The 237,131-nt window shown below is 44.2% G+C and overlaps 2 protein-coding genes across 4 annotated transcripts; both read left to right on the forward strand.

Moving 5' to 3' along the window:
* The first annotated feature begins 100,341 nt into the window (after positions 1–100,341).
* Positions 100,342–202,565, forward strand: LOC140190736 (calcium-binding protein 1-like). Of its 3 annotated transcripts, none has more exons than XM_072247551.1 (7): positions 100,342–100,827; positions 187,893–187,923; positions 190,684–190,797; positions 195,135–195,278; positions 197,732–197,841; positions 200,568–200,715; positions 202,274–202,565. In XM_072247551.1, exons 1-7 carry the CDS (start codon positions 100,342–100,344, stop codon positions 202,297–202,299), a joined length of 1,059 nt encoding a protein of 352 aa, XP_072103652.1. In that variant the 3' UTR covers positions 202,300–202,565. The 3 variants fall into 3 exon arrangements, with proteins under 3 accessions (XP_072103652.1, XP_072103654.1, XP_072103653.1); XM_072247553.1 differs by lacking the exons at positions 100,342–100,827; positions 190,684–190,797 and adding exons at positions 167,346–167,402; positions 168,043–168,228; XM_072247552.1 differs by lacking the exons at positions 100,342–100,827; positions 190,684–190,797 and adding exons at positions 167,346–167,390; positions 168,031–168,228.
* LOC140190785 (small ribosomal subunit protein uS14-like) lies at positions 132,995–133,288 on the forward strand. Its single transcript, XM_072247619.1, has one exon. The coding sequence runs from the start codon at positions 133,020–133,022 to the stop codon at positions 133,215–133,217; it is 198 nt and encodes a 65-aa protein (XP_072103720.1). The 5' UTR covers positions 132,995–133,019; the 3' UTR covers positions 133,218–133,288.
* Positions 202,566–237,131: the final 34,566 nt, after the last annotated feature.

Raw genomic sequence — 237,131 nt, forward strand, 5'->3', positions numbered from 1 at the left:
ATTCTACACCCACCCCGTCCATTCTACACCCACCCCGTCCATTCTGCACCCAGCCCGTCCATTCCGCACCCACCCCGTCCATTCCGTACCCACCCCGTCCATTCCGTACCCACCCCGTCCATTCTACACCCAGCCCGTCCATTCCGTACCCACCCCGTCCATTCTGTACCCACCCCGTCCATTCTGTACCCACCCCGTCCATTCCGTACCCACCGTCCATTCCACACCCACCCCGTCCATTCCGTACCCCCCGTCCATTCCACACCCACCCCGTCCATTCCACACCCACCGTCCATTCCGTACCCACCGTCCATTCCGCACCCACCCCGTCCATTCCACACCCACCCCGTCCATTCCATACCCACCGTCCATTCCACACCCACCCCGTCCATTCCACACCCACCCCGTCCATTCCACACCCACCCCGTCCATTCCGTACCCACCCCGTCCATTCCATACCCACCCCGTCCATTCTACACCCACCCCGTCCATTCTACACCCACCCCGTCCATTCTGCACCCAGCCCGTCCATTCCGCACCCACCCCGTCCATTCCGTACCCACCCCGTCCATTCCGTACCCACCCCGTCCATTCTACACCCAGCCCGTCCATTCCGTACCCACCCCGTCCATTCTGTACCCACCCCGTCCATTCTGTACCCACCCCGTCCATTCCGTACCCACCGTCCATTCCACACCCACCCCGTCCATTCCGTACCCCCCGTCCATTCCACACCCACCCCGTCCATTCCACACCCACCGTCCATTCCGTACCCACCGTCCATTCCGTACCCACCCCGTCCATTCCGTACCCACCGTCCATTCCGTACCCCCCGTCCATTCCGTACCCACCGTCCATTCCGTACCCACCCCATCCATTCTATACCCACCCCGTCCATTCTACACCCAGCCCGTCCATTCCGTACCCCCCGTCCATTCCACACCCACCCCGTCCATTCCACACCCACCGTCCATTCCGTACCCACCCCGTCCATTCCGTACCCACCGTCCATTCCGTACCCACCCCGTCCATTCCGTACCCACCGTCCATTCCGTACCCACCCCGTCCATTCCGTACCCACCCCGTCCATTCCGTACCCACCCCGTCCATTCCACACCCACCCCGTCCATTCCGTACCCACCCCGTCCATTCCGTACCCCCCGTCCATTCCGTACCCACCGTCCATTCCACACCCACCGTCCATTCCACACCCACCGTCCATTCCGTACCCACCCCGTCCATTCCACACCCACCCCGTCCATTCCGTACCCACCCCGTCCATTCCGTACCCACCGTCCATTCCGTACCCACCGTCCATTCCACACCCACCCCGTCCATTCCGTACCCACCGTCCATTCCACACCCACCCCGTCCATTCCGTACCCACCCCGTCCATTCCGTACCCACCCCGTCCATTCTACACCCACCCCGTCCATTCCGTACCCACCCCGTCCATTCCGTACCCACCGTCCATTCCGTACCCACCCCGTCCATTCCGTACCCACCCCGTCCATTCCGTACCCACCGTCCATTCCACACCCACCCCGTCCATTCCACACCCACCCCGTCCATTCCGTACCCACCGTCCATTCTATACCCACCCCGTCCATTCCGTACCCACCCCGTCCATTCCGTACCCACCCCGTCCATTCCGTACCCACCCCGTCCATTCCGTACCCCCCGTCCATTCCACACCCACCCCGTCCATTCCGTACCCACCCCGTCCATTCCACACCCACCCCGTCCATTCCACACCCACCCCGTCCATTCCGTACCCACCGTCCATTCCACACCCACCCCGTCCATTCCGTACCCACCCCGTCCATTCCGTACCCACCCCGTCCATTCTACACCCACCCCGTCCATTCTACACCCACCCCGTCCATTCCACACCCACCCCGTCCATTCCACACCCACCCCGTCCATTCCGTACCCACCCCGTCCATTCCGTACCCACCGTCCATTCCGTACCCACCCCGTCCATTCCGTACCCACCGTCCATTCCACACCCACCCCGTCCATTCCACACCCACCCCGTCCATTCCGTACCCACCGTCCATTCTATACCCACCCCGTCCATTCCGTACCCACCCCGTCCATTCCGTACCCCCCGTCCATTCCACACCCACCGTCCATTCCACACCCACCCCGTCCATTCCGTACCCACCCCGTCCATTCCGTACCCACCCCGTCCATTCCACACCCACCCCGTCCATTCCGTACCCACCGTCCATTCTATACCCACCCCGTCCATTCCGTACCCACCCCGTCCATTCTGTACCCACCCCGTCCATTCCGTACCCACCCCGTCCATTCCGTACCCCCCGTCCATTCCACACCCACCGTCCATTCCACACCCACCCCGTCCATTCCGTACCCACCGTCCATTCCGTACCCACCCCGTCCATTCCGCACCCACCCCGTCCATTCCGCACCCACCCCGTCCATTCCGTACCCACCCCGTCCATTCCGTACCCACCCCGTCCATTCCGTACCCACCCCGTCCATTCCACACCCACCGTCCATTCCGTACCCACCCCGTCCATTCCGTACCCACCGTCCATTCCGTACCCACCCCGTCCATTCCACACCCACCCCGTCCATTCTGTACCCACCCCGTCCATTCCGTACCCACCCCGTCCATTCCGTACCCACCGTCCATTCCGTACCCACCGTCCATTCCACACCCACCCCGTCCATTCCACACCCACCCCGTCCATTCCATACCCACCGTCCATTCTATACCCACCCCGTCCATTCTATACCCACCCCGTCCATTCTATACCCACCCCGTTCATTCCACGCCCACCCTGTTCATTCCATACCCCACTCCATCCATTCTATACCCACCCTGTTCATTCTATACCCCCCTTCCATTCTATACCCACTCCGTCCATTCTATACCCCCCGTCCATTCTATACCCACTCCGTCCATTCTATACCCACCCTGTTCATTCTATACCCACCCTGTCCATTCCACACCCACCCCGTCCATTACACACCCACCCTGTCCATTCTCAGGGCAATTGACTAAGTGAGCCTAGAAAGACATTAACAAAAAGGTTAGGATTCATGGTTCAGAATATATCGTTGGTGTGCCTCGGTAATTCTGCATAGAAAAATAGACAGAGTGCACAATAGAATCTTGTAGCTTCTTTGAAAAGTGTTTCTGAAATAATGTTCTGCATTCACATCAGTAATTTCTCTCTTGTTTTTAGATGACAGTCGTACATTACACTATGCTATACACCGATGCAGTTGTATCAGTGCATCATGGCGTTCTTCATGCATAGTCTATGCAGTGATAGCCTGCTCTTGGTAATTGATGTCGGGTCTACTAAAGCTGATGCGTATTTACTCTGCTATAGATCTTTCTCTAATTCATTCAAACCTGTTACTGATCCTGGTCTCCTGTGTTCACTTAGTCATTAACCAGAGTGTGTAAGCTACAGGTTTCATCTGAATTGTAGGATGATCCACCATAGCAAACCCTTTACATCTGCCTCTATGTTAGTGTTGGGAAAGCCTCCAACAATGGTAACCAGCTCTCACTTGTGCTAACAACACACCAATTGCGGATGGTGATGCCAATTTTACAATTGTCTCCAACTGAGCCAGAGGCCTTAGATAATTTCCATTCCCAAATGTCAACTAGAGTCACAGTCACAGAGCTGTCTGGCACAATAAAGAGCCCTTTGAGCTAACTTGTCCATGCCTGTCTTCACTAATCCCATTTGCCTACATTAGGTCGGTATGCCTACCTGAATACTTAACCTTTGGAATTCTCCTAAATCCCGCTTTCTGAGACCATTTCCTATCCCCTTTCTGGCCTCCTAACTCCTCTTAACCTGTCTCCTACATCTCCAATAAACATCAAAAAGGCTCAGTTGATAGGAATTGATACATGAGCTTCTTTTTCCTGAACAAACCTTTGTTAACCCAGATTTGCTCATCTCACCATCTTTGCTTCTTTTCCTTACAGGGACATGCTGAGTCTGAACTCATACTCTCTCACCCTTGAAAGCCTCCCACTTTGTGAACAACACATGCTGGAAATTCAAGCAACACACATCAAAGTTGCTGGTGAACGCAGCAGGCCAGGCAGCATCTATAGGAAGAGGTACAGTCGATGTTTCAGGCCGAGACCCTTCATCAGGACTAACTGAAGGAAGAGTGAGTAAGGGATTTGAAAGTTGGAGGGGGAGGGGGAGATCCAAAATGATAGGAGAAGACAGGAGGGGGAGGGATGGAGCCAAGAGCTGGACAGGTGATAGGCAAAAGGGATATGAGAGGATCATGGGACAGGAGGTCCAGGAAGCAAGACAAGGGCGGGGGGGACCCAGAGGATGGGCAAGGGGTATATTCAGAGGGACAGAGGGAGAAAAAGGAGAGAGAGAGAGAAAGAATGTGTGTATAAAAATAAATTACAGGTGGGGTATGAGGGGAGGTGGGGCCTTAGCGGAAGTTAGAGAAGTCGATGTTCATGCCATCAGGTTGGAGGCTACCCAGACGGAATATAAGGTGTTGTTCCTCCAACCTGAGTGTGGCTTCATCTTTACAGTAGAGGAGGCCGTGGATAGACATGTCAGAATGGGAATGGGATGTGGAATTAAAATGTGTGGCCACTGGGAGATCCTGCTTTCTCTGGCGGACAGAGCGTAGATGTTCAGCAAAGCGGTCTCCTAGTCTGCGTCGGGTCTCGCCAATATTTAAAAGGCCACATCGGGAGCACCAGACACAGTATATAACCCCAGCCGACTCACAGGTGAAGTGTTGCCTCACCTGGAAGGACTGTTTGGGGCCCTGAATGGTGGTAAGGGAGGAAGTGTAAGGGCATGCATAGCACTTGTTCCGCTTACACGGATAAGTGCCAGGAGGGAGATCAGTGGGGAGGGATGGGGGGGGGACGAATGGACAAGAGAGTCGCGTAGGGAGCGATCCCTGCGGAATGCAGAGGGGGGAGAAGGGAAAGATGTGCTTAGTGGTGGTTGGAGGTGTTTGAAGTTACGGAGAATAATATGTTGGACCCGGAGGCTGGTGGGGTGGTAGGTGAGGACCAGGGGAACCCTATTCCTAGTGGGGTGGCGGGAGGATGGAGTGAGAGCAGATGTACGTGAAATGGGGGAGATGCGTTTAAGAGCAGAGTTGATAGTGGAGGAAGTGAAGCCCTTTCTTTAAAAAAGGAAGACATCTCCCTCGTCCTAGAATGAAAAGCCTCATCCTGAGAGCAGATGCGGCAGAGACGGAGGAATTGCGAGAAGGGGATGGTGTTTTTGCAAGAGACAGGGTGAGAAGAGGAATAGTCCAGATAGCTGTGAGAGTCAGTAGGCTTATAGTAGACATCAGTGGATAAGCTGTCTCCAGAGACAGAGACAGAAAGATCTAGAAAGGGGAGGGAGGTGTCGGAAATGGACCAGATAAACTTGAGGGCAGGGTGAAAATTGGAGGCAAAGTTAATAAAGTCAACGAGCTCTGCATGCGTGCAGGAAGCAGCGCCAATGCAGTCGTCGATGTAGCGAAGGAAAAGTGGGGGACAGATACCAGAATAGGCACCGAACATAGATATCCCACTTTGTGATATCTTTTATCTCTCTAATGGTTGTTCCCAATCTAGAACAGAAAATCCAATGACGATCCTCAGCTCAGAATCTGAAGGCTGGTAGGCTAATGGCCATTCTTTGTCTCTCAATATGGAGAATAGAAGTTTTAGAAGGGCAGAGTGAAAGAGAGAGGAAAGCTAAAGTGGAATTAAATGTTATATAGCTGATGGTGTATGTTATGTTTTGTAACTCCAAAAACCAACCGAATGAAAGGCATGGGGAGACTGGGAGAATGTGTACTCTTCATTTTTACTTTAGTGAGGAGTGCACATGATGTGGTGGCATCATGATGTCCACCATTCACGTACTTTTACATATAACCAATAGTGAATTATTTAAGCAACAAAGAATGTTTAATCAAAAAATATATTTACAATATTATTGAAATATTAAGTACACACAGTGGAGGTACCTAACTGTGGACAGAAAATTTGCAGATGAATCTCAAGTTAAAGCTGGTGTGATTCCTGGACAAGCTACTAGTGGGATGATGTATCTGCAGGGAAAGTGCACAGGTTCACTTCAGGGCTGTGGGATTGTAACACCAAGTCCCTGAGCCATTGTGGAAAACTCTGATGCATCCACAGTGCTGCTATTAGTTAAACTTCTGCCTCATGGTTCCATTGATCCAAGTTTGATCTTGACCCCTGTGTCTGTGTGGAGTTTTGTAAATTTTCCCTGTGACCGCACAGAGTTTCTTCAAGAGCTCTGATTTCCTCCCATATCCCAAAGGCAAGCTGGTTGTGAGGTTAATAAACTGCTGTAAATTGCTCCAAGAGCGCTAATGAGTGGTATCATCTGGGGAAGCGGGGGAGCTGACGGCAATCTGTGGAGAATGAAGTAAGATTAGTGTAGAATTAGTGCAAGTGATGGCCAAGGCAGACTTGGATTCTGCTGCAGGCTTTAACCTCCTCCCCTCCCGCCACATCCCAAAGACGTGCTGACTGGTTCATTGTCAGTGTAAGTTATCCCTTATCATAGGGCACGTGGCAAAAGAATTAAGAGAGTTGATGTGCATACCACAGAGAATAAGTTGCAGGGACAAAGGGGATAAGAAAAGGGTGAGGGGTAATGAAATTGTTAGGATTATTATATGCCCTCCTTCTGTGTCAATGTAAGAAAGAAGGAGATCAATTTGCCTTTCAGAGTCCCATGAACAATTGAAAAAAAGTTGTCTCTTTTAGCAATGTTGGTCGTTTGATGAACATTAAAGGTTGCAGAGATTACCACTGGGAACTCTGAAATAACAAACAGAGAGTACTGTAAACACTCTGAAGGTTAGGCAGCATCTGTGGAGAGAGGACAGTGTTAGCATTTCAGGTCAAGGTCCTTTCCTCATGAAATGGGAGTTTTGGTTAAATCTCATCCAAAGGAAAACCTTTTTAAGTAATACATTCCCTAATATTAATTGGACTCTCGGCCCATATTTAGGGTCCAAGTTACTGCAATGAACCAGTGACCCTTGGATTAAGAGATGAGAATCACAGCTGTCACGGGATAAAGAAGAAACCAACTATACATATTTAAATTGTTGCTTCTGTTGCACTGGTGATATGCCAGCTCTAAACTGGACAGATTATGATACATTGGAATTGATATAATCTCAAGAGCATTGTTGAAGTCTTGCTCACTGTGCTATAAGACATTAAAATTTCTCTGATTAATAATTCAATCAGATACTGCTACGCTGTGAAGCAGGAGACAGTACTAATTTAGTTTCACGTCCAATCTTCAGTGCATTTTCCTTAACGGTGGTGTGAGTAGGCTGTGCTTTATTAAATTCAAGACCAAACTAAGGCTGATTGATGAATTTGTTCCAGGCTTTAAAAAATACACTTGATGGTAGTATGTGGAAAAAAAATTATCGACGCTGTAAACAGCAGGGAATTTACTAAAGGCAATTCCTCACTGCAAGATGGTGACGAACTTGGTGCCCAAGTAATAGACAGCTGAACATCGAACAGATATCCTGATGCTGACACTGTCATCTGAGACTGAACGTTAGTGGGGCCATTACCTGGACACCTCTCGTCAACATATAACGTCAGTGAGGACTATGAAATAACCTTCCCAAAGCACAGAGCCCAGAATTAAAGGAACTCTGTTCCCTAATTCTGGAATATCACTCCTCAGTACACATTTGCATTTAAACAGTTACTTTGATGTACTCACACGTATTAAGGAGGAGGGTTATCAGTCCAAGGAAGGGAGACACAAGAGACTGCAGATGCTGAAACTGGAGAAAAACTCAAAAAGCTGGTGAAACTCAGCAGGTCAGGCAGCATCGATGAAGGGAAATAGACAGCTGATGTGATGGGTCGAGATCCTTTGTCTGGACGGAACGTAGAGGGGAGACAGCCACTATGAAAAGGTGGAGGGAAGGGGTAGAGCACGAGCTGGCAAGCAACTGGTTGATCAGGTGTGGAGGAATGATGGGCAGGATGGGTGAGGGAATAGTGACTGAGGTGAGAGTGACAAAGGGCTGGAGGTGATGGAACCTGAAAGGACTGGAAGGTGGAGCTTGGAATTGTGGGGGGGAGATGGGGTGGGGAACCAGTGGGATGAGTGTGTGGGTGACAGGTAAAAGAGCGAGAAGAGACAGAGTGATTGGGGCCAGGCCAATCAGGAGGAGAGAGAACATGGACAGAGGAGCAGCAGTTTACTAGAAGTTGGAGAACGTGTAAAGGAGAACGAATTGTTAGTCCAGATCCGATGCAGCACAAACCCGCCCCCCACAAAAGATAAAGAACACAATAACAATAAAGACCCATTAATGTAAGTAGATAGCTTCTATACATAGATTGATTGTATGTCAGGAAGGTAACATAAGGTGACTGATGGGAAATAATAAAGTCGTAGTGGAGATAGTGGGTGGAGGTGTTGATCAGCCTTACTGCTTAGGGAAAGTAACTGTTTTGAGTCTGGTGATCCTGGTGTGGATGTTAGGTAGCCTCCTCCTGGTGGGACTGGGACAAACAGTCCATGAACAGGATGTGTAGGATCCTTCATGATGTTACCAGCTTTTTTCCAGCACCTTTCTGCATATACTGTATATCCTCAGTGGTGGGTAGATAGGTATCAGTCATGTGTTGGCCAATTTTGACAACCCATTGTAGAGCATTCTTGTCTGCCGCAGTGCGGTTTCCATAGCACGCAGTGATGCATCTTATTAGGAAGCTCTCTGCTGCCCATCTGTAGAATGATGTGAGTATGGATGTGCAAAGTCCAGCTCTCTTCCGCCTCCTCAGAAAGTAGAGGTATTGGTGAGCTTTCTCGACTGCGTAGGTTCTGGGACCATGAGAGGTTGTGGCGTGGCATGCACTCCCGGGAGTTTGAAACAGCTTGCAGTTTCCACTGCTGCGCCACCAACGTAAAGAGGGGGTGGTGGGGTGGGAGTGTTGCAAGTCCTGAAGTTGATAACCATCTCCTTTGATTTGATGGCCTTAAGGAAGAGGTTAAGAGGAAGAGGTACGTTCTCTTACTGTGGCTCTTCACACACAGGAACACACACTGAAGAATTCCCAGTTGTGAGTTTTAAAGAGGTGTTAAGGGAAGATGTGATGGCAGTGGAGGTTCCCCTAAAGAGAGTCCTTCTCCTCGCAAGGTACCAGATATGTTGTCCATCGGTCACATGCCTGTGTAACCGGACGAACAACATCAGAGGAATGGGGGTAACATGCAGGAAGAGGAAGACTCCTGATAGGGAAGCTTTTTTTACTGGGGTAGGAGAGACCTCGGTGTGGAACGGACAGTGGGAGAGTGTGGTGGAGGCGAAACCACTTACTCACACATCATTCTTTTCACAATAAGAGGAGGATATGGGTCATGCAAATATTACTGATCACAATGGATTACACACACAAACAGTAATAACATTAAGGGAGTAGGGCTTTATTGGGGCCTCACTCTCTGGATTACTGCCGTGCAGAATTAAGGTCAGGCATACATGCCATAAATTTCTTTGGTCACCACGTCCAGTAAAACAAAAAAAAATGCATTGAGCAAAAGCATAATAATAAGCAGTCTCAGAATGACAGGCAGGTGTCCTAATTTCTGTTAATCACTCTGCTGTCATGAATATTGACCTTTCAATCTCTCCCAACCGTTTATTAGTTGACTTTCTCTGTGGCAATGTTTCTTCCCTTAACCCTGCCACAGCCATACTTCCAAAAAAAAAACCTGGTTAACATTTAAATCGCATGCACCATTACTAACGGCCCTCACCATCCAGGACATGCCAGAATGCAAACAAACGTACCAGCAGTGCTCCTTACATCCCTCCCTGAGATGATCGCCCTTCCATTGATTAAGGGGCTTGCGCCACCTAACTCAGCCCCTCGATGTGGGGTTCGGAAGGACCTTAAGTTTTTGTCCTCCCCCAGGCAGCCTCAGCGTCGACCGCACCAAGCTTCAATGCATCCCCCGGCATGTACACCTGCAGCCTGGAGTGTGCCAGCTGGCAGCCTTGTCGCTGTGCTGGGAGACCTGCAAGTTTTGGGCAGGCAGGACAGCGCCCTTCATTGAATTGATGACCTCCCAGCAGCGGTTGATGCCTGTCTCTACATGTGTCCTTGGGAACAACTTGGGTCCTCGGTTAGACAGCTGCAGGCGATTAACTGGGACATGGACCTTTGTATCCATCTCCACAACCCCGGCAAATCCACAGTCTGCAAAGGGGTGGGTGACTGTTTTATCCCCACCGCCACCGAGCTGAGGGCAGCATACATCAGGGGTGATACATTGCCTATAGAGGAAGGGTCTGACCAGGACGGTTGCTCTCACCACCAGCCAAGTGAGGACTTGGTGCTTATGGGTTAAATCTGGCAATGTGGCATTCTACAAGATGGTTTGTTCAGGGAACAATCCCACAGAATCTATACTGTCCACATCATGCAGTATCTGCAGGACCTTCTACGCTGACCACTGCCTGACTGACTTGTAGTCAAAGGTGTTTACTTAGAAGAACTCTTCCATAAATGACAGTTAGTGCAGAATCATCCAGCTGACAAGGGTATTGGGTGGTCGACCTACCTTCTATAAGCCCAGCTATAGTTAGAACTTTGATACGTAGTGACACGTGATGCCCACATACCTTAGCCCCACACATCACCTGATACAGCCATACATAAAGGTGGGCATCACTTTTGCTCCCATTCCCCAGGGATGTGCACCCTAACCAGGTGGGCATTCTTCACCTTGCACCTTCAGGTAAGCGCGAAGACATCCGGATGAGCCTCAGAATAGAGGGACGTCCATCAGGAACGGAGATGAGGAAGGATTTTGTAAACCGGACAGTCGTGAATCTGTGGAATTCATTGCCACAGGAGGCGATGGAGGCCAAGTCATTGGGTATATTTAAGGCAGAGGCTGATAGGTTCTGGATTCATCAGGACATGAAGGGATACGTGGAGAAGGCAGGAGATTGGGGCTGAGAGGGGAATTGGATCAGCCATGATGAGATGGTGGGGCAGACTCGATGGGCCAAATGGCCTAACTCTGCTCTTATATCTTATGGTCTTACGGTCTTCTGGTCTTATTACTGAGGAATGGGTACCAGGCCAAACCTGTGTCAAGTACAACAGCAGCTCTGAGAGCATATCACACCTGATAATCATAATCTAATAATCTAATGATCAGGTCTTCCCAGTTATTAACAAAGAATGCCACTTACACAGACCCAATTTTTGTTTTACCTTCCATCCGCTCCAGCCAATTGCTGTTACACACCTCAGGCTCTCCGAACCAGACCCCCGACACCTTCAGGCAGTCGGACCTGATGGTCAAAGAGGACATTGGATCAGTTGGACCAGTTGCCAAAGAGCATGGCCTCGCCAACTCTTCTCCTGCGGTTAACTCTGGCTCCCAGTGACAACTCAAACTAGCCATAGATGCTGAACTCAACTCTGAACTGATACCGCAACCTACAGACTCACTTTCAAGGACGCTACAACTCGTGTTCTCAATATTATTTTTTTATTTTATTATTTGCACATCTTGTCTTATTTTGCACATTGGTTGGTTGTTCGCCTTTGCTCGTGTGTAGATTTTCACTGGCTCTTCTGTATTTCTTTGTATCTATTGTGAATGCCTGCAAGCAAATGAATCTCAAGGTATTATATGATGATGTATAAAAACTGTAATTTGATAAGAAAGTTACTTTGAACTTTGATCAATCCAGAACTGACTGTGGATCTGAGCAGACGACTGTGACGTTGTCCACGTACGGGGATAGTTAGGTTGTGTGCCTCCATTGCCCATATGCTCCCGTCCTTCCTGATGAACTTGGCCATACGACAGGGGTGGGGGTGACGATGGCGGTGCAGCAGGTTCTGGGGGGTACAGGAAACCGTACATGCACTTTGAGAGTTGGTTGCTGCTGGAATTGAGCCAGTCTGAAATCATCCTAATGTGAGGACGCCACCCTTTTAATTTAAATGTCCTCTACATACACATTAACTTGCATGTTAATTATCTGTTTAATCAAAAATAAATTCACAGAGCAACACAAGGACTGAGATGGCAAGGATTTGTAATTGGTATGTTAATCGTGGGTAATGACGATGTTATTAAAGCCTAATTGCAATGGTACTGGTGAAATTTAAACTTGCTCTAAGGTGCTTAGAGTTCCCTGCAACTGATATATGATCCAACCTCCCAAAGGTTGGAGATATCAAATGTACAAACAAACTTGATCATCTTTTTGGGGCAGCACAGTGGTGCAGCAAGTAGAATCTGTGCCCCACAGCACCAGAGTTGCAAGTTCAATCCTAACTTCAGGTGCTGTCGTTGTGGAAACTGCATGTTCTCCCTCTGATAGTCTGATCTTCCCCTCGGAGGTCTGGTTTCTTCTCATGTCCCAAAAACGTACCTGTGGTTGGTTAATTGGCCCCTGAGAGATGATCCTAGTGTGTGTAGGCGAGGAGCAGAATCTGAGGGAGTAGATGGGAATGTGGAGAGATCAGCAAATGGGATTAATGCAGTATTAGTGTAGATGTAGATGTATAATGTAGTATTAGTGTAGATGTAATATAATGTAGTATTAGTGTAGATGTAGATGCAGTATAAGGCAGTATTAGTGTAGATGTAGTATAATGTTGTATTAGTGTAGATGGGTAGTTGATGGCCACGATGAACTCAGTCGGCTGAAGGATCTGTTTCCATGTTGCATCTCTCTATCTGAATAGGAAAACATTGATACTCAGAGGATTTCTGTTGCATTTGCCACCAAGTTCAGGATCACGTATCCCACACCACCTGCTTTAGGACACTTATTATCTTACAACCATCAGGCTCCTGAACCAGTATGGATAACTTCACTCACCACCACTCTGAACTGATTCCACGACCTACAAACTCTACAATTCATGTTCTTGGTATTACTGTATTTTTTTCTTCATTTGTACAATTTTTATTCTTTTGTAAATTGGTTGTTTGTCAGTCTTTGTTTATGTATAGTTTCAATAAATCCTATTTTCTCCATTTCCTGCAAGAAAATGAATTTCAAGGTAGCATATGTTGACATGTGTACTTTAATAAACTTATTTTGATTTTAACTTGAATTCTTTGAAGTTCAGTCTAAGACCATTATATAATTGTTAAATACTCTGCAGCTGTGCATTCTGCACCTTTGATCGGTTCATTTTTTGTCTGGCCTTTCTCACAGTTAGCCCCACTGTGCAGTACAGGTCCAAGGTGAATCTCGTGGATTGTCCTGTGGTGACGCAGGGCATTTTAGGAGATGATCTGTGGTCTGCTTTTCCGAACATGCTCAACACTCATGTGATGACCTCAAGAAGATAGTTTCCTTTCTGAATGCTTCTCCCAATCTATTCAAGCTATCATGTTAACTGTTTATATCTGTTCATAAATGGAGCCTAGTCTCCACTTCTGACTGAAGGATACCATTCTTTGCTGCCTACAGCCTAGATTCTCTCATTCTTTTTCTTTTGCCAGGGAGTAAGTTTGCCTGATTCCAGTGATATAATTCCATACTTCCTTATGACATTCAGCCCATCAGGAGGATGCTGATTCTCAGAGTAATTCCACCTCCCCACTAACTCTCCCTATAATCCTTCTCCCCATTCTTTTGCCACCATTCACAATGCATCACACAGGGCAGAGAAATGGATTCCTCAGCTCTGTTAATTTAAGAGTCGTGTGATAGGTTTAGTATTGGCAAGGAGTAGAAATCTTCAAAATGAGCATTCAGAACCCTCAGTGACAGCTTGAATGTTGTTTTTCAAGATCTGGTGTCACTCAAAATGACCATAAACTGGCAAAAATCCCAGCCAAACACTATGTCCACTGATCTGTTTTTCTCCAGACCTTGGCTGTACAGGTTCGTATGAAGTATGAGTCCCAAGGTGGAGATAATAATTGTTTATTGGTTGAGTTATTGAAGAGGAACATTTTGATTCACTTAATGCCACTTTACTGATTGCCAGGCACAACACTATCAGTCTACACTGTTAAGTGGAATCTGAGGAATTAATAATCTCAGCAAGTCATACTGATACAACTGAATTATTCAATGAGGTTGGAAAATGAAGGCACTGGAGATTAATGATTGCAACTAATAATACGACCTATTGTGACCTCAAAATATTTGTGGTCAGCAAAGCCAATTACACAGCAATGTAGCAGCAAATAACTCATCAATTTTGTGTTTGGGGGATAAAGGTTACTGGGGATAACTCGCTCTTTCTTTGACTAACTGTGGGATCTTCCACATCCACCTGGGAGGATGTACGTACCTGACTTGAAAGTCAAAAACCTTTGGCTTTGCAGCACTACCTTGGTACTTAACCGGAGGACCAGTCCAGATTTGTGCAGAAACCTTTGGAGTGTGAGGAGGGACCCTCATCTCCCGAGTCCGACTTGGGAGTGCAGCTTAACGAGCTGAAAAGTGAGTTCGGGGTGGGGTGGAGGGGAGCATCACAGCACAGACTGATCCTGCCCATCCCGACATTCACCCATATTCACTCAGCTGGTCGAAGTGGGTTCAATAGCCTATCTGCAGCCGTGGATGATTTCACTCTAGGTCTTATAGTGGAGCCATCTTGACCAGGAAACTACAGCCTTGGCTGAGTAATGGTCCAGTGAATTAGTGTGGGCTAAATGTAGGCTGCACCTTGTCGCTGTGGAGCTCCCAGCATGCCATAGGACAGTGTCAAAGAGCACGACTAAGTTCAAGGTTCAAAATAAATTTATTATCAAAGTACATATATATCACCATACATTGAGATTTATTTTCTTATAGACAATCATAATAGAGCAAAGAAATACAATAGAGTCAATAAAAAACTACACACAGGCACACAGTGACAAGCAACCAATGTGCAAAAGATAAACTGTGCAAATAAATAAATAGAGAGAGAGATAGACAACTAAATAGGTAAACAAACAAATAAATAATGAGAACATGAGTATAGAGGCCTTGAAAGTGAGTCCTTACATTGTGGAGTCAGTTCAGAGTTGAGATGCAGAGAAATTGGCCCTTTAACCCATTTACTGCATGCCAGATTGTTATCCTGCCTAGTCCACAGGACCTGTGCCGGGACCATAGCCCTCCAATCCATGTACTTACCCAAAGTTCTCCTAAATGTTGCAGTCGAACCCACAGCAGCTCATTCCACATTCGCATCACCCTCTGAGTGAAGCAATTCCCCCTCAACATCTCCTTAAATATTTCACCTTTCACCCTTAACCCATGACCTCTAATTATCATCCCACCCAACCTCAGTGGAAAACACCTGCTTGCATTTAACCTAGTTATATCACTCTTAATTTTACACACCTCTATCAAATCTCCCCTCATTCTCCTACTCCAGGAAACAAACTCCTGGCCTGTTCAACCTTTCTTTGCTTCTCTGGCCCTCAAGTCACAGCAACATCCTTATAAATTTTCTTTGTGGTTTAACTCTCTTGGATTCCTCCTCCATTGTCAGCACCAGAGTCGTGACTCACGCACGCTGCATGGCCAATACCATAAAGGCATGTTAATAATAAAACAATCTGATTAATGCTTTGGTTGTGTTTTAATTTTGGGTTTTGTTTCTAATTTGCACATTTGTTTTATCTGGGCCTGTCTTGGTGAAGTATAACTCTATAATTTTATGACTCTGGACTTATCAGGAGGTTTGTCTGACCAGTCAACCGTAACACAGGATGTAAGGATGACCTTTGATTTTCAGATTGCACCATTACAGAGGAAGATGACAAACTGGGGATCATTCTTCAATGATAACTCGGCTCAACCTCTTCCCCCTTCTCTCTTCTTCTATTCCCCACTTTGGCCTGGCCTCTTACCTCTTCTCCTCACCAGCCTATCACCTCCCTCTGGTGCTCTTCCTTCTTCCCTTCCTCCCATGGTCCACCCTCCTCTCCTATCAGATTCCTTCTTCTCCAACTCCTGTCCTTTCCCACCCACCTGGCTTCACCTATTCACCTCCTAGCTTGTCCTCCATCCCCTCCCCTCACCTTATTCTGACATCTTCCTCTTCCTTTCCAGCCCTAATGAAGGGTCTCAGCCTGAAATGTCGACTGTTTATTCATTTCCATAGATGCTGCCTGACCTGCTGAGTTCCTCCAGCATTTTGTGGGTGTTGCTCCTTTCTGCATTTATCATTGTCTCTCCAACACTCCCATTCCCTTCCTCCCCCTCACCCTCTTATCCAGATGCTGAGAAGTAGGAAAGAGAGTTACACACCAATTTTTAGCCGGTGCTCCCATGAAATGCATAAGTCAAGAGCAGCGTGTTGCTGTTACAGCTCGAGGTGCTCTGGAATTCGAAGTTCAATTCCGGCACCGTTCTAAAAGGCCGTACGTCCTCCTCCTGGAATGCGTGGGGTTTCCCCAGGTCCTTCAGTTTCCTCCCTCAGTCCAAAGATGTACTGGGTAGGTTAAATGGTCTTTGTAAATTGGAGGGAGGGAGAAGATCCCTTAGTAAGAGGGAGGGAGGAGAAGATGGCGGCGCGATGCAGCGTGCGTGGCCGTTCCGAATGATATTGTATGTCTTAACTAGGGGGCCATACACAATCCGGACTTGATGGAGACAGGCGTGAGAAGCATGGAGGAACACCTGGAGAAACTTCTGAAATGCCTGCTTCACTGCCCCTGCTACTGTGCGATTGAGAATCTCCGGAGGGGAAGGCCCCAAATCCTCAGCTTTGCCTATTGCCTGTTGCCGGGGCCGGGGTCAAAGCGCTCGGCAGAGGTGGTGCTCGGTGCTCGGTGTCGGAGGGCTGGTCGGAGGCTCAGAGTTTTTGGACGGACTCGGAGTCGGACTGTGGTTGGATGCTGCATTGGCAAGTTTGCGGCGCTGGAGGTTCACCGTCTGCGTGAGATGATGGGACTTTCGAGAGACTTTGAGACTTTTATTGTGCCCATGGTCTGTTCTTATCAAATTACGGTATTGCTTTGCACTGTTGTAACTATATGTAATAATTATGTGGTTTTCGTTCGTTTTTAAGTCAGTTTGTCATGTGTTTCCGTGATATCATTCTGGAAAAACATTGTATCATTTCTTAATGCATGCATTACTAAATGACAATAAAAGAGGACTGCGTGTCCTCATAATCTATATACAGTATTAAAAAAAAATTGTCCTGTGATTAGATTCGGCTGCTGGGACAGTGTGGTTCGAAGGGCCAGAAGGGCCTGCTCCAGGAGATCGCTAAATGAATGACTACTGTACTGCAGGAGGCATTCAGCAGAGCAGACTGCATCTCTGGAGGGGAATAGGTAGCCAATATTTCAGGCTGAAACCCTTCACCAGGACTGGAAAGGAAGGGGGAAGAAGGGGAGGAGGCGGAGTACAAGATGGCAGGTGGTAGGTACAGCCAGGTGAGGCAGAAGGTGGAGGATGGGGGAGAGGGGATGAAGTGAGAAACTGGGAGGTGATAAGTGGAAAAGCTAAAGGCCTGAAGAAGAAGGTAGCTGATAGGAGAAGAGAGTGAACCATGGGAGAAAGGGAAGGATGTGAGGCAATAGTGTGAGGTGATAGGCAGGTGAGGGGAAGAGAAGGGGTAAAAGGGGAACCAGAATGAGGAATGGAAAAAAAAAGAAGTTTGCAGGAAGAGGAAATACCAGAAGTTAGAGAAAATGATGTTCATGCCACCTTCTTCCCCCTTCCTTTCCAGTACTGACAAAGGGTCTTGGCCTGTTTATGGGAGTGGGTGTTTGTAACGGCAGTGTGGCTGCACACTAGATAGCCCTGAATTTCTGTAAAATGCCACCTCCAGGTGTGAATGCCAAATCTGCGAATGGCAGATTCACCACTTTGCATCTTGGCTTCCCTTCAACCGACTCAACGCTTTGCCGAGCAGTGACATAGCGTACCTCGGCAGTGGCAGCCTGCGAGGGTCCCGAGGCAACGTTCATGAGACCAAGCATGACTTTCAGGACGCTGCAGGCACTTGTGTTTGTGGCTTCTCGAGGTTTGGAAAGCCCATGGGTAGCACACCTGTGAAGCACCTCGAGAAAGGTTGCTGCTGTTGTTAGAGCTCTAAGTGCACCTTGTTGTTACCACTGCTGTTAGCCATTTCCTTTCCAATCAGCCCAGCAGATGGTTTTCCTCCCCAGTGCATTAATGCACCAGGGAAGAAATTCAGCACAATGTCATGCCTTGTCCTGGCCTCAGGGTTGGTCTGCACCAACAGCCATGGAACAGCGGTGGGCAGTAAAACCAGTGGCCCCAGTCCCTGACCAGAATCCCGTTTATTATCTCTGACATACTTTGTTGTTTGGTGGCAGCGGTTACAGTACAATTAATAAAAATTACCATAAGTTACAATAATAAAGATATAATAAAAATAAGTATTGCAAAAAGTAATGTAGTGTTCATAGGTTTATGCTCCATTCAGAAATCTGGTGGCAGGGGGGAAGAATACATTGCCCTAAAATGTTGAGTGTGTGTCTCATCTTCAGGCTCCTGTACCTCTTTTCCGATGGGAGCAATGTGAAGAGGGCATGTCCTGGGTGTTCGGGGTCTTTAGTGAAGGACGATGCCTTCTTGAGCACCACCTATTAGAGACATCCTTGATGTTGCGGAGTTTGATGCCTACGATGGATAGAACTGGCCGAGACTACAAACCTCTGCAGCTACCATGACAAAAAAAAATCAACCAAGGTTCCTGCTTCTGATGGCAAGCGATTCACCACTGCCAAAATAGCTCAAATCACCATGATGTGGCTTGATTGACGTTCTGAGTCCTCCCTCCTTTACCCAGTCCTTCTGTAGCTACTTGGCTGTATGTTAGACTTTGATAGGAAATGATAAAAGTAAACTGTTTGCTGTACATACATGTTATAAAGTCAAAGACTCGTAAAAGATATACAGCGTGGAAACAAGCCATTCAGCCCATCAACTCTGTGCTGGCTCTCAACCACCCATTGATATTAATCCCAAACCAATGTTATTATTCTCCTTACATTCTCATTAAGCTCCCTACCAATTCCCACCCTCTGACCCCTGCCAGATTCTGCCTCTCATCTACAAACCCAGAGTGATTTACAGCAGCCAATTAACTCTGCAACATGCATGTCTTTGGGAGCTCCTGGAAGAAACAGACGTGGACTCAGAGAGAATGAGCAAATTCCACACGGGATTCCGTGATCCTTTGATTTGTCCATTTGTCATCAAGGTGTTATTTTGTCAGGAATATTCCTTAAATCAACAGCATTTTCCTCACATATGATGAATGTAGGAATATGAATCAGCCTTTCCAGATCCTCGACCTATGTTACCAAGTGCAGAGATGGACAATGTTGGTATCTGAATATAACTATGAAATTCAGTAAGTTTCTGCCAAGAAAACTGTAATTGTTGATTCTTCAATGGCTTACCAAATAAATACAGGTAATGGAAGCTTGATTTTTACCATGTAACAATCCACAGGTTCAGAGACCACTAATAAAACACAAAAACGTAGCTTTCTGAAAAGATTCTATGTTCACAAGCTTGTATAAATTCGCCTGCGAGTCTAAATGTGGATTTGCAAACAATTTACAGGAGGGGATTTAAAATAATACTTGTTTAAGAAGGACTGTTGTGGGATGTAAGACAATTATCCCTGATAACCTGAGAACACAACTGTGTTCTGAACGTATCTGCATTGTAAGTATGAATTTCTGACAAGGATCCCATGGTGACTTGTAGAATTTGCCAAGAGTTGAGAATAGCACTACCAAAGGCAGACGTGGAGATTATCAATACAATCCTTTCAGAGTTATCGCCTCCGGATCATTGCACAACACCCAATCCAGCAAAGCCGATCCCCTAGTGGGCTCAACAACAAGCTGTTCTAAAAAGCCATCCCATGGACATTCTACAAATTCTCTCTCTTGAGGTCCAGTACTGACCTGGTTTTCCCAATCCACTTTCATGTTAAAATCCCCGTGATTATCACGTCATTGCCCTTCTGACACGCCTTTTCTGTCTCCTGCTGTAATTTGTAATCCACATCCTGGCTGCTGTTTGGAGGCCTGTATACAACCGCCATTAGGGTCCTTTTACCCTTGCCATTTCTTAACTCAACCCATAGAGACTCTACACCTCCTGATCCTATGTCATCCTTTTCTAATGATTTAATATTATTTCTTATACACAGGGCCACACCACCCCCTCTGCCTTCTAACCTCTCTTTCCAATACACCGCATATCCTTGGACGTTCAGCTCCCAATGGCAGCCATCCTTTAGCCGAGTTTCAGAGATGGCCACATTGATCAAATAATTGTGGTGAGTGATGCACTGACAGCACAAACTGACTTGGAGGCCTCTTCCAAATTCACTGCACTCGCTGCTGCACAAGTCCCAACTTCACCTTGTTACAAAGTCGAGGAACAGGCACCCAAAGCATGCCTCCACCTGCCTGCAAAAGCAGAAATGGTAGCCAACTTTATAGCTGCCATGCTTGATGGAGTTAAGGAAGGACCCCTGCCTAGGTTGGCAATTGGAGTTTCTACTTGGGTGGAGACCCAGGGGTATGACATCACTCCTTTCAATTACTGCTCCTTGTTAACATATCTACCTGCTGGAAGAAACATCATCTCCCCAAGCAAACTGTACATCTCTGTTCATTTTAACCCACAATCCTCAACCTCCTTCACAGTGAGAAATTCATTGCAGGCAACTTCACCCAAACTAAGCAGGTAAGAAACCATCTCAAATATTAAAGACGACTTTTCCAGTTAGCTGAACACTTTCTGCCAGAAGCTCTTGGGGCAACGTAGAGAGAAAAGGATGAATAATTCTGAGAGCAAAGTGCAGGATAAGATTGCAGGTTACTGGAAAAAGTCAGAAAATACAATGAGATTATATTTCAGTTAGAATCTAAATTTTGGTCTGTGTGCAAAGCTAAGCTGGTCTCAGTTCCCAGATCTTACTCAATCTGCACAGTAAACAGCTCAGTTACATCCTGTTGATGTCATGGGGAGGTCGCGGCAAATGGTTTCATCTTGACTTGCAAGGACACCCAATCCATTTAGAGAACCAATGAAAGTGGATCTCCTGAAGCTGAAGAGTAGCCACTGAATATTAACCCGATTCCACTGATTTCCACTCAAGTCCTCATAGATAGTGTGAGCTAGTTTTTATCATTAATGCGACTGTCAGAGAGTGAAAGGAGAGGGGTGCTTGTGCTATGTTCAATACATTAAAGGCTCACAATGTTGAAATGAGTTAAATCAGCTATATTGTTATAGACAATAGACTGTCCTTGTAGTTACTTGTTCCATTCAGGACCTTCCAGGGACTGCACACCACGATTACGAATACTAACCTTAGGGACAGCAAAGGCAATTGGAATAAATTAACACAGCAGCAATGAGCAGATTCACTGCCCCCTGAAGCTCAATTCTACATCAGTCTGAATTGGAGTAAGTTCATTCGAAACATTCAGTAAAACAGCCCTGAAAGTAATTCACTCCGTAACTTTTCACGGTCTGGTGCAAAGTCAGCGGAACGCAGAAGCTCAGAATCGCATTCAGGTTTATTATCACTGACACGACAGGAGACTTGTTGCTCTGTGGCAGCAGTCCAGTGCAATACATAAAGTATACACTAAATTGCAATAAGAAATATATCTAAAAAATAACGTCTACTAAGTAGTGCAGTAACAGAGCAAAAGTAGTGTTCATGGGTTGGTTCATTGTCTGTTCAGAAATCTGATGGCGGGGGGAAGAAGCTGTTCCTAAAACATTGAGTGTGTGTCTCCAGGCTCCTGTACCTCCTCCCTGGAAACAGCAAAAAGAAGAGAGCTTGACCCATCTGATTAGTGTCCTTAATGATGGACGTGCCTTTTGAGACTTCATCTTTTGACAGTACATGTGTAGAAATTTGTCACAGTCTTTGGTGACATGCTAAACTCTATTTCCTTCTCCAATAATTAATACAGATATTACTTGTTTTAATTCTTAATGAAGCTACTGAAATACCTGAGGGTAAAAACTGCTCATTGATAAACTTGATACCTGAATGAACTAGCTACATGCCTGGTTCATTACACTGTTTTTAGACAGCTGGTGTACCAGAGTCATAGAGACATACAGCACAGAAACAGGTCCTTTGGCCGATGAAGCCCATACCAACCTTCACAGACACATTTACGTTAATACCACACAGTTATCTCAATGTATCCCCCCCACATACCCACCACGGTAACATAGAGGGTTGCACAATGCCTTACAGTACAGCTGACCTGGGTTCAATTCCTGCCACTGCCTGTAAGGAGCTTGTACGTTCTCCCCGTGACCATGTGGGTTTCCTCCGGGTGCTCCAGTTTCCTTCCACAGTCCAAAGATGTACCAGTTGGTAGGTTAATTAGTCATTGTAAATTGTCCCGTAATTAATGGTAGTCCTTCGGATTCGAAGAAGACACCTGAAACCTGTGTGTGATGGAGTTTTAAGTGGAACAGCCGTTGCACAGGGGCAATCCCACTCTCTCGGCAGAAGAGACCTCGATCCAGTGGCACAGATAACTGTTACGGCTGGAGACCTCTCCTACTGCAGTGGACGACCAGGATGTCTAAGTGTCTTGTCGTGCTCTTAGCGCTCCACAACGCCTGCCTTCTTGACCGTTGGACCATTAATCGGTCTCCTCCGCTCAATCTGCCAGGGTCAGACTTCACATGCTGGGGTAGACAGATTTCCTACCTCACCAAGGATCGAAGACCTGTCAGCTACCCTCACCTGGTTTGGCCCGTTTGCTGTAATTAGGCTAGTGTTAAATCAGGGGTTGCTGGAAGTGTGCCCTGAAAGGCCAAAAAGGCTTGCTCTACGCTGCATCTCAACAAAACAAAACGTAAAGAACACAAATCCCCGCCCAACCAAATTCTGCCAGGGATCAGTAAACCAAGGGAAAATTGCTGTAGTTAATTAGCTTACTAATCTGCAAGAATTTTGGGCTTCACTGAGTAATGTTAGAGATAACCTTTCCAATTAGCTGTATGCTTTCTCCCAAAGTCTCTCAGGGGAGTGGGATGGGAGAGCAGAGTGCAGTGTAGGGTTGCAGGTTATTGCAGGAAGTTAGAATGTGCAGTGGCATTATATTTCAGTAAGGATCAAAATTTCGTGCTGTTCGAAAAGCTAACCTGGTGTCACATCTTACTCAACTTGCACAGTCAACATCTCAGTTACACCTTGCCAGTGTCATAGGGATGTGGGAAGAAATCTGAGCACTTGGAGGAAATCCAAGTGGTCATAGGGAGGACATGCAAACTCCACACAGACAGTACTGACGCCAGGATCAAACCTGGGCCTGGAACAAACCAAAATATTTGAATGTATACAAAGAACATTAGAAATCAGAGCAGGAATGTGCCTTCTTGCCCGTGGAGCTTGTTCCCCCACATACGTTGAGATCAGCACTTTCTGCTATCCTGGTTATCACATGAATCAAAGTCAAAGCATATTTAGTATAAAGTATGCATATACTACCATGAGATTCGTTTTCTGCAGGCATTTACAGAAAATTAAAGAAATACAAAAGAATTTATAAAAAACTACACATAGGTGAAGACTGACAAACAACCAACGTAGAAAAGAAGATTAATTGCGCGAATAACAGGACCAGTATTTAAGTATTTGGATACGCAGCGACTGATTAGGGATAGTCCACGTGGCTTTGTGCATGGTAGGTTCTATCTGCCCAATCTGAGAGAGTTTTTTTTTGAAGAAGCTACCAGGAAAGTTGATGAAGGCAAGGCAGTGGGCGTTGTCTACATGGACTTTAGAATGGCCTTTGGCAAGGTCCTGCATGGGAGGTTGGTCAAGAAGGTTCAGTTGCTTGATAAATTGGATTAGACTTTGGCTTTGTGGGAGGAGCCAGAGAGCGGTAGTAGATGGTTGCCACTCTGACTGGAGGCCTGTGTCTAGTGGCGTTCTACAGGGATCAGTGCTGGGCCCATTGTAGTTTGTCATCTATATCAATGATCTGGATGATAATGTCATAAACCGGATCAGCAAATTTGTGGATGACATCTAGATTGGGGATGTAGTGGACAGTGAGGAAGGCTATCAAAGCTTACCATGGCATCTGGACCACCGAAAAAATGGGCTAAAAAGTGGCAGATAGAATTTAATGCAGACAAGTGTGCAGGGTTTCAATGTGAAATGTCAACAGGCCTACCTTATCTCCCACCGATGCTGCTTGACAAGCTGAGTCCCTCCAGCAGATTGATTGGTGACCAGATCCTGATACTTTTAGTCATGCACGAGGAAATACCTATCATAAAATTTATTATCGCCTAGTTTCTGTTCCAGTTTCTACTGAAGAATAACACACACCTCGGAGGGTGGGGGAGGGAGGGGTTAACGTGAGAATCTGGGAGGTGATGGAAAAGGCAAAGGCTGAAGGAAAATGAATCTGATAGGAGAGGAGAGTGGACCGTGGGAGAATGGGAAGGAGGGGGTGCACAAGAGGAAGTTGAAGGGCAGGTAAGGAGAAGAGAAGAGGTAAGAAGGGAACCAGAATGGAGAATGGAAAAAGAGAGAAGGAGAAGCAAAGAGACATTACCAGAGAGTAGAGAAATCAGTGATCATGCCACCAGGTTGGAGGCTACCCAGGCGTTGCTCCTCCAGCCTGAGAGTGGCCTCTTTGGGACCATAGAACGGATTTGGAAAAACCCATAAATTACCACATCATAATACAAAGCCAGGCAGAGGAGTGTTGGCGAGGAAATGGGTGAAATCTCTAATGACAGGAAAGGGAGGCGGGAGCAGCTCCTCAAATGGGCACATTTGTTGGTGCTTCTGAAGAACACCCTAGATGAGGGTAATTTCCCTGAAGATAGAAGAACATGGCAAGGGAGTGTCTGTAATCTCCTGAGGGTCCTGTGCAAATGCCCATAATTTTAAGAGCTCTGCACTGCAGTCAAATGCCTCCAGGTATAAACAACACCTGTCTAAAGAGAAACGTTACATATCTGTAAGGTTAATTTAATTCCTCTTTCCACAGATGTCCTGAGCACTTCCAACATTTCCAGGTTTTATTTCAGATTTTCAGTTTGGTAATTTTCCAATCAGTCTGTTTTAATTGGACTTGATTTTAGGCACAGCAATGGTACATAACCTAAAGAGAAAACATAATCCGTAATAGTGATAGCTTTATACTGCACAGACACTGGTCCTTTGGCTCAACTCATCCATGCCAACCAAGATGTCTTTATAACTCAACTGTTTTACTGAAGCCTACACAGGCTCCTCTGACCCCTCCCTGGGGTGGTCTCTGCCTCCCTTTCCCACCATTGGAGACTGTGTTGATTTCCGTGTCAACACTCCCACTAGCTGAAAGAGTGCAGGGGTTGTAGTGTGACCATTTGAGGGCTATTGCCAATTTATTGGAACGGTGTGAAACACCATAACTTCTCTCAGAAGAACGTAGAACATAGAAAGGTACAGCACAGAAACAGTCCCTTCAGCCCGTAATGTTGTGCCAAACTAATTAAACACCTAACTAACCTAATCCCTTCTGCCTACACAAGGTCCATATCCCTCCATCTCTTCAGATTCATGTACCTATCTCTTAAGCACCTCTGTGATATCTGTCTCCACCACCATCTCAGGCATTGCATTCCAGGAACTCACCACTCTGTGTAAAAAATCTGCCCTGCACATCTCCTTTGGACTTATCATCCTCCCCTTCACCTTAAAGAAATTCTCTCTTGTATTAGACACTCTGACTCTGAAAAAATTATACCAGCTGCCTATCCAACATCTAAGCCTCTTACAACCTTATGAACTTCTAGCAGATCTCCCCTCATGCTCCGCTGCTCCTGAGAAACAATTCTTGTTTGCCCAAGAATTGGACATGCTCTCTAATCCAGGCAGTATTTAGGTGGACCTCTTCTGCACCCTCTCTAAAGTCTCCACATCCTTCCTATAAATGGGGCAACAGGAAATTGAAAGTAATACTCCAGGTGTGGTTTAGCCAGAGTTTTAAAGTTTTGCACAGAGTCATAGAGCACTAGAGCTCAGAAACAGGCCCTTCAGCCCCTCTAGTCCATGCTAAACTGTTATTCTGCCTAGTCCCAATGACCTGTATCTGAACCATAACCCTCCATACCCTTCCCTTCTGTATACCTGTCCAGATTTCCCTTGAATGTTGAAATCAAGACTGCATCCACCAACTTTCAACCCACATCTCCGACACTGAAGCTAGTTCTACTCAGCTTACTTGGTGTGGAGTGAGTGCAGTTCTCCATTGCTGATCTGCTTCCCATGATGAGAAAGAAGTGGGCACATGAAGGGTCTCAGCCCGAAACGTCGACTGTACCTCTTCCTATAGATGCTGCCGGGCCTGCTGCGTTCACCAGCAACTTTGATGTGTGTTACACAAATGATAAGGTTCATCTTCTAAATAATGTGCGATACCTTGCATGGGAGCATGGCTTCCAGTCCCTCCCTGGTGGCCTGCACGGAGAGAGACCGTGTGGATGCAGGTCACGCGGGAAAAACAGGTAGAAACAAAGCATACAGGATATGAGCTCTCGGCCTGAAATGATGTGTGCAAAGCAGAGCTTGTCCTGCAGTGCTCCACTGCTTTTGAAATCAGTGATACGTCTGCAATGAGTTGTGCATAAATTGATCGGAATATAGAGTGCGAATGATAAGCAATTTGCAGCCAGCCTGGGGAGAGCTAAAAATAGACGGTCACACAGAAAAGAAAAGGGTGAAGTGTGCTCTGCTCTCAGGGTCAGAGTACAATTGCAGACCACCATAGCCCTGACGCACTGCCTGCTCGCCTGATCAAATAGCGAGCTTCTACCTGGATGCTGCTGTCAGTGAGGTAGCTCAGCGAGAAGCAGGCTGACGTAAACGATCCCCGTCTCTGTCATCAGCAGGGAGCTGTTGGTCAGGCTGCAGGAGTGGAGGCAGCTGATCTACCTGCCGTTCAAAGCCAGGCATTCACTGGAAGGACTAAGGACTGATGAGTCACTGAGCGACACGCCTGGGGGTGGGAGGGGGGGAAAGGGGGTTGTACGGGAAACAAATTAAACAATGGGTCCTCTTTCCTGTGACAACCTGCTAGTCCGCTGAATGAGGAGTGACAAGATGGCCTCTCAGTCCAATGCGGCGACTATGAATTCTATGATAAAAGATTGATGCAAATTGCAAAGTAGGATAACGAGTAGCTGGATGTGTTCATCTTCCATCTTAAAGGAGCAGACGCCATCAGTAAGCTGCAGGAAGAAAACTTTAAGCAAGAATTTAAAATCTGGCACTAATTTCCAGTGGCAAGGTTGTGGGCTGAATTAGGGGCACTGACTCATACAGCAGGAAAACAGGCCCTTCAGCCCAACCCCTCCATTCTGACCAAGGTGCCTTCATGGGCAAGTCCCATTTACCCATATTCCTCTAAATTGTTCCCATCAATGACTGAAGATTAAGATTAAAGATGATCTTTATTTGTCACATGTACATTGAAACATCAAAAGACACAGAGAAATGTCAACAGCCAACACATTCCAAGTATGCTCTGGGGGCAGCCTGTACGTGTCACCAATGTAGCCACGCCCACAACTTGGTAACCCTAACCTGTACATGTTTGGCACGTTGGGGAACCAGCTGCACTCAGAGGAAATCCACACGGTCATGGGGAGAACGTACAGACTCCTTACAGACACTGGCAGGAGTTGAACTCGGATCACTAGTGCTGTAAACTATTACATTAGCCATTACTCTCCCCTGCCAACTCCCTGTCCCAATGTCTTTTAAATATTGAATTCGCACCCACTTCCATCATTTGCTCTGGCTCTCATTCAGTACACCCACCACCCTTTATGAGAAACATTGCTCCTCAGGTTCTCTATAAATTTTTCCCCTCTCACCGTAAGCCTGTGCCCTTAAGCTTTAGGCTTCCATATCCAAAGGAAAAAGACAGTGACCGTGCACCTTGACAATGCCCCTCATGATTTTACAAACCTCTGTAGGTCAGCTCTCAGCCTCTTTCACTCCAGGGAAAACAGTCCCAGCCTATCAGGTCTCGTTTTATTAGTCAAGCCCTGCAGTCCCAGCAACATCCCTGTGAACCCTCCCTACATTCTTCACATCCTTCTTTTAGCATGCTGACCAGAATTGCAGATAATATTCCAGGCACAGTCTCACCAATATCTTGGAATGATTAGGACTTCCTAAATGGGGCAATCTAAAATTTTTCAATACAACTGTATTGCCCATGCCCTACTGGACAGAACATATGGCATAAAGACATATTTATTTATATGGAACATTCTTCCATCCGGTTCTAAGCATTTTGCTGACTTGACTGGAGCAAACAGATAAATGTCTCCATTGAGATACAGGATGGTCTTGACACAGTGAGAGTGCTCTTGCCTCTGAGTCAGAAGGTAATGGGTGACAGAGCAGTATCCATGCTGATATTCTGTTATTCTAGTGAGGGAAGTTTGCACCAATGTCTTTATTAGGTATTTAGAGTTTGTGAGAATTTGTTCCATATGGTCTGGCCATGTTTCTTGTTGACAGAACAGTAATGGAAATCAAGTAAATTATTAGCAGGATAACTCTTTACCTTGATTATGAGATTTGTCCTTAATTTCCTTTTACATTCCTTTTCAGAAAATTTTGCTTTGTCGTAATAAGAATAAACTTCTTTCCATTTTGTCAATTATTTGAAATAGAAATAATTTGTAGTATGAGATTACCCACTGGACATTGGACTGGTTTTGGACAAGTGGCACTGAATTTGTGCTGTAATAACTTGCTTGCCTTGGAGTCATTAAATCGTGTGTGATTAGGCACGGAAACAGACTCTTTGGCCCATTGAATCCGCACCAACCATCAAGTTCTCATTTTATGTTATTTTATTCTCCCCGCATTTCCCTCAGATCCCCCTCCCCTCTCACCTAAGAGGCAATTCACAGTGGCCGATTAACCTCCCAGCTTGCATCAGTTTGGGGTGTGGGAGGAAAATGGAGCATTCAGGAAAAACCCATATCTTCACAGTAAAGTGTTGTGTCAGTTCATGTGGCACACAAAGAAAACATTTCCTTTCTGGCAAAGCATTTAGCGAAGTAAGTGGTAAACTGGCCTTTGTATTGTAAGGGGGATAGAACGGCAATAGAACAGCGTGTGAGGCAATGCTGTTGTGTTTACTAACAAACGGCAATTGGTCTAAAAGCCAGGTGACCTTCAAGCGCAGAGGGTAATGCCTTCAGATTTGATTATGACATGGACTGTACATCGAAACATACAGTGAAATGTGCCGTTTGCACTAACAGCTAACACGGCCAAGGATGTGCTGGGGGCAGCCTGCGAGTGTCGACACACGTTCCAGTGCCAACATGGCAGGACCACCGTGCTTGCCGGAACAACGCAGAACACGCCGAGCGACAAAGCAACAACAGCAAAACCGGCCTCACCAGCCCATCCACTCACACACACACTGCACACGGTCCTCGAACCCCAGGGCAGGCCGGCATCAGCCGCCAGCCTCCAGCGGACTCGTGAATTCTCAGGCCTTGCGCCTTCTACTTCCCCGGCAGACTTGCAGAGATTTGCAGTCTCGGGAACCCGGCCATTGGACCTCGACTTCAGCATTGGTATATTGAAGGCAATGTGCTCCAGTTACAGAGAGTGACTAATCCTTTGAATATTAAGATAAATCCTCTGTGTATTGAAAGCAATTAGTCTTCCAAATATTGATGTCACTGAATCTTATGAATCATGAGAGTGAAGAGTCCCTGCAGGTGACAACTCCTCTGAGTACTGAGAATGGGATTTAGAAGGTAGGAAAGAGAGTGACAGTTAAAGTGACCTGCTAAATCATACAAGGTTAATTTGGTAAGAAAAAATACAAACAAAAAAAGTGAAAAATGGAAAATGTTGGCTCCACACTGTGCCGGCTTATGAGACAGAAAGTCAACATACAAGTACAGCAAAGTAATTAGGAAAATAAATGCTAAGTTGGGTATTATTGTAGAGGAATGGAATATAAAAGTAAGATTGCTGTTGATTTGTAGAATTCTCAGCAGAAGAACTTAGGAGCACTGTTAACCTCCCTATTTAAAAGTCAGCAGAGTGTGAATTCACCAAGTAGATTTCCAGGACGATGGGGTTGTCCCAAGGAAATTGGCCTCTACCCTTTAGGTAGAGGGTTTGTACCTCGTGCAGACATACAGGTTCCTGAAAGGGATTCGCTGGGAAGATGTTAAGAGGTTGGTCTCTCTATTTGGAGAACCTGGAAATGGGGCACATAGACTCTGGGAAAGAAATCTGCTGGCAAGAAGTAGGGAGAAATGTCTCCATGCAAAAAAATTATAATTCTAGAATTCCTTTCTTCGGAGGTCTTTGGCTGCTGAGTTAATGAATATACTCAAGGATGAAACTGACTTTTTTGGATTAAGAAGATCAGAAGGACTGAAGATCAGGCATGGGTCAGCTATGACCTTTGGGAAACAGAATAGGCCCGAGATGCCACGTGGCTAAAACTCTGGTTAGGCCACACTTGGAGTACTGTGTCCAGTTCTGCTCACCTCACTACAGGAAGGATGCAGAAGCATTGGAAAGGGTACAGAGGAGATTTACCAGGATGCTGCCTGGTTTAGAAAGTATGCATTATGATCAGAGATTAAGGGAGCTAGGGCTTTACCCTTTGGAGAGAAGGAGGATGAGAGGAGACATGATAGAGGTGTACAAGATAATAAGAGGAATAGATAGAGTAGATAGCCAGCGCCTCTTCCCCAGGGCACCACTGCTCAGTACAAGAGGACATGGCTTTAAGGTAAGGGGTGGGAAGTTCAAGGGGGATATTAGAGGAAGGTTTTTTACTCAGAGTGGTTGGTGCGTGGAATGCACTGCCTGAGTCAGTGGTGGAGGCAGATACACTAGTGAAGTTTAAGAGACTACTAGACAGGTATATGGAGGAATCTAAGGTGGGGGCTTATATGGGAGGCAGGGTTTGAGGGCCGGCACAACATTGTGGGCTGAAGGGCCTGTACTGTGCTGTACTATTCTATGTTCTATGTTCTATTAGCAATTTTCTTCTTCTTAAGCTGATTACCCCTAATGGGACAGAGGCCTCCGAAAGCAACTCACCAGAGCCCTCTATCGTGGGCCAGTCTTTCAGGTCTTTCAAGGAGTAGCCGTTAAAGATCCTTCCTCTTCCAGGGATGGGATCCTTGGAGTTTCTGCTGGCATTTCTATGACGCTGGATTTCTATGAAACGAGATTGCTAGCCCCATGTCCCATGCCCTCCTCCTTTTGCAGATGGATTGTCCATGCAGAATGTCTACAGCCGCATTTTCAGATTAATCACATACGTACAGAACTGGTTCTGGGCCGTAGTCAGCACAGCTTTCTTCAGGGGAAATCTTACCTAACAAATCTGTTGGAATTCATTAAGGAAATAACAGACGGGATGGATAAAAGAGTCAGTGAATGTTGTGTACTTAGATTTTCAAAAGGCCTTTGACAAGGTGCCACACATGAGGCTTCTTAATAAGATAAGAGTTCATGATATCACAGGAAAGATATTAGCATGGATAGAAGATTAGCTACTGGCTGGAGCCAAAGAGTGGAATAAAGGGGGCCTTTTCTGGTTGGCTGCCAGTGACTAGTGGTGTTCCACAGAGTTGAGTGCTGGGACCGCTTCTTTTCACATTATATGTCAATGACCTGTAAGATGGAATTGATGGCTTTGTGGTCAGATTTGCAGACAATAGGAAGATAGGTGGAGGGGCAAGTAGTGTTGAGGAAGCAGGAAGTCTGCAGAAAGATTTAGACAGATTGGGAGAATGGGCAAAGAAGTGCCAGATGGAATACAGCGTAGGGAAGTGTACCATCGCGCACTTTGATAGAAGGAATAGAGGCATAGACTACTTTCTGAACAGGGAGAAAATTCAAAAATCAGAGGTGTAGAGGGACTTGGGACACCTCATGCAGGACTCTCTAAAGGTTAACTTGCAGGTTGAGTCGATGGCAAGGAGGGCGTATGTAATGTTAGCATTCATTAACAAGAGTATAAAGCTGAGGCTTTGCAAGGCATTGGTCAGACTACACTTGGAGTATTGTGAGCAGTTATGGGCCCTTATGTAAGAAAAGATATGTTGGCATTGTAGAGGGTCCAGAGGAAGTTTATGAGAATGATTTCGGGAATGAAAGCGTTAACGTATGAGGATCATTTGATGGCTCTGGGCCTGTACTCATTGGCGTTTAGAAGAATGAGAGGGGATCTCAATGAAAGCTATTGAATATTGAAAGGCCCAGATAGAGTGGGTGTGGAGAGGTTGTTTCCTATAGTGGGGAAGTCTAAAACCAGAGGGCAGAGCCTCAGTTTCAGAGATGTTCCAAAAGAACAGATATGAGGAGGAATTTCTTTAGCCAGAGGGTAGTGAATCTATGGAACTCATTGCCACGGACGGCTGTGGAGGCCAAATCACTGTGTACTGTATATTTAAAGCAGAAGTTAATAGATTGTTGATTAATCAGGGCGTCAAAGATTACAGGGAGGCAAGAGAGTGGGCTTAAGAGGGAAAATGAATCAGCTATGATAGAATGGAAGAGCAGTCTCAATGGGCTGAATGGCCTAATTCTGCTCCTACTCTTAAGGTCTTATGGTGTTGGGCTGCTGCTTACCTGCTGCAACCTACCACCAATATCTGGACATCCAGCCAAGCTCCGTAGCAGAGACCCTTCAACACTGACGATGGACGACAGCATACCAGAAATCCTTTATTCCGAGCTCTGCTGGGATTCGCTTCAACGGTCAGAATTCTGCAGCTTATTCTCATGGAGTCACAGAGTCAAAGTGAGGGAAGCAGCAGAGAAAGAGGCCTTTCGACCAACGGGCCAACCTACCAACCATTCACCTCAATCCTACAGTATTCTCTGTTTTATCCTGCCTACGTTCCCACCATAGATAGCACAGCTCAGCTACACACCAGGGGCAACTTACAGTGGTCAATTCACCTATCAAACCACATGGGATGTGGGGGGAAAGTGGAATACTTAGAAGAGACCCACACAGCCGTGGAGAACGTACAAACCTTCACCTCCCAAAGTTAGGACTGAACCGGCGTCTCTGGCCATGTGAGACAGTGGCCTTAATACCTGTGTCACTGTGCTGCTCACAGGGCAGGCTGGGTCACAGGCCAATGCTGACCTTGACTTATTTATTTATCTATCTCTCTACATTTTTTTATATCATTGTTATTATTGTAGAAGTTCTTTTACTGTAGTTCTTTGTTCTACACTGAATGCCTAAAATCTATGGTAGTACATTGTGACATGTACGTACTTTGAACTTTCACCTTTGAACTTTGGTAGTCTTGGCAATGGAGCAGAAAGCTGTGCTTCAGTAAAATCCTCTTCTTCATCAGCAGGCAAAGGCAGACCTTGTGGGTGACATAAGGAGGACTTTGAAATCCAGGATGTATGCCGAACCTGTTCAGAACAAAGGAGTTACTTGTTCAGCTGCACGGACTGTGATGATTCAGAGATGCAATCGGTTTCTGTATGATTAGGCATTCCTGCCAGCTCTCAGCACTTAAAGACAGCACTTGTTGCAGTTTTCCTCTCTGTCTCTTTGTGCCTGATGACCGATTATCATGTCACTCTGGCAGAATCAAAGGTATAAGTGGATATGAGATGAAGTCGCTTCAGGTAGAAGCATTTGCTACTTCTTTAGACCCATCCCATTGATGTCACAGACGTTGAGGTAATAGTGGGAATAATCACAGAGTGCTTTTCCTTCATATTGATTACCAGAATTGATTGGAGACCATAAGGTAAAAGAACCCTTAGGGGCAAGTGATCATAATATGATTGAATTCACCCTGAAATTTGAGAAGGAGAAGCTAAAGTCAGATGGATCAGTATTACAGTAGAGTAAAGGGAATTGAAGAGGTATGAGAGAGGAATTGGTCAGAATTGATTGGAAAAGAACACTGGCGGGGATGATGGCAGAGCAGCAATGGCTGGAATTTCCAGAAGCAATTTGCAAGGCAGTGAATATATACATCCCAAAGAGGAAGAAGTATTCTAAAGGAAAGATAATGATACTGTGGCTAACAAGAGAAGTCAAAGCCAACATAAAACCCAAAGAGAGGGCATATAAATGAGCAAAAATTAGTGGGAAGTTAGAGGATTGGGAAGCTTTTAAAAGCAACAGAGGGCAACTAAAGAAGTCATTAAGAAGGTAAAGATAGAACACAAAAGTAAGCTAGCCAATAATATTAAATAGGATACCAAAGTTTCTTCAGATACATAGTGTAAAAGAGAGGGAAGAGTGAATATTGGTGCTGGAGAGGTAGTAATCGGGGACAAGAAAATGGCGGATGAACTGAACAAGTACCTTGCATCAGTAACGGTCGAAGACACTAGCAGCATGGTGAAGTTCCAGGTGTCAGGGGGCATGAAGTGTGTGAAGTTACCATTACTAGAGAGAAGGTTCTTGGGAATCTGAAAGGTCTGAAGGTAGATAAGTCACCTGGACCAGATGGTGTACACCCCAGGGTTCTGAAAGAGGTGTCTGAAGAGATCATGGAGGCATTTGTAATGATCTTTCAAGAATCACTAGATTCTGGAATGGTTCCAGAAGACTGGAAGATTGGAAATGTCATTCCACTCTTCAAGAAGGGAAAGAGGCAAAGAAAGAAAACTGTAGGCCAGTTAGTCTGACGTCAGTGGTTGGGAAGATATTAGAGCCGATTATTAAGTGTGAGGTCTCAGGGTACTTGGAGGCACGTGATAAAGTAGGCTGTAGTCAGAATGGTTTCCTCAATGGAAAATTTTTCCTAACAAATCTGTTGGAATTCTTTGAAGAATTAATAAAGCAAGATAGACAAAGGAGATTCAGTTGATTTTGTGTGCTTAGGTTTTCAGAAGACCTTTGACAAGATGCCACACATGAGGCTGTTTAACAAGCTACAAGCCCTTGGTATTACAGGAAAGATTTTAGCATGGATAAAGCAGTGGCTGATTGGCAGGAGGCAAAGAGTGGGAATTAAGGGAGCCTTTTCTAACTGTCTGCCGGTGACTAGTGGTGATCCAAAGGATCTGTGTTGAGACCGATCCTTTTTACGTTATATGTCAATGATTTGCATGATGTCTTTGTTGAAAAGTTTGCAGGCGATATGAAGATAGATGGAGGGGCAGGTAGTTTTGAGGAATTGGATAGACTATAGAAGGATTTAGACAGATTAGTAGAACGGGCAAAGAAAAGGCAGATGGAATACAGTGTCAGGAAGTGTATGGTCATGCACTTTGGTAGAAGAAATGAAAGGGTTGACTATTCTCTAAATGGAGAGAAAATACAAAAAACTGAGATGCAAAGGGACTTGGGAGCCCTTGTGCAGGATTCCCGAAAGGTTAATTTGCAGATTGAGTCAGTGGTGAAGAAGGCAAATGCAATGTTAGCATTCATTTCAAGAAGACTAGAATATAAAAACAAGGACGTAATGTTGAGATTTTATAAAGCACTGGCGAGGCCTCACTTGGAGTATTGTGAGCAGTTTTGGGGCCCTTATCTTAGAAAGGATGTGCTGAAACTGGGGAGGGTTTGAAGGAGATTCACAATTCTAGATTGAATGGGTTTTCATACGAAGAGCGTTTGATGGCTCTGGGCCTGCGTTCAGAAGAAGGAGGAGTGACCCCATTGAAACTGATCGAATGGTGAAATGTCTCGATAGAGTGGATGTGGAGAGGGTGTTTCCTATGGTGAGAGAATCTAAGAGCAGAGTTCGCTGAGGAGGAATTTCTTTATCCAGAGAGTGGTGAATCTGTGGAATTTTTGCCACAGGCAGCTGTGGAGGCCAAGTCTTTATGTATATTGAAAGCAGAGGTTGATAGATTCTTGACTGGTCAGGGCATGAAGGGATACAGGGAGAAGGCAGGAGATTGGGGCTGAGAGGGAAATGGATCAGCCCTGATGAAATGGCGGAGAGGACTGATGCGTCAAATAGCTTAATTCTGTTCCTTTATCTTATGGTCTTATGGTTTAATATCCATTTCTTCACAATGATTTTTTGTGGGGTTAAGAAATCAAAAGATGATATTTAGCATAACTCAGTAAAAGTTACTGGTTAGAAAAGCAGCTGCGTAGGGCATATTTTCATGCAGTGTCAATGGAAGTACAGATTAAATCACTGACTGTGACCAGTGCCTCTGAGAGCTCAAAGCACACAGTGTGAGCTTGAATTACATGCACTGGGGCTATCGGGCATTCAGTAGTGGTGCCAACTGGCGTGCGCTACGTGTTTAGTACAGTTGCTGCAACTGATGAAATGGAAATATTCAAGAGGGAAGTAACTTGGGCCTCAACCAGGAAAGGAGACGTTAACAAGATACAGTCAAGGATCAAGGATCGACTTCATTTTTCATCAGAAATTTGCCCTGGCGTGTTGCTCAGTCACAACATGCAACAAAAAACAACAACATTCAACAATTATAAAGAATAATTATATAAAAATTAAAGCTAGAGGTTAGAATATGAATATGGAATAAAATGTGCATAAATACATAAAAGCCAGCAGCTATTTACAATGTTACATTATAAAAAGTGGTTTAAAGTGTTTACAGTGCAGTGGTGGGGGTAATAGATAGAGGGGATAATTAGAATGGCTGATCAGATTAACTGCCTGCGAATAAGAAACTTTGAAGGTGGTGTGAAATTTTTGTTGTATTAGCCCTATAACACTTTCCAGAGGGGAGCTTTTGGAAAAGACGGTTTGCTGAGTGTGTAGAGCCTGCAATGATTTTTCCTGCTAGCTTCTCTGTCCCGGACACAGTCCTTATCTAGACTATGGATGGGATTCCACCTTGTTTGATACATGTGTTATAGTTAAGGACTTCTTTCCTTCAGGATTGGTTGGGTACCCTTAACTGGTCTGATCTTGAGCCTGGGCATCCGACTCCACTGCCACAGTGTGCAGTTATGTGAAGGAGACAGGTCAGCTCATTCGTAAGGCCAGTGATGTTGTGGGGATGGAACTGGACTCTCTGATGGTGGTGTCTGAAAAGAGGATGCTGTCTAAGTTGCATGCCATCTTGGACAATGTCTCCCATCCACTACATAATCTACTGGTTGGGCACAGGAGTACATTCAGCCAGAGACTCATTCCACCAAGATGCAACACAGAGCGTCATAGGAAGTCATTCCTGCCTGTGGCCATCAAACTTTACAACTCGTCCCGTGGAGGGTCAGACACCCTGAGCCAATGAGCTGGTCCTGGACTTATTTCCTGGCATAATTTACATATTACTATTTAACTATTTATGGTTTTATTACTATTTATTATTTATGGTGCAACTGTAATGAAAACCAATTTCCCCCGGGATCAATAAAGTATAACAATGACTATCTGCCTTGCCATCCCGTTCAGCTAAATTACATTTCATCTTGACGCCACTTTGGGAACTTTCACTTCAAAAAGGACGGTGTGAGATAAGAGACCATTTTGTGCACCTCACATGATTCCCCCTCCCCCAGGTAACAGGCATATTTGTTGTGCGCAACCACTCACAAGGGTCCAGGGATTTGAGCTGCTCATGCATATGCTTCACTGTGGATTGTGTGCTTAAGAAGCTCCCGTTCTTGCCAGCTGTTTCCATTCAAATTTGAATTCCTAACTTAGCGCACCATGGCAGAAAGAGAGAGCATTCTCCCTGACTGGCATCTTTAAAGTGAACACGTGCTGGCAGCAGGCAAGGAATGGCTGAGGATTATCGAGCCACCAGGTCTGACATTAAGCAACCACTTCAGTGAAGTACCAGCAAGTTTTGGGTGACTATGCCACACTGCCCTGACAAAGGATTAGGAAAAATGTGACAGAAATGTCATGAAGATATGAGATGGAGCAATGGTGGCGGGGGGAAGACCTCAGAGACAGAATCAGGTTTAGTATCACTGGCATATGTCATGAAATTTGTTGTTTTGCAGCAGCAGTACATTGCAATGCATAATAAAAACTATAAATTACAATATGAAATAGATATTAAAATATCAAATTAAATTAGCAATGCAATAAGAGAGTTAAAGAAAAATATTGAGGTAGTGTAAGACCATAAGATCATAAGATATAGGAACAGAAGTAGGCCATTTGGCCCATCAAGTCTGCTTCACCATTTAATCATGGGCTGATCCAATTCTTCCAGTCATCCCCACTCCCCTGCCTTCTCCCCATACCCTTTGATGCCCTGGCTAATCAAGAACCTATCTATCTCTGCCTTTCCCAGTGACTTGGCCTCCACAGCCACTCGTGGCAACAAATTCAACAGATTTACCACCCTCTGACTAAAGTAATTTCTCCGCATCTCTGTTCTAAAATGTACATGGGTTCATTGTCGATTCAGAAATCTGATGGCAGAGGGGAAGAAGCAGTTCCTAAAATGATGAGTGTGTGTCTTCAAGCTCCTGTACCCCATCCTTGATGGTAATGATGAGAAGAGGGCATGGCCTGAGTGATGGGAGTTCTTAATGATGGATGCTGCCTTTTTGAGGCATTGCTCATTCCCTTAGTTCTAATCAACAAGTAACGTATTACTATTGTCCAGGAGATACAAGACCAAGTGGAGAGCCAAAGAGGTTGAATCCACTGTAGACCTACTGAGCAATAGGCAAGTTGCAGCGGCCCAGGTCCCTGTTTAGGCAGGAGTTCATTCTGGACATGACCAGTCTCTCAAAGCACATCATCACAGTAGATGTGAGTGTCACTGGGTGATAGTCTCTGAGGCAGCTCTCCCTGCTCTTCCTGGGAACTGGTGTGATTGTCACCCTTCTGAAGCAGTGGGAACCTCCGATTGCAGCAGTGAGAGATTGAAGATGTCCTTGGACACTTGCGCCAGTGGTTGGCACAGGCTTTCAGAGCCCTACGAGATACTCCATCAGGGCCTGACACCTCGCAAGGCTTCACCCCACACAGGTGTAGTTTTATTCTCCCTTTGAAAGACGTTGAGCTTATTTGGCAGTGAAGCATCACACCTATTCATGATATTTTTAATATTTACTAATTTTAACTATTTTTAGTATCTTTAATATTTAATATTTGTAATGCAGGGAGTGTGAAGCGCAGAATCAAATATCACTGTGATGATTGTACGTTCTAGTGCCAATTGTTTGTCGACAATAAAGTATAAAGTATAAGGTATTATGTTTTGTCTTATAGAAAGTAATAGACTGCCAACCCTGTCCGAATTGATGTGCATCTGATTCCATCTCTAACTTCAACTGGAATTGTTTTCTTACTCTTAAAGTAGGTTGTACCTGGACTTCTGAATCACTGGTCTTGAATGCCACACATGTAGCCGTCAGCAGACTACAAATCACCAGAGACACTGGATATTCCTCACTCCTGATCTGCTCAGTGCAATGTTTCAATGCAGATCTTCGGGCAGTTAGATTTCAAGCCCTGGAAATCACAGGCAGTACCGCTCAGCTACCAATACCACTCCCTCTGAGGCTCTGCCTCTCTCCCTTTCCCCCATGCTCCACTGACCTCTCCTATCAGATTTCTTCTTCACTCCACATCCCCACCCACCCACCTTCCTCCTCTCCTAGTTTCACCCATCACCTGCCAGTTTGTACTACTACCCCTCCCCCCACCTTCTTATTATGGCTTCCTCCCCTTTCCTTTCCAGTCCCGGTGAAGGGCCCTGGCCCAAAACGCCGAGCGTTCATACCTCTCCATGGATGCTGCCTGACCTGCTGAGTTCCTCCAGCGTTTTGTGTGTGATCCTCAAAGATTTCCATTATTTCTTGTGTTTATGATTTGTACCACTCGTCCTGTGCACATGACTACTTACCATCTCCACAACCATTGCAACAAAGGCTCTTGTCATCTCTTCATTCATACCTACCTCTTCCCCAACCCGAATGGGCCAATGGCCACTTACTAATACATCCAACACTTCCCCTCTCATCAAGTAACCAAACCTTGGAACAGCTTACTAGGTAGCACATTAATGATTTAGACAGGATGTACTAGAATTTCAAGGCCACTGAATACTGTGCTTCTACCAAGGTGAATATTCCCACATTTCCCAACATTATAATCCATCTGCCACCTACTTGCCCATTCACCTTGCAAATTTCCTCCAATCTCTTCCTTGCTAATGACTCTACCAGCTTTATGTCATCCACAAACTTGATACATTAAACCTGATCACTTTACATCATCAATGCACAAATCCTTAATATTTCACCCTGCACTGATCCTTATCCAGTCAACCAACCTGTCCCATAAATGATCCATTTGCACATATTGTTTTCAATTCCTTAGCATAATCATCTTCCTGCATTGATACATTATTTCCCAAATTCAATTTTATACAGAAACTTTTCTCTGATACTTTATTATCTTTCATGATGCAGATTATTCACAGGTTGTGATGTTTGCCAGTAGGACAATGTTTTCCTGTTTCTGCCTCCAAGAAAGCCATTATTTCTATCACAAACAAGGGAAAATCTGCAGATGCTGGAAATCCAAGCAACACAGACAAAATGCTGGAGGAACTCAGCAGGCCAGGCAGCATCGATGGAAAAGAGTAAACAGTTAACATTTCGGGCTGAAACCCTTCGGCAGGACTGACAGGCTTGCCGAAGGGTTTCAGCCCAAAACGTCAACTGTACTCTTAGATGAGTTTCTTGCCTGTATCCAAGTGTTAGTTCCCCATTAGCTGTGTCCTCAAATAATCTCTGTAGGAATTGCTTGAAACCATTTCTTCTTCTTGTAACCACTCTGGCTATGTCAAATAATATTATGATTTTATAATTTCCCTGTAATCACCTTCTTAGAAATGGATTCAATAATTGATGTCAGGTCCACAGTTCCTTGCCCCTTCTCCTTTGGGTCTATCTCATAATTGATTATTAAAATCTATGCTCTCCTGTAATCAATCTTCCTACGAACAAAGGAAGCAATTCTTCAGGCAAAGTGAGTGGGTGTGTGGGAGGCAGATGAAATATAATTTAGGAAAATGTGAAATTATTCACTTTGGCAAGAAGAAATGAAAACCAGAATACGTTACATTCCCCAGTATTCTTATTATTATCGCTAATTACCCCATCACACCAATGGTTTCTGCCATGAAGTCTCTTCCACTGTAAGGATACACAAAAATACTGTTACTGCCTCAGACATTTTCTTACCCACCATTATAACTTCTTTTGTACCTGCCTCTAAGGGACCCATAATTACTTAGCATCTGATTTTACTTTTTTACGTAGTTGTAGAGGTTAATAAAATATCTCGATGTACATTCGGTGCCTAATATCTTTATTAGGCACCTCCTCTATCTGATAAAGTGGCCACTGTGTATGTTTGTGGGCTTCTGCTGCTGTAGCCCACCTACTCAAGGTTCAATGTGTTCAGCATTTAGAGATGCCTTTCTGTACTGCTGTAACACGTGTTTATATATAGAGTTCCCGTCGTCTTCCAGGCAGCTTGTAACAGTCTGGCCATTCTCCTCTGACCTCTCTCATTAACAAGGTGTTTCATCCTCAGAACTGCTGCTCACTGGATGTTTTTCACACCATCCTCTGTAACCTTTAGAGACTGTTGTGCATGAAAATCCCAGGAGATCAGCAATTTTTGATATACTCAAACCACCCCATCTAACACCAACAGTCAAAGCCATTTAGATCACATTTCTTTTCCATTCTATTGTCTGGTCTGAACAACAACTGAAACTCTGAACATGTCTGCATGCTTTTAGGCATTGAGTAGCTGCCCTGTGATTGGCTGATTAGATATTTGCATTAATGAGCAGGTATACAAGTGACCTCTGGGTGTCTAATTTTGTTAGCTTATTCTCATGTTCTATTTTCTCTCTGTTTAGGCTTTAGTCATCATTTGCAGCTTAGCTAAAACCATAAATCATAAGTTTTAATACTCTTATTGACATTATAAGCCTCTTCCGTTAATTTAATTCTTTCCTTAACCACATTGTTTGACCAGAGATGGTTAATTTTTCTTGAAGAATTTTATTTCTCAATGGAAAGTTAGGAATTATGAAATTATTATTATTAAAATGTTTGCCACATTTGTTTATCCTCACATCCTGCAATCAAATTTCCCAATCTGCTTTAACTCACCATTGTCCAAGCTACAAACACGAGGAAATCTGCAGATGCTGGAAATTCAAGCAACACACATCAAAGTTGCCGGTGAACGCAGCAGGCCAGGCAGCATCTCTAGGAAGAGGTACAGTCGACATTGTCCAAGCTGATGTTATTGGCTTTACTTTAGATTCTAGTTTAATAGTGAAGTATGTCACTTTCGGGCTTCAGGTAAAACGTTATCAAGTTATGCCTACATTTTCAATGTATCCTTTACTATAAAGATTACAAAGATTAAAAATAGCTTGTTGATTCAAAATCATATTGCTCATGGAAGATGTTGGAATAGCAATCTCAAGAATTATGCAAGACTTGGCCCTGGAAATGAAGTGAACAGAAATTTCTGCAGGCTTAGGAAATGAAACAGGGGCAAGGATGAGTAATGATTCTATGTAGATTAAGTTAATGTAGAATATAGAACATAACTACACAGTACAGAACCTTCAATCTACCTCTACATCCCTCCTACATAGCCCCCCATTTTCTCCAGCATTCATGTGCCTATCTAAAAGTTTCTTAGATACCCCGCATGTATCTGCCTCTACCACCAGTCCTGGCAGGGCATTCCACACACCCACCACTCTGTACGTAAAAAAACACACCTCTGGCATCCTCCCCTATAGCTTCTTCCAATCACCTTAACGTTATGCCCCTTGGTATTAACCATTTCTGCCCTGGGAAAAAGTCTCCGGATGTCCACTCGATCTATGCCTCTTATCATCTTGTACACCTTTAATGATTAGCCAAGTTAACGCTGTACAGGATATGGGCTCAGAATGAAGAGTAGGGCTCAGTATTATCAATGGACAAGATAGAATCGGAGACTTGGGCTTTAAGGACACGCTAAGCTTATGAACATATGCATATATGTAGATCACAAGATCATGGAAAATGTACAAAACAGAAGGAGCCCATTCAACCTGTTGGTTGTACCCTGCCCAATCCTACCTTCCAGCTCTGGACTCACGGTCCTTCAAATCAAGATTTTTCAAGTAACTGTCTAGGGATTTTAAAATATCCTGAGGATTTCTATCTTTTAGGCAGTAAGTTGTAGACTCCAAACTTCCTCTGATTTAAAGATTTTCTCCCCCTTCTCCACTCTCCTTTTTTTAAACCTGTTACATCAACTCAATGTCCTTTGGTTTTTGATCCCTCTATTAAGGAGAATAAGTGCCTCCTGTTTAAAGTAAATAAACCACTCTTAATTTTATCTATAAGACCATCGGGCATTTGGCCAATCGAGTCTGCTTTGCCATTCCATCGTGGGTGACTTGTTTTCCCTCTCAACCCCATTCTCCTGCCTTCTCCTCATAACCTTTGACACCCTTATTAATCAGTAATCTTTACTAATCCTCGTCATTTAAATCTCTCCTCAGCCATTCTCTGTTCACAAGCAATATAATCCCTCCACATAGGCACAATATTCCAGCCCTGATAATACCCTCCAGATCCTGACTAGTACGATCACACAATTCCTGTGATGTGGTGAATGGAAATGAATGCAGGATTCAAGCTGTGCTTTAATGGGGGTGGTTCAGTTTTAGCATAACTACCACACTCTTAAAGGGCATAGTGTAGTAGTACGAAACCTTCAGCCCAACAAGTTTGGTCCTACCATTAGACACCTTAGACACATTAGAACCTTATTCTCATCCAGAGAATGTCCTTTCTGTTCCCATAATTAACGAATCCCTTATTACCACAGCTCACCTCTTTTCCCCACTTCCTTTCCGAGACATAAAGCTAGACTCAGTGTCAGAGACCTGACAACTGTGATTTTCCTTGGCTAAGTCATTCTCCAACCACCCCCTGCCCCCCGGCTCCCCACCCCATCAGCATCCAATGTTGTTGGGAGTGTTGACCACGGGAGTGTTGCCATTGCCACCAACCAGATCACCGATAGTTTCTTGTGGGGCAAAGCTTTCCTCCTCATGGTCAAACACAATGCTCAGGTTTAGTCAACAAGAGACAATCTGCAGATGCTGGGAATCCAAGCAATAAGCTATACCATAGAAATTTACTTCCCGAACCATATCTGCTAAGAGAGAGAGTAAATTGGTAAATTGTGTTAGGAAATCATTGCAACTCGCTCCTCTTGGTTAATGTGGGTACAGCTAGGAGTCCTGCTGATTTTCATGCACAACACGCTGGAGGAACTCAGCAGGTCGGGCAGCATCCGGGGAAACGAACAGTCAATGTTTCGGACTGAGACCCTTCATCAGGACTGAAGGAGGGAGGGCAGGGGTCCTATAAAGAAGGTGGGGGGAGGGTGGGAAGGAGAAGGCTGGTAGGTTCCAGATGAAAAACCAGTAAGGGGAAAGATCAAAGGCTGGGGGAAGGGAAGCAGGGAGGTGATAGGCAGGAAAGGTGAAGAAGGAATAGGGGAAAACACAATGGGTAGTAGAAGGAGGCAGAACCATGAGGGAGGTGATAGGCAGCTGGAGGAGGGGGCAGAATTAAACTGGGATGGGGGAAGGGAGGGGGAGGGAATTACTGGAAGTTGGAGAATTCAACGTTCATACCAAGGGGCTGGAGACAACCTAGATGGTATATGGGGTGTTGCTCCTCCAACCTGAGTTTGGCTTCATCATGGCAGTAGAGGAGGCCATGTATGGACATATCCGAATGGGAATGTGAAGCAGAGTTGAAGTGGATGGCTACCAGGAGATCCTGTCTGTTGTGGCGGATGAAGCGGAGGTGCTCGACGAAGCGGTCCCCCAATCTGCGTTGGGTTTCACCGATGTAGAGGAGGCCACACCGGGAGCACCAGATGCAATAGATGACCCCAACAGACTTACAAGTGAAATGTTGCCTCACCTGGAAGGACTGTTTGGGGCCCTGAATGGTGGCAAGAGAGGAGGTGTAGGGACAGGTGTAGCACTTACGCTTACAGGGATAAGTGCCGGGTGGGAGATCCGTGGGGAGGGACGTGTGGACCAGGGAGTCGTGGAGGGAACGATCCCTGCGGAAAGCGGAGAGGGGTGGAGAGGGAAAGATGTGCTTAGTGGTGGGGTCCTGTTGAAGGTGGCAGAAGTTGCGGAGGATAATGTGCTGGATCTGGAGGCTGGTGGAGTGGTAGGTGAGGACAAGGGGAACTCTGTCCCTGTTGTGGTGACGGGAGGATGGGGTGAGGGCCGAAGTGCGAGAAAATGGAGGAGATGCGGGTGAGGGCATCATTGATGATGGCAGAAGAGAAACCACGATCCTGAAAGAAAGAGGACATTTGAGATGTCCTGGAATGGAAAGCTTCATCCTGAGAGATTAAATTTAACTTTTAATCTCTCATCGTTTCCCAGTAAGGTCTGAAACATAAAATCTCATTGCACTGAACAAAAGACGTTAAAAAAAGGATCGTTCCTATTAAACATTTCTCTTGTTGAGAGCAACACACATAAAATGCTGGATTAACTCAGAAGCCAAGGCAGCATCTATGGAAAAGAGTACAGTCGACGTTTCAGGCCGAGATTGTTCGGCAGCATCTGCCGGGCCTGCTGAGTTTCTTCAGCGATTTGTGTGTGTTGCTCGGATTTCCAGCACCTGCAGATTTTCTCTTGACTTTCATTGTAATCTCCTGGTTTTAAACCTCTGGATGAGAGTCAAAAACAAACGAGAAATTTGACACATTTCATTCAGTGGAATCAGGAAAGCATTGTACAGAGGTTTGTTCTGAATATGAGGTATTAAGATGCTTAAGATACAAGGGCATGGAGCCATACAATTACTTTGTCCTACAGCACTGAAACAGGTTATTGGACCCAACATTCTCATGCCAACAATCGTGTCCCAATTTATACTAATCTCATTTACCAGCACTTAGTCCATTGCTTACATGCTATTGCTTGGTACAGACCATCAGACCATAAGATATTGGAGCAGAATTAGGCCATTTGGCCCATCGAGTCTGCGCCACCATTTCATCATGGCTGATCCACTTTTCCTCTCAGCCCCAATTTCCTGCCTCCCCCCCCCGTATCTCTTCATGCCCTAACTAATCAAGAATCTATCAACCTCTGCCTTAAATATACATAAAGACTTGGCTTCCACAGCTGCCTGCGGCAACGAGTTCCACAGATTTACCACTCTCTGGCTAAATAAGTACTTCCTTATCTCCATTCTAAAAGGAGGCCACTCTATTCTGAGGTTGTGTCTTCTGGTCCTCGACACCCCGCCATAGGAAACATCCTCTCCACATCCACTCTATCAAGGCCTTCCACCATTCGATAGGTTTCAATTAGGTCAGCCTTCATTCTTCTAAGTTCCAGTGAATACAGGTCCAGGCCATCAAACACCCTTCATATGACAAGCTATTCCAACTTGGAATTACTTTTATGAATCTCCTTTGAGCCCTCTCCAGTTTCATGCACATTCTTTCTAAGACAAGGGGCCCAAAACTGCTCACAATACTCCAAGTGAGGCCTCGCCAGTGCTTTATAAAATTTCAACATTACATCCTTGCTTTTATATTCTAGTCCTCTTGAAATAATTGCTAACATTGCATTTGCCTTCCTCACCACAGACTCAACCTGCAAACTAACCTTTAGAGAATCCTGCACAAGGACTCCCAAGTCACTTTGTGCCTCAGATCTTTAATTTTTGTCTCCATTTAGAAAATAGCCAACCCTTTCATTTCTTCTACCAAAGTGTATGACCACACACTTCCTGACACTGTATTCCATCTGCCTTTTCTTTGCCCATTCTCCTAATCTAAGTCCTTCTATAGTCTATCTACTTTCACAAAACTACCTGCCCCTCCACTTACCTTCATATCGTCTGCAAATTTTTCATCAATTCCATCATGCAAATCATTGACATATAACATAAAAAGGATCAGTCCCAACACAGAACCCTGTGGAACACCACTAGTCACTGACAGTCAACCAGAAAAAGTTCCCTTTATTCTCATTTTTTGCCTCCTGCCAGTCAGCCACTGCTTTGCTCATGCTAGAACCTTCCCTGTAATACCATGGGCTTCTATCTTGTTAAGCAGCCTCATGTGTGACACCTTGTTGAAGGCATTCAGAAAATCCAAGTACACAACATCAATCGGTTTATGATGTGTGCAGGCGCAAAATGAATAAACACACCAGTAGTAGTTCTATCACTCAAGTCAAGTCTGATTTTCTCCTAAGAGGTTATTTCCATCAAGGGGACACATGTGTCTGATTTTGTTCAACATGGAGAAGCTGATGCAGGGGAAACTACCACAAGGTCCTTGACAGATCGAGGTCTGGGGTCCAGTGGTATGGAATGCACGATGACTGGGGACCCTTCGCTGCTGCAGTTCTCTTCCTCACTCCTGATGAAGGGTCTCAGCTTGAAATGTCAACTGTTGACCCTTTTCCACAGATGCTGCCATGGCCTGCTGGGTCCCTCCGGCATTTTGTGTGTGTTGCTTGGACTCCCAGCACCTGCAAATTTTCTCCTGCTTGTGTGTTCACTGATATTGTGATGGGTCACCATCTTCCACCAGCTCCACCGCCGAGGTCTTGGTCATATTAGATTATTAGATTATGAAGACACTCAGTCCTCGTTTACTGTCATTTAAAAATGCATGCATTAAGAAATGATACAATGTTCCTCCAGTATGATATCATAGAAACTCAGGACAGACCAAGGTTAAGACTGACAAACACCACGTAATTATACCATATAGTTACAACAGTGCAAAGCAATACTGTAATTTGATAAAGAGCAGACCATGGGCACGGTAAAAAAAGTCTCAAAATCCTGATAGCCCATCATCTCACGCAGACGGCAGAAGGGAGAAACTCTCCCTGCCATGAACTTCCAGCGCCGCAAACTTGCCGATACAGCACCCTGGAAGCACCCGACCACAGTCCGACTCTGAGTCCGTCCGAAAACTTCGAGCCTCCAACACCGAGCACCATCTCTGCCAAGAGCTTCAACCCTGCCTCGGCCGCTGAGCAACAAGCAAAGCCGTGGACTCGGGGCCTTCCCCTCCGGAGGTTCTGGATCACAGTAGCAGCAGCAGCGAAACAGGCATTTCAGAAGTTTCACCAGATGTTCCTCCGTGCCCTCACGTCTGCCTCCATCAAAACAGGATTGTGCACGGCACCCTACTTGACAGATAACAGATATTCATCACTGGAGAGGCCACTGTGCGCTGCGTCGCGCCACCATCTTCTCCTCTCCTCATCTGGAACCTCCCCCTTGATCTGACTTCCAATGGCCACCCTTCCAGGAGCTGAGCTCCAGGCGGCATCGTTCTCCTGATCTCAGGAGATCACTAGCCTCTTCACCACAACAAGGTGATGACCTTTGGCGCACACACACTAACTGACATGCAAGGAGACATTTACGATGTCTGTATGAAATCAGTGAGAGTCAAAGACAGAATGATAATCATCCAACATGAAATCACTTCAGCTTGGTAACAGGATTAATGGAAAGAATCAATCTACTCCTGTAATTGCTTTCTCCTCACAAAAAAATCGTCTAAAGCCACCTGTAATCATTGCTATTTCTCAAACTATGACTCTGATATCCTTAACTGGCTCCGTTGTCTAAGATTTGGCAGTCAATGGTCATGTGATTACAGACCTCAAGCAAAGGACCCCACACTATTGTAGTGACCCCCAGTGTACAGACATTCTCTTTTACAAAGTTAGTGCAGATTTTATATCTTCAGCTGACCCTGGGGACAGAACAAGTTGTAGATCCACCAGTCACAGGCCGAAATACAGAGAGAAAAAAAGCAATGTATCTCAGACATATTTCCCTTTGCGTGGAATGAATGTTAATGATCAGAACTAGAATGAAAATTTAAAAACCTTCTAATTTACTGTTATGATTACAAAGCGATAATAAAGCGTACAAGAGGACTTAAGTGACAGCACCTGGAGCAAAAAGACGACTGCTGGAGGAACTCAGCAGGCCAAGCGGCATCTGTAGGGGCAGGGGGGATGGTTGACGTTTTAGAACAAGACCCCGCATCAGGATCTGACCCAATGAGTTCAGTTGTTTTTCTGGAAAAGCAGAAATGGTTGAAGTTTACAATAAATCATTGAATGTATGATGATTCTGTCTGTAAAGTCTGCAACACTGCCCTGTGCAGAAACAGGGTTTTATCAGCTGTAAGGTTTCCATTTCACACATGTACATACACCAGTGGCTCCTCTGAATTTAAAGAACAGCAACAACAGTGTCCACTAACAGGATTATTATTACTGTTATTTTTTTCTCAGCTCAAGTTGGTAAAATCTATGGTACGGGCATAGACAAGCCACTTATTTCTCAATTGCTAGAAACTTCCAGACTATTTTAGTGCGTTAAGTCTTTTGCCTTTCTGAAGATTTACATAGATATTGCCATCTAGCTCTAGTTGTTTAATGCTATTGTGTAGTGACTTTGGGATGATACCAGTGGTAGAAATTACTATTGGGACAATGTATACCTTGTTCATGTTCCATAGTCCTTCAATTTCCTCTTCTAATACAGCATATGTCTGGTGTTTCTCATTTATTAATTTCTGTAAGTTATGTGTGTTTGGAATGGCTATATCTATTAAATAAGTTGTTCTTGCTTGTTTATCCAGTATTATTATATACAGACAGTTATTATGGATTGTCCTATCTGTAATAACTGATAAGTCATAATATAATTTGTGGTATTTTGACTCTAAAACTGGATCAGGGTTATATTTATAGTAAGGTGTGATTTCTTTTGTAAGTTTGTATTTTAAAGCAAGATTGTGATGAATGATGTGTGCCTGTGTAAGTAATCAGATTGAGTTAAACTGCTACAGGATCCTGTAATGTGTTGGATTGTATGTGTTTTTTTCTTGGCATTTTCTACATTTATCATCTTGAATTTGTTGGTCTTGTATTTCTGATTTTTTTTTTTGAGTTAACCTCCTGGTCCAGATTTGCCACAAGGAACCCTTCTGTTTCTGGGAAGAGATCTCCAAATCTGAGCTAGACATTCTATGCTTCCTTATCAATATTTAGTCTGCTTAAACCGTGGGGACATCTTCCATGAAGGGTCATGCTCTTCCATTGGTTAACTTTTTCTTCAATAGTGATAATGCCTTAATTTTTCTGGGTTGTGTTTCCATTTAAATTTAGTGGTGTGTACTTCTTATCAGAATTGCATATGCTTGCGTGGAATGTTGATTCCTGTTTTCATTGATGAAAGTATATCCTTAGAAGTTTTATCTGACTGTTGCATAGATTTTAATGTCTGTTATCCCTCTTCCCCCTTCTGTCCTATGTGGTGTTAATCTAAGCACATTCGAATGTACATATTGTTTTCTGAAATTCATCATTTCGGTTCATGAAAGATTTCTGCTTTTTTGCCGGGCTTGATTTGGAATTACAGAATCTATTACCAGTTGTTCTTTACATCCTCTCATACCTTTTCGGCATGCTTCTGTTCTTCTGTAAGTATATTGTGATTATCTAAGAGAGAGGCAATTAGCTGCGAGATGCATGATGTTACAACTTTATATATAGTTTGTAAACCAGTAATAGGATGATATTTTGAAGGGTCATTTGTGGTTTCTCCTTTAGGTAAGAGATATGATTTACTTTCTGTCACAAATACAGAATTTTTAAGAAAATTGTTGATATGCATTAATAGATACAGATGAAGGCAATTAAATTTTATACCAATAATTATGAATATTATCACTTCCAGTACTTTCCAATTGTGGGTATTTTTTATAACCTCTTTCAGCATTATCTATTGTAATTTCAGGTATCTGCGTATCTTCAATCATGTGTGTGTCTTCTTTTTCCTCCCTGATCCAGCTTGCTTCTTGATTGTACATCACCCTTTTTGACCAGATATTCGACCAAAAGTTCATTATCTCTGTGTTTGTTGGTAATTCCGTGCTGGGGTTGGTGACATCAGTGCATCGAATTTAGTTTCAATGTCCTGTACAAACCTTTTTCATTGATCCTGAATTGATAATTCTGTTTTCTTCGTTTGTCGCATTTCATGTATCTATTTAGTCTGGCTGTGTATGCACCAAGCGTTTGTTTTAGTGTATCTACAAACCCTACAGTGTTTGTGTTAGGCTGATCGTATCTTGTGTAGATCCTATATTTCCTTAGCTTTTTTCTTAACTCCCTTGCTCTGGTTATTCTTTTCATACTCCATTAGGCAGGCTATTTCTGTTCTTACGGTTTCAATTATTATTGTTATTATTACAAATACTGGGCCAATATTGACATAGACTTTTTCCAACAAGAGGTGTGATCATCCACACTAAATTACATTTAGTCTCCCACAGTGCTTGAGACTGACCTCTCTCATCTCCTTCACTGATAAGGCTGGCTTTCCATGCCCTAGTCTTTTCCTTTTGAAGCACCTTCAATAACTCCAAAAGACTGAAGTTGGGTAAATACTGAAAGGCTTTTATTTTCTGTACAATACGACTTCCATGCTGAGTGTCTGCCCCTGGACTGAGGAGGAGGGGCAAGGCGAAATCACCTTTATTCAGGGGTCTGTGGAAGGAGCCACAGGGGCAGTCAACAGAGGGATGTGTCCAGACAGTTAACCCAGTTACAACATATATATGGTTTATCACACCTTTCAAAGCAAAGTTTTGGTTTGATAGCCTTTATTTATTATTTTATTTATTTAGAGATGCTGCACAATTACATCCACGTGGCCAATTAACCTACTAACCCGAGTGTCTTTGGGATGCAGGAGGAAACCGGAAAACCCGGAGAAATCCCACATGGTCATGTGGAGAATGTACAAGTTCCTTGCAGACAGCGGCAGGAAATGAACCCGGGTTGCTGGCACTGTAAAAACGTTATGCTCATCGTTACCCTACAGTCCTGCCATGTGAATGGTGGTAAACAGAAAGATAGATAGGTCCAATCACAAACAGGAGAAAGTCTGCAGATGCTGGAAATCCAGAGCAACACACACAAAAAGCTGGAGGAACTCAGCAGGCCAGGCAGCATCTATGGAAAAGAGTACAGTCAACGTTTCAGGCCAAGACCCTTCATCAGGACCCTTATACTCTTTTCCAAAACTAGATTGGTACTTGATGACAGAATAACATGAGGGGGGCGGCTGTTCTGTCCAGAGCTTACTTCAACATCTGCTAGCTAGTTTTACACTCTTTACCATTTTTCTGCATCAGAACAAAATAAAGCCTGACTCCTCTTCTTTCCAGCTTCCAATCTGTACTCACTCTGTTGCAAAAAGCAATTAATTTTATTCGAAACATGTTGTAATGCTTTTAAGGGCATAGAAGGATTTTCCTTCCGTCTGACCTCAGTCTCTCCTTTTGTTTATGGGTTTCTTTCATGCAGGAGTGCAGGAGGTACATTACAATGAGCCTTTCAGGAAGAGAGTACCAGAAGTACAGAGGAAAAGGTTCAAGGGTGTGTACAAAGCCTCCTCAAACAAATGCAACTTCTTTCACTGCTGAGGACCTCTTGACTACAACTGCTTGTGATGAAGAAGGAACAGTTAGTATGGCACTGAGAATCTCAAAGGAATAAACAGGAGCCTCGTGTGTGTGGTAAAAGAGGGTGGATCACCTCACAGACCACTTGCCCACTTCCAACCCTGTTTGTAGAAATCCTGCAGTTCCTACTTCGGCCCTTAAACTTCTTCAGAACCCACATAACCAGAGTGGTAGTGACTCAGCCTTGAACGCAAGGGATTGCTGAGAAGAAGAGCAGAGCATATTGGTGAATCCAACAGGGCCAAAGATCTGGGTTCAAACCTGGCCTCAGGTACATATTGCCTATGTGAAGTTTGCCCATCCTTCCTATCATGTGTGGATTTCCTCAAGGGCCAAGATTTCCCCCCACATCCCAAAGATATTTGGTAAGCTACTTAGCCTCTGGAACTTGCTCCCTGAATTGTGGGTGAGTGGAGAAATCTTGGGGGGTGGGGGAATTAATGAGAAGGTGATGAGAATAAAAAATGGGATTAGTGTAGATGGAGGGGGGGGGGTTGATGTTCAGCGTGGACTCAGTGATTCATGCCAATGTCCCAACGACACTGTGATTCTGAGAAGACAATATCAGAAAGAGAAAATAAATAGGCCCAGAGAGGCAAAGCAACCTGGTTTCCTAGCAACAATCACTAGGGTCTGGGCCTGACTACGTGTCTGAGTATGTTATCCAAAAAAAAAAGAAACTAATGATCAAAAACCCAAGCATGAGGTAGGAGAACCTGAGGAATGAAGCTGAGAGAGGCAACAGATACTTTAACTATTGATTGGTAAATGTACCCAACCCAGAGGGCGATATGACCTTGCACTTGAAAGTGCTCGGAATTACATTACTTCTGGATCTTGCCCTTGCCCAATGTACATCACAAATGGAGCGTTTATATACAAGCATCAATCAAGAGAGGTGTTTATCTGCAAAGCGGAGCATTTAACCTATATTAGTACTTGATGCTGCTGCTATAAGCTGTGCATTTGTGCCATTACCACATTGTTACAATGCAGGCACAGTACTTATCCCTCTCAGCAACATATATCGTTTAACAGGGAATTAAGTCCGTGCTTATGGAAATTCTATTCCCTGCCCTACTCTGGCAATGCTTACTCTATAATTCAGTGAAATTGCTTCTTCTCTGAACATCCCACCCTGTGCCAGCAGTTCAGAATACTGTTTGGTAACGTCATAGGCTGAGCCTTGTACATGTCATACTTCTACTGCTGAAAGAAAAATAATGCAATTAGCTGAAGAATATGAGAGGATTTATCCATGATTCCGAGGAATAGAGTGATTGGTACAGAGGCCCTGGGATTAGTGGCACTGCCCCCAGATGATAGCACTGTTCGCGGAGACCTTTCACACCACTCATGACCTGCAAGTGTCTTTGTATGTGTAGGAGCATGAGTGAATGCAAGCAGAGTGTCATCTGTGGATGTGCACACCAATGCATGAGCTTTGTTATTATTGTGCCGAAAAACCAAGTTATCAGAAGATTGCTGCTAATGAGAGAGAGATAAGGGAGACAATGGAGAAACATTCAAAATGCTAATAAGAGAGAAGAGAGAGATTAACAAGAAAGAAACACATTTCAGATATTGACAGACCGATTGCTTTGAACCTGAACTGTTTGAAGTTTGATGGACAGGCAATACCCCAGCAGGGGGATAAAAAGAACAGGTTCGCTAAGGCACGACACACCACGAGATCACGAGATAACAAGACCCTGGAAGAGCGGTGTGCCTCCCACAAGTTGGTGGGAGTTGGAGGTCTGGTTCGAGGGAACCGACCATAGACTGACAAGGTGAAAAGGGACGATCGGCGGGAACCTGGTGTGTGTGTCCGCCCTTGCCTGGGTGCCGGGTTCACCGCAGAAGAACAGTCGTATCTGGAACGGAGGGGTCACAGTCGGTGACCACAGAAGACATAAAAGGGTTCGCCCGAAAGCTAACTGCGAAGAACATCAAAGGTCTGTTTGAATCAAAATTTGCTTTCTCTCTCTCTCTCTCCAACGGCACAACAACGATTACTGCGAACTGTACTAAGCTGAACTGAACTCTGCGTCACTTGAGACTGATCATTTTACCCCTAGACTGCGATAGAGCTTGGTTGATTCCTATTACCCTAGTTCTGTGTACATGTGTGTTTTATCATTGCTAACTTGTTGTATTTATATCCTTACGATTAGACTACTGTGTTACTTATTTCTTTAATAAAGCTTTATTAGTTTCTGTTAAACTAGACTCCAACACGTGGTCCATTTCTGCTGGTTTGGCAACCCAGTTACGGGGTACGTAACATTATGTCGTCAGTTACGCATTTGTGAAAATGATCTACTGCTAGCTGCAGTTAACTATGGGTGCGTTTAAGAAGTTAAGTACTCTTCAACACTACCAGAGTCAGAGACTACTTAGTAAGAAATGATCTGTTTTTAAATGATTGCTTTGCTTCAGAATTTACCAAAGATACAGACTACATGGACATCAGAAGATGGAATCAGAAATGACATAACTGGATTTATGATAAAAACAGTAGAAATATGTTATATATATATATAAAATGAAATTAATTAAATAGTGTAAAAGGAGAGAAAAAAAGTGATGTAGCATTCATTGGTTTTTGTCTGTTCAGAAACCTGATGTTGGAGGGGAAGAAGCTGTTCCTACAACGTTGTGTGTGCGTCTTCAAGCTCCCGTACCTCCCCTTTGATGAGAAGAAGGCATGTCCTGGGTGATGGTGGTCCTTAATAATGACTGCCGCCTCCTTGAGGCTTTGCCTTTCGAAGGTGTTCTCGATGCTGGGGAGGCGAGTGCCCGTGAAGGGACTGGCTGAGTTTACAACTTTCTGCAGCTTTTCTCGATCCTGTACAGTGACCCCTCCAGACCAGACGGTGATGCAGTCAGTGAGAATGCTCTCCCTGTACAGCTGCAGAAAGTTGTGAAAGTCTCTAGATGGTTGCTATACACGAATGCTCCGGATGGCTCTTGATGTGGGCTGGCAACAGCCCATGACGAACGTCGAGCTCTATAACAACCTACCGATGCTCTCCACTAAAATCGAGGTGAGAAGACTGCAACTAGCGGGGCCTGTCTACGCCACCCTGAGCTACCTGCCAGCCTAGTCATCATATGCGAGCCCAAGCACGGGAGGATGAACCCTGGGCGCCCTCCCAAGACTATGGTCAACATGCTCCTAGAAGACAGCGGCGCGGCTAATGTAGATGAACTGAACACACTGATGAGGGAGAGGGAGAAGTGGAGAGTCCATCATCGTGCCCGACACCGGCCCCCTAGGCCTGAATGGATGTACTGGTAGTAGTTAGTGACATACCAAGTCTCTTCAAACTCCTAATGCGATCAAGATGGTGCCGGTAAGTGGTGACTCTTGGCATCCAGCTCCAATGGCAATCATCATATAATCCCATTTTAGACTGCTACAGCTGAAATCCACAGTCACAGCCATGGGTACATCAGTAAGCAACATTATTTTAAGGTACTTAAAGTAATTGACACTCACATCTATCGGTATCAGTGGAGACCGGACTGCAGACTTGGGTCATGGGTGCAGTTCCCCTTTAGGAAATCAGATCAGCTTCAAATCAGGAAGGTTAATCACTCTATCCTTGACAATAGTGATATTAGAGCATTCAAGAATCTACCTTTGTCTATCTATTACTGATGTCCTTGGCCACACCATCCAAAAACACAGCATCAGTGTCCTCCAAGAATATTTAGCTAGTACCTAACCACTCCCAGCTCAGTTTATATTCCTGTCCACCCTTTACAAATTTTATTAGTATGACTTGTATTATACTGGTGAAATGTAAGAGTGCCTCTGACATCTCTTCCTTATAAAATATATTGACATAATTAGTACAAGCTAGGAGTTTTATCCTCTTTGTGTTTGGTTAGATTATTTAATATTTCTACTGTTTTTATTACAAATCCAGTTATGTCATTTCTGATCCCATCTTCTGATGTCATATCCACCTGGTCTGTCTCTCTGGTAAAATCTGAAGCAAAGCAGTCATTTAATATTTCTTTCACTTTGCAGCCGCTGATATAATTCAATCCAAAGCATAGTGGTTTTACCCGATTTCAAGTTTACTGTTTTATTCACATGCCTATAAAATATGTTACAGTTTTACTTTATCATCAAGTAATTTCAGCTTCTCCTTGCTATTCCAATTTCTTTTAAAATTTCTACTATTATTTGTGTTGTTATGTACCCCGTAACTGGGTTGCCAAACCAGCAGAAATGGATCACTCAGTTGGAGTCTGGATTACTAGAACTAAGAAAGTTTTATTAAAGAAACAAGCAACACAGTAATCAAAAGGATAATAAATGCAACAATTCAGCAAGATAAACACACATGTGCACAGAATTAATATAACAGCATCAATCAAGCTCTATTGTTGTCTAGGGGTAAATGACCAAATTTCAAAGTGACACAAAAGTTCAGTCCAAATTAGTTCAGTTCGCAGTAATCGTTACCATGGTGATGGACAACGTGGGGAGAGAGAGAGATAGAATGGGAACGACTGATCATTCAAACACGGCTTCCACTCACAGACTGGCGATAATTGCTCACAAGCAGCTTTTGGGCAGGTCCTTGGTGATGTCACCTGAGGTCATCAACTGTGACCCCTCCTCCAGATGCGGTCGATCCTCTGCAGTGAACCTGGCACCCAAGCAAGGGCGGACACACACCGGGTTCCCGCTGATCGTACCTTTCCACCCTGTGCGTTGTCCGGTACTTCCCACTGACTCGTGAGAGGCGCATCGCTTCCAGGGTCTCGTTACCTCAGGTGTCGTGTGTGTCTTGCCTTAGCAAACCTGTCCCTTTTTATCCCCCTGCTGGGGTATCGCCTGTCCATCACTTCAAACAGTTCAGGGTTCAAAGGGGGAGCCGATCTTGGCAATACCCAGACTGATGGCTCCTTCATTAACATCTCCACATGCTGCTTCATTGTTCCTTATCTCTCCTTCCCCCCTGAGGACAGGTGGCAGACCAACTGCTGATCTCACAGGACAGCTAACATCTTATCTATGTGTATTCTCGTCACAGTGTATTGTCCTTTATCATGGTCTTCCTTGCACTTTACGGACCTAATGCTTACTTCTACACCTACCCTCAATGTTTCTTCATTAGCTGTCACTTGTTTTCTTGATTTTCAGCTGATTATGTTTCTCTGAACTTGATTGAACATGATAAACACCTGGAATTATGATGTTGTAGCCATTAGTGAGACTTAGTTGCAGGAGGGGCAGGACTGGCAGCTCAGTGTTCCAGGATTCCACTGTTTTGGACGTGACAGAGCAGGAGGGATTAAAGGAGAAGGGGTGGCATTACTAGTTAGGGAAAATGTCACAGCAGTGCTCAGTCGGGATAGACAGAAGATCTTGTCTAGTAAGGTGTTATTGGTGAAATTCAGAAATAAGAAGGATATTACCATGTTAATGGTCTATATTACAGACTACCCAACAATCCAAGGGATTTAGAGGAACACATTTGTAGAGAGATTGTAGACTGTTGCAAAAAACATAAAGTTGTTATAGTGGTTGATTTTAATTTTCCACATATCAACTGGGACTGCCATACTGTAAATGACTAGATGGGACAGAATTTGTCAAATGTGTTCAGAAAATTCTCCTTTATCAATACATTGAAGTCCCAATGAGAGAGTTGTCAATACTTAATCTGCTATTAGGGAATGAGACAGGGCAGGTGACAGAAGTTTGTGTAGGGGGCTGGTTTGTATCTAATGATCACAATCCCATTAGCTTCAAAGTAAATATACAAAAAGGTAGACAACAGGAACTCTGCAGATGCTGGAAATTCAAGCTACACACATCAAAGCTGCTGGTGAACGCAGTCCTGACGAAGGGTCTCGGCCTGAAACGTCGACTGCACCTCTTCCTAGAGATGCTGCCTGGCCTGCTGCGTTCATCAGCAGCTTTGATGTGTGTTGTTATACAAAAAGGTAGGTCTGGTCCATGGGTTGAGATTCTAAACTGGAGAAAGGCCAATTTTGATGGTATCAGAAAGGATCTGTCAAGTGTAGATTGGGACAGGCTGTTTTCTGGTTAAAGTGTACTTGGTAAGTGGGCGGTTTTCAGAAGTGAAATTTTGAGAGTACAAAGCCTATCAGAATAAAAGGTAAAGATAACAAGTGTTGGAAACCTTGGTTTTCGACAGATATTGAGGCCCTGGTTTAAAAAAAAACCAAAACAAGTAGGTGCAAACAGGTATATGCAAGTAGGAACAAATGAAGTGCTTGTGAAGAATAAGAAATGCAAGGGAACACTAAAAAAGAAATCAGAAGGGCTAAAAGAAGGCATGAGGTTGCCATGGCAGACAAGGTGAAGGAGAATCCTAAGGGATTCCACAGATATGTTAAGAGGAAAAGGATTGCAAGGGACAAAATTGATCCTCTGGAAGATCAGAACTGTAGTCGACATGTGGAGCCAAAAGAGATGGGTGAGATCTTAAATGAACTATTTTTATCTGTATTTATTTAGGAGATGGATACAGAGTCGATAGAAGTGAGACAAAGCGGTATCAACTACATGGACCCTAACAGATTACCAAGAAGGAGGTGTTTGCTGTTCTGAGGCAAATTAGGGTGGATAAATCCCCAGGGCCTGACAAGATGTTCCCTCAGACCCTGCAGGAAACAAGTGCAGAAATTGTTGGGGCTCTGGCAGAGATATTTGAATCATCCTTAGCAGGTGAGGTACCAAAGGATTGGATCATAACTAACGTTTCACTGTTTAAGAAGTGCTCTAAAAATAAACTGGAAAATGATAGGTCAGTGAGTTTAACATCAGTAGTGAGCAAGTTATTGGAAAGTATTCTAAGGGTCCAGATATATAAGTATTTGAATAGACATGGACTGATTAAAGACAGTCAGCATGGCTTTGTGCGAGGTAGGTCATGTCTAACCAATATTCTAGAGCTTTTTGCTGAAGTTACCAGCAAGCGGATGAAGGCAAGGCTGTGGATGTTACCAAGATGGACTTCAGCAAAGCACTTGACAAGATCCCACATGGGAGGTTGGTCAAGAAGGTTCAATCTCTCAGCATTCAAGATGAGGTAATAAATTGGATGAGACGTTGGCTTTATGGAAGAAGCAAAAGAGTAGTAGTAGATGGTTGCCTCTCTGACTGGAGGCCTGTGACTAGTGGAGTACCACAGGGACTGGTGCTGGGTGTCCTTTGTTGTTTGTCATGCTATCAATGATCTGAATGATAATGTGGTTAACTGGACCAGCAAATTTGCAGATGATACCAGGATTGGGGTGTAATGGATAGGAAGGAAGGCCAACATGACTTGCAGAGGGATCTGGACAGCTGGAGAAATGGGCTGAAAATGGCAGATGGAATTTAATGCAGACAAGTGTGAGCTGTTGTACTTCAGCAGGACCAACCAGCGTAGGTCTTACAGTAGAACAAAGGGATCTGGGAACACAGGTCATAAGGCATTGAAAGTGGTGTCATAGGTAGATCGGGTAATAAAGAAAGCCTTTGACACATTGGCCTTCATAAATCAAAGTATTGAGTACAGGAGTTGGGATTTTATGATGAAGTTGTTTAAGATGTTGGTGGGCCCTAATTTGGAGTATTGTGCGCAGTTTTGGTTACCTACCTATAGGAAAGAAGTAAACAAGGTTGAAAGAATATGGAGAAAATTTACAAGGATGTTGCCAAGTCTGGAGGACCTGAGTTATAAGGAAAGATTGAATAGGTTAGAACTGCATTCCTTAGAACATAGAAGATTGAGAGGGGATTTGATACAGGTATACAAAGTAAAGAGGGGTAAAGATAGGGTAAATGCATAGATAGGGTAGATAGAAGCATGAGGGGAAACATCTTCCCTCAGAGGGTTGTGAGAGTGTGGAATGAGCTGCCAGCACAGATGGTGTGTGCAAGCTTGCTTTACACGTTTAAGGGAAGTTTGGATAGGGCAGGAGTATGGAGGGCTATGGTTCTCCAGATCAAATGGTTCAGCATGGACTAGATGGGCTGAAAGGCCTGTTTCTGTGCTCTGTGACTAAGAGGTTCTGCAGATGCTGGAAAATCCAAAGCAACACATGCAAAGTGCTGGAGGAACTCAACAAGTCAGGTAGCATCTCTGGAAAGGAATAAATAATTAACATTTCGGGCCGTAGACGCTTCCTGACCTGCTGCGTTCCTCTAGCAGTTTGTGTTTATTGTTCTGTTGAACATTGTTTCAAATGCTTCTTATTGTTGTCATATATTCCTCTTTGTTAACGATGGATTCCATTTCATTTTTCCCATTCAAAATTGTCTCTTTGCCAATCATTACCCTGTTTTGCCATTCTTACCTCGCTTTCAATTAATATTGTAAAGCAAGTTATTATTATTATTTTATTGTTGTAGTTATTATCCTAAATATTTGCCTGCTTTTAACTTTTTGCGTTTTCTGGATTATTCTTCATAACTCAACGTAGTGCCCAGTACTATATCCTCTCATGCTGAAATTTTTCTGTATTGGGATGCATTGTAGTCCTGGACACAGTGTAGGAAATCCATTCCCCTTTTCACTTTTCCCCTCTCTTCTAGCTAAGTAATTTTGGCGTGCTAAAATCCTTCATGATTCTTTTTTGATGGCACTGTAGTTGGTGCTGTTATCTTGCAGATCCAGGGATCTGTGTTCAACCCTACTGTTTGTAGGGGGTTTGCTCATTCTCCCGGTTTCCTTCAACATCCAAAAGGCATGCTTGCAGGTAAATGGATGACAATACATTGCCCTGAGTGCAGGTTAATGACTAAAGGGAGCAACAGGGAATCAACGGCCATGGATAAGAGAGAGGAGTTTGTAGAACTGCAGGTCTAAGGAAAGGAGGAATTGGATAACTCCTCCAAAAGCTGTCATGGACCCTGTGGGCCAGGTTCCTCCATCACTGTCATTGTAGGTATGAGGGAATATTTCTAATTAATTGTGTAATTTGTTTGCCAGTTCCTGGACTTACACAGAGAAGGAGTTTAGACCAACAGAGGTCGGCTATGATCGTTTCAAATGTTGAGGCAGGGCCGAGTGGCCTCCTCCTACTCTGATTTTCTTGCAATCTTGTGTAGTCTGACACAAGCCCAACCTGACTATCGCTCTGATTGATTGCTTATTATCTTTTTTTCTCAATCAATCTGAATTCTATTTCTGTCTAGCAGATGGCTCAGGCAATTTTCTCCATCCTGATGTTATCTTGATATAATTCCAAATTCTCCAATTCCCTCCTTTCCCATTTCTATCTGAAATATGTCACAATCTGCATTGTTTAATTCCATTGTTTTTTAGCTCAGTAATGTCTCAGTAATCCTTACTACATCTGGTTCCTTGCAGGAAATTATGTCCTCCAGTTCCCCTGCTTTTTCTGCGCATTCCTGTGAAAATAGTTTATCTCATTATGTCCGACTGCTCTGTATTCTATTCAAAGCCTTCCCATTTATATTTAGATATTTTAAAATTTTCTCCCAGGGACCCCAGATCACTTTCCACTAACCCCCTTTGCCAACAGCACCAAATACCTCACATCTTACTAGATTAAAGCCTTTTCCATTCATTTAACATATGAAGAGTATTTGATGGCTCCGGGCCTGTACTCACTGGAGTTTGGAAGTATGAGGGGAATCTCATTGAAACCTATTGAGTACTGAAAGGCCTAGACAGAGTGGATGTGGAGAGGATGTTTCCTATAATGTGGGTTTCTAGGACCAGAGGATACAGCCTCAGAATACAGGATGTCCCTTTAGAACTGAGATGAAGAGGAATTTCTTGAGCCAGAGGGCGGTGAATCTGTGGAATTCATTGCCACAGATGGCCATGGAGGCCATGTCATTGGGTATATCTGAAGCAGAGGTTGATAGGTTCTTGATTAGTAAGGGTGTCAAAGGTTACAGGAGAAGGCAGGAGAATGGGGTTGAGAGAGTTAGTAAATCAGCCACGATGGAATGGCAGAGCAGACTTGATGGGGTGAATGGCCTAATTATGCTCCTTTGTCTTATGGTCTTATTCATCTTTTCCATTTTGGCTCTGGTCTCACGAGATTGCATGTAGAGCCCATTCCATAAACAGAGTTCCCGCTGATCCCAATGAAAGCAATGGTGCCCTTTAGAAAAGGGTACGCTCTTTCCCATTCTACTTCTTGAGCTATGCATTCATTCTCTCGATCTTTGAGGTTCTATGCTAATTTGGGTATGTTTCAGTTAATACCCTTGATGCCCTGCATTTGATTTGTGCTCTTCCTACAGCACGGCCTCCTCTGTTTTCTACCTACTTAAGTCCTTTGTGGACAAAAACATCTGGATATCTGTTAATCTGGAAACTTAAGCTCTTTTTCTAAACTCCTTTCAAGTCGCCTTTCTCTTGGGTTAGGTATCCTTTGGGATTCCCGTCTGTGGTTGATGGGGCAAGCAGTTTCCTTTTTAGCTTTCCCATCCTGGCCTAATAGCACTGGTCTATATTGATGGTTGCTCCTTCACTCACTGGGCTACACATCCCTGGAGTTCTCTCCCTAAATCTTTCTGAATCCCTCCACCTCTCAGTTTCTCTAGGTTGCTTCTTAATGCCCATACTTCTGGCCGACTGTGCAAGTAGCTTTGTACACCCCAGTGCAAAATACATTAGGATGATATGTCTGGATTATGTGTAACAGATGATGCAATGGTAATGTTAAATTTCATTGTAAGTAGGGTGCACATCACAACAGGCCCCCACATCGCCAATTAATATCCTCAGTGATGATTATGACATGGGTGTTTCTAGAACTGTTCACAATCTAAATCACAAACACATGCATTGGTATTCAAGGGCAAATTTATTAGATTTGAATTTCCATATTAGGGAACTGATTTGGGTTCTTTTTTGCAGCTTTCTTTCCAAATAAAGAAATGTTCTGAACTGAGGTTTGAGAAAGTACAAGCTTGTTTCACTCTGTGAGCACCATGGAGGGGTAAATGCTAACATCTGTAGATCAAGAGAGGAAAATATGACTCAGAGCTGATAAATTATTAAAGAAAAATAGCAGTGGTTTAGGTGAAAAATATTTTCTTTTATGTGCAGTACAATGGGAAAAAATCAGCAAGCTGCTTTTAGAACTTTAATGATAGTGTTATGGAGGGAATTTAGAAATCGCAATTTATTTTGAACATCACGTTAATAACATGAGATAATCTGCTTTTGTGAAATTGGGAACGGCATTAGTTCCAGACTGACCGCGAATAGATCTACTCTGCTCCTTCCTGAATAATCCCACAAAATCTTGTCCTTTCACCTGAGAGGGAATTCCGTTCCATCTGAAAGATGACATCTCTACCAACGCAGAGCTCTCTCGTTTAAAAAAAAGGCGCAGTGATATTTGTGGGCTGCCAAATGTTGATTGGATTGGATTTGATACAAACAACACATTCCACTGTACGTCGATGTACATGTGACAGAAAAGCTAATCCTTATCTTTAAAGTGACAGCTTTGGATACCTGGAATTAAACTGGAACTAATAACCTTCTAATAAAGAGTGTGCTACCCATTGAAGTGGAGCTATCTCTTTCCAACCACCTGCTAGCTATGTAACAGTACACCAATCCAACTAATACAGAGAATTAACCAACATGATGAATCCCAGTTCCACCAGGAGACACCTCCCGAGCCAGGGTTAGCTTTCCTCTCACCTTCAGCCAACAATCTTGCGTATCTCACTAGTTGAACTTGCGCCCCTTTTTGAAGCAATCAATCCGTGTGTAAATTCTTCTATTTTTAGGTCAGAACTTTTTATTTCACAGATGGATGTCTATGCCAAGCAATTGTATCATGCTCCCTGTTATTTTCAATAGGCTTTGTGCTTGCAGCTGTGCTGACAGCATGCATGACATTTATGATTCATTCCATCATATAATCAATCTATCTTGTGAAAGCTTTCGGAAATTCAACATTATTGCTGAAAGATCAGATATTTTTAGCAGACCCTTTCAGCAATTACAGACAATTCAGTGCTGACTGAAAGCCTAATTTAGATTCTCAAAATGCTAAGCAAAAGCCCATGACGATCCCTTATAAATTTAGTGCATCCTTTACTTATGGATTGTGTACGACTTCGGGATGAGCTCTGAGCTGAAATTTCATAAGGGCGCCTTTATTTATTAGCATGACTTCTCGGCACACAGCTGAACTAAGATTAAGGCTGAATCCCACAGTCATTGCTTTTTAAGAGACGGTCACTCACTTCTGAAGGTTTGGCAGATCTGTGGAATTCATTGTCCCAGGCGGCTGTGGAGGCCAAGTCATTGGGTATATTTAAAGTGGAGGTTCTTAGCTACTTTATACTTCATTGTCGCCAAACAATTGATACTAGAACATACAATCATCACAGTGATATTTGATTCTTGATAAGTCAGGATGTCAAAGGTTACAGGGAGAAGGCAGGAGAATGGGGCTGCGAGGGACAATAAATCAACTATAATGGAATGGCAGAGCAGGCATTATTGGCCAAATGGTTTAATTCTGCTCCTAAGTCTTATAGTCTTATGATATGTAGAAGTTGGTAGAAGGATAGTGTAAATATAGTGGATTCAGGTGGCACGGCGAGACAGCAAGTATAACAGCAAACAGATTGGTAGGTTAATTAGCTGTTGTAATTTACTCCAAGTATGTAGGCAAGCAGTATAATCTAGGGTGAATGTGGGGGGAATATGGGATTTGAGAATATCAATGTCTGATGGTCAACAGAGTCACAGGAGTTGTATACTGCATACATACTTTGATAATAAATATATTTCAAACTTTGACAACAGATACTGGAATCTGAAGCAACACACAAGATGCTGGAGGAAAACAGCAGGTCATGCAGCATCCGTGGAGAGAAATGGAGAGGCGCTGTGGGTTAAGTCCCTTCATCTGAACAGAGGGATGGAAAGGAGATACAGGTAGTCTGTATAAAAGGCTGAAAGATAGGGGTGGAACAAGAGCTGGCAAGAGCAGGATTCCGGCGAGGAGAGGTGACAGACAACTTGAGGAGGGGAGAACAGAAGCTGAGAAGTGATAGGCGGAGGCGACAAAAGGCTGAAGGTGATGCAATTTGATGGGAGCATAAGATGGAGCGTGGAATCAAGAGAAGGACATGGGGAGGGAAGATGGCAGTGGTGGGGGAGGAGGAAGGAACAGGGTAACGTAGGAAGAATAGGGTAAATATGAAAGAGGGAGAAGAGAGAGAGTTTACAAGAAGTTGGCAAATTCGATATTCATGCTATGCTGTTGGCACTGATGTCACCCTTCCAACAGTTACAGAGGTAAGTCCTGGGAGGTAGTATCCTCCAAGAATGATGCTTCCCCCATCAAGTTCCTCCAGCATCTTGTGTGTTGCTTAGTTGTTAGTGTGGACTTTGTAGGCCAAAGACTCTGTTTCCATTCTATATGATTGAATGGCTCCAGCATTCCCAAGGGGAAAAAAACTGTAGTCAAAAGGAACTCTGGTACAAGTACCTGGAAAATGCTTCTGCCGCTGGGCTAGACCCAGATGCCACTTGTTCAGAGTGTACTTCTGTAGGTCCAATATCATTAGAAAGTTCACAACATATCCGAGAAAATGGATGTATATTTCAAGACCAGACACTTTGGTCTTGACTGACAGTTTGGAAAATTCCGTATTTCAAACTTTAAGCAAGCCTTCATATCAAATATGAGTCGGTGTGATATGCCAGTCAAATCATTTGTCAGGCATCAGCACAGCAACAATTTCTCATCCTGAGTTAAAAAAGAATGTAATTTTAAAAACACCTTTCACAACTTCGGGGCATCCCTCAGTGCTTCACTGCCAATTGATTTGTCTTGAAGAGTGATGTGTGAAAAGGTGACCACCAGCTTCCACGCCTCAAGGCCCAATCATTAGCAGCAACACACGTCTCCATGTTGCTGACGTTGTTTGAGGGATAATTCTTGCCCAACTTGGCCAATGAGCTACTCTCATGATTTTTTTATATGGGAAAATGATCTTCTACACTGTTGTGTGGTTAAGGGTGGGCAGGGTCCTGACTTGTCATCCAATCCAGCAGGGGGGTGTTCCAGATGGGCCTTCTCTGCATTGGTGAAGCCTGATGTAGATTGGGGGACCGCTTTGTCAAGCACCTTAGCTCAATCTGCAACAAGCTGGATTTCCTGGTAGCTAACTATTTGAATTCCACTCCCCATTCCAATGCCAACGTGCCAGTCCGTGGTCTCTTCTACTAACATGACGAGACCACTCTCAAGTTGGAGGAGCAACACCTCAGCTTCTGTCTAGGTAGCTTCCAACCTGATGGCACAAACATTGATTTCTCTAAGTTTGGATATTTTTTCCCTCCTCCCTTTTCTATCTTTTTCCACTCCTCATTCTGGCTCCCCTCTTGTTCCTTCTCTTCTCCTCACCTCCCTTTCATCTCACACTGGTGCCCCACATCCTTCCCATTCTTCCATGGTCCACTCTCCTCCCCTACCAGATTCCTTCTTCTCCAGCCTTTTACCTTTTCCACCTATCACCTCCCAGCTCCTCACTTCATCCCCCCCCACCCAGCTGTCTTCCCCCTCACCTGACTTCATCCATAACCTGCCAGCTGGTACTCCTTCCCCTCCCCTCATCTTCTTTCCCATTCCTTTCCAGTCCTGATGAAGGGTCATGGCCTGAAATGCCATTTGTCAATCATTTCTTGACCCGCTGAGTTCCTCCAGCATTTTGTGTGTGTTGGTGTCAAACAGTGCAATGTTTCTTCGGGAAATGAGAATACTGAAAAAAAAGGTCTGCACAAGTTGGAAATGTAAAATAAACATACAAGCAGAAAATGCTGCAAACGCGCAGCAGGTCAGTCAGCATCTGCAAAAAGAGCAGCAGAGTTAATGCTTCAAATCAAGGTTCTTCATCAGAATCGTTTAGCCTCATCATAACTCTGATTATGTCTCAGTCCACCTTCTGCCTTTTCCACGTGACCTGTGTTGTACGTCCATGGGTAAGTGCAATCGCTATTTTGCTTTCTGAGCCCTGCAAAGATAAATAAGCCATTATTCATTTTTGTTGAGTCAGAAGTGTTGGCTGAAGGGTTCTGTCTTCACCCACTTGGTTCCATGGGGCTTTAGGCCACCGTTAGTCTCATGAGACCATGGATTTGCGCCTTGGAAAGTTTCCAGGGAGCAGGCCTGGGCAAGGTTGTATGGAAGACCGGCAGTTGCCCATGCTGCAAGTCTCCCCTCTCCACGACACCGATGTTGTCCAAGGGAAGGACACTAGGGCTGATACAGTTTGGCACCGGTGTCGTCGCAGAGCACTGTGTCGTTAAGTGCCTTGCTGAAGGACACAACACGCTGCCTTCAGATCACTAGACCGACGCCTTAACCCTGAACCACAGGGGCAAGACAGAGAAGCTGCAGCCTCTTAGCCATTGACCTCTGTGTTTGTCAGCCTTACAGTTTATTGAACAGTTATGGAACCCATTGGTTTCTAAACACAAAATCCCTGGCCAAAAGGTTCTAGTCCTTGAATGAGACAAGAGCAGGAGAGCACCTTTCTGGAAGAGGTATTAAAGTGAGGTCCTATCTGCCCTTTAGCACAGATATTAAAGACACAGCGCTCTTGAGGTAAGAGCAAGGCAATTTTCCTCACTGATATGCCAGTCTTTAAGATTCAAACAGCACCATTACAGACGGATTATCTGGGTCACTATCTCTCTGTTATTTCTGCGACCTTGCTGCGATCTACCTAATTCTCTACAGTAGTAACTTCAAAGTTCAAAGTAAACTTATTACCAAAGTACACTTATGTCACCACATACTACCCTGAGATTCATTTTCTTGCAGGCATTCACAGTAGAAGAAAGAAACCCAACAGAAAACCTATGCACAAAGACTGGCAAGCAACCAACATACAAAAGAAGGCAAACTCTGCAATACAAAAAAACAAATTAATAAAACTGAGAACATGAGTTGTAGAGTCCTTGAAAGTAAGTCCATAGGTTGTGGACTCTGTTGAGAATTGAGGTGAGTGAAGTTGTCCACATCAGTTCAGGAGCCAGATGTTTGTAGGGTAGGAACTATTCCTGATCCTGGTGGTATGGGACCCAAGGCTCCTGTACCTCCTTCCCGACGGCAGCAGCGTGAAGAGAACATGGCCTGGGTGGTGGGGGTCCTTGACGATGGAAGTCACATATGGCTGTGAGGCTCTTTGGAATAACCAGAGCAAGTTAGAGCTACTTGCCCATGGGATACATGAATGCCACACGATGTTGTAGTTCACCTCAACACAGAACCAGCTCAATATGGTAATTAATCCGTCCCTCCAATCCTAGATCTTCCATCTGTGTCGCAATCTTCACCGACAGGTGGGTGACATCGTAGTACTGATGCTTCACATCTCCAGCAACCTGGGATTTGGTCCTTAAGCTTTTTGGTTTCCTTCTACATCTCAAACTGACCACTATAAATTATTCCCGGTGAAACTGGGTGTAGAACAATCGGGGCATTTAATGGGGATATGAGAAAGAATAAATTGGTATTGGTTTATTATTGTTGCTAGCGCCAAGATACAGTGAAAAGTTTGTCTTGAATACAGTTTATGCAGATCAAGTTATAACAAATCAGGTAGAAAAAAGTAAAACATTAACAATGCAAAATAGAGTGTAAAAGATACCAAAAGAGTGCAGTACAGGTAATCGATAAAGTGCAAGATCGTAACAAGGTAGATTGTGAGACCAAAAGTCCATCTGGGAAATCAGGATTGCAATTGGTAGGACTGCTTTGAAAGCAAACATAAATTCAGTGGATGAAGTGGTCTCATTTTAAGCCATTAAAAAATGAACAGGCTCATAACACTTTTCTCAATCAAACTTGCCAGAAAGCAGCATCTCTGGTCTGACGAGCCTCCCACTGGAGTGGATCTAATCGACAGGAAGAAATGGGTTACTGTGAAATTTACATCGCCCCCCCCAGTCCAAAATCAAACATATTCCGAGCTCACTCAGCAAGCCATAGTATGCAGGTGCATCTCCTGCATTTTTGAAGACGGACTCCAAGTCATCAAAAAGGCATTCACCGAGGCATTTCTAGAGAATGGGCCTTACACTCAACATCTGCAAAAGGAGGGTCCTCTATGATGCACTATCAACTACTCCAAAAGACTGGAAGTAGAGTAAGTACTGGAAGGCTTTTATTCGCAGTAAAATGTGACCTCAATCATGCTGAGTATCTGTCCTGGACTGAGAGGAGGAGCAATGGTGCAGTCACCTTTATTCAGGGATCCGTGGGAGGAGCCACAGGGGCAGTCAGCAGAGGGGCGTGTCCAGACAGGTAACCCAGTTACAACATATATATATATGGTTTACCACACTCTACAAATCTGCCTCTGCTGTACCATAAAAGTCCATGACAAGCTACCTCCTGTACCTTGGAACAATAAAGTCGGGCATCGATGATGACAGGAGCACTGAACATAGAACCAGTGATCAGGTGAGATTTCTGGAGCCTCAGTTGCCCATTTAATTGCCTGCCCTGGAAGAAGACTTACTCCTGGGAAATCAGTTCTTAATTGTTAGCTCAAGACTGCCAGCTTCTATTTTTTTTTTGGCATTCCTAAAATGAATCAGCTTTTATTTTGCAGATGACCCACAGTGACAGGTACATTATACCGAATGACTCACTCTCAGTGCAGGCTTCACAATCAATAGTTTGCATGCTCATTCCCTCTTTAACTTAAACCGTTCCAGGACATTCAAACTTAAATTTAAATGGGATAACAAGAGCTGAGAGTCTTTAACAGGGCTGAGGCATAGGCTTAGACTGTTAAAGGAACAGCTTATTTCCCTCTGCCATCAGATTTCTAAATGGTCCATGAACTTTCTCAATATTTTTGCTCTCTTTTAGCACTACTTACGTATTCTTATTGTAACTTGTATATTTTATAAATTACACTGTACTGCAGTCACAAACAAATTTCATGACTCACGTCCCTGATAATAAACTTGATTCTGTACTCTATCTGAAATGTTCTCAGGTTTGTAAAAAGCAATAAAGACTACGGATACTAAAAGGATGAACTCAGGGACTCTTCTCTTCTCCTATGTTTCATCCCTCGCCTACCCAAATCATAGAGAACTTCAGGGCTGGATTATTCCCTAGATCAGGACCGCAGCTGCCAACTGCAAAGGTCCATCTTAAATCAGACGATTGACCAGGGATTGCAGCTGAAATGCTGCTAATCTGTTTTGTAGCCTGGGGAAAAGTACACACTCAGGACAACAAACACTTTTTCGGGTTTTAATTCCCTTATTGGTTTTTGATGTTTAAGTGTCAGTAGAGGGTCGCGAAACAAAATGAACGAATTTACAACCAGTTCTTGACGTTACAATCTCAGTTTAACTTCTGATTCACACCCTTGTGTATGGACAGAATTGCGTACGCAGTGTAAAAAACATCAGAACTAGTACGGTACTAATCCGGTACAAATACGGTAGTGGCAATCCTGAAGAAACACAATACAAACAACATTAGAATCCCACCCACCCTGTATCTTATATATAACAGTGGAAAATGTAAACGAATACTTCTCATCTAAAACGTACACACGCGCTGAACTTCTGAACAGAGACTAAACATTCACGTTACGGGGTCACATGCACAATCAGTCTGATACAATAGAGTTAGACAAAGAGTAGACTTTGGTACAACTTTTACAAGGCATTGCCTGGTAGTTAAATTACAGGAAGACTGACCTACTTGGATGGTGAGGAACTTGGTATAGGCCACGCTACCCAGCATCGATTCCTTCACTCGTGGAAATCTAAAGCATCCACATGTAAAACATGTCAAATTACTGATGCTCTCGATCCGCCGACAAGCATAAATTAATTCACATAGATATTGTCAATTAATGCTCACCTTTCCTCACCATGCCTAACACACTCTGGGAGGACCCCAATTCCAACGCCTTACCTCGTCTTCAGCAGAAAGCAAAATGGTCTCCCCACTATCCCACGCGTGCATAATGACATCACCATCTCCCTTAAAGGCACAGACAACTATTCTAGCTCACCCGGATGGATGCCTAAGTACACTTTTAACGATACTGAATAAGATCCGATGGTCACCCGGTTACATCTGCATTCTACAATATTGCACAAGCAGTAGATTTCTTGACTGAGCTTCAAGAAGTTTGCCAAGTCTAAATGAGAAATCAAACAGATCCAACTCCTGAAAACATACACTCTTCTGTTATGACTCCATTACTATGTGTTGGTTAATCTGTGAGGTTCATGTGAGCAAAAGTATTTTATTACACCTTGGTTTATATGACAATAAACTAATTAGGATCTCATCTCTGTCACAGCAAGAGATAACTATGTAGCACAAGAAATGATTCAAAATAAACTCTCAAAGCCTCATGGAAGAAGTTCTGGGATCCCTTGCCCTTGTGTGGCCGCTCAAAATGGAGAAGGAGCATTCAGAAAGGCATTGGGAACCTTGTCAGGAGAACACAGAAGCCCTGTGTCAATGGCAGAAACATTGCATTGCCTCCCGCCCCCCACCTAAAGCATCACCTCCTGTCCCACCTGTATGAGTGACTGCAGTTCCCAAATCAGCCAGATTAGCCACTTCAGGACCCCTTGAAGTGGAATAGAGAAAAGTCATCCTCGACCGCAGGGGCCTGTCTAGAAGGGAGAGTGGTTGTGGATGCTGATGTGAAGCGGTCAATGGGATGTCGATAGTACAGGTTCTGCAGGTTCCCACCAGTCATATTGCCGTGACGAGCCCACCAGCCAGGGATCAAAGGTTAAACCCTTACTGATTCACAGAATTGGAGGAAGAGGGGCTCTCCTCGTTGACATGGAAATTGCCAGCTCCTGAAGTGAAAGATTACAGAAGGTTGTCCCATCGAAGTTCTACCAGCTGGTTCCCTTTTCCCACTCCTTTCCCGTTACCCAATAAACAGAGATTCACACTCCTTCTGAAAGTTCCTGTCACATCTGCATCCAGCAGCCCATCTGGCCGTAGGTTTTAGCTGCTTCAATTCACTCAGTAAAATAACACTCATTCTCCCCCAGCTTATTTACTGAATCTCTTAATCTGTGTCCCTATGTTGCTAAACTCCCTGCCAGGGGAAACAGTTCCTCTTGTAGTTCTCTGTCAAAAGCTTCATCATTTTGATCAACTCCCCTGTTCTATAAGGAACATTCCCCATCCCTATACCTTTGGGTGATGCCAGAGATATGAACACACAACAATTTTTTAAGTGTGTTTAAACAGAAGGCAACAGGAGATTATCACAGAGCACTGCTACACAGAAGCAGGCCCTTCAGCCCATCTAGTCTATGGCAAAATGTTATTCTGCCTAGAATATGAAGCTTCCACGCTCTGTTGCCATCTGATGTTTCTGAGGTTGAATATCTCAGTTTTTATTGTAAATGGTGGTTGTCAAATCTGTCCGACGATGACGGGAAACCTGTGCAGGTGAGTTTTTACAATGAGGCAGTTCCACTCTCCTGATCTCAGAAGTCCAGGACCAGTGGTACGAACAAGTGTCACAGACTGTGGTCTTCCTGGGTTGCAGTGGATGACCATGATGTCTTCCGTGTCTTATCATGCCCTTCGCTCTCCATGGACTGGATGTGAGGCTGCAGGCTACCCTCGCCTGGCTTAGACCGCCCGTCGAGGCGGTGCACTGGGGGTGTGGCCACTGTCGCAAGCAGACAGCTACTTGGAGCCACGGTTGAGAGCGGTGTGTCCGGTGGGGGCTAAAGGTGAGTGAGTTGCCCCGGAATGGACACAACAAGCCCCCTCACCAGAGGGGCTACCCCTCCCTGGACACGCAGTAAACCCCGCATTGTAAACGCTCGCCTAATTTAAAGCAGAATACCACGTCACAACAGCAATAAAACAAATGCTAAATTCTTCCTAGTGTTGAATCAAGGCCAACCATCTGACTTTCTCAAAATGTGAAAATGAAAACGAATTGCAAATGTTAGGAGTTTGAAATAAAAGCACCTTTTGCTGGAAACGTTTGGCAGGTCAGGCAGCGTGTGCGGGTATTGAACGTTGCAGTTCAGAGACGTTCTGTCAGAACTGGAATTGGCCTGCCAACCAGACGGCTTCACTAATGGCTCATCACCCATGGCAACCCTGGCCTCACACAGTCGGGAGAGTTCCTTTGTTACAGCCAATCCCCCGCCTTTTCTGCAACTTAAAACTAATTTATTTTCACAATTTTCCAACTCTAACACCTGAAGTGTGAAACCTGTTTCTCTGTCTACAGGTGTTGCCTGACCTGCTGAGTGCTCTCAACAATTTATGCCTTTACTCACCGGATGCCGTCACTTGGCATGAGGCGATAATGACTCTTCCGTGAGAGGAAGGGGAAACAATTTTCTCATTTCAGCGTTTTGGAATTGTTCTCGTGTTCTGTGCGATTTCAATGTCCTACCTTTGTTTGCTTTTGAAAACGTGGACTGGACTTGTACTGCCTAGCTAACAAGTGGCATGATTTCTGTGGGATTTTGGTTCTCGGAAGACAAAGCTCCTGTCTGAAGTAGGCACGAAGCCTGCAAGTAGGTTCAAATCAGGATCTTGACATCTTGTTGCAGGCCCAGTGAAAATCCCCAAACCTAGTAATTGCCTTGGCTGTTTCACATCCCCAGTAACTGGATATGGTTGCCATGAGGTCTTTAAGTGGCCACTTGAAGGGATATCTTTGATCCTTGGAGATCCCAGAGCAATCCTGGGGCATTGGAAGTCCTTCACATGTAGTTTGGTGCCTCATGTCAGCATGATCCCTGGGAGGAGCAACTCCTGAAAGCTGCTGTGACAGGTAGCCATCTTTGTCATTGCCCAGTGCATTTGGCCTAACTTGTGATTTCCATTAGTGTAAATGTTTTAGCCTTATTGGAAAGCAATGCAAGCTATGTATTTAATTGTAAGGTTACCTTTTTCCCCACTCAGTATGTTTGAGCAATTAAGTTCAGACAGAAATATAACTAAAGACACAGGCAAAGTTAATGGACAGTATCAAGGCATTTACCTCATGTCATGATTTTGATCGCACCAGGGTCAAAGCATTGTACAGTTTATTTTGTAGGCTGGAGGGAAAAGACCTGTTACTAAGAGCCAGGGTTTTTCCTCCCACATCACCCTACAATGAGTAGGGATCAATAATCTGACGATTAGCTGGTTACTCCCCTGTTGTACACTGTGCTCATCTTTGCAAATCCTTAAGCCTTGGATCTACCAATGTACTTCCAACTTCTCTGAACTAGCAGGAGTGAGGTACACCTACCGTAGAGAGTGGTTAGCCCCTTTTCATTGAACAGATATTCAACAGAGCGGTGTGCGCTTTCCCACAGATTAGTCTAAGACCTTTCAAGAATCCACTGATTCTTCTGTATCCTGGAACTTGGGCGGGCCAATTCCAAGCAGTTATATCATTACCCATCTTGCTGGTTCTCATGAGGCTGCCGATTCTGCCATCTTTCCTAGCTTCTCCAGGACTGAAAATTGACCTTTCAGCTACCGTAAGCAATGACGAATATCAATTGGGAATTAAAATGTGTTTCATTCTAATTTCTTTGAGCAGGTTCAGTTATTAGAGAAAACCCTTAAAAGTCCATCTTAAAAGTTTCTACCCCCAGACAGTTAATCAATTCAACCATTCTAATTGCTCCCCCCCCCCCCAATTATCACCCTAGTCACTGTACTGCTCTGTAAACACTTTAAACCACATTTTATAACACTGCTAACATTATAAATACATTCTGGTATTTATGTATTTATGCAAATTTTATTCCATCGTATTTCACCCTCTAAGCTTATTCATTATATAATTCTTTTTTTTATATAATTGTTGAGTGTTGTTTTTTGTTGTGTGCCATGGTAACACACCACAGCAATTCCCCAATACATGTAAATGTATATGGTAAATAAAGATGATCCTTCATCCCTCTGACTGGGTTATAAAAGTCCTTTTGCTTACTCATTGGCATGGAAGGTTGGACGTGTTGGGCAATTAAAGACAAGATGAAATTGATTGGCACTGGGATATCAGGTAATATAACCTCCCACAATATAAAAACAAGAGAAAATTTGCAGATGCTGGAAATCCAAGCAACACACACAAAATGCCAGAGGAACTCAGCAGACCAGACAGCATCTATGGAAAAGAGTAAACAGTCGATGTTTTGGGCCAAGACACAAAGGTCCTGCTGAAGGGTCTCGGCCCGAAACGTCAACTATTCATTCATTTCCATAGATGCTGCCTGGCCTTCTGAGTTCCTCCAGCATTTTGTGTGTGTTCCCACAATCTATTCTACCAGGGTAGACAGACATAAAACCTTTAGCTCAATTGGACACATTCCCACCATTTTAGAGCCCAGGATTAGAGAATATGCTGTAAAAAATTAAAGCCTGGCCTGTCAAAAGTGAAGTTAGCAAAAACTTCTGCAAGAAGAAAGGTTTGAAATTCTCTTCTGAGAACAACAATTCATGCTCGGGAATTTGTAAATTTTAATTCGCATTCAGAGATTGTAATTTTGAACAAGGGTGGTACATGGAAGGAAAAGGTTACAGTTCAGGCAAGATCTCAATAAATGGCAGAAACTAGCTGATGCTCTTTAGCTTCTGTATTTTTAATTTATCACATACGCACACATACACACACATGCACCACATACATGCACAGCACATAAAGACACGTAAATAGGCTTAATAATGTTTTTCCAAAGAAGCGGCAGTCGGCTTTCAGCTGTTCGAGTTCCTGGAGCTGCTTTTTTTTGCACTTTCATAGAACAGATGCTCGAGTGAAACTCATTGCTAAAACAAAGGTGCCCTTTTCCACTCTCAACCTTCCAAGTGCTTGTTCCACTGATGTACTCACTAAAGCATCTGCCACAGAGACAACACGTTTAAATTTATGTTCTTCTCTGTAGTGGTGCTGCAACTCCTTGTATGGTATTTTGTATTGCTTGTGCCAACACACACACACACACACACACACACACACACACACACACACACATTCACACACACGCACACACACACACACACTCACACACACTCACACGCACACACGCACACACACGCACACACACACACACACTCACACACACACACACACACATACACGCACACACACACACACACACACACACACACACACACACACACACACACACGTCTGCAGTCTGTGACCTCCATTCAATGCTACACTTTCTTAAAAAAAAATCAAATGAATGAAATATGCAAGTTTAATCATCCTCAGAACAAGCAGAACTGATGCCAATGACAAGAGACAGGAACAAAATTGAATTATTTCCTGGGGCTGGCTATTATTAGTACTGTTAGAAGCTCGCTGTCCACTAAAACAACTGCATTATTGATCCAGTAATGTTGCAACAAGATGCCAGCTGTGGCTCAGCTGGCAACACTGTCAACCCTGGGCACAGGAGGTTGTGGGCGCCAGGGTCTTGAGCACAAATCTGAGGCTCAGTTGCTTTACTAAATTTGCAAAAACGACTTTTGAATCACACAGACCAGAGGTGCTATGATAAAATATATTATCGAAGGACATGTATGTCACCATACACTACCTTTAGATTAATTTCCTTGCATAAATTTATGCTTGAAGACTCGTACGGCCAGATTTGGGAACAGCTTCTTTCCAACTGGAATAAGACTGCTGAACGGATCCTGACCCGGATCTGGGCCGTACCCTCCAAATATCCGGACCTGCCTCTCGGTTTTTTTGCACTACCTTACTTCCCATTTTTCTATTTTCTATTTATGATTTGTAATTTAATTTTTAATATTTACTAATTATAACTATTTTTAATATTTAATATTTGTAATCTAGGGAGTGTGAAGCACAGAATCAAATATCGCTGTGATGATTGTACATTCTAGTACCAATTGTTTGGCGACAATAAGGTATAAAGTGTAAAGTATAAATTTACAGGAAAATAAAAATACAATAGAATTTATGAAAAACTATACATAAACAATGGCCAACAAACAACCAATGCGCAAAAGACAAATTGTTCAAGCAAATAAATAAATAAATAAATGATGCTGAGAATGTGAGTTGTACAGTCCTTGAAAATGAGTCAGTGGGTTGTGGAATCAGTTCAGAGGTGAGGCGAGGCGAGTGAAGTTATCTATGCCAGTTCAGGAGCCTGAGAGCCAGAGTGTAATAACTGTTCCTGAACTTGGAGGTGGGGGAACTTAAGGCTTCTGTACCGTCTGCCTGATGGGCAGTAGTGAGTAGAGAACTTGGCCTGGATCGCAGAGATCCTCGATGTTGGGTGCTGCTTTCTTGTGGCAGCACAAGATAGAAAATGGCGATACTTTAGCAGGAAGTGTAGAGGTGGCTTGACCCAAAAGCAGAGCAGTGGAAGCAAGTGAGCGGTAACTTTAATGACGAGCCACAAGGGGCCACAAAACAAGAGAGAACAAAAAGCTGAACACAACAGGAAACAAGATAAACACCGGACAGGGAGAGTGAAGGCAGGAGTTGGTTGAGACCAGCTGGTTCGATAAGTGAACAAGGACTGTGGATGAGAGCTGGGGTTAAATAGGCTGCCGGTGATGAGCCTGGAGCAAGCAGCAGGTGAATCCCATTAGCTGGGTGAGGGCTGCATGTGTTGGCTGGGAGTTGTCAGCAGGAGCTGTGTAGATATGGGATGAGTAGAGGATTAAGCACATTTGCAGGACCCACTCCTTTCTCAAGGACCAGCATGGAGAATGGGTCATTGCCTGAGATACTGGAGAGGACTCACCTTGGGACAATCACACCTATCTTCAGAAAAGAGACTGAGATTTGAAAGGAAAGGATAAGTTGAGGTGTGTAATTTTATAATCATAATCTATTAATGCAAGACTTCTTCCAGCTGCTTTTATTGACATTAACTTTATGAATGATCATCCAGTTCTTGGAATGTTTATTTAGGAGCATGGTTGGGAAACACCCTGTCCTACACTGTCCTAATGCATGGCTTCAACCCAAAATGTCCTTTTGCCCTACAACTGAATCTAGGCCCATTGGGTTCTTCCAGAAACTTGTTTATTGCTGGGAGTTACCACATGAAATTAGATGGCTTGGTCTGGGCAGCCTATGAACAAACTGGATAATTTTCTCTCCACGAGCTTCCTTAGCGCTTGTCTCAACTTCAAGTTGCAGTTGACTGTCAGTTCTACTCTATGCATTTACAACATCAAACGAAACAATGTTCCTCCGGACCAAGGTGAACAGCAGAGTACGTATAACTCACACACACAATACACAAAGTAATATTACCACAAACAAATCAACAATTAATAAGGTGCATTGTGTCACAAATTAAAAAGTAAACAGTATAACATTACAAGCACAAAGCACATTTAAGAAATTGCCCTCTTAAACGTTGCCATTTCCTACCAGACATTGAAAACAAAATTTAATCCAAATGTAACCTACAGGGAATTGGGGAGTTACTAAGGTGCCAGTTATTAATGGGAGGTATGGATTAGCTGAATGTGTTAAAGTGACAGGATTTTGTATGGATCAGACTGACCTGACACTAATTCCATGTGATACTTGTTTCACAGAAAGCAAATTACACAAAGCATTGGACAGTCCCATGGCTATTACAGTACAAAGAGCTTCTCCATAAATTATACTGAAATCATTACTTCTAGCATACCTTCTGCTAGTATTTAGCAATCCGTTGCTTCGCTTTAAAGTTGTTATCTGACAAGTTTGTGCAATGGAGATTATGCTCAAGAAAAATAAGTACTTGTTGGGCAACAAGTGGTGCTTGAGATTCCCCGGTTTTCTAATAACGCACACAAAATGCTGGAGGTACTCAGCAGGCCAGGCAGCATCTCTGGAAAAGAGTAAACAGTCGACGTTTCAGACCGAGACCCTTCAGCAGGACTGGAAAGGAAGGGAAAGAGTCAGAGTTATTCCTGTTGTTTCATATGGCATTCATACATCTCATTGAAGTGTGTCCTGGGAGGGGCAGATGTGAGTCTGTCGATTCTGGAGCCGGGGTTGGATCAAACTTCATCTGGCATCTCGTCCACAACCATTCCAACGTGGGTGGCCCTGAGTTGGCATCGCCTGATGGAATCCTTGAAGCACGCAAGCCTCTACGCAACGTCAACACGGTGATCCAGGTCATGGAGGGAAGTCAGAGTAAGAAGGTGGAAGAAGGAGAGGAAGAAGTATGAAGTGGTAGGTGATAGGTGAAACCGGGAGAGGGGTGGGGGTGTCAAGAGCTGAGAAGTTAACTGGTGAAAGAGATAAAGGGCTGGAGAAGGGGGAATCTGATAGGAGAGGGTAGAAGACCATGGAAGAAAAGTCAGAGGGGGATGATGGGCACGTAAGGAGATAAGGAGAGAGAGGGAAACAGGAATGGCGAATGATGAAGGGATTGACCATTACCATAAGTTCAAGAAACCAATGTTTATACCATCAGGTTGGAGGCCACCCAGACGGAATATAAGGTGTTGCTCCTCCAACCTGAACGTGACCTCATCACGACAGTAGAGGAGGCCGTGGACTGACATGTCAGAATGGAAATGGGAAGTGGAGTTGAAATGGGTGGCTGAAGAGAGATCCTGCTCTTTCTAATGATGTGCCTGAACCAAAATGGCATCTCTGGTCACGTGCACTTCCCTGAAGTGAAGAGTGGCAGAAGCTATTCCCTCACATGCACTCTAACGTGTGCACAGTGTGTTAACGTCTGTTAGATGTGTGTGGAGAAGGTAGATCAAGAAGACAAACTGGCAATGTACAACTAAGCTTTCAAATGGAAACTTTTACTTCGCACTGACATGAAAAAGGCAACATTAAGGATAACAGATTACACTGACCTTCACCCTTCCCACTCAAGTTAGATAACTAGGGTGGGATGAATGAACATTAGTGGAACTCGTAAGAGGCTGATTATTTTTCTCCTGTTGCTGCTACAATACATAGTGTGTTCTATTGCTTTCTGAGGTTATTCTGGTTTCAAAATCTGCAGGAGATACTATAACAGGGCTCAATCCTACCTTAAAAACTCCTGCAAAAATTAATTGTAGCCGTAAGTTTACCAAATACCTTCCTTGTGGAATCTACCTGCATTGTCGGAATGAACAGAGGTCACAAAAAAAAAGAGAACAAGCTTTTGGAGAAGGGATTGTCAGGACTGAGAGCAGGTTTCCTAGCTGGTGACAAAATCTATCCCAATGGTTCAGGGGGCAGTGCTGCAACTTCAGACAGCAGAGACAACTATACTTTACTGAGGATGTGGTCTCTAAAGTTTGCCTAAATGCCGCAGTAATGATTTATTCCCAGAGCAAGTCTGAAATTAAAATTATTACTGCAGTCGTTAGCAGCTCTACAGCTAATTGCAGCAAAGACTATTTTTATAGATGACTCCTTTCTTGTAATTCTGACAAGTTTAGCAACATTGGTTGGTTGTAGCTCCCTGTTGTGTAGAGGTGGGTGGAGTTAATTTCTAATCAAAGAAGGCTACATTGATTACATCTTACTTCATTGGCCAACACTGCCTCCTTCATGGGTTTTAGAAACTACTGGTGTATCCCCCCATTTTCTGATTAGTTGCAATCTCCAGTTGTGAGTCACCTGCTTTGACAGGGAGGTTTGTCTCTGAGTGGGGTGCAGATTTCAGGGATAACTCCCATAGTTGGATAGTGACTGAAAACTGGGAGAAATAAATGTCTGACTTGCTTCAATGGTCATTGTGTATTTTAAGATAAAACACAGAAATATTAGGTGTGAGTTCTGATTGAGTTTCTTGATAGATGGCCAGTGCTAAGCATAGTGGTACAGTTCGTGGGATATGTCATTTGAGACTGGATTCAGGGAACTTTAACACTTGGTGTCCTGATAAAGAGTCATAATGAAACGGCAACTGTTTATCCATCCAATTGTGTGCAGTTTTGGTCCCCTAATCTGAGGAAAGACATTCTTGCCATAGAGAGGGTACAAAGAAGGTTCACCAGATTGATTCCTGGGATGGCAGGACTTTCATATGATGAAAGACTGGATCAACTAGGATTATACTTGTTGGAATTTAGAAGATTGAGGGGGGATCTTATTGAAACGTATAAAATCCTAAAGGGATTGGACAGGCTAGATGCAGGAAGATTGTTCCCGATGTTGGGGAAGTCCAGAACAAGGGTTCACAGTTTGAGGATAAAGGGGAAGCCTTTTAGGACTGAGATGAGGAAAAATTTCTTCACACAGAGAGTGGTGAATCTGTGGAATTCTCTGCCACAGGAAACAGTTGAGGCCAGTTCATTGGCTATATTTAAGAGGGAGTTAGATATGGCCCTTGTGGCTAAAGGGATCAGGGGGTATGGAGGGAAGGCAGGTACAGAATTCTGAGTTGGATGATCAGCCATGATCATACTGAATGGGGATGCAGGCTCGAAGGGCCGAATGACCTACTCCTGCACCTACTTTCTATGTTTATCTCCATAGACGCTGCCTGACCTGCTGAGTTTCTCCAGCATTTTGTGTGTGTTGTTCTGGATTTCCAGCACCTGTAGAACCTCTTGTGTTTGTAACTTTAACACTTGTATAAGTCTATTAATTTCTTACGACACATGAAATTAATTTCTTATAAAGATTGAATAAGATAGGACTTTATCCTTGCAACATAGAAGATTGAAAGGAGATTTGATAGAAGTATACAAAATTATGAGGGGTAAATGCAAGCAGGCTTTTTCCACTGAGGTTGGGTGGAACTACAACTAGAGGTCATGGGTTAAGGGTGAAGGGTGAAATGTTTAAGGGGAACATGAGGGGAGACTTCTTCACTCAGAGGGTTGTGAGAATGTAGAACGAGCTGCCAGCACAAGTGGTGCATGTGAGATCAATTTCAATGTTGAAGAGAAGTTTGGATAGGTGCATTGATGGTAGGGGTATGGAGGGCTATGGTCCCGGTGCAGGTTGATGGGAGGAGGCAGTTTAATTGCCTCAGCATTGACTAGATGGGCTGAAGGGTCTGTTTCTGTTCTGTACTTTTCGAAGACTCTATAAGTCTCTAAATATATCTAAACTACTAGGTTTGTATTTCTGGCAACGATCTCTGTAGCTATCTGTTACTGTTTCTCCAAAGTGTCTGGAAACTAGCTTTTCCTCTGCAAGTCCAAGAAATTTCAGGGAGAAAATGGATAGGACTGGAAATTCTCAACCTATTATATAATCACATCATTGCCTTGTAATTTGCCTCTGAAATTCATTGCACTGTAGTCAATGCCTTCCTGAAAACCTTCATTAAATATCAAACAGCATGAGGGAGTTCAGTTGCATCCTTGCACAGGCTCTGTTTCTAATCAGGAGTCCGGGCTGGGCCTGGCCCAAGAGCATATCGAAGTGGCAGGTCCCAGGTTCGAGAGCAGGGAACGACCTGAGGTTCGGCTGATTTGAGCGCCGGGTCGATTGAAAAGGTCAGTGTGTCGGGGCCGGAGGCAAGGGACCAGCCGGTGTTCAGTTCACTGCTCCGTGAGGTTACTCGTGTCTCTGCTTAACTGAGGCAACTAATGGGCTCCTGAACTGGCTGCAGTGATGACCAGCTTCATGGCTGTGGACTCACTTTCATGAACTTAGTTCTGACTGTTATTTTGCTTACTTTTATTGTTTGCACAATTTGCTTTTTCTTTCTGTACATTGGGTGTTTGATAGTTTTCTTTTTTTAAATAGGTTCTATAGGGTTTTTATGCTTTGTGGCTGCCTGTAAGAAAATGAATCTCGAAATTGTATGTAGTACATGTAACTCTCGGTTCAGCTAGTGGCTTAATCTAGGGGAAGGTAGCCCCCGGCCCGGCCAAACTTAAGAAATCTTGTTTGGGTGGATGCTGCGCAATGTGTCACTTGTTATAAATCAGTACCCCGAAATAACAAACAGTACACAATATGCGATTAAACGATTGAGCTTTATAATTCTTAATTTGACCATATGGTTAGTAAAGAAACAAAAAACAGAAAAGGGCCCATTCTCACAAAACAGTCTAATGTGCAATGTTGGAGTTCACTGATAAGGCCGTTCATCCACCATTGACCTCCTCAGATCGTCGCTGACCTTCGGACCATCGCTCCAAGTCACTCCATCTGGCGGTCTACCAGCTCTCTCCATTCACGTCTTCTCTCCTCATCTCTCCCCGGCAAAAGACCTGCAAATTCCCGGCTCCCAGACACACAAGAAAGAACAACTTCCCGCTCATTGGCTAACATGCCCCGTTATCTCTAGTCATAACCCAAACATCGCTACTACAGAGAAGCCATTACATTAGTAGTGAAACATACATATACATATACAGACATTGATAATAAAGGTTCTTAGAAGAAGTGATGAAGAAGGCGTATGACATGCTTGCTTTCGTTGCCAAGGACACAGTGTACAAGAGTTGGGAATTTATATGCAGTTTTATAAAGCTTTGGTTCAGAAGCACTTGGAGTATTGTATGCATTTCTGGTCACCCCATCGCAGGAAGGATATGGAAGCTTTGGAGAGGGTTCAGGGGAAGTTCACTACAATGCTGCCTGGTTTAATGAGCAGTAAGGAGAGGTTGAACAGACTTTGATTGTTTCTTCTGGGGCAGTGGAGGCTAAGGGGATATCTGGCAGTAGTTTATAATATGCACAGACAGGAGAAACAGCCAAAATATTTTTTCCCCGTGGTAAAGTAGTAAGAGGCATAGCACTAAGGGGAGAGGGAGAAAGTTAAAAGGAGATGTGCTGGGCAAGTTTTTTTTACACAGAGTGGCAGGCGCCTGGAACGCACTCTCAGAGGTGGTATTGGAGGCAGAAGGAAACTTTTAGGTAGGTACACGAATAAGCAGAGAATGAGTGGACATGGATCATGTGCGGACAGAAGGGGTTAGTTTAATCTGGCTGTGTGTTTGGCACAGACATCGGGATACTGAAGTGCCTTTTCCAGTGCTACTTTGTTCTCTGTTCTACATAGTCATAGTCATAGTCATAGTCATACTTCATTGATCCCGGGGGAAATTGGTTTTCGTTTCAGTTGCACCATAAATAATAAATAGTAATAAAACCATAAATAGTTAAATAGTAATATGTAAATTGTGCCAGGAAATAAGTCCAGGACCAGCCTATCGGCTCAGGGTGTCTGACCCTCCAAGGGAGGAGTTGTAAAGTTTGATGGCCACAGGCAGGAATGACTTCCTATGACGCTCTGTGTTGCGTCTCGGTGGAATGAGTCTCTGGCTGAATGTACTCCTGTGCCCAACCAGTACATTATGTAGTGGATGGGAGACATTGTCCAAGATGGCATGCAACTTGGACAGCATCCTCTTTTCAGACAGCACCGTCAGGGACATTGATACTGCCACAATATCCAACATGTCAGGAAGCAGGGATCCCATAAACCTGTGCACTGCACTTCATGTGCAAAATTACAGGCCATCGCTGGTTATAAATAAGTTTGTTTTTTTTACAGCTGACAAGAAGTTAATTTTGTCTTAAGTACACAAAATCACACGACATAGTAACCTTACGTCCCACAGAGTTGTAATGAATGGTGTTGGTGAGGTAAATTAACTCAAACAATTATCTATTGTCTTCCCGTGCCTGGTTACAAAGGTCAATTTCCAAAACAACTCTCTTAAGTGGCCCCCAACAGTGAAACAGTCAGTCTGTGTTCTTAAGAGACAATGGTGTCTGATTACTGTGGAGAGGTTACATGAAAACAGAATTTATTTCAAGGCTAGTTCTCATTTGAATGTAATAATATTTTAAGGGATTTAATCTTTATGGCCTGATTTATGGAAACTTGTTCCTATGTACGGGTGTCCATGAATTGCATGTTTTTAATGCAGGGAGGGCCTGTAACATCGGCAGCACTGAAAGAGATATAACCAGGTGACACTATTTCCCTTCCCCTGTCCAAATCCTCCATTACAACCTCCTGCGCAGCATCATGGGGCTGTGGCCCCCATTCTCTCATGGTCAGCCATCATTCACTGTTACAGAAGACAATTCAGAGTGATATCAGCTTGTCCTGAAGACAAGCAACGCCATCCCGTTCGGGGGCACAGGCTAACTTTAAGCAATGCAGTTGCACTCTAAGTTGTTCTGCTGAGTGGTAAAGCCGGGCTCCTTGCTGATGCATGTAGAACAATGCATGTATACACGTAACATAATAAATGCATATATGCAGTAAGACCTATTGCAAGGTCAGAGATCACTGTTCAACATTTCACTTAACATTCAGGGACACATCACACACAAAATGCCAGAGGAACTCAACAGGTCAGGCAGCATCGATGGAGGGGAATAAACAGTCAACACTTCGGGCCGAGTCCCTTCATCAGGACTTCCTGGATTTCCAACAACTGCAGAGTCTTTTGCATTTATCCAGGTACATCATCTAGCCATTTGACTGAGTGCCATACTGAGAATTATGCACTGCTATGTACTACCTTCAGGGATGAGGCTTTTAAAAAGCAGATGTAAAAGGACCCATCCTATGTTCTGAAGAAGAATAGTATAGTTTGGGTGATCACTATTTAAAAAGGATCAAAGGTTTATTTTATTGTCAATGTATGCACGTACAATACAACTCTGATATTTGTCTTCTTCAGATAGCCATGAAATACAGACAGATCATGGGAGCTGATGAAAGAAAAGACATCAACTCAGCCCCCCCCACCAACAACATGAAAAAGAAAAGAAACAAAACTTGCAGATTCCAAAATCCACCCCCTCACTCACAGCAAAAAAAATCAATAACAGTCCTTAATCCTCTCACTCGCAGAAAAGAACAGTGACAGAAGCACCAAACCCCCAACCCCACCTCTTAACCACAAACAATTAACAGATAACCCACCCGCCAATCGGCCACAACAAATAAAACACCAAAAAACTGAGGGAAACCAATAAAAAGTTGGACTGAACTTTATATTTACCGTATTTCTTAACTAACAGCAGGTACAGCAACATTCCTGGCCATTTGTTATTTCAGTAGAGTTTGCTGTGGGCAAATTTTCTTTCAAATTTGGTGCATTGCCATGGCTACTATTACAAATGTGTTTCATCAACTATGAAATCACTTAGAAATTCTAACTTTCTTCATAGTTTAATTTCAGGCACAGTCTCTCTACTTGTCTCAAGTCAACTTGTTACCAATGATCACAGGTGTGATGCCAGTTCGGCCAATGCCTGCCCCCTCCTCACCCCCTGCGTAATTGTTCCCATCATTGGGATGCAGGTTCTCTTCTCACTGTGTAACACTGACCATTATTTGGATACTGTTTTTTGAGGAAGGCCTCAAAATCCCCGGCTTTGCCTGCTGTTGGCGACCGAGATGGAGGTCGAATCGCTTGGCTAGAGATGGCGCTCAGTACTCGGTGTCAGAAAGCTGGTCAGAGCTCGAAGTTTTTGGATGACTCAGAGTCGGACCATGGTCAGGGAGAGTTTTTCTTCCTTCTCCCGTCTGCGTGAGATGTGGGACATTTGAGAGACTTTGAACTTTTACTGTGCTCATGGACTTCTTCATCAAGTTATGGTATTGTTGCACTGTTGTAACTATATGTTATAATTATGTGGTTTTGTTAGTTTTTTTCAGTCTTGGTCTGACCTGTGTTTTGTGATATCACACCGGAGGAAACATTGTATCATTTCTTAATGCATGCATTACTGAATGACAATAAAAGAGGACTGCTAATCTAATCTAATCTTTTTAATGAAGTGGGTGACCGAAGATCTGCTTCACTTGTACTTGCGGGCAACGATGCTGCTGGTGCCAGGTACCTGCTCCACTGAAACAGGTCTGCGTGTGTACCGGAACGCTGCACATTCAGCATGTTAGAATGTGCATGTGTAGATAGATACTACTTGCATTACTACACATCAGAACTTGTATATGCGGATGTTAATAACACTTCTATGTACCTTGACAGGGCAAAGAATAGAAACTAGGAGTGAGGTATTGGCAAGGATGGAAGAGGAAAGTTTTATGGAAGGGTCTGTAGGTAACGACAAGCACTCTCCATGGGTTAGAGGACTGTATATGCCGATGGGCGGGTGAGAGGGAAGAACTGGACTTGTTTTTTCTGTTGTGGTTCTGTTGCGTGTTGCGTTCTGTGGCATTCTGCTGGGCATTGTGGACATGCTGAGTTGGTGGCAGAATATGGGGGCGACAGGTTGTAGGCAGCCTCCCGGCACATTCTTAGGGTGTGTTGGTTGTTAATGTGAGCAACACATTTCACTGTATGTTTCGATGTACATGTGATAAACAAAGGTGAATCTTGGTTGACATGTGATATATTCCACAGCGGAGGATAAGTAATTCTGTCATAGTTACTATAGGTTTACTGAGTATATTACCTGGTAAAACAAAATAAATATATACATCTTTTAGGAGAGCAGAAACCTCAGGGCTGCAATTACAGGCCGCAAAAGACCAAAGTCTTTGCAACAACGCAGACCTACTCAATCTTCAAGCTACTGTACTTTGCTGTTCCACTTTATTCTTTGGCACATTGAGCGCTACGATCAATTACAGGAGATATTGTCGTTTATGATTTTTGACTCATAAGTCATAAGCCCCAACATCTGTTGTACTCCAATTTCCCTCAAGATCTTTCTCACCCTTCACTTTACTCAGACACCTTCTCGTTCCCGCACTCCAACCGTCAACGATATTTCCACCATTACTTCCTCTGTGTGATCCTGAGTAATCAGTCCTCGGCTTTCTTCCCCCCACTCCCCCATGATCCCATCTCAATGAAATCCAAGCTTCATGTGATGTTGAACTATTCTCCTGACACCTACTCACCCATTCGCCCATTTCTGTAGCCAGGAGCTTTCACCTCAAACTGGGAGCCCTTTCACCTCCTTTATGTGGGGTCACTCAATCTGTGACTCACCACTCCGCTTCTCTCTGCTACACCTAAGCACTTTCTCCTGCAACCAAAAAGGGTTTAACGTATGTCTCTACACCTCTTCCTTCACTACCATCCAGGGCCATAAACAACCCTTACATGTGAGGCAAATGTTCGTAAACACCCCTCTCCTACCCGGTCTACTCGTGTGGCTTCCTCTACATCAGTGAGACCAAGAGCGGACTAGGCGACCATTTTGAGGAGTCCCTATGCGCCATCTGCCATGGTCATGTGACCTCCAGCTTACCGGCCATTTTAATTCCCACACTAACCTATCCTCCACTGCCAGGGTGATGCCAAGTGTAAATTATCACACAGCACCTGCCATTCTGCGTGAGTAGTCGACAACCCAATGGCATAAACATTACATTCTATAATTTCATGTAATCTGCTCCCTCTTTGTACCTTTTCCCTTTCCTCCTGATCTGTCCAGTCCCTCATACTCCCCCTCCACCCTCATCTAATTTATTGACCCTCCTCCACCTACTCCATCTGCCCATCACTCACACATCCTCCCATTGCATCCCCTCGACCCCCCTCCCCCACCACTGTCCCCATCTCCCTTGTTGGTTCCATGTTCCACCTCCCTTTCCTATCAAGCTCCATCATTTACAGCCTTTTGTTGCTTCCGCCTATCACCTCCCAGGCTCCATGGATATTTCCACCCCCCGCCCCACTCCGATCCAGCTATTGCCTGTCAACTTTTGCCCACCCCTTCTCCCCACCCCTAGATTTCCTCTACTCTCCCAATCCCAATGAATGGTCTCGACCTGCAACGTGACCATCCTGTTCCCTCCACAGATGCGGCCTGACCTCCTGAGATCCTCTAGCAGCTTGGTTGTTGTTCTAGGTCCCGGCGTCCGCAGCCTGGTGCGTCTCTGCCTTTCCTCTCCTCCCCAGTTCTGACGAAGACACTGCGGCCTGTTTCTCTTCCCTCTGGTGCCAATGAGTATTTGCTGCATTTTCTGTTTTGATCTTAAACTTTTTCTCCCACTGTCACTGGAACTCTGTATTAGCTGTTCATTTTTTTTTCTCTCAGAACTTCCTTGCAGTGACAGACCACTTAGTATTCTGAGCTGTCGTGCTGCAAGCTTTTATCTTGACAGCTGTTACACATAATAATGAAAGCTAAGAAATTAAACTGCACAGCAATGTTGCGTCAAATAGTGTGGGTGGAAAGTGAAACTACGTTAATCTATTTGAGTGTGCCTTTATCAATAACCAGGTTAGTTTAGCTACATTGCATTGCAGTCACATCCACCTGACCACTTCTAATCGTGACGCACACTTTGCACTAACATTTAATCCCAGCAGAGTGTTTCAGCGATTCTTGATGAGAGCTACGGGAGGATAGTTATGTCCAGCAATAAGCCATTAAGGGTGCTGCTTTGTCAAAGAATTGCTGATGTCCTGCGTGTGTCCTAACTCGGGAACGCAATAAAAGAAACAGCAACTTCAGCTTGAGAAAAGTGGCTTATGCTGACCACTAGTGGTGCGCTACTGGCAAGAAGTGAGGGAGAGTGCATCCCAGGATATTGATTCAAGCTTATTCATCGCACGTACTTTGAAATATACGGTGAAATGCATCATTAATAACCAATGCACCTGAGTGTGTGCTGGGGGCAGCTCGCAAGTGTCACTGCAGCACCAAAATAGCATGCCCACAATACTCGGCAGAACAACAAGCAACAAAACAACAACAGCGAGACCAGTCCCGTCCCTCCCTCCCACCCAAGCTCCTCTAACCCCAGGACAGGCCGTCTTCTTTGGCCTCCAACCTCCAGTGGACTCAGATCCGGACTCGCAGGCTTTGGCCTCCAAATGAGAAGGTACGATGATCGGGGAATGCAAGCGGGACAATAAAATGATCTTAAGAGCATTTTAAATGGAAAACTATGATACAGACCTTAATCCTTGAATACTCTGAAAGGAATCTGTTGGTTCCCAAAGGTAATGTAAAGCCACTAAGTAATTGTCTAGGAAGTCCCAATTTGATTGGTGTCCTCAGTGAAGTTCTTATGCCCAGTTCATCCCATCCATCACCATTACTTCTATCTCCATGTTATTGACTCTTCACTCATCATCTCTCCCTAAGTTGATGAGAATCATTCACTTCTCACTTCAAATCTTAATGTCTAGCTCTTTCCCACTTTCTGGAAACATTTTATTAAATCCCCATTATCTGTATAATGGTGCTTTGTGTCAAGTTGTGAGCACGTGGCCAAGTGGTTAAGGCATTGGACTAGCGACCTGAAGATCGTGAGTTCGAGCCCCAGCCGAGGGAACATGTTGTGTCCTTGAGCAAGGCACTTAATCACACATTGCTCTGTGATGACACCGGTGCCAAGCTGAATGGGTCCTAATGCCCTTCCCTTAGACAACATCTGTGTTGTGGAGAGGGGAGACTTGCAGCATGGGCAACTCCTGGTCTTCCATACAACCTTGCCCAGGCCTGCGCCCTGGAGAGTGAAGACTTTCCAGGCGCAGATCCATGGTCTCGCAGTACTAATGGATACCTTGTGTCAAGTTGCATGCACATATCAGCTGACCTATCTGATTTCTGTGGTATCCTTAACCACCAGTCCATTCGATTCTGTCTTCACTTCACCACGTCTCCTTGTCCATTCTATCTCACCAGTTCCTTGCTCACGTTTTCACTTCTTGACACTGGCTTTTGGTCTACTACCCACCTTTTACGTCCTACGTTTGAAGCAGTCTTCATCAGTCTCGGGACTACTGTCTTGAATGCCAACCGTAGACAACTCTTCCTCAGATCTCTACAGTCACCGTTGGTTAATACACTCAATTTCCTACCAGCAACGCAAAGTTCAGAGGGTCTTCAAGACATGAATCAGAGATCAACCATGTCTCCACACTGCTCTCCTACCAGGATCTACTAAGTTTCAGTTCTATATGACAATGGATTATCGAAGTATCATCAAAGCCAATTCTGGAGCACTTGAAAGCTTCGTCAAATTCGGAATCTTCTACCTTCTACTGCTCGCTGGCTTTAGAAACCAACATTTTATAGGCCCACAATCCTGCTGAGATAGGAGTTGCTATTTTGACTGTACAGTTAAGAAGACAAAATACAAATATCTGCTGGCTTGGATTTTGATATGGGAAGAACAGGCAACTGGCACTCAGTATGAAAAATATATATCAAATGTGGCTTCCAGTGTCCACACACACAGCAAGAAGTTGGAAAGCTTTCCTCCACAATCTCTTACCCCACCATTAGCCGAGTTGTGATGGCTTTTGGCCAAGCAATTAAGCACTCAAATATATGATATTGCAGTGCTTATCCACCGGATACCCACTGATCACATCAGAAACATGCTAAGAATTGTCCATTCAGGAGCAATTCAAGTGCAATGTTAGATTACAATTCAAAGTCAAGGTCAAATTAACAAAGTACATATAAGTCAACATGTACAATACTACATTGAGATTCATTTTCTTGCCGGCATTTGCAGGAGAATAAAGAAATACAATCTATGAAAAACTGTATATAAATAAAGATTGACAAACAACCAATGTGCAAAAGACAACTTGTGCAAAAATATTGCACCTATATAAATAATTAATACTGAGAGCATGAGTTGTAAAGTTCTTGAAAGTGACTCTGTAGGCTGTGGAATCAATTCAGAGCTGAGGCGAGTGAAGGTATTCATGTTGGTTCAGGAGCCTTACGGTTGTAGGGTAATAACTGTTCCTGAACCTCATGCTGTGGGATCTGAGGCTCCTGTACCTTCGACCCAAAGGTAGTTGTGAGAAGAGAGCATGGTCGAGTTGGTGGGGACCGTTGATGGTGGATGCTGCTTTGTTGTGGCGGTGGTCATTGTAAACATGCTCAGTTGCTATCAAACATCCCCTCTGGAACTGAATTTTCATCTTTACAAGCATAAAACCTCTCCCCTGTAGATTTTAATTATTCCCGAGGAGTTTAAAAGCGAAAGCTAAAATATTTTTCCCTTTTAATTCTGTCTTTAACTTTCTCGCTTAATTCGATTCTCCTTTGCTTTCTATATTTCTAGAATGATTTCACATGAAATTAAACATTCCACCCACACTTCCTGGTTGGCACCATGCAGCCTAGAAACTGGATCACAGGGTGCTATTTCTACTGGCACAGTGTGTGCCAGTTTGCTCCAGTCATAAATTGCAACTGCACAGTTGCAGAGTACCTCATGCTACTTGTCAAATCGGATTGCAGTGCTCGAGTATGATATTCACCTCCGGGGTTGCCTATTTGTGGGTATTCAGGTAGCTACAGACCCACATTCCAGATCTCACAAACCTAGCCCCTTCACCACTCGCTGATCGCCACAGGGATGTTAAGGTGGATTCATTTAATGGAGAACCCCTGGGGGTGACTTTGTTCAACGTGGGGAGGCAGATGCATGGGCAGCCACCACACGGTCCTTGACAGATCGGGATGCAGGCCCAGGGACGTGGAATGCAAGATGACTGGGGACTCTTCACCATCACCAGATGTGTCACCATCTTCCACCAGCTCCAACATTGAGGATTGCCCTTTGTGCCTGAAGTGGTGTAGAAGTGGATCAGCCATGATGAAATGGCAGAGCAGACTCGATGGGCCAAATGGCCTAATTCTGTTCCCCTACCTTATGGTCTTATGGAACCTCCTGCCTGATCTTACTGCCACCAGGAGCCAAGCGCCAGTTTATTAAACGCCAGACAGCAGCTCTCTGGGGATCTCAGGAACTCAGCAGCCTCTCCACCACGACAAGATGAGGATCCTCGGAGAAGTCAAATTGACTTCTTCAGTTCCACTCAAGCTGTTGGCAGTTGATAGAACCGAACACATGAAATCTGGGATTAATTCATATTTCTCATAACAAAGGCGGCTGTTTAGGTCATCTTGCCTGCGTTGGCTTTCAAAACAATTCAATCAATCCTATAACCTCACTTATTCCCCTACAGCACTTAATTCTCTCCCAGAAGACTATAAGCCCATAGGATACAGGAGCATAATTAGGCCATTTGGCCCATCGAGTCTGCCCCACGGTTTCATCATGGCTGATCCAATTTTCCTCTCAGCCCCAGTCTCCTGCCTTCTCCCCATATCCCTTCATGCCCGGACCAATCAAGAATCTATCAACCTCTGCCTTAAGTATACACGAAGACCTGGCCTCCACAGCTGCCTGTGGCAAAGAATTCCACAGGTTCACCACACACACTGGCTAAATAAATTCCTACTCATTTCCATTCTAAAAGGACGCCCCTCTATTCCAAGGCTGTGTCTCTGGTCTTAGACTCTCCCACCATAGGAAACATCCTCTCCACATGCACTCTATTGCGGCCTTTCACCTTCATTCTCTCCCCTGCCACCCAGCTACTTTAACCCATTAACCATCCAATAAATACAGATTTGCAATGTGGGTGGCAGTTGGAACGCTCACAGGAAATCTACATGGTTACAGGGAGAATGAGGAAACTTCACACATTCAGCACCAGTAGTTAGAATCAGCTCAGGTCGCTGGAGCTCCGAAGCAGCAGGTCAACTAGGTGTGACATCGCTCCAACAGGGAGAGCCCCAAATCTGCCATTACCACAAATTTCATGACATAGGTCAGTGATACTAACCCTGACCTGATTCTGGCTCACCTACCTGCAGTGTTTTTTAATAAGTTTTGAGTAGGTGGCCGGGCTGTTTGTGGCAACTGCCAGGTGGAAGGGATGAAGGGCAGAAGAAGAAGGAATCTGATAGGACAGACAAATGGACCATGGGAGAAAGGGAAGGAGCAGGGGCACCAGAGGGAGGTGATAGGCAGGTAAACATAGAAACATAGAAAACAGGGGCAGGAGTAGGCCATTCGGCCCTTTGAGCCTGCACTGCCATTCAGTATGATCATGGCTGATTATCCAACTCAGAACCCTGTACCAGCCTTCCCTCCATACACCCTGATCCCTTTAGCCGCAAGAGCCATATCTCTCTTAAATATAGCCAATGAACTGGCCTCAACTGTTTCCTGTGGCAGAGAATTCCACTGATTCACCACTCTCTGTGTGACGAAGTTTTTCCTAATCTCGGTCCTAAAAGGCTTCCCCTTTATCCTCAAACTGTGACCCCTCGTTCTGGACTTCCCCAACATCAGGAATAATCTTCCTGCATCTAGCCTGTCCAATCCCTTTAGGATTTTATACGTTTCAATAAGATCCCCCCTCAATCTTCTAAATTCCAACGAGTATAAGCCTAGTCGATCCAGTCTTTCATCATATGAAAGTCCTGCCATCCCAGGAATCAATCTGGAGAACCTTCTTTGTACTCCCTCTATGGCAAGAATGTCTTTCCTCAGATTAGGGGACCAAAACTGCACACAATACTCCAGGTGTGGTCTCACCAAGGCCTTGTACAACTGCAGTAGTACCTCCCTGCTCCTGTACTCGAATCCTCTTGCTACGAATGCCAGCGTATCATTCACCTTTTTCACCGCCTGCTGTACCTGCATGCCCACTTTCAATGACTGGTGTATAATGACACCTAGGTCTCGTTGCACCTCCCCTTTTGCTAATCGGCCACCATTCAGATAATAATCTGTATTCCTGTTCTTGCCACCAAAGTGGATAAGGGGTGGGAGTGGAGTCTGAATTGGAAATGGAAAAAGAGAAAAGGGGAGGGGTGAAAAATTACCAGAAGTTAGCGAAATCGATGCTCATGCCATCAGGTCAGAGGCTACCCAGATACATGATGCCATCAGCTTTTGCTGCAAAGAAGCTCAGACCTCAGGCGTTAGCTGGTGAAAGTTATTCAGGGTGCCAGGTATTGAAATGGAACTGGCCACTTCTCTCCATGGGTTTGGACTCCTTCACATTTCATCCACACTTCCTTGCAGACTTACCAGTGCCTCAGGCATCTTGCAGTGAAAGCCCATCGGCCTTCATCTGTAGTCCTCAGAGACAGAACTTGTGTGCAACCTCCCCCTCTGGAGAACTGCTGCCCTGACTACCCTCTCCTGGCCTTGGTTGAGAGCCAGCTATGGCTGGCGACACGCCAGCTGCCAGCATTCCTCTTGCAGTGGTCGGAGTCCTAGGCTGTGGGCTGGTGGACGTCAGTCAGCCTGAGCGATAGACTGGGCTCTTCTGCAATCCAATGCAGCTTGGCTGCCAAGGCCCTGGAGCGAGGAAGTCATTTGTTACCTCAAAGCAGAAAAGCCAGAGGAGAATTCCTAGGAGGTGCAGCTTCATGCCATTTGCTTTCAGTTAGTCAGGAGATGATGTGTGGGTTGAGAGGAAAGTGAACTGTTAATGCAATGAGCACTCTGTCATTGTCAGTGGTCTCAGCAAGGAAGTGTGGATGAAATGTGGAGTCCAAACATGGAAGAAGTGGCCAGTTCCATTTCAACACCTGGCACACCATGACCAACTTTTATCAGCTGATACCTGTGGTCACCATTCACTAACGTGCAACCCGCCATGCCTCCAGGCTGGTGAACACAGTTTGACAGGCTGCAACCAGCTGTTGTTGGCAACTGAGAGGCATCCTGTACTGCAGCAGAGAAAAATGTATCTTAGTGGATGTTACAACATACCTGAAGGGATGTCGGAGCCCTGCTCGTGTGTGATGTGTGAGAAGTACTTGAGAAACAGGGAGGAGGAAGAAGCTGGAGGTCCATGAGCCAGTTCTCTTTAGGGGTTCAGAGGTCAAGAGGTTAGTAACATCAAATCCATTGGTGCTATCATATCAGAGGATCTATCCTTGGACCAGCTGATGAGTGCTATCACTAAGAAGGCATGATAGTGCCTCTAATATCTTAGAGGTCTGAGCAGATTTGGCATGTCATCTAAAAAGCCCTCCCCACCTTTGGGCACCTTTACAAGCAGCACTGCCACAAGAAAGCAGCATCCACCATCAAGGACTAGCAACATACAGGCCATGCTCTCTTCTTGCTTCTTTCATTGGGTAGGAAGTACAAGGGGAGCCTTAGGTCCCACACCACCAGGTTCAGGAACAGTTATTATCCTTCAACCATCAGGCTCCTGAACCAGAAATTCCCTCACCTCAGCTGTGAACTGATTCCATAACCTACAGACTCACTTTCAAGGACAGTTCTCTGATTGATTAATTGATTGATCGATCTATCTATTTATTTAGTATTTGCACAATTAGTCTTCTTTTACATATTTGTTGTTTGCAAGTCTCTGTTTACGTGTTAATGAATCTCAAGCTGGTATATGCTGACCTATACATACTTTGATGGTAAATTGACTTTGACTTTGACAGTACAAGAAGATGGTAAGGCATGTGATTGTTAGGTGGGAGTAATAGTTGGCAAAGATTGCTATGGGGTGACCCTTCCAAATATCAGTGGAGTGAAGACCAGGAATTGTTGACCATGGTAATTTTTTTTAATTCCATGAAGCTCAGGTCCACAGCCACACCTCAAGCAAAAGTAATATCAGTGAGGATTTTACCAACACATCCTAAGAGGTTTCATTATTTTTTCATAATTAAATGTATGCCCAAATAAGGTATATTACTACTATTGCTTAGTCTGATTTATGGTGCACCCTGTGGAGAAATTACTCGTGAATACAAACAAAGTTTTAACCATTATCGCTTCATGTAGTTCCTTTGTTTTAAAATGTTCTCTCGATCCCTCTAAAATTAGCCAGAAATCAACTTTTCTATTTTCCTCTTATAAAGCAAGTGATCCCAATTATCTTTGGCAACTTTCATAAAAGTCATGAATCTCACTGGTCTATTAATTCTTTGCCTTTCAGAACAACCCTCCGCTGTTTCCTTTGCCCTCAGTAATCAACAATTGTGGACAAGACCTTGTTAATTTTGAACTTTATCCACTCAGATAAATCAACTTTATATTTCAATTCTTTATTTTTCTTTTAGTGCCCTCTGCTTAGGCTTCAGTCATTCTAACACAAATATTAATATTGCCAGCATCAGAGAATAAACATATAATATATTTGTATTTTAATAAATATGTACTATTATTTAAAGGAAACTGCTACATAAATGTAGTGAATGTGTGTATTGTTAGACACCACTAACACAATTTGCATTGACTTGTTGTTATGTATTGAGTTCTAGTGATCTAAAACTTTGGATTTCTTTAGTTTTATGCCTTAACTTTAAGATTAAGGTTAAATCACTCTCAGCAATGGTTGTTGGAAGCTGGAGTACATTATGTGTCGAGGGACAAACTGTTCCACAGCTAGAACACTAATCTCCAAAGTACTGAAGCTGATTGTTCTTAATTAAAACCTGCAAGAAAAGGGTCAAAGCTCAAAGTTCATGACATCCACCATGAGCGTGAAAGAAGATCAAAAAGTACCTCCAGAGAAGAAATGTGGCTTGACGTTCCTTTGTTAACTGGTTCAAGGAAGTTTCTCATTCTCAAACACTACAGAGACTACAATAATAGGGAATATTCATTCTTGCAGCTAGAAAACATTCTTAAAGATTGCAGTTCCTATATTGCATCTCTCAATAATGTGCTAAGCCACTAGTATGACCTTATACATTAAAGTATGGCATTAAGTTGTTAGATGGCACATTGAATTTTTTAATTCTAAATCCTGCTTCATATCATTGTTTATGGCCTATATGAAAATAAAAAGGTCCGTCAGTTCTTATGTGGATAATATCTTTAATAGCTTGCATTGTGTGGGCCCTATATTTGGAGGATAGGGCAGAATCTAATGAAACAGAGTGAAGTATTTAAAGATAGAACATTCTCTTTAACATGACATTAACGTGACAAGAAAATCAAAGATGACAAGAAAATTAAAGTAGCATCAGGTAAATAAATGGAAAATGACACGTGCTCATTTAACCATACAATTTGTTCAAGAATGCTCCCTTTGTTCAATCCTTGCTCTTTCCTCACTTTTAAAAGCCGTTCATTTTTAAAATCAGACCATTTGTCACTATCCACAAAAAGAGATGTTTTTTAAGATGTCAAAGTAAAATGCTACAGACTGTGGAAAGATGACATATAAACACAGAATGCTGGTAATACGCAGGGTAGGTTGAGAGAGAAAATAAAGGTTGAAGCTTAATGAACTGCTTTTTCAGCACATATACTGACTAACCAACTGAGTATTCCCAGCACTTTCTGATTTTATCTTTGAGACAAATTCTACTCTTAATCATGTGCTTATACTTCAGGAGATGAAAGTTTTGTAGTCTTTGCTTTTCATTACTTCTCCCTTTGTGGCTGAATGTGGTGTGCTGTTTATTTTTTTTTAACAAAGTTCCCGGAGACAGAGATGACATTTGTTGTTAGTGATCAATCTGAAACATAACTCATTTACTCTCTCCACAGCTGCTGCCTGACCTCCTGAACAATTTCTTGAACGGCTGGAGATTTTCAATTTAAGAATTATAACACCTACAACAGTTCTACTTTTGAGTCAAACTTATGCAATGGCAAAAGAAACCTGGGAGGGATGAAGGGGGAAATGATATGCAGTGGGTGATTCGATAGTGAACTTCAAAGGGGACCTTTAAGTTATTTGAACAGATAAATTTTGCAAGGCTTTGTGGAAATAGAATATTACGGGCCTTTCGGCCCACAATATTGTGCCGACCTTTTAATCGACGCTAATCTAACCCTTCACTTGTTCATAGAAGCAGGTTCTTCTGTCTGTGCCGAGCTATTTATTCTGCCAAGTCCCATCGTCCTGGAGCGGGAATCTAGCCATCCATACCCCCTCATCCATGTACCTATCCAAATTTATCCTCAGTTTAACCCGCATTCACCATCCATGGATTCTGTTTGGTGAAAGCTCTGAATGATTTGCCTCACTGCAAAGTAACCAGAAGAGTCGGGTTTTAGAGACCTGGTCAAAGAGCGGAGAAGAGATCGTTTGTTTTTTTTTTAACGCCTGAGCTGTTCAACGTGGAATTCATTGCTCTCACGGCGTTGATTGTTACTTTCACAAGAGAATTGCATTAACCATTTTTGGAAATAATATTTTAATAATTATTTCCTTTTCAAAATGTGTTAAGCAATTTATTCGTTGCCCAAAGTGCGATGTTCCGCCTTGCCGGTTGGCAGGAACAGAGGGAAACGAATCCGTCCACAACACGAGACTCAACCCGGTTTCAGGTCTCAGAACTCCGAAGCAAAACAAAAACTATTGTTGTCTGATCTTGAACGAATTTTATTTTGGATGAAACAGGATTAAAATTGGAGGAGATTCTCAGTTAAGCGATTTACCCTGTCAATAGATCGAGTTTGGGTATATCTAAGGGAGAAGATTAGGATCAAGTAAGGTGATTGCTTTTGCTAGGGTTTAGTCTTAATTCCCAGTCACGTAATTTAAACGATTTGACAAAAGATGTTAAGGGCAATTTAAAGTGTCATTTATGTCGCAAAATTCAAATTAAACCAGCCGTTCAAATCTTTTAAGGTAGGAAGTCAGAGAGAAGTCAGTTGTCTTTCATCAAACTTGGAATGATGAATTTCCGGCAGTATTTCATCCAGACTCTAATCTATTTATATTTCGACTGCGACTTTAATCTGCTTTTGTACCTGAAGCCAAAAAATCCAACCTTTACATAAGTGCCTGAGTCTGATTTGTTTCAAATTCCCGTTGTCAGTCAAAAATAATGTAACTGGGCCATGGAGAGTACTGATTAACTCGGTTCACAATCCCCCCTCTGAGGGATTGTGTTCGTGTCACATGGGTGTTCAGGATGTAAGCAGATTTTTTTAAAGGACAGACCTACCGCTGCCTTCTCCTATACTGTACAATGTGTATAGAGGACTTGCATGTCCCAGAAAGCTCGGTGATGTAAAACAATAATAGCAATTATAATATTAAGAGATAACATAGGAAATGAGTTCTTCTATAACGAAAAGCGACTCCAAGACTTCCCTGCTGAAATGCGGAGCGACGAGAGGAGACTTTCACGTGGGAAATGCGCCCCGCAGGCGAGGCAGGGACTCGGATGCTGAACGCGGTCAGTGGAGCGACGCGGCCGAGGAGCTGCCGCCGGCGGGAGGTTCGGCCAGGGCAGGTGGCACCGCGGCGGCAGCGGACGCGAAGGCGTCCCGGAAGCGAGGCACGGGCGGCAAGCCGCAGGCAGCCGGCGGCAGAGGGGAGCGAGGGGAAGGACAGGGGCAAGCGGGCGAGCGCAGGAAGCGGGCACCGGGAAGCAAAGTGGCTCGGTGCAGGAAAGGCGCGTTGGAGAGAAGCGGCAGCGAGTGCTCGCTCCTCAGCGGCTCGGCGTCGCCCTCCTCGTCCAAATCCAGCAAGGCCAGCTTCCAGTCGGTGGATGTCGACCCCGGTCTGAGCCCCATGTTGGACTCGGTGTTCGGTCAGGTAAATGAATTATTTCCCCCCCAGCTTCTACTGCAGATTAAAAAGTCTGTCAAATGATCTGATTTTAAAATGCAGAGTGGTATACATTTGCCCAGGGGATCTGTTTGTTGTCACGCATTTTGCGGAGAGATGTATCCATTTATCAGAGGGCTATGGGACGGGTCACAAACATTAATTCGACAGATGACAGATTTTTCTGTTGACTTTCCTGCCTCACACGGGGTGGGAGATGGTTCTCCGGTCCAAACCGCTCTTACACAGGTGAGCTGCGAACTTCTCTCGAAACCACTTTGTTCCCCGCGCCGCGCTCTGTAAGGTACCAGTTTACCAATTAGCGAATTTATTGGGTCTGTTTAAATCGGCGTCCCGTTTGCCCAAGTGTGCATCTGTCCCAACCATTTCACTGCATTGTTTCCTGGTGCGGGACGATTTAATCTGCCTGTCAATAAGTTATCAGAGTAATATCGAGCTCTTGGCGGTACCTCAGTGCCCATCTGACACGAGGCGAGGTTAGAAGTGGCTTCGTGAAATGTTGGCCGGGCCAATTCAAACTTTTACAGTAACTCTGAACTTACCCACCAGCGCTGTTCTCGGCGTTTCTTGAGTGGCATCAAATCTGACCTCAGGTAGCATCTGTTTAAAGGAATCAGTTAACATTGTAAGGCCTGGGAACTTGGTCGGAAGTTTGGATTTTCTGCGCGTTCGCGTGCGCTGGTTCTCGGGGCTCTGTCCTTACATTCCGCGTGGCACTGCGGCCTCGCTGCAAGTTTTTAGGATCTGCCGTTTAAACACATTGTTGGCGGCATGACCGGGTTGTTGTTGACCACATTATCTGTCGTATTGTGCTTGTTGCAACGAATCAATTAAAGACGCACTGGCTTCAGGTGTGGAGAGCCGGGACGTCTCGTTCGTGGCCACTTGCACTGACAGTGATTGGGTATGGGGCAAGGAATCTAGCAATCACCATTCGCCGAGCTCGATAATTCAGGGGGTCAAGGGCTGTTCCGCTGCATGAAGCATCACACCAGGCCACACGGAACTTCCCATCATATAATTAATCAGGAGATATGTGGCTTCAATATTTCCGTCTAACTCCACTGACGGGCGCCTTTCCTCTACACCTAAGGTTGTGATGGTGTCCTTAGCGTAAAACGGAGATGCAGTTTTAATTGTTAGGCCACTGCATGGAGTCGTATTGTTGAAGGAGAATAAATAGCTAATTGAGCTTAACGAGTTTTCGTTAACGCTGTATCTGTATTCCAGGTAATATAATCGTGGCTAAATCAGTTAATTAGTACAACCCAGGATCTCGTCAGCCTGGCAAGCAGTTGCCTTTTTGCAATAAACCCTTAGTGCATCACTTATAGCAGTCAGGCTTGGAGAAAGCGCAGGGCAGCTCCTACTGACACACACAGCAGGCAGGCGCCAGGCACCCTTCAGACCTCATAAAGAGAGATTCTTGGGCCTGTGCTCCTTAATCCTAATACAAAGGAAGGGTTTCACTTGTAAACTGCAAATGAAGCTCTTTCTTTCTGCTTTGGTATAGGAGTTACAGTTTCACTTTGTAGGGACCCTTTAAGTAAGGGTCTCCCAAATTCCTAACATGGGGACAATATCTGTTTAAATGAGATGTATAGCCCACAGTAAAGTAGTGATAGAGCCAAGTTTACCACAGCCATATGGGAAAAGCTTACACTTGACCCTAATACTGAACACCATTTGGAGCGGAGACAATGGGCCAAATCAGGTGATTCTGCTCCTAAGTCTTTTGGTTCTAGAGCCTTATTCAGTTTGAGCCCAAGGTTATTCAGAGTCTTCAGAATCTCTACTTGCTCTAGAGATTATATTAATGTTAAGCCATCTCTTTAGAAGCATTCTGGAACGTTCCTGCATAGAAAGAAGTTGTTGTACCAATGCCAGTTTCTATATGTAGGGGCTTCTGATATGAATTCATGCAGCGCTTCGAGATCACCGCAAATGTTTATGAAAAATTATGTTTGGTTTTTAATTCAGTGCTCTCTTCTCCGTATCTTGCTCACCAACACCTCTTATGATCTTTAACCCCTCTTCTGCTTTCTCCTAAATCCCAGATTTTTCATAAATACCTCTTTAAGACACCTTTTCCCTATTCTAAATATTCTTAATACCTGTAATCTTATAGAACAGGTGCTAAGTTCCATTTAACAATAACACATCCCTTTTCCTCCATTGCTGTTTTGAATTGTGTGAATAATGCTTGGGTACCTTGTCCAACCAGAATTCTCCGTTTAGACAGTCAGGTCTGGCAAAATGTGCCATCCTGGTGAGCCTCATCCTCCTGGCACCAGTTCAAGCACAGGTATGCACACAGTACCAAGTGTCAATTGCATGTTGTATTTTTATGCAAAAACCTCATCGAAAAGTTAGGTGGTGCCGACCAGAGATAAAACCGGCCACGTTCCTTCTCTATGTAGCTCCCTGTCGCTGGAGAGGGATGGGGGCGTCAGGAGATGGATGTGGGATGGGGTTGTCACAATTATTCACTATAATTAAATATAAGATTATATATATGGTACTGTATAATTCTACATGCTGGCAATTTAAACAGTGACTAAAATCATGACGTATCACCGTTTTAGGTGACATAATTACACATGGATTTAGTATTACTGATTTACCTTGCTGCTGTCTGTGAGATCTTGCTTTCTGCACAAAGGTTTGCTAAGACTTCCAGCACAGGCTACACTTTGAATGCAGCTCTTTGATGTCCAAACAGCTCAAAAAAATGCTTGCTCTTTCGCAAAAGGAACGCCTTTTCTAGCACAGCAGGTGGTCTTCCAGCAATTTCAGTTTGGTTCATCTCTTTTCTTGGCTCACTTAGTTCCTTCTTTCTGATTCTAGATAGTGCAGTCTATACAACAGCAGCTCTACTTAAGGGGAAGCAAAAGTGGTGAGAATTGTTTCAGAATTAATTGAACGAACATTCCCGTTTTATACCTGTTAAAATCAAAATCCCATCAACACCCACTCCCAATGTGTAGTGCAGGTTTGTCCATTTTTATAAGTTTTTTTTAATGTCCCACTCTCATGAGTAATTCTATTACTCATTTTAAAAACGCAGTCTTCATGATTTGGCAGCAGGTGGGTGGACAGAGGGTCAGAGAATGTACGCGGGATGGTGGCTCTTCACTCAGATCTCAGAACCTGGAGATCCAAGGAACTGGAATTAACAAAGAATCAGATGGACATGGTTCTTATCTGCAGAGAGTTCGGAGATGTCACTCTGTTCTCTTTTCAGAAGCTATCCACCGCTCCAGTTGTTGCCAATATTTTCCGTCTTATTTTATCCAAAGATCTTTTGTTATGGAAAGCATAATTCAAACTTGTAAATGCATGGACAATGATAACATTATAAAATGCAAGGCTACTAAGCTGCTATCACAACTATAGGAGAAGTTACTTCTGGGTTGATTACAGTCTGACAGGTCTCCTTACCTGAACAAGCATGTATTTTGGTTGCATGGCATTTATAATGTACAAGGCCACCAATCTCAGCCAGACCTGAATCTCAGCTGTCAGACCGGGACTCTTCTCACCATACTAAAGATCCGCTTCAGTTATCAATGGGGTTGGAGGGTGGCTACAGAAATTAAAGATCGCAAAAATGTGGCTTGTGATAGGGCATGAAATTAAATTTAATAAAGAAACTGGCATTTTCCAAAGCATCTTTCACAACCTTGGGCTATCCTTGGATGTTTTATAAGTGACAAAGTAACTTGAAAGTGCAGTCACCATTATAACATTGCAAATGCAGAACCACAGTAGGGGAACCAGTGGATGTGGTATATTTGGGTTTTCAGAAGGTCTTTGATAAAATGCCATGCTGGAGCATATTAAAATTCGATTGCATACTATTAGGGACATTGTACGTGTGGACATTGAACCCATGAACTCTAGCTCACCACTTCTTTTTCTCTTTTTGACCTACTTATTTAATTTAACTTTCTAAATATATTTATACTTACTGTATCTTGCAGTTATTATTATCTATTGCAATGTACTGCTGCCACATAACAACAAATTTCACAACATATGCCGGTGATATTAAACCTGATTCTGATTCTTAATTGTGAATTGGTTAATGGGAAGAAAGCACTGAATAGAAGAATGAGTCATTTTTTGTTGGGACATTGTGACCAGTGGGATGATATAGGGAAATCTATACTGAGATTGATGATTTGTAGGAGAGGATCAAGTATAATATATCCAAGTTTGCTGGTGACACAAGGCTGGGCGGCAGATTGGCTTGTGTGCAGAATGCATTAACACTTCTGAGATGCAAACAGTTTATGTTAATGAGAAGTTGGAATATAATGTGGAAAACTGCTTTGGTAGGGAAAATAGAAAGGTGTGGTATTTACTAAATGGTGAAAGATATGAAAAGTGTTGTTGATGAAAAGAAACTGGGTGCCTTTGTAAACAAAACTCTAAGTTAATGTGCAAATGCAGCAAACCCTCGGGAAGGTAAATAATGCCCTTTATCTAAAGGGGATCTATTTTATTTATTTAGAAATACAGTACAGAATAGGCCCTTCTAGCACTTTGATCTGCACCTTCCAGCAACCTCAGACAACCCCGACTTAACCCTAATCTAATCATGTATAATGACTTTGGACTATGGGAAGAAAACCCACAGGGGAAGGACGTACAGAAAGTCCTTACAGAGGACGCCAGGATTGAACTCTAACCTCTGACGCCCTAAGCTGCAACAGTGTCGCACTAACCGCCATGCTACCGTGGTGCCTTGTCTACAAGAGTAGAGAAATTATGCTCCCATTTTATAGGGCACTTATGAGAACACATTTACAGCAATGTGTGCACTGCATACTCTCTCTGCCTAAAGAGAGACTGGTTTACCATGGTGGGAATGTGAGAGAAGTTCACCAGATTGATTCCTGGGATGATGAACTTCCTTGATCTTATTGATGCGTACAAAGTTATTATAGAACGTGACTGGGTAGTAGTTGTAGGCAGCCGTCAATCCCAGCAGATCATGAGTTTGTGTCACAATGGCGGGGGCTTTGGGAGCAAGGGTGGACCCAAACGCAAGACACATCTTGTGAGGTTAATTAGATTTAGTTTATTGTTCGATACAAGGAGAGCAAAGCAGAAGCAGGAATAGCGAACTGGACAAGGACTCAGGACTACGACTAGGCTGGGACTAAGGGCCTGGGCTTGGACTCGGAATCAGCTCCCAGAACTAGAGGAGACATGAAGAGGCTAAGGTATAGACTCCGAGCCAAAGACTGGGCAAGGACCCACTACCTGGGTCTTGCCTGGGGCTCGGACCCCAGAACCAGGCATGGACATGACATGGGCTAGGGAGAGGAGGAACATGGAAAACAGAGCCCTGGTCTCGGGAGAGCAGGTACATGGAACCATGGACACATACACAGAACACAGAGTCGGGACCCCTTGTTGGGTATAGGACATAGGGCCGGGACTCGCACACAGAACAGAGAGTCGGGACCCCTCCTTGGGTACAGGACATAGGGCCGGGACTCATGACCCTCCGCGGGGCAACGGCAAGACGGCCTGACTTACCCCACGGAGGCGAGGACCAGACAAGACATGACCCCCCACGGGGCAACGACAAGACGGCCAGACCTACCCCACAGAGGCGAGGACAAGACAAGACAAGACATGACCCCCCTCGGGGCAACGGCAAGACGGCCAGACTTACCCCACGGAGGCAAGGACAAGACAAGACCAACACGAAAGCACACCAGACAGTAACTATCTAGCTCCAGCGATAGAACTAGATGGAAGTGCAGGCGAGGGCTACAGACGAGGGCTAGAGGCGAGAGGGGCAGAGAAGGGATTCAGACAGGGGGGTTGGACAGGAATCACAGACCGCCAGGGCCAGGACTTGACTTGGTACTTGAATGCTGCCAGAGCCAGGACTTGACTTGGTACTTGAACGCCACCAGGGACAGGACTTTACTTGGTACTTGAATGCCCCCGGAGCCAGGACTTGACTTGGAGCCTTCGGGTAGTGGCGAGCTCTCGACTCGGCCCAGGAACAGTAGACAGCAGTTCTTGATTCCCTCCGGCGGGTTAACTGATGGACCCACATCGGTGAGGAAACCTTACAGGCTTGCTTTGGCAAGGTAACTTGACAAGGTTGCTCCAGTGAGGAAAGGCGAATTACCAGCATTTGCTTCGGGCGGAGACTAGGCTTCCTCCGGTCAGATGACATTGGCACGCTGTACCTTGGTGGCTTTGCAAACGCTCCCGCACCGAACGGCTGAAAGCCAGAGACTATAAACTACCAGTTCAGTCAAGAGCAATTGCCTCCAATCACCAAAGCCGAGGGACACGGGAAAACAGGGAATCAACAGTCCGGATCGTAACATAAACAAAGTAAGTTTAAAGGGACCCCGATCCGGACCATGACAGTTTGCGCCTCTGGTGGACTGTGGGTGGGAAGATTTGAAGAACCGACTGTTGCCCATGCAGTGGGTCCCCCTCTCCACATCACTGATGTAGTCCAAGGTAAGGGCAAGCACCAATACAGCTTGACACCAGTGTCATCACAGATGCTGCCAGAGTGAAGCTGTAAACGACATCAAACTGCCTTTGGGACCATGACTCCAGATTTCTTCCCCAGGGTTTACTCCCGACGGCTTTCCCACGGGTGAGTATGGCCACAAGGCAGCGGAAGTTTAAAATCAGGGTTTTGCTTCTCCAGAGCGTGACTGGGTAGATGTTGGGGTAATGCTTCACCCAGCTAGGTATTTGGAACCACGGAAGATGGTTTGAAAATAAAGGGTTAACCAATCAGGACAAATATGTGTAGAAACTCTTTCACGTAAAGGTCTTTGGGATTCACTGCCTAAGAAGGCGGTAGGATTATTCAGGACACTGATTTTTGAATATTGAGGTAATCAGGGGATATGGGGTTATCTGAGGAAGTGGCACTGAGCGAAAACACCACAAGAGATTCTGCAGGCGCTGTAGACTGGATATTGAACTTTTTACTGTCGGACTTCGGCCACATTCCACCGAAATACAACACTGGGCGGCACGGGAGGTCGTTCCTGCCTGTGGCCATCGAATGTGCAGCTCCTCCTGTGGAGGGTCAGACACCCTGAGCCAATAGACTGGTGCTGGACTTATTTTCCATCTGGCATAGTTTGCATTTTGTTGTTTGATTGTTTGTGGTTTTTGTATTGCTATATTTACGCTCTATTCTTGGTTGGTGCGGCTGTAACGAAACCAAATTTCCCTCGGGATTAATAAAGTATATCTATCTATCTATCTATCTATCTAAATGCAAAGCAACACACAAAATGCTGGAGAAACTCAACAGGTCAAGCAGCATCTATGGAGGGGAACACACAGTCAATGTTTCTGGCTGAGACCCTTCCTGAGGACTCGAAAGGAAGGGGGAAGCAGCCAGAATAAGAAAGTGGAGGTGAAGGAGTAGAAGCTGGAAGGTGATAGGTGAATCCAGGTGAGGGGGGAGGTGAGTGAGTTGGGCGGGGGGAAATTAAGTGAGAAGCTAGGAGGTGATTGGTTAAAGAGGGAAAGGGCTGACGAAGGAGGAACCTGATAGGAGAGGAGAGTGGACCATGGGAGAAAGGGAAGGAGCAGGGGCACCAGAGGGAGGTGATGGACAGGTGAGGAGAAGGGAAAGAGTAAGAGGGTATTCAGAATAGGGAATGGAAAAGATTAGTTATGATCTTATGGATAGTGGCCACCTTCTATTTCTTATCTTCTTGGCATTTCATTCAGGAGATGGTATCCCAGCAGTCACTAGCATTATGCATAAATATTGTGCTCAGATCTCTGGAGTGTGACTTGAAACTACATATTTCTGACTTGGGAATGACAGTTTTCCCTTCTAACTGGCACTTTATTTTGTATGGGAGTTGGAGAGGGGGTGTTTGATTGGCTGGATGAGGGAAATGGAAAAAGTGGCATTCAATCAGCATTGCATTCCAAACTGGTTCTCCTAGCTGAGAGGTCACTGCGATTCTGAGATTTGCTCAATTCATGTGTGTTTACACAGCTCAACACTCTCATACTTTAGCATTGTCAGTAAACGTGATGCTGGGTTGATTATACCTATGGAGTTGTACACCATGACACAAGCTTTAAAGTCAATCGAGTTCCAATAGTTGTCATTGCCATTATGCACCGTGTCGTATGACGTGGGCGATCATGGTCTTTCTATAACCAGGATTGTTCTTGGCAAATTTTTTGACAGAAGTGGTTTGCCATTGCCTCCTTCTGGGCAGTGTCTTTACAAGGTGGGTGGCCCCAGCCATTGTCAATACTCTTCAGAGGCTGTCTGCCTGGTGTCAGTGGTCACATAACCAGGACTTGTGATGTGCACCAGCTGCTCATACGGCCATCCACCACCTGCTCCCGTCGCTTCATGTGATGCTGATCAGTTGGGGGGTGGGGGGGGGGGGTTGGCTAAGCAGATGCTACACCTTGCCCAAGGGTGACCCGCAGGCTAGCGGAGGGAAGGAGCACCTTACACCTCCTTCAGTAGAGGTGAATCTCCACCCCGCCACCCATCAGGCATCCATTTACACTCTTCAGTTTTATTCTCTCCTCTTTCTGCCAACATCCCCTTTCCAGATTCTGTCACTTACCCCCAAAAGTTATAATGTGGGAGGAAAGTGGGGCAAACCCAGAACCACTCACACTAAGTACGAGAGGAACCCAGCAGATCAGGCAGCATCTATGGAGGGGAATGAACGTTCTACATCTCGGGCTGAGCCCCTCCATCAGGAACACCTGGGGTAAATCCATATGGTCACAGGTCAAAGGTGCAAACTCCCTGCAGGCAGCTCTGGGGGTCAGATGGAACTGGGACCCCTGGACCTGCAAGGCAGCAACTTTTGCAGCTGCACCTCTGGTCCTGGAAGCCAAGGAGACGATCCACAACCCCCAAAGAGGTGCTTCAAGGGGAGACGGGTGTGAGGGAGGGGATACATTGTCGGGGCGGGCGCAGATAAAAAGGGCAATGTCTGGAGACCTCCCATGAAGCCAAAAGAGCTCAGCACCCGGCTCTACAAGTTACTGAGTTTGAGGCTATGTCGGTTGCGTATTGACATTCTAATCAGAAAGCGTTCGTTATTTATTACTTAGTCAGGGATACATCACAGTAACAGGCCCTTCTGGCCAAACGAGCCCGCGCTGCCCATGTGACCAATTAACCCACTAACCCGTACGTCTTTCGAATGCGGGACATGGAGGAAACCCACCTGGTTGCCGGGCGAAGTTACAGTCTTCATACAGGCAGTGGCAGGAATTGGACCGAGTTTGCTGGCGTTGTCATAGAGTTAAACTAACCGCTATAATACTGCGCCGCCCCAGAATGTGGGAATTCTTCACTACTAGGCTCCCACCCACCCCCCCCCCCCCGTGCTCCCACAAATTGTACTCGGGGTCCTACCTAGCTCATACCAAGCCCTATCAATCCATGAGGAGATACAACAGATTGGAGCTAACAGGACGATTTTAGCTCTGCTCAGAAAAAAAAATTGGACCCAAGCAAAGTCAGTATGAGTCCCAGGACTTACTCGACATGTGTAGCTAGAACATATTGGTCTTGGGTTGGGGAGCAAGGTAACTGCTGTTAAACCAGATTCTGAGCTTCGTGTGTTACCTGCACTCTGTTAGATGTTTGCACCGTCATATCCCGCAGTAACGACAGATAGTACATTTATTTGTGAAGAGTCATTCTGATACGAGCTGCCGGGCATAATTTTTTTCCATCCAAACACATATAACCAGGTCCTCTCGGGGTGGGCTCAGGTGACCAGACGCCAAGTCAGACCAAGAAATTGCACAGATTAACCAATGATGCGAGAACAGACAGGATTAAGGTGCCAATTCTTCACAGCGAGGCTAAGAAACCTGAAGAGCTGCCAGCCCAGGAAGGAGACAGGCAGAGCTGTTAAAGTCAGTCTGAGGTAAAGTAGGAAAAGACCACCATGGCAAATGGGAGGTCCTGTAAGGAACCCCATGTACTGTAACTCTGTGTTCCAAAACGTAATCAGGTTACCTGGCAGGGGAGAAACCACAATCCAAAAAAGGTAGATCTCCCAGGACTTTACTAAGCCCGAGGGGACGTGAGGACGGAGGTGGCACTGGCGAGAAACGACGAAGCTTTGCAGGCAGCTTACAAAACCACTAACAATTCCACTTAATATACTTTTTCACGACTATAGTCACTGCAAACCGGAGCCTGTAAGTTTCTGTCGGGAAGCGTGCTTATGGCCCGCTGTTTGCACGGTATCCTAAAGGACTTGGCGAACAGGACTCTCGGGACTGCAGGTACGTCTGTGGCGACCAATGCTGGAGCGGACCTGGGGCCGGTTTGAATGTCGTGGTCCAGGCCCGAGAGCGGATAATGAACTGAAGTTTGGTCGATTTAAGTGCCGAGCCAAATTAAAAAATGATGAAGGCATCAAGGCCGAGGGTGAAGAATGATCCATGAGTGCCGACTCATCTCAGCACTGAACTAACCTGACTCCGCAACCTCTTCCCGCAGAATGTACACAGGACTCGCCGCAGTCCTCTTCCTCCTGAAACCTATCACCACCTCCCGGATCTTACCCACATGCAGGAGCAGGCGACTCCTCTGGCACAACTCCATAATGCTGCCCACCACCAGAAGGAAGTGCTACTGCAGAACGGGGCTGCCCTCTCCTCAGCAGTGCCGCCAGCTTCACCGCAGGAGAACAACCCAATCCCCATCACCCCCCCGCCCCCCGCCATCCTCCCGAGTGGTGATCAATCCTTTCCTGAGCTTGGAGGTACCACAGTTCACTCAAGCCTTGGGCATAGTGGCACAGAGAAACTGACTGCCGTAAAGTGACTTTTTACCTTAAACCTGCAAAGCTAAGGGTGTAGAATTGCAGCAATCAGTATTCATAGTGTGAAAAGCACTGTGTGACGTATTTCCCACGTTGGGAACCTCACTAAAATCAAGGCCGATGTGTTGTTTTAGCAGGAATGCAGTTCGTCATCTTTTGACTGTAGTCCCAACTGTGGTGTCACGCATGACAAGGAGGTGGGACGGTGATCATCACAGCTCAGGCCCGAGTCTTCTGCTGCGGACAGGCAACTTCTCATGGCAGATGCAAAACATGGAAATCTTCCGCTTTGGCGAATCAACGTGCGCAGCTGTCCCCTACGGAACAAATGGCTGGCTGAATCCAGCATTGCCGCTGATGACATTCGGGCCATTGTCTCAAGTGCAGCATCCTCACTGCCACGGGGTGTGGCCGCCCTCACAGGAGGGCAGCTGAAAGAAGACTCTGCAATCACGCACACTCCAGCCAGTCTTTGTAATCGTATTTAACTCTCTTACTTTTGTTTCAGCCTTGTCAAGACTTGATTGAAGCCTAGCGATGGCAACGCTACCTGCTTACCGTAGTCTGCCTTCCGGGAAGGAAGATCAGCGATTTAGAGAGACGCTGTAAGGGAGCAGTTATTAACTTAGTTCTAGATTACTGCTTTCTAGTCGCAATGACGCCATAAGTTCTTAGTTAGTTAGTGGCCCTGTTGGCATAGTGTTCATTATTTCCTTTGATCTGGACAGTTCTTATTAAAACTCAATGAACTATTTATTCTGTGCCTGTGTCGCTCCTGCTGCATCATAGGAAAGTTCAGGCAGGGCGACACCTTTGATCACAAATGTCCCGAAGACCCTGTAGGAGAAGGAGACGATGCATCCTGTGAACTGGTTTCTCAAGCAGAATGACGAAGTGATCTGGTAGGATGCCTCCTTGCCAACACCTCGACCTGGCTTGGCTGGGTAGCCAGAGGGCTCTCCCCATCAGATCCTTCCCACACTGTCAGAGTCTCGCTCCAAGCACACACAGCCCTTGATGTCTGCAGTGAAGCTGACAACACCAGGGACCAACATCTGGGAAGGATTTGTTGTGACCCTTGCTGAAATGTGGATTGTGCTCTTTGTTGTAGGCTGCTCCCGTGGACATTTACTGAGACAAATGCCAACTGCTGCTCGAAAATCATCAACTCAGTGAAAGACCAGCATTGGTCTGCCCGGAACTTCAAAGTCAAAGTAAATTTATTATCAAACTTTGTATATGTCACCATATACTACCCTGAGATTCATTTTCTTGCAGGCTTTCACAGTAGAACAAAGAAATACAAAAGGGTCAATGAAAAACTGCACACAAGCAAAGACTTAGAAACAACCAGTGTGCAAAAGAAGACTGTGCAGACAGAAAATAAATAAGCAAATATATAATAATGAGAAAATGAGTTGTAGAGACCTTGAAAGCGAGTCCATAGGTTGTGGAATCAGTTCAGGTTCAAGGTGTTTCAGGAGCTTGATGGCTGAGGGGTAATAACCTGGTGCTGTGGGACCTAAGGCTCCAGTACCTCGTGGCCTGGGTGCTGCCTTCTTGTGCAACATTCATTGTAGATGTGCTCAATGGTAGGAAGGGTTTTTCCTGTGATGGACTGGGCTGAATCCGTCACTTTTTGTAAGCTTTTCTGTTCTAGGGCATTAGTTTCCATACCAGGCTGTTACATAACCATTCAGGATTCTCTCCAATGTATACCTGCAGAAGTTTGTCAAAGTTTTAGATGACATGCCAAATCTGTACAAACTTCTAAGAAAGTAGAGGCGCTGCTGTGCCTTCTTTGTGATGACACTTGTGTGTTGGTCCCAGGACAGACCCTTGGATGTGATAACGCCAAGGAATTTAAAGTTACTGGCCCTATCCGCCTCTGACCCTCCAAAGAGGACAGGTTCATGGACCTCCTGTTTCTTCCTCCTTCGGTCAAACATCAGCTCTTCGGTGAGTGAGAGGTAGTTGTGGACCCACTCAACCAGATGTTGGCATAACGACAAGAACCTGTTGGTCTTTCAGTGGAAAGAGACGTGTGAAAGCCAATGCCGCCTACCACCACGTTGCGAGGTGCTCCTACCGAGGAGCTCAGTGAAACTTGGTGCAGCCACTGCAGAGGCTCTGTGGGGAAGGTCGCTGAGCACTGGGGGTCTGGGCCCTGTGTAACAGCCTCACAAGCACTTCACAAATGGATTATTTCAGGAGGACACATTGTAAGAGAATGCACTGAATTGATGGGTCAATGAAAGCAGACAACGGCACATCCTCACTGTATCCTGTATATATTATGAATAAAATATATTTTGAGGGGGGAGGGATGTAATCAGTTATCTAACTTCACTTGTGAATGTTAAGGAGAATGTGAGAATTAAAATGAACAACCTTCAGCAGTGAAGTGGCTGTTTCTCTCACAGCACAGGGGACCTGTGAAACAAAGGAATCTCCTGCTGATGGTGACAAAATTATTTTGATCAAGACCTCTGAAAAGAAGTGGGTTGGAGTGTGATTTAGACTTGTGTGGAAAGAGCAAGTAAAGATAATTGGATGTTGTGTTGTTTACATCAGGACCACTGAAGGACAGCAGCTAGTTCCGAAGAAGGAAAAATTCTCACATTTTCTGTGCTTGAGTGTAAAGAATTGTCTACCATCGTGGGATGAGGGCTGTTCGTAGCCACTGCCTGTCTCAGAGTTAAAGTAAATCTATTATCAAAGTGTGCAAGTGTCACCCATCGGGATTCATTTTCTTGCAGGCATTTACAGGAAAATAAAGAAATACAATAGAATTTATGAAAATCTACACACAAACATTGGCAAATAACCAATGTGCAAAAGGCAAATGGGGCAAATAAAAGGCATCCGTTAGTCTTGCGAGACCATGGATCTGCGCCTGGAAAGTCTTCACTCTCCAGGGTGCAGGCCTGGGCAAGGTTGTATGGAAGAACAGCTGTTGCCCATGCTGCAAGTCTCCCCTCTCCACGACACCGATGTTGTCCAAGGGAAGGGCATTAGGACCCATACAGCTTGGCACCAGTGTCGTCACAGAGCAATGTGTGATGAAGTGCCTTGCTCAAGGACACAACATGTTCCCTCGGCTGGGGCTCGAACTCACGACCTTCAGGTCGCTAGTCCAATGCCTTAACCACTTGGCCACGTGCCCACCGGGCAAATAAAAACAATAAATAGTACTGTTCCCACTGTCAAGTTGCAGACACCCTCACTAGTTGTATGCCTGTGCTTCGAGTTTTTCATAGTACAATTGACCCCCAGCCTATCAGCACCTGAGGACACACTATCGGTCCACACAAATAGGTATTGTGATAGCTTTGCTGGCTGCTGCAGGCCCACGTAGGAACAAGGTTCCTGGCAGCATTTATTACTGGGAAACTCTCTGGGTTGCAAATAGTTCACAAGAATGCTCTCACCTGGGGAGGGACTGTGTCATGAATTAGGGCTCACAATAACCTTTCATTCAACGAATGACTGAGATCCTGACTGATTCTTGTTTTCCAAGACAACCGTGTATAAATTTTGTTTATTTGCCTCATTCTGGTTTGCAATTATCGGACTATTTTCACTTGACCTGAGACCATTCTTGCTTCTAAATCTGGAGGTTGTATGTTTGAATGCGAAAGGATGACTAGACACTAAAGCACAAGTCCTGTTGGTAAGGCTAAAACTCCAATTTCTGATGTTGGAGAAAGATTAGAGTGGCAGTGTAGTGCAACATTTAATCGCGTTGTCTCTTACTTCCAGTGACGCCGTTGTTTTCTGACCTCTGGTACTGCCTTTGCTGAGTTTTTTAGATTTTCTCTGTGATTGAGTTACCACCCTGGTGTTTCTGTTTCCTGTCATATCTCCAAAATGTTCTGGTGGGTTTACTAATATAGACGGGCAGCAAAATGATGGCGGGCAAGCCCGAGGAAAAACTGCAGTGCCTCAGGGGGATAAAGTGAGGAGGGATTGGACTTCGCAAACATGAGGAATTCTGCAGATGCTGGAAATTCAGGCAACACACATCAAAGTTGCTGGTGAACGCAGCAGGCCAGGCAGCATCTCTAGGAAGACGTTTCAGGCCGAGACCCTTCGTCAGGACTAACTGAAAGAAGAGATATTGATGGGCCAAATAGTCTATGTTTACATCAAAATAAATATGTGATCAAAACTTTAATTCACTGACTTGTTTCCTGTCTGCTGTTTGTTGTTTGTGGGCTATTTTTGTTGCTACATCTGGGGAACAGTCCTTACAGCACACACTGTCTTATTTCCATATCCCTGTCTGTCACACACTTGTCAATACAGAAAAATCAGACTCCCTCCCTTCTACCCAGGCAGTCAAAGGTTGGAAAATAAGGCTTTTTCTCCCCCCTGGTATGGTGCAAACCCGTGGTGATGGTGAAGCAGCACAGTAGGTAGACCTCCTACCTCACACCTTCAGAGACCTGGATTCGATGTAGATCTTTGTGCTGTCCACAAGGAGTGGGCAGGATCTCCCTGTAATCTCATGGGGTTCTCTGCTGGCTCTGGTTTTCTCCAACATTTCAAAGATTAATTAGTTACAGTGACCTGCCCTTTTGGACTACACTGGTGAGGCAGAGAGGGGGATCTTGACTGGGCATCTCAGGATCTCCATACCTTCTGCCCAGGCTTGTGATAATGATGATCATCATCACCCATTGTCCTTCGAGACGGACGGATGCCAACCAACCTGCCCTAGTGTGTGGGTAAGTGGTAGAATCTGAGGAGAGTTGATTGAAATGTAGGGATAAATAGATGATTAATACTGGCGTGATCTTGTGAAGGAACAGTTTTTGCGCTGTATGACTTTGTGAATCTGTATACTGGTGGGCCACACAAAATGGTCCTTTCTTCATCAGGTCACCAGGGAGATTTGCCAAGCAAAGAGTAACACCTCAATTAAGAGGAGGAGGAGAAGATGACGGCGCGACGCAGCTTGCGCGGCCACTCCGGTGAATGATATCTGTAATCTGTCAAGTAGGGTGCCGTGCACAATTCTGATTTGATGGAGACAGACGTGAGAGAACGGAGGAACAGCTGGAGGAACTTCTGAAATGCCTTTTTCGCTGCCGCTGTTACTATGTGATCCAGAATCTCCAGAGGGGAAGACCCCGAGTCCTCGGCTTTGCCTGTTGCTGGGCGGCCGGGACGGGGTCGAAGTGCTCAGTAGAGATGGTGCTCGGTGCTTGGTGTCGAAGGGCTGGTCGGAGGCTCGAAGTTTTCGGACCGACTCAGAGTCAGCTGTGGTTGGGGACGTCCGATGCATCGACAGTTGTTGGTGTCTGGAGGTTTATGGCAGACAGAGTTTTTCCCTTCTGCCGCCTGCTATCGGGGACTATCGGGAGTCGATTGGAACTTTGAGACTTTTTTTACCGTTCCCATGGTCTGCTGTTTATCAAATTACGGTATTGCTTTGCACTGCTGTAACTATATATTATAATTATGTGGTTTTTGTCAGTGTTAGTCTTTGGTTTGTCTTGTTTTTTTTGTGATATCACTCCGGAGGAACATAGTATCATTTCTTAATGCATGCATGCATTTCTAAATGACAATAAACGAGGACTGAGTGTCTTCATAATCTAATCTAACCTCTTCCCTTGGGAAGAGAGTGGAGACTGTTGGTCGCTGGTGAAAATGGCCAAAGGTTGGATCTGCTTGGCTTATTTTAGTCACAAGAGTATGAGGAAAAGTAAAGTTAAACCTATCTGCTAATGGAAAGTTAGAATGCAGTTCTTTTTGTAAAATCAAAAGATTACATTTCTCACTAATGCTTATTAAAACCTGTTGGAACCATTCTCAAATGCTGAACAATATAGTTATGGATTATTCAAATATATGGTGTTGCAGATGCCAATACTTTACAATAAAACCAAAAAATGCTGGATTTACTCTGCAAGTCAAGCAGCATCTGGAAAGAGATAAACAGTTATAAGGACCTTGTTAATATTACTGTACTTCTACGGACACCCCATGTAAAGCAAGGCTGTTTTGAAGAAAACAAAATAATTTTACAAGATCATGTGCTGTTTTGCCATTAATGGAAGTTTATTTTGTAAACTTCATTTGACTTACCTGTTAGCAATACATGACCATAATAAACATCATATTGGGAGTTAATACTCATTTACCTTCTAATTCAGCCAAGATATAGTCACCAATGTGAAATTAATAATCATTAATACATTCTTGGAAGGGACTAGTCATTTTGACAGTTGACTGCTTGGAGACCAGAGCAGTTTCCTGCAATTGGGAAGGTTGACTGACATGAAAGCCCAAATAACAGCATCAGATGCATTCAGAATTAATAGTTTGGCATTGCATGGTTCAGGCAGGGTTGTTCTCGAATTCTAGAAGGCACTGCCTGCAAAATCCTCATTGTGCAGAATGAGGGGGCCAATGGTACAGTCACAATTGAGGAAGTAGTTTGACAAGAACATAGGAGAACCTGTTACAAGCCAAGAGGACCACTACCCATAACAAACTTGCTGCCTTAGTTTATTTCAGTGCTGTGAACCAGTAAAGAAAAAGGAAGTCTTGGCAGTGATTAGGTAAATCTCAAGGATCCTAGGAATAGCATTTCACTTGGCTGGCACTCAACATCACATTACATCATCCCACGCTGAGGAGAAATTAAACGCTCCAAATTTATTAAGTGACGTTTACATAATGACCTGCTTCTGTTCTTTTCTAAGCTTTCTCTAATTGATCCTATAAAGAGCTGTTTTGTTCTTGCTTTACCCTACTGCTATGCTGACCTGCTTCCTAAAGTGGGACGAGCAAATGTGGTGACAATCATCGCAGGTTCATGTGCATTTCAGGAGCTTGTAGTGTTGGGGTTATCTTGTTAATTGGTTTTCATTTACCCTGATTTATGCAGTGAAAAATCTGCATGATCCATTTGGTATAGAAGCACTGTATTCAGTCAAGATGGTAGGCTGGTGCCTCGACGGAGTAACATCGCTCCAAAGTAACTGAATCAGCTCCCTTTTTGTGCCATGCGTAGGGAGGCAGTGGTTAAGTTACTGGGCTGATAGTTCAGCAGCCTGGAGCAAAAATGTGGCAGCAGTAGAATTTAAATTCAGGTAACAATCTTAAATTTGGAGAAAAGAACAGCTGAGCAATGATGCCCATCAAAAAAAAAAATCAAAATTCAGAATCAGATTCAGGTGATATTAAACAATAATAATATAGAAAAACAACTGTGTCTTACAGCCAATTAGAGGTCATAGGTGAAAGGTGAGAGGGCAAAGATTTGAAAGGGACCTGAGGGGCAATTTCTGGATGGTGCAGCTAGAAAAAGAAGCTGAGACAAGTACAATAATCAAATTAAAAAGATGTTTGGATAAGTACATGGCTCATAAATAAAGGCTTAGAGAGATCAGAGCCAAACACAGGCAAATGAAACTAGCTAAGTTTGGCATCTTGGTTGCTATGGACAACTTGAGCTGAAAGCCTTGCCTCCATGTTCTGTGACTCCAGTGCTCTGTGACAGTGAGGGATAGCAATAAATGCTGGACTTTCTAGCAATGCCCAGGATCACAAAAATAATGTTAAAAGGAGAGCATTTGGAATTAGACTAGGGTGGCGCTGCATCATCCTAATTCAGGTAAGGGGTGAAGTTGAGTCTTTCACTGTTCGGTGAATCCAAACCATGCAATGACATTCCATTCTGTCCAACTTTGCTCCTTCATATGTACAGGTAGAATCAGAATGAAGTTTATTATTACTGTCATGTATGCTGTGAAATTTGTTATTTTATGGCATCCGTACAGTGCAAAGATATAACATTACTATGAATTACAAAATAAATAGTGCAAGAACAAAAGGAATAATGAGGAAGTGTTCATGCGTTCCTGGACTGTTTGGAAATCTGATGGCAGAGGGGAAGAAGCTGTTTCTATATCGGGTCAGGGTACCTTGATGACTGGCATTTGTCACATCTTGCCCATTTGTTGATGTGCAGTATTTCAAAAACAAAGTATATGCACGAATCCTTGTGAGAACAGGTAGTCCTTCCAGAAGCAGGTTTGTAAAGTATGTGTCCGTGAGCACAAATAACTTGTGAAGTTATTTTGGCTGCACAGTCACTGAGCTGTGTTGGAAATTGTTAACTGCTAAAATTAATGCTTGAATTAGCACATCAGCATTGTCGTGATAAAGCACAAATATTTTTATGGTATCTCACTGAAATCCGAAAAAGTTGACACTCATGTTTGATTATGGAATGTGTGATATATATGGGGTGGCACCAGCATTGCAGAGTACGAATCTATTTTAATTTTGGTGTGGTCATTATCACGGACTCTCCACAGGCACCTTTGATATGGATGTGTGCATATTTGGTAAGAAAACAGTGAGAAATTCTGGGGAATATCCAGCAGGGAGACGATTTTTACAAAATCAACATGCCAAGGAACGTCTGAAACACAAAAGGGGCGGAATAAATATTTACTATTTCAGAAAGGCCGAAACATCTTACAGCCTTTATGGTAGGAAATGTCCGTTTTTAGAGATCTTTATTGCACAACCTCAGATAATGGAGTTTCAGTTTCGCACGGATAGTGCTGGAGGAACTCAACAGGTCAGGCAGCATCCATGGAGGGGAATAAACAGTCAATATTTTGGTCCAACACCCTTCATCAGGACTTAATACTGGAGTTTATTATGCTTTGGGGAAACAGTGAGCCAGTTACCCCGTTATACATCTCCCAGTTTTAATTTCTATTGAGTCATTCATTGTAAGTGTTTCTGTCTTAACATCAGTGGTTGCACTTGTGTGTCTGAACCGGGATGCTGTGGTTTCAAACTCAACCCTATAGGCTTCACGATGAAACCTTAACCTGGCAATTCATTGACTGCAGTGTTGATATTAGTGGGGAGAAACTATTATGAATATGCATTTGGGGTAAATTTATTTTGAGTGATAGCATGACATTAGTAAGTCGAGTAAAGTATGATCTCTCATTGAAGGTGAGGATCTGAAGAGCTTGGTGACACATGGCCAAAATGTCCCATTTTACACCATTCCCTCAGTGCACAATTAACTCCAATAAATCAGGTTGAAGCTCTCAAAAATTATAATTAATATCCCAGTAGACTGGTTCGTTGGATATATGGGGACAGTGTTCATCAGAGTGGAAGTACGAATTAGACAATTAAAACTGGTGAAGCATCGTAATTATTTCCCACATCCACCTGCCAGTTTAAATAAGGAATTGAAACTGTTCTTGATTTCAAGCTGAAACGCTGTAAGATGTTATCAATATTATCAGATGATTTGTGCTGTAAAACTGGCTGGAATATCACTATGGTTGCTGGCCATACTATCACTTGCAGTAGTCTTTCTTTGACATGTTAGCAATCAGAAGATGAAAAATTAGCAGGCTAATTTCTGAAAAGTTTATCTTTCATGTGGTTAATTTGACTCTGGTAGGGTATGCCTGCTTCCACACTTTTCTTGACTTGTGATTGCAACACTTACTTTGGAATCTGTTTATCAATTGTGGTGAGATATAATTTATAACATCTGTTGTGGAGTGGGATTATCACAGTTATCATAGGAAATGATTATTACATTTCTACAAGATTATCATATTTATGTTGGAATATAAATGCCTCGGCTTTAATGGATTATTACAGTTACTGTGATAACATTTGAATTTATTATGGGATATAATTCATGAAGGGTGCTAATGATTATTGTGTGTCATTATTAGATTTATCGTGAAGTGTTGTTACTGCAATGTTATTATTGCAGATACTGGGATATGATCTTCACTATAATCAAGGATTGTGTTTCATTTATCATGGAATATTATTATTTCAGTTATGAAGGGTGATTATTATAGTTTCTTTGGAATATGATTATCAATTATTCGGGCGTAGGTTTATAACTTATTGTGAAATACAATTATTGTATATTTTGATTATTATTGTAGAATATAATTTCACTTGGTCTGAGTACAGATATGGTAGTTACTTGTGTTCAACTGTTGATAAACTTCCCATGATTCTAACCAATCGTCGTCCTCTAATAAACACAAGGGGTTCTGCAGATGCTGGAAAACCAGAGCAACACACACAAAATGCTTGAGGGACTCGGCAGGTCGGGCAGCATCAATGGAAATGAATAAACAGCCGACATTTCTTCAGGACTAGAAAAGAAGGGGGAAGCCTGTAGCATCTGAGTACAAACCATTATAGCAAAGGGATCAGGGATTGATTGCGCTGCCTGTTTCTCATCCTTTTTGTTCTCCTTGTTGCATCCATTTTAAATACGCACATGTTAACATTTTAGTCTAAGTAGAAACTTCAAATGTTCATAATCGGGCAGTGATACAGAATTAACGTTTCAGAAAGAGACCTTCCGCACATCATTCCTGACCTGCATTTTCTATTTTTATTTCAGATTTCCAACATCTGCAGTTTTGTTGGATTTTCATTCACCCATGCCAATTTTCCCTCCAGGAATGTCAATCTTGATGAAGTTCTGCTCCTCACTCCTGCGTTTACCTTGTTCCCCCCTTGGCGGTGAGCAATTAGGATAACCACACCCTGGAGATATGTGGCTGACTATATTGGCCCATTATCCTGTTATTCCCTACTTAATGCCAGTTGCAAAGCAATGATGATGCTTGTATTGGGGTGCCCGTGGTGTCTCTAGCCCCTGGTTTCAGGGCAGTACTGACAAGCATATTTAATTTTATCAGCTTGAGGCTTCTCGGTCCACACATAAGGGCATTAGTATTTCCCTACCAAGCTGTGATGTCAATCGATACACTCTCCACCGTGCATCTATAGAAGTTTGGCAAAGTTTTAGATAACTTGCCCAATCTTTCAAGAAAGTGATTGTGGTCATACTGAGCTGGAGAAGCTGTGAAGGAGCATGGTAGTTAGGAGGGGTCTAGAAGGATGAGGGGCTTAGAATCATATAGAATGTGATTTCTGATTTTGATAAGAACTGTTTCAGGACTGTGTGGCATTGCAGCAATTGAGTGGAAGGACTAGTGCATGAAGTTGCAGAAAGGTAGGCTTGGATTTGAAACTCTTGTTCAAATATATGTGAGTGTAACTAACATTTATCATCTATCCCTTGTTGCTCCTGAACTGTGAAAGTGGCAAAAGTGGGCCTGGAGCAATGTTCCCTCTAATTTTCAGTAGTCCAATCTGCGCCTTGTAAGGCATGAAAATGCCCGACGCAGGCCTCTCATGGTCTAAGTCGACGTTCCCCTCCCTTTAGTAGTCAGTGTGTGCAAAAATCTTACGTTGTGCAAATTTATTTCCAATGACAGAAGTATGTGTGCACTGAATGCTCACATGGCACAGTTTATGTAGGTTTACAAAATACTTAACATAAAACTGCACAGAATAACAACAAAATAACATACATATGAATGTATTTAAGTCACTCAGTAATTTTTTTCTCTCTCCTGTCTTTAGCATTTACCCATTCTTTGTAAACTCTGTCTAGACTAATAGAACTTCCAACCAATTGATAACTTTTGATTCTTGTTAATATATCCAAATGACATTCACCTAAACGTGTGAAAATCTGCTGATGCTATTTCTTCAAGCATGTCTTTCTGAACAATATAGTTGATAGTCTCCTGAAATTTGAACGCATAATTTTTGCTTTGCCAGCTGTCTGGGAGTTGAACATACTTTTCCAGATGTTCATTAATGTGTTGAATTGAATGTAAAGAGTTATTCATTTTAACAGCTAACAACACACTGTCGATAAGAACTTTGATCTCCTCTGGGTTTGATTGTTTTCGCTCTTGCTCATCTGCACTCAACCGTAACATGCGTGGCACTCCTGTAATGGGTAATGACGGGTTCTGTTGCCTGAGCTTTTGTACACTGTCCAAATGTGATTTACTTGCCAAATGACACGTCAAAAAGTCAAGTTTCCAAATATTATCCCATTTCTTTCCACTAGAAAACTCTCCAGCAACTTTTGCATCACGACAATACAAGCAGATAACTCCAGTTTCCGAATCATACATAAATATTTCTCGTAGCTGAACGTTCATGACCTCATGAGCTTTCGGTATAGCAGTTTCTACTATTTTGTTAAGCCATTCAACTTTAAACAAATTTGCAGTTCTTTTGCGTTTCACGCCCTTCGCTTCTTTTGAATTCGACAGTGAATCAATATCTTTTTCAATAAAAACTTAGTAAGCTATCTACAGGATTTGAAACAGATCTTTGTAAACTTAACAATATGAACACAATCCGCCAAAGATGGCTGCCACTGTAATGCAGCTGTACAAACCAGAACAGGAAAGGTGAGGTGACGTAAGTTAGTGACGAGCATTGTGGTATTTGAAAAACCAACTAACTAGTTAACAAACAACACACACAAAATGCTGGTAGAACGCAGCAGGCCAGGCAGCATCTACAGGAAGAGGTACAGTCGACGTTTTGGGCCGAGACCCTTCGTCAGGACTGTTAACTAGTTAACAGAAACATTTAGCTAAAAGATTATTTCAATAAGTATAATTATTGATTACTACATTATTTTAGGTGTGCACATTAATTTCCTTTGTGCGCTGGTTGAAAAACGTGTGTGTGCGTGCACACACACACAGCTTAGAGGGAACATAGGCCTGGAGTTGTATGTAGGGCAGACTTGGGAGGAAGACATGTTACTTCTGTGAAGAGCATTTGTGAAGGAGTCTTCCTCCAATTTCTTTTTAGTTTTATGGTCACCATTAGTGATTCTAGCTTTTTCTTCTGGATTATATTATTAGTTGAATTTAAATTCCTGTCTGCTGAAATCTGATTCAAACTTGCATCTAATCAATGGCCTTGGGATATTAGTTTAGTTAGTTGACCAAGTTCACTGTTAGTTTACCCAGTGCTGGCATTTATAGGCATCCATTAGTCTCGTGAGACCATGGATTTGCGCCTTGGAAGGTTTCCAGGGCGCAGGCCTGGGCAAGGTCGTATGGAAGACCGGCAGTTGCCCATGCTGCAAGTCTCCCCTCTCCACGCCACCAATGTTGTCCAAGGGAAAGGCACTAGGGCCGATACAGCTTGGCACTGGTGTCGTCACAGAGCGATGTGTGGTTAAGTGCCTTGCTCAAGGACACAACATGCTGCCTCAGCTGAGGCTCGAACTAGTGACCTTCAGCTCACTAGACCGACGCCTTAACCACTTGGCCACGCGCCAACACAGTGCTGGCATTGGAGTCGGTTTATTATTGTCACATGTGCCACGGTACAGTGAAAAGCTTTCGGATCGAATCATTACACAGTGCATTGTGGGAGAATAAGGTAAAATATTAACAATGCAGAATAAAGTGCAGAAGCAACTGAAGAATTGCAGTGTGGGTTAACAATAAAGTGCAAGATTATAACGAGGTAGATTGTGAGGTCAAGGGTCCACCTTATTGTACAAGAGGTTGATCCAGGAGTCTGATGACAGTGGGGTAGAATCTGTCCTTGAACCTGGTGGTATGTGCTTTCAGGCTTTTGTACCTTCTGTTTGATGGAGGAGGGGGAAAGCGAGGAAGTCCAGTGTGCATGGGGTCTTTGATTACGCTGTCTGCTTTACTAAGGCAGTGAGAAGTGTAGACAGAGTCCATAGTGGCTGGTTCGAGCGCTATGCTGAGCCGTGTCCATAAATCTGCCGTTTCTTGCAGCCGCGTGCAGAGCCGTTACCGTACCAAGCCATCCTGCAGTAGGTGGCAGGGCAGCAAGCATTCAACGAGATTTGGAAAGGAAAGGTTAGGTAGCCCTCCTCTGCACACAAGATTTTTTTTTTACAATTTATGCCAAATAAGTCCTGTCAGAAATTAATTGTGCGGCCCTTCATTTTAGGTGCTCTGCAATTCAGAGTTAATTTGACCTAAAGTAAGTGGTACTTTATACCTCATACTTTATGCTTTATTGTCGCCAAACAATTGATACTAGAACGTACAATCATCACAGCGATGTTTGATTCTGCGCTTCCCGCTCCCTGGAGTACAAATCAATAGTAAATATTAAAAATTTAAATTATAAATCATAAATAGAAAATGGAACGTAAGGTAGTACAAAAAAAACGAGAGGCAGGTCCGGATATTTGGAGGGTACGGCCCAGATCCGGGTCAGGATCCGTTCAGCAGTCTTATCACAGTTGGAAGGAAGCTGTTCCCAAATCTGGCCGTACGAGTCTTCAAGCTCCTGAACCTTCTCCCGGAGGGAAGAGGGACGAAAAGTGTGTTGGCTGGGTGGGTGGTGTCCTTGATTATCCTGGCAGCACTGCTCTGAAAGCGTGCGGTGTAAAGTGAGTCCAAGGACGGAAGATTGGTTTGTGTGATGTGCTGCGCCGTGTTCACGATCTTCTGTGGCTTCTTCCGGTCTTGGTGTGAGCGATCACTGGGTATGAGGAGATCTCCCTTGTTGAGGACACACGAGAGGTGGAAAAGTAGAGAGGACACCATGGAGGACAATGATCAAAGCGACACACAGGAGCAGCGGAAGGCCACATTACAGACTTCTGTTACTGAAACCTTTCGTAACCTAAGCCTGTGGAGACATTGGGCAAACATCAGTCCAGCTACCATCTCGTCTCTCTCCACATTCTCCCTGGCTGACAACCCGATACACTGGACATGGGTGCCTCCTGCCTGGTGGTCCATCACCTGCGCTGAATAACCTGGTGGCCCAGGACTCATTTTGGAGTGGCAGTCACTGAGTGAGCTGTTCGGCAATTCAATGCTCCCACAGGTAATATGGTGGGGTTCTGCACTCAGTTCTGGAGCAGAAGGCCCTTTAACTTGTAAGCGAATGAAGAACGTAGAACATTGTTGTTCCTCTGACTTTGCAGAACAATGAAACCTGCACTGTAATTGTGTTGGAAGTCATGGAAATGGCTTCATTGAGGAAATTAGACTGAACCCTTCTGGTGCTGATCCACATTACCGGGAGAAGAAGATAGCAGTGCTCCTGCGTGTGCGCAGCCCTCCGGTGAAAAATGATATCGTATCTGTTAAATAGGGGCCGTGGACAATTCTGATTTGATGGAGAATGGACGTGAAAGCACAGAGGAACATCTGGAGAAATTTCTGAAACGCCTGTTCGCTGCTGTCGTTACTGTGTGGTCGGGAATCTTTCGGAGGGTAGGCCTCAAAATCCCCGACCTTGCCTGCTTTTGGCGACCGAGAAGGAGGTCGAGTCTTTCGGGCAGAGGTGGTGCTCAGTACTCGGTGTCGGAGAGCTGGTCAGGGCTCGAGGTTTTCGGATGACTCAGAGTCGGACCGTGGTCGGGCATGGCAGGGAGAGTTTTTCTTCCTTCTCCCGTCTGCGTGAGATGTGGGACATTTGAGAAACTTTGAACTTTACTGTGCGCATGGACTTCTTCATCAAGTTATGGTATTGTTGCACTGTTGTAACTATATGTTATAATTATGTGGTTTTGTCAGTTTTTTCAGTCTTGGTCTGTCCTGTGTTTTGTGATATCACACCGGAGGAAATATTGTATCATTTCTTAATGCATGCATTACTAAATGACAATAAAAGAGGACTACATGTCTTCATAATCATTATTGCACCTGAAAATTGCCAGTGTCAAAGACACCCCTGGACTCAGATGTATTTATACAATGCTCATTTCCATCATTTCCAATACAAATTGGAGTTTAAAGTACAGAAAACCATGCCCAGCAGTTCAGAACACATGCGTGTAAGCTGTGTACGAGGCAGGTTTGCGGTGATGCAGCAGCACAGGTTATAATGAAAATATCAACTATTGATCTACACACAGGGGTATACTATTCTGAACGTAGCACATTAAGACTTTGTGTAGCCTCTGTGAGGGAGGTGGTTTGTGCCTGAGGGGCGCCTTCCTCTCCAGGTGACCACTCTGCCACTCCTGACAGTTTTAGCCTAAATGAAGAACTTGTAACAACCTTTTTCACGTTTGGAGTGGGCTGCTATGTGGGGTCGGTGGTGGATGGAGGTTGTGGATTGAGTGGTGTGTATGTGTGTGGGCACACGTGTGCGTCTCATGCCCATAGGAGAGGCAACGGAAGACCCCTCCTGCAAAGGCTTTTAGAATGACCTCGGTGTCCTTTTGGCTAACTCCTCCCTCGCCCAGCCCTATTACCCTCCCCTGTGCGTTGTCTGTGCATGGGGTCTCAAATCACCCACCACCCCTCACAGTGCACATGGTCGCAATCACCCCCACGTGAGCAACCCTTCCTCCCCACTCCTAAGGGCAGATGTCCCATTAATGACACATTCCTTTCCTCCCTCCCTCCTCCATGACAAGGTGATGCAGGGTGCGTTGCGTCGATCTGCCTGCCTTGCTGTAGGGGTGATGTCTGTCTCTCAATGCTGGGCTATAGTTTAGCATTGTTAAGTTTAGGCTGTTTCAGTCGGGATCAGCTCAACTGCAGCACATTTTGGACGGAAACACTTGCTATTTAACAAATTTGCTCTTTTTTTTTCTGAAGGGGACGTGATCCGGCATATGTACCTAGCACACATTTTCAGTGAAACGGAAAGGTGAAGTCTGTAGGCGAATATGTTCCAGTGGGTTTATGTATGCCTGCTTATTCAGAAGATATGTCTTATTCAAAATACCCGCAGTAACTACACGTGTTCACGTCTCTCTCTGTATTTAGAACATATAGAACATAGAATAGTACAGCACAGTACAGGACTTTCGGCCCACAATGTTGTGCTGACCCTCAAACCCTGCCTCCCATATAAGCCCCCACCTTAGATTCCTCCATATACCTGTCTAGTAGTCTCTTAAACTTCACTAGTGTATCTGCCTCCACCACTGACTCAGGCAGTGCATTCCGCGCACCAGCCACTCTCTGAGTGAAAACCCTTCCTATTGTGCAATCAGTTCAATATATTCGATTATAACATTTTAATCTCATTCATGTTTCCTTCTTAAACAATGGACCCATGAAGAGTTTGAGTGTCTGTTACACAAGACGTAGCCCTTCAGCGTCCTGTGGCTGCGGGAGCCCAGAATGTGGTCCTAACCCACAGAACCTTCGCGGTGGCTGCACCAAACCTCAGTGTATCCCTCGGGACGGACTGCTGCGCTTGGAGCGTGCCAGTCAGTAGCATTGCTTCAGTGAAATCTCACACTGAAAGGCCGACATGTTTGTGTCAGAGTGCGTTCATTGTTATGTTTCAGAAAGAGCCTTTATTCCTGAATAAGTATGCAAAAAAAAGACACAAAACAGCGCATGACCTCCCTTATCCTCATTGAGTTGTCGAGTAAGTACATTCATAGTGCCATCAATTACTACATTTGATATACAAAGCACCAATGTCCTTCATGTGTTGGCAGGGCCTGCCCCTCCGTGGAAAACCCTATGTGGTCAGTGAATCATCAGTGTAGGGAAATGGACAGCTGATCACTCTACACAACCATTGCACTCATATTCAACCACTCTGGAGCTCATGTTGGCAGTGTTATTCATTTTATTTTTTTGTTTGGTTGGTTGTTTATTTCTTATTTGTCTTGTATTTTCACAGATTGTCTTCTTTTGCACATTCGTTACTTGTCAGTCTTCGCGTGCAGTTTTTCATCGATTCTGTTGTATTTCTTCATTCCACCGTGAATGCCCACATGAAAATAAATCTCATGGTGACTTTGATAATAAATTTACTTTGAACTTTTGCGTTGAGACCATTCATCTGGACACATACTTTGCTCCAGATTCTAGCATCTGCAGTCTCTGGTGTCACCACCCACCCACTTGTGCCGGTCGGACCTTCCCCCCCAAAGCATTCGCGTTGTCTGCTCTCAGCCGCGCCAAGCCTGACAGTGTGTCTCAGCACGTACTCCTGCAGCCTGGAACGTGCCAGCTGGCAGCATTCCCTTCTGGATTTCTCCTTGTATTGGAAAGCCAGTAAGCTTTGGGCAAACTACAGTCTGTCCCTCACCTGACTGATGACCGTCCAGAAAGATCTGATGTTGTTACTGCAGGATAGACTTGTGACCAGAGGTGTTTTTGCATATGGCTACTGCAGTTAATCAGGATGGTCCACAGTTTTGCAATGCAGCCCAGACTACCTGTCTTAGGTTTCCTTTTTTAAGACTCAGTAAAACATGACTCTGATAAAGCTTCTCCTGGCCCATTGTTAAATTTTGCTTCCTCTGAGATATTTTCCAACGTTAGTGTAAGTTGTTCTTCTTGCTAATGGTTAGATTACTTTACCTCTTTAATAAACCTTTGTAAGAAAAAGGAAGAACATTTAAGTCGAATTTAATTAATGTTTGCAATTTGATTCAGACTCATCCTTGCCAAACTTCATATAAGGGATCATTTCTTCCAGGGAGCCTGTCATTTAGGTTAAGTTGGTGGGATTTCTGTAGGAAGTACTTCCAATCTCCTTTGCCTGAACCATAGGGTGCAGGTCCCTGTTGATGAGGTCTGGGCTAGGGCAAAGTTGCAGTGGGCGTCTCTGATGAAGTACCTGCCCCTCTGCGACTAAAGAGACATAGCTGTCCTGACCACTCAGAGTACTTTGCAATGAAGGTGCGGTTTCGCTTTGTTCGTATCATCTTCATTCTGAATCAGTATAAATTCACTGCCCATTAACTATAACCAGGTGTGTCGATTTGGATCAGTCACCTCTGTGCAGGTAGAGTTAACTGTTTGTTGTTTTCTTTTTGCTACCAGTGACTCTGCATTGTCTCCAGTTTAAACCGATCCACTTCACATTGTAGGTTGTGGCTAGGAGCGAGCTAGTTACTTCTACCCCAGGTGGAAGGATGTAAGGATGTGGTCAAATTCTTCCTGAAGAGATGCAACATCCTTACCGACTACTGGGAATCTGTCACCTTTTCCCTGTCTTAAGTGGAGAAAAAGCACTGGGATGAAAGGCCTAGATGGAATGGATGTAGGGAGGTTGTTTCCTCTAATGGAGGAATCTAGGACCAGAGGGCACAGTCTCAGAATAGACTATCCCTCTGGAACAGCGATGAGGAGGAATTTCTTCAGCCAGAAGATGGTGAATCTGTGGATTTCATTGCCACCGATGGCTGTGAAGGCCAAGCTGTTGGGTATATTTAAAGCAGAGCTTGATAGGTTCCTGATTAGTAGGAACATCAAAGGTTATGGGGAAGGCAGGAGAATGAGTTTGGGAGGGATAATAACTTAGCCATGATGGACTAGCAGAGCAGACTTGATGGACTAAATGGCCTAGTTCGGCTGCTATGTCTTAAGGTCTTATGTTATAGAACATATCGAGGCCATGCAGGGCAATACAGGGCACAACTAAAACTGCTGCCCCACTGGTCCAGCGACCCAGTTTCAATCCCAACTTGGGGCACCATCAGTGTGGAGTTCGAATGTCCTCCCTTCGACTGCAGGGGCTTCCTCAGGTGCCCCAGTTTTCTCCACATCCCAAAGACAAGCAGGTTGTGTGGCTTAATCGGCCCTGTGAATGAAAGTACGTGGGGGTGGGGGGAGTGACGAGGATGTGGGGAGAATAAAATGGGAGTAGTGTAGACCAGGGATTCCCAACCTGGGGTTCACAGAACACTTGCTTAATGGGATTCGTCCATGGCATAATAAAGGTTTAGAACCCCTGGTGTAGATGGGTACACAGAGGTGACACGAGGTACTGCAGATGCTGGGATCTGGACCAACAAACAAGGGGCTGGAGGAACTCAGCACCGGTGGAGAGAAATGGACAGCTAATGTTACGGGGCAAGACCCCTCATCTGGACTGTAAGTGACAACAGGAGCACATCACAAAGTGCCCACCTGCCCGTCCTATCAGGCACCTTCTGCTCCACTTGGGGAAAAGTCTGTTTTCCGCATTGGCCTCATTAGCTGGAGTGGAAACAGGTTATCCGCGATCCTGATGGACAGCTAGGAAGAAGAGGTATTTTTAGATTAAATTGGAGCCCCAACTACTGTCTCCTGCCCTACTCAATGTTTAATTCTCAGTTCTTCTCACTTGTGGCAGGTATTCAGTAAACTCCAAGAGCTGGTCTTCAATGCCCCCTTGTGCAATTGGATCCCAGATTTTCTCAGTTGTCAACCCCCGTCAGTTCAGATTGGCAAAAACGACTCCTCCCCAATCTCCATCTACACAAGTGCACCACAGGGACGTGTACTTAGCCCCCTGCTCTATTCGCTTTACACCTTTGACTATGAGGCTAAGTACAGCTCCAACACCATATACAAGTTTGCTGACGACACCACTGTGTGGGCTGTATCAAAGGGGGTTATGAATCAGCATACAGGAGGGAGGTTGAAAACTTGGCTGAGTGGTGTGACAACAACAACCTCTCACCCAAGGTTGATAAGACCAAGGAACTGATTGTAGACTTCAGGAGAGAGAAACCAGAAGTCCATGAGCCAGTAATCATCAGAGGATCGGAGGCAGAGAGGGTCAGTAACTTTAAATTCCTGAGTGTCACTATCTCAGAGGGCCTGTCCTGGACCCATCATGTAAATATTATTGTGTAGAAAGCACGACAGAGACTCTACTTGCTCAGGAGTCTGCGGAGGTTCGGCATGTCAACAAAAACCTTGGAAAATTCCTATAGAGGTGTGGTGGAAAGTGTGCTGACTGGCTGTATTACAGCCTGGTATGGAAACACCAATGCCTTTCAGCAGAAAATCCTACCAAAGGTAGTGGATTCGGCCCAGTCTATCACGGGTAAAACCCTCCCAACCATTGAGCACACCTACAGGAAACATTGCCGTAGAAAAGCAGCATCCATCATCAAAGATCCTCACCACCCAGGCCATGCTCTTTTCTTGCTGCTGCCATCAGGTAGAAGGTACAGGAGCCTCAGGACTCACACCACCAGGTTCAAGAACAGTTACCGCCCCTCAACCATCAGATCAAAAGGGGATAGGAACACTCATTTAAGGACTCTTTTATCTTGTTATTTCATGTTCATTATTTATTGCTATTTATTTATATCTGCATTTTCACTGTCTGTTTACAGTTAACAGTTCTTGATGTTTACAGTTACTGTTCTATAGATTTGCTGAGTGTGCCTGCAGAAAAAGAATCTCAGGGTTGTTTGTGGTGACATGTATGTACTGATAATAAATTTGACTTTGAACTTTGAAGGGTTATCACTGAAACTGATTTATATAGTCAGTATTATTTGTGGGACCATGCTGTGAGAAAACTGGCTGCACGCTTCATTTGATACAGCAACAACTACACATTAGAAGTGGGCCATTGACTGTGATGTGCTTTGGGAGCCCTGAAGTTTGTGAATGTTATCACCTTGTCCAATTAACTTTCCTGATACAACGCGTGCACGGCCTACACTCTCTCCTTTGGATCCACCACAGCGCCGACATGGGCCACCAGCAGCTCTACTGGTCTCACCCCCCAAAATTCGGACAGGGCTCCCGCTCCTGCCGCGTGTGCGCGAACCGTCACGGATTGATCCGGAAGTATGGTCTGAACATGTGCCGGCAATGCTTTCGACAGTACGCCAAGGACATCGGCTTTGTCAGGTTGGACTTAATTACGAATGGAGCAAGACTGCAATGAGGAAAAAGGACTCTGGTGTACTCAGCTGTGATGATCTGACAAGCAAACGTTCTGTAATGCTCCAATTTTGTAAATAAAAGTTCCTTCTTGTTGGTGCTGAAAAAAAAACAACACAATGGTGTGAGCTCCCGGCGATGTAAAGCCCTCTAGTGGCAACTTGGACCTTAGAGGCATTGGTCATTTGGAGTATTGTGAGCAGTTTTGGGCCCAATATCTAAGAAGGAATGTGCCAACATTGGAGAGAGTCCAGAGAAGGTTTACAAGAATTATCCTGGGAATGAAAGAGTTAATGCAACATGAGATGGCTCTGGGCCTGTACTCACTGGGGTTTAGAGAATGATGGGAGATCTCATTGAAACCTATCGAATACTGAAAGGTCTAGATAGAGTGGACATGGAGCAGATGTTTGCAGATGTTTCCAATAGTGGGAGAGTCTTGGATCAGAGAGCATAGCCTCAGAATAGATATCCCTTTAGGACAGAGAAGAAGAAGAAAAAGGAAGCCCTTAACTCCAAGTGGAGTCTTCGGGACGCTGTCATGACGGCGTTTTTTTTTAGCAGGCTTTCTTATTTCTACGAGGCTGAGTTGCTAGCTCGACGCTCAACCCAACATGGATGGAAAGCGTGCAAGGGAGCCGGCTGGATTCGAACTCGGGAGCCTTCACTCCGAAGTACTGGCGCTGATGCCACTACGCCACCAGCCGGTTCTTTAGGACAGAGATGAGGAGGAATTTCTTTAGACAGAGGGTCATGAATCCATGGAATTCATTGCCGCACACAGCTGTGGGGCCCAAGTTATTGGATATATTTAAATCGAAGGTTGTTATGCTCTTGATTAATAAGGGTATCAATGGCTACGGGGAGAAACAGGAGAATGGGGTTGAGAAAGACGCAGCAGGTTAACAGCAGAAGACAATTCTTTGGCTCTTCACTCAACCCTGGAACTCTGCACAGTGAAGATATGTATATCAGGATGCTCTTCATTGACAATAGTTTGCCATTCAATACTATCAGCCCCTCAAAATTAATCAGTAAGCTTCAAGGCCTAGGTCTCAGTACCTCCTGTGCAATTGGATCCTTGATTTCCTCACCAGCAGACCCAAGTCAGCAATATCTCCTCCACAATTTTCGTCAGCCCAGGTGCACCACAGGAATTTTTTTTTTTTGGTTTTGTATTTGCACAATTTGGGGGTTTTTTTGCACGTTGGTTGTCGTCAGTCCTGTTGGTGGTTGGTCTTTCATAGATTCTATTGTGTTTCTTATATTTACTATGGATGCCCACAAGAAAATGAATCTCAGGGTTGTATATGGTGACGTGTATGTACTTTGAACGTTTGAACTTTAACTCGTGATTGAATGGCAGAGCAGGCTTGACAAGCCGAGCAACCCACTTTTGCTCCTACGTCTTATGAATGGACCAAACATAGGGAAAATACAGAAAGATGTAAGTAAATGAAAATCAAAAAAAAACACACTGCTGATGCTGGAGATCTGGAATAAATATAGAAAATGCTGGAAGATCTCAGCTGGGCAGATGGGACAGCTTCTGTGGAAGAAGAATCTGGACAATGTTTCGGATTGAGGATCCACCAGCAGAACCGTGAACATCAGAGACCTGTCCACGGTGAACTTGAATGAAAAAGAAGTGAATGAAGAATAGAGAAGGGGAACGTGCCACAAGCGATGAAAATCTCCAAGAAAAGTAGAATTTCTGAAACGAAGGAGGATAATCAATGGACATTTTGCCGGCGAACTTGCCCTGTGCTACTCTGGGAATTTGCTGATCAACATTAGTGGAATCGTTTTAGGCATTATCAGAATTCTTGTTGTAAATAATTCTGACAGATAAAATCAGTGTTTATTTTTAGATATTTGTTTTGGTCTTTATTGAAATTAAAATTTCATCAGTGTACAAAGTTAAGGGCATGGATGGATAATTCACCAGTGATTAGTATTCCATTTAAAGTTTATGATACATTAAAAATTTACAGTGTAGAAGGAAACTATTTAGCCGATCGCGTCAGTACCGATGGAAAAAAAGAAACCTTGCCTTATCTCACTTTTCACCACAACTCTGCCGCATGTGACTCTCCAAGTACATTTCACGTTGCTGTGCGAATCTGCCCCCACCGCCTCATTGAGCTGTGAATTCTGAACACCCACCACCCTCTGAGTGGGAACGTTTTACCTCCTCTTTCCTCTGTTTAAAAACAGAGGAGAGAGGCACAGTGGCCCAGTGGTTAGCGCCTCGCTTTACACTGCCAGCAGCAAGATCAGGGTTCAGGGTTTGGGGTTCAATTCCCGCCACTATTTGTAAGGACTTCCTACGTTCTCCCCCTTTCTGCTTGGGTTTCTCCCGGGTCTCCATTGTCCTCCCACATTCCAAAGACGTATGGTTAGAGTTAGTGAGTTGTGGGCGTGCTACGTTGCTGCCAGAAGTGTGGACACCTGCAGCACAATCCTCGCTGACATGATGCGACGGAAACGATGCATTTTATTTATTGATTATTTATCTATTGAGATACAATAGGCTCTTTCGGCCCTTCAAGCCACACCACCCAGCAACCCCCGGATTTAATCCTAGCCTAATCATGGGGCAGTTTACAACGACCAACTAACCTACCAACTGGTACATCCTTGAACTGTGGGAGGAAACCAGAGCACCCGGAGGAAACCGGCGTGGTCACGGGGCGAAGGTACAAACTCCTTACAGGCAATGGCGGGAATTGAACCCGGGTCGCTGGTACTGTAAAGTGTTGTGCTGACCACTGCGCTACTGTGCCGCCATTCATTTCACTGTACGTTTTGATGTACCTGTGACAAATAAAGATAATCTTATTTTTGTGTTTACTTTTAATTGGTGGTAGAGAGCCAAGGTGAGACACAACATGGAAACAGACCCTTCTTCCCATACAAACCATCGACCATCCAGTTACACTAATCCCACTTTTGCATTCTTTCCACATTAATTACGCCAGATTTTATCCCTATCCTACACACTAACGACCCATCTACAGCGGCTAGTTATCCTACCAGTCCCCGTGCCTTTGGGAAGTAGGAAGAAACTGGAGCAGCCCATTGAAATCCACATGGCCATGGGGAGAATGTCCACACAGACAGCCCCAGGGGTCAGGATTGAACCTGGCTCACCAGCACCTTGAGGGAGTGACTCTACTGTGTCAACCTTTAACCAAAGTTCGGATAGGTACATGGATGGGAGTGATATGGAGGACTACGGCCCCTGCGTAGGTCAATGGGACTAGCCAGTTTAAATGGTTCAGCATGGACTAGATGGGCTGAATGGCCTGTTTCTGTGCTGTACTTTTCTTTGTAGAATGAACTTTGCATTACAGCCATTCTTTAATGCACAAAAAGTACTTGCTGTCTCAGAGCTCCCGAAACTTGGGTTTGATCCTGACTGTCTGTGTGGAGTTTGCACATTCCCCTGGGTGCTGCAGTTTCCCCCCACATTCCAAAGACATGGTGGTACAGTCAATGATTTGTCTGCTGTAACTTACCCCTGGTGTAGATCGATAATTGTATGAATTAAAGGAAAGTCGGTGGGGAAACAGGGAAGAGGGAATGGGAGTAATGGGTCATTCTCCTAGGAGAGAGTATGGAACTGATGGATGAATGGCCTCCTGCATTATTATAAGAAGTGTGACAGCAAAGGCCTGCAGGTGTCCAGACAAAGGTTGAAGGCGGGTGCCTTTTTCACAAAGCGTGCCAGCGATTCGGCACACAGAGTCTCTCTGACCACCGTCGCCGTGTGCGGCAGGGTACGGGCAGTGCCAGTGGACCGGGGATCACTCCGGTCCTGTCTCCTCAGCCCCAGGCTCACTGCAGGAGACAGCGCTCTGTTAGCCTGTTGGTACCACAAGTATCACAACCCACCTGCCCAGAGAGGAGCCCCTCAAGAAAACCAGTTCCCAATATTGTGCCAAAAATGTAATTTCCCTTCAACAGGGGAAGAAGTGAAAGACCTTGCAAGATTTGAATGTTGTTGCCTAATGCTGTTCTCTGTTTCCACTTCTCCATTTCCTTTACTCTACCAATCTGTCATTATCCTCCTCACTCCTCTTCCCCTCCCCAATTCTTCATCCCTTTTCCCTCCTCGATTGCCCCACCTTCCTCCTTTCCTGCTTCTTTCTAACTAACACTTTCTCTCTCTGCCCGTCTCTCCCTCTCCCCCTTATCCCTCCCCTTCTTCCTCTCTCTCTCCTCCTCGTCTCCTCACCCACCCTTTTCTCTTCTCTTGCCCCTCACCCTCCCCCCCCCGCCAATACCGCCTTCCTTACGTCGTTTCTCTTTCCTGTTGAAATTTCAAAGCCACTGCATACAGCAGTTTGCTGTGGCCTGATCTGGAACTGATTCCTCAAAGGGGCTATGGAAGGAGATTTAAATAGTAAAATTCAACTGGGAATTCGATATAATTTTTATTAATTGAAATTCCGAGGAGGAGGGAGAGGCATTGATCGGATGATCCTGTCAGCAGAGGACAACAGACCAAATGTCTGCCTTTCCTTTGAGGTTCTGAGTTATCTCACCTCCCTGTGGGCTGAGGTTAGCATCAGCTGCTTTTCCAGTTTCGGGGGGGTGACTCTCTCCCTCGCACTTGCTTCAGAGAGAGGGGGGGCCATCCACTCGGCCATTGCTCACTGCCCTGACAGACTGCCTGTCTATATGAAGACCGTCTTCAGACCGTGCTGGAGACGCACAGGGGGGCTGGAGAGATGTCACCGGGAGAAGTTCAGCAAGGACAGGAGGGTGGCAGCAAGCCCAATGGTCGGAACGGAGCGAAGATGTTTGTTAGCTGCAGGAGCTCCCTCTGTGGGCTGTGATAGAGATCAACTCCTGCCTGAGCTCTTTGCAGACATCCTCTGGACTGGCTGCACTTTCATGTGCAAACTCCCACTTTCACTAAACAACAGGGTCACATGTTGTCCTGTGGACACCGTATGAGGGAAGAAAAAAAGTGGGATTACTCTGCTGTTGGATGGGCTGTACAATTCTATTGCTTTAGGGTTTCATGAACAGATAAACTCAAAGGAAATATGGAAAATCAAGCAGCTGCCGATTGCTGAGATCTGAAAATAAAACGCATTTCTTTCGAAGGGTTTGTCTCTTTTCACAGATGTTGCTTCGCCTGCCGGGGTGGGGTGGTTGGGGAGTTAGTTTCTGCATTCTCTGTTTATGATATTGCAGGAGGTAGTAGTGAGGTTGGAGGGGGCAGTGGTGAGGGAAAAAGGAGTGGGAGGAGGCAGCGGTGCCCTGCATGTGAGGGAGGCCAGTTGTTAACTATTTCACCTATTGTGAAGACCCACATATCTAACGATGTGGTCGTTAACTCCAAAAACCTAAACATTAAAATCATATATCTGAATCATGTACAGTGCAGATGTATAAAAATAATTAATATATTCTTGATCTTCTGAATGCTCTGTGTAATATGATCTACAGTGCTTATATGCAATACTCTGATCCTGGGCCCTGTATGCTGGGAGAGTGGTGAATCAGTTAAAACTACTTTTTCTAGTAGATTTAAGCTTAATTCTACATTGTTATTGTCTACTTTTTTCTAGGTCAGTGCTCTGTGTAATGATTTGAGAGTAATGACAGTATACCAAATTTATTTTTTTTTTAAAGACATCCGTTAGTCTTGTGAGACCATGGATCTGCGCCTGGAAAGTCTTCACTCTCCAGGGCGCAGGCCTGGGCAAGGTTGTATGGAAGACCAGCAGTTGCCCATGCTGCAAGTCTCCCCTCTCCACGACACCGATGTTGTCCAAGGGAAGGGCATTAGGACCCATACAGCTTGGCACCAGTGTCGTCGCAGAGCGATGTGAGATTAAGTGCCTTGCGCAAGGACACAACACGTTGCCTCGGCTGGGGCTCGAACTCACGACCTTCAGATCGCTAGTCGAGTGCCTTAACCATTTGGCCATGTGCCCACTGGAACTGTTAATACAAGGCAGAATAGGTCCATGGGTTCATGTTGCTTATGCCAAATTCTGACCCTACCATCTGCACGTCACAGCAGAAACTGAGGTTCGTCAGACCAGGCGAGCTTCAACTGTTTAGTTTTGTTGAGCCTGTGTCCCACTGGCGCCTCAGTGGACAGCGCCTACTGCTGGCAGAATTCCACCCAGGTGACACCTCAGTGCATTGGGAAGTTGGAACAAAGGGAAACTCTGTCAGGATGAGGGTAGCCCACAAACAATAGTCAGTTGTACGCCATGGAAAAAGCATAAAACTGCGGATGGTAGAAACCTGAAAAAGAAGTAGGAAGTGCTGAAGGTGTTCAGGCAGCATCTGTGAAGAGAGAAACAAAGCTAATGTTCAGGATTAGTAATCTTCCAGCAGATAAAAATTCATTGGCCTGAAATGTTAGTTCTGTTTCTCTCTCCACGGATGCAGCCTGAGTTGCTAAGTATTTAATTCTTGTGTGTGTCGAAAGCTGTCATCCTCACGGCCCCATTATTTCACTCAAGAGTTGACAGAATGCTTCTTGCAGTCAGATGAAGTGTCTCGAGCAGTTTCACGTGCAGTGCCTACAGTGGGATCAATGGTGCCAAGTCACAGGGCAGTGCTGTTCTGAAATGCTGCAATATAACTAGATTTGGGACTATCATTAGAGAGGTCCAAGACTGCATGGCTGATTAAAGAGCGCCCAAATCTAATTTCTGTGGAGGGAAGTGGTCCTGATATTGGCGTTGGCTTATTATTGTCACGTGTACCAAGATACAGTGAAAAAATCTTGTCCTGCATACTATTCATCCTGATCAAATCAGTACACAGTGCACTGAGCTGGAATAAGGTGAAACAATAACAATGCAGAATAAAGTGTAAAAGTGTAAAGTGCAGTGCAGGTAAACGATTTGAGCTAGGCAGATTGTGAGGCTTAGAGTCCATCTTATTATGCAGGAGGCCCTTTCAAGAGTGAGATAGAAACTGGTGGTACATACACTCAGGCTTCCGTATCTTTTGTTTGATAGGAGAGATATGATAGCATTCTAAAATAGTGGATCAAAATCAAGGTCTTCCTGTAAATCTTACTATTCCAAACCCCAAGAAGGCAGACACAGTTACCCCACAAGAGCGGGGAGCACCCATTGGGTAAGTATCCGTGATTTTGCGACTACAAGGGTGTGAGACCTGGCTTGCTCGCAAACCGTTCTTCCTGCTTTAACGGGCTCTCGATATGAGGCAGTGCGTGCTCATCCAGCATAGTGCAGACGCTAGCAACTGCCCAAAATTGGCAACTGAAGAAAATCCATACATCAGGGCTGCATTCAAGTCTTGGACAATCTCCAGAATTTCAGGGGAATAGAGTTTTTTTTTGAGTGAATAAAGGGTTTGGCATGAAAGAAGAAAGTATGTTCTCTGCAGGCAACTTAGGTAAGAGAGTGAGAAAGTGGTGCTACTTGAAATCAAAGGGAAAAATAACGTCGTGGGTAGGAAGTGATATCTTTTCATTGGACTTGGATAAAAAAGAAGAAACAATTGTCTAGAACATCAACGTATAACATTTATTTCCCTGGTGTCTTTTGCATTGGAAATTTGGATTCTTTTCAAGTGAAATATACAATGTCCATTGCCAGTGCAATTCAGTTTTGCAGTAAAGTATGCGGCAGACTTTTTAAGCTATTGCTGTTTGAAGAATTGAAAGGAACAGATATTGATTCACTTCTACAGAGCTGAGAGGCAAAGATATGGGGGCCTCCTGTTAACGTGGAGTTTTTTTTTCACATTGAGGTTCTTTTGTAACAATTAGCAAAGACTGTAGCAAATTTTTACAAGAGCATTCTAACTGGATCCACTGCACGGGATCGGGGAAAAAGCTGCAGAGGATTGTAAACTCAGCCACCTCCATCATGGACACCAGCTTCCCCAGCATTGAGCACATCTTCAACAGGCGATGCCTTAAAAAGGAGACATCCTTCAGTAAGAATCCCAGTCAAACCAGACATGCCCCCTTCTCGTTACTGCCATACCAGATGCAGTACAGGAGCCTGAAGGCACACACTCAACATTTCAGAAACAGCTTCTTCCCCTCCGCCATCAGATTTCTGAATGGACGGTGAAAACTAGCTCACTAGTTTTTGTTCTCTCTTTGCACTATGTCTTTATATTTTAAGTTCAATTTACCTATTGTAAGTTATAGTACGTATATTACACCGTACTGCTGTCGCGAAACAACAAATCCCATGACATGCTGTGTGTTCGTGATAATAAGCCTGATTCTGATCACTTAATGATTCCGAATCTGGGCTAAAAAGTAGGAGAGAAAGTGAGATATGGAAAGAAGTGGTGCAAGGCCTGGGAAATGGAATCAAGGGGGGATTTCCTCAAGGTCCACTGAATGATTGAGCAGCAGAATGGTGTCTCCATGTTCCAGCGCTCCTGAGGTAATAAAGAAGAGAGAACGAGCCATCAACCACAGCAGACTGAATAATTTGAAGGCAAGTACATAAGCTTCCCAGCTTTATGATGGTTATTTGTTTAGAAGTGCCCACAGCCTACGCTGGTCAAGGAATGAAGATGTCGAAGACAATTAGAGGTGATTTGCCAAAGTGTTCAGAGCAAGCTTCCGGAAATATTTAGCAAGGGAAAGAGATCATCAGTAAGCTGTCGTGCTGGGAATCGCACGGTTGTTGAGCACTGGCTAATAGATATTTTTGAAGGTTAACATTTTTCATGTTCTGCATTATCCAGCTCTCACAATGTTCATTATATTAACTGAAAGGGTCACCTCTGAAATGATCATGATGAGTAGAAAAATGATTGTAAGGATATTTGGAAAAGGCTTGTCCAACGTCCCTTCTATTTATTCATTCCTGTTAGAGCGAGAGAGAGGCTGGGAATAGCTTGTAGCATTAAAAAATTGTTTCTCAATTCTCAGCCCGATAGTGCTGCACACTTTAACACAGGTGATCCAAAATTCCCTTATTGTAATACTGTATTAACAATCGGATAAGAACAGCATTCAAGGGCATTGATATTATGAGCCCGTGCATTCTAATATCTAATAAAACGAAAAAAAGGCAAATCGTGCACATAATGAAGGAAAGCCCATCGTAAACGGAGAAATGGAATTTGGGGATAAAGTCATTGCAATTTTCCAAAGTTTTGATAAGAGAGCTTTTACAGTACAGACAAATAAGCATTGAACAGCGGTGGTAAAGCTTTCTTAATCTTCATGAAAATATTCATTAATGGAGCTGTGCTATGAACAAGAATAATTAAATTGGAATACAACTCAAGGGCATTGACTGAAAGTCTAAACAGTTTATCATAAAACTAGAAGATGCAGGTTATATTTCATGAGACTGGAGTCAAAATGCTTGAAGACAAAAGAACAATATTCTTTACTTTTGACTATTCCTGGTTAAGTGAAATACAGTACTGCGTTACTTTTTCATATTTAGAATGATTGACTGGTGACAGGACAGAAAACGGCCATTTGGCACATCATCTCCAAACTAGCAGTACGTGAGGGCAATCCCACTTGCACCTCTTCAGTTCCTCTCCCCAGAGCCCTGCAGAATAGTTCCTTCCAAATTATTATCCCTTTCTCCATGCTCCATCTGAGGCTCTCGCCACCATGTTTGCTGGCTGTGCATGCCAAACAGTAACCATTCCCTGAAAAAAAACACTTCCTTATTTAATTTTTGTTCTATAGATGTCTCTTAATTCTTGATCCCTTTGCCAAAGGTAACAGCTTCTCCATCTGCTCCATGTCCTTCTAATTCAAAGATTAGTTTTTTCAGATTATGAAGACATGCAGTCCTCTTTTATTGTCATTTAGTAATGCATGCATTAAGAAATGATACTATATTTCCTCCGGTGTGATATCACAGAAACACAGGACAGACCAAGACTGAAAAAAACTGACAAAACCACATAATTATAACATATAGTTACAACAGTGCAACAATACCATAACTTGATGAAGAAGTCCATGAGCACAGTAAAAGTTCAAAGTCTCTCAAATGTCCCACATCTCATGCAGACGGGAGAAGGAAGAAAAACTCTCCCTGCCATGCCGACCACAGTCCGACTCTGAGTCATCCGAAAGCTTCGAGCTCTGATCAGCTCTCCAACACTGAGTGCTGAGCACCATCTCTGTCCGAACGATTCGACCTCAACCTTGGTCACCAAAAGCAGGCAAAGCCGGGGATTTTGAGGCCTACCCTCGGAAAGATTCCCGACCATGCAGTAACGACAGCAGCGAACAAGCGTTTCAGAAATTTCTCCAGATGTTCCTCTGTGCTTTCACGTCCCTCTCCATCAAATCAGAACTGTCCACGGCCCCTATTTAACAGATACGATATCATTTTTCACTGGAGGGCTGCGTACGGGCGGCGCGCTGCTCTCTCTCCTCTCGCTATTTATTTGTCACATGCATGTACATCAAAACAGACATCACTTGCGTCAGGTCAAATTGTTGAGGACTGCGCTGGGGCAGCCCACAAATGTTGCCACGCTTCTGGTGCCAACATAACAGCCCACTGCTTCCTAACCCTAACTGTAACGTCTTCGAAATGTGGGAGCAAACCGGAACAGTCGGAGGAAACCCACATGGTCCCAGAGTGTACACCCGGGTTCCTTGTGGACAGAGTCAGGAGTCGAAACCCAGTCAGTGATCACTGTCACTGTCTTTCTCTCGTCTGCGTGAGACGTGGGACATTTGAGAGACTTTGAACTTTTACTGTGCTCATGGACTTCTTCATCAAGTTACGTCGGAGCATCATAGGAAGTCATTCCTGCCTGTGGCCATCAAACTTTACAACTCCTCCCTTGGAGGGTCAGACACCCTGAGCCAATAGGCTGGTCCTGGACTTATTTCATAAGTTACTGGCATAATTTACATATTATTATTTAACTATTTATGGTTCTATTACTATTGATTATTTATGGTGCGACTGTAACGAAAACCAATTTCCCCCAGGATCAATAAAGTATGACTATGACTATGACTAAAGTGTTTGCACTAACTGCTATGCTGCCCCTATCAGATCCCTATTGTAGATATCCCCCTATCAGATCCCATAACAAGCTCCTTCGTTTGAAGGAAAACAACTCTAGCTTCTCCAGTATATCCCCGTCACACTTCCTCATCCCTGGAATTATTTTGGTAAACCTCTTCTACACTCTCTCCATAGCCATTAACATTGTTTCTGAAGTGTAGTACCCAGAATTGGACAGAGTACTTCAGTTATTACCAGACCAACGAGTCGTAAGGTTCATCATGACTTGCTCTAGTACTCTTTGCCTCTTGTACAACAACAGAGACTTGGCATGTGCCTGCATAATTTGTTGAATGGTAGACTGAGGAAATTTTTCAAAACATGAGATCCTGAACTTTCTAAATAAATAATGTTTGTTAGTCACAGGTGAGGTAGCAAACAAGTGGAGGAGAATTAACGTTTCCTGGTTCAAAAGGGATATGATGACCAGGAGCCTCACATCACAGGAGGGGAGGTTGTTGGAGAAGACGCTGAGGGACAGGAATTGAATTGAATTGACTTTATTTCTTACATCCTTCACATACATGAGGAGTAAAAATCTTCATGTTACATCTCCGTCTAAATGTGTAATGTGCAATTTATGGTACTTTATAATAAATAGTATGTACAACAGGACAGTCAGTATAACATAGAAATACATTTGTATCAGCATTAAATTAATCGGTCTGCTGGCCTGGTGGAAGAAGCTGTCTCGGAGGCTGTTGGTCCTGTCTTTTATGCTGCGGAACCATTTCCCGGATGGTAGCAGCTGGAACAATTTGAGGTTTGGGTAGCTTGGGTCCCCAGTGATCCTTCGGCCCTTTTTACGCACCTGTCTTTGTAAATGTCCTGAATAGTGGGGCTTGGAAAGACAGACTCCTCAGGAGGAGTCAGCAAGCTTTGTGCAGAGGAGATCATGTCTCACAAATGTGTTAGATGTTTTTGAGGATGTAACCGGGAAAATTATGGTTTACTTGAACTTCAGCAAGGCCTTTTGACAAAATCTCGCTTGGTTGTCAGGAGCCAGGGAGCAAGGAATGCAAAGTTTGTTGGCAAATTGGACCCACGATAGGTTTAGTGATGAGAGACAGAGGGTGATTGTGGGTGGTTGTGTTTTTCTGACTGGAATTCCGTAACAAGCGGTGTAACACAGGGAGTGCTAGTACTTTTGTGCTTGTAATTGATGTGAATGACTTGGTGATATGATCAGTAAGTTTGCTTACAATGTGAAAATTGGTGGTTTTAGGTCGCAAGGAAGGAACATCTTGAGGGTGTTAAAGGATAGAGGAGGGCGTAGATCAGCTGTAGCATTGGGTAGCGTGCTGGGCGTGCTGGCTGATGGAATTTCATTTTGATTGGTGTGCTGTGATGTAGTTTATGAAGTCAAAGAAGCGCATACAGTACAGGTTCAGTACAATACAATACAGTACATATCCTCCTCAGGTTATGCCAGTGTTCCATCCGTGTGAACTGCTTGTAACTTGAACTATCTTCAAGTCTGAACCACAACCGCAATCGATTTCCATGCAGCAGAAAATGCCTGCAGCCACCCAGCAGTCAACAAATCACCCTGGCAGTCTTTCAAATACTCCCTCGTATCTACGAACTATACACAGGTCAAGTGTTTGTAAGCTGCGGCAGACCTGTGTACAGGAAATGGTGGGGTGCTGAGGAATGCTGACGAATGGAGGGACCTTGAGGTTCAGATCCACATTTTGCTGAAAGCGTCAGCAAGTTTATACGGTGGTGAAGAAGGCTCATGGCATTCTTGTGTTCCTAGACTGAGGTATAGAACGTAAAAGTTACATTATTTTGCAACTTTACAAGGCACTGGTTAGACTGCGTGAAGTTCTGGTCACCACACTGTATGGATGACATGGTTCCACTGGAGAGAGTGCAGAGGAGATTCCTCAGGATGTGGCCTAGATTGGAGGGCTTCAGTTATTGTGAAACATTGGACAGGCTGGGCTTGTTTTTCCCTGAGGAATGACCTGATAGGCATGTATAAAATTATTAGAGGTTTAAACTAGATAGATAGAATATTTTCCCCTTGTTGGGATATCAAAAATAGGAGGCTATAGGTTTAAGGGGAGATGAAGGAGATTTAAAGGGGGTGTGTGGGGAAAGTTTTTATTACACGGAGAGTAGCTGATATCTAGAATTCACTTCAAGAGGAGGTAGTAGAGTCAGACACAATCACTATGTTGAAGAGATAATTAAACAGGCACTTAAGAAGAATTTGGACCTAATGGGCAAATGGAATTAGTATGGATGGTCAGTAGACTTGCATAGACATGGTGGGCTGAGGTCTACAGCTCTCTGACTGTGTAGCCTGTCTGACAGGATGCACATATGATTAAATACTTTCTTGCTCCACCATATACTGTTTGTTACAAGCCCTGTTTACATCCCATACTGCCCCCACTCGTTAGTTGAACCACTGCATCAATTACCATCCAGGACTGTGGCTATGAGACTCTCTGTTTGCTGTCGGTTCTGTGCACTGGCTGCCAGAAAAAGGGAGAGAGCGTACATATTCTTATTAAGGTTAAGTTGCTAGTCTGCTGAGATCATTAACTGCTTATTAAAAAAACAGATCATATTAAAAGATACTAAACTAGACTCGCAAATGCTTTTGTGTTCAGTTAATAGGTTTAATCTTAAGCAACATAGCTGGGCCCTACTTAGAACAGGAGATGAATTCAAGGAGCCAATTAGACCATAGAGATAGATTTAAGGTCTGTAGCTGTGGGTTTCGTTGAGGGAGAGATGAGATATGTAAATACAAAACGAGGGAAATTAGAAAGCTGCTTCACATTGCACTCAGACTCAGTTCTTGCGGTCCCCCATGATAGTGATGAATTCCAACACATTAATGGCTCATTCAGAGCTTTATTAATTGGGATGCTCCAATTGACGCACGGAACTCACCAATGGGATCAATAAAAATTTGGCAGCATTGAGGAGTCTGAAGACTTGAGCCCCCAGAAATAAGATGACAGATAGTGAAACTTGCAACTCTTTTAGCCCAGGGACACTCTGCCGTCACAAGATCTTTCAGCCACAGGTAGGTAGTTAAGGCATGAGTTAATTCACAGGATCCTCACTTCACTGCTGCGATGATTTCATTTGCTCTGCCTGATTTCTTCACTTCGGAAAATACAGCAACCTGTCACCAAGGGATATGCACTCAAATCATGGCCAATGACAGATAGGAATGATGGGGTGAAAACTGGATGTGCTACTGAACATGCCAAGGTTGAGGTTCAGGGGCCTAGCCAACTCTGAATAAGACCATAAGACTTAGAGGCAGAATTCAGGCACCCAGCCCATCCATCATGGCTGATTTATTACCCCTCTCCACCCCATTCGCCTGGACGTTCCCCTGATTACAATCCAGAACATTTGTGCTGACTGGGCTCTCAGCTCACGATAACAAGAGGTGGCACTGGAGTCAGAACACAGAGCACTTCAGGTGATTCCAAGATTCCAAGAATGATTCCACTTTACTAGCTACACCTGTACACCTGCTCATTAATACAAATCTCTCACTGGCCAATCGCGTGCCAGCAACTCATAAAAGCATGCAGACGTGGTCAAGAGGTTTAGTTGTTGTTCAGATCAAACATCAGAATGGGGAAGAAATGTGATCTAAATGACTTTAGCCGTAGAATGATAATTGGTGCCAGGCGGGGTAGTTTTGAATATCCCAGAAACTCCTGGGATGTTCACGCACAGCAGTCTCCAGAGTTCAGAGGAACGGTGCGAAAACAGCAAAAAAAATGCAGTGAGCAGAAGTTCTTCGGGCTCGTTAATGAGAGAATGGCCAGACTGATTCAAGCTGACAGGAAGGTGACAGTAACTGAAATAACGTGTTTCAACAGTGGTGTGCAGAATAGCATCTCTGAACACACAACACCTTGAAGTAGACAGGCTACGGCAGCAGAAGACCATGAACACACACTCAGTGCCCACTTTATTAGGTACTTCTCTATGTAATAAAGTGGCCACTGTGTGTAGTCTTAACTGATGCTAAGAGTGATGGCACATATTATTTGTCTGAATATCAGTAAGGTTCACGTCAGTATAACTGTCTGTTGTCTGCTCATCAAGGACTACTGTTCCTCTTCGTCATCCCTTTCACCGTCCCGGTGGATTGGAGCTTATCTCTTGCCTCTTATCAGTAAGGAAAAGACCACTGTCAAAAATGGGCAAGGTGGGAATATGGGTCAGATTTGTAAGGGAAATTGTACGCTGTCAGTGTGTGACATACCTATGCACAAACCCTTGGCAATGATAAAGCTTTACTTTTTCTTTACACTCTTATCATGGTGGTATTGGTGTGTCTTCAGGAAGAAGCAGACTGTTCATTCGCTGAGGTAATTTCAGACCAGGCCCTGGACCCTGTCCCAGGTATTTTTATCCATGCTATGTGGGGGCACTCGGTCAGGGAGGCAGCGTGTGGGGGCTTCATCTGGGTGGGGGCAATGGATTAGGGAGAGGGGATGTGAGCTAATGCTGCAGTTCTTTGTTCTCCCTTGCCACCAACCACCCCCCCATGATCCTTCTGCACTCCCCTGCTAGCCGTGAACCCCCTCTCCCCCGGGGAGCACTGTGCTGCAGGTCAGGGGTCTGCCGATCAGGCAAGCCTAGGGTACCGGACGTCCTGTTAAAGGAAGTGTTTGTGGTTTGTAAAGTGTCGAGGAAGCCCTGCCTGCACTCGTGTGGTGCTTCCTGCAGGTGACTCTGACCATGGGCAAGGCTCTGTGATAATTCCAGTCCAGTCTGCGTGCGAGCACAGGCTGACAAAGCACCCATTTGCTGCTGTTATGGAAATAGTCTGCCGGTCAGCCTCTGAGTTATAGCATCATTATCTAGCCAGGAAGAGCAGAGACATCTCTGCGCCTTCCACTGCTGCCCCTGTTTCACCATCCATCCTTACTCAGCTGTGACGTGTGAAGCAGAACTCTTTGCCTTCCTGCCATCTCATGAGCCCATGAACAGATCATGTTGAGTCCATGGCCAGATCAGCCACGGTCTAACAGAATGGCGGAGCAGGCTCGACGGGCCAAATGACCTACTCCTGCTCCTATTTCTTATGTTCTGAACCCAAACGTGGGAGCCTGTGTGCTGGCGAATGGTCTGTTGGGGCGGGGGGGGGGGGCTGCTATTGATGAGGACTGCCACCTAAGGTTGAAATTAAAAAAGATTCCTGCAGATACTGGTATTTGGAAATTAAGTCAGAAAACGGTGGAATTGCTCAGCAGGTCAGGCAGCATCTGGGGAAAGAAAAGCAGAGTGGACATTTCGTGGCGACAACAGTTCGTTCTACCTGGGCACTTTAAGTCGTTGTGCTTGGGGTTATTTATTTATATGGAATAGGCCCTCCTAGTCCAAAGAGCCCCACAGCCCAGCAACCCACCTGTCTAACACATAGGACAAGTTACAATCACCTGCTAACAGGTACACCTGTGGACTGTGGGAGGAACCACAACTGCTGGAAGATTCCACGTCACTCATGGGGAGAGTGTACAAACTCCTTACAGAAGGTGCCGGATTTGAACTCTGAACTCTGGAACACCCTGGGCTGTAATCGTGCCATGCTAACCTCTACACTACAGTGGCTGTTTACTTGTTCCTCACTTTAGGTTGGCATTAGTGGCTGTTGGATGCTGTGAGGATGATTGACACTGAATTGGCTGCCAGAGGCGGGAGGGGCCCTCACTTTCAGCCTGGCACTTTGAAGTCTGCACCTTTCCGGTTTGAAAAGCGGAGGCAAATGCGGAGTAGAGCGAGTGGTTCTCGGAGAGGCTGATGGAGGGGCCGATGGGTTCGAGTCGCTTCCTTCAGAGGGGCCGCTGGTTTGTGTCTCTGCCCTCGGAGAGGCCGCTGGAGAGGCCGATGGGTTTGAGTTGCTGCTGTCGGAGGGGCCGCTGGTTCTGAGTCGCTGCTGTCGGAGGGGCCGCTGGTTCATGTCACTGTCCTTGAAAGGGCCGCTGGTTTGAGTCGCTGCTTTTGGAGGGGGGCACTGGGTCCCAATGCTCTCGGAGATGTTATCAAAATTCTGAGATTTATGAAACATAGAAAACCTACAGCACAATACAGGCCCTTCGGCCCACAAAGCTGTGCCAAACATGTACTTACTTTAGAAATTACCTAGGGTTACCCATAGCCCTCTATTTTCCTAAGCTCCATGTACCTGTCCAGGAGTCTCTTAAAAGACCCTATCGTATCCACCTCCACCACCGTCATTCCACGCACTCACCACTCTCTGCGTAAAAAAACTTACCCCTGACATCTCCTCTGTACCTGCTTCCAAGCGCCTTAAAACTGTGCCCTCTCCTGCTAGCCTTTTCAGCCCTGGGAAAAAGCCTCTGACTATCCACATGATCAATGTCTCTCATCATCTTATACACCTCTATCAGGTCACCTCTCATCCTCCACCGCTCCAAGGAGAAAAGCCCAAGTTCACTGAACCTATTCTCATAAGGCATGCTCCCCAATCCAGGCAACATCCTTGTAAATCTCCTCTTCACGCCTTCTATAGTTTCCACATCCTCACTGCAGTGAGGTCACCAGAACTGAGCACAGTACTCCAAGTGGGGTCTGACCAGGGTCCTGTATCGCTGTAACATTATCTCTTGGCTCTTAAACTCAGTCCCACAGTTGATAAAGGCCAATACACCATCTGCCTTCTTAACCACAGAGTCAGCCTGTGTAGCAGCTTTGAGTGTCCTATAGACTTGGACCCCAAGATCCCTCTGATCCTCCATACTGCCAAGAGTCTTACCATTAATATTATATTCTGCCATCATATTCAACCTACCAAAATGAACCACCTCACACTTATCTGGGTTGAACTCCATCTGCCACTTCTCAGCATAGTTTTGCATCCTATCAATGTCCTGCTGTAACCTCTGACAGCCCTCCACACTATCCACAACACCTCCAACCTTTGTGTCATCAGCATCCCTCCATTTCCTCATCCAGGTCATTTATAAAAATCATGAAGAGTAGGGGTCCCAGAACAGATCCCTGAGGCACACCACTGGTCACCAACCTCCATGCAAAATATGACCCTTCTACAACCACTCTTTACCTTCTGTGAGCAAGCTAATTCTGGATCCACAAAGCAAGGTCGCCTTGGATCCCATGCCTCCTTACTTTCTCAATAAGCCTTGCATGGGGTACCTTTTCAAATGCCTTGCTGAAATCCATATACACTACATCTACTACACTACCTTCATTAATGTTTAGTCACATCCTCAAAAAATTCAATCAGGCTTGTAAGCACAACCTGCCTTTGACAAAGCCATGCTGACTACTCCTAATCATATTATACCTCTCCAAATATTCATAAATCCTGCCTCTCAGGATCTTTTCCATCAACTTACCAACCACTGAAGTAAGCCTCACTGATCTATAATTTCCTGGGCTATCTCTACTCCCTTTCTTGAATAAGGGAACAACATCTGCAACCCTCCAATCCTCCGGAACCTCTCCCGACCCCATTGATGATGCAAAGATCATTGCCAGAGGCTCAACAATCTCCTCCTTCGCTTCCCACAGTAGACTGGAGTACATCTCATCCGGTCCCAGTGACTCATCCAACTTGATGCTTTCCAAAAGCTCCAACACATCCCCTTTCTTAATGTCTATATGCTGAAACTTTTCAGTCTGCTGTAAGTCATCCATACAATCACCAAGGTCCTTTTACATAATGTATACTGAAGCAAAGTATTCATTAAGTACCTCCACTATCCCCTCTGGTTCCCTACCCACTTTTCCACTGTCACACTTGATTGGTCCTATTCTCTCATGTCTTATCCTCTTGCTCTTCACATACTTGTAGAACGCCTTGGGGTTTTCCTTAATCCTGTCCACCAAGGACTTCTCATGGCCCCTTCTGGCTCTCCTAATTTCATTCTTAAGATCCTTTCTGCTTGCCTTATAATCTTTTAGATCTCTAACATTACCTAGTTTCTTGAACCTTTCATAAGCTTTTCTTTTCTTCTTGACTAGATTTTCAACAGCCTTTGTACACCACGGTTCCTGTACTCAACCATCCTTTCCCTGTCTCATTGGAACGTACCTATGCAGAATGCCACGCAAATATCCCCTGAACATTTGCCACATTTCTGCCGTACATTTCCCTGAGAACATCTTTTCCAATTTATGCTTCCAAGTTCCTGTCTGATAGCCTCATATTTCCCCTTACTCCAATTAAACGTTTCCCTAACTTGTCTGTTCCTATCCTTCTCCAATGCAATGGTAAAGGAGATAGAATTGTGATCACTATCTCCAAAATGCTCTCCCACTGAGAGATCTGACACCTGACCAGGTTCATTTCCCAATACCAGATCAAGTACAGCCTCTCCTCTTGTAGGCTTGTCTACATATTGTGTCAGGAAACCTTCCTGAACACACCTAATAAACTCCACGTCATCTAAGCCCCTTGCTCTAGGGAGATGCCAATCAATTTTGGGGAAATTAAAATCTCCCACCATGACAACCCTGTTATTATTGCACCTTTCCAGAATCTGTCTCCCTATCTGCTCCTTGATGTCCCTGTTACTATTGGGTAGTCAATAAAAAACACCTAGTAGAGTTATTGATTCCTTCCTATTTCTAACTTCCACCCACAGAGACTCAGTAGACAATCCCTCCATGACTTCTTCCTTTTCTGCAGCCATGACACTCTCTCTGATCAGCAGTGCCACACCCCCACCTCTTTTACCTCCCTCCCTGTCCTTTCTGAAGCATCTAAAGCCTGGCATTCTAAGTATCCTTTCCTGCCCCTGAGCCATCCAAGTCTCTGTAATGGTCATAACATCATAGCCCCAAGTACTGATCCATGCTCTAAGCTCATCCGCTTTGTTCATGATTCTCTTGCATTAAAATAGACACATCTCAAACCATCGGTCTGAGTGCATCCCTTCTCTATCACCTGCCTATCCTCCCTCTCACACTGTCACCAAACTTTCTCTATTTGTGAGCCAACCACCTCTTCCTCCGTCTCTTCTGTTTGGTTCCCATCCCCCCAGCAATCCTAGTTTAAACTCTCCCCAATAGCCTTAGCAAACCTCCCGGCCAGGATATTGGTCCCCTCGGGTTCAAGTGCAACCCGTCCTTTTTGTACAGGTCACTCCTGCCCCAAATGAGGTCCCAATGATCCAGAAATCTGAATCCTTGCACGCTGCTCCAATCCCTCAGCCGCACATTTATCCTCCACCTCACTCTGTTCCTATACTCACTGTCACGTGGCAGAGGCAGTAATCCCGAGATTACTACCTTTGTGGTCCTACTTCTCAACTTCCTTCCTAACTCCCTGTAGTCTGCTTTCAGGACCTCCTCCCTTTTCCTGCCTATGTCATTGGTACCAATATGTACCACGACCTCTGGCTGTTCACCTTCCCACTTCAGGATTTCATGGATACGATCAGGAACATCTCAAACCTTGACACCTGGGAGGCAAACTACCATCCGTGTTTCTTTCCTGCATCCACAGAATCGCCTGTCTGACCCCCTAACTATAGATTCCCCATCCTCTTCCTTTCCCTACCCTTCTGAGCCACAGGGCCAGACTCTGTGCCAGAGGCACGACCATCGTTGCTTCCCCCAGGTAGGCTGTCTCCCCCAACAGTACTCAGACAGGAGTAGTTATTGTCAAGGGGTACAGCCACTGGGGTGCTCTCTAGCCTCTGACTCCTGCCCTTCCCTCTCCTGACTGTTACCCACTTACCTGTCTCCCCAGGCCCCGGTGTGACTACCTGCCTATAGCTTCTCTCTATCACCTCCTCACTCTCCCTGACCAGACGAAGGTCATCGAGCTGCATCTCCAGTTCCCTAACCCGGTCCCTAAGGAGCTGCAGCTCGATGCACCTACTGCAGATGTGGCTGTCCAGGAGGCTGGGAGTCTCCCGGACTTCCCACATCTGACACCGAGCACAGAACACTGGCCTCACACACATACTTCCTATTCCAATTCTTCTCAAGTAACTTACCTCACCTCAACCCATTATCGCCTAAGCCCCATTGAGCCAAAGCCTTCCTACTCTGACTCCCTCTACTCCGTCGCCCACTCCTCCAACCCCCACTCTATAAAGCTGACTTCTTTTTAAATTCTTCCCCCACGTGCCTGCGCAGTCGTACCTCAATCAAACTGCTGAAGAAAAAATGGCTATATGAACTGGACTGTAGTTCATATTGGCCTCTTTCAGTTCTGTGTTTTTTTCATCTGTTCACCTATCCTTTCTTGTTGTCGATTGGCGGGCTGGAGGTTTGGGTGATCTGTTAGTTTTTGTACGAGGAAGGGGCTGGGGGTGTTTGGGGCTTGTGAATTTTTGTTTCGTTTTCTTTTCGTGCTGGGGGGATTGATGTCTTTCTTTTAGCTGCTTATATGATTTTCTGAATTTTTTGGCTATCTGAAGAAGACAAATCTCAGAGTTGTAGTCTTCATATATACTTTGATAATAAAATGAACCTTTTGAACCTTTTGCCTTATAGGTGTCAGTTGCAGGATGATCAGGGCAATGGGACAATGAAATGTGGAAATTATCGGCTGTTTAAAAAGCTATTGCCTGAGGCACCCCATTCGCTGCCTGGTTTTCTGTGTGCTGACTAACCTCTCCCACTGCCTTCTCTCCTTCCCCACTTCCCAGCACATTGGCTATCTAAATTCCAGCCCTTTAAGCCCCAGTTTACCTGATCACACTGCATCTGGCACTTAGTATGAACCGATTCACCAATTTCTAGTTTGTGTTTTCGGAATCAGAACCAGATTTATTGAACACTGACATATGTCGTGAAATTTGTTGTTCTGCACCCACAGTGCAGTACAATGTATAAAAGTCACTGTGAGTTACAATAAGAATATATAAAAAATAAATAAATGGTGCAAAGAGCGAGCAAAGTCGTGAGGTAGTGTTCATGGATTCTTGGACCTTCCAGAAAGCTGATGGCTGAGGGGAAGAAGTTGTTTTTAGAATGTTGATTGTGTGTCTTCAGGCTCCCTGATGGTAGTAATGAGAAGAAGGCATGTCCTGAATGGTGAAGGTCCTTTATGATGGACGCTGTCCTCTCGGGGCATCGCTTGATGAAGGTGTCCTCAGTGCTGGAGAGGCTCATGATGGAGCTGACTGAGTCTACAGTCTTCTGCAGCCTTTTCTGATCCTGGGCAGTGCCCCCACCCCCCTCACCTCACCAGGCGGTGATGCAACCAGTTAGAATGCACTCCGTGGTAAACTTGTTGATGTTTTTGGTGTCATACCAAATCTCAAGCTCCTAATGAAGTATCACAGTTGGTGTGTCTCCTTTGTTATTGCATCAAGAAGTTGGGCCCAGAATAGATGCTCTGAGATGTTGATGCCCAGGAACTTGAAACTGTGACACCTTGATGAGGATCTTTAGGAATTATTGAACACCAGAGGTCAAACATGCACCAAGGGGTTGAATGCCAGTGATGCAGGCACAGGTGTGGCATTGAGGAACCATAGGTCAAGTGGTCTGAAGGGAAAACCCTCCATGGTTGGAGTTCTGTTTCACTGAAAGGGAGATGGTTGTGGCTGTTAAAGGACATCACAATAAGCATTTCTCTGGACAGTATCCTTACATCTTAAGGTCAAAAGTGGGGATGTTCACCAATGTTTGCAGAATATTTCCATTCAAAACTCATCTGCAAATGAAGCAGCACATGCTTAGATGTGTTAGACCTGGGCAGCATTTAGGTAATAAGTAACTTCATGCCACAAACTCCCCAGCTGTGGCCACGTCCAACAAGAGAGAGCCTGACTACCTATCCTGGACATTCAGTGGTGTTAGCAGTGTTGAATTTACTGCCATCAAAGTAAGATAGTAAGACCATAAGATGACATATGGAGTAGATCTTGCACCATTCATCCCATTGTGTATGCTCCACCATTCCATCAGGGCTGATATATCATTCCACTCAACCCCATTCTCCTGCCTTCTCTCCATAACTTTGGACACCCTCACTAATCAAGAACCTATCAACCTCTGCTTTAAATCTACCCAATGACTTGGCTTCCATTGCAATCTGTGGCCGTGAATTCCACAGAATCACCACCCCCCCTCCCCAGGATAAAGAAATTCCTCCTCATCTCTGCTCTAATATGTGAGAGGAAACTATTCAACACAAACTCGAATGGGCTAGTAAGATAAATGCTGTGGCTTCAAGAGCAACTAGGAGGCTGGGGATCATTTGGTGTGTAATATTCTGACATCCAGAGATGTTTCCAAAATTTTCAAGACAAGCATCGGGAGTTTCATCCATGTGCCTGGTTGAACACACTGCCAATGACTCACAAGGAACTGGATACCATCTGGAACAAGGCAGTCAAAGAGCATGAAAATACAAGAAAATAGGAGCAGAACTATAATAACCATGGCCAATCTGCCCCAGTCCTCAAGTCTTCCGGTTCCTCAAGGCCATCGTTACCTCGCTCTATCAAAAATGCTTTTACCACTTCCTCAGATATTTCCAGTGACTCAGCCTCTGCAACGCTCCATGATACACCTCTCTCTACGTGAAGAAGTCTACTTGACTGGCTCCTCGTCAACCACACACATTGTTCATTCCTTTCACTACTGGCACCATCTACAAGATGTCCTTCAGTTGCTCTCCTTGGCTATCCTACAGCCTCTCCAAACCCGTGACTCTTATCACTAAGAAGGACACCATCCTGAGTTGGAAGTATATCGCTGGTCCTTTACTGTGTCTGTCCAAAGCCTGGAACTGCCTCCCAGAAGTCACCGTGAAAGAACCTTCACCAGAAGAATTGCAATAGTTCAAGAAAACGGGTCTGCAGAGCAATTACAGACAGGCAATAAATGCAGGGCTTGCAGGCACCACCCACATCCCAAAACTGAATTAAAAATTTAAAAAAAAGCTCTAGTGAGGCTTTCATTGCATGGTGCTTGGAAATATGAATAAAACTACTTGATACAACAGAAGAGAACAGTTCAGTCTGGGATTTATGGGTGTAACTAAAGACTGGAAACAACTCTGAAAGAATGCTTAATCCATGTTCTATTTTAATTGAGAGGAATTGATTATTTAATGTTGATTACAGACACAAAACCAGAACACGCAAGAGTAAACTTAACAAAACCGAGGTCTAACAACAGAAGTAGCTAAGAGCTTTAAATACAGCAGAAATAATTACTTGGACTGAGTAATAAATAAATAGCTGGATGAATAAATGTTGTTTCTTGAGGCTAAGAGATCAAGTAAAGAATTGAACAAGAGATAAATGAATGGTGCGTGGAACTGGGTGAGCTATGACCCAGAATCAGAGACCGATGGAGCTTTGGTGCCTGCTGGGGATGGACAATCCGAAGGCAGATATTCTGCAGGTTAGTTCCCTTTCCCAAGAGGATGGGAGAGCCTTAGAAAGGGATGAGGATAGTTTTGGGTAAGCTGTACCTGGCCTGTGAATGAAGTGACCCAATGCCCTGATGACACAATAGCATTGTAGCTCACGCAGTGCTTCTTTACGACACGGGCTGTAAGATCGGGGTTCGATTCCCGCTGCTGTATGGGTGACAAATAAAACTAATCTCCTTATCCTGCTAACGTCCATTTACTATTTTTATAAAGTTTATGTCTAGGTACTTTTGATGCTCCAGTAAGTGACCTTTTCATGAATGTCCCTTGTGCTGACAGTGGGTATCCTAACTGTGCCACTTCCCACTAAGTTTAGTGATGGAGTTATATAACCATATAACCATATAACAATTACAGCACGGAAACAGGCCATCTTGGCCCTTCTAGTCCGTGCCGAACTCTTACTCTCATCTAGTCCCACCGACCTGTACTCAGCCCATAACCCTCCATTCCTTTCCCGTCCATATAACTATCCAATTTAACTTTAAACGACAACATCGAACCTGCCTCAACCACTTCTGCTGGAAGCCCGTTCCACACAGCTACCACTCTCTGAGTAAAGAAGTTCCCCCTCACGTTACCCCTAAACTTTTGCCCTTTAACTCTCAACTCATGTCCTCTTGTTTGAATCTCCCCCACTCTCAATGGAGAAAGCCTATCCACGTCAACTCTATCTACCCCCCTCATAATTTTAAATACCTCTATCAAGTCCCCCCTCAACCTCCTACGTTCCAAAGAATAAAGTCCCAACTTGTTCAATGTTTCTCGGTAACTTGGGTGATGAAACCCAGGTAACATTCTAGTAAATCCTCTCTGTACTCTCTCTATTTTGTTGACATCTTTCCTATAATTCGGTGACCAAAATTATACACAATACTCACCAATGCCTTGTACAATTTCAACATTACATTCCAACTCCTATACTCAATGCTCTGATTTATAAAGGCCAGCATACCAAAAGCTTTCTTCACCACCCTATCCACATGAGATTCCACCTTCAGGGAACTATGCACCATTATTCCTAGTTGAATGGGATGGGTTAAAATGCTGGATAAACAGTCGTCCCGTTCATTTCACTCCATCAGATTCAATTTCCTGCCTCTTCGTCCGGCTGTTCAAAACTATGTTTACATCACATTGCCCTTTGTCACAGATCTCTTTGGTGTTGATAGATACTTATTGACAATTGTATTTTGTGCTTGTGGCTGCGTAGCTTTCTGATTTGCCTGTTCCTTTGTGGTGCCATTTAGTTACATTCTATCATCTGAATGTTTTGATTCACTAGTCACCTAAAACAAGGGCAGACTAATTGCACGTTGCGAAAAGGAAATTTAGCAACATATCAGAATTTGAATCCTATCAGAATCAGCAGCCTATCAAAATCACTGATGTATGGCGTTGAAATTTGTTGCTTTGTGGCAGCAGTCCAGTGCAATAAAGAAAATCTCTATGAGTTACGGTAAGAAATATATTTTAAAAATAAACAAATAGTGTATGAAGAGAGCAAAATAATGAGGCAGTGTTCATGAGCTCGTGGATCGCTCAGAAATCTGCTGGTGGAGGGGAAGAAGCAGTTCACAAAATAGTGAATGTGCATCCTCAGTCTCCTGTACCCCCTCCTCCTGCCCCGATGCTGTAATGGGAAGAGGGCATGCCCTGGATGATGAGGATCCTTAATGATGGATGCTGTCTTTTTTGGGCATCTCCATTTGAAGATGCCCTCGATGCTGGTGTGGCTAGTGTCCATGATAGGGCTGGCTAAACCTACAGGGCCCTGCAGCATTTTTGATCCTATGCATCGGTGCCTCCGTACCAGGGTAGATACCTTTGGAATTCAAAAACTAGACGGAATTTCCCCTGTAAATACTGTCTGATAAAAAGGAGCGACCTTTCTGCTCCTTAACCCTGCTTTCCTGGAGGAATTTAAGGTGGGAGGTTATATGGGAGGCAGGGTTTGAGGGTCGGCACAACATTGTGGGCCGAAGGGCCTGTACTGGGCTGTACTATTCTATGTTCTATGTTCCTGTATGATCATGAGTGATTATACCTCAATACAACGAACACTACCTCACTACTTTTATTTCTATTTTTCCACAACTTATGAAACTATTTAATATATAAAAATATTTACTGTAATTTATGGTTTTTCTATTATTATGTATTGCATTATTCTGCTGCTGCAAGGACAACAAATTTCACGACACGTGCCAGCGATATTAAACCTGGTTATGATGTTCCACTTTCCCCATTCCCCTTGATGCCTTTAGCCTCTAGTAATTTGTCTACCTCTTTCAATGGATTCAGCAATAAATCTTCTACAGCCACCTCCCCCCGCCTCACACTACAATAATGAACTCCACTGGTTTGCCACCCTCAGAGAGGAGGAATTTCTCCTCATCTCAGTCCCAAGTCTCTTGCCCTGTAACTTGAGACTGTGACCTGCTCAGCGAGTGGAATCATCCTCCTAAAACCCAGTCCACTGAGCCCTGTCATCATTTTTAAATTTTCAATTAGGGTCCCTCTCATCCTTCTAAATTCTAGTGAAAACAAGCCTGGTGAATTTAATCTTTCTTTCTTTAGCAGTCCTGCTGTTCCAGGAATCAGTCTGGTTAATTTTCTTACAGTCAGTTATGGCAGGTTTATCTTCGGCCAAGAAGATCAAATTGCATATAATACTCAAGCCAGTTCTCACCAGTGTCTGTGTAATTATACCAAAACATTTTTGCTCCCGTACTCAAGATGTCTTGCAACACAGATCAATGTCTCATCTTGTCTTTCACCACCTACTGCTGCTGCCTGTATGCTATCTGTGTTTTTGTACAAGAAGACGTAAGTCTCTTGTGCTTTAAGATTTTCCAAACCAGCATTATTTTAATAATACACTGCCTTTCCGGTTTTCTTACCGAAGTGGATAATTTTGCATTCATCCACATTATTTTTCAGTGGCCAAGCTTTTGCTCACAACTTGTCACCTTGAAGCCACTCTGCATCCTGTGTTTCAGCACTTTCTGAAATATTACATTTGTTTCCTTCATCCGAATCATTTGATATATATAATGAAAAGCATCCCACTTACTACTGTCTACCATCCCAAAAGGGATGAATTAATCCCAACTCTGTTTCTTGTCTGTTAACTAATTTTGAAACCATGCCAGTAAGTTTCCCTCAATGCCATTTGCTTTTATTTTTGCAACTTTTATGTGGAACATTTTCAAAGGGTTTCTTAAAAATCCCACTGCCCCATATCTATGTGAGAAGTGCCATCTTGTACTCCTTTCCGTTCCCCCTCAACTCCTTAATCTGGCTTCTCCCCCCGCGCCTTCCTTTCCAGTCCTAATGAAGGGTCTTGGCCAGAAACATCGATTGTTTATTCCTTTTCATGGATGCTGCCTGACGTGCTGAGTTCCTCCAGCATTTTGTGTGTGTCGCTCTGGATTTCCAGCATCTACAGAATCTCTTGTGTTTACAGCAATGTAGGAAATGCAGCAACCAATTTTCACACAGCAAGCTCCCACGAGCAGAGATATAATAATGGCCCAACTAAAAAAGTGCGCCTGACAAGTTAGTCTGGGAGTTCCACCTTGATCAGTGGTTGAATGGTCCCCTCTTGAACTCTCAGTGTTCCAGGATTCTTGAAGAATTAATGCAGTGACAGAAAAAAAGTTGGCACACTTTCACACAAAATGCAGAACAAACAAGTTACTAGGGGCAGCATGGAAGCATAGCAGTTAGCGTAAGACTTACAGAGCCAGCAGCCAGGGTTCATTTCCACCGCTGACCGCGAGGATTTTGTACACTTTCCTCGTGAACACGCAGGTTTCCTCCGGGTGCTCTGGTTTCCTCCCACATTCCAAAGATGTACAAGTTTAGTAGGTTAATTGGTCACGTGGCTCATTGGACAATATTTGTTACTGTACTGTATCTCTAAACATAAAAATTAAATACATTTTTGATCAAACAAATTGACAAGTTTTGTATATATTTCAACACAATACAATAAATCTGATATACATTTTTTGTCATGTAGTGTTGGTTACATTAAACTGAGCTTCAGAATATTCTACATGCCCCCTTTTACTTTGGACCTGCATGAATTAATTTTCACATTCCTTACTTTAGATACGAATGTGTCTCTGTGCATTCAGGGACACACTTACAAAATTTCAGCTGGGGGATGTCAGTGCTGATGCCGTCTTTTAGATCAAATCCTAGGCTGTCAGGTGGAAATAAAGGGCCTTGTGACACTTCGGAGTGAGATTGTTCTCCCAGGCATCGTGACCATTAACGCCCTGTCAACACCACAAAAGGACACTCCGATCATTTATCTCAGAGCACTTTGTGAAGGCTTATTGGGCTTTAATCAGATGCTGTATTTGCTACATTTCAAAGCTACCTTATTGGGTGTAAAGTGCTTTGGGATGCCTCAAGGCCATGAAACATGCTACATACTCTAAAGCAATTTCCCTTCTGTCCTTCTTTTGACTCTTCAGAACACATTTTGTTAGCAATGATGGAAGGTTTGAATGTCTCCTGCTTAATTAATCTGGGTATTTAAAATTTATTATCTCTCCAGTGGGCCGAATTGAAGAAGTACTCATTTTAACATTAGTGAAAGTCTGGATCATTCGCTTCTCCTCTCTCAAAGAATTACACTTCCAATAATCACAAAGCGGAGAAAAGCTGCAGATGCTGAAAATCAAAGCAACACGCAGAACATTCTGGGGGAGCTCAGCAAAGTAAGGTGTTGCTCTCCCAACCTGAGTGTGGCCTCATCATGACGGTAGGGGAGATCATGGACTGACATGTTGGTTAGTCCACGACCACCTTCTAGATAGAGAGATACTTTATTGATCCCAAAGAAAATTGCAATGTCACAGTAGCAGTATAAGAGCACAGATATACAAATATTAGAAGAGAAGATAGAAGAATACAAAAAAGTTTTCAAAGTAGTCTCCAACCTGATGGCATGAGCGTTGATTTCTTGGACTTCTGGTAATTGCCCCTCTCTCTTCACCATTCCCCTATTCCAATTTCCCTCTTTCACCTTATCTCCTTACCTGCCCATCACTTCCCTGTGGTGTCCCTTCCTCTTCCCTTTCTTCCATGGTCTTCCCCAGCTCTTTACTTCGGCCCTCCCCCTCTCCCGGTTTCACCTATCACCTAGCAGCTTGTGCTTCTTCCTCCCCTCCCTCTGCGTTCTTGCTCTGACTCCTCATCTTATTGTCCAGTCCTGATGAAGAGCCTCGGCCTAAAACGTCAACTGTTTGCTCTTTCCCATACACAGTATGCTGCCTGGCCTGCTGAGTTCATCCAGCAGTTTGTGTGAGACACTTTCAGTAATACTCCGTTCAGATGCCAAACTGATTGAGGGATTTCTCTGACTGTTAGTGATATAGTTGACCCACAAGAAGAATTAATGTGCTCTCTCTTTCCAAGTCATACTGTTTGTGAATTAATTCAGAAGACATTAAACACAGCCTATCACAGACACCAGCCTCCCCTCTATTCACTCTGGTGACATTTCCTGCTGCCTGGGGAAAGAAGCTAACATAATCCTGGACACCTTCCAATCTGATCATTCTCTCTTCTTTCCTGTCCCGTCAAACAAGATGCAAAAGCCTGTGAGCACACACCACTCAGTTTCTAACCCACTCTTAGCAGTCTCATGAACAAACCCCTCCTGCTCTAATGAACTCTTAATCTCCACAGATATCTCACCGTGGCCCTTGCAACCTCTCTCCCTGTCTGCAGAGCACTTCCTCTATAACTGTAACATTGCATTCTGAATTTTGTTCTCTTTCTACTAACTGATTGTAACTGTTTATGGCAAAATATGTATGGATGGAACGCAGTGAAGCTTTTCAATGTATCTCAGTACCTGTGAGAATAATAAGCCATTTACCAATACATGAGTGAAATTGATCTTTATTAGGAGCCAGGAGGAGATTTGAGTATGTCACCAAAGTCTCACAAATTTCTATAGATGCACAGTACTTTGGAGAACATTTCTGACTGGTTGTTTCACAGCCTGGTATAAAGGCTCCCATGCACAGGATTGCATGAGGGTTATAAACTCGGCCAGTTCCATCACGGTCACAGCCCTCCCTACCACCAAGGACACCGTCGAGAGGCAGTGCCTCAAGAAGGCAGCATCCATCATTAAGACCACAAGATATAGGAGCAGAATTAGGAGATTCACCCCGTCGAGTCTGATTGGCCATCATGACCTTCATCATGTGAGACATCATCAGAGAAGGTCCACAGTCAACAATCAGGAAACAGCTTCTTCTCTTCCACCATCGGAATTCTGAATGGTCCATGAACACTTCCTCATTATTCCTTTTTGTTTCCACAATTTATTGATTTGTGTAATTTATGGATTTTTATATACTTGTACCATACTACCGCTGCAAAGCATACGGATTCCACATCATAGGTCAGTGATGAACTATCTGATTTGGATTGCTGCAGGTTAGCCAGGCCAATCCCACCTTGCAGCATCAGGTCCATTCCCCTGCACAGCCCAATTCTGCAGGCGCATGGAATTTCTACCTCTGCCACTATTTCAGGGGGAAATAAATTCATATAATCTTTCTACCAATTACTTTAGTTCAATGGTGGAGATATTACTGTGGGGGAGGGAGACCAAGGGGTCAGGAACTCAGTGGTTGAAACCTTGGTAGAGGTCACGTCATTTAAAAAGTACTAGGATATGTGTCACGAGCTGCAGAACCAAGTTTCGGAACTGGATGGTGGAATGAGGCTAGGCAGCATTTTTACAATCTGCTACATAAGGGGCTGAATGACCTCCAGCATTTAAGATTTTCTATGATTCTTCATAGGTAACGCTGCTTTTATAGTCTACCCCATGACCTGCCTGGTATTCTTTAAAGTACAAGTATCCAAAGTAAGACAAACTCACAAAGTAAACTGTGAGTTTGTGAATTAATCCAAATACATGTTATAGAGTCACAGAGAAGTAGAGCACAGAAACAGGCCCTTTAGCCCTTCTAGTTGAAGCTGAAAACATTTAAACTGCCCATTCCCATCGGCCTGCATTGGGACCATAGCCTTCCACAGCCCTGCTATCTGTGTACCTATCCAGACTGCTTAAATGTTGAAATCGAGCTCACATGCACGACTTGTGCGGGCAGCTCATTCCACACTCTCATGACCCTCTGAGTGAAGAAGCTTCTCTTTATTTTCTCCTTAAACTTCTCCCCTTTCACCCTTAAACCATGACCTCTGGTGATAGTCCCACCCGATCTCAGAGGAAAAAGCCACTTACATTTACCCTGACTCCACTCCACATAATTTTGTATACCTCTATCAAATGTCCCCTCAGTCTTATATATTCTAAGAAACAAAGTCTAACCTATTCAATCTTTCCTTATAACTCAGGTCTTCCAGACCCGCAACATCCTTGAAAATTTTGTCTGTACTCTTTCAATTATGTTGGGGGAGCATGATTTTCAACTTCCAAGTTCAAAGTAAATTTATTATCAAAGTACTAATATAACACTATATACTATCCTGAGATTCATTTTCTTGCAGGCATTTACAGGAAAATAAAGAAATACAATAGAACTGATGAAAAACCATACTGACAAAAAGCAAAGACTGGGAAACAACCAATGTGCAAAAGAAGACAAATCATGCAAATAGTTTTTAAAAAGTAAATAAAAGATACTGGGAACATGAGTTATTCTCATTTTTCATTCTCATTACTGAGTTTCTAAGAGACTGGAAATACAAATGGTGGAAAGACGCTGCTGGTCAGGCAGCATACTTGGAGAGAGAAACTGCTGGCCTTTCAAGCTGAAGACCCTTCATCAGAATTGTTGAAGAATCTTCCATCTGAAACTTCAGCTGTTACTTCTGCACAGATACAGTCTAATCTGCTGATTTTCTAGCATTTCTCGCAATTTTTCTTTTTTATTTTGGATTTCTGTTTTTGCAATTTGATGGTTGTTTGCTCTGAGAGTTTTTGTTTGAATTGAACTGAATTGACTTTATTTCTTACATCCTTCATATACATGAGGAGTAAAAATCTTTATGTTACGTTTCCATCTAAATGTGCAATGTGCAATTTATAGTAATTTATAATAAATAGTATGTACAACAGGACAGTCAATGTAACATTGAAATACAGTTGCGTCAACATGAATTAATCAGTCTGGTGACCTGGTGGAAGAAGCTGTCCTGGAGCCTGTTGGTCCTGGCTTTTATGCTGAGGTACCGTTTCCCGGATGGTCGCAGCTGGAACAGTTTGTGGTTGGGGTGACTTGGGTCCCCAGTGATCCTTCGGGCCCTTTTTACACACCTGTCTCTGTAAATGTCCTGAATCATGGGAAGTTCGCATCTACAGATGCGCTGGGCTGTCCGCACCACTCTCTGCAGAGACCTGCGATTGAGGGAGGTACAGTTCCCATACCAGGCAGTGATGCAGCCAGTCAGGATGCTCTCAATTTTACCCCTGTAGAAAGTTCTTAGGATTTGGTGGCAATTAACGTGGAAGAGTGGCTCACAAAAGGTTTGGGTTATAAAGTTGAAAGTAATTTAATATCAAAGTAGGTGGGTGTGGTCATAAATTACCTTGAGATTCATTTTCTTGCGGGTATTCACAGCAGAACAAAGAAATACAATAGAGTCAATGACAAACTGTGGAAGTAAAAATTAAACACATAAGTAAATACTACTGAGAACATGAGTTGCAGAGCCCTTGACAGCGAGTATGTAGGTTGTGGAATCAGTCAGAGTTGAGCTGAGTGAAGTTATCCAGGATCAGGAGCCTGATGCTCGTAGGGCAGTAACCGTTGCTGAACCCGGTGGTGTGGGACGGAAGGCTCCTGGACCTCCTTCCCGATCTTTGATATGATGTGTGGTGTATTTATGCATTTTATTTCAAGATCACTTTAAATTATACTGTTTTAACTCCGTGTCTCTTTGATTGTGCTATGCATCCTACTTGCTGAACGGTACATTACTACGTGACAAAAATGAGTTACGTGACCGTGCCGATGGAGTTCGTTGTGACCGTCTTGTGATGTGGCTGTCCTACAACTGCAGTGTTACAGTTTCTCCGGGAGTTGTTTGGATTACCGTCTGCCGCGTCAGTAATGCGCTGAAGATTCCCATTCCCACTTTCTCGCCCGGCTGGGAATACCAGACAGAAATAAATCTCGCACGGTAACCGGTGTTCGCTCCCTGCCTCTGCTCATCCAGGCTAAGTGTTTGACGTCCAGGCACAGCGGCGCGGCTCTGCACCCCAACTTCCACAAAGTTTACGTTTCCGGTCGTAAACAGGTCCTGTTTTTAATCGATGCTGCGTCGATTGCCTGCCTCGTCACTCACTGGCGTCCAGTCAGCCTTGAGGTGCTGCAGTTTGCACCGTGCGCGGATAGGAGCGCATTGCCGATCAGTGTGAGGAGGACCGGGCGAGAGTTCGATTCCGCGCCTGGTAATTAAAGTCATTCATCCCAGCCGCTAAATCCCGCTCAAAATCCATCCTCCGTCACCACAGCCATTCATTAGTTTGCCTGGTGGGTCATTAATCCTCAATGGATTACACGTTTCATCTCCTGCCTCCGACCCACATGCAGCCCCGGAGAACCTATGGATACGACTTCAAGAACGGCTTGGTTTCTTTATAAACATTACGTTTGATGGGACGGACTAGAGCGAACAGAGCCGGTGTTACCCCATGTGAGGAAATATGGGGAACTGTGTCAAATCGCCGCTCAGAAATCTGTCTCAGAAGGTATGTCTCACAGTTTAGAAGGGGCTGCTTCTGTAACGTATAAATGCGGCGTGTTAGTGTGTGCAGCCGAATGCTCGGGTGGCTGAGGGGTCGATGGGGCCGCGGGGTGAGGATCAATATATTAGACAGAGACCACCCCTAGCGCAAGAGCAAGGAAACAGCTTTGAGCTTCATCGGAGTCCAAGACAAATTTATTATTCAGGATAGCGTATTACCAAGTACTGTTTAGTTTCGTGGTGCGACTGTACTCGTCTTGAACCAGTCCGTCCTGTGGTGTGCACGTGTCGTGTCTCCCCCCTTGTTTTGCCTGTGATTAAATCCGGCAGGTATTTCCAGCACCATGTTCTCTTCACTAAGCAGCATCTCCCCTGCTAGGGAGTTGCGTCGCATGTGTATTGAATATTGAAATAGGACATTAAAGAGGGGGAAAAAACCCTAATCAGTGTCATGTCTATTCGCATGCAAGAACTTTTTCGCCCTAATTTAACCAGACTGAAGAGCAGAGGTGTGAAATGCATGAATCTTTCTAAAAAGCGAAATGATCAGTTTATTTTCTTGAAGCGGGATGAGGGGCCACCCAGCTGGGTTCTAATCTGTTTCCTGTGTGTGTGTGTGCTGGCTGGTGCTCGGGGGGCGAAAGATTCGGCACGAGGACAGAAGCAGCTACAAAGTAGTCGGGACCAGCGAGGACAGAGCGGCGGACGGAGCGGCAGCGTCCCCTGCGGCCGACGACTACCAGGATCCTCTGTTCGCCCTGGCTCACAACTGCGTGCTCATGCACAATCTCCTGGGGCCAGCCTGTATCTTCCTCAGGAAGGGCTTCGCAGAGAGGCAGGCTGTACGTAAGTCTTAATTGGAATATACGCATCCAGCAAAAGGTCTCGCCTTCATTGCATTCAGACCCTCTCACATCCCCCCTCCCTTTCACTCTCCCCCCTCCCCTCGCCCTTCCTGGTAGCTGGACTGTTTCATTAAATCTAAACTCATTTTCAGCGGGTAGATTGAACACTTATTTTTTTGCAGGTAAAACACTTACTTTCTTTAAATTTATAGCAATTTCGACACTCCTTAATTCCTTTAATATAGGAGAGATTAAATGTTGCACTCAGTACGTTGGTGTGTACAGCCCCGCTTTTATTCGCGCTCGGAATCAAGTGGGCTCTCCTTTTAAATTACTGTATATATATCCCCGTACCAGTGGTAACCCAAAGAGAGCCAAAAAACAAAATTACCCGACCAGCTTCGTTTAGTAAAAAAAGAAAGCGTATTATTGGCGTTTGGCGCCTGGACTCGATCCAGCAGTGAACGGTATGATGCCATTACTCCGCCAGTCCTTGCCTCCGCTCAACCCTGGTCCCCTTCAACCTGACTTCGCCTTTCCGAGCGCTGACCTCGGTCTGTCCCCGCCACTGGGACGCGGGGCTGTCTGCAAGCGCAGCTCCAAGAAGGTGGATTAAGAAGGCAGCGTCCAACTTTCTCTGGATCATGCTTAATCTTTATTGATCCTTCACAGATTTAATCCCCTACTCAATCTTCCTGTGTCGCTTTTAAGATGATTTTGGGGGGGGGGGGCATGTTTTCTCTGATGGCAAGATGTAGTAAAAAAAATACCCCACAGACTCACGGAGCACGGAACCATGCCCATAGTGTCCGTCCCCATCGTCAAGTACTATCCTAATACCGTTTACAGCTCTCGGTTCGTCGCCTGGTGTACCATGGCCTTTCGAGTGCCCATCTAAATACGTCAACAATTCTCTTCACCATCCCGTCAGGCAGAATGCTCCAGATCCCAACCATCCACACACGGGGTGAAACAGATAAATCCCCCTCCCCCAAATTCCCCTACTCCCCATCAATTCACATACCCCAGTCAGGACCCAGGTGGAAATTAATCAGACTTAATATTAAAAAAAAACATGGTTTATCACTGGCCACTGCGGTGACTGAGAACCTGGTCCAGCAGACACTTTTATCAATTTGTATTGCTGTGTATTCTGTTGAGGATGAGCCAGCTGAGGGACAGAGCTAGTTAACCTGCTGTCTACAGCTCCAGTGACCCAGGTTCCATCCTGCCCTCTGGTGCTGTCTATGTGGTGTTCACATGTTCTCCCTGTGATCTTGTCAATTTTCCTCAGGTTCTCCAGTTTCCTCCCACATTCTAAGGACATGCAGTTGGTAGGTTAATTTGGCCGGTGTAAATTGCCCCTAAATGTGCAGGTGAATGGATGGGGGTGATGGGAAGAATAAGACTGGGAATAGTCTAGGATTAGTGTAAAAGCAGCTTCACATTGGGCAGGGACTTGGCAGGGTGGGGGGGGGGAAGGTCTTGTCTCTGCCGTACTATTCGATGAAAAGCCTGTGCCTTTGTTGGGGCATTCGTCTAAAGTGACACAAATGCCTTTTGTAGCACACAGCTGCTTGCGACATGGCTTCACAGTGTTTGCGAGTGCTGGGGGTGGACTGAAAATGACTTTTATTAAGGTACCCACGGTGGTTTAGAACTGGATATAGTGGGTGAAGTTTCCAGAAGAGTGTGTGGCTGAAGGCAGGGGATGAGTGAGATTTTCCTTGAAACACGGAATTTACCAAAGTGTTGAGTGTGACTAAAATTGTAGGGTCAAGGTATGAGCAGAACATTGAATAGGAGGGACCAAGGTGAAAAAAATCCTACTTGCACGGGGCATCTGAAGAGCATGCTGACACCAACCCATCTTTGAAATCCTTGCCCATGTGTTATCATGCACTATGGTAGTCCTGGTTCAGTGTGGCTGCTCTTTAATCTCATCCTACTGGAGCCTAATTTGCTGGGGAGCCAGGGATGATGAGACCTACCTCAAACAAGGACACTCAAGGATCCTCAGGATCGAGATTGGCTTGCTTCCACCCCAGTTCAGTGGAATGTGAAGCCACCGTGTGACCCTCAGGTTTGGTGAGGCAGCAGGCGGCTGTCAGGCTGGTGCGTGCGGAGGGCTTGGGAGGCGGTGAACACCTTCCATCACTTGTGCTGGATTGACATGATCTGCCAGCGACTGTGCAGCAAGATCCCCAGGATGCAGTGAGATGTTGCATTTTTCCAGGGAGGCTTTGAGAACATCCTTGATGGAGCTTGGGAAGGAGAATCTGTTCTGGACTCTGTGGCTGTGAGCGAAGACGAGGTGGTCTACCTGGCTGTGCAGTTACAGCCCAAGTGCAGAGGGAGAGACACTGAAGCAGATGAACCGATCACTGACTTGTAATAAGAACTGTGCAGAATCAAAGGCAAAAACAATAAATGCTAGGCAAATAGGGCCATTAACTAAAACTCTCAAACAGAAATCTAGTGCCAACACTGTGGCTTAGTAACAATTCCAAAAAAAAATACTGCTCCTCCACAGTGTTAATCTAAACAGTAGTCTTCTTTCCCAGAGCAAGGCCAAAGGTAAGCGGAGAGTATTGACTTTGGCCAAGATTCGACAAGACTGGAATGGGAGGAAAGGGGTTAAATACAATCACAGTGAAACAGTGATTGACTGGAACATGCATTCTCACAAGCGCGATTACTGACCCCGTTCAGCAGACCGTCTGCGAGGGTGCCCAGGTCCCGCACCAGAGTCCAGTGGACTATGAGGATTTTGCAGAGGCGATGTTGGTGATATTTCTGTTGTGCTTTGAGATGTCTACTGCAAGTAGATACAGAGCTTCAGAATTTCCAGTCTGCCCTCATGGAAATAGATGCATAACATCTCCCAGAAACAGTGAAGAACAGTAGGTCAAGTGAAGATGAACCTCAAAGAAATCAATAGGTAATTGTTACTGGAGACTTTAGTGGAAGGCAGTAAATCCCAATGACCTGATGACCTGCATCTAACAACTTTGAAGGCCCTCGCTCAGTTTTGGTTGTCATCTTCCAAAGTTCCACGGGTTTGAGATTGTCTCCCATAGACTGGAAGAATGTTACCCTACTGTTTACGGAAGAAGGGAAAAAGAAAGGATGGTTTGTGGAACAGTTATACATAATAGTAGAGAAAATGCTGGGAACTATTAATGAAGTGATAATAGGACAGTTAGAAAATTGATGATAGGACTAGGCAGGGTCAGGATGGATGTGTGAAAGGGATATCATTTTTGATAAATTTGTTGGAATTTCTTAAGGCTATAACCAGCAGAATGGAAAAGAGTGAATTTGTTAAAGTGTGAATTTGGACTTTTATGGAAAAGATTAATTTGGGGCTGATAATATTGAAGATGAAATATTGGCATAAGTTGAAGCTTGATTAAGGGACAGAAAACAAAGAACAAGTGGAAAAGAGAAACTGCGAATGTTGGAGATCTTGAGCAACACATGTAAAATGCTGGAAAAACTCAGCAGGTCAAGCAGCATCTATGGAGGGAAATAAACAGTTGACATTTCAGGCCAAAACCCTTCATTGGGAAAGAACAAGTGGGTCACTTTACTCACCCCACCCTGAACTGATTTCACAACCTTTGGACTCACTTTCAAGGAATCTGCGAATTGTTCTCAGTATTACTTGTTTAGTTATTTACTGTTGTTACTTTTTTTGTATTTGCACAGATTGTCTTCTTTTGAACATTGGTTGTTTGGCAGTCTCTATTTTCATTGATTCCATTGTATTTCTTTGTGTCTCCTGGGAATGCCCACAAGAAAATGAATCTCCTGTACTTTGATAATAAATTTACTTTGTACTTTCAGTTTTGATTTTATTGGACTGGGAAGTTATGACTAGGTAGGTGCTGTAGGACTAACGTTGGGGCCCCAGCTGTTATGTCAACTGTTTGGATGAGGAGATCAATTATAATGTAGACCCAGACTGGCTAATGGTTGAAAGCTAAGTGGATTTAAAGGTGTTGGAAGATATGGAGAAGCTTCAGGGAATACAAACAGGTTAAATGAATGATAAAGAGATGGCAGATGGAATATAATGTGGAAAATTGTTAGGCTGCGCACCTTGGTAGAAAAAAAGTAGAAAGAGTGTATTTTAAATGGTGAGACATGGTAAGGTGTTGATATGCATACAGACAATTAGGAAGGCAACTGGTATGTTGGCTTTCTTTATTGTAAGAAAAGGTGAGACATCTGGAGATCACGGTGAGACAATATGTAAAACACTGTGTACCAGCCTGGTCTCCTAACATGTACCTCTGACAGAGGGAGCGTCGGGGACAGTTTCCCAGATTAATTCCTGGCATGACAAGTCTTACTGAGCAAAGAGAGGTTTAGAATGTCTTGAATTTAGAAGAACGAGAGGTTATCTCATTGGAACAAACAAAAATTCTAGGTTGGAGACACAAGAAGTGAATATTGACAGTTAATTTCCTCCCACAAAGCCTCTTTACCTCAGCTGTTGGACAGGATAAGTGTGGGGTTGATGCTTCCTCTTGTTGTGTTGTCCAGAATTGAAGGTCACATTAATCGTTCAGCTATTTAGATCTAAGATGAGAAGGAAATTTATTTTATTTGCCCAAGCATAATGAATCTTTGGAATTCTCTGCCCAAGAAGGTTTGGTGAGTCAGTCATTGTGTATATCCAAGCCAGTGATCAATGTTAGATATTGAAAAAGCAAGGAATATTAGATTAGTGCAGTAAAGTGCAGCTGAAGGAAACGACATCTTCCTCCTCTTATGGCAAGTGGAAAGCTTTTAAAAGTGTGATAGTAAGCGTCCAGTTGGAGGATAAACTTGGCAAGTTTATGAAACCTTGACCGACAAGAGAAATTGAGGTTCTGGTCAAGAAACAGAAGGAAGCATACATTGGGTTTAGGAGGTTGGGGTCGAGTGAATCCCTTGATGACTATAAAAACATTAACAGTACTCGGGAGGGAAATATCGATGACATAAAATTAGGAAATGTTGATAGTGAAGAAGGTCATCGTAGATTATAGAGGGTCCTTGATCACTTAGGGAAGAGGGTTAAGGAGCAGCAAATTAATTTCAGTGTGAGGTGATGCATTTTGGACAGTTAAACCAACTTGGGACTTACACTAAGTTGGTTTAACTTTCCAGAAGGTATCACCTCACACTGTAGTGCCCCATCATTCACTTAGACTGTGAATGGGAGAGCATTAAGAAGAATAAAGGAACACTGGGTCCCAGGGGTATAAGTGCACAGTTCATTGAAAACAGCATCACAGGTAGATAGGGTGGGGAGAAAGGTGTTTAGCATGCTGGGCTTCATCAGCTAGGGCACTAGGAGCTGGGGCATTATTTTGCAGTTGTATAAGTCTTTGCTGAGACCATACTTAGAGTACTGTGTACAGTTTTGGTATCCTATTAAATGAAAAATGTGATTAAATTGGACAGAGTACAGAATACATTTACAAGGGTGTTACCAGGACTAGAGGGCCTGAGTTATCGGGAGATGTTGGCCAGGCTAGGTCCTTATTTCTTGGATCTAGGAGAATGAATGGCACTCTGTTGAAATGTTTAAAATATTGGGACTTATAGAAAAGTTGAAAGGTAACAGTCCTTTCCCCAGGGTAGGGGAGACCAAAACTAAGGGGCATAGATTTAGAGCGAGAGGGCAAAGATTTTAAAGGGAACTGGGGTGGTGGGGGGGGGCAACTTTTTTCACCCAAGGGTGGTGAGAATATGGAAGGAGCTGCCAGAGGAAATGGTTGAGGAAGGTACAAAAGCATCATTTAAGAAGCACTTAGAAAGTTACACAGAGTGGAGACGCTTAGAGGGAAATGTACCAAACACAGGAAATTAGGATTAGCTGGGTGGGCAATGTAGTCAACATGGACCTGTTTGGTCGAACGGCCTGTATCTCTGCTATATTGCGCTCAGACTCCTTGCTGGACTGTGGTGATAATAGATTTAGAATGCAGATAAAATATTATTGAAATGTGATGCAGTCACTGGGGGCCAAATGGCCTGTTCTTGCTTCTATTTCTTGTGTTCTTATACCCACCGGCCACCTTATTAAGTACACCCCTGCACCTGCTTGTTAATGTAAATATCTAATCAGCAAATCAGTGCATAAAAGCATGTAGGCATGGTCAAGAGGTTCAGAACAAACATCAGAATGGGGAAGAAATGTGATCTAAGTGACCTTGCCTGTGGAATGATCGTTGGTGCCAGACGGGCTGGTTCGGAATATCTCAGAAATTGATGATCTCCAAGGATTTTGACACACAACAGTCTCTAGAGTTTACAGAGAAAGGTGCAAAAAAACAAAGAAAAAATCCAGTGAGCTCCAGTTCTGTTGTTGAAAACACCTTATTAATTAGAGAGGACAGAGGAAGTTGCCCAGACTGGTTCAAGCTGACAAGAAGGGGACAGTAACTCAAATCGCCAACAGTTTTGTGCAGGAGAGCATCTCTAAATGCTCAACTTATTGAACATTGAGGTGAATGGGCTACAGCAGCAAAAGACCATGAGCATATATATGCAGCTCCTCCTGTACTAGTAAATCGGCTACTGAGTGTATGTCCTTAAATTCTTCTCCGAATCTTCCCGTCCAGACTTCTTTCTCCCCTCCGAACAGATGCTTCTTAAAGCCCACCTCATCTGTTCTCAGACCTCAGGTAGCTAATTGTCAAACTGAATTTGCTACAGTTCCTGTAAAGTACCGCGGGACATCGGCTGTGTAAGTGCAGGTTGTTGTTGCTCTGCCGAAGAGGCTGGCCTTTGCACAGTGCTGTGGGGCACAGAAGAAAAGATGATTAGTCTTGTCACCTCATTTGTTCAGTTTGCTTGCGGGAGGTCTGAGCCCTGTGGAGTTCCATGCTCCTGCTCACCAGAGCTTGGAACACAGATGCCTGCGTGTAATGGTTGCTTTTACATTTTCTGCCTCTCTTCCCTTTGTGATGAGAAGTGCACAGTTTGCCTGATTACAATAACAAATTACACTGACCAAAATCTGGCTAATAACAGTGTTTAAGAGCGACAGTGATTCAGTCTGAATGGATTGCTTCCGAGAGGAAAGTGTGGTGGAAATTGGAGGGATTGGCAATCTTTAGATAAGGAGGTGGTGCTGTAGTACTGGATGATTGCAAATGTTATGCATTTGTTTGGAAGTGGAGGTTGATTAACTTTAGTCCAGTCATGACTAGTGGGGAAGCTTAGAGAGAGAGAATACAAGGTCAAATTAATAAGCAGTATGTGAAAATGAACATGAAAACGACATATTCTGGAAATCTGAAATAAAAACAGGAAATGCGGGGAACACTTGGCAAGTCAGGTAGCATTCGTGGAAAGAGATTTGTTAGTTTGCTGCTTTTTCCACAGACGCCGAGTATTTCCAGCATTATCGGTTTCTGATTTAAATGAATTGACGTTTGAACAAGCAGGTTAAGTGGTGAAATACTGCTCAAATTTATTACAGGCATGTCGTGTCTAACTGTCCTCACTTTGTACAATAGTGATTAATTTGCATATTTAGACTTCAAAAAGTCATAAATGAGATTATCATATACATCAGCAAATTAAAGCTTTTGGATAGAGAAGGTACAGAAGACAGTGAGTGATGCTGGTATTATGTTACAGATTAGAAAGAGGTATACTGTGGCGACTAAAGAGATTAGAATTCTTTTTGATTATGTATATACATGATCTGGACTTGGAGATAATTTCTAAGCTTGACGATAATTTTCAAAAATATTATAAGCAGTGAAGGGGGCTAGTAGTAGACTTCAAGTTGGTGAAATGAACAGATGGATGATAGGAAAATGTATGTGAACTGTAAGGTGATGCACTTTGTTCAGAAGAATGAAGAAGAATAATATAAATGAATGGTGTAGAATTTTAGAGTTAATGTGCAGAGGTGAAGGATCCAAATCACATTGATAAGGCAGTTTAAAGCAAAATATGACTTGCTTGGCTTTATTAACAGGGGAATAAAGCAACAGGGTTAATTTAAACCCTTCATGAAGCGTTAGCCAACCTTTGGCTGTTATTTAGAGATACAACACATATCAGGCCCTTTCAACCCAAAGAGCGCATGCTTCCCAAGTGCACCCGTGTGACCAATTGAACTTTGGAATGTGGGAGGAAACCAGAGCACCCAGAGGAAACCCATGTGGTCGCGGGGAGAACAGACAGACACCTCACAGGCAGCGTTGGGGATTGAACCCAGGGCACTGGTGCTGTGTTAGTGTTACACTAACCAGTACGGTTGAGTTCAAATACAGGCACACGCTGCAGGGAGAACGTCAAGACGTTGTAGGGACCGTGTAGAGGATTTGTAGTATATTGTGAGGTTTTTTTTCCAGTGATGAAGGGTCACAACCTGAAATATTGACTGGTTTTCCCCCTTCATAGTTGCAGTCTGACCTGCTGGGTTCCTCCAGCGTTCCAGCATCTGCAGAATCTCTTGTCTTTATGTTGGGAATCAGGAGGTGCAGGAGGATGCAGTTTGTAGAGCTGAGGTGTCTGAGGGATCCCAATACTCAAGTAATTTTCCTTCTGTATGACTCACCGCTTTAAGGAGAAAGGGAATGAAAACCGGGTGGGGGAGGAGGGTGGAAACGCAATGTGAAGTCCATATTAAATATGAGGATGTGGTAATTTTGAAGCTGTTATGCTGTCCTATGATTCACGTAACTGCTCTGACTTTCTGCTCCATGTTTATGAATTCATCTAACCTTTTTATGTGATTCATTCCCTTCTAATATCTCCAGGGTATCAGTGATGGTGTTCTCTATTTACTATTGTCAGTCTGAGTAGCCAGTTTCTGTAAACATGCCATCGTTGTCAGTCTCTGGCCAGAACAGATGCGTAGGTGGGGGGAATGCAGCTTGAAATTACAGTCCAGCACTAACATTAACTCTGTGATCTGTGGGAATATAAACGCAGGGTGATGGAATCCACAACTGAATGCTTGGTAGTCTTCCTTTATTGATTTGCCTGTCACCATGCTGTGTGCTGGTTTTTTTTAACTAAGCTGCGCCGGGACTGAACAAAAAAATTGTCATTCGAGCTGTCAGCTTGTGCTGAGTGTCAGTCAGTGCGCGCTTCTGAATCAGCAGGCGCCGGGCTCTATCTGCACTCCCTACCCCGAGACTTTGAGCACCAGCACCCGGCCAGGCTTTCGGAGGAGCGCCGACGGACTGCTGCGCTGTCCAAGGTGCTGACTTGCAGACACGATTTGAACTGACGCTCTGTCTGTGCTGTCATGAGGGGAAGCAGGGGGGTTGGTCCTTTGTCCTGCTCAGTCGTTGCTAGGCCGTGCTGTGGGCTGATTGATTAGCATAATTCCCTATATTTTAGGGTGATTGGAGGAATGACGTCAGAGGTAACATTTTTTAATGAACTGCCCTGTCAGGGTTGGTGGTAGAGACAGATACACTGGGGGCATTTAAGAAACTTTTAAATAGGCACATGGATGAGAGAAAAGTGGAGAACTAAGTAGCAGAGAAGGGTTATATTGATCCTAGAGTAGGTTAAAAGGTTGGCATATCATAGCCTGAAAGGCTTGTGTTGTGCTGTAGTGTTCTATGTACTTAAGTAAATGCATTTCCGTTTTAATATTATGAATTTTGACACATCCTAGCACTGTGAAAACTATTATAACATGCCAGTAAATAAAAATGTAGATTTTGGAAATCTAAACTAAAAACAGAAAGTGTTGGATATGCAGAACAGGTCAGGCAGCCCTGAAGACCTGATCTGATAAAACAATTTTATATTTCTACAGATGCTGCCTGACCTGCTGGCAGTTTCCAGTACTTTCTCCTTTTATTATCATCATAATAAAAGCTCATTTACTGAGAAAAAAGATTGGCAAATTGTTTTATTGTCACATATACCATGCTACAGTGAAAAACTTTGTTTTGTGTGCCATCCATGCCGATAATTTTATCACATCAGTGTATCAAGGTAATACAAGGGAAAAGCAAAAACATGCAGAATAAGGTATTACAATGACAGGGAAAGTGCAGTGAGGCAATAATGATGAGGTGGACTGTGATGTCAAGAGTCTACCTCATCATATAAGAGAATCATTTACCAGTCCTATAACTGTAGGATAGAAGCTGTCCTTGAGCGTAGTGGCATGTGTTTTCAGGGTTTTGCATCTTCTGTTCAACGGGAGATGGGAAAAGAAAGAGTGACTGGGGTGTGCGGGGTCTATGATTATGTTGGCTGCTTCACCGAGGAGTAGACAGAATCTGTGGAGGAGAACCTGATGTTCGTGATGTGCTGAGCTGTGTTTACAGCCCTCCCCATTTTCTTGCAGTCTTGGGCAGAGCAGTTGCCGTATCAAGCTGGGATGCATCTGTAACCACCGATGAGGCTCAGTGGCAACTTGCAGGTCACCTGTGCTTTTAAATTACCCAGGGTAACGATGCAAGGTTCTGGTACTATTCTGTCAGAGACAAACCCAGCTGGAATCCCAAGCCCTGTCAGGGTGAGACATGTGCAGTACGCTCACACTTATCTCTGCCATGTTGGGGTTGTAGAATTTTATTGGTCTTTTACCTTCTCCAATATTTCCTCAGTCCTTCCCAACACAATGGCCTGGCAATCTAAATATTGCCTCTGCTGCTGTGTTATGAGATCTGTGAGAACAATATGGTGCATAATTCTTTGCTGTTTCTTCTCTCTTCACCACTACATGTTCCCCCCACCCTCAACCTAGAGTCCACTCCACATTTGGGATTTGTGTTCAATAGGGCTTTGGCTACGGGGAACCCATACTTAAAATGTATAGTGGTTTCCCACATTTGAATACTTACCTTCAGTGATTAGTATACAAGGACACCAGGTCTGTTTGTTCATCTCCTCTCCATAAAACCATATGACACAGGAGCAGGATTAGGCTATTCAACCCATGAAGTCTGCTCCATTCTATCATGGCTGATTTATTATCCCTCTCAACCCATTCTCCTGCCTTCCACCCATAGCTTTTGATCTTTACTGATAACCTATCAGTCTCTGCTTTAAATATACTCAATTACTTGGCCTCTACAGCCATCTGTGGCAATGAATTCCACAGATTCACTTTCCTCTGGCTAAAGAAATTCCTCCTCATCTCTGTTCTAAAGGGACATTCTTGTATTGTAAGGCTGTCCTATCCACTCAAGGATAGGCTATCCTAGACTCCACTCAAGGAAACGTCCTCACCACATCCACTCTATCTATGGCTTTCAATATTTTATAGGTTTCATTTAGATCCACTCTTCATTCTTCTAAACTCTAGCCAGTGCAAGCCAAAGAGCCATCAAACGTCCCTCATATATTAACCCTTTCATTCCTTGGGATCATTCTCATGAATAGAAAATAGTCTGTCATCTGCTTTTGGAAGCAAAGTGAGTAACCTCACTTAGGCTGCATCTGCCATGCAGATGCCTGCTTGCCTAAATTACACTGGAGCCCCTTTGTATCCCCCTCATAACTTTTTAAAACCATTGCTCAGTTGCTCCTTGTCCTGCATTACAGCAGCGATCACTGGCCAGAACGATGTAGGTTCCTGAAAATTTTTTTAAACTGCAGATGTTGGAAATCTGAAATAAAAACAAGAAATGCTGGAAATATTCAGCAAGCCAGACAACTTCAGTAGCAAGAGAAACAGATAATATCTGGGATCTGCAAGATGACCCAACAATTGAAACATTAACAATATGCCGGACATTCGAGAACGTTAGGGGAAAGAAGTGAGTGCAGTTGCTCTTACTAGGGAGAAGGTGAAAGATCCGAAGGTAGATAAGTCACCTGGACCAGATGGACTTCACCCTAGGGTTCTGAAAGAGGAGGCTGTAGAGACTGTGGAGGCATTAGTGATGATCTTTTTAGAATCACTAGATTCTGGCATGGATCAGGAGGATTGGAAAATTGCAAAATGTCACTCCACAGTTTAAGAAGGGAAGGAGGCAGAAGAAAGGAAATTATAGACCAGTTAGCCTAACCTCAGTGGTTGTGAAGATGTTAGGGTCTAGGGTGTGGTTTCAGGGTGCTTGTAGGCACATGATAAAACAGGCCAAAGTCAGCATGGTTGTCTTAAGGGAAAATCTTGCCTGACCAATCTGTTAGGATTCTTTGAGGAATTAACAAGCAAGATTGATGAAGGAGAATCTGTGTTCTGCAGGGTTCAATGTTGGGACCACTTCTTTTTATGTTTTATATCAATGATATTGTTGATGGATTTGATGGCTTTGTTGGCAGGTTTGCAGATGATACAAAGATAGGTGGAGGGGCAGGTAGTTTTGAGGAAGCAGGGAGAATGCGGAAGGACCTAGATGGATTAGGAGAATGGGCAAAGAAGTCACAAATGGAATATGGTGTTAGGAATTGTATGGTCATGCACTTTGATGAAAGGGAAAAAGTATTGACTATTTTCTAAACGGGCAAAAAATTCAGAAATCCAAGGTGCATGGGGAGCACTCCTGCAGGATTTACTAAAGGTTAACTTGCAAGTTGAGTCAGTGGTAAGGAAGGCAAATGCAAAGTTAGCGTTCATTTTGAAAGGACTAGAATATAAAAGCAAGGATACAATGCTGAGATCTTATAAGGCAGTCGGGAGGCTTTGCTTGGAGTTTTGTGAGTTTTGGGCCTCTTATCTAAGAAAGGATTTGTTGGCATTGGTGAGGATTCAGACGAGGTTCACGAAAGTGATTCTGGGAATAAAAGGATTATCATATGAAGAGCTTTTGATGGCTCTTGGCCTGTACTCATTGGTATTTAAAAGGATGACTGGGATCTCATTGAAGCCAAACAGATATTGAAAGGGCTAGATGGAGTAGATGTGGAGAGGATGTTTCCTATAGCCTAAGACCAGAAAGCACAGCCTCAGAATAGACGGATGTCCATTTAGAATGAAGATGAGGAATTTCTTTAGCCAGAGGGTGGTGAAGTTATGGAATTCGTTGTCACAGGCAGCTGTGGCGGCCAGGTCATTGGGTGTATTTTAGGTTAGTAGGTTCTTGATTTGTCAGGGTGTGAAATGTTACAGAGAGAAGGCAGGAGAATGGGGTTGACAGAAAAATGTGTCAGCCTTGATGAAATGGTGGAGCAGACTTGATGGGCCAAATGTCTTCATTTTTCCCTATCTGTTATGGTGTTATGCACCAATTATTAAGTTGAGATCTATCTTAACTATCTCTAATGATGTGACTTCCACCACCTCTGGGGCAAAGAATTCCAGAGATTCAGTGGCCTCTGAGGGAAGAAATGTCTAGGCACCTTAGTTTTAAATAACCAACCACTTATTTTCCAGGTATATCCCCTTGTTCATGACACTCCCACTGGTGAAAGCAACTCCACTTCTCAGTTCTGTCTGCCATGATCAAACTGAATGGTGGGAAGGGCTTGATGGGGCCAGATGGGTGTTCCTTCTTCTAATGTTCTGAAGAAAAGGCTGATGGGTTGTGGGATGACCATTAATGCAGAGGCATGAGCTCCTTGCTGGCAACTGGAGAACTTACATTCAAGTAACGGGGCAAATCTGGGTTTAAAAAGAAGCAGGCATGGTAACATTAACCACAAAATTACCACATTGTCATGTGAGTGTCCTTATCAAGTCTTGCTTATATATGCCTGCAGAACCATCAATATATTTGGCTGTTAACTACCACTTTGGACTAGGCAACATCCCAGCTGTAGTACTGAAGATTCTGTGTTCCTGAACAAGCTGTGTCCCTGGCCAAGCTGTTTCAGTACTATGTCTAACTCTGTATCCACCTGTCAATGTGGAAAATTGCCCAGGTATGTCTAGTTCACAAAAAAGCATAAAAATCCAATCCAGTGTAACTATTGCTCAATTAGCCTACTCACAATCAGTAGAGTGATGGATGTTACCATTAATAATGCCCTAATGTTGCTATTGACAGTGCTATCAGGCAGCATTTAGATACGTGCTTCCTGACACCCAATTTGGGTTTCACCATAGCCTTGCTCAATTAGTAGAGGTGAGGTGAGACTGAATGCCCTTGACATCAAGGTATCATCTGGGGGGATGTGGCACCTGGTAAAACCAAAATCATTGAAGGAAGGAAGGGAGGAGGGAAGGGCGGAAGGAACGTCGACTCAGACCATGAGAGGCCTGCGTCGGGCATTTTCATGCCTTACAAGGCGCAGATTGAAAGTCTGTGTGGGGCGCCACTCCTTGCACAGACTAGAGCAATGTGTGGTTAAGTGCCTTGCTCAAGGACACAAACACGCTGCCACAGCTGAGGCTCGAACTAGCGACCTTCAGATAACTAGACGAATGCCTTAACCACTTGGCCACGTGCCCAACAGAAACCATTGAAACTCAGGGTAAAGCACAGCAATGGTTGGAGTTAAAGCTCACACAATGGTTGATGGAGGTCATTAATCGTAGCTCAGGTCATCACTGCAAGAGTTGCCCAGGTCATTGTCCAAGGCCCAACCATTGGCTGCTTCATTAATAACCTTCCTTCCAACATAAGGTCAGAAGTGGAGATGTTTGCTTTAGACTGCACGTGTTCAAACTTCATAAGTATGCTGAATGTGAGCACATAACGCAAGAGATGATACCTAGTCTCAGTGACTAACCTGGGCTCAGAGCGATTGCTGCAACTGATGATTGAGCTGAGTATAAAGGTTTGCTCTTCAAAATTGGTTACTTGCTAGGCTTAGTTAGCTGTGATTAAAATGTGAGTTTTAAGGCACATCATTTGGTGATTATTATTAGATCTTTCTGACCCTCAAAGTGTAGTTCAAGGAGTTGGTCATTCGATCTTATTAACAGGGTGTGTGCTTAGATGCTGCATTCGGCCATTGTCATCAGCTTAAGAGTGGTTATGGAGAGCACAGGCTTCCCTGAGATTCATATACCCGACTATGTTATTGATCAGCCTTGTATTGTTATTTAGCATGGTATTGCTGCTGAGTTTAAAGAAAACATCAAGTCAAGGTGTGGATATTGAAAATTTTGCCATTTCAGAGTGTAAATTGCTTTTGTTGTCCGGGCACATTTTGACACTGTACAGACGTAACAAGCTACCCGCAGATATCAATTACAATGTGCTTACATCACCAGCATTGTTATAGTAACATTATAACTCAGGGAGGCATTATGACTCTGGAACATATTATTGGCAGGAGGTTGCCTCTAGAAGCTGTTTTATCACTCTCCAGCCGTGTTTAGGCTCCCATCATATAATGAGCACAGAAAGTTTGAATTTATCTTGGCTGATTTATTGTAGTTTGAATTTCATCATGGCTGATCCACCTTTTGAATTTATCTTTCAAACTTCCACAAAGAACCTGGCCAAGCAACACAGCAAAATAAACCTTCCTCAGATTCTTGGTACCCAGTAGCTCACAATCGCTTTCTGCAGACAGGCAAGCACATATGCTGTCCAGTTTGGACCGAGAGAGTGCTGTGCTGTTAGAGATAGAGTTTTTCAGTTGAGATATTAAATTGAGATCATGCAGAAAAATTTCCTGATAAATTTGCAGAGACAACATTGGAAGGAGATTAAAGCCCCAACTATGTTTTTTTTGGTTCTCTCAAACGATACTGTGTCTAAATTTGGAATAAATCAGAAGTAATCTTTATGATACTTCAGTTAAATTTGAACAGACCTGGAGATCTTTTATTCAATATTTTCATTTAATGTAACTATTTTTTCTCTCTCTGATCATACATACATTCCCTTCGTGGATTTATCTGTTATTAGCGGAGGTCGGGTTTGAGGACGTGATTGTTTAATTTGTTCAAGTCTACTATTTACCTAGTTAGCCCATTGCTTTGCTTTGTAGGTTAGTTGCACGGTAGGTTTTTTTTGATTTTTTTTCTCGTTCTATCGATATATATGGAAAATTAGTATACAACTATATTACCTTGTTATTTTATAACTAACTTACGTTGTTTGCATTTTTTTTGTATTAATATTACTTGTATATTTATATCTTAACAATGTATTGGTTGCTATATGTTTTACCTTTTGTGTACTGATTCAATAAAAAGATTTAAAAAGATAAATTTGCAAAGAAGAGGCAGCTCGGTAGCATAGTGGTTAACATGACGATTTTACAGTACAGGCGACCCAGGTTCAATTCCCACCGCTGCCTGTAAGGAGTTTGTACGTTCTCCCCGTGACTGAGTAGGTTTCCTACGGGGTGCACTGGTTTCCTCTCGCAATCCAAAGATGTATCGTTTGGTGGGTTAATTGGTCATTGTAAATTGTCCCATGATTAGATTAGGATTAAATTGGGGGTTGATGGCTGGTGCAGCTCGAATATCTAGAAGGCCCTGTTCCGCGCTAAATCTCAATAAAAAAAACAGCACTGACGATCTTCATGCCCAGACTAATCCTGCATGCTTAAATCAATGTTGATGATTTAGTCATTTCCTTATGCTTTTTGTAGGCCGGCTGGTGGCGTAGTGGCATCAGCGCTGGACTTTGGAGCAAAGGCTCCCGAGTTTGAATCCAGCCGGCTCCCTTGCACGCTTTCCATCCGTGCTGGGTTGAGCGTCAAGCTAGCAACTCAGCCTCGTAAAAATAAGAAAGCCTGCTTAAAAAAACAGCGCCCAGGTGACTCCATTCGGAGTGAAGGGCTTTCTTCTTCTTCTTCCTTCTGTGCTTTTTGTATGAGTTTACTTTTAGACTAGAAGATATAGGAGCAGAATTAGGCCATTTGTCCCATCGGGTCTGCTCCGCCATTTCATCCTGGCTGATCCAACTTTAATAAATGGGCTGCCACATTGACTGCACCGTATACAATGCTCAGCGGTGTTTACCTAGCTATAAAGTGATGTGACCGTCTGAGGATGAAGGGTACTGTATAAGTGTAAATACTCCCATTCTGCTGCGGCTGTCCCACATGCCACTTCTGTATGAGCAATGGCTGTCAAGAAATGCACCACAGCAGAGGTAAAGATTAACACAAGAGCTTTTGCTGATACCGGAAATCCAGGGTAACACACAAAATGCCAGAGGATCTCAGCGGGTCAGGCAGCATCCATAGAGAGAAATAAAGAGTTGATATTTCGGGCCGAGACCCTTCACTGTTGACTGTTTATTCCTTTCCATAGGTGCTGCCTGACCTGCTGAGTTCCTCCAGCGTTTTGTGTGTGTGTTAATAGAGATAAAGTGTGAGGTCTGGTCTGTAAAGCTACTTGTCTCTGTGAACTTTGTGTTGCTGAACTACATTTCTCCTCATGTTCCCTGAGGTACAAGTCTTTGTTTAAATTGCTGCATGGCTTGGCCACTATAAAGAAGTAAAGCTTAAAGATCGAGGATCAAGGGTCAACTTTATTCACCATGTACGTTCACGTGTACAGTGGATTCCAGTAAATATCAGGGCAGCCATTTATTCTGGACAACTCTTAACAAAAACTAATCGAGAAAACAGCTGCGATTCCCTTCATTTATTTGGGACACTACGCAGCTTAATTGAGACACGAGATTGTTGCCGAGCAGTTTCTAGCTAACATCAGTTGCAAGCAGTTGCTGTGGCTGTTAGATACTACACCGTGCTTAGAACAAACAGATTTTAAGTAGCATTAGCTGCATGTGCTTTTGTTTAAAACACAGTGATTTTTGTCATTGATAGTTGGCAAAAAATAAGCAGTAAGGCATTTCAGAACTGTTTTGCACACTGCAGTTTCAAACATTCAGGTTTGGAGCCACCAGAAGAGGCTGGGAGTGAAAATGAAACTACCTTGACAAGTTAGAAACTACAATTAATTTGAAGGTATGAACAATCATCTTGAATGTTACAATGAAAATGAAGATTTGGAGGATGCAACCATTGAAAGTTGTGTGAAGGCAGTCCATTATCTGCTCTATTTTTGCTCATTTATAGTCCAAAGAACATGGCAGCACACGCTGGATGGATTGTTAACTAAACTATTTCCATGAAATTTCAGCTACTTGGGTGATGATTAATTGGGCCAAAATGTTCTGGTCCTGATGTGTCCCAGTTGACCACAATCCACTGTATTAGGAATTTGCTGTGGTGTGTTACTGCAAAATGCAACAAAAAGACAATGTTCAACAATTAGAAAGAACAAAGAATTGTATCGAAAATAAAGTTAGTGGTTAAAGTACAGATATGGAATAATAACGCCTAAATACATAAATATCAACAAGTACTTAAACATCGCTCAGCTCCTGTACCCTTAAAAACCAGCAGCAAAATCGTAAGTGTTTCTCCTACACAAATAAAATAAATCTTGTAAGATACAGCAGAATGTCCAAATTCAAAAAAAAAAAAGATTGGATGGCATCTTTTGAAAAAGAGGCTGGTTTTATACTTGGGGCTCGTTACTTCTGGTTCTAGCTCCATGGATTCCTCCTGACTGTCTGAGTGTTCCTGGCATTTGTCTGTTACTGAGACGGCGTTGCAGTCAGTAGAGCTGCTGCCTCAGGACTCCAGTGGCGTGACTTCAATCCTGCCCTTGGTGCGAAGAGTGCAGAGGTTGTAAGTTCTTCCTGCCGCTGCATTGGCTGCAGAGACAGCACGGTGGCGTCTCACTTTATGGCACCGGCGGTAAGATTGGAGTTCGAGTCCCACTGCTGCCCGTAAGGAGTTTGTACCTTTCCCCCGTGACTGCGCGGATTTCCACTGGGTGCTCCAATTTCCTCCCACATTCCAAAAGACGTATGGTTAACGTTAGTGAGCTGTGGGCGTGTCATTTTAGCGCCAGAAGCATGGCAACACTTGCAGGCTGCCCAGCACGATCCTCAGTGACTTGATTTAACACAAACAACTCATTTTACTGTATATTTCGGTGTATGTGACAAATTAAGCTAATGCTTAATTGTCATCTCTTCTGGGCACTCCGGTTTCCACACACATCTCAGAAATGTGCATGCTTCCATGTTAATTGGCCTCTGTAAGTTGCTAGTTGTTCAATAACCCTTGGGGCAGTTGATGGGAATGTAAGAAGAATAAAATTGGTTAGGCTAGGATGAATATAAATAGATATTCTGCTGATTGGACTCTGGGCTTTTACTTCACTTAGCATCTGCTAATGTAAAGCTTCATAGTCTCCACATTTCATTCCCGCTCATTTTTGTGGATTATCATGCCCTGCTGCTCTTTGCTTATTGAAAATCCCAGTATCCAGTATTCGTGGGAAGAGAGCACCTCTTGTAGGAAACAGCCCAGGAAACCACCAGGTGCACAGTTCATTTTCCCAGCTGCACACTCCGAGTCCTGCTGTTCAGTGAGTCCACTATATCGTGCTTCATCTCTAATTATTTCTCTGCATGCATTCCAGAGGCAAATGTTTTAATATGATCTAATTCAGCAAGGAAGATTGTACCTTGATTTCCAGTGGCCATTAACACTGAGGTACATAGTGCATGACATCAGTAATGTATATTTGAAATGCTCCTTTTGCTTTCAACTGTTGGATTCAATTGGTGCACCCCTCTAGAGCATGACAGTCAAACTGTCCAATATCTACCTATCGTTAATTAAAAGAATCCAACAACACAGACACTAGTACCTCTGGGAATGAGTCCATATCAGGAGCCTCTCTTTGTTGAAAGGAATGGAAAACTACGTGAAGAGGAAAAAGTCCTTTCTGACATAATTGTATTTGCATTGAAATCCTTAAACCATTCTAATGCAAACTCTTTTGCCACTAGGACAGAGAACTGGGAGCAGAAGAAATTGAAGGTAAGCAATTCTTTTGATTTCAGTACTTTTGAGATACATTGAAACCTTTTACATTGGTATGAAGTACATAGTTAAAAACAAGCAGCCTTCTCTTTTTGCACTTTTTAAAGTGCCACAAAACAAATCCTTCGGACTATTTTGCACAGACGCTGCATTTACATTTTCCCTCCTTCCTTCACGCACCCTATTTGAATACAGAATAACTAGATTCTGGAAATCATTGCCACATTGGAGACAAGGTCATTAGGTATGTTTAAAGCAAGGTTGATAAGTTCTTGATTAGTCTGTACGCTAAAGGTTATGGGGAGAAAGCAGGAAAATGGGGTTGAGGAGGATAATAAATTACCCATGATGGGATGGGAGAGCAGACTTGATGGGCTGAATGGCCTAATTTTGCTCCTTTGTCTGATGAACTTATGGCAAAAGGGTGAGTTTTTGAACTAGGAACTTGTTTCCAAAATGGCTGAGTTCATTTTAGCCACTCCAAAATACATGATCAGATGTCTCAGTAGATCAATATTGTCTTAAGAGACAGCATGTTCATACTCTAATCAATATGATTGAATCATACAGCACAGGCAGGTTATTGAGCCCCTGGCCACAACTTTGAAAGAGCTCTACAGTGAGTCCCATTCCCCTGCTTCTCCAACACAAGGGATTCTTCAGATGCTGGAAATGCAGAGTAACACACACGAAATGCTGGAGGAACTCAGCAGATCACGCAGCATCTATGGAAAGGAATAAATGGTCGATGTTTCAGGCCGAGACTTTCATTAGGACTTCCTGCCGAGGGTCTCTGTCTTCTCTAGCCTGCTCTTGCATTCCTCTTTTTTCATTTTTTTTAATCCAATTATCTTTCAAAGTTATGATTGAATCTGGTTCCTCTATCTACTTGAACAGTGCATTCCCAATCATTGCATATTACTAAATGAATACCAAGAGTGACAAAACAATTAATTCTTATGTACAAAATTATGAGAACTAGCTAAAGTGTGAAGAAGAATTTGTTCTTTTTATGGAACTGTTTATGAGGTGAACTCTGGAAGTTTTATTACATTATACTGGTCCGTATGTGTGTGTTCGTGCATGTACGTGTGTTTCATCATCGTGTTGTTCAAGGATAACTATGAATAGAATAATATTGCTTCCCCTATTTTCTAAGAGTTGCAGAGGGCTGTGTCCATGAAGCCTTCACAAGTGGAACTAATGTATGATAATTGTGTAGTGAAATTATGCTTTTAATGCTAGGGACACTAGTGATGCAGTGGCTCTTAATCTCCTTGATAACAGTTCAGTATTCGGGCTCTAAATCAGGTAAGAAAATCCCTCCATTCTGCGGCCGTCCATGAAGATGGTTTGGGGAATCACTGGCCATAGTTTGCCGGTAATGACTGTGAAATTGGTGAACATAATATGGATGCTGCAGGTGTGGGAAATTGAGGAGGTCGACAGCACCGATGCAAGCAATTGGAATTATGGCTGAAATGCATTTCTCAGGGACAAGGAGTGAACTGATGATGCCAGTGAGCAAGCAACACAGAAGGAAGCTTGAAATATAAATGGGCTGTACTGCAACCGTCACCTACCTCTCCCATCTGCACACCTTTCATCTTCACCATTTAATTCCATTCGAGATCGTTGTCCCATACAGCCCTTAAATGCTACAGATTGTTTTTCATCTATTTGTTTATTCCCTCCCTTACTTTGAAATGTTTGATTCTGGATTTTGGTGAAGGAGGGAATCTGTGAACACTCTCCTGAATTGCATTAATCAGCTCGAATGTCAATGCCCACTCAGTCCTCCGACTCTTACTGATGATTGCTGGGGTGTTCATTTGGAGATCCAAATTGTAATTAATTCCATCAAGAGTTTATTGTCCTTTATAGAGAGTTAGTTTCCCCTGAAGCATTTTTTCATACCTTAATCAGTGATGGTGATTTTGGCTGCTTTCCCTGTGGAATGACAGTAGTACTTGTATCTTCACTTGGTGCTTTGCAATATAAAATGTGAATATTCTTTACAGAGAGCCTTATATTGCATTATAAGGCCTAAGTCACCTCTGAGGAGCTAGTCCAAGGCACAGCATTAATACAGAGAGATCTATGTACAGAGACCCTCCTTAACATTTGGTCCCAGATTTGACACGCTCTGCAAAAAAAGTCAAGTCAAAGTACACTTATTATCATAGTCATAGTCATACTTTACTGATCCCGGGGGAAATTGGTTTTCGTTACGGTTGCACCATAAATAATAAATAGTAATAAAACCATAAATAGTTAAATAGTAATATGTAAATTATGCCAGGAAATAAGTCCAGGACCAGCCTATTGGCTCAGGGTGTCTGACCCTCCAAGGGAGGAGTTGTAAAGTTTGATGGCCACAGGCAGGAATGACTTCCTATGACGCTCTGTGTTGCATCTCGGTGGAATGAGTCTCTGGCTGAATGTACTCCTGTGCCCACCCAGTACATTATGTAGTGGATGGGAGACATTGTCCAAGATGGCATGCAACTTAGACAGCATCCTCTTTTCAGACAGCACCATCGGAGAGTCCAGTTCCATCCCCACAACATCACTGGCCTTACGAATGAGTCTGTTGATTCTGTTGGTGTCTGCCACCCTCAGCCTGCTGCCCCAACACACAACAGCAAACACTAGCCACCACACACTCGTTGCAGACTCGTATCAAAGTATATATACTTTATACAACCTTGAGATTCATCTCCTTACAGGCAGCCACAAAGCAAAGAAATCCAATAGAACCCATGGAAACAAAGGAAGACAGTCAAACGTCCATCATGCAAAGAAAAAAAAAGAAAAACCATGCAAACAATAAAAATGAGCAAACAGCATACAGAACTGAAGTTCGCTACAGTGAGTTCCCACTGTGATAGTTGCAGGCCACAGCTGCAGTTCGGTGCAGAGAGGAGTCAAGCTCGCGGAGTAACGGGTTGAAGTTCAGCGCGGGGACGAGTAAACCTTGCGGAGCAGCGTTTTGAACCGGCCCATGCCTCGCCTCTGGCCCTGACACCCTGTCCTTTTCGATCTGGCCCGGTGGCCCGGTGCTTAAATCGACCAGACCTTGCTCTCGGACCTGGACCCTGCGGTTTCGATAAACTCTTGGGCCAATGCCCTGCCACCTCAACTCAGCACAGCGCTTAAAGCGATCAAACCTCGGGCCCAGGACCGGGTCCCGCCGCTTCAACTCTGCACGGCCTCCGCTCGCCTCGCCTCAGTTCTGCCGAATCAAATTGCCTCCAAGTTCGTTCCCAGAATAGCCAAACATTGGCTCGTTCCCTGCTCTCCGGCCGGGACCCCTCCACCTTGGTTCGGCCCGTACACACCACGCCGCAGCTGTCCTGCACCTTCGGGACTTCAGTTCCCACTGTAAAAATGCCGGGTTCAACAGGCGGCTCGAAAGCTCAACTCTGACAGGGAAGTTACAGTCTACTGTTTGCAGTGATTGTTTAGCAAAAAGGCGTTATTAATGAATCATCTAGTTGTTTTCTTTGTTTTGTCTGCCACCAACAAGCAGTTGCCGAGCTACACCAGGACTATCTTAAACCAGAAGGGAAAAAAGGTGGCAAATAGCAGATGTAGCGTTTAGGAGTTCCCTTTGAGCTTGTACTGGTTGGGGAAGAGACTTGTTCTCTGATTTTATACCAAACATTTCACATTATTATATACAACCAGTGGCCACTTTATTAGGTACAGGAATGGAACTTGGTGTAGTCTTCTGCTGCTGTAGCCCATCCACTTCAGGGTTCAATGTGTTGCGTGTTATGAAATGATCTTCTGCACACCACTGTCGTTATGTGTGGTTACTTGAGTTACTGTCACCTTCCTGTCAGCTTGAACCAGTGTGCCCATTCTCCTCTGACCTCTCTCATTAACAAGGTGTTCTCACCCACAGCACTGCCACTCACTGGATGTTTTGTTTTTGTTTCTCACACCATTCTCTGTAAACACTAGAGACTATTGTGCGTGAAAATCCCAGGAGAGCAACAGTTTGTGAGATACTCAAACCACCCTGTCTAGCATCAACAATCATTCCATGTCAAAGTCACTTAGATCACATGTCTTCCTCATCCTGATGTTGGGTTTGAACAACAACGAACTTCTTGACCATGTCTGCATGCTTTTTTTCATTGAGTTGCTGCCACATGATTAGCTGATTAGGTATTTGTGTTAGCGAGCAGGTGTACAGGGATAGCTGATAAAGTGGCCACTGGGTGGATTTAAGTGGAATTGAATCTCAGCAGCAGAGTCACATCTGTGTACATTACCACTGCGCCAATTCAGGCCATCCACCAGAAGCTAGGCATTGTAATCCACTCTCCTCTATGCTAAAACCGATCTGGAAGTGATAATGGGCAAGGGATCAACATTGAACTGGGGTTGGAGTGGGTTTCCAACCAATTACCTGGCAGTCAGATAGCACAGGGGTACCCTGGTGCTGCAAAAATTAACTTGGTCCAGTTTTAGTCCCAGAGCGTTCACCTTTTGCTTTCAAGATCCTTTTAACCTCATTCCAAAATGGGAGGAAGGAACTTTAATCTTTTTTGAAAGTGACATTGCATACCCTTCATGAGAGGTAAACCTAGAGCCCATAATAAAGCAATGAATAAACAGGACAGAATGCCATGTAATTAGAAACAAAGGCAAACTTCCCTTCTCTGTTACATGTTCTACGTTCACACATCCTATTCTGGACCCCTTCCTATCTCTGTCGCTTGACTAAGTGCATCTGTTACAAAACATAAGGAGTGCCATTGATGCATTTCAAAGGAATGTATTGATTTAAATACAGAGAAAATGAATTTCCATTTGTACGTGCTGCATTTATTAAGAATAAATATTATTTTCAAAGTTAAAGTAATGCCTGCAAGAGACTGCCCAGTGTTGCACAGCAAGCTGTGGTCGACTATAGGTTCCACTAAAACAATTGGAATATATCCCAGGATGAGCAAATACTAGAGTAGATTAAATGTACATGCACAGTGGAGAGTATCCGAGCTGGTTGCACCAGAGCCTGGTATGGAAATGTCTGCAGAGAGTGTTGGATACAGCCCAGACCATCACAGACAAAGCCTTCTCCACCAAGCACGCTGACAAGGAGCGCTGTAACTAGAAGGCAGCATCCATCATCAAGGACCCCCACCATCCCGACCATGCTCTCGTCTCATACTACCATCGGGCAGGAGGTACAGGAGCTGTAAGTCCCACACCACCAGGTTCAGGAACATTTATTACCCTACAGCGTCAGGCTCCTGAACTGGTGTGGATAACTTCACCCACCTCAACTCTGAACTGAATCCACAACCCGTAGACTCACTTTCAAAGACTCTACAACTTGTGTTCTCAGTATTACTTATTTTTTTGTTACTTGCACAATTTTTCAAATTGGTTGTTCATTAGTCTTTATTTATGTATAGTTTTTCATAAATTATATTGTATTCCTTATTTTCCTGTAAATACCTGCAAGAAAATGAATCTCTAGGTAGTGTATGGTGACAGATACTGTTCGTATGTACTTTGATAATAAATTCACTTTGACTTTGAAATGCACTACAAGCCAGAATTTCAGAGGCTTTACACCACCGACTATCTTGCTGCAATGATTTGCTTGGTATTTCCATGACTTTAAGCTTTGAGGTCGCAAAAGACAGCACTGTCCAATAGCAAAGCTAAACTAGTACACACAGTGAGCTCTGGTATAAACCTTGGTGGGTTATGTATCTTACAATGGATGTTTTCATTGGAATACGGAAAGCCTCCACGAAACTTTACCAAGCCAAGTCAGTTTGGGAGCCCTGGTCAGGACACTGGGTGCTTCTTATCTAGCCCTTCGGGGCATTGTTAGAGGTGACTCTTCCACCCTTTACATATCAACATATTCGTGGAAAAGTCAGGTGTACAATAACCCTAATGTATGTAATACAGAACAATCAAGTTAATACTTTCATCAGAAATCATGGTTTCCCCATTTCTTAGCCAATGACAAATGCAATGTTAGCATTCATTTCAAGAGGACTAGAATATAAAAGCAAGGATGTAAAGTTAAGACTTTGTAAAGCACTGCTTGTTACATACACCTGTTAGGGTGCATTCTCCAGTTACCTGATAAGGTAACCGTAGCCTTCAGCCAGGAGCAGATGTCATCAGGTGGTTCCTAACATTCACCGAGTGTTTCGACCCTTAACCACGACGCTCTCCAGTTGGTGGGCCAGCAGTGGTGGCCAAATCACTGCCTGTCTGCTCCTGGCTTCCAGCTCCCCTCCTCTCGCTGAGGATCACTTGGAGTATTGTGAGCAGGTTTGGGTCCCTTATCTTAGAAAGGACTGCTGGAACTGGAGCAGAGAGCAAGCAACAGAAACTCTGCAGATGCTGGAAGACAGATCCTGATAAAGGGTCTCGGCCCGAAACGCCAACTGCACTCTTTTCCATAGATACTGCCTGGCCTGCTGAGTTCCTCCAGCATGTTGTGCATATGGTCTTTGAAAGCGCCAGTTTGCAACACTTGGTTATTGGATAACACTTTGCTGTGGAACACCGGTGAGTTTCAGGCAGGCTTCAAAATATATAACTTCAAACATACACTTTATTCATAACATAAGCAAGAAATACAATCATAACTTGACTTTCTCTACATTAATTGTACCATCAAGTCAATAAAATATGTTTCAATGTGTCAAAACCGCTCATGTTTCCTCCTTAAACAATGCAAAAGCATTTGAGAGTCTGTTACACAGGACCCAACCCCTCAGCGTCCGGCAGTGACGGGACCCGAGACTGTGGTCCTTCCCCACAGAACCTTTGTGGTGGCTGCACTGAGCTTCTGCGCATCTCTCAGCACGGAACCCTGCACCTTGGAAGGACCAGCTTTGGCCTTAAGCTCTGAATTTCTTCCCCAAACATCTCCACCACTCTCCCTTCCTGACTTTTGTCCTAATAGCTCCACTTTCACAGGTAAACACCTCTGTAGGCAGTGTTCGACAATGAAGTAACAAAGCGAATGCTGACAAAAATGGAGCCCCTATGTAGGAGAGAAAGGTTAGATTGATCTTCGAGTAGGTTAATCGATTGCACAACATCGAGAACCGAAAGACGTGTACTGTTCTGTAGTGTTCTGTGTAATGTTCGTTTCATGGTATATTGATCTGACTTGTAAATGAAGTATTATTTTTGATTATGTGGTTCTTTGTTGACAGAGTTAAGAGACGCATTCAGAGAATTTGATAAGGACAAGGATGGTTTCATTGGCTGTAAAGATCTAGGCAACTGCATGCGGACAATGGGCTACATGCCAACCGAGATGGAGCTGATTGAACTCTCCCAGCAAATTAACATGAACTGTGAGTTCATACACAACGTTGACTTCATCAGACACGTCACACTGAATGTTGAAATCGGAAGCAGCTCAGTGGATTACACCCCATTTGGAGGGTGGCTGCCTGAGATCTGTGTGCTGGGTCTACTTGGACCACGCACTGAATCAAGCAGAATGCCCATGGCATTTCATGCGTGGCATGGGGCTGATGGAGCAGCCCAGTGCTTCAACGCGCTGGACCAGCCGCCAGGATGGGTGCATGATCACTGCAGTGCCTTGGGAGTTGCTGCCCAAGTGAAAGGCAGGTACTGATGAGGGCTGATGCTGATGCCGGGCACATTGGTGGTAGAAGCAATCCCCTCTATGCTGGAGGGGTTTCAGTTGGGCTGCTACTTGGTTAGTCTCTCCTGGCAGTAAAGTTAAGGGCCACACTGGGCATGGTCATAATTTGCTCTGTTGTCAGCAACAACAACATGAGTTCCCGGTGAAGCAGGAACGCAGACACCAACATCTCCTGGACGCTAAGGCCTGGAGCCTTGGGCGCCTGCTTCTTGTTTCTGAGAACACTGAAAACAAGCCCGATCCTCCTTGTTTCCATTGCCTCCCCTTCTCACTGCTCTAAACAACAGCTGTGCGATCTTCCAGCACATAGATGGTGTGCTTTTCCGCAAGATTGCCTCTTTCAATTTTTCTCTCATTATACATTTGTCAAATCTCTGTTCTCTTACCTTGTCTATCTGTTCTCTCCTCTTCAGAATTTATTTTCCTTGCTTCTTGTCAGGAAATCTAGTAATCAAACCTGATTCCTTCTTCCAAATAATTGATGTACGTACTATAAATGATACCGTGTTGAAGCCCCTGCAGCAATCCCAGTGGCACACCACTGATGAGCTTCCCAGTTATGCCTACTCTTTGTTTTCTGTTAGCCAGCCAACTGTCTATCCACAACAGCCTGTTACCTCTCAGACTTTTCTACATTAATCTTCTGGAAATCTAAGGATCATACATCCACCAATTCCCTCTCACTCACAGCTTCTTTGAAAAAAGACAACCTCTAATAAACTGGTCAAACATGATTGCCAATTCTCAAAGCCATGTTAACTTTCTCCGATCACCTTGCTATTTCCATAACATCTTTTAAATATAAAATCATGAAACATAGGAGCAGAATTAGGCCATTCAACCCATCAAGTCTGCTCCACCATTCTATCCTGATTTAACCCCTCAACCCATGTAACCTTTGACACCCTTACTAATCAAGAACCTGTCAACCTTCACCAAATATACCCAAAGACTTGGCCTTCACAGCCATTTGTCCACAGATTCACCACCCTCTGGCAAAAGAAATTCCTCCTCTTCTCTGTTCTAAGGGGACTTCCTTGTATTCTGACGTCTCTGGCCTTACCCTGCCCCCCACCCTACTATAGGAAACATCCTCTCCATCTCCACTCTATATAGGTTCTATTATTTCCACACTGCTGAGTTATTCAGCCTGTGGTTTCCTGTTTCCTGTCTCCTTCCTTTTCTGGATAATGGAGTTACATTCGCTGTTTTCCTGCCTCGAAGCCGGAAATTTTGGAAAACTAAAATCAACATGTCAACAATCTGGCTGGCCACTTTTAAGATTCTGGGAGGAAATCCATCAGGACCTGGAGACCTGTCAGTTCGCAGCTCTGTTTATTTACCTAGTACCATTTCCTTAATCTCAGGCTTAGGTTTAGATTTATTTATCACAAATATATCGAAACAGAGAGTGAATGACGTCGTTTGTGTTCACAACCGACACACCTGGGGACGTGCTGGGGGGAGCCCACAAGTGTCACCACACACTCCGGCGCCACGTCCATACGTTCGGCACAACAACAGAGAACGCAATAAGCAGCAGAACAGGCCCCTTTCCCGCCCCCCCCCCCCCCGCCCACCACAGAAATGGATAGCCCTCCAACACCAGGAGAAGCCTCTGGTCTCCAGACACTGTAATTTTTCCAAGCTCCTCCATGCCTTCCGATTCCCAACTTGGAGCTGTTTCACAAGCTGAGCACGTTGTCGATGGTGAAGACTGATGTAAAACACTCATTTCCCATCTCCCCGTTTTCTATTTCTATTGGTCCAACTTTCATTTTGTTAACTCTTGTCAGTTTAAAATATCATTAGAAATGTTTATTATCTTGGGCCAGCCTGAACAAGGACTGGATGAAGAGGGTGGATGTCACCCCTAGAATCCACATTAGACGTTGCTCGATGATAGATCAAGGTGTCAGTGTGATGATCCTTTGATTAGTATCTGAATACATTAATTTCTCCTGTTTAACATATTGCTAGCTTCATTAAAATAGCAGTTCAAAGGCACTGAATATTTAATCACTAAATTCTGAAAAATAATTTTAGGGACCCAGTCTGATTGCTTGAACATCCTCAGAGTGAATGCATTTGAAGTAAGTTTGTCACCAGGCCTCTTGTTTCTGTATTTACTTTCAGTGGGCGGCCATGTTGATTTTGATGACTTTTTGGAATTGATGGGACCCAAGCTTCTGGCGGAAACGGCTGACATGATTGGAGTGAAAGAGCTTCGGGATGCTTTCAAGGAGGTGACCATTTCCACAACTATTAAATGAAGCGCGGCTGCCTTTTCCATAGGGCTTCCCCCAGTCTCCTGTCGAAACCTCTGAATCAAAGTCCTTCGCGTTTCCATGGGGATCCTGGCAAAGTTCTGCTGGGAAATCAGGTGAACCCCCATGTAAATTTCAAGGCCTGGTTTGGTGTCACATTCTCTCTCACCAGAAATAGAATGGGTTAACAAATAGGGTTAGATAGATCATAAAAGTGACAAAGAATGATGTGCCATTCCTTTGGACAGTTCTAACTGTTCTATATAATGGAAGCTTATCCTGGAATATTCTGCCAAACTGAGCAGTTCAGGCATTCTGGGACGGCAGGGGTGAGGTGCCGGACTGGGCTGAATGGTCTTTCCTCATCTTCCGAAAAGGGAAGCTGTGGGCACGTTTCAAAGGACAGGAGCTGTGTGGCTTGGACAGCTCATCAGCCTCCCCTGAGTGATCGCGAGGGCGTAGGCGTTGTTCAGCATAAGGCACGTTGAGCTCTTTCTTCAGGCGGAGGGAGGGCAGTCAGTGAGGGCCACGATTCCTAGTGCCGATAATATGGAGAAATTATGTATGAGGGTAAGTACAGGATTGCCCGTCATATACAAAACATTTGCCATCTCTCCTTTTCCATACCTCATACCTGCAGACAAAGCCTGATGCCCAAGCCACATTCTGGGATAGATGAGGCAGGATTTTAGGAGCAAATTAAAGGAGAAGAGGGACAGAGGGAGACGGAAAAACTGCCTAAAGGGGAAATTCCACAGCTTAAGATCTGGACAGCTATAAGTAGGACGTGCAATATTTTACTCATGGAGCATGGATACTGTTGACCATACATGGAACGTCAGACATTCACCTCCACTGGTCCTAAACTAATCCCAGTTAGTTGCCATCATCTCTGCAGATTCTGCCGCTCTCCTACACTCTTTGGGATGCAGGTTAAAGCCATCTCACCCGCAGGCAACCCACTCAGCTCCTGGGAGAACCTGCAAACTCTACGCATAGACAGCGCTGGAGGTCAGGACTCTGCCTGGGTCTCCGGAGCTGTGAGACCAATGCTCGGGTGACCAGGGCTCTGGCTCAGGCTGGCACAGACAACCCCCGTAGTTGTGGGGCTGGGGAAGGTCACGGAGATAAGAAGCGTGACGCCATGGAAGGCTGAAACCAAGGATGCCAGACGTTCAGGGAAGTAGCCGATATTGTTGAGGAAGTCTCAGGATCTCCACACATCCTGAAGTAGCAACTGGCAGCAGAGGGTGTTTATGTACGGGGCATTGCAGTGATTTAGGAATGATGGCAGCAAGTTTTCCCACAGCACGTCCCTGTGTTTAGTAATGTGCTGATGACCAGATCATCTGTTGTAAATTGATACGTCAATAAATTTTCTATCTTTTTATTAAATTTCAGATTAATATACATAACAATACTAATGATACAAAGTGATCGATAATGTTTAACATATACAAACATAATTTGAGTAAAATATATAATTCAAGCCTCCCAATCTCTGAGTAGTTGAACATGAAAAAGAGTTTTATAAAGAACCCCCCTAAACTAAAAAAAACAAACCAAAGACTGGGATGTCCTATTCCCTCGGGTAAGAACATTATTTGTCATTAACTCCGCTCCTCTATAGATAAACAAAAGATTATTAAAAAAAAAGTTCTGAAATGGACAGCTTACATCATGTGAAAATGTTGAATGAATGATCTCCAGGTTTCTTCAAATTTAACTGAAGAATCAACCGTACCACTCCTAATTTTTTCCAGGTTTGAACATAATATAGTTTGAGAAAACCATTGAAAGGTAGTAGGGGGATCAGATTCTTTCCATTTAGGTAAGATGGATCTTTTAGCTACTAGTGTAACAAATGCAATCAGACGGCCAGCTGAAACGGATAAATGACCAACATCTGTCACTGGCAATCCAAAAATTACAGTAATAGGGTGAGGTTTTAAATTAATACACAAAAAAATAACAGCCGTTTGGAGCCCCCAACGTACAGCCCTTCCCTGGTTCGGGAGGACCAGCCATCTTATATACTCCAGCCTCAGGACTTGAACCTGAGCTCAGGAAATTGTGACTGCTGTGTGTGAGCCAGCAGAGGGCAAGTAAGCAAGAAATTCATCCCCGGTGTGATTCATTGAAGTAGATTCAAGATTCAGGTTTATATATCACATGTACAGTACATCAAAACATACAGTGAAATGTGTCATTTGCGTTAACAAACAACAGTCCTGAGGATGTGCTGGGTGCAGCCTGCAACTGTCTCCACACATTCTGGCGCCAATATAGCGTGCCCGCAATGCTTGACAGAACCACGCAGACCACAACAAAGCAGGACATAACAAGCAACAAAACAACAACAGCGAAACCAGCCCTTTTCCGCCCTCCCACCCACTCACCCATGCACAGACACAGTTCTCCAATCCCAAGGCAGGCCTTCTCCTTCAGCCTGCTAGAGTAGAGCCTGGTGAGATCCGCTATGCTGGTAAGTGTTGGGGCAAATAGTACGAAGGTGTTAAAGGGATAGATGAATAAATGCATGAAGGAAAAGCGATTGGATGTGGATAATCAGGGAAGAATGGATTGGAGACTTGCATGATACATACAGCCAGCAGGAAATGGATGGGAGGAATGGCATATTGTGTGTTTCATGTTGTGTTTCACACTCCTGTCCACTGAGACTTCGTCCGATTCCTTAAGTACAGTTCGACACAAATGGAGACGGGGAGATCAGCACGACAGAGCTCCGTGAAGCCATGAAGAAATTACTTGGCCAACAGATCGGACACCGGGATATTGAAGAAATACTGAAAGATGTGGACTTGAACGGTGATGGGCGTGTTGACTTTGAAGGTGAGAAGCAGACGGTGGGGCTATACGTCACATCCAAAACTCACTGTGTGTACTAGGACAAAGTGGGCTCAAGGCCAACTCCTACATCACCAGCCTGATGCTCATCCCATTCTTGCCTCCCCCCAGCACTTCCTAGCTCATCCCAACTGGATAATCTGTACTGTAAACAGCTGATCCCCTCTCACCTGTCCCCTCCCCACTACTTCACCTACCAAACCCTGGGGACAAAGCTGATGTTTAATCTATCTGGTTTTCACTCACTGTGACAAAGCTTATTAATAGATGTCATAGCGGCCTCAAGTTATATTTCTTAGTTTGAATATGTTTGGACTGATCGAGCATGCATGCAGGTATTCGACTTAACTCTTCGAAGAAGAGATTGCAGTTCAAAGTTTGGCAATATTGAGCTTTAAAAATTGCACTGATTGATGAATTTTACTTTTACCAAGCTTACACACTGGCACTTAAATCAGCGGTTAAGTTGGGAACACAAGTGCATTTTGAATGTCTGAATATTTGTGGGATGAAAGCGATTCCAGTGAGTGAAAGATGACACAAGGGTCTCAGTGACTCTCCATCCCTGTGGAACGTCAGCCTGAGCTGCAAAACCAAGTGGCCGTTCATTCTGACTTTCTGACTTTTGACTTTTTTTTTGGATCTGGAGTAATAATTACAGTACTTTGTTTCCCTTTACACTTGTGTACTGGAAATGATATTAAACAATCTTGAATTTCATCACCGCCAGAGCTGGGAAGTGTACTAAACCACAGGGGTATGCTTCTGCTCAAAAACTCATGCAGGGAGATGCAAGAATTTGTGGGCCGAAGGGCCTGTATTGTGCTGTAGGTTTTCTATGTTTCTAACATGTCAAGTTGCATTCTTGGAGGGGCTATCTTTCAGTAGTCTGGGAATGACCTTGAAAGAGGATGTGAAAAAGCTGTCAATGTTACTTGAGAGAAAGAGAGTGAGGCTTTCCCCAGTGTCTTCGGAAATTCCTGCCCATTATGTATAGTGACACAAATCCTGAGATATCCGTACACTGCTCTCACACACTCAGAGCACCAACTCAAACATGCCACAATCTTACTCAGTGCTCATCATACACACTGCACTGTTACATGTTAGACATAATGTTTACGCACTATTCCCACACTTTTGCACACACACAATTGTACACTGCGCTCATTGGCCACACTTTTACACATGTCTCGCTCAGCACTGTAAACTCTCACGAGCATGCACTGCATTCACATACGTCAACTCAGACCCCACACTATTGCGTGTGCCACGCTCGCACAGAATCCATGTAATGACACACTACATATGACCCTTACTGTCCCCACACAATCCACTCTCCTGCACCACATTTACACAGACCGGAAGGGAGGGGCAGAGTGGGGTGAGGGATCATTGGTCAGATTAGTAGTCAGGCCAGTTGTATGTCTCCCTACAGCATGTTAATCATGTTTTATAGAAATCTGAACTAAAGCTTAGGCTGTGTACCTCAAATCATGTTCATCAGTTAACACTATTCTTCTCCAAACTTTTACCTCGGCAGAGTTTGTCCGGATGATGTCTCGCTGACCAAAGGAAACGGCCTCTGGACCAAGTTGGCAAATAGCCGCCAAATAACACAAACTGATGCAGTGTCTTCATACTCTGCTTGGGACTATTAAACAGCCTTGCTGGCTAGGGAGCAAACTTTTCTGTTCCGAGCTGCTGAAGAAATGCCAAGTGCCCGTCATGCTGGGGCATTGCGTAACAAACTGCAACTCTTTCTACTGTCATGCTGCCTGGACTTCACATTAAACGTCATCCCAGAATCATATACAGGTGACCCCCACCAAGGACTGTACATGTAAACATGGTGGTGAAAGTATACAGCGCTCAAAAATAAAATCACACACATCATTGACAGGTGAAATGTAAAGTTGTAACAAGCTGTGTATAATTTGACGGTCTTTTATGAGGCTTTACAGGATCTAGCCTTCTGCGAAACAGAATATCAGGGACAAGCAACACACAGAAAATGCTGGTGGAACGCAGCAGGCCAGGCCACATCTATAGGAAGAAGTACAGTCGACATTTCGGGTCGAGACTCTTTGTCGGTCAGGACGAAACATCGACTATACCTCTTCCTATAGATGCTGCCTGGCCTGCTGCGTTCCACCAGCATTTTGTGTGTGTTGCTTGAATTTCCAGCATCTGCAGATCTTCTCATGTTTGCGTATCAGGGATAAGATTTGTTTTGTGTCTGTATTAATCATACTGACGCACTTCTGTTTGATTTGTCTCTGCGAGGTTAATGCAACATTGAAACAAATGAGTTGATAGTTACAGTGAAATGCCAGGCAGGAGATTAATTCATGCTGTCAAAGTCCTAAAATAGTTTCAGGGAGGAAATGAGATCTCCAGTTGCTGGTAGGTTTTGTGGTGATATTGTACTTCAAAACGCAATGGGGATGCTCCACAACTATCCCCATTGCGACGTACCGGAGATCAGGGAGGGAGCAACTGACTTTTTCTTCTAGGTTTGACTCGGATCTAACTCCCACATCCATTTCCAGTGATGTTCTGGGGTACACAGCCTGCAAAGGAATCAGAAACAGATTTGGTCATAAGTTAAAGGGGTAACTTTGCAGAGGAACAGTACAGTTCTGAGACTGCTTAGAGCTGTCATGATGATGACCTCCTGTGCTCTGTGATTCTTTTTCTGTTTCATCCTGATCAAGATGAGGGATGTTAAGATCAGAAATCTTTCTCTGCATCATCTATCAAATTGCCTTAGGTTTCTGCCTGGACAGCTATGGTGAATCTGGACTGAAATGCTCAGGAAGGTCTTTTCAGCCTTTCACAGTCTGGATATTCTCAATCTCTCTCCTGCTGTGGGATGAACATATTAACGAGGACCAATGGTTCTTCTTGGACAGAGTGATGCTGCTGTATAAAGAACAATCCCACCAGATTGCATGCATCCTGCATTGCCCTAACATCGAGAGAGAACTTTCTTTTCACTGACTTTGGGCCTCTCCCGCAGAAAGAGACAATGAATGACTGGCAGTCAAGGAGTTAATGAATTGTCTGCAATGATGAAACGTTTAAGTGGTGTTTGAAAGCATGATGAAAGATGAAGCCTTTCTTTTTCTGCATTTACTCTGTGCTTGTAATCACAACCTCAGCGTCACTGTTGCAGTGACAGTGGGAGATGGGAATTCATTCTTACTGCGTGGTTCTGGTTTCTGAAATGTGGCTCCGTTGAATTTTATGAGTACATTGCATTAACAACACCATAACGCACATGATGCACACGTAACCAAGACTTTTGTGGCTTTAAGGAGTTCTCAATATAGGAAGCCAACTTTAACTCCAGAAGCTGGCCTGTGAGTCGCCTCTCATTCCTCTGCGGTTGGCAGTGTAACGTGAGGACATTTCAAAGGAGACGCGATAGAGCATTTTTTTAAAAGTACCACACCTACACATAATTCTCTACTTTGACTAGAGCAGAGCAGGTCAGGAATACCGTAACTGTCTGAAGGAAATAGTAACAGCTCCATTACAGCCCAGTTTCAGATAAGCTGAAGTAACACTAACCAGGATTCCAACTACGTTCCATGTTCTAGAACCTCCACAGTCCATCTGGTTTACCATGGCACAGGTCAGTCGCCATACTGCTGGGGGGTAGAAACCTCAGAACCTCTTTCAAAATAACTGGTTCCCGGAAACAAGATGGTTACCTTTACCCTAAGCTCTGGCGGAGGAAGAGAGATGAGTAAACAGAGAACAAATTTGGGAGGTTGGTATGATTCCAGCTGTTCCCTGAATAACAGGTTAAGTCAAATTCTGGGAGCACTATTGAGGCCATGAATGGTCAGGTCTTAAGGGGCCTTGAGGAACAGTGGAACCTTGGACTAGAAGTTCATAGACCCTTGAACGTGGCAACACAGGTAAGACAATGTGGTTAGGAGGACATATGAAATGCTGGCTTTTATTAGCAGGGCAGCGAAGGCAGAAGTAGGAACATAAATACTCCAACACCCTGGTTGGATCTCAGCTGAAGTACTGTGTGCAGTTCTGGTCACTGAAGCATAGGGATGAAGGGCTGGCACTGCGGAGGAGATTCACCGGGATGTTACCCGAGATGCCGCAGCTTAGTAAAAGGAGAGTGGGGGGAAGCTTGGTCTTTTCTCACCAGGGCAGAGCAAGTTAAGAGGAGACACGACTGAGGTTTATAAAATTATGTAAGCTTTCAAGAAGGCAGACTGCAGGAGAACTATCTCCATACCAGAGGTAAATAGATCCCCTTTATATACTATCTGAATCTTTTCCCACTTACCTGAAACCTCCTTTGCCCAGAGAGTGTAAAGTATCTGTAATCTCTTGCCTGAGCTAATGTCATAGAGTCGTACCACAGGGTCTTCAACCCAACAGGTCCATGCTCCCAACATTGTCCAGCAAGGTAGTCTCATCTTCCTGTGTTTGTCCTATACCCTCTAAACCTCTCGTATCCAAGTAGCTGGCTTTTAAGTGTTGCTGATGTGCTCACCTCAACCACTACTTCTGGCAGCTCGTTGCAAGGACACCCCACCCTTTGCATGAAGAAGCTGCCCCTGATGTCCCTTTTAAATCTTTCGCCCCTGATTTTAAACCTATGTCCTTATGCTTATAGTATTCCCTCCCTGGGTAAAAGACTACATGGTTTCACTCTGTGCCCCCCATGATCACAGATACCTCTTTCAGGTGACCACTCAATCTCCTATGTTCCAGGGGATAAAGTCCTAGTCTATGCATCCTCCTCGTGTAACTCAGGCCCCCAAGTCCAGGCAACAGGCTGGTAAATCTTTCCTGCACTCTTTTTAATTTAATAACATCTTTCCTATAACAGGATGACTAAAACTGTACACATACTCCACTGTGCATTCTACTGTTACGACGACGACATTCTCAGGTTGGGGAACAACACCTCATATGCTGTCTGTGTAGCCTCCCCCCTGACAGCATGAGCATCCATTTCTCTAACTTCCTTCAAATTCTCCCCATTTGGCCTTCTCTCTTGTTTCGTTCTCCATTTGGACTCCCCTCTTTTCTCACCTGCCTATCGCCTCCTGCTGATGCCTTCCTCCTTCCCTTTCTCCGGTGGTCCACTCTACTATCAGATTCCTCCTTCTTCAGCCTGTACCTTTTCTACCTATAACCTCCCACTTCTCACTCCATCCCCTTCACCCACTCACCGACCTTCCTCCTCATCTGACCTCACCTAACGCCTGCCAGCTTGTACTCCTTTCTCCTCACCCCTCTTTATACTGGCCCTTCCCCTCTTCCTTTCCAGTCCCGACAAAGCCTGAGACATCGACTGTTTATTCCTCTCCACAGATGCTGCCTGACCTGCTGAGTTCCTCCAGCATTTTGTGTGCGTTACCCAATACTCCGTGTCTTTCTCCAAGTGGTTAAACCTGGGAGGCTGATAGCATTGAAGAAGCACCTAGATGAGCACTTGAATCACGTAGACAAGTGCTTTGGACCAGTGCTGGGTGATGAGGTTTGTTTGGAAGGGTGTCCACTAGTTAGTATGGATGAGTCGGGCTGAATGGCCTGTTTGCAAGCTGTAGGATTCTATAATTCCAATGATAATAGAGCCAGTAGTTGAAGGAAAAGCTTTAAAAAGGCAACTTCCATGGGTTTTAGTCAGTGAGCAGCTGTTGTGATGGTGTCGCAGGAGTCACCCTTTAATTGTAGTATTCAGTTTCATCCTACAGGTCTCTCTGTCTGTGGAAATCATATAGTTTGACCTATTTCTAAAGACTAGCAAGCATTCACTCAGTATAATTATACTCTGTTGGGATCAGTTTGCAGGATAATTAAATTGAAATTTAAAATGGTTATTTATAAATATCTGCCTGAAGTTGTATCTGTATGTTTCACTAGATTTCCCTTGTTGTGGTTAGAGATAATTCTTGTTTTCCAGATTTGAAGTACTGCTGTAGTAGTGAATAATGCAGCTCAGTTCTTGTTTGCAAACATGTTTTTTTCCTGTTGTATTTGTAACCAGGATTAATATTGTAGTTACATCAGTCAAAGGCTCAAACCTACCAGGCCCATCAGGAAACTATAATGTGTGTAGTTGTTGGTGAGGACGCTGGACCGGGAATTTTACCCTGAGTCTGGGCCCATTGCTGGTAGGAATATTGAAAAGCCTAGAGAGAGTGGATTTGAGAGGATGTTTCCAATATTGGGGGAGTCTAGGACCACGTGGCACAGCCTCGGAATGGAAGACCCCTTTAGACCGGCGATGAGGCAGAATTTCTTTAACCAGTGGATGGCGAATCTGTGGAATTCATTGCCACTGAGGGCTATGGAGTCAAAGTCATTAGGTATATTTAAAGTGGAGGTTGATAGGTTCGTGATTAGTAAGGGTGTCACAGGGTATGGGGGGAAGTTGGGAGAATGGGGTTGAGAGGGATAATAAATCAGCCGTGATCGATTGGCAGATGGTCAAATGGTCTAATACAGCTCCTATGTTGTGTAGTCTTATTACCCAGTTCTGAAATGGTCACAAAGCGAGATTAGATTTTACTCTCCCTTCACCTCTTCCAGCATCTATAGAAACATTATTGGAAAGTTCCTGGTCCTTTATGTTACTGAAATGAACATGTATCTGTCAATGTTAGAAGCAAATGTTTTTTTATCAGGAAAGAAACTGATCCCAGTGGGGGATGGTTACTTAAACACCTTCACTCTCCTGCCCTTGTGGAGTCAAGAAGAACAATTCTCCCCACCTACTCTATCCAATAAGGATTTCCTCATTGGAGTGACAAACCATTTCTTCAATCCTGCTTGACTCAGTTAGAATGGGTACCTCTAGTTCACTTTAAGAACATGAGGCCCACATTAGAATTGTGTCATTGGTTGAATCCTGGTGTATTCATTGAAACAACTGGCCGCAGGGTTGACTGCATTTAGTGTAGTCCAATCAATAAGCCCATTGGGGCATCTTCAGAACATGGAAAGTATAAAATTCTCTCCAGACTCTTAAAATATACAGCTAATGCAGAGCTTAAAGGAAGGTTTAGTTCAGTGTTAATCAGAGAACTGGGCGGTATTATTTTAAGAATGACAAAAAGCTAAAGTAAGGATGCAATGTGACCTCATTAGGATGTTAGCAGAGATACGCGGCTGGTCCTGAGGGTTTGGGGCAAGTTAATGAGGCAACCTGAACAAAGGCAGTCATGCTGATAAAAGCTGAAATTAAATAATTGAAGGGTTGCCGCCACCATTTGATGGGGTGATAACAAAGCAAATTAAGTTAAGAAACAAAAAAGAATCGGATGTTAAAATTCGGAATTCAAAGTGAGCAGATAGCAGCTTGAAGTTGGTTATGTTAGATTAGGAGAGCAAGTTGATGAATGGATGGAGACTTCTACAACAGAAGATCTTTCATCCTGGTCACTCCTGCTGTGAGGGGACCCAGTCCGCGGGATAATTGTGTCTCAGAGATCACCGCCTGTCACATTCCCGGCTCGTAAGACGTGGGCAATTGTAGTCTCATGACCATGACTGGTCTTGGCAAATTGTTCTACAGAAGCAGGTTGCCATTGCTTGACTCTGGTCAGGGTCTTCACAAGATGGGTGACCCCAGCCATTATCAATACTCTTCAGAGATCACCTGGCGTCAGTGGTGGCATAACCAGGACTTGTGATGTGCACCAGCTGCTCACAGTTCCATCCAGCACCGGCTCCCATGGCCGCTGGCCTCATGCGACCCTGATCGGGGTGATGGGGTGGGCGGGTGGGGGGGGGGGAAGCTAAGCAGGTGCCTTGCCCAAGGGTGACCTGCAGGCTAGCGGAGGGAAGGAGGACCTTACACCCCCTTTGGTAGAGACGCATCTCCACCCCGCCGTCCAGGGTGGACAGTACCCGCAGTATTCTCCTTAAACATGCCATGGTGAGCATCCGATCCGCGTTGACAGACGAGAGAAGCTCGTTCTTCTCAACCGACGTCTTCATTGCGACAAGCGCAGAAACAGCCCGGGTGCCATGACCCGGGATGGGAATTCACGCAGTCATATACAGACGGGGTAGGTGATTATTACTCAGCCCGGTTACAGTCAGGGTGACCCACAAACACTGTATATCCCAAGCTAAAATGTAACGATAAATGAAGTCGAACGTCCCAGGCATTTTAAAATAATTAGTGCTGGACGCTGGGGAATGCTGTTGACCATGTCCCCGGGGCGTCACAATCCTGAACGTGGCAGAGGCCGGGTGTAGGAATTTATAATCAATACGCGACAGATACTGCAATCGGAATCTACATTTAGGGTTTTTAAGTGGAGCCCCACTAGTTCTGCACCGTATCAGGGTCCACTCCCGGGTGACCCTTGCGATGGTACATTTGCTGAGGAAGTAGTTACTCGGGGATCATGCTGTGTGTTCACCGGGGCGGCCCTTTTCTGATTACTGACTGATAGGCCAAAGGGCTACGGCAGTGGTAACTTGGCAATGGAGAGCACTAAGGCTTTAAGAATCCCATCAGGAAACGGTGATTGCATTGCTTCCGATGCTCGTGAAAAGCCGAGCGACTGAAAGGAGACTGTTACGGCAGGCCGAGGACCCGTGGCAGGGAATATTTTTGTGGAATTTCTGAGGGGAGGGGAGGAAGTTCCCCTGTTTGGAAGACGCCGGGTGACCGGCAGCTACTCCCTCGGCCATCCCTCCCTCCTGCTGAGTACCCGTGAGTGAGGATGAAATTTGAACACAGGATACAGGCTTGTATCAAAGTTGGGCGTAAATTTATTATCAAAGTGTGCGTACCATATACAACCTTGAGATGCAGTTTTGCAGGTACCCACGGGAAAATAAAGAAATACAATAGAATCCACGGGAAAAAACATACATCGCAAATGCAGAGTCCCTGGATGTGAGTCTACGGGTTGTGTCGGAGGAGCTGCAGCGCGGGGTGGGTGGGTTGCTGTCTGTGTGTGTGTGTGTGTGTGTGTGTGTGTGTTGCTACGGTCTGTGGAGTCAGTCCAGGAGCCCGATGGTTGTAAGGCGACTGTTCCTGAATCTGGTGCTGAGGGGCCAAGACTCCTGCCCGATGGCAGTATGGGGGTGGGGTGGGGAGAGAGAGATAGACAGTTCCATCGCAGATGGGTGGGCCAGGGGTCATGTGGGAGATTGGCCGAACACCGGTCGTTTTCCGCCCTCGGGACTTGACGCTTCAATCTGATTTGCAGCCCTCTCCTCCGGCCATGGCCAACCCACGTCCGCTTCTGGTGCTGTAAAACCGCATCACTGAGAGACAATTCACCAGGAGTTCACTACCAGTCTCCATTCTTAGTCAAAGAATGGAGGGTAGGATGATGGTTAGCGAGGGGACCGTGTCAAAAGCTCGAATAGCCTTCAGCAGTCTCAGATAATGTGCGTGCTTGGAGGAGATTAATGTATTTGACTGTGTGCCTATATCCATCTTGTTTGTGCATGTTTCTGGCTGAGACTCGAAGCAGCGGCACGTTCTGAATGGAGGGAAGGAACTCGCGCCTGTTTGGAAAATGCTGGGTGTTCATGGTTATTGTGTTACCAATGCCTCGAGGGAGAACCTTGTCCCTAAAGTGCAGGGTGGCCAACATTTTCCCTCTGTTCAGAATATGCTGTTGCATAATAGGTTAGAGTCACAGAGCACTACAGGATAAAGTCAGGCCCTTTGGCCCATCTAGTCTGTGCTGAACTGTTGTTCTGCCTAGTCCCGTCCATCTGTACCCGGACATAGCCCTCCATACCCTTCCCATCCATGTGCCCTTAAATTTCCCTTAAATGCTGGAATCAAACCAGTATCCACCACTTCTTTTGGCAGCTCGTTCCACATTCTCACCACCCTCTGAGTGAAGGAGTTCTCCCTCATGTTCCCCTTAACCATTTCACTCTTCACCATTAACCCATGACTTCACCCAACCTCAGTGGAAGAAGCTTGCTCACATTTATCTCTTAGTTGGTTCTTGGATCGCTGCGGCTGCTGAAGATGGTGTTTGGTGAGAGTTTTCAACCCAGTGATAATAAAGGAATGGCGATTATGTCCTAAAATCTTTGTGTGATGAGGAGGCGAGGCTAGCTCCACAGTGTTGACACGTCCAACCACTTTGAGAGGACATTACAACCACAGGTTTACCCTCGTGTATCAAACATTCATCTGGCACTCCATTGTGTCCAGCGAGAGGCTTCAACCACAAAGAGTACCACCAGAAGCTTCAACCTTCAGAGCCTTTCTAGATGTGTTTCTCTGGAATAACCTGGTCTCAGTGATCAGTCAACAAAATATATTCCACATTAGCTTTCAACTTTTATTTTAAATGTGGTGTGATGGGAAACCTGAAAGAGAAACGTCAAATGTCAGAAAGGCTCAGCAGCTCAGGCACATCTGTCAGGAACGAGTTAATGCTGCAAATCAATGAAATCAGCTTCTTTCCCCGCAGCTGCTGCCTGACCGACTGGGTGTTTCCATCATTTTCTGCTTTGGTTGCCTTGATTCTGCAGACTTGAAAGTTTCAGGTTAAAAAAACTGCAGACACTGTAATATCATCACTGACTTCATTTACTTGGAAGGTAAATATCGAGAGTTGGCCCAATCTCGTTGCATACAGTATATTGATTGTTTTTTTTTGGAGAACCAGTTTCCTCCAAATTACTCAGCTTGGCTTTAGTGGATCACGCAGAATGAGTCATTTTCTTCCAGATTTCACTTTGAAGCTTAAAAAAAGGTTCACACAGATATGGGAGTGGAGCCATAGAGATATACAGCTTGAAAAGAGGCCCTATCAAGCACGTACGCACTAATCCTAAAACAACCCATTTTATTCTTCCCACACTTCCATCCCATTTCTGCCACCCCCCCCCCTTCCAGTTTTACCACTCACCTACACATTAGGGGCCAATTATCCTACCAGAAGAGAACTGGAGCACTTGGAATTATAGGGGGCCCCTTATCTAAGAAACAACATACTGGCATTGGGGAGAGTCCAGGAGAGGTTCATGAGAATGATCCTGGGAATGAAAGGGTTAATGTATGAGGAGCGTCTGATAGCTCTGGGTCTGTACTCACTGGAGTTTAGAAGAATGAGGGGAATCCCACTGAAACCTATCAAATTTTGGAAGGCCTAGATAGAGTGGGTGGGAGAGGATGTTTCCTGTAGTGAGTGAGTCTAGGACCAGAGGGCACAGACTCAGTATATAACAGGGATGTCATGTGGTCCTTTTTATTTGAAGAATCAAGATTTGACATATTTTCCGGTAGCAATGTAGAATTGTCTGATTTAATGAGTGTTACCGCAGGGTTGGTTAGTCAGTCCAAAGGAAACAAACCACAGAATTACCTGAGTGTCTTTCCACCATAACTTGCCTCTGGGTCCATTGGAGTTGAATTTCTTGGGCAGTTTTGTTAATGCCAGTGAACCATACTTAATGGTTTTGGTAATACTCAGACCATACTGATCACAAGTGGGTGGTGGGTGCCTGTAGCAGATGCCCACAACTGTGCAGCACTGTGGTTAGACTTACAGTTGTGCCGATGATGAAATGCCTGAACCTCTGTGGTTGAGGTTCTTGTTACTCTGGTGCTTGGTTTTCCCAAATCTTGACCAAACATGACCACGAAAGAAATAGCCCACAGAGCCCAATAATGGCATGAGCTGTCGCTGTCCAATATTGCACCCTGTCCCACCCCATCACTGTTTCCATCCACTTTGGTGTAGGGACAGCAACAAGTGATTTAATGCACCCCAGCTCCACTTTCCTTCTAATTCAGATTGGGACAACGTGCAGAATCTAAATGGCCTTGCTCACCAACCCATGTTCTAATGAGCCAAGACCATCTCGTTAACATAGAACAGGACAGTACAGGGACAGGCCCTTCAGTCTACGCTGGCCACGCTGCAGATAATGCCAAGCTAAAGTAAATCTCCGCTGCCTGTGCATGAACAATTCCCTGTGTACCCATGTGTCTTTCTAAAAGCCTGTTAAGCACCACAATCATATTAACATCTGCCATTATCCCAGCAGCTCAACCCAGCACCTACCACTCTCTGTGCAAAAACAATTGCCCTGCACTTCTTTAAGTTTTTCCTCTCTCACCCTAAATGCATGTTCTCTTTGATGTTTGTCCATCATAAAATGGGAACATCCTACATTTTTATAGCAACTTCAATATGGTAAATGTTAAGAAGAAAAATCTGACACTGTAACATTGATTAAGAACAATAATTTTTGCTTTAAGGCTGCTGCACCTTTAAGGTTTATGTTGTGTGACTGCTTTCTAAGTGTGTATGAAAAATTCCAGGCAGTCTGTGAAAAGCCTTTGAATAAACAACAAGAACATTGCTTCACCTTCTACCGTCCCACATGTATCAGTCTGTGACTTTGGTAGCATTCAAGATCTCATTAAACACAAGTACTTTACACTGGCAGAAAGGATGGTGCAGTGAAAAATCGCGTCCAGTAAGGTTCAGTGAGGATGCCAACTGGCTCAGTCAATGGGATGAGCTTGTGAAGGTCACAATTTATCACAGCATTTCTAAGGTGCAGGCTTGAGTTTGAGGGAGAGGAGGCACTACAAAAGTGCTTTCACTTGGTGTGAATGAAAGACCAACTAAATTGCTCCTGAAGTTACAAATCAAAATTCAAAGTAAACTTATTATCAAAGTACGTACATAGATGTCACCATATACAACCCTGAGGTTCATTTTCTTGCAGATATTTGCAATAGAGCAAAGAAATAGAATCAATGAATAACTGCACACAAACAAAGACTGACAAACAATCAATGTGCTAAAGAAGACAAATAACGCTGAGAACATGATTGTGGAATCCTTGAAAGTGAGTCCATAGGCTGTGGAATGAGTTCAGAGTTGAGGTGAGTGAAGTTACCCACTCTGGTTCAGGAGCCTGGTGGTTGAAAGGTTATATCTGTTCCTGAACCTGGTGGTGTGAGATCTAACGCTCCTGTGTCTCCTTCCTAATGGCAACAGCAAGAAAAGACCATGGCCTGGATGGTGTTTCCATTGGAGATCTGGATAAAGAGCAACAGCCTTTTCATTTGTATGTTGACGTGAAGACAATTTTTAGGACCATTATCATTGTTAAAGCAGAGGGTGAGCGTGAAAATGGTCAGAATGAGGCCATAGCCGAACACAAGGAGGTGACCTTGAGCACAGAATGAGATCAAAGTTCAAAGTAAATTTATTACCGAAGTACATATATCACAACCCTGTGATTCATTTCCTTGCAGGCATACTCAATAAATCTATCGAATAATAACCACTATAGAATCAATGAAAGACCACCCAACTTGGACGTTCAATCAGAGCGCAAAAGACAACAAATTGCACAAATACAAAAAGAAAGAAATAATATTAATAAAGAAATAAGCAATAAATATTGAGAACATAAGTTGAAGAGCCCTCGAATGTGAATCCATTGGTTGTAGGAACATTTCAATGATGGGGCAAGTGAAGTTCTCCCCTTTGGTTCAAATGCCTGATGGTCGAGGGTTGTTAACTGTTCCTAAACCAGGTGGTGTGAATCCTGAGGCCCCTGTACCTTCTTTCTGATGGCAGTCATGAGAAGAGAGCGTGTCCTGTGAGGTGGGGTCCCTGCTTGGTGCAACAGCGTTTCATGTAGATGTGCTCAATGGTGGGGAGGGCTTTACCTGTGATGGACTGGGCCGTATCCACTACATTTTGTAGGATTTTCTGTTCAAGGGCATTGGTGTTTCCATGACAGGCTGTGACGTAGCTAGTCAATATACTCTGTAAGTACTTTGGGGATGATGAAGTTTGTTTAGAGATACAGCACATTAACAGGCCAATTAACCAGCCCAATGAACACAATTACACCCGTGTGACCAATTAATCTGCTAACCCGTATGTCTTTGAAATACGGGAGGAAACCAGAGCCCCAGGAGGAAATCCACATGGTCACAGGGAGAACTTACAAACTCCTCAAAGACAGCAGCAGAACTGAACCTGGCTCATGGCTGTGTATAATTGCCGTACTGACTTTAAGCAGGATTTAAACATCTAGTAACACACATTCAAAAGGTCAGAGCTCCAGAAGGGAATGGTAGAAGGGAATACCAATCTTTTCTGGTAGAAACATGGAGCAAACATTTATGCCAATAGTTCAAGTTACCTCTTTAAATGAAAATAAGGATTAAGTTTTCAGGTAGAAATAGCATTGTTTCAAGGCAGAATTGAACCCAGGTTATCAGCACCATAATAGCATTGTGCTAACTGCTCTGTTATTGTGTCACCCCAGAAGGAACAAATTTTCACCCACTGGCAGTAATTTACTTGCATCCCTAGGGAAAAGTTCCACTTACTGAGGCAAAACCGTTTCTGCCCAGTGCCTGAGACTGAAGAATGTTATGACTTGGGAGCTGGTCAAAAGCAAGATGATCACAATTGTCCTTAAGCGGCATTGCAACTTGATGTGCTCTTGAATCAGGCTGTGAGACGGACTTGTGTGTGGGCTAAGTGATGACCACATCACAAGCAAGGCAGTAAACACACCAGAGCTGGTGCTTGACGGATGTGCAAGACAGTTACGTCCACGGAGCAGTGCTCTGAAGATGCAGAGGAGGTTTAGCTGACAGAGAACATCAGCACAAATACCATCAGGAAGCAACGGCAGGAGGTCAGACAAGCGTGAGAGGTATCAAATATGGATTTGGTAGGATGTGTCATGGACGAGGCGAGACGAGACGAGGTTGCAGATTATGTAAACAAAGCAACAACAGCTTGGGGGAGATTGGCTCTAAGAACTTGACAGTAGATCAAGTGAACTTACTTAGCAGGAATACGTTACAGCTGTGTGTTCTGAAACATTATAAAGGTAGATTTAACGATTAAGGGGGTATCAGCCATTATGGAATGGCAGAGCAGATTTGATGAGCCAAATCTTGCTCCTGTGTCTCATGGTCTTATGGATGATGGGGAAGTCCACAGATTTGTACCCTGTAACCTCTGTTTAGGAGCCTTTTAAAATTAGCAGGGGCTAATGAAAAACTACGCACAAACAAACAATGTGCAAAAGAGGACAAACTGTGAAAATACATGTAAGGGGATTTCGACTTTTATGTTACTGCGGAGGCTAATTAAAATGGCGTCTTTGATGTGTTAATCTGGGGAATGCGGCTTTGTTGTGTTAAACGCTGAGAAAGTTTGTGCTAGCAGCTTGTTTTTCTTTAGAGTGTGATAAGAGAGTGCTGTTAACCAATTGGGATAGTTGTTATGGTTTTGGTGTATTTGAAGATACTGTATGCGCGGGGTTTGGGGGCAGAAGGCGGGAGAGCAAGACAGAGGATGGACAAGGTGCTGTGAGTCCGCTAACGGGGTCGGACCCCGAGGAGGGCGTTCGGCGAGGAGACGGAGACGGACTCGTGTGGAGCGTCTGGTCGACCACCGTGGTTGGTCCCAGGCGGCCGGTCGAGGTGGTCCGAGGGGTCGCAGGGTGAAGAAGAAGGTCCTTGAGCTCCAACGGTTTTGTGCACGAAGAGATTGAACTTTGATAAGTGTGGCGCCTTTTATTTTCCTTTTATATTTTATTCTCTCTTAATTATATAGTTCCAGTAATATCTATAAACTGTAAATCATTTAATTGCATCTGGTGTATTGTCTGTTATTTGGGCGGGGTGGGGTATCTCACACAGCATCCACACAAACTATTACCCAGTTTGGCGGGGCCGAGGTTGTTTCCCTAGACGACAGCGAGCCGAGCGACCCTGAGGGTGGCCAGGGGGGCTACATACAAATAAATAAACAAACAAACAAACAGACAAGTCAATAATACTGACAGCTTGAGCTGTAGAGTCCTTGACCGTGAATCCAAAGGTCGTGGGATCAGTTCAGTGTTGAACTGACTGAAGCTATCCACAATGGTTGAAGGGTAATAACTGCTCCTGAACCTGGTGGTGTGGGATCTAAGGCCCCTGCCACCAGTCTTCTCGTTGTGAACAGTTTAATGTTGATTTTTAAAAAGCCAACAAGTTTAAGAATGAACACCCACAAGGACGCCAGTGAACTCAGGATGTCTAATTTACTTATTTACTGGAACCAGGTAGGTCGGTATAATGTGAGCAGTGAGCAGTTCTTCAGGAACAGTAACCATGGAATAAATTAACAGGCATCAGAGAGATGTGAGGTAATTAACAAATGCAGCTCAATATGCTTGGCTAACCTAATTGATTTTTTAAAATGATAACCGGGAAGGAAAATGCAGTGGATATCAGCTTGGATTTTAAGAACATGACAGTGCCAGAGGAAAGACTGGTTAAAAATATTGAGCTTTATGGAACAGGATGATCAGAGTAAACCCAGATTTAAAAAAAACGTTATAAATAGAAAATAGCAAGTCACAGAAAATATTTGCATTGCGAACAGGAGTATCTTAGTGATGTGCCCTGAAGCTTAGTGCCAAGATCACAGCTTTCCTTGTTAGAGATAAATGACCTGCAGATTGGAATGTAGAGGAAAGTTAAGGCCTGAACAACCTACAGACTAAACTTCACAACATTCCAGCTGGGTTGCAAGCAAAATGGAAGAAGAAACCTGCAGGGAATTGATATTGAAAATTTAATAATATGGTTTTTGCAAAGGTCATTTGGCATGTTTATTTCCGGGGCAAGATCTGCTTAAGTTACATGAAACCTTTTAATGCAGTTAGAAGGGTTTTACTGTGAATAATGGGGTTGCCTCCTGTTCTTCTGTGGCCATCAGCCATTGAGGTGAGGAGGAGGTGTGGCCTGGAGGCTGGGACAGTTTCCACCCCTGTCACACCCAGACTGAAGGAGGAGTGGCCCCACCACTGGGCCTGATCGTCCCTCACTAGTGGGTCATGGAGTCAGACAGGCCTCTTGGCCCACAGTGTCTGTACTGACCATTAAGTGCCGATCAACATTTGGGCCATGACCTTCTCTGCCTTAACAAATCAAGTGCTGGTCTAGATACATCTTAATTTTTCTGAGAGTCTCTGCCTTCCCCCATTCTCTCGAGGAATGCATTCGAAACTTCAACTGAACTCTGGTGAAAATATTCTTCTTTGTATCCCGGCTGAACTTTTTCCTCCTAATCTTGAACATGGAACCAAGCCGACTGGTGAAAGAACCACAAGCAACATGAGGTCAGGAGATTCTGCAGACGCTGGAAATGTTGAGCGACTCACACACGCGAAGTACTGGAGGAATTCAGCACGTCAGGCAGCACCCATGGAGGGGGGGGGGGGATGGTGATAAACACTCAGCGTTTCAGGCCAAGACCCTTCATTAGGACTGGAAAGGAAGTGAGAGGAAGCCCGAACAAGAAGCGGTGGTGGGGGGGGGGGGGAGGAAAGAATACAAGCTGGTAGGTGGAAAGTGAAACCAGGTGGGAGGAGAGGTGAAGTAAGGAGCTGAGAGGTGACATGCAGGTAGAAAGAGTTGAAGGGCTGAAGGAGAAGGAATCCGATAGGAGAGGGCAGTGGACCACGAAGGAAATGGAGGAAGGAGGGGCACCAGAGGGAGGTGAGAAGAAGAGGAGGGATGAGAAAGGAACCAGAATGGGGAATGAAGAAAGAGAGAATGGGGGAGGGGGCTTGAAATTGATATTCAGGTTAGAAAAATTGACGTTCAAGTTCATCCCCCTATAGATGCCGCCTGACGTTCTGAGTTCCTCCAGCACTTTGTGTGTGTTGCACAGACAACATGAGGAATTAGATTAGATTAGATTATGAGGACACTCAGTCCTCTTTTATTGTCATTTAGAAATGCATGCATTAAGAAATGATACAATGTTCCTCCAGAGTGATATCACAAAAAAAACAGGACAGACCAAAGACTAACACTGACAGAACCACATAATTATAACATATAGTTACAGCAGTGCAAAGCAATACCATAATTGATAAAGAGCAGACCATGGGCACGGTAAAATCTTTTCTTGTTGGAGAGTGACTGAGGTCTTGGTGGACTTCTGAGGTAGGGATGGATGTCGATTCAAATGTAGCCATCCGAATGGGACTGGATATGTATCTGAAAGAATTTGGAAGTCAGTGGGGAACAGGAGGTGTCAGAAAAGTTACCACATGGATAACTGGTTTGAGGCGGTCAAGTGTTCATAGCGACCATGTTTTTAGAGACCTCAAAGTTGGCTTGGAGAGGGAGAGTTCATCGAGCGGTGAATGGTTTACTCACTAGTAGGGAACATGAGCCAGGTTTAGACGGTCATCGAACAGGTTACTTTTACCCAACTGATCACCTGTAACCCTGCTCAATATCAGAAGAACCGCAGGTTCTGACACTTGGTGCATGTTCTTGGCTGAGGAGCCAACAGTGAGACAGGAGCCCCTGCAGAACTGAGGGGCTGAATGTCCCCCTTCTGTGGTATAACCGAGCTGTGGTGGATTACAGAGAGGCTAACAGCAGGGGCCAGCTGAAGACTGTGTGAGTAAGCACTTGCTCTTTTAAAGATGCATACAGACCTCCAGATGGTCCCCCCATCTGTGTTTTTGTTTGATTGTGACAGCCTTGAGAGTGTGTGATAATACGTTACCTTTTAGCTGCCTGCTGTTTGCACACTGGTATCATAATTAAATTTCAAGTGGCCTCCTCACTCTCCTCGAGAGGGGCTAGTGTCCTATATGCAATGTTTCTCCAGACCTCACCTTCTCCTCTTCCCTCTGATTCCCTGACAGGTACTGAATGCAAGTCAGTCACGCCTAGGAGAAATTAATGGGGGTTCCCCCCGCCCCCCCCCACTCTGTCGTTGTAAACTTTAGTAATTGTGATTTGACTGAAAGGCTGTGTTTGTAACAGCCGAGAACTGGTTTGAGGCGGTCAAGTGTTGAGAATTGTTTCAGTTTGCGCACTGCTCACTCACGGTTCCAGAATTTCTCTCTTTAATACTTAACTGGCGGGGGAGAAAAAGTTGTTCTGCTGTCAATGGGAGACGAAATGAAGAATCACAATCCAAGGAGAACCAACAGTGGAAGAAAAAGAAGTGAAAACTACTCAGCAGGTCAGGCAGCATCCTGGGAGAGAGAAACAGGGTTAATGTTCAGCTTAAAGCGCCAATGAACTCTGATGGAAGCTCATCGGCCTGGAACAGGATCAAACCACCCGCTGGAGGAGCTCGGTGTGTCGAGCAGCATCAACGAGGGGCAGGAATTGTCGATGTTTTGGCCTGAGACCGCGTATCAGGATGCTGCTTGACCCCAGCTGACCCGTCAAGTTCAAGGACAGACCTAAGCTTCAGAATTAGTCAGTTACTGGAGGGAGAGAAGTGAAGGGACACTTGGAGAAAGGGGCTAGTGCACACGGAATCCTTGGCATCATGAACATGAAATATAAAATCAGGGATGTCAGCCAACACTTGTTAGTCTCCGCCAGGAATATTGCGCTCCCTTCTGGACCAATCACTTCTAGGAGGATGTAAAGGCTTTAAAGTGGGCACAGACGTTCATTAGAATGACAGTCAGGAGGCCGGGTGTATGGCCTGGAGAAGATGGAGGTGTTCTCCATGGAGTTGGGAGGAAAATCACCAGCAGAAAATCACAGAACATCAGGGTGCAGTAACTAGTGGAGCAAGCAGAGGACACACCTCAAAATCCACAATGGACTACCTCAAGAGGCGCAAGCTGAAGGTTTTGCCATGGCCCTCACAGTCCCCTGACCTAAACATCATTGAGAATCTGCGTAGACCTCAAAAGAGCAGTGCATGCAAGAGGACCCTAGAATCTCACAGAACTAGAAGACTTTTGCAAGGAAGAATGGGCGAAAATCCCCCAAACAAGAATTGAAAGACTCTTAGCTGGCTACAGAAAGCGCTTACAGGCCGTGATACTTGCCAAAGGGGGTGTTACTGAGTACTGCCATGCAGGGTGCCCAAACATTTGCTTCAGGCCCTTTTCCTTTTTTGTTATTTTGAAACTGTAAAAGATGGAAATAAAGAAGTTTTCTTGCTTAAAATATTAAAGAAATGTGTTATCTTTAACTTTATGCCTTTTGGAAATCAGTTCATCTTTTACTCACTTAGCTATTCACAGTAACATAAATTTTGACCGGGGTGCCCAAACTTTTGCATGCCACTGTGCATTTGTTTAATTAATGCACTCGATTTTTATGTGGCTGCATAGAACCTAAAGTTTCACCTGAATCCCTTGATTCCAAATGTATATAATAAAGGCTGTCAATATGGTTATGTTTGGCTTTGTTCACAGGGGTTTGGGACAGCTCTCCCGATTTATGAGCGATAGTGAGGATTCTATATGGATATTGGGACTGAACATGCTTTTATTGTGCCAGAGTCAAGCTGATGACAGCTGGTCAGTCTGGTATTATTCTTACTGTCGTTTTGCAGGAATCTGATTCTACTTAGCCCTCGATTGTTGGCTCTGGATGAAGGCAGCAGAGGATTATCCAAGAGGGCATCAATGTGAACTGTGTTAACTTCATTCTCGGGGATGGTTGAGGGAGCAGCAGGTGGACAGCTCTCTCTAGTGGCTAGCTTCTGCATTGCGGGGACAGTCCAATCCGGGAAACAAGCTGGTCGCATAGAATGGAAGTCGGTACGATGGGAGTGTGAAGTGATAATGTATTGAAATGTGGACTGCGAAAACATTAGAGAAGTTTCGGTAAAAAAAAATAGTGATTTTTGTCCATAACGTGACTTGAGATAAACTGACTTTAAGAGAAGCATTTTCTATATACACTGTATACATGGCCTCACCCTCAAATGAGCACATGCAATTATTGCATTTCAAGCAGAAGGGAAGCAACAGTCCGAAAAAGCTGAGAAAAATGGTGTCCAAATAGTGCAGTTGCTGGAGATGCTTGGCTTGGAAGTTTCTTGTCTCTGAGGCAGGTAGTTTGGGTTCAAGTACCATTCCGGAGCTTGGTGCTCACAACGCAGGCAGTGATGCTGTACCGTAGGAAGGTAATGATGTCAAAGGACCCAAGTGTCAAGTCATAGAATCATAGAGCTCCACAGCACCAAAACAGGCCCTTCGGCCCATCTAGTGCGTGCTGAACTATCGATCTGCGTAGTCCCATCAACCTGCACCCGAACCATAGCCCTGCATACAAAAAAAAATGAGGCATTTTAAAAAAAGGATCTGTCCATCCTCACTGGTGCATGGGAGTCCCAGGAAAATATTCTAAGTTCAATGTTCAAAAGCTCAAAGTAAATTTATCATCAAAGTGCATATAAGTTCTGAAAGAAGATAGAGCCAGCAAACAACATGACCAAGGACAGCATCCTCCAGACGAATCACGAAACTACTTCTTTCACACCTTCCTTTTCTTTCAAATGTGGCTCTGCTACCGTTGGAGCCTGTGGTCGACATCTTGGTGATGTATCATCGGGCCAATTGAGCCACCTGGTGCTTTGCTGCCTCAGAGGGTGTTTGGTGAGGTTTTGAGCAAAGCATGTGGCCTGGAGGCCAAGAAGCCTGGAGACAAGGCCCGAGAGAGACCGTCACACGCTGACAGCGGCGAGCGAGAGGCTGGTAGATGGTACTGAATGCCCACTCGCCTTTGATTTCAATCTTCCTTGAACACAAGATCGGTGAGAAATGGGCGACCTTTGATCAGGGTGGCCTGTGGATAATGAAGACTGAGCTGAACTGAATACACCCGGGTCTTTCGTTTTCGTGTTTTACTGTATATTCTGAAGGGTTTTTTTGTAGCTGGTTGCCCATGGGGGATGGGGGGGGGTTTACTGTTTTCTTTGAATGGGTTCATTGTTTTCTCTGTTCCGTGGCTGTCTGTGAGAAGCCAGAGCTCAGGGTTGTATACTGCACATATACTTTGATAATAAATGTACTTTGAATCATTGACTATACAGCCATGAGACTAATTTTCTTGCGGGCGATCATGGCAGTGTAGCAGTTAGCGCAAAGCTATTGCAGCTCAGGGCACCGGAGTTCAGAGATCAAATCCAGCGTCGTCTGTAAGGAGTCTACGTCTTCCCTGTGGAATGCCTGGGTTTTCCCCGGATGCTCCATCTTCTCCCCACGGTCCAAAAGTTTACTAGGTGGGCTAATTGGTCATTGTAAATTGTCTTGTGATTAGGTTAGGATTTATTGGGGTTGTTGGGGGTTCTGAGGCTGCATGGTTCAAAGGGCCTACTCCACATTGAATGGCTAAATAAATACATTAACACAATAGAATCAACAAAGGACTGCACCCAGCAAGACATATAATGGCCAATGTGCAAAAAAACAACAAACTGTGTAAATACAAAAAGAAAGAAAAATAAATAAATAAATAAATAAATAAGCAATAAATATCAAGAACATGAGTTGAAGAGTCCTTGAAAGTGAGTCCATAGGTCATGGGAATAGTTCAGTGATGGGGCGAGTGAAGTTGTCCCCTCTGGTTCAAGAGCCTGATGGTTGACGAGGAGTAACTGTTACTGAATCTGGTGGAGTGAGTCCTGAGGCTCCTGTAGCACCCTCTTGATGACAGCAGCGAGAAGAGAGTATGACCTAGATGTTTGGGTCCTTGATGACGGATGCTGCTTTCCTGTGACAACACTCCTTGTAGATGTGCTCAGTGGTGGAGAGGGCTTTACCCACGATGGACTGGGTTGCGTCCACTACGTTTTGTAGTCTTTTCCATTCAAGGGTATTGGTGTTACCATACCAGACTATGGTGCAGCCAGACTCTCCACCACACATCGATAGAAGATTGTCAAAGTTTTAGATGACGCGCCGGATCTTCGCAAACTTCTAAGAAAGTAGAGTTGCCGCCGTGCTTTCTTCGTAATGACACATGCACTGGGCCCTGGAAAGATCTTCTGAAATGATAACACCGAGGAATTTAAAGTCTCCCTTTCTGGTTCCCCTTGGATGACTGTTTTTAGGACCTCCAGCTTCCTCCTCCTGAAGTCGGTAATCACCCCCTTGGTCTCGCTGACATTGAGTGAGAGGTTGTTGTTGTGGCACCACTCAGCCAGGTTTTCAGTCCCTCTCCTATATGCCACTTCACACCACCTTTGATCTGGCCTGCAACGGCGGTGTTGTCCATATAACCATGTAATAACCATATAACAATTACAGCACGGAAACAGGCCATCTCGGCCCTTCTAGTCTGTTCTGAACTCTTACTCTTACTTAGTCCCACCGATCTGCACTCGGCCCATAACCCTCCATTCCTTTCCTGTCCATGTAGCTGTCCAATTTAACTTTAAATGACAACATCGAACCTGTCTCAACCACTTCTGCTGGAAGCTCGTTCCACACAGCCACCACTCTCTGAGTAAAGAAGTTCCCCCTCATGTTACCCCTAAACATTTGCCCTTTAACTCTCAACTCATGTCCTCTTGTTTGAATCTCCCCCACTCTCAATGGAAAAAGCCTATCCATGTCAACTCTATCTATCCCCCTCATAATTTTAAATACCTCTATCAAGTCCCCCCTCAATTTTCTACGCTCCAAAGAATAAAGACCCAACTTGTTCAACCTTTCTCTGTAACTTAGGAGATGAAACCTAGGTAACATTCTAGTAAATCTTCTCTGTACTCTCAATTTTGTCTACATCTTTCCTATAATTCGGTGACCAGAACTGCACACAATACTCCAAATTTGGCCTTACCAATGCCTTGTACAATTTCAACATTACATCCCAACTCCTATACTCAATGCTCTGATTTATACAGGCCAACATACCAAAAGCTTTCTTCACCACCCTATCCACATGAGATTCCACCTTCAGGGAACTATGCACCATTATTCCTAGATCCCTCTGTTCTACTGCATTCTTCAATGCCCTACCATTTACCATGTAAAGTTGTCCACAAACTTGAATATGGCATTGGAGCTGTGCTTGGCCTCACAGTCGTAAGTGTAAAGCCAGCAGAGCAGGGGGCGAAGCACACAGCGGATCAGCAGATTTCCAGATTAACTTTTATCCACCAACCCCTCTCCCCACCCACAGAAAATCTAGTCATTATTACATTGCTGTTCATGGGTGTTTGATATGTGTGAAGAGGCTGATGTGTTAGCTGCATAATTGTGGTTATGCTTGAAAAGATTCTCACAGAACATAGATCACTACAGCACAGTAGAGGCCCTTTGGCCCACAGTACTGTGCCTACCTTTTAACTTACTCTAAGATCAACCTAACCCTTCCCTCCCACATCGTACAAGATTTTCTATCATTCATGTGCCTATCTAAGAGTTTCTTAAACATCCCTAATGTACCGGTCTCTACCACCATTCCCAGCAGGGTATTCCAGACCCTCACCATTCCCCCTCTTAAAAAGCTTACCTCTGACATCCCCCTTATGTTTTCCTCCAATCCTCCTGGTATTAGCTATTTCTGCCCTGGGAAAAAGTCTCTAGCTTTCCGCTCGATCTATGCCTCTTATCATCTTGTCCCTCTCTATCATGTCAGCTCTCAACCTCCTTTGCTCCAGAGAGAAAAGCCCTAGCTCACTCAGCCTATCCTAATAAGACACGCTCTCTAATCCAGGAAGAATTTTGGTAAATCTCCTCTGCACCTTCTCTAAAGCTTCCACTTTCTTCCTACAATGAGGCGACTAGAGCTGAACATAATATTCCAAGTGTGTTGGAAGACTACATTGACTCACTGGTCATAAGGCATTAGTGATGTTGAAAGTTTGTGAAGAATTGCTAATAGAGGGCCACAGCTAAAAGAACTTCAGTGACCGAGGTTCAATCCAGACAGCCAGCTGCCTGCGGAGTTCGCACACTTTCCCGACAACTGCAGGGGATTCCTTCCACATCCCAAAAAACTGTCCACTGCAAATTACCCTGAGTCTGTAGTGTAATACAGCTAAAATGCAGGAGCAGAGTTTCCCAACCTTTTTTAGCCCAACTCCCTCCTTCGTGCACCTTCATGCTTGCCAATGCCCCCCTAAAGCACCTTCATGCTTGCCAACACCTCTCTTAGGCACAATCCACTTTCCGCCATCCCCATAGTGTAAAGACATGTCTACTGTATGCTAACATGAGAAAAATGATTCTGCTTTATGTTTTTATTTGTCTTTAAATCTAACTTACTCAGTACCTGTGTGCTGTACAGCAGCTTTGATTTCAATGCGATCCTTGATGGTTTGATGGTTTTTAGCAAGAGTTGAAATATCTGGTTCAAGTTGTGACAGCAAAAGCCTTAAGTCCCCACATGTCACAACGTCCAAGCAGTTTCTGTTTTTAGTGAGTATGTGGTTCACTGCACTGAAGCCTCTTTCCATAAGGTAGGAAGAGGGAAATGCAATGAAGAGCAGTTTGGCTCTTTTCCAAAGGAAAGGAAACTTCAGATGACAATGTAGCCACATACAACAAAAGCCGACATTTTTAAAAAGCATTTTTGCTTCTTCATCATTCTGAATTTTGATAATATCTTCTTGCAAGTTCTCATCCTGTTCTTCCACCTTGCAAAAAAATGTGTTAATTACCCAGTCCAGGATTTCCAGCTCTTTCAATTCTGAAAATCCTTCTTCAGTGACTATAGGTATAAGCAGCACTCTTGCAAATCGCTATCTGTGAAAGGGAGTGCTGTACTTTCCATGCAGGGAAGCTGTGAGAACATTTTCCTCCCAATATTTTCATTATATATATCCAATTTTCCAATAAAAGTGGACACTGCACTTTTTGCCTGGATTAAATTGAAATTCTCACCCTGTGGTTTCATATTTAGAATGTTCATTTTGTCATACAGATTGGCTAGGTATGCCACATCCCCATGTAGAATTTCAGTCTTGTTTCCCAAGCTCTTGTCAACTTTAAGCAGAATTTCAACCAGTGTCAAAAAGATCAAAGAAACATTTAAAACAGCAGCCTTTTGAAAGCCAATAGTAGATATTAGAAGAGCCATGCTTGAAAAAAAGTCACTGCTGAGGTTTTTGACTGCAAGATGTTGATGACGAATTACACAATGGATTGCAAACAGATTTGGAATTTCTTTTTTCATACATGCCACTGAACCAGCATGGTGACCTGTCAGATATGGTGCTCCATCTGTTGTACAAGAAATCATTTTCCTAATTGGAATACTTTTATCTTCAATATATATTTTGAGGTTGTCGTAGATTGATTCTCTGTTGATAATTGTTTTTAACTTCTTACAGAAGAGAATCTCTTCATAAATTTTTCCATTTTTGATAAACCGTACATATGCCATTAGCAATGCCTTGTTGTCTTGCACAGTTGACTCATCCAGTTGTATCCCAAATTCTGTTTTTTTTGTAGCTCTGTGCATAGTTGATACTCAGTGCCTTCACTCATTTCATCAATATGACCAACTACAGAGTTATTACTCAGAAGAATTGATTTTAAAATACTGGTATCCCTTTTGAGAACAGTAGTGATCACTTCTAATACAGCAGGCATTATTAATCTTTCACCAATTGTATGAGATTTTCCACACTTTGCTGTCATTTTGGAAATGTCATAAGAAGGAATGAGACCACTATCAAAGTCATTTTTAGCTTTCTTGGAAAATGACTCAAACGTGAAACACTTTTTAACTGCTCTTTCAGTGTCTGGAACTGAGAAATACTGTAAGTATCCTTTTCAAGGTGTCCTTTATGGAAGTGTTCTTGCAATCTTGATGGTTTCATGGCTTCATTAGACAATACAGTATTACAAATAAGACACATGGGTCATCGCTGATCTGACGGGAACAGAATAAAACCATACTTCAGGTATGTAACATTGTATTGACACACTTTCTATCATTCCTGTTTCTTAGCAGGATTAGAATTCAGGGCTTCATCACCTTCAGACTCATAGAGATTGTGCCATATGTACTTATCCATCATTAACGGGGCTAAATTTAAAAAAAAACACAAACTGGGAAAGCAAATCGGATGTTGGCGATGGCTGCGAGTTGACGCGATCAATCAGGTCTCGTGCCTCAAGTTAGGCTGCAGCTTACTGCCCGCTCCAAGAATCTTGAATGCCCCCTCCAATGATTTCTATTTCTCCTAAGCCCCCTTTGGACATGTAGCCAGGCAGCATCTATGGAGAGGAATAAAGAGTCAATGTGTGTAGGTGAGTGTCAGAATCTGGGGGTATGAGTGATAAAACGGGTTTATAGGGTAGCATAGGTGTAAAACAGGTGTTTGAAGGGACTTGTCAGACTGTAGGTCCCTCTCAGACTCTATAACCAAGTCCAAGTTCGGTTTCAGCCATGCACATGTATACTGCCAAATGAGACAACGTTCCTCTGGACCAAGGTGTATAGCACAGTACGTGTAACTCACACACAACACGTGAAGTAATATTACCACTAGTACATCAACAAATAATAAGGTGCATTTAAGACACTGCTGTGGTTGGAAGTCACCACCAGTTTTCAGATTTAAATTCCATATGAGTCAATAGGTGGCGCTGTTTAATGACATAACATGGGCTGTGAGGTGTGTGATCATTTTTATAATTCCCTTATGAATTCTCTCCTATTTTGCTGAATTCAATGTGTAAGAGATTATTCCGCTATTCCTCTTGGACAATCTTGGAATGTCAGTGATCCAAGGAACATGGCCTCTCCGTTTGATGCCTTGTTCTTCATGGCTCGGAAGAACATAAATCAAATCTGCACCATATCGACCTGACTCTCTATTTCTTAATCCTGTCTCACTGTAACACGCAGTTAATCACAGTCATTGTCGGGAAATGTGCTGATTCCAAAGGCAGGCAGAAGTTTAGGGAACCATTGCGGATTCAAATTGGGTTCACCCAGCTGTGAAATCAAGCAATAAAATTGCAAATGAAATCATTGCTAACTGCAAAGGATGAAGGGTGTCTTTCAACTTCACAGCACAACTAAAATCAGTGGATCTGAGATAATTTTTCTGTTGAATTTTCCTCTGAGTATTTATTTAAATATTTAAAGCAGAGGTTGATAGTTCCTCAATTAGTAAGGGTGTCAAAGATTACGGGGAAAAAGCAGGAGAATGAGACCAGAAGCCATAACCTCAGAACAGAAGAATGTCCTTTAGAATAGAGACCAGGAGCAGTTTCTTTAAAAACATAGAAATCTACAGCACATTACAGGCCCTTCAGCCCACAATGTTGTGCTGACCATGTACTCTAGAAACTGCCTAGAATTTCCCTACCGCATAGCCTTCTATTTTTCTATGCTCCATGTACCTCTCTAAGAGACTCTTAGAAGACCCAATTGTATCCGTCACTACCACCTTCACTGGCAGTGCATTCCATGTACCCACTACTCTCTGTGTGAAAAACTTACCGCTGACATTCCCCTTGTACCTGCTTCCAAGCACCTTAAAACTATGCCCCCCTCAGGTAGGCTGTAGCCCGAGGGTGGTGAATCTGTGGAATTAATTACTACATACGGCTGTGGAGGCCAAGTCATTGGGTTTGCTTAAGGTGGAGGTTGATATGCTTTTGATTAGTAAGGGTTACAGGCAGTAGACAGGAGAACGGCTTGAGAAGGATAATAAATCAGCCATGATAGAATGGAGGAGCAAACTCGATGGACCGAATGGCCTAATTCTGCTCCTATGTCTTAAGGTCTGATGGTTGACTTGAACTTCCAAAAACACCCAGCAGTAACAAATGGCACTGGGTTATCAAAAGAAACTGGTGAAGATGCAGCACAAGCCTCTACTCTGATTCACTGTGGTGGAAATTGAAGGCGGCATAGATGAGAGAATTGAGATATGGCTGCAATAACAGGTTTATCAATTGGACAGCCTTTGTAATCATACTTGCCAAGTGATAAGAAAGTCACTGACAGGCACAAGATAGCTGACATTTATTACACTGATCCTGGGAAAGAGGCAACTTTACATTTAGCCATAAGGTAAGTGACCTCCATATCATTTCTGGGACTTGAACAGGAATCAGTCCTGTACATAGTTGCTGGCATCATCAGATGGGATTTGGTTTATTACTGTCACAGGTACTGAGATAGAATGAAAAGTTTTAGTTTGCTTCCGTCCAGACAGATCATTTCCATATGTAAGTACTGCACACCAGGATAATACAAATGGAAAACAGTAACGGAATATAGTTACAGCGAAATGCAGATCGATAAATAAGGTGCAATGAGATAGATTCAGAGATCATGTTCATCTTTTTCATACGTTCAAGAGCCTTATAACAATGGGACACAAGCCATCTTAGACTCACGTTTTCATGCTTTGTATCTTCTGCCCATTGGAAGGAGGGAGAAGAGAGAATGTCCTGTGTGTGTGTGTGTGTGTGTGGGGGGGTCTTGACTTATGTGGCTACTTTCCCAATGAGGTGGGAGGTGTAAAATGGAATAAATGTAAGGGAGGCTGGTTTTCATGAAAGGTTGAGCTGTGTTCACAACTCTGTGCAATTTCTTGCAGTTGGGGATAGAGTGTTTGTGAAACTGAGCTTTCTATAGTGTATCTGTTTCTTAAAAGAAATTGGACATGCCAAATTTTCTGAGCAAGTGGAGACACTAGTGTGCTTTTCTCGCCATAGTGGCCTTGGGGCCGGAACAGGATAACTTGGTGATATTTACATTTATGAATGTGAGTCTCACAACAACCTCCACTTCGGTACCACTGATGCAGATGGACGTGTACTCCACCCTACTTCCTGAAGTCATGACCAGCTCGTCTTTTGCTAACATTGAGCAAGAGATTGTTGCCTTGACACCATGTGGACTGAGATCTGGTCCATTACAGTGGTGTCATCTGCAAACTCCATTAAGCAGATCTGGTTGCCACACAGTCGTAAGTGTACAGGGAGTACAGGACTGAGGACACACTTTGCAGGGTACTGGTGTTGAGGATGATTGTGAACAAGATGTTGCTGCCTATTCTAACTGATTGCAATCTGTTAGTCAGAAAATCAAGAATCTAGTTGCAGGGCGTGGGGATAGTGCTGAATCCGAGCTAACCAAGGGCCAGTGCACATAAGCTGACGTCCTAGAGATTCAATTACATACTTTGTTCTCTTAGGCTAAGGTATTGATTTGGAGGCAAACTGTGAAAAGTGATCAGTATTCCCACACGTTCACGCCTATCTGCCAGGGACGTGACACTGTGAACATCAGCTGGTGTGCATCAGCGCTGGGAAATTGGAGAGCACGTCAATGTGCTCAGGAAACCGTGTAGATCTTGGCCAAAGCAGGATGGTGAGGGGCTGCTCTTGAGGTCAGTTGATAACTTGTGCCTACTAGAGTGACTGTGGGGGATATTGCCATTGAAGCTGGGCACAGAATAGGTGCTATGTTGTGGAGGAAGAACATTTTTTTAAAATCTCTTCATGAGAGAATTGATATTTGCGTTTAAAGTATATTTTTGCACCCCTGCTGTGTCTACTTCATCCTCCCCCAACAACCCATTACCCATTCCCTACAGCTTTCTTTGCACTCTGTGAAGGTGACCATCGTAAGAAGACATGCTCTCCCTCCAGATTTGGTGGGCGAGGTAGTTAGGCCACACTGAGTATGGCTGCTCTAAAAGGGTACTTTGGAACACCATCTGTAAGTCAGGATAATTCTGCCCAATATCCATCAATTTGTGCTGGAGAATGTGAAAAAGTAAGGAAGCCATCTCAGAATCCACTTGCGGTCATGATCCCCAAAACAACAGGTTGTGACTCTGTACCTGTGGCCATTTTGTTGCCAGAATCTCAAACTTCCTTTAAAAAACTATTTTCCTTCACTGTGTTTCAGCTTGATCTGTTGGTTGGCTGCTTGCAACTGGAAATAGGTTTTGAGTAATTTTGGAAGAAAAAGATCAATTCAGTGTTCAGCGCAAAATAAAAACATTATTTCAAGAGAAAAAAAATCCATTTAATTTCTATGTGCGAGACGTTCAGATCAAGTCTTCTAATGACACTGAATTCTGTACCATTCATTACCACGGTCTCTCCATCTGGGACGCACCAGCAGTCCGTCTTAGTTTCACATTTCCAGTTCTTGCTTACCAACAATAGAGTGCTGACTCCCTCTGTTGGGCATCACTGTAATAATGCTTCTTGAGAACTGATTGTTTGGGATCAGAGAGGAAGATCAGGCAGGTAGGTGAGAACTTAGCACACACTGAAATTGAGGGGTGTAATAAAAATTATTTTAAAATTCATTCCTTATTCTTTTCCGATTCAGCTCAGGGCATTCGCAAACAAAGAGAGGCACTGCACGTGTGTTGAAGGCCACAAGAAAACACTTTATTAGAATTATTTTTAAAAAAACATGCAATAGAAAAAGGAAAAGAAACAGTTAATGAAGTAGCACTACAGAAACAAACCTAACCTATCATCCATTGAATGAGCTAATCTGTGGAATGCTTGACGGAACCACAAATCCAACAAACTTTCATGCAGCCTTCTCTCCATCTTTCTCTCTCTACGTACTCACCCTCTCAATGCACTTGTCACTCTCTTCTCAAACTCTTAGCACTAGCACAAGTCATGACCTAGCCTAAGAGAAAACTCTCCCCTTTTGTTTGGTATCATTCAAGATTCCTTCAAAACTTGAAAATACCTCTTTCCCAGTACTTTGCACTGAGGCACTATCTGGTGTCTGCATCTGCACAATGACTTCACCTTCTCTAGACCAACATGTTTTCATCATTCAACTAACACACATCAAAGTTGCTGGTGAACGCAGCAGGCCAGGCAGCAACTTTGATATGTGTTGCTTGAATTTCCAGCATCTGCAGAATTCCTGTTGTTTGTGTTTTCATCATTATCTACTCTCAAGATTGTAGACTTGTACTCCTCTAACTTTCTCATAACAATCCCACTCCACGCAAGCAGCGTTTTGTCTGGGACTTTCATTTTGTTTCAACATATACCAAGAAGCAGTCACATTTGCCCCTTTTGTTACGAGAGGGTGGGGGCATTGGGGAAATGAAGGGGGAGAAAGAACTGTTGGGAGTTTGGTGATGTTTGCTACCTTAAAGTCATCTGTTGTAGTGCAGTGAGCAATAAAGTGGAACTGAGGACCAGGTCAGCTTTGAGACAGTGAGACAGTGACGTTGCAGAGTCTGATAAGAGCACAAGTACGTCAACACTTGGCATTAAACGTGGATCTCTGGGTGAGAGGAGAACAGAATCTCAGTGTTGGATAGTTTCTACATAGCTAGGTAGATCTGTATCGTTAAGGGTGAAACTTCAGTTGAAATCCATGTGGGATGATTTGAAACCACACTGAAAACTCATCTGTTTAAACAGCATCTATTAGGGGTATGAGGGTAGGTTGTTGGGAGTGGGCAGTTTAAATGGTTGGGTGCGGACTAAATGGGCTGTATTTTTCTAAGACTCTATCTGAATAGACAAAGTTAACATAACAAACATTGCCGGTCCTGGTAAATATTTTCAGCATTTTCATTTTTATTTCGTATTTCCAACTACAGTTTGATTATTCAGCATAATTACCCTTTTTGCACGTGCACTCTTTGGTGGTAGGGTATTGTGGGGGTTCACAGACTGATCAACAGCCTGACAAGTCCTATATGAACTTTTCCATCCAGGTAGTTTCCAAATTCGTACAAGATAATAGGTGGCCGCTCTTAAGTTGCAAGTGATTTTATTTTTGTGTTTTTGCACTCACTGTAACGGGAAGGAACAGCCCCGCACACTGGGATGTGGGTAGCAGATGACTGACAGGACAGGGCAGAGGGCAGGTAGAGAGATGCTCCATTCCTTCCTTCGAGTGTGGGGCTCGATGTCCTGAAGCACAGACTCGAGGTTTTCAACACCATTCTGAATTCTCATTCTGTACATTAGTTGTAGTGGACCAGAGATTCCCACAAGTAACTGGGGACCTCTTTACGAGACTTTGAGAACATCTTTGAATCTTTTCCTGTCTACTTGATAATCTCTCCCTATGGAATATCACCAGGAAACCATTTAATGGTTTACAGGGAACTTCCTGATGAACTTGCTAGGATGTTTCTTCCAAAGACTGACGGCAGTAGCAAGGCTATATGAAAATTGTTATCACTCTCCCATGAAATGGCTCAAACTGTAATTATTGCATTCTGTACTAATACTATTCAAGCATCTGTCATTTAACCAGCTGTAATGTACAGTACGAGTCAATGCCCCCACTGCAGCATCCTGTACACAATGCCAGCTATAGAACATAGAACACAGAACATAGAATAGTACAGCACAGTACAGGCCCTTCGGCCCACAATGTTGTGCCGACCCTCAAACCCTGCCTGCCATATAACCCCCCACATTAAATTCCTCCATATACCTGTCTAATAGTCTCTTAAACTTCGTGAGTGTATCTGCCTCCACCACTGACTCAGGCAGTGCATTCCACGCACCAACCACTCTCTGAGTAAAAAAAAACCTTCCTCTAATATCCCCCTTGAACTTCCCACCCCTAACCTTAAAGCCATGTCCTCTTGTATTGAGTAGTGATGCCCTGGGGAAGAGGTGCTGGCTATCCACTCTATCTATTCCTTTTATTATAGAAACATAGAAAATCTTGTACATCTCTATCATGTCTCCTCTCATCCTCCTTCTCTCCAAAGAGTAAAGCCCTAGCTCCCTTAATCTCTGATCATAATCCATACTGTCTAAACCAGGCAGCATCCTGGTAAATCTCCTCTGCTATCCTGTACAGAACTTTGGTATCTCTCATTGTATCATCCTTCCTGCTCACTGCCTCTCCCATACACGAGAGGAGCAGGTTGGGGGTCTAACCACCCCTACTTGACAGTGTAATTACCATCAGCAAATCCACCACAAAACCAGAAGACAAAGGAGCAGATTAGGCCATTCAGCCCATTGAGTCTGCTCTGCTATTCTATCATGGCTGATTTATCAATCCCCTCAACCCCATTCTCCCCGTAACCTTTGATGTTCTTACTATTCAGAACCTAGCAACCTCTGCTTTACATATACCCAATAACTTGGCCTCTAGGGCAGCCTGTGGCAATGAATTCCACAGATTCACCACCTTCTGGCTAAAGAAGTTCCCTCTGTTCTAAGGGGATGTCCTTCAGTTCTGATGCTGTGCCCTCTTATCCTAGTCTCCTCCACTATGGGAAACATCCTCGCCACATCCACTCTATCTAGGCCTTTCAAAATTTGGTGGGTTTCAATGAGATCACCCCTCATTCTTCTGAACTCCAGTGAGTATAGTCCCAGAGCTATCAAATTCTCCTCATACATTAACCCTTTCATTCCTGGGATAACTCTTGTGAACCTGCTCTGAACCCTCTCCAATGCCAGCACATCATTTCTTAGATGAGGGGCCCAAAGTTGCTCACAATACTCCAGGAGCAGTCTGACTAATGTCTTTACATTACATCCTTGCTTTTATATTCTTGTACTCTCCGAAATAAATGCTAACATTGCATTTGCCTTCCTTACCACTACCTCAACCTGCAAGTTAACCTTTAGAGAGTTCCACACTAGAACTCCAAAGTCCATTTGCACCTTCGATTCTGACTTCTGAGGAGCCCAGGAGGGCGAAACCACAAAAAGCATCCGGCTGGATGGGGTACCTGGCCAAGTACTGAAAACCTGTGCTGATCAGTTGGCTGGAGTGTTCATTGATATCTTTAACCTCTCGCTTCAGCAGACTGAGGTACCCACCTGCTTCAGTTACACTGGTGCCTGTGTAAAATGTGGTAAACTGCTTCAATGACTACATCTACAATGAAGTGTTTTGAGAGGTTGGTGATGAAACAGATCAACTCCTGCCTGAGAAGTGACTTGGATCCGCCCCAATTTGCCTTCTGGAGCAACAGGTCCACAGCAGATGCCCTCTCATTGGCTCTTCACTCAACCCTGGAACATCTGGACAGCAAAGGTGCATACACCAGGATGCTCTTTATTGACTACAGCTCAGCATTCAATACCATCATCTTGTCAAAGCTAATCAATAAGCTCCAAGATCTTGGCCCCAATAGTTCCTCAATTTCCTCACTTGCAACCCCAGTCAGTTCAGATTAGCAACAACATCTCCTCTACAATCTTCATCAGCACAGGTGCACCACAAGGCTGTGTGCTTAGCCCCTGCTCTGCTTACTTCACACTTCTCAGGATTGTGTATAGTGACGTATCTGTACTTTGATAATAAATCTACTATTGAACTTTGATTTCTGTGTTTGCTCCCCATTCTGAAAATAGTGCATGCCTTTATTCTTTCTACCAAAGTGCATGATCATACATTTCCCTACACTGTATCACTCACAACACGCCGGAGGAACTCAGCAGGTCGGGCAGCATCCGTGGAAAAGATCGGTTGATGTTTCAGGCCGGAACCCCTCGTCAGGACCCCAGCATCTGCAGATTATTTTATGTTTACGATTCCCTACACTGTATTCTATCTACCACTTCTTTGCCCATTCATCTGATCTGTCTGAGTCCTTCTGCAGACTCCCCGCTGGCTCAACACTAACTGTCCCAACACTCACCTTTGTATTGTCTACAACCTTGGTCACAAAACCATTAATTCAGTCATCCAGATCATCAACAAAGTTCAAAGTAAATTAACATATAACTTGAAAAGAAGTGGTTGCAGAGCCGGCCCCTGCGGAACACCACTGGTCACTGGTAGCTGACCAGAAAAGGCCCCGATATTCCCACTCTTTGCCTCCTGTCAGTCACCCAACAACACCATGGTCTCTTCTTTGGCAGCTTCATGCTGGGGTTAGCCTTAGCTACCACCTTACTGCTTAAATACTAGGCAGACAATTGCAGGAGAAAGGTGGGGTTTGTTGTAGCAAGTGACTTACCCAACAACTTCTCTAGCCTTTTCCACCACTTACAACACATGCCAGGAGAGTCTTGCTTAGGTATGTGCATCTCCACTAAATGACCTGGTTATGATCGAAAAAGAGCTCAAAATTCTCAGTTCCTTTACCACTGCTGCAGTAAATCAAAATGCATGGTAGCAATTGTTCAAGATGTCTATAACAGTTTTACCAAGCTTGTGACCTCTACTCTGTAGGAGGACAAATACAATGATCAATTGGAAACATCACTAACTGCAAATTTACTTAAGTCACACAGTATATGGACTTGAGGATTTATTACAATTCCTCCATTGGTGTGGAAACAAAATCTTTAAACAACTAACTCTGGGATTCCCAAATACTTTTGCAATGCCCGGTTTAAAAAAAATATTTTCTATGTTCACCTTCTTCAGTCTTCTAAACCTGGAGTAAAGACTATACAGTACATTTGTATATTTGTGCCTTCCAACTTCTCGCTGATTCAGTAAGCAGGCAGCATAATCAGAGACCCCATCTACCCTTGACATTCTCTCCTCTCCCCTCACCTGTCGTACGACCAGGCTTGTAGACAGCTTTTAGTACACTGTTATAAGATCACTGAACAGTCCTCTAGTATGATAAGATGGACTTTTGACCTCATAATGTACCTTATGACCTTGCACTTAAACTGTCTATCTGCATTGCATTTTTTCTGTTAACTGTTACACTTTATTCTGCATTCTGTTAACG

This window comes from Mobula birostris, chromosome 31 (genome assembly GCF_030028105.1).
Source record: "Mobula birostris isolate sMobBir1 chromosome 31, sMobBir1.hap1, whole genome shotgun sequence".
Classification (NCBI taxonomy): Eukaryota; Metazoa; Chordata; class Chondrichthyes; order Myliobatiformes; family Myliobatidae; genus Mobula; species Mobula birostris.

Excerpts from the sequence above, each read along its gene's own strand:
- LOC140190736 (XM_072247551.1), top strand. The coding sequence starts at position 100,342 with ATGAGTTCTTCTATAACGAAAAGCGACTCCAAGACTTCCCTGCTGAAA. Across the intron at positions 197,842-200,567 it reads TTCGGGATGCTTTCAAGGAG|TTCGACACAAATGGAGACGG; the intron begins GTGACCATTTCC and ends CCTTAAGTACAG. Across the intron at positions 200,716-202,273 it reads TGGGCGTGTTGACTTTGAAG|AGTTTGTCCGGATGATGTCT; the intron begins GTGAGAAGCAGA and ends TTACCTCGGCAG.
- LOC140190785 (XM_072247619.1), top strand. The coding sequence starts at position 133,020 with ATGGGCCACCAGCAGCTCTACTGGTCTCACCCCCCAAAATTCGGACAG.